The 288,358-nt window shown below is 45.5% G+C and overlaps 4 protein-coding genes and 1 non-coding gene across 15 annotated transcripts; 3 read left to right on the top strand and 2 right to left on the bottom strand.

Annotated features, from left to right (window-relative positions):
• Positions 1-12,918: 12,918 nt before the first annotated feature.
• LOC137537356 (U2 spliceosomal RNA) lies at positions 12,919-13,102 on the top strand. The gene has a single exon (XR_011024610.1). It is a non-coding gene; the product is annotated as a U2 spliceosomal RNA (small nuclear RNA).
• Positions 13,103-42,118: 29,016 nt separating this feature from the next.
• On the top strand, positions 42,119-68,299 carry CISD1 (CDGSH iron sulfur domain 1). Of its 2 annotated transcripts, none has more exons than XM_068255066.1 (3): positions 42,119-42,233; positions 56,877-57,079; positions 67,892-68,299. In XM_068255066.1, exons 1-3 carry the CDS (start codon positions 42,200-42,202, stop codon positions 67,979-67,981), a joined length of 327 nt encoding a protein of 108 aa, XP_068111167.1. In that variant the 5' UTR covers positions 42,119-42,199; the 3' UTR covers positions 67,982-68,299. The 2 variants fall into 2 exon arrangements, with proteins under 2 accessions (XP_068111167.1, XP_068111168.1); XM_068255067.1 differs by lacking the exon at positions 42,119-42,233 and adding an exon at positions 45,759-45,897.
• A 10,134-nt stretch (positions 68,300-78,433) lies between these two features.
• On the bottom strand, positions 78,434-128,191 carry LOC137536565 (ubiquitin-conjugating enzyme E2 D4-like). 2 transcript variants are annotated; one of them, XM_068258810.1, is made up of 7 exons: positions 128,010-128,191; positions 91,756-91,819; positions 91,648-91,679; positions 90,363-90,440; positions 87,241-87,346; positions 84,332-84,425; positions 78,435-80,523 (listed from the first exon to the last, which is right to left on the bottom strand). In XM_068258810.1, the coding sequence occupies exons 1-7, from the start codon at positions 128,031-128,033 to the stop codon at positions 80,478-80,480; spliced, it is 444 nt and encodes a 147-aa protein (XP_068114911.1). In that variant the 5' UTR covers positions 128,034-128,191; the 3' UTR covers positions 78,435-80,477. The 2 variants fall into 2 exon arrangements, with proteins under 2 accessions (XP_068114912.1, XP_068114911.1); XM_068258811.1 differs by lacking the exon at positions 91,756-91,819 and having other exon boundaries at positions 78,434-80,523.
• A 16,255-nt stretch (positions 128,192-144,446) lies between these two features.
• On the bottom strand, positions 144,447-160,097 carry DNTTIP2 (deoxynucleotidyltransferase terminal interacting protein 2). 6 transcript variants are annotated; one of them, XM_068255186.1, is made up of 7 exons: positions 160,065-160,097; positions 153,554-155,292; positions 152,426-152,561; positions 150,813-150,908; positions 150,512-150,676; positions 148,510-148,619; positions 144,447-144,793 (listed from the first exon to the last, which is right to left on the bottom strand). In XM_068255186.1, exons 2-7 carry the CDS (start codon positions 155,284-155,286, stop codon positions 144,700-144,702), a joined length of 2,334 nt encoding a protein of 777 aa, XP_068111287.1. In that variant the 5' UTR covers positions 155,287-155,292; positions 160,065-160,097; the 3' UTR covers positions 144,447-144,699. The 6 variants fall into 6 exon arrangements, with proteins under 6 accessions (XP_068111287.1, XP_068111282.1, XP_068111283.1 ...); XM_068255181.1 differs by lacking the exon at positions 160,065-160,097 and adding an exon at positions 159,833-159,893; XM_068255182.1 differs by lacking the exon at positions 160,065-160,097 and adding an exon at positions 159,839-159,889.
• On the top strand, positions 160,012-278,276 carry LOC137533890 (transcription factor A, mitochondrial-like). Of its 4 annotated transcripts, none has more exons than XM_068255188.1 (8): positions 160,012-160,047; positions 176,083-176,139; positions 203,950-204,134; positions 224,700-224,770; positions 242,235-242,381; positions 259,383-259,478; positions 259,848-259,904; positions 277,661-278,276. In XM_068255188.1, the coding sequence occupies exons 1-8, from the start codon at positions 160,040-160,042 to the stop codon at positions 277,880-277,882; spliced, it is 843 nt and encodes a 280-aa protein (XP_068111289.1). In that variant the 5' UTR covers positions 160,012-160,039; the 3' UTR covers positions 277,883-278,276. The 4 variants fall into 4 exon arrangements, with proteins under 4 accessions (XP_068111289.1, XP_068111290.1, XP_068111291.1 ...); XM_068255189.1 differs by lacking the exon at positions 160,012-160,047 and adding an exon at positions 160,174-160,202; XM_068255187.1 differs by lacking the exon at positions 160,012-160,047 and adding an exon at positions 167,560-167,836.
• The last annotated feature ends 10,082 nt before the right edge of the window (positions 278,277-288,358 follow it).

Genomic DNA, 288,358 nt, shown 5'->3' with positions numbered 1-288,358 from the left:
CATTAGCCGTCGCGGTTAACCTCCCCTGGAAGCTACATGTAGCTTCCAGGGGCTCCTTGAACGCCAGGGAAAATCGGGACCCAAACGCCGCGTTTGTGTAAACGCGCTTGAAAGCTTGGTACAAACGCTCCCATTCACTTGAATGGGAGCGTTTAACACCAAGCCCCGAACGCTGGCTGTAAACGCTCTGCAAGCGTCCGTCTGAACCAGCCCTAACATGTACATGTACAGCCGAGGCTTCCCTCTCCTTAGGTATTATGTGTTTCTGAAGCCAAGGCTTGGCTCGGATTCTCTTTAAATACCCGTTCTCTGTAAAGGTAGCTATTTATCCAGGTTGTAGGCTATCCATGAGAAAAAATGGCAGTTTAGTTTTTTTTGTATCATTGAAAACATTTCACCAAGTGGTTTCATTATTTAACAGGAGATGAAGGAATACTCAGGAATTCATATCTGTGGACAGTGCTTGCTTCAAGCTCAAACTGCATTATCAGGGCCGGCCAGCTCATGAGGCGGGGTGAAACATTTGCCTCAGGCGGCAGATCTGGGGGGCAGCACCCGCCTGTCCTTGGATGCTGGGGGCCGCCCGCATGGAGGGCTGGAGGGGTAGCTGGCAGAAAGGGGGTATTGGGCCTAGCGGTGGGGAGGGGGGTCAGACTCCCCTCCCTCGCTTGGGTCCCCCGATCTGCGCTGCTCCTCCAGCGTTAAACCAGCGTGCATATCATTAAGAGACAACGGGCGGGGGAATCACTCACCTCTTCCACTTTTCATCCTGTGCTCCACTGACGTCACTTCCGGCAACGCCGCCCACTGCATTGTAAGTGGACGGCCTTGCAGGAAGTGACATCAGTGGAACGCACGATGGAACGCGGAAGAGGTGAGTGATTCCCCCGCCCGTTGCCTCTTAATGATATGCACGGCCCTGATAATGCAGTTTGAGCTTGAAGCAAGCACTGTCCGACCCCCCTCCCCCTTTCTGCCCGCTACCCCTCCAGCTCGGAAAAACCTTAAAAAATAAGGGAAACTTCTGCAAAATGGCTTGGGAATAGTGTGTGTGTGTGGGGGGGGGGGGGGGGGCAAATGAGATCCTGGAAAGCTGTCGTAGTACTACAAATGGGACCGGCAACGCTAACCCTGCAGCACACAGGATGGAAGAGGAGGTGCAGGAGGAGAAGTCCCCGCTTTGAGACACAACCCAGGCCTTGCCTGAGGCCAAATTGGATACTGAAAGCAATGCACTTTGTCGCCAATTATAATAAAATTGAAATATTCCTGAAAATGGCGCCAGCAACGCTAAACCAGCCTGTGGCACAACGCGAACTCTTGATGCAGTAGGTTCTTCAGCTGACTCATCTGTACTGCTATCCCGACGGCAACGTGCTGCTGGTGGCCAATCCGGGTCTGTGCGATCATCGTCCAAAACCTCCTCTTCCATCTCCGAGTCGTCCTTATGTGTGTGCGGTGGAGTAGAGCTCATCAGAACAACCTCTGCGCACCTCAATCCCATCTGTTGTTCATGTTCTGTGCAGCCCCCCTGCCATTCCAATTGCTGCGCACATTGCTCTGGGATTTGGGTGTCTTCGTCCTCGCTTTGCCTTTCAGTGTTTGTTGCATTTTCATCATCCCCTGCCTGTGAATCCGGGCACAAGATTTGTGGCTGTTCCATTGACCTTTCACAGATGGCAAATTGTGCGGGTGCGAATAGCTCCTCCAAATAGCCCAGTGTGTCGTACAAGAATTGTTCAGACTCTGTTATTGGTTGTTGTGTGCCTGTTGTAGCTGCTGGTTGTGTCACCTTTGTGCCCACTGGCTCCATATAACTGGCAGAGGACCTCGTGCATGACAAGGATGGGCTGGTGCTTAACCCGCTGCTGGACGCTTGAGAGGTCAACCAATTCATTACATCTTCCCGTTCTTGTGGATTAGTGAGGTATGTTTTTTGACTGGGGCAGATGGGCGGCATTGAGGGGGTTTTCTTAGGTGCGCCACCACGGCCTGTACGTGAACCGTCAGGGGAAACACCTCTTCCCCTCCGCCTCCCTCTTTCACAGGATTTCTTCATAGTAGTCGTTACTTAGTCGTTAGTAGTACTTGTCACAAAGATGAAATTTTTTTTAATAAACAATACTCAGCAAAAGTCACTGAATATACGTGTGGATCGGTGGTACGCAAGTGATCCCACTTGGCGGCACTGAAAGTGTTTTTTTAATAAATAATATGCTACAAAAGTCACTGAAAATACGTGTGGATTTTTAACAGCCCTGTGGGTGCTGCAGCTGCTGTCAGCGGTGAGGCTGGGGCCCTCTGGCTGGCCTGGCTGGCAGTGAAGCCCTGTGGGTGCTGCTGTCAGCCAGGGCCGGGCCGAGGCATAGGCTGGAGAGGCTCCAGCCTCAGGGCGCAGTGTAGGAGGGGGCGCACAATTCATTCAGCTGTCATTCCAAATTGTGTTTGAAGCAGAAAGAAGTAAGAAAAGGGGATACATGGCAGTGACTGCAAGCCAGATAACTAGATATTACGGTGTTGGGGAGGTTGTGGGCCCTGTGGCGCCTCTTAGTCTAATAGCAATCAGTGTGTGATGGCTGGAGTGGCAGGGATGGAGGGGCGCACTTTGGTGTCTCAGCCTTGGGTGCTGGAGGACCTTGTCCCAGCTCTGCTGTCAGCAGTGAGGCTGGGGCCCTGTGGCTGGCCTGGCTGGCAGTGAGGCTCTGTGGGTGCTGCTGTCAGCGGTGAGGCTGGAGGCTGGGGCCCTGTGGCTGGCACTGGCAGACAGTACGCTACGCTAAACTCCCTACCTACCCAAAGCTAAACCCCAAAGCAAATGGCGCAGATCACGCGCGTTCGGGTATTTATGCACCCGAACACGTGACCAGCTCGGCCAATCACAGCGCGAGACGTGCGTTCGACCGAATTCGGCCAAGGACAAGTTCGAGCCACGTGGCCAAGCATCCATCACGGACACTGAGGTGTTCGGACGGTGTTCGCCGCGAACTCGAACACCACAAAATTTGCCGAATCCTGAACAGTGGCGAACACTGTTCGATCAACACTAGTTCTAAGGCCTTTTTCCCACATCTTTTGAAACTTTTTTTTTCTGTTCAACATATATATATAATAGCATCCTTGAAGAATTGTCCCTTCTATTTAGTTTGTAGAGAGGTCTGCAGAGTGGACACTCCTGTGCCATGCCATGCACAGCTTTTTGCATCCTTCAGTATTCTTGAAAACATTTCCCTGTAAGGGCTGGTTCACCCGGACGGCAGGCGGCGTTGGGGAGGCCGGAAGCCATGTATTTATACATGTTAATTTAGGTCACTCCATAAAGCAAATCTGAAGCGAAAATAAACTTATGAGATAATGAATTGTATGTGTAGTATGGCTGAGAAATAGAAAATTAGTAACAAAGAAAAGAGTCTCATATTGTTTTACAGTACAGGAAGAGTTAAAAAGAAAAACTTCAGTTGTTTTCAATGCAAAAGAGCTTCTCTGAGCTCGACTCACTGGGTTGAATACAGCCTTGTTTTCTGAAGCACTTGAACAGCAAAGAAACAGTGAGAGACGGCTTCAGATAAGGTTTTACAGCAGGAAAGTTCAAAGGGTCATCATCACTGCTTCTTTTTTTTATAGTTTAAAAGACAGAGTGTGGTTTTAAAACTGCAACTGTGACAGTACGATGCAATGTTATAAAAAAGGGGGAAAAAAGCCATATAACTGAAATAAAAATATGAGGCTCTTTTCTTTGCTCTAATATTCTATTCATCATTCGTACTACACATACAATTCATTATATCATAAGTTATTTTTCGCTTCAGGTTTTCTTTAAAGGGACACTTAAGTCAAACAAAAAAAATGAGTTTTACTCACCTAGGGCTTCCAATTGCCCCCTGCAGCTGTCCGGTGCCCTCGCCGTCTCCCTCCGATCCTCCTGGCCCCGCCGGCAGCCACTTCCTGTTTCGGTGACAGGAGCTGACAGGCTGGGGACGCGAGTGGTTATTCGCGTTCCCAGACACATTAGCACCCTCTATGCTGCTATATGGTATATGATATATGCTATAGCAGCATAGATGGCGCTATTGTGGCCAGGAACGCGAAGAATTACTCGCGTCCCCAGCCTGTCAGCTCCTGTCACCGAAACAGGAAGTGGTTGCCGGCGGGGCCAGGAGGATTGGAGGGAGACGGTGAGGGCAACGGGCAGCTGCAGGGGGCTATTGGAAGCCCCAGGTGAGTAAAACTCATTTTTTTTGCTCACCTTTGATGGATGTCACCTTTGACCCGTCCGATCCCCTTTGGTGACATCACTGGGCCAGGCTGAACAGACACGAGTCAGCTATGTAGCTGATGATGCATACTGTTGCTATGTGGAGGGGCAGAGATATAACGGAGTGACGCGCACGTGACGTCACGTGGTGGGCGGAGGAGGGGCGCGCGCAAAGGAATCGGCCATCGCTGGAAGTGAGTTGATCTGCCAGGCGGATTACTTGGTCGTTGGGGGTTGAGGATCAGGTGCCTCTGTGCACACAACTAATTATCGACTGAGGTGGTCATTATCGGCCGCCTCGGGTGACTTTATTCAGGCATGTGTACAAGGCTTTAGGTGGCTTTTCTTCCAAGCTAAATAACCCCAGTTTGTCTAACCGGTCTTGGTAAGTGAGACCTTCCATCCCCCCAATTAATTTAGTTGCCCATCTTTATACTTCTTCTAGTATGTCACTGTCCTCTATATGGACGTACAGTTTCTATTTTATTTCCTACTTTTCACATTAGATGCACTTTAACCTTGCCACATGGTAACCAAAGCAAATCTGTCATAATTGTGTGACTGCAGACACGCTTCTATAGCTGATAGCTTGTATGGCCATTTTTGCACCCATTGGCTAATATGATAATTTTGCACTCTTGAGAATGAAAACCTCTGGGATTATTTGGCAACTGTGATGGCTGGTTGCAGCTCCAGCTGTACCGCCTGTGACTTCTTCAGGAACTGTGTACCTCAGATGACTTATACTGTGTGACTGGAACCCTCTATTGCTTTGCTGTACCTCTGAGAATTCCTGTGTCTCTGTTGTCCCATTGGTAACGTATTTGTTATTCATGTCTGAAGGCATAACAGGGTCTCCACAATCTTCATTAGATAGTCTAAGGCAGGGGTCACACTTACCGGCTTTCGTACGCGTTTTCTGCACAGAAAAACTGAATTCAACTGAGAACTAATATTAATCAATGAGCTAGGTCACACTTTAATGCAGATTTCGCATGCAGAAAAAAAACTGACATCTTGCGCAATTTGTCAGTTTTCTCTATAAATTACATTAGCTGTTGTAAGGTAGAGGTCACATTTGTCTTTCAGTTTTCTGAAAAGTGTAGAAACTGAAAGACAAGTGTGACCCCTGCCTGAGTGTTTTAATTCTATGCTCTCATCAGCATCGGCTGCTATTTTTTTCCTTGTTCCTATTTTGGAATTCGCAGGAGTTTGACTCCCACACACTGCCACAAGCACAGGAGCTTAGTGAAAGCTTCCATTCCCATCTGTCATGCACTATTCAGCAGTTCTTTCTATGCTTTATATTGTCCGCTCACCTATGCTGGAAAAGTCACATTTCCAGGCAGGGTTATTCATGTGAACCTGTCCTTGTCAAATAGCGTCCCATTATACCGATGCAAAACATCAAAGCCTGTTATCGATGGCTGGCTTTCTGTGTTACATGGCTGTGATGTCATGAAATAAATAGCTTTAATATTTCAGAAAGTGACCTGCTTAACACTACCTGCATTATTTCTGCCTCAAAGAATAGAGACGCCTATTGAAGCATTGTATATATGGCAATGTAATGCTGTTTCCTTTCACTGCCTGTTACTGTCTGATGTATGCAGGGCTCACAGAGATGAGGAATTCACTGAGCAGTTTTGGCAGGCTGAGGCAGATGGTTTAACCACTTGAGGACCCACCCTTTACCCCCCCTTAAGGACCAGCGCTGTCTTAGCTGATCTGTGCTGGGTGGGCTCTGCAGCCCCCAGCACAGATCAGCGTGCAGGCAGAGCGACCAGATCGCCCCCCTTTTTTCCCCACTAGGGGGATGATGTGCTGGGGGGGTCTGATCGCTCCTGTCTGCCGGGTGTTGCGGGGGGGGGCACCTCAAAGCCCCCCTCCGCGGCGAAATCCTCCCCCTCCCTCTCCTACCTGGCCCCCCCTTGGAGATCCGGGCTGCACAGGACGCTATCCGTCCTGTGCAGCCAGTGACGGGACGTCCCCTGTCACATGGCGGCGATCCCCGGCCGCTGATTGGCCGGGGATCGCCGATCTGCCTTACGGCGCTGCTGCGCAGCAGCGCCGTACAATGTAAACAAAGCGGATTATTTCCGCTTGTGTTTACATTTAGCTTGCGAGCGGCCATCGGCGGCCCGCAGGCTATTCACGGAGCCCCCCGCCGTGAATTGACAGGAAGCAGCCGCTCGCGCGAGCGGTTGCTTCCTGATTAATCAGCCTGCAGCTGGCGACGCAGTACTGCGTCGCTGGTCCTGCAGCTGCCACTTTGCCGACGCACGGTATAAGCGTGCGGTCGGCAAGTGGTTAATGTTGCTACTTCCATCCAAGGTGCAGGTGCAGATTTGCACAATCTGCAGAACATTGCACGGTCCACAATATTAATAGAAATGTGTACCCGAGGCCACACAGGGGGTGCAGATGGGACACAGAGGGATGTTCCCTGGTCCATGACATACCTCTGTGTCTGAAAATAAAAAGTCAAAATAAGCATACACGGGTCATACTTACCTCCTATGTAGTCTACTACTCAATCTCTTTCTCATTCCCCTTAGTCCACTGTGATCAATGGATTTCTCTGTCCTCCAATTTAAAAATGGCCATTACCCCATAACAACTTCCTAGTCAGCACACTGTTACACTGTAATATCGCCCACATGGGCCATAGGGGAGCATGGACATTACCTTGCACATTCAGTTGTATCTGACAGCTGCTGATATATAACTGACAGCAACTGGTATATTTCAGTTCTGACAAAATATTGTCAGAACTGGAAGGGATGACTGTAAGAAGAAAGTGAGCTTCTGAGAGGAACTGATGGTGAGGTTAGTACAGGCATAGGCAACTGTTACGGAACTACAAGTCCCACAATGTATTTGCTTTTATGAGTCATGACTGTGGCTGTCAGACTCCTGCAATGCATTGTGGGACTTTGCCCATGCCTGGGTTAGTATGTAATATTCATTTGCAGGTACATCATGTGTTTATTTTAAATAATTTTCCTAGCTTCAAGTTCCCTTTAAGCACCGCTCTCTGCCCCCCTCCCCCCCAGCACCGCGCTGTCACCCTCCAAAATTGCCAACATGCAGCTTGTCGGCAGTCTCAAGGGGGAAGGGGTGTCCCTTGCAGGAGAGGCACTCCTGTAAAACGCTGACTCTGGGCATCAGGAACGCCCTTTCCCTCCTCTAACTGGCCCTTTGCTGCCTATCCCCCACCCTTTCCCTGTCCGTTCCCCACCTTTCTGAGCTCTGTGCTTCTTGGATGAGATGTGCAGCACGGTGGCGTAGTGGTTGGCGATCTCTCGCCTTGCAGCGCTGGGTCCCTGGTTTGAATCCCAGCCAGGTTAACATCTGCAAGGAGTTTGTATGGTCTCCCCGTATCTGTGTGGGTTTCCTCCGGGCACTCCGGTTTCCTCCCACATCCCAAAAACATACAGATAAGTTAATTGGCTTCCCCCTAAAAATTGGCCCTAGACTACAATACATGCACTACACGATACATACACTACACTATACATACATAAACATATGACTATAGTAGGGAGTAGATTGTGAGCTCCTCTGAGGGACAGTTAGTGACAAGGCCATATATACTCTCTACAGTGCTGCGGAAGATGCTGGCGCTATATAAATACTAAAATAATAATAATAAATAATAGCTCTGTCTGCAGCATCATAGCCCCTGAACCCTGAAAACAAAAGTAAGCCATTACAGGCTTTGGGGGGATCAGAGAGCGGTGAAGATGGACACTACCTTATAAGGCTTAAAGAGGAACTCCAGTGAAAATAATAGTAATAAAAAAAAAGTGCTTCATTTTTACAATAATCATGTACAAATGATTTAGTCAGTGTTTGCTCATTGTAAAATCTTTAGTCTCCCCGATTTACATTCTGACATTTATTACATAGTGACATTTTTACTGTGGGCAGGTTATGTAGCTGCTGCTAGCTGTTTTGGCTGTTGGAGACAGCTGTAAACAGCTATTTCCTGTCTGTGAACCTTGTTACATTGTGGCAAACTGTCAAAAGTACCGCGGTCCTCAGAACTTCTTGTGGGAGGGGTTTCACCACAATATCAGTCATACAGCGCCCCCTGATGGTCTGTTTGTGAAAAGGAATAGATTTCTAATGTAAAAGGGGGTATCAGCTACTGATTAGGATCAAGTTAAATTCTTGGTTGGAGTTTCTCTTTAACCCCCCAGATAAGGTAGTATGTTTTTTAGTACTCTTAAGGTACCCACTAATGATACAATGTTAATTATACAATCTTGCCAAATCAGTGTAGTAGAAGCATTAAGATTAGAATGAAAGGTGGCTTACCTTAGTGACGACACTGAGGTGCTCAATGCTAGGTAATTTTTTACTAGATGGCATGGAAATTTGGCCTGATGAAGTGAAACCTATTTACTCACAACCATTCCTGCAGATAAACTTCTTTTTCCCAAAATCTGTGTCGGCACTGAGATAAGCACATCTCATTTGAATTTTAAAGATTTTAACCTGTTGCTGGTTTGAGTACAGTATATCTGCACCCCTTGAGACGTCATCTAATGCTGCATACACACTTGAAAGATAAATGAAAGACCACAGACCAATTTTACAGCCTTCCATGTAGTATGAGAGCCACACCTACACAGTCTATTCTATGGAGCTGAACTCCCCATCAGATAAAAATCTTTGCAAGATGCTGCACACACAGATGCTGTACACATTCAAAAGATCAGTATCTGCAAAAGATCTGTTCCTGCAAAAGATCCATTCCTGCAAAATGCATTCATAGTCTATGAGATCTGCAGATCCTCATACACACCTTGTTTAACAGACATTCATCTGCAGATCATCTGCAGATCAGATCCACCAGGATGGATTTTCAGATCTGCAGATGATTGTCAGATATGCAGATGAAGTCTGTTAAACAATGTGTGTATGAGGATCTGCAGATATCATAGACTATGAATGCATTTTGCAGGAATGGATCTTTTGCAGGAACAGATCTTTTGCTGACAATGATCTTTTGAATGTGTACAGCATCTTTGTGTAGAGCATCCTGCAAAGATTTTTATCTGATGGGGAATTCAGCTCAATAGAATAGACTGTGTAGGTGTGGCTCTCATACTACATGGAAGGGGGTAAAATTGGTCTGACATCTTTCATTTATCTTTCAAGTGTGTACACACCATTAGTCTCAGTGGCATAGATATATGTACTCCACTGTGATCACCCGCTGCGCGCTCTCCCATGCGTTCTCATCACCACCCGTTACTGCACTGATCGGTGAATGGGAACAGGTGTTCCCAAAGCCAATCAAAGTGCCTGTAATCAATGATCACAGGCATCAGGGAGATGCTGGTAGTCATTAAAATAGTGAAAGTAAACACATACATATTACTTCCTGTGTGCTGTTCACAGTACACAGGAATAAAGTGGGGGGACATCTAGTGGCTAAATAGTAAAACTACACCTACCTACATTCAGTTAAATAAAAATAAATAAATCCCCATTAATTAAACCTTTACTCTTCCCCCCATAGTTCAAAAAAAGTAACAGTTAAAAAAAATACATAAATAGTTACGTTATGGACTCACATTTTTATTATGCATGTCATGAGGGTATATTACTGTTATTTTTTTGCAAATAATTGCTTGTAATTATTGATATAGTATAAGCAGACACAAAACTGAAAAAATACACCTTAATTTCTTAAAGAGACTCTGTAACAAAATGTTCAGCCTTATTTCTACTATCCTATAGGTTCCTATAGATGTTCTAATGTGGTCTGTCTTACCGTAGCCTTTCCTGGTTGCACAGTGGCTGTATTATCTCTGTTATGTAATCAAATCTTCTTTCCTTTGTCTGCTTTATCGGGCTCAGGCACTCAGGCAGGAATGTGCTGCTCTGCTTGTGATAGGCAGAAGTTATACACACACTCTCCAGCCTCCCCCCCTCCCCCCAGGCTTTGTATGGCAATTACAAGCCAGGATTGCAGCAGGGAGTGGCAGAAACAGCACAGAGGGGCCCAGCCAGGAGAACATAATGAATAGAATGGTACGCTTTTTATTGTAAGAATTTTAGAGTACAGATTCTCTTTAATAAAAAAAATGTTAATATAGATTGTACTGGGACATAATTTCAACATTGTCATAACCGGGACAAAATGTGTGGGTTTTATCCATAATAGCATGTTTTATTTTAAAACTATAATGGCTGAAAACTAAAAAAAATTAAGTTTTTTTTTCCATTTTCTTATTATTATTCCATTAAAATACATGTAGAATGCAATCATTTTTAGCAAAAAGTGCCACCCAAAGAAAGCCTGATTGGTGGCAAAAAAACAAGTTGTAAGTCATTTCGGTGTGATGAGTAGTGATAAAGTTATTGGCGAATGAATGGGAGGAGCGCGGAAAGGTGAAACTTGTTCAGGTCCATAAGGGGAACACAACCTATAGTGGGCAAGTGGTTAATATATATCTGTATTTAATGTATCTTTATTCTTTGGAAAATACTATGAGACTCTTTTCTTTGCTACTAATAATCTATTTCTTAAACCTGGTACATTCAATTTTGATTGGCCAATCACTGACCAATTTTACAACCTCCATGAAGAATGAGGAGTTTACCTACATAATCTGCTCATAGTGTACAATATCTGTTGACTCTAATACTACATGGAGATGGTAAAGTTGCTCAGTCATTGGCCAATCAAAATTGTATGTGTGTATAAGGCTTTAGCTATACTACACATACAATTTATTATCTCATTATGCTGGGAACACACAATTAAATTTTTCAGCAGATTTACTGTCCGATCGACTTTCCGATGGTTTTTGATTCACTTCTATGAGAAATCAATCAGAAAAACTATCCAAAATCAGATCGGACATGTCGGAAATTATCTATTGGACCATCTATCTGCCAAAAAATCTCATGCATTGGTTTATTCTTTCTTTAGGTTTGCTTTAAGTGTTCTTTGTATAATTAGCCAAGTAGCTTACACATTTAAGTATTACATTTATCTTGGGTTAAAAACCTCAGGTAAATCATTTAGTACAAATCAATGAAAACAATTGTTGCCTGTTTGCTACGTGACACACACGAGGACTTTTCCATTAATTACACTCTGGGACTTTGTACAAAGGTCATAATGACACTTAACATCATTATGGTGTCTGTATAATTATCGGCATCAATGAATAACCTGTTCCTAGCTCTGTGACTTCAGCTGTAACAGATAGAAAAGTGGAAAGAGGGTACGTCCACTCAACCCCACCTGTCACTGGTTAGAGAGTGCTGGATCCAAGCGTCACTGCTGTTTCAAAGACAATGTGGAAAAACGATGGTTCCACACTTGTCTCAGTGACAATCTCTTTACTGGAAAAATAGTCTTCTGCTGCTATAGGATCTATATAAATAAAAGGCAGTTGTAATATGGGGTGTACGCAGGGCCGGTTCGCCCATGAGACGGGTTCCTCAGGCGGCAAAGTCCGGGGGGTGGCACCCGCCTGGCCATGGGTGTGGGGGGCGCTGCCGAGCTGGAGGGGGTAGCGGACAGGAAGGGGGTATTAGGCACAGCGGTGAGAAGGGGGGTCGGACCCCCCCCCCCCTTACCTGGGTCCCCCGATCTGTGCTCCCCCTCTAGCTTTTAAGTGCATCAGCAGCGTATTAATACCAGGGAGCGGGCAGGGATGACTCACCTCTTCCGCGTTCCAGCGTGCGTTCCACTCTCGTCACTTCCTGCAATGTCGCCCACTGTATTGTAAGTGGACGGCATTGCAGGAAGTGACGAGAGTGGAACGCACGCTGGAACACGGAAGAGATGAGTCATCTCCGCCCACTGCCTGGTATTAAAACGCTGCTGCTGCTGCTGCACTTAAAAGCTAGAGGGGGAGCGCAGATCAGGGGACCCAGGTGAGGGACATGGGGTCCGACCCCCCTCCCCGCCGATGTGACCAATACCCCCTCCTTGCTCGCTACCCCCTCCAACTCGGCGCCCCCCACACCCATTGCTGTGTGGGGGGGGGGGGGGGTGGCGGCTTCTCACAAGTTTGCCTCAGGCGGCAAAAAGTCTAGAACCGGCTCTGTGTGTACGCAATGCTGCGCAAGCATATTACAACTGCCGCCTGCTGCCCTCACTGCAGGAATGAAGGAGAGGGGATGGGGCGTACATGCAGCGGTTACTCGCACAACGCGGTCTCTGTGGGGGGGAAGGAGGGCAGATTCTTAAAAAGAATCAGGGTATTACTGGTATGTACTGAATTATTTTTACATTATGAGTCTAGTTTTGTTTTCCATGCTTGATGTGGTCCTACCCGACCCTACTTGTGGGCGTATCCCTTGCTGGGTAATTGTTCATGGTATTTTAGCAGGATATATATGTGTACTTCAGCTTTGATTAAAGCATATCTAACCAGAGGCAAAGCTACCTAGGGTAAACATTGAGATATGTTCATACTGGATCCACATTCATCCATGCGTTGTCTGTTCCTCTCCTTGTTCTCCCTTGTTCTCTCAGTAATCACACCTTGAAATATTTGACTTTCAGCTAAAGTTCAGACAGGAAGAGGCGGGCTTGCCGCAATGTTCCTTCCTATCACCTTATCATGTCCTCATATTCCCCACCTCTTTCACTCACTCTGTGAAGTAAACCTAGAAAATCAGCACTCCACATCGCTTCTCAGCCTTTTGACTAAAATCAAGTGTAGTATCTGTTCTTCTCAGTTTCAGGGATGTATGCCACTGAGACCCCGGCGTGGTGATCCAGGGGGTTTCCTTAAACGAGTGATGGCAAAGGATGAAGTTCCCCTGGGGGACAATCAGGGCCGGATTTGTACTTTTTACCGCCCAAGGCCAACTATACCATCTGTATGGTTGTTATCTCTGTGTGCCCCAATGAGAATTCGCCTTACTTTCCATCATTGGTGTCACAGAAAATAGCTATTTTAGTAATACGTGTAAAGATTAGACGTTATATTTTGAAATTTTATGTTATGCTTGCCATCTCATTAATGATGGACCCATTGCATCACCATGAGAGTTAGGCTGATGTATACCTGCAGGATAGAGCTTACAGGTCTTGCAGGGACAGCACAAGTACAGGACAGAGAGTTCAAAGGTTAAAGCTGTTCTTGTAGATAGGGATGACTGCATAGAACAGCTTTCCTGCCCCTCACTGAGCCGCCCTTAAACTTCTGGTGCCCTAGGCCATGGCCTATGTGGCCTTGCCAGAAATCCGGCCCTGGGGACAATGGAAAGGGCTCCGATTTTGTGGGGCCCGAGGTCACCCATGCATGTTTTTGTGGCGGTATTTATGCACTGCTACTTTTTTCCATGCATGGGCATTCATTTATGCTATTCCGGAGCCAAGACAGCAAAAAAAAAAAAAAATCGGCACTCCACAGCACCAGGCGTGGCTACTGTATATACACACTGTGGCAGATGCAGGGAAAGCAATATATGGTGTGTACATATGTCCAAGATTTCTCTCCTCTGCACTGCCATTTTAGCACTTCCACTTCAGGAATTGTTGTTCTCTCTGAAACTCAGAGTGCTCAGATGAGATTAAAAAGAGACCAATTTGGTCAGTCTACTGCTTGTTACACATGATGCAATTTCCTGTCTGATCCCATCGATCACATGGGAAACTGCATCGTGTGCATTTAGCATAAAGAGTCCTACTCTGGCGCCGACATGCCTGTGGTGGACACAGTTCAAAAGGAATTTCGATTTTGTGCTGTTTAATGCTGGGCATACACGGCTCGATTTTGCTGCTCGACTCTCCCGCTCGATCGATTCCTCGCTCGATTCCGCAGGCGATTCTCTTATCTTCCGCTCGTTTTTACCTTTTTGCATTGTCTTCAATGCGGAATCGTGTGCCAGAATGATCGGGCGGGAGATCGGACATGTTAGAAATTATTGAGCCATCTAAATGACTCAGAATCAAGCCGTGTATTCCCAGCATAAGACTGCTGTTCATTTCTGCTGTTTAGTGTAGATCAAACCCTAGGTTTGCACCCAGTAGAAAGGATTCTCACTTAAATTTAATAGTAGTAGTTGTCCACCTTGTGGCAAGTTTTTTTGTTTATGTTTTGTTTCCTGTTTTTCCTGTATATCATGTAAATAGCCAGTACAGCATGAATAAAGTTTGCCTCCTGACTTGCTTTATAATCTGCCTGTGCCAGAAGGCAAAAACACCAGCTACTAATCTCCCTGTGTTACAACATATTCATTAACATTCTGCGTGCAGACCGCACCATTAATATGCCTGATTCACGCAATTATATACAACTGAAGGGAGAAAATGTTTGGATTCCATATACACATCTGGGACTGGCTGCATTTTTTTATAGCCCTAGTTTACACAGCAGAGGAAATATTTATTCCTGCGGACCTTTTTCCATTAACTTTCCCGTTGCAGCACAATGTCCTTATTTTTCATTTCGAAACCAAATTGAAAAACTTACGATGTTACATTGCATCAAACGCTGCTCTGATGCACCAATTTAAAATGAATATAATATATTCCTCATACCAGCATCATTCCAGCACAAGTCAAATATCAGAGGCACTGCAGGTGCTTATCACAGGCGCAAGAACTGCATAAGCTGTATAGCTGGCATATATACGTACTTGGAGATAATATACTTGTAGCTGTATAAGGCAATCAGCCAGTCAGTGTTGGGGTACCACATCACAGCAATATGTATATTAAGGTACATTTTTATATACCTATTAATTTAATATTATTTTACATTAATCATGCATGAAATCAATATTTGCAGAATTAAAAAGGAGAATACCTGCTTCACCTTTTCATAGATCTTAAAGTGACACAGAAGTGAAAAAAAAAAACGTATGATGTAATGATTTGTATGTGTAGTACTGATAACCAATAGAACATTAGTAGCAAAGAAAATAGTATCATATTTTAATTTTTAGATGTATCTTTTTTTGTTTGTTTTTTATAACATTGCATAATTCTCTAATATTTACAATTACAATCCACACTCTGTATTTTAAACTATAACACAAGCAGAGCTAATGACCTTTTCAACTTCCCAGGAGTAAAAATGTTTCCTAAGGCTACTTGCACACCAAGACGTTGCGTTAGGTGCTACGTTAAGGTCGCATAACGTGCACCTAATGCAACGCATGGTGGTGCGGGAGAGGACGGTAGAGTGAGCCGCGTTGGGCGGCTCTATCCGTATAAGGTCTCCCAGAGTGGAGCTGATTGGCCGGCGGGACCACGTGATGCGGAGCGAGACACTCCGCATCACGTGGTCCCGCCGGCCAATCAGCGGCCGCCAGTGCAGTGAATATTAAGTAGCCATGTGCGCGGCTACTGTAGCAGCATCTCCCCGCCTCCTCTCTCCCCCCACTGCGCATGTGCAAACAGTCTAACGCGGCTATAGCCGCTCTAACGCCGTAGCATGCTGCACTTTCGGCAGAACGTGCAGCGTTACATGTAACGCAACGTGGGCTGTGTGAACAGCCCACTTGTGTTACATTGCTGTGCGTTGGGGGAGCGTTACAGGCTGCACTAACGTGCGCCTGTAACGTCTTAGTGTGTAAGCAGCCTAAATCTGTCTCTGACTGTTTCTTTGATGTATAAATGCTCCAGAAAGCAACAGCCAAATTGGTTGTGGAGCTCAGATAAGCTCTTTTGTATAGATAAACAAAGAGTCTACCACATGCTAAAATTCAAATATATAAAGCTCTTTATTAAATGAAATTCCTCAATAAAATTCTCAAAATAGAGTAATACACCCTTATATATTCACTCATCCGATCCACCCTACACTGTTCTTTCATTCACATACTAGAAGGGCCCTTCTAAAAAAGAAAATCCAAAAATTAAAAAATATTAAAAAAATAATTAGAACATATCAATAGAAAATCATTGCAATCAAAAAGAAAAATATATAAAGGTCATGAATGTCCTGTGGAGAAAAAATAATATTCTTTCTCATGTGGAAAATATTCCTCAATAGCGTCTTTGGGTGGTTTCCCTATAGAGTGTCCTATACACATAGAGTCTCTATAACAATATTGACCTATTACTTCATTCAATATGAGTTACTCTTCTCAATTAAGTCTGTTGAGCAAGAGTGCCACACTCACAGTTTGATCCGCTCACGTCCTCGGATATTGCAAAGCACCCTCAGTGGTTCTTTTCACCGCCGTGGGACCGGGACCGTCTGTTATCAGACTACTCTCATACTGTTGCTCTCGCTGGTTTCCAAGTGCCGCCTATGTCACTTCCGTGTGGTAGACACAGTGGTCCGCTCGCTACACTTCCAGCCACCTCTCGCTTGTGTTGGATGTATTCGGGTGACGTCACCACCTTGGAGTCCGCTGGAACTCAATACAAAGGATACCGCTGAGCGCTTATGCGGATAATCCTTCTTTCAGCAATCTCCCCATTTAGCGGTGGCCTTCCTCAGGAGGATTTTGTAAGACTTACAAAATCCTCCTGAGGAAGGCCACCGCTAAGTGGCTGAAATGCATTGAGGTTTTCACTCTAACTCAAACTCTATAAGATTGGGGAGATCGCTGGCAGCAGGATTATCCGCATAAGCGCGCAGGGCCCTTCTAGTATGTGAATGAACAATGTGTAGGATGGATGAGTGAATATATAAGGGTGTATTACTCTATTTTGAGAATTTTATTGAGTAATTTTATTTAATAAAAGAGATTTATATATTTGAATTTTAGCGCGTGGTAGACTCTTTGTTTATATTTTGGTTGTTTCATGAGGAATTAAGGGACTCCTCAGTCCTACACGCTGCTCGTTGGAATATACGATCCCCCTCAGCGCCAGGTAAATTTTGTATTGTTCTTTTGTATAGATAACAACTGAGGTTTCTTAACTCTTCCTTGTAACGATTGTGGAACTTTCTCCGTGATCAGCGCACAACGCGTGCGCTGACACGGCAGAAATCCTCCACAAGCGTGTAATTGCAGGCACCCAGCAAAAGGTGGTACGCACCTGTAGAGGGAAATTCCTGTCGGCAGATGGCGCTGGGGAGTGCAGAGGAACCAATCCTCTGTACCTCCACAAATGCCAGACAGGAATTGTACGAAGCGCAGAACGCAATCGCAAGAGAGGCAAGTGCGAATGAGAACGAGCAAAGGGACAGGTTGTATGTGTGTGCGCCAATCCAGTCGCCACCCCGCGACCGCGCTCACACACACAACAGCAGATATGAAATAGGAACGCGATCGCGAGAGGTGCGATCGCCAGACGTGACACAAGGCAGATCAGAATAGAATACGACGGTAGCAAAGGCACAGCAAATAAAAATAGAAGATGCGGAAAATAACAAACGCTAGCTAACCGCGAACACCGCACTCATTCGCAACAGTGCACGCGGTTATGCGCGGTCTCCACGTGATAAGCACAATAGAGACAAGCACGCCTAACTAACCATCGACAGACAAACATGAAACAGAGGACGCGAACGCTTGCTTAACGGTTACCTCACCGAGCCTCCAGCAAGCGGTCGTAGCAGACAAGACAGACACACGAAAACAGGGACAAGCGAGAGATAGGATCCACAGCACTAGCGAAAAGTGGCTAGCGCGATCCAGGTACAGAGTAGCAGAACAGAAGGATCCACAGCACTAGCGAAAAGTGGCTAGCGCGATCCCAGGAGACAGAACAGAAGGATCCACAGCGCTAGCGAAAAGTGGCTAGCGCGATCCCAGGAGACAGAACAGAAGAGATAGCTGGTAGCAACCGCTGCACCAGCTATGCTCCAAGAACAGAGATCAGAACGACTTCCTATCGACCACCGCTGGGACAGGACAATCGCAACAGACAAACAAAACAGATAAACAATCCTAACTGCACTAGGGAAATCTGCCTAGCACAGTTTCCAGGAATTACTCTAAGCTGATCTTCAAACAGAGAGTAAGGCTGACACCCCACCAGGAGTGGTACATAGGACGAAATCCTTATGACCAGCGAAGCATTGTGGGAAAGACACAGTACTTATAGTACACGCCTCCAGGGCCGGGACAAGGTCCACCATCAACAGAGGCTGAGCTGCCCAAGTGCGCCCCCCCCCCCCCGTCCATCTCCGCAGTAAGCAATGGGGGGGTTGTCAAGGGCATCGCATGATGCCCATGGTACGGGGCTGGATTTCTACTTTCCAGTACCCAGGGCCCACTTTTATTAACTGCCCCCTCTGAGTCTAAAAGTATACACACAAACTATAACTGTCTCTTGTAGGGACCAGAATCCAATTCCCAGGGTGACAACAAGCTTATACAGACACATCTCTTGGCTACAGCTAAAGTGATGAGTGCTGTTGCTGTGGGGAAGGGGAAGAAGGAACACAATGTAATGACTTCTAGCTGGTGGGGTAAGGAGGAGAATAATGCATTCAGCTGTTGATTAAAGATCTAGTGTGTGCTATATAAATACATAATAATAATATGGTAGGACATTAGCATTAGACTATGACTATGGTAGCATTAGATTGTGAGCTCCTCTGAGGACAGTCAGTGACATGACTGTGTACTCTGTACAGTGCTGCAGAAGATGTCAGTGCTATATAAATACATAATAATAATATGGTAGGACATTAGACTATGACTATGGTAGGATTAGATTGTGAGCTCCTCTGAGGACAGTCAGTGACATGACTATGTACTCTGTAATGTGCTACAGAGGATGTCAGTGCTATATAAATACATATAAAATAATATGGTAGGACATTACATTATGACTATGGTAGGATTAGAGTGTGAGCTCCTCTGAGGAGTCAGTGACATGGCTATGTACTCTGTAAAGTGCTACAGAAGGTGTCAGTGCTATATAAATACATAATAATAATATGGTAGGATATTAGACTATGGTATAATTAGATTGTGAGCCCCTCTGAGGACAGTCAGTGGCATGACTATGTACTAAGTGTATCTAAGTGTATCAGTAATGACCGCTTTAAAGCGGACCTGAACTTCCTCTCTGCACTAAAAGATAGGCAACAGCATAAGAACCTTTAAAGAAAAACCTCTTTGCTGCAGCTAATACAAATCTGATACAAATCCTGCAATAAATCTGCACTGTTTCTACTTCCTGCTTTCATGGAAGCAGACATATTGATAATATCCTGTGCTTTCAAATGAGCTTATATGCCTTATCTGCCATGGCAATCAGGTGGCACAGGGAATAGATCAAATTACAACTTTGTATTAGTCACAGATAATGGGGAATTACAAGCTTTGCTCTCTAAATACATACAGGGTTCATTTCTCTATATTTTCCTTTTGTCGTGTGCAAGAGTTCAGGTCCACTTTAAAAGGCAAGCACTGATGGGATGCATCTGGAGAGGGAGATATTTGAGGAAAGGAAAGATAGGCTAGAGGCAGAGAGGGGTAGAACATTTAGAGACAGGAGGGGGGGGGGGGGTTAAGGGGAGATATAGAATGAGAAGAGAGGAATGGAGAGTGATAGGGAATGGGAGAGAGAGGAAAGAGGCATAGATGTTGACATAGAAGCCAGAAACATCACAGACCTGACACACAGCCCAGCTCTGGCCTATAATGCTGCAGTTATTCCTGTTATCTATCTAGCAACCCCCACATAGTCATGCAGCAGCTTCAGGGACAGGGAAGAAGGAGAGAGAGAGAGGGAGAGAGAGGGAGAGGGAGAGGGAGAGGGAGAGAGAGAGAGAGAGCTCCCAGCTGTGAGTGTCTCATGTACACTCGTGGCAGCAGCAGCATAAGGGAAATGGATCCATCAGTAACAGGCAGCGTGTGCTGCATGTGAGCAGAATCTCTGCTGCATGCTCTGCTGTGAACACTTCTCCCCCTTCCTCACAGAGTAGTGTTGTCCGGATCATGAACGATTCGGATCTTTGATCCGAATCTATTTTATGAGTCGATCATCCGAATCATCAAAATGAACGATTCGGATCGCAAAAGGGGCGGGGCCAGGAGAGACACGCCCCCTCTCAGCGGGCAGCGGGGTCCTGGAAGCAGGGATCGCTCTGTTGGATGGGAGCCAGCCTTGCAGGGAGACAGGTAGATAAGAGAGAGGGGACATGGGTGCCACTGCCAGATATGTGTAGAGCACACATACTGGCTATAACGTGCTGCCCATTATAGGCTGGCTGTTCCGTAGTGCTGCACAGTGATCACATTGGAAGCTTTTGGCTCAGCACAGCTCAGTAACTTTGAAGACAGTGTGATTGAAAGGCAATATAATCCTCCTGCACTCGGCACTAAACAGCTGCACTTAACTTCTGGGAATGCTTTCTTTCACTGTGCGACCTTTTCTTTCAAAGTGTACAGATGAACATATAGGTGAAATATATGTAAAGCATATGACTTCAGCATGTGGGTATTACGTGCAAACATTTCTGCTCTCTGCTCGTCCCTCCTCCCTTCTCTGTCCACTCCCTGCCCTCTGTCCATCTTCTCCCCTTCTCTGTGTGTCCACTCCCTCCCCTTCTCCTGTCCACAGACCTGTCCTGCTGTTCATTTCACCCCCAAATGCTTCCGGTAGTAAAATGATCCGAGATTCGGATCAAAGATCCGGATCTCTTCAATGATCCGATTCGAATCATCCGGATCATTGAAAAGATCCGAACTTCCCATCTCTATCACAGAGCCTCTCCCCCCCCGCCCCGCATAGCTACCTGTCTTCAGTCTCCTTCATTCTTGAATTGCCCGGGTTTCTCTGTGCTCAGCCCCGCCCCCAGTGTCACAGAGGAGAAGACAGGAGGGGAGGGGCGCTCTCCTCTCTACGCACACAGGAGAGGCTGGGGACAGCGAGCAGCACTGCAGCAGACAGCTGATTGATCTGCTCCTCTCGTCTTCCCCATCAGCCAGCCAGCATTGCAGCCAGTAAAGTGGTGACTGAACGCAGCATAAACACAGCGGGGGAGTGCTGGGCGGCAAGCCAGGCACAACACAGACCTGCTCCTTGCGCCCCACCCACACTGCAGTAAGCTCCGCCCCGAGGCTCCAGCCTCTCCAGCCTATGTGTCGGCCCGGCCCTGCACGCCTCCAATGAATGTGGCCAGGCAATTTGCATGACAACGTATGCAAATTCCTCAGCAAGCACAAGCTGCAAAACTGACAGAAGCTCTTCTTTCCAAAGTCCTGCAGCATGCAAACCTACACAATGGTCAAAAGGCTGCCTGCCTGCACAGGCAGCTGAGCAAATCATCACATTCCTGTACTGGAAACAATCTGTTCTGCTAATGTTCTATTTCTTAGCTGCACTACACATACAAATCATTATATCATAAGTTTATTATCACTTCAGATGCCCTTTAAAGTGGACCTGAACTCAGAACATCCTCTCTGCTCTAAAAGATACACAACAGCGTAATAACCTTTAAAGAAAAACATTTCTTTGTTACAGCTGATACAAATTCTAAAATACATCTGCACTGTTTCTACTTCCTGATTCATGGAAGCAGACATATTTTTAATAGCCTGTGCTTTCAAATGAGCTTATCTGCCATCTCTGCCATGGCAGTCATGTGACACGGAGAGATTAAATTACAACTTGTGATTAGACACAAATCAGGTGGAATTACACAGGCTCACTCTCTAAATATATACAGGTGCATTTGTCTCCTTTTTCCTTCTGTTTTGTGCAAGAGTTCAGGTCCACTTTAATTCCCCTGATCAGTGACCTATAGCTCTCTGCTTACCTCCAATGCCAATGCAAAGTGCCTGGCAGTCCTTCTGATCATTAATATTATTATTTATCATTTATATAGAACCAACATCTTCTGCAGTGCTGTGCAGAGCATATTGTCTTGTCACTTAACTCTCTCATAGGGGCTCACAATCTAATCCCTACCATAATCATATGTCTATATATGTATCGTGTAGTGTGTGTATGGTAGTCCAAGGCCAATTTAATGGGAGAAGCATATTAACAAATATGTATGTTTTTGGGATGTGTGAGGAAACCAGAGTACTGATGCAGACACAGGGAGAACATACAAACTCTGTGCAGATAGTTCCTTGGCTGAGATTCGAACCAGGGACCCAGTGTTACAAGATGAGAGCGCTAACCACTACGCCACCGTGCTGCATCTAAAACTTCTAGCCACAGACTCTGAACAAGCATGCCAATGATATGTTTCTGACTAAATCTAAACATTAGTGCAGCACTTTTCTCCTGTCAGACTCAAAGCGCTCAAGTGCTGCAGCCACTAAGGGTGTGCTCAAGTGGCCACCCTGTAGTGTTAGAAGGTCTTTCCCAAGAACTTCTTACTGAATAGGTACTGACCCTAGCCAGGATTTGAACCCTGATCTCCCATGTCAAAGGGAGAAACCGTAACCAAGAATTGAACTTCATCCCAATCAGTAGCTGATACCTCCTTTCCCATGAGAAATATTTTCCTTTTCACAAACGGATCATCGGAGGCTCTGTAACGCTGATATTGATGTGAAACCCCTCCTACAGTGTGATGTCAGGACCATGGTTCTGACATCACACTGTGGGAGTCTTGTTGCATTGTGGGGAATAACAGCTGTTTCCAACTGCCAAACAAGCAAGCATCATCTCCTTCCACTGACATCCCCTGCCAGCAGTAAAAATGGCACCATGTGGTAAATGTCAGAATGTAAATCAGGGAGAGGAAAGATTTTACAATGGGCAAACACTAACTAAATCATTTATACATAATTATTGTAAAAATGAAGCACTTTTTTATTACATTTTTTATTACTTTTTTATCACACTCAGAAACGCAAATCGCAATCGCCTATTTCATATTGGAACACAATATGGAATAGGATACAGTCTGTTACAGGCCTTTCTGTACCACTAAGTCCCTACACAGCCCTTTTGGGTGATAAATTACCCCAATCACAGACTGATCCAACATATTGAGGGGCTGGCTAAAGTTCATCTGACCTCTTAATGGTAGCAGCTCTCCCTTAAAGTGTACATAAACCGAAGGTAGTACAAATAGTTTTACTTACCTGGAGCTTCTACCAGCCCCCTGCAGCCGTCCTATGCCTGTGCCGGTCCTCAACGATCCTCCGGTCCTCTGCCGCAGCTTAGTTTCTTTTCTGCCTTACCAATGGGCCTTACCAAAGAGTGATTAGCAGTTTTGGTATTGGGGAGGATTAAGTAAACAAAGTGGTCCTTAGACCCAGAGTATTCAGTGAGCTGATCCAAGGCCTCCAGGTCCTCTGGAAATTGATCAGTTGGAGGGCCACTGTGCCTGTGCGGCCCTGGCCACTCGCGTCCTTGTTCACACTCCCGTCCTCTGAGGGAACGTTTCTTCATCCCTGAAGGGCAACAGTGATTGATTGTGTGTATGGCTGAAAAACTGCTGCTGACTGTCCAAAGTTAAATAACGCACACGCAAATGAAAAATCGCATGCAATGTAAATCACAGTGAACCAGCCATTAACATACATTGGGTGTGCATTGGTTCATGTTTTCTGATGTGGTACACACATATAACTTACCCTGTATGAACTAAATGTTCTCCCAGACCAGGCACAGAGGAGAAAACCTTCATGACTTAGTAAAAATGACTGTACGTTTACCAGTAATGGATGCGAACCATTTGCTTTCTTTGCGCATATATAACAAACCCATGAGAGCTTCAGACTTCAGATATCCCAGCATCCTATCCACAAGCCTACAGACCCCGTGCCACGGGTGTAACTACAGGGGAGCAGCTCATACACCCGCAGGGGGGCCCAGAGCTGGGATGGGGGGGGGGGACTACTAACCTTCCTTTACTCCAATAAAGAGGTCTGTCTTTCAGATCAGGTGTTTTTGTTGCTACACTTGTTATGGGTGTGAAGGTTATGGCCCTTGCAAGATGGGACCTCAGGCTGTGAGGGTCACCAGGGGTAGGCAAGGGAAAGGGTGTGAACCTTTTTTTTTGGGGGGGGGGGTTGCATCATTATGAGGAGGGCATGATTTGTAGTTAAACCCTTGCCCAGTGCCTTACATTATTATTATTTTGCATGATACAGTAACCTAGTAGTATGCACAAAGAACAGACTTAAATCAAAATACTTTCCCACTGAATTTGTGCAGAAGAGGATTCCTGTGATAAACACCTGTTTGCTTTGTGCACCTCTTCATCACAGGTACAAGCTGCTGAATGTCAGGCTATACATGTCCAGATTTTTATATTCATTACCTGTACTAACTACAGGTGTGTACAGGGTCTTCTCAAAAAATTAGCATATTGTGATAAAGTTCATTATTTTCTGTAATGTACTCATAAACATTAGACTTTCATATATTTTAGATTCAAATACACACAACTGAAGTAGTTCAAGCCTTTTATTGTTTTAATATTGATGATTTTGGCATACAGCTCATGAAAACCCAAATTTCCTATCTCAAAAAATTAGCATATTTGATCCAACCAATAAAAGAAAAGTGTTTTTAAAACAAAAAAAGTCAACCTTCAAATAATTATGTTCAGTTATGCACTCAATACTTGGTCGGGAATCCTTTTGCAGAAATGACTCCTTCAATGCGGCGTGGCATGGAGGCAATCAGCCTGTCGCACTGCTCAGGTGTTATGGAGGCCCAGGATGCTTTGATAGCGGCCTTAAGCTCATCCAGAGTGTTGGGTCTTGCGTCTCTTAACTTTCTCTTAACAATATCCCACAGATTCTCTATGGGGTTCAGGTCAGGAGAGTTGGCAGGCCAATTGAGCACAGTAATACCATGGTCAGTAAACCATTTACCAGTGGTTTTGGCACTGTGAGCAGGTGCCAGGTCGTGCTGAAAAATGAAATCTTCATCTCCATAAAGCTTTTCAGCAGATGGAAGCATGAAGTGCTCCAAAATCTCCTGATAGCTAGCTGCATTGACCCTGCCCTTGATAAAACACAGTGGATAAACACCAGCAGCTGACATGGCACCCCAGACCATCACTGACTGTGGGTACTTGACACTGGACTTCAGGCATTTTGGCATTTCCCTCTCCCCAGTCTTCCTCCAGACTCTGGCACCTTGATTTCTGAATTACATGTAAAAGTTGCTTTCATCTGAAAAAAGTACTTTGGACCACTGAGCAAAAGTCCAGTGCTGCTTCTCTGTAGCCCAGGACACTCGCTTCTGCCGCTGTTTCTGGTTCAAAAGGGGGTTCATGCTTCCATCTGCTGAAAAGCTTTATGGAGATGAAGATTTCATTTTTCAGCACGACCTGGCACCTGCTCACAGTGCCAAAACCACTGGTAAATGGTTTACTGACCATGGTATTACTGTGCTCAATTGGCCTGCCAACTCTCCTGACCTGAACCCCATAGAGAATCTGTGGGATATTGTTAAGAGAAAGTTAAGAGACGCAAGACCCAACACTCTGGATGAGCTTAAGGCCGCTATCAAAGCATCCTGGGCCTCCATAACACCTGAGCAGTGCGACAGGCTGATTGCCTCCATGCCACGCCGCATTGAAGGAGTCATTTCTGCAAAAGGATTCCCGACCAAGTATTGAGTGCATAACTGAACATAATTATTTGAAGGTTGACTTTTTTTGTTTTAAAAACACTTTTCTTTTATTGGTTGGATCAAATATGCTAATTTTTTGAGATAGGAAATTTGGGTTTTCATGAGCTGTATGCCAAAATCATCAATATTAAAACAATAAAAGGCTTGAACTACTTCAGTTGTGTGTATTTGAATCTAAAATATATGAAAGTCTAATGTTTATGAGTACATTACAGAAAATAATGAACTTTATCACAATATGCTAATTTTTTGAGAAGACCCTGTATATACTGTATGCTTCACAAGTAAAATCCTCATAGTAACCCACAAACATTCCAAGTGTGTTTCATATATACTGATAGGCCCCGTTCACATTACATCCGTCCGTATTTCGGCAACGCGTGCAGGAGGCAGACACGCACGAATATCAGAAGTCCATAGACTGCACTATCTGATGTTCACACTGCATGCATTGCGGACCAGTGCGGTGCACAAACACATGCGCACGCATTTTTGGCCAAAACGCGCAGAGGACCCATTCACTACAGTGAATGGGATCAGCCACACAATGCATGCTAACGCAGATGGCGTGCGATCTTACGCATTGCGGTCCGATCGCATGGCCATCTGCGTCTGATGATGTGAACGAGGCTTAACTTACTTGCCTAGAACAGTGTTTCTCAACATTTTATTGGTATATACCCCTTTTAAAACCGTGTACTCACCAAGTACCCCCTAGCATAGGAAACATTATCACAGGTACCCCTTGACAAATATATATTTAATCCTAGTACATGATACTTGGTTCCTTAACCATTTCCAAGCATTTACTATTGCTTTTAATTAGCTAAAATACAAATCTGGTGTTGTTTAAATGAGATTTATAATTTTATTAAAACTCTAAATTTGTTGTTCTTAGTTAAGTATAGCACGCCTAAGTACCCCCTGGAACCATCAGAAGTACCCCCTAGGGTACGCGTACCACACGTTGAGAACCTAGGGCCTAGAGCAGTGGTCCTCAAACTAAGGCCCGCGGGCCGAATGTGGCCCCCTAAGGCTTTCTTACCGGCCCCCCACACAGAAAATGTATTGCTTATAAATGCAGTCAGCTACATCTTTAAATATTGGTGGTCCACATATGGAATAGCAGTGCAGCACCCCCCATCCACATGGAAGCCAGAAAGCAGAAATTTTGCTGGTTTCCAATCAAATTCCACATCAGGTGACACTGCTGTCCAATTGGCTTGCAGATTGTCACCTGGGTATGCTTCACTGTCTGGTCCGCAAAGACTTCTACATCATTTTATGTTTACTCCGGCCCACCAGCGGTCTGAAGTATGTTGACCCGGCCCTCAACCCAAAACGTTTGGGGACCCCTGGCCTAGAACATCAAACTGCCATTCAGTATGAAGAGGCCACAGTGGTGAATAGCACTTTGCTGACACCTGCTGGCCATTTTCAATTGTACAACAGACAGCTTTGAATATAGATGAATATCATTTATTGACACAAACGATAAGCATAAAATACATTTTTTTGTATTTCTTTTCATTTCGAGGATTACAATAATTTTTTTCTGATTGTAATACTTGAAAAATCTGACCAATGTATCACACACTTTTTTTTCAATAATTGTAAATTGTAATTTGTAATTGTAAATGTAATTTGTAATTGTAAATTGTACCTGGGTCTATAAATCAAGTACTTGATCATCTAGACTAAACCATTCAATTCCATTTACCAAAAGACTTGGCCAATCGACTTAAAAAAAAAAATACATAGAAAATTTGATTCAGATTTCTAAAAGTTATATTAAAAAAAAGCTTTACATTTTTCTGTACAACCAAACATTTTTTTTATCAAATTGTCATACAATTGGACCATTTTATTGCACAGTTTGTGGCCACCTTAAGCTTTCAGAATACGCTACCTCCATCCTGTTTCATCTAACATTTCTCTTGAGTTTTGTTGTAGGCTATTTTTTCTCTTAATCAAGTTGCATGTGAAATGATTTCATTTCTTATTGTAGCATGCAGTGTTTGCTGGTATACTTTCAAACAATTTTTGGTTTTGTGGAGGTGTCAAAACACATGAAAATGCAAAAAGGCCATTAACCGATTCATTAACCGCTTCCAAACTGCAGTCATTAAAATCTACACCCTGTTCGTAGCTGCTTATTCCTACCAAGGCGTAGATTTCAATTACCGCATTCGCAGGGACTCGCCGTTACTGACGAGTGCGCCGCTCTCCCACAGGTCCCTCGCTCTGCCGACGTATGACGTAATTGTATTGGCTCCTGACCCCATGATCACTGTGAGCCAATCTCATTGGCTCACATTGATCACAGAGTCAGGAGGCAATGAAACCAGCTCCTGACCGGTTCACAGAGCTCTGCCATCATAGAGACACAGAACGAGGGGCCAGTGGCAACAGATGAATGGTGTGAACAGCGATAGCGGAGGGTTTGTGCGGTGATACATTGCTTGGAGCCATTTTTTGGTCCTTAAAGAACATTCGAGGTGAAATGTGACATGATGAGATAGACATGTGTATGTACAGTGCCAAGCACAAAAATTACTAGACTGTGTTCTTTTTTTTCTTTCTCTGCCTGAAAGAGTTAAAAATCAGGTATGCAAGTGACAGTTACTGTCTGGGTCGGGACTGGATCAGACTATAGCATAACCCTCACTGATTAGTAATTACAGCCATAAAACACTTTCCTGTCAGTAAACGGCTTCTGAGAGCAGGAAAGAGATAAGAAGGGTCAATAATTTATAGATTTGAGCTCTAGCATAATTCAATGAACCTGTAATTGAGCAGAGACAACGAAGCAGTAAAAACTTAAATACTAGATTTAAGTATAAAATAAAACTGTGGGATATCTTAAAAGGTAATTTTAAGGAGAAGGAGGATGAATACAATTGTTTTTCTCATCAGTTTATTTTCACCTCAGATGTCCTTTAAGGGGTCAGAGACTGCTGGTACGCAAGTGGCTAAAGGAGAATTTAGGCGCTGGAAATAGCCGCTACTAGAATATCAGTAAAACTACAGTTATTATACTATTTTGCATTGCTAATTCCAATAGTAAAATAATGGTAAATGTTACCAATATTTTACTATAACTAATCATAACCCTATTCTCACACAGAGTCCTCCCTCAAACGAAGCTTTAAAGGCCTTGTTTCCATCTGTCTGCTTCTATCCGCTTCTGTCCGCTTTCCAGCAACATGTATCAATCTGTAACATTGATGTGCTGATAAAAAGCTGATAGAAGCGCACAGATAGAAACAAAGCCTAACTGTCCCCACCCCCCTACTGATACATAGCTGTAACTAACGCCCTACCAATGCCTAACCCCAACCACCAATCCTATTGATGCCTAACACTAATCACCCCTGCTGATGCCTAGCCCTAACCACCGACCCCTTCCATTGACCCCCCCCCAAGCAATGCATAACCTTAAAATACCCTCCCCACTGATGTCTATCCTTAACCACCTAACACTGCAGTGTAATTGTAGACAAAAACATGAATTCATCTATTACGTTCAATATTTTTACCCTCTACTTTTTTGTTGGGGGACAGGAACCATTTGGAATATTGACCATGAAGTGCCAAAAGGGAAAGTGGGGGACATAGGCAAGGTCATGTGCAATAAGTATAGCATACCAATGCTTCTTTGCCCTCAGTATGCACACATACTGGGGATGGAATGATCAAGCCCCAAGTACTAGCAACTGTCACATCCAAAGCTTAGGTCATTAAAAAAAAAGTTAATTATAGATGTCCCACTATTGAATATTAATCATGCTGATACTAGGGGATGTAAAAAATTGCTGCCCCCACCATGCGTCACCACTTCACCTCATGGAACTGTGTATAGGCTTCCCAGTGCCTCCAAAATGAGCCCCAGCTTTCTTGTCCACAGTGTTTCCACAGACTTGTATGCTTCCCGCAAAACTTTCCCACAGCTTTGAAGTGCAATCTTTCTACGGACAGAGAATAGGATACCTGTGACTGCTACAGAAATGGAGGGACTGCCTTCTATAGCTGAAACCATGGGCGTAACAATAGGGCCTGCAGCTATGGGCGTAACAATAGGGCCTGCAGCCCCTGCTTCCGCGCGGGGGGGGGGCACTCAGGGCTGTTTTGGGGGGCTGGAGGGGACGCAGCATGAGGGGAAAGCCATGGCCTCACCTCGGGCTCTCCCCTCCAGCTTAAATTAGTGTCTGGGCAGCAGCGGACAGATACTTACCTTCCTTGCGTTCCACCGGGAATGTTCCTTTTTTTAGCGTCTTTGACGTCGCTTACTGTATAAACAGTGCACAGTTCGTGAGTTACACAAAAATAAATCATATTTACATGTAAATATGTATTTTACGCTTACAAAAATCAAATCCTTTCCTTCTTTCCATGGCCTGTGAAAGAAATCTGCTACATAGTTTGACAGTAGGTCTACAATAAACAACAAGTAAAACTTGTGAACAACCAGTGCCACCTTGTGGTTATTAGGAACAGTTACATATTGTATGCTAACACAGTTGTAACTGAATAATTATTTTATTACAATAATAAAGCTGGATTCAAAACTACTACTTGCAGAGGTATGCAGACCACCTGTAACTTCCGGCAAATATTAACCACTTCGCATCCAGACCTTGTTTTCCCCTTATTGACCAGAGCAGTTTTGACGCTTTAGCGGTGTCCCTATTCAATCAGCAATAACTTTATCCCTACTCACTACACCTAAATGATCTATATATCGTTTTTTTCAAGACAAACCAGGCTTTCAATGGGGGGTATTTTGTCCCAAGAACAATTTTGTTTTCTAGGCATTTTAATTGAAAAAAGGGAACAAAAATTAAAAAAATGCATTATTTCTCAGTTTTTAACAATTCCAGTTTAAAAATAAAAAGTACCACAGTTTATAAAACCATTCCACCAGTTAATGTCCCCCCTAATATAGTCAGATGTGCCCCGAGTATCAGCCCAACCTTCCCAGTTTAGCCAGATGTGACCCCAATATCGGCACCCCGGTATAGTCAGATGTGTCCCATGTATCTACCACCCCCCAGTACAGAGAGACAGTAACGCCGCCAGGATTGGCACCCCTCATTATAGGCAGTTGTGTCCCCCGGATAAAATTTCCCCCTTTATAGCCATATGTACCCCCAGAATTGCCCCCCCCCCCACCAATTATAGCCAGATGTGCCCCCAGTATTAGGTTACCCCCTCCCCCAGATAATCAAATGATCCCCCATTGTCAGATGTCATCCCCCCCAGTTACCCAGATGCCTGGCAGTTTTTTTGCACCCCCAAACCCCCCCCCCCCCCCCCCAGTGTGGGTAGCCAGATGTATGACACCCCCCCCCCCCCCATTAGGCAGCCCCTCCGTGCACAGATGCTAAAAAAATGTAAATAAAGCCGCCGCTCTCTCACCTTACCTCGTTCCAGCGATGAGCCTGCAGCCTGAGCATCCGATCCCAGCTCTGAACTCAGCCGCGTATTGCCGGTGACCCGGGTCCCGGCTTGATGACGTCATCAAGCCGGGACCCGGGTCACCGGCAATACGCGGCTGAGATCAGAGCTGGGATCGGATGCTCGGGCTGCAGGCTCATCGCTGGAACGAGGTAAGGTGAGAGAGGCGGCTTTATTTACATTTTTTTTAGCCATCTGTGCACGGAGGAGGGGGAGATGAAGGATCACGCTGTTTGTTACAGCGGTGATCGTTCATCCGCGGGGGGGTCACTAATTGGCTACAAGGGAACATGTTCCCTTTTGCCAATTAGTAAGGCAACCGACAGTGCCGGGGGGTGCGCTCTGAAGCGCACCTGTCCCTGCACAAAAGGGCTTAAGGCAGGTCAGTATATCTACGTGGCTGTGGCTTGGAGAGTGCCACAGCTGACGTAGATATACTGTAGTGGTGGGGAAAGTGGTTAAGAACCACCTATGACCACTGCTGACAAAGGATAGGGGCAACCTGTGACTGTTGACAGAGACTGGGCACTACCTGTGACTGCTGTCTTGCAGACACTGGGGGACACTTGTAACGATTGGCATATATATCAGGCCTCTTGTGACTATTGACAGATACAGTATTGGAGGCTGCTTGTAATTGCTGGCAGACATTGATTCATGTTGTGACTGTGGCCGAGATTTAGAAGCCATTTGTGACTGTTAACAAGCATTTGCGGCCACTTTATATTATTAGGAGAGATTAAGAGGCACCTGTAACTGATCATACAGACTGGGTTTCCTGACAATGGTTCAAGTCCGCACCATATCACAGCTGGCAACTTTATGTCCAATAGTAAGCAGGACAGCAAGAGAAAAACCTTTTGACAGTTAACATGATGTCCCAATTTACCCACTAGACTCTGTCCCACATGTACTGTGTACTACTGCTTTGGACAGACTCACCATCATCATCCACATAAGGGAATCCAGAAGAGGTGGGTTGGGGTTATCAGCCATTTTTTACCTGTTAACACCAAAGTGACTCCGCCCACCTTGGCTGTGCTACTGCTGAAATATGTTAATACTGTTACAGCTGGATCTGCGGTATTACACACACACACACAAACGCACGCACGCACGCACGCACGCACGCACACACACACACACACACACACACACACACACACACACACACACACACGTGGGAAACTTAGTATTCCCCAGCGACTGTACTGCACATGTTCAAAGTCTGTGTTACAGGCGGCTGTATTGAGCAGGCAAAAGCAAATATCGCTGTAGCTGTGCCTTGCTTTCTGCAAAAGCAAAGTGTATTCCATGTGCAAAAATTGAGTGTTTGCTCAGAAATAAGGTAAAAATAAAGATAGTTATTAGATATTATAATGCACATTTAAAAGGTAAGTGTGTGTGTGCATGTGTGTGTGTGTGTGTGTGTGCATGTGTGTGTGTGTGTGTGTGTGTGCGTGCGTGCGTGCGTGCGTGTGTGTGCGTGTGTGTGTGCGCGTGTGTGTGTGTACAAACCGTTTGAATTTAATGCAAACTTATGCAATGTACGCACGCAGCCATGGAGTCCTACCTCTACATAGAAAATACAGTGATGTGAAATTTTTTTTGCCCCCTTCCTGATTTCTTATTCTTTTGCATGTTTGTCACACTTAAATGTTTCTGCTCATCAAAAACCGTTAACTATTAGTCAGAGATAACATAATTAAACACAAAATGCAGATTTAAATTATGGTTTTTATTATTTAGTGAGAAACAAAACTCCAAACAGGGCCGTTTCTGGGGCCGTGCGGCCCGTGCCGCTGCCCTGGGCGCAGAGGAAGGGGGGGGGGCGCTGTGATGGCGGGGGCCGGGGGGAGCCGCGGGCCGGGGAGGGCAGCCCGACCTCTCCCTCCCTCTCTCCGGGTTGCTCCATGCTCCCCCCCTCGGACTGCAGCAGAGTTAACGGGCAGGGAAGCGCTGCAGCTGCTATACACAGTTACTCACCTCCCTGGATCCGATCGCCGCTCACTAGCCGCTGGTCTCCTCCTCTGCAATGTAGACGCTGATACACACACTCCTTACAGGAAGCAGCGTGTGTATCAGCAGCTACATTGCAGAGGAGGAGACCGGCGGCTAAAGAGCGGCGATCGGATCCAGGGAGGTGAGTAACTGTGTATAGCAGCTGCAGCGCTTCCCTGCCTGTTCTGCTGCAGTCCGAAGGGGGGAGCATGGAGAGCGGCCCGGAGAGAGGGAGGGAGAGGTCGGGCTGCCCTCCCCGCGGCTCCGGCTCCCCCCCCCCCGCCATTGTGAGGGGGCACCTACCTACCTACTTAACCTCTGGGGAAGCTACCTATCTAAACTATTCTGGGGGCACCTACCTAATCTAACCTGTACTCGGGGGCAGCTACCTATCTAACCTATACTGGGGGGCAGCTACCTATCTATCCTATACTGGGGGGCACCTACCTAATCTAACCTGTACTGGGGGCAGCTACCTATCTAACCTATACTGGGGGCAGCTACCTATCTAACCTATACTGGGGGGCAGCTACCTATCTAACCTATACTGGGGGGCAGCTACCTGTCTAACCTATGCTGGGGGGCAGCTACCTATCAAATCTATGCTGGGGGGCAGCTACCTATCTAATCTATGCTGGGGGCACCTACCTATCTAACCTATACTGGGGTGCAGCTACCTATCTAACCTATACTGGGGGCACCTACCTAATCTAACCTATACTGGGGGCACCTACCTACCTATCTAACCTATACTGGGGGGCACCTACCTAATCTAACCTATACTGGGGGCAGCTACCTATTTAACCTTTACTGGGGGCACTTACTTATCTAACCTGTATTGGGGGGCAGCTACCTATGTAACCTATACTGGGGGGGCAGCTACCTATCTAACCTATACTGGGGGCACCTACCTAATCTAACCAATACTGAGGGGCAGCTACCTAATCTAATCTATACTGGGGGGCAGCTACTCATCTAACCTATACTGGGGGGCAGCTACCTATCTAACCTATCCTGGGGGCACTTATCTAACCTGTATTGGGGGCACCTACCTAGCTAGCCTATACAGGTGGCAACTATATTGGCTACCTATGCTGGGGGCACCTATCTAACTAACCTATACTGGGGGCACCTACCTATCTAACCTATGCTGGGGGCAACTATACTGGCTACCTATATTGGAGGCACCTACCTAGCTAACTTGTACTGGGGGCACCTACTTATCTAACTTATACCGGGGGGTGGGGGTGCCTGCCTATCTAACATATACTGGGGGCAACTATACTGGCTACCTATACTGGAGGCAACTACTTGGCTAACCTATACTGGGAGCAACTTTACTGGCTCACCAATGCCTGGCCACCTATACTAGGGGGGGACATAGAGCTGGCTACCTATACGGGGGGGGCGCAATTTTTACACCCTCGCCCTGGGTGCATTTTAGCCTAGAAACTGCACTGACTCCAAATCTACATGGCCCTGTGTGAAAAAGTGATTGCCCCCCTTGTTAAAAATAACTGGTTTATCACACCTGAATTCAATTTCTGTAGTTACCCTCAGGCCTGATTACTGCCACACCTGTTTCAATCAAGAAATCACTTAAATAGGAGCTATCTGACACAGAGAAGTAGACCAAAAGCACCTCAAAAGCTAGACATCATGCCAAGATCCAAAGAAATTCAGGAACAAATGAACACACCAGCAAATCCACCTCTGAATGGCTGAAGAAAAACAAAATAAGGACTTTGGAGTGGCCTAGTCAAAGTCCTGACCTGAATCCTATTGAGATGCTGTGGCATGACCTTAAAAAGGGGGTTCATGCTAGAAAACCCTCAAATAAAGCTGAATTACAACAATTCTGCAAAGATGAGTGGGCCAAAATTCCTCCAGAGCTCTGTAAAAGACTCAAGATGCAGGGAGGATGAAATCCGCACACCCACGGGTAAAGTCCAAGGGTTTTTATTGATTCAAATCCAACTCACAAAAACAGTAAAACGGCTGTTTTACTGTTTTTGTGAGTTGGATTTGAATCAATAAAAACCCTTGGACTTTACCCGTGGGTGTGCGGATTTCATCCTCCCTGCATCCTGACCTGCCGTTTGCTTTCCAGCACCCTACACAGGGTAACCAGAGGTAGAGCGGTTTTCTCCTTTCAATCTTCTGTAAAAGACTCGTTGCAAGTTATCACAAACACTTGATTGCAGTTATTGCTGCTAAGGGTGGCCCAACCATTTATTAGGTTCAGGGGGCAATTTCTTTTTCACACAGGGCCATGTAGGTTTTGAGTTTTTTTTCTCACTAAATAATAAAAACCATCATTTAAAACTGTATTTTGTGTTCAATTATGTTATCTTTGACTAATAGTTAACGGTTTTTGATGAGCAGAAACATTTAAGTGTGACAAACATGCAAAAGAATAAGAAATCAGGAAGGGGGCAAATAGTTTTTCACATCACTGTACATAGAAACAAGGGGCGGCAGCGCACAGAAAAGGAAAAGAGACAGAGGTCCATATGCAATTATTTTTTTTCACCTGAGTTATCTCCTAGGAGATCATTTTCATATTCTCTTTAAACTAAATCTTCAGCATTTTTTACAATTAAAAAAGTACCCAAAAGTTGGTGAAAAGGTACTATCAATTTTATTTTTAGTGGAGGATTTAGTGGATTTTCTAGCTTGCTGGTGGCTTAAAAGGTATTTTAGTTGTGAAAATGTCACCTAGGAGAAACTCGGGAGAAAAAGTGAATTGCATATAAGCCAGGGGCTCTTATGCTGGGAATACACGGGCCGATCCGGCGGCCGATTAGCCGCCGGATCGACCCCAGCCGCATCCCCGCTCGTCCGTGCGCGCGGATCGATAACCGCTCGTCCCCGCCGGCGCTCCTTATCAGCCTCTCGATTCCCTGCCATTGTCCGCCAGCGGGGATCGAGCGGGCGGGGGTCGAGCAGCATGATCGGACCAGCTGAATATTATCAGCTGGCCGGATCAGCTGCTCGATACACGGTACAGAAACGTACCATGTATCCCCAGCATTAGTCCCACAATGTAAATGCGCCCAAGAGTCAAACACATAGGAATACATTGCAATTAAAAACACCTTTCTATCAGCTAAAAAAAATGCAAAATGCAAACTTGCCTAATTATATGCTTTGACTGTGCTGGAGGGGGGTGTGGTCATCATGCATGCTCACCAGAAATATTAATTACTAAAAACAGGGGGGGGGGGGGGGGACAGCACAAACCATTTGAATTTGATGCAAACTTATGCAATGTATGCATGCAGCCTTGGAGTCCCACCTCCACATAGAAAATACACAGAAACAAGGGGCTGCAGCACACAGAAAAGGAAAAGCAGAGACAGGGGATCTTGGTCCCACAATGTAAATGCGCTCAAGCTCACCGACTACATACATATATTATATACTTGTAACGATTGGTGTCAGCACACAGAGAGAATCTGATTATTGGTGATCTGATTGGTGACCAAGAATGCAGATATATACCTGATTATTGATGATCTGCAGAATCACCGATAATACAGATATATTGCTAACCTCTGGACACCTATAAATGTGTGAGTGCTTGGTGTAACAGTAGTCAGGGCTGTATTTAGGGTTTGGGCTCCCCTAGGCACCCCAAACCTACGGCGCCCCCCCCAGGAGAACGTTGGCCGCGGCGAAAAATGGGCGTGGTCACAGATTGCAGTGGGCGTGTCCATAACACAGTGGGTGTGGCCAATTAAAATATCCTAGTAAGAGTGCAGCCCAAAGTCAGTGGGACCATGGTTTCTCCCTGGGTATAAGTAAAGTGACCTTAAAAAAGCAAGTAGGAAATGTCCCCCCCCCCCCCCCACACACACACACACACATTAGCCAGTGTTCTCTTGCACAAAATAGTGGTAGGTATTAGAGTGTGAGCTCCCCTGAGAAAAGTCAGTAACATGACTATGTTCTCTGCAAAGTGCTGCAGAAGATGCCAGTGCTATATAAATACATAATAATATGGTAGGACATTAGACTATGGGAGAATTAGATTGTAAGCTCCTCAGAGGATAGTCAGTGACATGACTACGTACTCCGTGAAGTACTTCTGAAGATGTAAGTGCAATATAGTACAGTGGTATGGCAGCATGATGGCGTAGTGGTTAGCACTCTCGCCTTGCAGTGCTGGGTTCCTGGTTCGAATCCTAGCCAGGTCAACATCTGCAAGGAGTTTGTATGTTCTCCCTTTGTCTGTGTGGGTTTCCTTAAGACACTCTGGTTTCCTCCCACATCCCAACAACATACGATACAGATAAGTATAATGTTAATTGGCTTCCCCTAAAAATTGGCCCTAGACTACGATACATACATAGACATATGACTATGGTAGGGATTAGATTGTGAGCCCCTCTGTGGGACAGTTATGTGACAAACCAATACATACTCTGTACAGCGCTACGTAATATGTTGGCGCTATATAAATAATTAGTATAAGTACAGTAGCCAGGTCTATAGGTGTCCAAATGTAGACATACTATAGGTGTCCCCAGTATAGATATCCAGGTCTATAGGTATCCCCAGTTTAGGTAGTAGTCAGGGGCGTAACTAGAAATCACTGGGCCCCCTTGCGAGAATTTGGATGACCCCCCCCCCCATAGGTGCCAAATAATCATAATGGGGCAGCGTTTCACCATAAAATAATCACAATGTGTGCAGCATTTTAGCAGAGAATAATCACGAGTGCAACATTTCAGCAAAGAATAATCGCAATGTGGGCAACATTTCACTAGAAAATAATCGCAATGTGGGCAACATTTCACCAGAAAATAATCGCAATGTGGGCAACATTTCAGCAAAGAATAATCGCAATGAGTGCAACATTTCAGCAAAGAATAATCGCAATGTGGGCAACATTTCACCAGAAAATAATCGCAATGAGTGCAACATTTCAGCAAAGAATAATCGCAATGTGGGCAACATTTCACCAGAAAATAATCGCAATGAGTGCAACATTTCAGCAGAGAATAATCGCAATGTGGGCAACATTTCACCAGAAAATAATCGCAATGTGGGCAACATTTCACCAGAAAATAATCGCAATGAGTGCAACATTTCAGCAGAGAATAATTGCAATGTGGGCAACATTTCACCAGAAAATAATCACAATGTGGGCAGCATTTCAGCAGTAAATCACACAGTGGGCAGCATAACACCAGTGGGCTGGCTGAGTACCTGGCTGGGTGAGCGGGTAGTGGGCTGGCTAGGTAGCTCGGTGAGCAAGCAGTGGGCTGGCTGAGTAATTAATTGCAGTATTTGTATAGCGCCTTTCTCCTGTTGGACTCAAAGCACTTGCGAGGCAGCCACTAGAGCGCACTCAGTAGGCAGTAGCAGTGTTAAGGAGACTTGCCCAAGAAACTTCTTACTGAATAGGTGCTGGCTTACTGAACAGGCAGAGCCGAGATTTTAACCCAGGTCTCCTGTGTCAGAGGCAGAGCCCTTAACCATTAAACTTTCCAGCCACTGGCTGGCTGGGTAAGCGAGCGGGCAGTGGGCTGGGCAGAGCCGGGACAAGGTCCTCCAGCACCCAAGGCTGAGACACCAAAGTGCGCCCCTCCATCCCTCCCACCCCAGCCATCACACACTGATTGCTATTAGACTAAGAGGCGCCACAGGGCCCACAACCTCCCCAACACCTTAATATCTAGTTATATGGCTTGCAGTCACTGCCATGTATCCCCTTTTCTTATTTCTTTCTGCTTCTAACACAATTAGGAATAACAGCTGAATGAATTCTGCGCCCCCTCCTACACTGCGCCCTGAGGCTGGAGCCTCTCCAGCCTATGCCTCGGCCCAGCCCTGGGGCTGGGTACCTGGCTGGGCAGCGGGTTGGCTGGGTACCTGGCTGGGCATGCGGGCTGGCTGGGTACCTGGCTGGCCATGCGGGCTGGCTGGGTACCTGGCTGGGCATGCTGGCTGGCTGGGTACCTGGCTGGGCATGCGGGCTGGCTGGGTACCTGGCTGGGCATGCAGGCCGGCTGGGCATGCAGGCCGGCTGGGTACCTGGCTGGGCATGCGGTCTGGCTGGGTCCCTGGCTGGGCATGCTGGCTGGCTGGGTACCTGGCTGGGCATGCTGGCTGGCTGGGCATGCGGGCTGGCTGGGTACCTGGCTGGACATGCGGGCTGGCTGGGTACCTGGCTGGGCAGCGGGCTGGCTGGGTACCTGGCTGGGCATGCGGGCTGGCAGGGCAGCGTGCTGGCTGGGTACCTGGCTGGGCAGCGGGCTGGCTGGGTACCTGGCTGGGCATGCGGGCTGGCTGGGTACCTGGCTGGGCATGTGGGCTGGCTGGGTACCTGGCTGGGCATGCGGGCTGGCTGGGTACCTGGCTGGGCATGCAGGCTGGCTGGGCCCCTGGCTGGGCATGCTGGCTGGCTGGGTACCTGGCTGGGCATGCTGGCTGGCTGGGTACCTGGCTGGGCATGCGGGCTGGCTGGGTACCTGGCTGGGCAGCGGGCTGGCTGGGTACCTGGCTGGGCATGCGGGCTGGCTGGGTACCTGGCTGGGCATGCTGGCTGGCTGGGTACCTGGCTGGGCATGCTGGCTGGCTGGGTACCTGGCTGGGCATGCAGGCTGGCTGGGTCCCTGGCTGGGCATGCTGGCTGGCTGGGTACCTGACTGGGCATGCGGGCTGGCTGGGTACCTGGCTGGGCAGTGGGCTGGCTGGGTACCTACCTGGCTGGGCGAGCTGGCTCCTGGCTGGGTAGCTGGACTGCAGTTGCCAGCGGCTCCTAGTCCTTCGCGTGTCTCCCGGCTTTTCCCGACTCGCTCCCGCCCTCCAGCAGAGCGGCAGCTGTTGGCCAGGCCCAGGACGTGATCCTTAACTCTGCATGCCGCCGCCTGGTCTAGTGACGTCACCAGACCAGGCGGCGGCATGCAGAGTTAAGGATCATGACCTGGCCGGCCGCTGCCACTCTGCTGGAGGGCGGGGGGTGAGCGAGCTCACCTTATCTGTAAGTGCGCTCTCCGCACATGAATAAAAAGAAAATAAAAAAAAATAAATGATCTATAGGTGGCCGCCCCCCCGAGGACTCGCCCATGGCACCGGCCCACGGGTGCCTCGTAATAGATACGGCCCTGACAGTAGTACTTTGAGTAATGCACCTCTGGAGCAGGTGATTGAAGGCAGTAAAGGAACACTGCTCTAAGAGCACAGGAACCTTCCAGCAGCCTGAGACTCTCCAAGGGGTGGAGTCAGGCTGGAGACAGGAAGGGCCAGCGAGTGAGTGACACCTGAAGGTGGATGTCACTATCTGGTCTGGAGACTATCTCTTAAGAGGAGAGATAGCTCTCGAGGTCGGACACGCCTGGTCGGTAACACACGGACAGATAAAGTACAAAGACAGAAGGCTGATTCGGTATCCAAGGCAAGCAGGGTCTGGCAACGGTATATCAGATATGCGAGGTACAGAATCAGAGGACAGAAGAGTAGTCAAGAAAGCAATAAGTCATAACAGATATCAAACAATGCCTAGTCTGGGTGTGAGGTCCGTGGTCTCTCCACCCTGGAACTAGTCTGATGTATATAACAAAATGATCGCACAAGTTCCCTAGTCTTGGGTGCGAGGTCCGTGGTCTCAGCACCCTGGAACTAGTCTGATGTATAACACAAATGATAATACAGTTCCCTAGTCTGGGTGCGAGGTCCGTGGTCTCAGCACCCTGGCACTAGTCTGGAGTATAACACAAATGATAATAAAGTTCCCTAGTCTGAGTGCGAGGTCCGTGGTCTCAGCACCCTGGAACTAGTCTGGAGTATAACACAAATGAAAATACAGTTCCCTAGTCTGAGTGTGAGGTCCTTGGTCTCTACACCCTGGAACTAGCTAAAGCATAAACAGAATAACAGTTCAAGTAATCTGGCTCAGTGTGAATTCCCAGGTCCACCTGGTTCAAACACACTGTTAGATCTGACTAAGGTCTGAGTGCTTCCACTTAGTGTTCGCAACGGCAGACAACTTGCAACTGGCCAGCAGTAACTATATATGGAGTAGTGCTCTCCAGCACCACCCCTAATTGATCAACCAATAGTATCCTGCTCTGGAGTCAGCTGATCGGCGTGATCAGCTGACTCTCTCTGCCCAGTATAAGAATTCTGCCTCTGAGCGCGCGCGCGTATTCCTAAGCCTGTGTGCACTAACAGACTCAGCCACACCAGACACACGCTGCCGCGTGCAAACCGCCGCGCTGGACACGGAACCAGCCGCCTTACTGTTGTTGCATGCGGCGGCTTTTCCGTGTTCTGCCCTGCTACCAGACACACGCTTCCGCATGCAAACCACCGCATTGGACGTGGAATCAGCCGCCTCCTCAGTAGCACACACGGCGGCTTTTCCGCGTTCTCTCACAATACTGCATGGAGTTTGTGTATACACACATATATGCATTGCAATGCAATTTTTAATCACGGTCACTGACTTCAATTGCAATGTGTTTCTGAGTGCAGAGCACAGAAATGTATGCAACAGTCTGTTACAAAATCGTGTACTGCTGCAATCCGCAAACGTGAATGAGATAGATTAGAAATCTTTACTTTAATGTCCTTGCGGATCGCAGACCACACTGTTAATGTCCTTGCGGATCGCAGACCACACTGTTACTGTCGTTGCGGATCGTAGACCAAACTCGTTGCTGAACAGCGGACAGTATAGTGTGTTTGTACAGTATACTGTGAATGAGGCCTAACTGTGCAAGCTATGCTATAGTGGTATCATGGGAGTCTGTGGTAGGAGAGCTGAGCTCTGCACACTGCTGCAGAACTTCACTCCCTGCAGCCCTCCAGCATGGTGCCACCTGCCAAGCACAAATCAGAGTGGAATGGGCAGGGCTTAGTTCAAAGCTGTGATTGAGGGATAGAACTCCAAGTGTGGCTGGGTAGAGCAGTGCCCCTCCCTCTTCACCAAGGTGACGGGCTAGCTGGAACAGTGACAGCAGGAACGGGCAAGTGGCTTCTAGACTCAGATGTGACATCCCCTTCACCACAGCAGGATGTCAAGTTTTTGTTTACAGGTGGTTCTGAACTGTAAGCAACCCAATTAAGTTTACTAAAGAAGATAATACGTGTAAACACAGCAGCCAATAACAATGTCTGTTGATAAGCTTTGAGTTTTTCCAGAAATACACACAGGATGAATGTGGCCCAGCGGAAATCAGTTTCTGATCCTTCGGGCGACATTGCAGGGCTGCCACTGTACAGATGTGTTACTTGCCTATGGCAATGTGTTATTTTGCTATATGGGCACCCTAACGTCATCGATTTGTACGCACTGCAGCTAGTTTACTAGCAGTATAGGCCCAGAGTAACAGCCTGTGTGATACTCACTGGAAGTAACATGCCTGCATTATAAAATACGGATAAAATCAGTAATGCATTATTCACATGAGCCAGTTTACCCCGCATCCAATGCATTGTGCTGTAATCCAGTGGACACTGACAGGAACGGGACAGGATAAATGAATCAGTGCTTTAACATGGACCACACATTTACACAGTGGCTCTTCCTGCTATATTACAAGTAGTATGGCACATATTTCTGGACAGCAGATGTGCTGCTATTCATTTGATAAACAGCACATATCCACTCATGAGCTGCAACAGAGTGATGTGCTCGACTATTAACATTGTGCTTATTTTTGTTAGCGCGGTGTAGATGATGAGAACCAGGCGTGAGGTCGCATTCACAGTGCCATGTTGCGGAGCTGCGTTATGAAGTCTTATAATGCAGTTACTGCACTGCAATGATAATCCTATGGGCCATTCACAGTGCGACGTTAACGTCGCGTTGAAAATGTTGCGTTGTGGTAACTCACTGCTTACAGTGTGTTACCTCTAACACAAACACGTTGCGACTTTAACGTCACATTAAACCGCAATGTCCCACTGTCAATATGCCCTCAGGGTCCCATTTTAAGACATTTTATGCACACTTGGGCTCTGAAGACTCCTTAAAGCGGAACTGTAGATACGTTTCAAACACACTGTTTCACTTTCCTGGAGCTTCTGCAAGCCCCCAGCAGCTGTCCTGTCCCACGCCGGTCCTCCTAGAGCCTCTGTTCTCCCGCCGCCGCCGCACCGTTCCGTACCTCAACTTGTAAGTCGAGGCCAGCGCAGCCCTGCCAAGTGTATCTTTTCTTTGTGTTCCCCTCTGCAATAGCGCTATTGCAGAGGAGAATGGGAAGAAAGGATATGCGTGGCCAGAGCCGCACAGGCACAGTGGCCTGACGGCGAAACCGAAAGTAGCTGGCGGCGGGAGAACGGAGACTCGTGGAGGACCGGCGCGGGACAGGACGGCTGCTGGGGGCTTACAGAAGCCCCAGGTAAGTGAAACAGTGTGTTTGAAACATATCTACAGTTCCGCTTTAAGGACTTGAAAGTTATATATTGAAAAGTAATATATACTTAGGCATCATTGATTGTCAAACTTTGTAAATGCCGTCGATGTTTGTTGCCAAAAACAATCATTTCTGATTGTCAGTGAAGTGTGAGTACAGACATTGTAGACAATATTTTTTAGTTTTCTATAGGAATGGTCAATGAGATACTAATAATTTAGAGCTAATGCAATTGTAATGTTCATTTTATGCAAATATATGTAGGCTGGATGTGGAGCAATGAACTACAGCAAGCTGACCCGCGTATAAGCCAAGGTACCCACTTTTCACTCAGAAACCAGGAAAAAGTGATTGACTTGTGTATAAGCTCTCTCCCCAGTATAGCCCCCTCCACAGTAGCCAGATGTGCCTCCAGTACAAGCCATTCTATCTCCTCATAACCAGATGAGCCCCAAGGAGGATACAGCGGTGTGTCAAGATGCCACTAGATTGCGTCGTAGATATGAGTCACAGCGATTGCCACACAAGAAGAGTCCCCAATCATTTCACCACTGACATGTTGCTAAACCGCTCCCCTCCATAAGCCGGGAGGCCAAGGTAGTCTTGAGCAATGCACTCTGCACACCATGTTGCAGGGGATGTGGGGCACAGACACAGCAGGGAGCCAGCTGGCAAATGCAGGATCACTAGTTAAAGATCCTAACACTCCTCTGCCAGTAACAATACCTGCTCCACCATCTGTTCTGCTCCATTGACTCGCACATAAGCTGAGTGGGTATCTTTTATCAGCACATTTTTTGGCCTAAAAAATAAGGCTTATACGCGAGTATATAAGATAGTCCAATTTCAGATGCAAACAATGGAGGCTAGGACCGGCACCAGTCTACTTTAGGGGACCCAGCAGGAAACATCAAAGGGAAATTCTTCTGATGTGATTGGGTGGGCAGCACCATCTCAAACTCCTAGGTTTCCAATAGGTTGTAGTAAACTATGCCCACACTATTCAGCTAATCACAAGTAACGCTTTGTGCTGTAAGAAAGTGCTTTGATTGGAGAACTGAGATTACCTGATGGGTCCCCTAAACTAGACTAGTGCCCTGAGACCAACAACAAATCACAATCCCAAATGTTAGCATTTGCGATCTGTTACACTTAAAGTGAACCTGTGATGAAGGGGAACAAAAGTTTTACACACACCTGAGCTTCCTCCAGCCCCCTCTGCTCAGATCGCTCCCATGTAGCACCACCTGTATCAGCTCCGTTCTCCGCGGCCAGTCAGGCATACTGTGCAGGCGTAGAACGCTCCCAGCCGTGGGAGCGAGATGGGAGAGTGTGCTTGGCTGCACTGTTCCTGCGCCGGCTAGCCCCGGAGAACGGGGCTGCTGTGGGAGGATCTAGGAGGCTTTTCACCCGCCCAGATGGGGCGATCTGCGCTGAGGGAGCTAGAGGAAGCCCCAGGTATGTATAAAACTTTTGTTCCCCTGGCTTCGCCTCAGGTACACTTTAAAAGACCGTGATTTTCAGAGCAATCATGGGCGATTGGCAAGCACAGGTAAAAGTGCACCTAGCAGGTTCTAGCCCTTAGGATAATATTTGGATCATTTTGGAATTGTTAGTGTTTCACTGACCATCCCCACTAATGACCAATGCCATTGTTCTTCTATAGCTGTCCTTGCATTCAGGTGTCCCTGAGTAGTCTTCCTACCTCCCCTCTTCATAGCACAATACAGGCAGCTTACAGCTTAATAAACTTGCCTATACATCAATTGTTTCTAGACGTTGATTATAACTAAGTAGCTTTTGCTGTTTAACAATTTTGCAGACAGTCAAAAATACCTTACTATATTAAAAAAATATATATTTTTTAAAAATGTTGTGTATGTTGAGACATGAGAAGAATGAAAGATAGATGAGAATAACAGCCGTGATGTCAATAATGCCATGGAATTCTGTAGACGACGTGCAAAACTAAATGTTCGAAAAGGAAAGTAAGACGCCCACTCTTTGCCAGAAACCAAGATGGCGCCCGAAGCGCAGCCTCACGTGACGCAATAGTTGGGAACTATTCTGTAGAGCACCAGGAGAGTAACAAGTGAGGGCACTGCGCTTGCGGCCATGTTTGTGTCGTCTGACGCGGCGTGTTATCAACAGGCAAGTGCCTGGGAAGGCGCTGTAACAAGGGACAGTTTGTAGAGAAGGCTTTCCTTCTTGTGGAGATTTCCGTAGTGATTAATGACAGCTCCTCTCTCCGTCAGTACAGCGAGCCGGAGACGTGAGAGCAGCGCTGCGTCCTTGACATTTCCTGCTGTGTATAGAGTGACCGGGAGACATGAGCTCCAGCTTCGGCGTGCGAGGTGAGCGCAGCCTCCCTGCTATGCTGCTGCTTGCTTGTGCTGAGCGCTGCTCTTCCCTATGTTAGGCTTGCATAACCTCAGGGTTCCGCCTCCCTCATGGTAACATGTGTGGAGTGCACAGTTTCTGCAGACACTGCTATGGCCATGCATGCTGCACACATTCAATATTGTATAACCTTTCTGCAGGTGGCCTGTGGTTGCATTATCAAATAATCATTTGGCATTTTATTTAACTTCTTTAATTGTCACGTTTTTAGTATTTCATAGAGCATATTATATAATTTCCATGAATAATTAGTTAAAGGGTGTTCTGTGTATCTTTCTAAAAACAAAAACTGACACTTACCTGGGGCTTCTATTGCGCCCCCCTTCACCCCCCCCCCCCCCCCCCCCCCCTCTGCAGCTGTCCTGTCCTGCGCTGTTTTCTCTGATCATCTGTTCCCTGCTGTCGGTCACGGTCCTAGTCTAACTAGATGAATGCAACTGAGCTTGCATGGGACCTAGCTCCTGCTTGCGTCTCTGGGAGCTTACTGTGCAGGCGCAGTAATCTCCTGGAGAGGTGAGTGGGAGCTAAGATGCGCATGGTCGCGCAGGCTCAGTTGCATTCGTCTAGTTAGACGAATAATTGGACTGTGACCTATGGCGGGGAACGGAGGATCATAGAGGATGGCGGGGGACAGGACAGCTGCAGGGGGCTGGTAGAAGCCCCAGGTAAGTGTCAGTTTTTGATTTTAAAAAGATACACAGAACCCCTTTAAGTCACTAAATGAAAGGCAGTTTAACTTACCTGGGGCTTCTACCGGCCCCCTGCAGTCGCTCTGTGCCCGCGCTGGTACTCTAGGATTTTCTGGTTTTCCGCTGCAGTTCAGTTTCATTTTTGCAGACTGAGCCTGTTATCAGCCACTGCGCCTGCGCAGCCCCCTTGTTTGTGCTCCTGTTGCCGGGAGTGTCCTGTGCAGACGAAGTAGAGATTTTCTTGTACTGTGCCTGCGCAGGACGCTCCTGTCCATGGGAGCGCAAATGAGGATGCTCACGGTCGGGGCTGCGCAGGTGCAGTGGCCTGTAACAGGCTCAGCCCATGAAAATGAAACTGAGCCGCAACGGGGAACCAAAGGATCGTAGAGTATTGGCGCAGGCACGGGGCGACTGCAGGAAGCTGGTAGAAGCCCCAGGTAAGTAAAACTGCCTTTCTGCAGGTGACTTAAGAATCCCTTTAATTTGTCAGTTAATCAGTCCTTGTCCCTGGAATTTGAGTGGCCCCATGTAAAGTACCAGTTCAGCCAACCAGTTCAGTCTAATGCCGGGCATACACTGTTCGTTTTATGCGCCGGATCGAGCCAGCACATCCCCGCTCGTCCATGCGTGTGCGCGGATCGATTGCTGCTCGTCCCTGCCGGCGCTTCCTTATCACCGCTCGATTCCCTGCCATTGTCCGCTGGCGGGAATCGAGCGGGTGGGGGTCGAGCGGCATGATCGGGCCAGCTGAATATTATCAGCTGGCCGGATCAGCTGGTCGATACACGGTACAGAAACGTACCGTGTATCCCCAGCATAAAGCAGGCATGGGCAAACTTGGCCCTCCATCTGTTGAGGAGCTACAAGTCCCACAATGCATTGCAGGAGTCTGACAGCCACAGTCATGACTCATAAAGGCAAATGCATTGTGGGATTTGTAGTTCCTTAACAGCTGGAGGGCCAAGTTTGCCCATGCCTGGTCTAAAGCATCGTACACATGTACAAGATATGTTGCCTGGTAGGGATCAGCAATGGATTCCTTGGGGTGACATTGCAGGGCTACATCTGTAAAGACACGTTGTAAGTGTGCAGGCTAGCGACTAGTTCTGTTCCTATGTTTTTGGAGAGGCTGACACAACGGCGCAGGAGTGACATCATATGGCAGACAGGGTAAGTGGGGAGAACAATGCTGGTGGATCACTAGCCAAGGGCTGCTGTACACATGCTGGATTCGTTATCGGCAGAGTTTTATTACGAGTGTATGGCGTTTAAACCCACCAGCATGTACTTGGCAAGCGGAAAGAAACACGAAGATATTGCAAACTGCATGCAAATTGTGCCCTGGGTGGGATTTGAAATGTAACCCTACAACTACAAGGCGAGTGTACTAAGGGCTGTCTTACATGATCTGACATATGCATAAAAATGTCATTGTTTTTATTTGCTGTGAAATCTGACTGCCGCATTTCTAATGCCAAGTAGTAGATCATCAGAAGCTAGTCTACTTTAGGGGACCCAGCAGGAAACCTCAGGTAAATTCGGCTAATGTGATTGGGTGGACGACATCATCTCGAACTTCTAGGTTTCCAATAGGTTGTATAAACTACGCCCATACTATTTAGCCAGTCACAACGCTCTGTGCTGTAAGAGGGTACTGTGACTGGAGAACTGTTCCTTATGAGGTTTACTGCTGAGTCCTCTGAAGTAGTCTAGCTCCGATCATCAATTGTGACTTCTCACCAGAAGTATGCGGACTTCTTTTGCTGTCAGTTCTAATGCAAATTCACATAGCTGGAAACTGCTTTTGAATTTGTCAAGTGCGACCCCTGCCTAAGGGTGAGGAATTCAGGTATGTAAATGACACTGTGGGCTGGTTCACACGTGAATAAAATAAAACATACTGTTTTTCTGGACTTTAGAGATCTGTTAAATGGACATAACAATAGATACCATGTTGCCTGTATCATTATGTATCCCTTGTTTGTTTTCTTACATTGTACAGCGCCACGGAATATGTTGGCGCTTTCTAAATAATAATAGACAGAAACTATCCACACATTTCCTTTTTAAATGGATCCATTTTATTCATTCCGGTAAATGGACTGTAAAGTACCAGCCTGCAATATTTTTCCAGACCTGTAACAAACCTGATTGGATCTCAACGGATCCTGGGGATTTCAGTAGAAACGGACAGTACCCACTGTTCATACTATCCATTTTGCGAGCGGAACTGGAATGACAGCACAGGGGGGTGGGAAGGTTTTTTGTTTTTTTGTTTGCAGCAATGACGATTTCTGTCCGTTTCGAAAACTGATGCAAACATATGTATAGTGCTTTGGCTATATCCAGCACTCAAATTGTTCACTGGGCACTTCAATTAAAGGGCAACTGAAGTGAGAAGACTATGGAGGCTGCCATGTTTATTTCCTTTTAAGCAATACCAGTTGCCTGGCATCCCTGCTGGTCTGTTTGGCTGCAGAAGTGTCTAAATAACACCAGAAACGAGCATGCAGCAGATCTGGCAATAGTGTCAAACACCTGATCTGCTGCATGCTTGTTGAGGGTCTATGGCTGAAAGTATTAGAGGCAGAGGATCAGCAGGGCTGCCAGACAACTGGTATTGCTTAAAGAGAGACTGAAGCGAGAATAAATCTCGCTTCAGACCTCAGAATTAGCAGGGGCATGTGTGCCCCTGCTAAAACGCCGCTATAGCGCGGCTTAACGGGGGTCCCTTCATCCCCAAATCCCCCTCCGTAATGCGGGGGGAGCGCTTCCTGGTTGGGGAAAGGCTAACCGCCGCAGCCCTGCCCCACGCGCGTCTGTCAGCGTGTATCTCCGCCTCTCCCCCGCCCCTCTCAGTCTTCCTTCACTGAGAGGGGCGGGGGAGAGGCGGCGATGCGCCGCTGACAGACGCGACTGGAGGCAGGGCTGCAGCCGTTAGCCCTGCCTCCAGGAGCGACCAAATGCACGACCAAGTCGTGCTGGGGTGGGTTTGGGGGTGAAGGGACCCCCTTTGTGCGGCGCGATAGCGGCGGTTTAGCAGGGGCACACGTGCCCCTGCTAACTTTGAGCTCTGAAGCGAGATTTATTCTCGCTTCAGAGTCTCTTTAAAAGGAAATAACCATGGCAGGCTCCATATACAGTGGAGGAAATAATTATTTGACCCCTCACTGATTTTGTAAGTTTGTCCAATGACAAAGAAATGAAAAGTCTCAGAACAGTATCATTTCAATGGTAGGTTTATTTTAACATTGGCAGATAGCACATCAAAAGGAAAATCGAAAAAATAACCTTGAATAAAAGTTAGCAACTGATTTGCATTTCATTGAGTGAAATACGTTTTTGAACCCTCTAACAATAAAAGACTTAATACTTAGTGGAAAAACCCTTGTTTGCAAGCACAGAGGTCAAACGTTTCTTGTAATTGATGACCAAGTTTGCACACATTTTAGGAGGAATGTTGGTCCACTCCTCTTTGCAGATCATCTCTAAATCCCTAAGGTTTCGAGGCTGTCTCTGTGCAACTCTGAGCTTGAGCTCCCTCCATAGGTTTTCTATTGGATTAAGGTCCGGAGACTGACTAGGCCACTCCATGACCTTAATGTGCTTCTTCTTGAGCCACTTCTTTGTTGCCTTTGCTGTATGTTTTGGGTCATTGTCGTGCTGGAACACCCATCCACGACCCATTTTCAGTTTCCTGGCAGAGGGAAGGAGGTTGTCGTTCAGGATTTCACGATACATGGCTCCGTCCATTTTCCCGTTAATGCGATTAAGTTGTCCTGTGCCCTTAGCAGAAAAACACCCCCAAAGCAAAATGTTTCCACCCCCATGCTTGACGGTGGGGACGGTGTTTTGGGGGTCATAGGCAGCATTTTTCTTCCTCCAAACACAGCGAGTTGAGTTAATGCCAAAGAGCTCTATTTTGGTCTCATCAGACCACAGCACCTTCTCCCAGTCACTCACAGAATCATTCAGGTGTTCATTGGCAGACTTCAGACGGGCCTGCACATGTGCCTTCTTGAGCAGGGAGACCTTGCGAGCCCTACAAGATTTTAATCCATTGCGGTGTAATGGGTTTCCAATGGTTTTCTTGGTGACTGTGGTCCCTGCTAATTTGAGGTCATTCACTAACTCCTCCCGTGTAGTTCTAGGATGCTTTTTCACCTTTCTCAGAACCATTGACACCCCACGAGGTGAGATCTTGCGTGGAGCTCCAGAGCGAGGTCGATTGATGGTCATTTTGTGCTCCTTCCATTTTCGAACAATCGCACCAACAGTTGTCACCTTCTCTCTCAGCTTCTTGCTAGTGGTTTTGTAGCCCATTCCAGCCTTGTGCAGGTCTACAATTTTGTCTCTGACATCCTTGGACAGCTCTTTGGTCTTTCCCATGTTGGAGAGTTTGGAGTCTGCTTGATTGATTCTGTGGACAGGTGTCTTTTTATACAGGTGACTAGTTAAGACAGGTGTCCTTAATGAGGGTGACTAATTGAGTAGAAGTGTCTAACCACTCTGTGGGAGCCAGAACTCTTAATGGTTGGTAGAGGTTCAAAAACTTATTTCACTCAATGAAATGCAAATCAGTTGCTATCTTTTATTTAAGGTTATTTTTTTCGATTTTCCTTTTGATGTGCTATCTGCCACTGTTAAAATAAACCTACCATTGAAATGATACTGTTCTGAGACTTTTCATTTCTTTGTCATTGGACAAACTTACAAAATCAGTGAGGGGTCAAATAATTTCCTCCACTGTACCTCTCTCTTCAGTTGTCCTTTAACACTGTGGTCTGTGGTGTAGTTCAAATTTCCTACTTCCCTAATTAAAAGTCCTAAAACTCTTGCATGGCAGAGAAACACTTCCGAGAGTAATAGATTAAAAAAGTCAAATAGTTTTAGCTTTTGGGATTATGGGTAGGTCCAGTTGAGGTTGGGGATTTCACTGGGGCTGACAGTGCTGGGGCAGACTGGTCCGGGCCGCACTGAGGGAGCCCACAGAGTACAGAAGGCTGGAGGAAGCCCCAGGTAAGTATAAGGCCTTGTTCACATCTAAAATCGCAATCACTGATGCCAGCATTTTGCAATTTTGTGCGCGATTATTTTTAGTGCCTTACCTGCACGATTATTATTTATTTTTCTAAAAAGCACTTTTCTAAGTGCTTTTGCAGAACGATTTGTTTTTTCACTTCCTGAAGTGAACTCTTTGACCCGGAAAATAATAAATACAATGTATGTATTCTTAAAAGTGCTGGGGAAATCACTATACAAAACTCTTTTTCAAGCATTTTGCGATTTTCCCCTATACCGTCCATTGAGGCAAATTTCCCCAAACATGGTACAGGCAGTGCTTTGGTGAGCGGCTCGTAATCGAACCACTCATATGTGAACACTTTCTTAGGAAATCATTGCACAAATGCTTTTAGTGCGATTTTGAAAATGTTCCACTATGTTGTATGGAAAACGCATATGCGATTCTGCCTAGTGTGTTCCTACCCTCAGCGTTTGCGTTTACTTGGCAATTTTTGGTGTGAACTAGCCCTAAATCCTTGTGGTATTTACATCTTGGGTACGCTTTATAAACATCCTCTGTTGTAAATAGTGTTTAGTTTTACGGTACTGCATTTTCTTGGAATAGGCTTAGCCTTGTATTAAAAATGAAAACCCTTAGGGTTGAATATTAGACTTGGGAATGAGTGTGGCTTGTTTGTGCATGTCATTCCTCATGTAGGTGTAGAAAGTCATTGTTCGTGGAACTGGGTGTAAAGTCACATTCCTCCTACCTGCTGTGCATTTCTGTTGCAGGCCTTGTTTGTAGGATGGGTGTGATTATTTCCATGTCTCATGACTGTCTGTCAGCTGAATAATGTTTTGCTCATTTTGATCTTCAGCTCGCAGTTAAATATTAGCTGACGTTATTCAGTAAGAATTGACCGGAGCTGTACGGTTAACAAACACTTAATTGTCAGCACACATTCGGAGTGTTTCGAGGGTTTTCCGGTTCTGCCTCTGACACAGGAGACCTGGGTTCAAACCTAAACTCTTCCTGTTCAGTAAGCGAGCACCTATTTAGCAAGGAGTTCTTGGGTGAGACTCCCTAACACTGCTACTGTGTGTGCTCTAGTGGCTAGCCATATACTGGAATTATTATCCGATTTCATCTTTTGTTCACAACACAAGGAGGATGATTTATCATCACCGGTACAAGAAAAAGTGAAGCAGTTAAGCTACGCACAACCTGTCAGGGTTATGATGGTAATATGCGTTACTGGCCAATTTGCGCAGTAACCCCACAAGTGAGGTATACCTGATATATTAACTTTGGGGGGGGGGAGGGAAGGGATTCGCACTGCGGCTATAGTGTACAGTGTGGCTTTTCGGCTGCAATGCAATCATTCAAAATCGCACCGCACCAAGTGTCAAAGCAGCCTTATTGTTTCAGGGCTGTGGAGTCGGAGCAGTTTTGGGTACCTGAAGTTGGTGGTTTTATAAACGGAGTCGGGGAATTTTTGTACCAAATACATCGCCCTAGTAAGTATTAGACTAAGGAGTCGGAGCCATTTTGGGTACCTGGAGTTGAAGTCGGTTGTTTCATAAACGCTGGAGTTGGATGATTTTTGTACCGACTCCACAGTCTTGTATGGTTTACCATTTTCCTTCATGTGTGGGGGTTTCTCTGCCTTCTTCAGGTTGAAGGGTAGATTATATTATTATGCACTTTTGTAGCACTTAAAAAAAAAAAGTTTTTGCAGAGCATTATAGAGTCCATTGAATGATTCCCATTACTACCTGGCCTTCAAAACAACATACAGTCTGATGTACCGATCACAGCTTTGCGCCTATTTTAGGGAGATGCTACTTAACCACTTGAGGACCGTGGTGTTAAACCCACTAGTGACCCGGCCATTTTTCCTAACTGGGCCACTGCAGCTTTAAGGGCTCACTGCAGGGCCATACAACTCAGCACACAACTGATTTGCCCCCCCCCCTTTTCTCCCCACCAACAGAGCTTTCTGTTGGTGGGGTCAGATCGCCCCAGGATTGTTTGTTTGTTTATTTATAATATTTATTTCATTATTTTTTTTTTTAATTTTAATAAAGCTCCCTCCCTCCCCCGTCAGCCTAACACAGCGATCGGCTGTGATAAGCTTCAGCCACACGGCTGTCCCCAGAACAGCACTGCTGTAGATCACGGCGCTGTACAATGTTAATAGATGGCGACTAACAGTCTCCAAGCGGCGATCGCGGAGCTCCGTCACACATGCGGAGATGCGCGATATCCTGCAATCTCCACCCGTAACCATTCACGCCAATCGGCTTGAAGTGGTCCTGGGGCTGCCGTGCTGCTCACGCCAATCGGCATGGAGCAGTCGCTAAGTAGTTAAAGGGAACCTGAAGTGAGAGAGTTTGGAGACTGCAATATTTTAAAGCTAATGGGAACCCATATTTAAATAAAAAAAAAAAGTCTGACACCTAAGGAGAGGGAAGGCTTGGTCCTAATGAGCCTTCCCTTTCCTCTCCCAGTGTCCCCGGTGCTGCGCTGGCTCCTCCGTTCACATCCCCAGCCGAGGGGACTTCGGGCGCAGAGTCCTCCCGAAGACAGGCGGCTCCATACTGCGCGAGTGCGTCATAGTGGGCGCGTGCGCAGTATAGAGCAGCCCGTCTTCGGGAGCACTCGGGCTCCCGAAGCATTTCCGAAGCCTCCCTTCAGCCGGGAAACAGCAGTATTTGACCGAAACGGTTGAATACCGATACGGGGGAGCAAGTGCAACAGCGGGGACCGGGAGAGGAGAGGGGATGCTCTATGGCAGGAGTCCCCAACCTTTTCGAGCCCGGGGCCTAATATCCCGACCAAACTTTTCTCTGGGGCCCGGGGGGGGTTGGGAGGGCGTGGTTAGTGGCGGCGGCAGCCCCCCCCCTTTTCTCCCCGATTTTGAGTGTAGTATATAGGTAATTAGTTATCTAGGTATAGTTGCCCTCAGCATAGGTAGCTAACACAGTTGCCCCTGTATAAGGACTATAGTTGCCCCAGTATAGTTCGGTAGTATAGTTACCCCAATATAGATAGTATAGTTACTCCAGTATAGCTACTACAGTTAGCCCAGTATAACTACTACAGTTAGCCCAGTGTAGCCAGCACAGTTAGCCCAGTGTAGCCAGCACAGTTAGCCCAGTGTAGCCAGCACAGTTAGCCCAGTGTAGCCAGCACAGTTAGCCCAGTGTAGCCAGCACAGTTAGCCCAGTGTAATTATGATCACTGTAGTATTAAAATGCATGTACATCAATCCCAGGCCTAGGGCCTGCCTTAGTATGCAGCACAGAAGTATATGATGTAGTAAGGCTACATTCAAAGGAAAGGAGGAACAAGTATGAAATATACAACGAATACACATTAGAAACTAACTTGTCAGCCTTACCCAGAAGAAAATGCATTTAGATTGATGAATATGGTCCGCCACGCTATCTCTGTCTCACTGCCTCCCTGTCTCACACTGCCGAAGGAAAGCGCGGATGCACACACTGAAGCCAAACACTCGAGAAAGATGGGATGGGCTAGGGCGGCATGACTTCCGGCTTGCGCGGCTGCGCTCTGCAACGCCTACATGCGGGGATCTAGCCGCGTGCACTCGCGGAGTCGCGGCTAATGAAGGAGGGGGCAGAGGCAAAATAAAATCAGTGTGAGGCAGTGGATTAGCCGCGGCCCGGCGCAAAACGTCCCGCGGACCGGTATTGGGCTGCGGACCGGGAGTTGGGGACCCCTGCTCTATGGGACCCAGAGCCTCCCTCTCCTTAGGTGAGTATCTGACTTTTTTATTTAAATATGGGTTCCCATTCACTGTTGTTGTTTATTATTGTTGTTATTATTATTTATATAGTGCCGACATCTTCCGCAGTGCTGTACAGTGTATAGTCTTGTTACTAACTGTCCCTCAGAATAGATTAAAATCTAATTCCTACTATAGTCCTATGCCCATCATATAAATAAATACAATAAATAATAATAATAATCATAGTCTAGGGCCAGTTTTTAAGGAAAAGCCAATCAATTTATCTATATGTATGTACGAGGAAACTGGAGTCCCCAGAGGAAACGCACACAGACACTGGGAGAACATAACTCCATGCAAATAGTGCTGTTGCTGAAATGTGAACCAGGGACCCAGCGCTGCAAGGCGAGAGTGCTAACCACTACTACTAAAGTGCTATCATGAAACAAGCAGGCAGCTAATCTAGTCTAATCTATTCTATTATAGTCGGACTTTAAATCAGAAACATCTGATCTGCATGCTTGTTTAGGGTCTGTGGCTGAAAGTATTAGAGGCAGATGATAAGCAGGACAGCCAGGCAATGTGCATTGTTTAAAAGGAAATCCATATGTTAGCCTCCATATCCCTCGCACGTCAGGTTCCTTTTAACGTGCGTACAAACCTGTGGAGCGTTATTCTCCTGCCACTTCTGGGGTGGCTGTGGGAAGGGGGGAAATGCTTTTTTTGTTGCTCACACACAGCAGAAACCGGCTGTGCTACGCTGCAGTGCTTGCTACAGAGAGTTAAACTGGCCATACATGCATATATTTTTTTTTTTTTCCTGAAGCGCCAAACTGATCAATCGCTCTTCTGATCAGAATCTATGAGCAATTCCCACCACAAAGAGCACATTCAATATTCAATTGATTTTAGCAGGAAGTCTGTTGAAATTCATTCCAATTACAGTACTTTTACTGTTTTGAAGCATTGATTAACCGCCACTCATTCCTCAATATTCAGAAATTTGCAGTCCTGTCCAATCGATAATTCAGAGTGATCAGATCTGCCGGGAATGCAGTGCTGCAATGTAATCAACAAACCATTTTTTTTCTGCAAGGCTGTCTGCAGAAAATGGCCCCTCATACCGCTAATCAGGCGCTTCGGGACGATGAAGGTTACCTTTTTGCGGCAGAGAGCCCTGAGGTGGCAGCGGCATGCGCCCAAATTTCCCTATCATGCCACAAAATGAGACTTTTATTATGGGTGCCTAAAGTGGCGCCGTTTTTTCCGTAAGGGCTCCTGCGCCCTTTTTTTCTGCTTCGCTATGATATTAACAGCATTAATCAATGACTTCACTGCAGATCCTAAAATTAAGGCACTGTCACCCACAACAACTAGTCAGATTACATGCTTATTATGGGTAAATCTGAGTTATTTGCTGAGCATGTAGCTGTATGGCATTTCATACACGCAGATTTTTAATTGTAATCATTTCCTCTTTGACAGACTGGGCTGCCACGGCAGCATTAGCTGTTGGTGCTGCTGCTGTAGGCTATTTGGCTTATAGATCGTTCTGCTGTAAAGACAAGTGCTGCAAAGCCATGGTGAATCAGGACATCCAGAAGGACAATCCTAAGGTAGTGCACGCCTTCGACATGGAAGACCTGGGAGACAAAGCCGTGTATTGCCGCTGCTGGAGATCAAAGAAGGTGAGAACCATTCCAGGAACAAAATCAATTTTAATTCTAAATATTCTAGAATTAAAATGAGTCTGGAAATGTTTAACCTCCCTGGATGGTATAATTATTTCCAGATTTTAGGGTTTAATTGCGGTGCAATTTTTTTCGCACGCTTTTAGACCCTAAAACCAGGGGGAAAAAATGATACTGCAGTGAGATTTGTATCAGCCTCAGCACTTACTCATCTTCCTGGGATCCAGCAATGCAACTCTCCCTTCGTCCTCTGGGTGGCGCTGTAACACTATAGTGAGATTGCCGTCTGTCTTCATGATGACAAATGGCAATCTCATCCTAGGAATCCACAGCCTCCGAGGACAGGAAGGAGAATGCCTGCTAGTGTCTGGATCCTGGGAAGGTGAGTTGAAACACCCGCTGTGCTTAAGGTCCTGCATAGACCTCTTGGTGGCTACCCCGGGTCAGGCGTGACATTACCGTGCCTGGCTTCTTTTTTTCCCCCCTGGGCCTTTGGTGTTATCGCCAGGGAGGTTTAGGCTTCTTTCCCACCAGGACGTTGCGTTTTAGGGGACGTTATGGTAACATAACGTGCCCCTAACGCAACGCCTGGTGGTGCTGGATGTGGACGTCAGACTGAGCCGCATTGTGCAGCTCACTCTGGCATCCGTGATGCCGTGATGCGTACTCTTGGACGCATGCGGCATCACGTGGTGCCGCCAGCCAATCGCCGCACAGAGTGGCTGCTCCAGGAAGTAAACACTGCACGTCACACCGTGCAAAGAATATTAATAAGCCATGTGCCTGGCCGCTCTCCCCTCCTCCCCAACATTACTGAGCATGTGCAAGCAGTCTAATGCCGCGTATAAAGTACTGCGTGCGGTACGTTATCTTGAGGTGCAGCGTTACAATGTAACGCAACATGGGCACTGTGAACAGCCCATTGATTTTTCATTGCTGTGAGTTGAGGCTGCTCTAACGTGTGCCTGTAACATCCCAGTGTGAAAGCAGCCTAAACACTCTAATACAGCTATAAATAGCACTGAGATGCCCCCAATTATCTGCAGGATTTTATATTTGGGTGACGATAAGGCTGTTAAAGGGAAACTCCACTTTTTGTTGAGAAAACCTCAGTGGTTTCAGTTTAATTCCATATACTACATGGGTTACTCAATGCCAAACATTATTTCAGCTTGCTTTTATTTCTGCCACCTGGGCCTTAGCTGTTGTGTCCCTTAACCTTGTGAATAGGAATAGCATAGCTTAAGAGAGGGTACTGAAAAAATTTTTTTTTTTTATTTTATCACCTTTAAAAAAATTAAAGCACAAAATTTGATCTATAGTTAAAGGGACTCCGAGCAGTGCAGAAACTATGGAAAGATGCATATCATTTTAAAGCTCTCTTTCTCCTCTTTCCAATGATATATAAAGAAAATTAAAAGGCGTAGGGCGACGGTTTAGGTGTCGCCAGAAAGAGGAGAAAGAGAGCTTTAAAATTATATCCATCTTTCCATAGTTACTTGTATTACACAGGACGACACTTTCCCCAGTGTCAGCAGCTCCATTCAGCAGAAAAAGTCGGCCTGTGTAATACAATGTAACTATGGAAAGATGGATATCATTTTAAAGCTCTCTTTCTCCTCTTTCTAGCAACACCTAAACCGTCACTCTACGCCTTTTTAGTTTTCTTTATTTTTGCGATTGAAATTGCGGCCGCGGCAATTTCAATCGCGAAAATAGCGAAAACTAAAAGGCGTATGGCAGCGGTTTTTATATCATTGGAAAGAGGAGAAAGAGAGCTTTAAAATGATATGCATCTTTCCATAGTTTCTGCACTGCTCGGAGTCCCTTTAACTCTTCTCTACCTAGTCAGTATGTATATGTGTGTACACCACTTTATATTGGTCTTTCATATGGAATTCCAATACATTGACTCATGTTTGTGGCAGTAATATGACAAAATGTGGAAAACTTCAAGGGGGCCGAATACTTGAAGTTTTCCACATTTTGTCACATTACTGCCACAAACATGAATCAATTTTTTGGAATGTCACATGAAAGACCAACACAAAGTGGTGTACACATGAGAAGTGGAACAAAAATCACACGATTCCAAACATTTTTTTACAAACAAACTGCAATGTGGGGTGTGTGTAATTATTTAGCCCCATTTGGTCTGAGTGCAGTCAGTTGCCCATAGACATTGCCTGATGAGTGCTAAGGACTAAATAAAGTGCACCTGTGTGTAATCTAATGTCAGTACAAATACAGTTGCTCTGACTGCCTCAGAGGTTGTCTAAGAGAATATTGGGAGCAACAACACCATGAAGTCTAAAGAACACACCAGACAGGTCAGGGATAAAGTTATTGTGAAATTTAAAGCAGGCTTGGGCTACAAAAAGATTTCCAAAGCCTTGAACATCCCATGGAGCATTGTTCAAGCGATCATTCAGAAATGAAAGGAGTATGGCACAACTGTAAACCTACCAAGACAAGGCCGTCCACCTAAACTCTCACAGGCCGAACAAGGAGAGCGCTGATCAGAAATGCAGTCAAGAGGCCCATGGTGACTCTGGAGGAGCTGCAGAGATCTACAGCTCAGGTGGGGGAATCTATCCATAGGACAACTATTAGTCGTGCACTGCACAAAGTTGGCCTTTATGGAAGAGTGGCAAGAAGAAAGCCATTGTTAACAGAAAAGCATAAGAAGTCCCGTTTGCAGTTTGCCACAAGCCATGTGGGGGACACAGCAAACATGTAAAAGAAGGTGCTCTGGTCAGATGAGACCAAAATGGAACTTTTTGGCCAAAATGCAAAACTCTGTGTGGCGGAAAACTAACACTGCACATCACTCTGAACACACCATCCCCACTGTCAAATATGGTGGTGGCAGCATCATGCTCTGGGGGTGCTTCTCTTCAGCAGGGACAGGGAAGCTGGTCAGAGTTGATGGGAGGATGGATGAAGCCAAATACAGGGCAATCTTGGAAGAAAACCTCTTGGAGTAAGCAAAAGACTTGAGACTGGGGCGGAGGTTCAACTTCCAGCAGGACAACGACCCTAAACATAAAGCCAGGGCAACAATGGAATGGTTTAAAACCAAACATATCCATGTGTTAGAATGGCCCAGTCAAAGTCCAGATCTAAATCCAATCGAGAATCTGTGGCAAGATCTGAAAACTGCTGTTCACAAACTCTGACTGAGCTGGAGCTGTTTTGCAAAGAAGAATAGGCAAGGATTTCAGTCTCTAAATGTGCAAAGCTGGTAGAGACATACCCTAAAAGACTAGAAGCTGTAATTGCAGCAAAAGGTGGTTCTACAAAGTATTGACTCAGGGGGCTGAATAATTACGCACACCCCACTTTGCAGTTATTTATTTGTAAAAATGTTTGGAATCATGTATGATTTTCGTTCCACTTCTCACGTGTAAACCACTTTGTATTGGTCTTTCACGTGGAATTCCAATAAAATTGATTCATGTTTGGGGCAGTAATGTGACAAAATGTGGAAAACTTCAAGGGGGCTGAATTCTTTTGCAAGCCACTGTGTGTATATATAGTGACTAGGTAGAGAAGAGAACCGTATTTTCCCAGAGCGTCCCTGGGACAGCACCCCTCCTCTGAGACTTGTCTCCCCTCCCAATTCTGGACAGGAAGCTATTAAACAAACAAATTTGCATAATGGACAGCAGTACATGTATAAATACAAGCCACTTACAATGATCCTCAGTTGTTTTTCCTGTCCCGGACAGGAGCGGATGGAGGGGTCTCTGTGCTCCCATGTCAGGTGGCAGGTGCAGCGTGTGGGGCAGGCAATGACGGGCTGAGCAGGGGACTCAGTGTGCTATGCGCCCAGCGTGGTGGAGGCTTCTCCTTGGAGTGCGGAAGTTTTATCGACGGCAGAGCGCTAACCGGAAGTTCCGGCGGAAGCGCGATGACGTCATGTGCAGGCGTCCCACATGACTGGTCACATGATCAGGCCTGATTGCAGGCCCGCAGCGGTGATCATTACGGCGATTGGCTGCTGGACACAGAGGCAGCTGCTGGCAATTAAGGAGGAGGAGGGTAAGATTTAAAAAAGATCTGTTGTTTGTCCATGACTCAATGCTGTTTGGTGGATCATGGAGGACGCCGCAGGCCTTTCCTCACTGCAATCTGCAGGGACTGGCTCTGAACCCTCTCTGGTGAGACATTGTTTGTGTTTTTTCTGCGGAATATGCTGTTTAAGTTACACTGCGGGGACTGATAGTTTTTTTCTTATCTATATATTTCAGCCTAAACTTCCAAAAGCTGACAAAGATAAGGAAAAGGATAAATCATCTCAGTCCACTCTGAGTAAACACTCATCATCCTCCAAAGAAAGACGATGTGCTATCTGCAATAATCGCATATCCTCATCTGCTCCTTCATCTAAGAAATTATGTCAGTATTGTACAGATAAAATTGTCAAGGATGAATCCCCAGTAGTTTTCAAAGACTTAATGGGATGGATGCGCTCGGAGATGTCTTCAGCCATAAAAGAAATTAAGGATTCTGCTATAGCATCATCCTCATCAGCTGTAGCAGATCCTATGGAAGACATTCCCCCTTTGGAGGGCACTTCCCCTATGGAGGGCACTTCGGCTATTCCTGATGTCACTGTCCCTATACCTTCCCTTTCTGTTCCTAAGAGAAAGAGGGGAGAGGATTCAGAGGAGTCAGAAAATTCTGGGGAGGAGGGTGAAATATCTTCCTTTGAAGAGATTTCCGCTGAGGATACATCTGATAGACCAGACAAAGGGAATTTGCTTTTTCTCCGGACCTAATGAAGAATCTGTTATCTGATATGCATACGGCTATGGGTATTACAGTTGAACAGAGGACTTTGACACCCTTGGATCAGATGTACGAAGGTTTGTCAGATCCCCAGTCCAGTTTTATCCCAGTTCATTCTTCTCTAAAAAATATGATTAAGAAGGAGTGGGATGAACCTGAAAAGAGAGCCTTTTGGCCTCGGTCATTAAATCGTAGATACCCGTTTTGTGCGGAGGACCAGAAATTCTGGGGTACATCTCCCAAGCTTGATCCATCTTTTTCCAGGGTGTCAAAGAAAACAGATTTGCAGTTCGAAAATTTTGGAAACTTAAAGGATCCAATTGACAAAAAAGCGGATAATCTCCTCAGAAGAGCATGGGAGTCCTCATCACTAACTTTTAAACCTGCAGTAGCTTCAACAGCAGTGGGTAGGTCCCTGAAATACTGGTTGATGGAAACACAGGACAAGATTGCTTCTGGTGTTCCTAGGGAGGAGATATTAAAGGACTTTCCAAAACTATTCAATTCCACCAATTATCTCACTGATGCAGCAGATGATACGGTGAAGTTGACAGCCAGGACCACTGCTTTAGTAAATTCTGCTAGACGTGGTATATGGGTAAAGACGTGGCAGGGAGATAACTCTTCCCGCTCTAAATTATGTAGTCTACCTTGTGAGGGGGAATTTCTTTTTGGCTCTAAGTTAGAGCAGACTTTGGAAAGAACTGCTGATGCTAAAAAGAATTTTCCTGTTAAAAGGAGGACCTTTCCACCAAAACGCTCCTTTCGTTCCTCTAAACCTGAACAAGACCCCAAGACTTCATCGAGAAAGAGATGGGGTCCAAGTAGGCCTCAGAAAGCCAAATCAAATTTTGCCCATACCTCCCAGCAAAATAAACAATGACGTCAGGATCCCGGTGGGGGGAAGACTGGCCCATTTTTACGAGCAGTGGCTCCTTCTTCCTCAAAATCTCTGGTTACAGAAAATTGTGTTAGAAGGGTATGCCATAGAATTTCAGTATCCCCCCCCTCGAAGGTTCTGGGTAAATCAAAGGCCAAAGACAGAGATTCAAACAATGGCATTACAAAACGAAGTGACTATGTTACTACAAAAAAGAGTTATCAGAGAGGTCCCATCATGCCAGAGGGGTCAGGGATATTATTCACCAGTCTTTCTTGTAAAAAAGCCTCAGGGGGAGTTCCGCTTCATCCTCAATCTGAAAGGGTTGAACAAGGCCGTAAAATATCGAAGATTCAGGATGGACAATATCACCTCTGTTATAAGTCTGTTACAGAAGGATTGCTTCCTGGCATCATTGGATCTCAAGGACGCCTATCTACACATCCCGATAGAGCTACAGTCTCAGCAGTTCCTAAGGTTTGCCATCAGCATTCAGGAAGAGACCACAGGTGCCATTACGCTAAGAAGGGCTATGTCGGTTCTAGGCCTTCTAACCTCCTCCTTCCCTGCAGTCCAGTGGGGACAACTCCATTCAAGAATACTGCAAAATTGGATCCTAAAGAATTGGAACAGAAAGGTGACGTCCTTAGAAAGAAGATTGCTAATTCCTTTCAGAGTAAAGGCAGCTCTCAGCTGGTGGCAGAATCCAGTTCGTCTGTCCGAAGGTCGACCGTGGTTTTCTCCAGTCGAAAAAATCATGACAACAGACGCCAGCTCCTGGGGATGGGGGGCTCATATAGACTCACTACCAGCACAGGGTCAGTGGTCCACTTTGATGAAAGGAAGATCGTCAAACAGCAGAGAGTTACAGGCAGTATGGATGGGCCTACTTCACTTTTGCAATTACATCAGCCACTGTCATGTTCTAGTACGTTCAGACAACGCCAGTGTAGTGGCGTACATCAACAGGCAAGGAGGAACGAAAAGTCATCTTTTATGGTCTCAGACCTCAAAAATCCTATTGTGGGCGGAGAAAAATCTAAAATCCATCAGAGCAGTGCATCTGAGGGGTGTAAACAATTATCTTGCGGATTACCTAAGCAGATCGGCTCTAAAGCAGGACGAGTGGACCCTGAACTCGGAGGTTTTCCAGGAGATCTGCATGACATGGGCACATCCAGAAGTGGATCTATTTGCAAGGAGGAGCAACGCAAGGTGTCAACTCTTTTGTTCCCTATGGCCCCAGGACAGGCCATGGGCGATAGATGCCTTTTCGATAGATTGGAGCATCAGACTAATGTATGCTTTTCCCCCTCTATCCCAGATCCCGAAGGTTCTCAGCAAGATTTGTCGAGACAGGGCTCGATTAATTCTGATAGTTCCATTTTGGCCGAAAAGACCGTGGTTCAGTCTATTACAGAGGTTATCGATCAGTCCTCCGTTGCTTTTACCTCAACGTCCGGATCTATTGCAGCAGGGGCCAGTTTTTCATCCAAATCTTCAGCAGATGCGTCTCTCTGCATGGAACCTGAGTGGAACATTTTGAAGTCTAAGGGGTTTTCAGATGGTCTTTCGGAAACCTTGATTCAAAGTCGAAAGAAAGTGACAAGAGTAATTTATCAGAAGGCCTGGCGAGTCTATAATAGCTGGTGTTTGGAGAGATCTATGAATGTTCATTCATCGACATCAGTTTTAGAATTCCTGCAGGCAGGGTTTGAAAAAGGACTGAGTATTAGTACATTAAAAGTTCAGACAGCGGCAATCAGTGTTTTCCTACAAAGAAGACTAGCCCAGGAGGAGTTCATTCTTCGTTTTTTTCAGGCAATTAAGAGGTTACGTCCAGTGTTGGTTCCGAGAACCCCGTCTTGGGATTTAAACATAGTCTTACAGGCTATGTGTGGTCCTCCCTTTGAACCAATTGACCAAGTTTCGGAAAAATTGTTATCCTTGAAGATGGCATTTCTTCTTGCGATTACTTCGGCAAGAAGGGTAGGAGAGTTACAGGCTTTGTCAATTAAGCCTCCCTACTGTATTATTTCAGAAGACAAGGTTACTTTGAGGCCAGATATTGCCTTCCTTCCAAAAGTAGTTTCAACTTTTCACAGAACTCAGGAGATATTTCTTCCTTCATTTTGTGAGAAACAGTCTAATGAAAAAGAGAAACAGCTTCATTGTCTGGATGTCAGAAGGTGTCTACTTCAATACTTGGAGAGGTCTAAATCATGGAGGAAGACAGATGCTTTGTTCATCCTGTTTGCTGGAAAGAATAGGGGGCTCCGTGCATCAAAGCCAACTATTGCTAGATGGATAAGACAGGCTATTCTAATGGCATATCAATCGCAGGGTAAGGTCCTTCCAACATCTGTCAAAGCTCATTCTACAAGAAGTGTCGCAACCTCATGGGCAGAGAGGGCTGGAGCTTCCATCGAGCAGATTTGTAGAGCGGCTACCTGGTCCAGCCAGAACACATTTGTAAAACATTACAGACTAAATTTATTATCAAGTGGTGATCTAGCCTTTGGTAGAAAAGTTCTACAGGCAGTAGTCCCACCCTAATGAGAATCTTGTTTATCGTCTCAGAGGAGGGGTGCTGTCCCAGGGACGCTCTGGGAAAGACCACACTTACCTTCGGTAAGGTCTTTTCCAGTAGTCCAGGGGACAGCACCCCTACTTCCCACCCTATGTGGGAAACTATTAAGAAGAAATTTTGCAAGCATCGTATGGTGAGTCCGGGTCATCTTTGTTATTACTGAGGATCATTGTAAGTGGCTTGTATTTATACATGTACTGCTGTCCATTATGCAAATTTGTTTGTTTAATAGCTTCCTGTCCAGAATTGGGAGGGGAGACAAGTCTCAGAGGAGGGGTGCTGTCCCCTGGACTACTGGAAAAGACCTTACCGAAGGTAAGTGTGGTCTTTTCGGACTATTAGACGCACCTAGGTTTAGAGCACAACAACCAGGGGAAAAAAATATGTACTAAACCCGGTGCATCCATGGTGAAGGGGCATCTTGTGGATTATGGCCCCTTTGTAACTCATGCCCCCTTGTACCTCTTGTCTCACTGTGTCCACCTCTGTCCTCCTTGTGTTCTCCTCCATTCCCCTTTGTGTCCTCCTCTATGCCCCTTTGTCCTTTGTTTGTCCCGTGTCCTCCTCTGCATGGGCACAGTAGAGGGAGTCTTCGACATTGCGGTGGGTTGGAGCTTTGTATTGGCAGGCTTTCACAAGTCAGGAACTCCCTGCATTTGGACTATAAGACGCAGTGACTTTTTCCACCCACTTTTGGGAGGAGAAAAAGTGAGTCTTATAGTCCAAAAAATACAGTATATAAATTTTTTTTTTTTTTTTTTTACTCAGCTGAATATCATTCTTGTAATTGTCGTCTGCAGATTGCTCTTTCACTTCAAAAATGACATTTTTCATTTCTGGGAACAAGAAAGTCACAGTGCGAGATAAGAATATGGCTAGTGCCTCAGTCTTTTCCATCTCACACTTCTGGCACAATATGTAAAATAAAGGATATGACCTGATTTTCTCAACATCATGCACTTGGGGACCAATGACACTGTCAAAAATGTCATCAATATACCACAATAACTTCTGGGTGATAATTAAGGCCCCTTGCACAACGGCAAGCAAGTTTACCGCATGAGGCCGCCAAGTCAATGAAGCCTTTCATACTGATGCCGCGTGATGGAATTGTAGATTTCGCTGCAGTGTTCCTGCATGAGCCACGCCTACCTCACGTATCATGCAGTAATGTAGGTCAATGGGCGACCCAGTCTGTGTATGCAGCGGAGCGGGCAAGCGGGAATCCCAGTCATATGAAGATGGATTTGTGCAGTGACAGGCTCCCCTGCTGCGCGGACACCGCACCACTATAGTGTAAAACCAGCCTAAAACGTTACGATACCCCTCTCGTAAATGAATTCAGTTTTCAAACGCCAATAACAAATTGTTAGTCTATACGTATATAAAAAAAAATAGTTTCTTAAATTAGGTTTATATAGGATACACAAATTGTTACCAAGCCTTATATACCTCACTGGCCCCACATAACAAATCCTCCCTAGAAGTGTTATGAGGGGTGTGTATCAACTTAATAGAAATTATACTGTTTATGCCGTGTTTACAAACTGTACTGTTGTCCTACAAATTCAGAAACCCTGCAATAATCAACAGTCCAAATCTAAAACTGTTACAGCTCAATTATATTATCACCTTTATATCATTGTTGTGCTATTTATACAGCAGTGACATCTTCCACAACGCTTTACAGGGTATATAATCTTGTCGATATCTGTTCCTCAGAGTGGCTCACAATCTAATCCATACCATAGTCCTATGTCCATCATAGTTGAAGGCCAAATTTGCAGCAAGCAATAAACTTAGCTGTAGGTTTTCGGGGTGTGGTTGGAAACCAGTGTCTAGCGTAAACCCATGAAAATGGGTAGAACAATCAAATCCATGCAGATAGTGTCCTGGACCCAATTGAAAATGTATTCCAGCATTGCAAGGCGAGGGTGCTATAGTGTGCCATCATATTTATACCTCCTTCATTATGTTATCTGCAGCATCGGTCAGATACTCGCCTACAAATACCATAGATCCTTTCGGGTCCTCGCTTTGTCCTGTTGTTCCAGCGCCGTTCCCCATTGAAGTTAGTTGGCTTTCTTGGTTTCGGAAGTACTTCACAATACAAGCGGATCTGTACTGAGCATGCCTGAGTCGAGATTTGTGCATGCGCAGTATGGATGCACCGGTCTTTGGAAGCACTGGGGGGGGGGGTGCAAGTACTTTCCAAACCTGCCGAGGAGTACCAAAGACACAGCCAGGCATGTAAATTCAGCGGTGGAATGACAGGACAGAGTGTGGCCCAGAATCCAGAGCCTTCCTTCTCCATAGGTAAGTATATAACCGGAGTTTGCTTTAGGTTCAGGTTGTTGTAAGAATAGTTCTGTGGTGCTCCTTCCTGCAGAAGTCACCCTAGACATTGCCTGGTTTGCCTATGCCTGAAAACTGTCATTCCAGTCGGTACTATAGTGGCCCTTTAATGCTACTTGTTTTCTGCTTAGATCAGTGTTAAGACTCTATAAAGGAGATGCTTATGTTATACTGTTTTTGTCATTCCTAGTTCCCGTACTGTGATGGGGCTCACACTAAACACAATGAGGAGACTGGTGACAATGTCGGTCCTTTAATCATCAAGAAGAAAGAGTCCTAAAGTGACGAGCCCAGATCTGCAGTCGGTGATGTTCTGACATGAAACCTCAGCAGGAAGGCGGAGGGATCTTCTGTACCACAAGGACTGCCTCCGTCACCTGCCTTACATGTATAACTATGCGATGGTGGTGGAAGGATTTGTATGTCTGTTTCTGGATCGGGGACCTCCTATTCACTGTACAAATTGCATAGTACTGTGTATGGTGTCTGTTATTTCCTGCAGCGATGCTTGAATGTTTTCTGTCCCCTCGCTCTGTGAAATGCTGACATTGGAATGTAAAACTAATGCGTAAACATTAAACACAACACATAATCTTAACGGAATGGTTTCTGACCATGTGACTTGCGCATGTGTGTATATAAGAATATGGAGCCTGACTGCAGTCTAAACTTAGCCATACATGGCTGTGCCTAGAATCCGCTGCTGCACTGATGATCCGTTTGTAAAATCTGATCTGAAAATTTCAATCAAATATGCGCCAGATTGATTGATTTGTGCTGCAGTATAATTCAGATTTGTGTCTGGCAGCAAATTCAGTCTAATCGATTGGATCTGAATACAAATGCGATCTAACGTGCACTGCTGTTTGTGGTAGGAGTCTGCTTCAAAATGATGATTGAAACCGTCATTTCTGCATTTGTTTTGGATTGGCCTAATTTAGTAACATTTAGCAGGAAATGCATGTGATTTGCCTGTTTCCAAGCTGCATGGATTTTACTTTAAAGGACAACTGTAGCAAGTGGGATATGGAGGCTGCCATATTTATTTTCTTTTAAGCAATACCAGGTACCTGGCTATCCTGCTGATCCTCTGCCTCTAATTTTAGCCATAAACCCTGAACAAGCACATGCAGATAATGTTTTTCTGACATTGTCCGATCTGACAAAATTAGATGCATGTTTATTTCTGATGTTATTCAGACACTACTACAGCCAAATAGATAAGCAAGGAAAGCCGGGCAACTAGTATTGCTTAACCTCCCTGGCGGTACGCAGATGCAGTGGCTGCGTCCGTGGGAGGGTGTTTTTTTTTTTTTTAACCACTTAACATCTCAGTCGTTTTCAGCTTATGCATCCGAGCAATGTTCACCTCCCATTCATTAGCCTATAACTTTATCACTTTATAAAAAAAAAATAGAGAGAAATATTTCATCTTTACATAGATATTTAAAAAGTTTAGACCCTTAGGTAAATATTTATGATTTTTTTTTTTTTTTTTTTTTTTTTTATAGTAATGTTTTTTTTTGGTTTTTTTAATTAAACATTTTATGTGGGCATTTTTGGGAGGGTGGGATATAAAAGTGTTTAATTTGGGGAAATATTGGTGTATTGTAATGTTTTTGTGAATTTACTTGTAGTTTTACTTTTTGGCCACAAGATGGCAATCTCGATTTTTTTTACATGACGTCACTCTAAGGCCCCATACACACATCAGACCATAGTCTTTTGAAAATGAAAGATCACAGACCAATCTTACCCCCCTTCCTGTAGTATGAGAGCCATTCCTACACAGTCTATTCTATGGAGCTGAACTCCACATCAGACAGAAATCTTTGCAAGATGCTGCACACACAGATGCTGTACAGACACAAAAGATCAGTAGCTGCAAAAGATCTGTTCCTGCCAAGAATCCATTCCTGCAAATTGCAATGATAGTCTATGAGATCTGCAGCTCATCGTACACACATGATTTAACTGACATTCATCTGCAGATCAGATCCACCAGGATGGATTTTCAGATCTGCAGATGATTGCTTGATCTGCAGATGAATGTCAGTTAAATCATGTGTGTATGATGATCTGCAGATCTCATAGACTATCATTGCAATTTGCAGGAATGGATTCTGGCAGGAACAGATCTTTTGCAGATACTGATCGTTTGTGTCTGTACAGCATCTGTGTGTGCAGCATCTTGCAAAGATTTTTTTCTGATGTGCAGTTCAGCTCCATAGAAAAGACTGTGTAGAGTATGGCTCTCATACTACATGAAGGGTGGTAAGATTGGTCTGTGATCTTTCATTTTCCAAAGACTATAGTCTGATGTGTGTATGAGCCTTAGGCGTACAATGTACGCTTAGAGACACAGCTTCAGAAAGAGCGAAGCTTCCGAGAGAAGCTGTCGCTTTTTCAGCGGGGGAGAGGAATCAATGATCGGGCTCCATAGCCCGATAAATTGATTCCGTGGCTACCGACTCCGCGGCCGGGAGTGCGCGTGCGCGCGATCGGCCGCGGGAGCGCGCCTGTCCTCGACGTTTTTATACGTCAAGGAGGACAAAGTGGTTAATGTTTTTTTGTATTAGTTAGGAAGCACTAGGCTAGCTAACTATTTGCGGAAAGCCCCCCAGCACCTCTTTCCCCCCCCCACCTTTAAATATGAACTGCTCTCTGCTAGCCCCACCTCCCATGTGCCCTACTGCCCTCTGGTTTCTATGCTGTGCAGGTAAGCTGCAGTTTCCTCTCACTTCAGTTGTCCTTTAAAGTGGTATTGTCACCATAAAAATCAAATTTCAACAGCAACTGGTCTAAGTGTATTAAGTGATAAAGATGCTAATCCTGCATTCAAAACGTGCAAAACTTTTTCTGCTGTTATGGTTTGGAGTTATCACATACTTTAGGAGCATTGGCCCTAGTGCCAAACAGTTGAATGCTGGGAGTTTTTTTTATCCATAATATATTCCTCCTCTTCCATTTATGTCCCTGCTTATCAGAAACACCCTCTGCAAGACTGAGGTGACTCAGCGATTGGAGGATAAGACAGTGCAGTTCCTACTATACACCTCAGTGGGAGTGTCAGAAGACTCTGGGAGGAGGGCACCTAATAAATACACAATGAGCAAGAGAAGGGAGGGGGGAAAACAAGAGTCAGGGAGGATATGATGTCAGCATTAGCTTGGCAAGATGGCCACTGCCTAGAATAGGATTTTCTGCTTTTTCTTTAAAAAAAAATGCCCAGGAATCATTACGTGGATAGCACAATACATCTGTTATGTAAGTAGAAGTAGTTATCTATTTATATATGTGTTTTTTATTTCTAGGTTAGCATGGGTGTCGCTTGTTCTTTAAGGGAGGGATGAAACTTGCATCTGCGGGTATCGTAGACAATTCCCTGCAAGTGTTTTGCCACACAATAGTGTGATTTGCAGAACATTTTGACTATGGTAGTTTTTTTTTTGTTTAACAAGCCACTGATTTCTACTAAAAACCACATGCATTGTGTGGAAATGTAGTGCAGGCGTTATTTATTTTTAACACTATGCAGAGTCACATATGCCTCTGGAAAACGCAGCAGCACCATAGATTATCATGATATGCTATTGCACATACTTTTTTTTTTTTGTCTGCGGCAAAACGCTGCAGTTCTGCTCAAGTGTGACCCCTGCCTAAAGGACTACAATCGTGGAAATGACGAATAAAAGCAAATGGGTTGTCAAAGGAGGCAAATATGTTTTGTACTGTACTTATGATTTTTAGTTTTTTTTTTTTAATGTCTGCATGGGAGTAAAGACTTTTTCTCCATTAGCTGCCCCTCCCCCATGGTTACCATGTAGACATTTTCAACTGTCTATTGAAGGGGCACACAGGAATAATGTTAGACCCCAGGCCACAACATGTCTCATTGGCTGTTCATGGAACTCTAAAAATTGCCTGCATGTAAAAAAATAAGCTGAAAACACCTACAGTGTGAAAGAGCCCTTAGAGAGGGAAAATGCCAGACTGGCTGGAGCTGACAGAAAGGCTATGGTAACTCAGGTAAGCACTCTTCACAAATCCAGCAAGCCGAAAAGCTTCCCTGTGTGTACGGCACACTGAACACATTGGTTTCCATTCATGCCAAGAACAGAAAGCTGAGGCTCATCAAAACTGGACTATTGAAGACTGGAAAATGCATAAACCTGGTCTGATGAATCCTAGTTTCCGCTGGGGCACACAGAGGAGATGCTCACAATTTGGTGCCAGCAGAATTCAAGTGAAGCGAGAGGAATATGGAGGCTGCCATATTTATTTCCTTTTAAGCAATACACATTCCCTGGCTATCCTGCTGATCCTCTGCCTCTAATGCTGTTAGAGCTGGTTCACACTTAGCGCTTCAGCAGCGCTTTGCTGGATACATTCTCTCTGAAGCATTTTGGATCAAACGCAAACACTCCTGCATGCAACACTTTGGTGACGTTTGCACTGTGATTCTCATGCAACTGAATGGGAATCACCAGCGCAAATGGTTGTAAAACAAGATTTTAACCACCAATTTGTGAACGTGATTGCGATTCACTCTTCAATGTGAACCTGCCGTAAGCCACAGGCCCGGAACAAGCATGCTGCAGATCAGGTGTTTCTGACATAGTGATAAGATTAGGTGCCAGTGATGATCACCGGAGGCTGTTACGAGTAATTACTCATGATTCAAATTAACTTTAATTGTTGCAGGTGTGCAGTGGGGATACAAGGGGTTATTTCCCCATAGTGCCACTGTCCGCCCTGCGTTCCAAAGAGCTTGCTTGTGTCCTATTGGTCAGGGCTGTGGAGTCAGGCAATTTTGGGTGCCTGGAGTCGGGAAAAAATGCACCGACTCCTAATGAATTTGTAACACTAATTAAAATAGAAAATATGATAAAATGTTCTATTTCTCAGATAATAGTCATTAAAATAATGTATATATACAGTAATAGCTGTGCTTAGTCCACAAAAATGAAATAAACCAATCAAAATTAGTTACTTGTGCTGCTTCAATAAAGCAGTCCCTGTATTTTTAAGGTCAGATATACATATGATTGTGACTGTATATATGATGTATACACAGGAATCTCTTATATATATATATATATATATATATATAATAAATAACATCTATTCTGTAAGAATAAAGCCTGATGTGTAGCTGTGTCACTAATAGAGATGGTCAAGGAGATGGAAATAATTCTGCATTGATGCTGATTTATGCAAATGTATACACTCCCTTTGCTGATGAAATAAAATAATTTGATATGTTATTAAAATTTGGTTTGGTGACTACAAATTAAAGGGTAACTGAGACGGATGAAAAGTAAAGTTTTATACATACCTGGGGCTTCCTCCAGCCTACTTCAGGCTAATCAGTCCCTCGCTGTCCTCCACCACCCGGATCTTCTGATATGAGTCCTGGTAATTCAGCGAGTCAGCGCTGTCCGGCCGCATGCCGCTCCCACAGCCAGGAACATTCTGCACCTGCGCAATAGTGCTGCACAGGTGTAGTATGCTCCTGGCGGTGGAGTGTGTGCATGCGCACTACGCTTGACTGACTCAAGTACCTGGACTCATAGCAGAAGATCCAGGTGGTGGAGGAGGACAACGAGGGACTGATTATCCTGAAGGCGGCTGGAGGAAGCCCCAGGTATGTATAAAACTTTAATTTCATCTGTCTCAGGTTTACTTTGTTACACAGTAGTACTATACTCTACATATGCACTCCCCACAGAGCTGCAGGGAATCCACTGAGAATGCTGTGCACATTGAACACAGAGGTGTTGTCTGTTTACAATCTCCTCATTCCCCTGCAGAGTACCTGCACATCATTCTTACATGTACCCACACTTACATTGCCTAGGGTCTGATAGATGTTCTTTGTTCCGGTTTGTACCTTTTACAAGTACTCTTACCAAGGACTAGTTTTAGTCTAAAGGGAATAAATATAGTAGTCTACATATTCTTCTCACTTCAGTTGTCTTGTAAAATTCCTAAGCGTTGGCAGTTAAGAGACGAATTTCATGTTACATACTTTTAATCAACAAAATTGTAATATGCAAATTAGGAGTCAGAGTCGTGGAATCCTAAACTGAGGAGTCTGAGTCGGTGGATTTTTGGACCGACTCCACAGCCCTGCTATTGGTCATGTTGCAAGCCTCACATCGGAGAACTTCCTCCTTTAACACAGAAGGCAGTATAGGGCATTCATCTCTGCTGGAACACTCCACTCATGTTCTGCTGCTCAGAGGGTCTCACAGACTGCAGTAAGACTCAAAGTTCTCATCTACAGGCAACAAGAATGTGCTGTGGGTCATGCTAGGTACACACAATGCGTTTTTTTTTTTTTTTGGTAGATTTTTCGTTCAATCAACTTGATTTGTTCTGCTCGATTCTCTTATCTGCTTCCATTCACTTCTATGAGCAATCGACCAGAAAAATGATCAAAAATATCGGACATGATGGAAATTATCTATCAAGCCATCTATCTAACACAAAATTGTATGGTGTATTCCTAGCATAAGGTCCCTGTCAAGATGACAGGGGGAAGTGCTCTGGTGTGAGGCTTGCAACGCGACCAATAGGACGCAAGCAGCTCTTTGGAATGCAGGGCGGACGACGGAATTATGGGGAAATAACCCCTTGTATCCCCGCTGCACACCTGCAACAATTAAACTTAATTTGAATCACGAGTAATCACTCGAGATTACTCATAACATCCTCCAGTGATCATCACACAGGAAAATAGTAATTTATTATGCAATTTACTGTGGAAGAAATGTGCATTGATGTATGTATTTTACATTTTTTGCAATAGTGGTCCTTTAATCGATGGGGATTGCATTACGTAGTCATGTCAGCATTGAGCAAAATCTCATGCAAATATTTCTAACTTGCACAGTCCAAAGAACGGAGGATGAATTGAGAGCAAAGGGTGATCTTACAGAGTATCAGTATAGTAATATACTATTAGTAGTAAAAAGTACTCAGTAAGGGCTCAGCCACATTATGAGCGCTTTGTGATTGATTAGCACTTTCTAAGCACTTTTTAAAAATCACTCCCATTAACCTCCCTGGCGGTAAGCCCGTGCTGCGCACCCTTTTTTGTATCTCTTTCCTGCTTTCAGAAGCCATTTTCTGCTTGGAAGGTTTTTTTTTTTGTTGGAATTTCTTATAAGTGAGGGTCACACTGTAATCGCTTCCTGTCAGGACTGAGTCAGCCACTTACACACCTGATAATTCACTCTTTCAGGTAGAGAAAGGGGGAAAAAAAAAGGAACACAGCATAATGGTGTGTGCTAGACACTGTACATACCCATGTCTGTCATGTCACATGCCACCTTGGGTATCAATCAATTTCACATGCTCTTGTGCCAATGGAATAGACAACAGGTGAAAATTATAGGAAATTAGCAAGACATCCCCATAAAGGAATGGTTCTGCAGGTGGTGGCCACAGACCAAAACATCAGCCACAAAGCATAGGAACTGAGAAGTGGTCACTTTTGAAGCATACGAAGGAAATCGCCGCTGGGAGACTTGGGAGCCTGATACAGCCGATATACGGCTTACCCGGCTCCTGCACAGGTCCAGGCAGCGTTAATTACTATTCCCCCTCCAGGTGCATGTGGTTGGTTGGGAGTTATGCAATTCGGCTGCCAGCTGGCGGCCAAATTAGTGTTTTAAAAGCAACTTCAGCTCAGTCTTCTGACGGCACCGAAGTTACTCACTGGCGGTACACATAGCTGTAATTCCTATTATGGTCTATGGTGGTGCCAGCTGCACAAAAATCTCCAGCGCTGGATTCCTTGTGTTCGACTTTTGAATGCTGGCAGTGCTTTTACTCTAGTGGTAGCACGAGAGGCTCAGGTAGTGCATCTCATCCAGTATGGCACATCAATGCAAGCTGTGGCAAAAAGGTTTGCGGTGTCTGTCAGCAGTCCAGAGCAATGAGGCGCTTCCAGGAGACAGGCCAGTGCATCAGGAGACTTGGAGGAGGCCGTAGGAGGGCAACAACCCAACTGCAGGACTGCTATCTCCGCAAACAGCCACGCGAGTTGGGCAACAGGAGAGCCGAATGACGGCTTTCCCTGCTGTCGCAAAACTCCCCGGTGACGTTAAATACTATTCCACCTGAGTCATCGCAACTCAGACGGACATATTTAGGGTCCAGCAACCGATGGAGCCCCGAATTACTGTTACGCACCCAGCGCAGGATTACATTGCTGCTATGGGGCGCTCGGCGGTGAGCTCAGTGCGCCGAAACCACCTGCTTCACTACCTCTGCCTTTGTGCAAAGAGAAACAGGAGGAGCACTGCCAGAGCATTGCAAAATGATCTCCAGCAGGCCACAAATGTGCATGTGCCTGCTCAAACAGTCAGAAACAGACTCCATGAGGGTGGTAGGAGGGCCCGATGTCACAGGTGGGGGTTGTGATTACAGCCCAACACCATCCAGGGCGTTTGGCATTTGCTAGAGAACACCAAGATTGGCAAATTCACCACTAGAGCCCTGTGCTCTTCACAGATGAAAGCAGGTTCACACTGAGCATGTGACAGAGTCTGGAGATACCGTGGAGAACATTGTTGCCTGCAACATCCTCCAGCATGACCGGTTTAGCAGTGGGTCAATAATGGTGTAGGGTGGCATTTCTTTGGGGGCTGCACAGCCCTCCATGTACTCGCCAGAGGTAGCCTGACTGCCATTAGGTACCGAGATGAGATCCTCTGACCCTTTGTGAGACCATATGCTAGTGTGGTTGGCCCTGGGTTCCTCCCAATGCAAGACAATGCTAGACCTCATGTAGCTCGTGTGTCAGCATTTCCTGCAAGATGAAGGCACGGATGCTATAGACTGGCCGGTCTGTTCCCCACACCTAAATGCAATTGAGCATATCTGGGACATAATGTCTTGCTCCATCCAACGCAACGTTGCACCACAGACTGTCCAGGAGTTGGTGGATGCTTTAATCCAGGTCTGGGAGGAGATCCCTTAGGAGACCATCCGCAACCTCATCAGGAGGTTGTTTTGAGCACATTACATCAAAGCTGGATCAGCCTGTATTTTTTTTTTCCCCCACGATTGATAAATTTGATTTCCACTGATCATTTGTGTGATTTTGTTGTCAGCACATTCAACTATGTAAAAAATGAAGTATTTAATAAGAATATTTCATTCGTTTAGAGCTATGATGTCTTATTTTTGTGTGTGTTTTGTATTCGCTTTATTATTATTTTTTTGAGCAGTGTATAAGCCACTTTTTTTTAGCACCCAAAATGTGCTGAAAAAAATTGGGCTTATACTAGAGTACATACAGTAAGTGCTTTCAAGGCAAGCTGTGGTGCATTTCCAAAAATATCATCTGAATATGAAGAAATAAATGAGTAAACTGAGCACTTTTATTTTTAATGAACCTCCCCATAAGGAAGGTTCATAACAGTGCGCTATTCAGGCGGGGTTGGGGTGAGAGGCATTACTTGCCTACAGGGGGCTGCTCCTGTGGCCTCGTGCCCGCACATGTTCCTGGCATTGCATCAGGAGATGTAGTCCATGGAGGAGAGTACCGCTCTGTACTCACATTTATAGACCCACAACCCTAGGCATGCATTGCAAATTAAAATGCAAAGATGGCATCCACCATACTGACGAGAGACCACAGGAGTAGCCACCCCCCCACGTAGGTAATGCTCCCTCTCTCACCCCAACAATACACATTTACAACCCTCCCTTATGGGAAGGTTCTTTTAAACAAAAAAAAAAAACAAAAAAAAAAGGATTACGGTAGCAGTGCTCAAGTCACTTTAAGTCAAATAACTGCAAAATCATTTCATATCATAGGGAGATTCCAGCCTTTCCACATTGAAAGCTGTAAGCATTTTTATTTTTCCGGGACTGGAGTTGGGCTACAGGCACACAGATTTCCCTCACCTAAAATAATATTTTGCTTTTGTATATGGCTGAAAATTATAAGTATCCCCCAGTGTCGGTGGCCTGGATTCCAGAGATTGGCCCAGGCAGAAAAGCTTGTACACCGCCTCCCAACTCCAGAGAAAGCACTACTAGACTGGGGAGCCAAGCATCATCTCTGTACAATTGGCAATAAACAGTCACCCTGAACTGATTGGGAAAAAGAATTTCAAGCCGCAGAATTTTAAAATGTACATGTAGACTTTCACAAGTACGAAAATGTGAGGAGTTTTTATACTGGCTCAGATTAGAAGCCGGTCCTTGCAGGATGCGTTAAAGGACAACTGAAGTGAGACGGATACGGAGGCTGCCAAATTTATTTCCTTTTAGGCAATACCTGTTGCCTTGCAGTCCTGCTGAACCGCTGCCTGTAATTCTTTTGACCATAGACCTTGAACAAGCACGCAGCTAATCAGGGGTTTTTGACTACTGCAACCAAATAGATCAGCAGCACTGCCAGGCAACTGGTATTTTTTAACAGGAATTAAATAGGGCAGCCTCCATATCACGCTCACGTCAGTTGTCCTTTAAATCTTTTCAATTCCTAAAGCCTCCAGTGCCAGTCATACAGTTCTCCAACCACCCTAAAGTCGGAGGAAACGTGGGATGGGGCCTGGGATAAGTCTGCGATAGAATCCTCCCACCATCAACACACTCACATCATCTTCATTCATACATACATCTTTCGATTCACTCCACTGATACCCAATACTGAAAACAAAATATATACCACAAACTTAAGAAAATAGTAGAAAATGCATTTTCTTTATTTTATTTTTTTTTATGGAAAAAAAAAAGCGACAGTAAGATTTGTAAAAGATTTGTGATTTATACATATTGTCCATATGAAAATCAAACTAAAAAAAAAAAAATTAAAAAAAAAAAATTAAAAAAAAAAAATTAAGGTTGCTGAGAGCAAGAAACAAAAACGGGTCTTTTTTTCTTTTAGCAGTGCAATTATTTCACATTGCCATAAACTGGTCAAGTATGCAACAGAATACAAAAGAAAAATACACAACTTTTTCTACATATTTAATATATCAAGAATTACAGTGCAAAGATTACTGTTTTAGTTTTTAAGAAATCTCTATTTACTTAAAGGGGCTTTCCGGGGGTGGGGGGGGAATGGATATCCATAACCTGCTTGGGGATGTCTCTGAGTAGAAACAGGGAGGGGGACCCCCACCTCCTACATTACTGTGAATAGAACAACCCTCATCCCACACTGTGTACGATGCTCAGAATGTCATATGATCGAGATGCTCATTTTTCCAGGTGCGAATTTTATTGCCCAGTTCTCTGCTGCAACAAAATCTTTATCGACTTAGGAAAAATAATGTGCAATTCACAGATCAGTCCTTACATATGGAGATCACATATAGTCGTTGCTCAGCCCAGCTTTGAACATCCATGTACTGTGATATCAGAATCTCAGGTTTCCCCAGCAGGAGGCGCTGCAGATAAAATTTAGAATTACAGATGATGATTATTATACATCGCCAATGAGATGCAAATAATTGTGGCATGTATGAAAATGTGTTATAAAATGTAGGCAGCTTAGGCCTGAACCAATCAAAATTGACAGAAAGTCAATTTGATTGGTCTGATTTCGAGCTGCATACAATTTGGAATTATTTAGATCTCATTGACTTATCTCTGCTCCTGATAACTATTGTGGATCCCTCCCCCCTATTACTACATTAAAGGGCCACTATCGCGAAAGTCATAACATTTAAAATACATGTAAACACAAAAACATTCAAATAAGACGTACATTTCTTCTTCAAAATGAACCTTTTTTTCCCCTCCTATGCTGCTGTCACTTACAGTAGGTGGTAGAAATCTGACAGAACCGACAGGTTTTGGAGTAGCCCATCTCCTCATGGGGGTTCTCAGGGTTTTCTTTATTTTCAAAAGCATTTAGTGAATGGCAGCTACTCTGTCCAACTGCCAAAAAGTGTGCAGCGAGCACAGAGGGTGGCCGGTATTGTATAAATCCTTTTCAGGGAGTGCCTTTATGAATAATAAAGGCCATGCTAAGAATCCCCCATGAAGAGTTGAACTAGCCCGAAACCTGTTGGTTCTGTCAGATTTCTACTGCCTACTGTAAGTGACAGCAACATAGGAGAAACGTAATTTAAGGCTCATTTTACTCCGGAAGAAGCGTACTTCTTATTTGTATGCGTTTGCAGGCATTTTCAATTTTACTATTTTTGTGATAGTGGTCCTTTAAGGAGTCAGAAACACATGGCATTGCAAGCTGAAATGGAAATCCTTTATCAAGTTCTACAGGGGCTAAATTAAAAGTTTGGGATTTTGCAGTTTTACCTTGACAATACTAAGCATAACAGGAAAAAAAAAATCTAAAAAATGGGTTTACTTACACAGTTAAATAAAATATTTAGTCTATACAGTAAAAAATACAAATTAAATAGTGAGCTAACAGAACAAATCTGAACAGATTTACAAAAAAAAGGTAAACTTTTATGTATATGCAGTATTGGTCAAGTTAAAAAAAAAATTTAAACATTCTAGATGCCTTGAAATTTGCATTGCTGAAAGATGCAGGGATTCAAACTCTTACAGTGTCCAATGTCTTCTGACTTACACAAACAAATGATTTTTTTTCTAAAGTTCATCTTGGATCTTTTGGGGTATCTTTTGCTTTGGAGAAGTGCTTAGAGATCTAAAAATCAAAATCAAAGGTGTCTGATGGCCTCTGAACAGAAAGCTGTGCCCGGATTCTCCTAATCTTGAAAAAAAACTAGAATTTACAGTACACTGGATTATACCAAAATTATAGTTTCACAAGTTTACATTGCATATTTCTGAGTCCATTCTCTTGCTATTCTGTTGTATCTGTGGAAAGAAAAAAAAAATAGCAAAAACTTGTTATGATGTTATATTTAAAATGGAATAAATTACCCAGTTCAAGTAGTACTGGTGTCGCAAGATCCTTATGCCTTAAAGAGGAACTGTAACCAAAGATTGGACTTCATCCCAATCAGTAGCCAAAATAATCTTTCCCATGAGAAATATTTATCTTTCTCAAACGGATCATCAGGGTGCTCTATATGGCTGATATTGTGGTGAAACCCCTCCCACAGTGTGATGTCAGCACCTAGGTACTGACATCACACTGTGGGAGCCTTGTTGCACTGTGGAAAATAGCAGTTTCCAACTGCCAAAAAGCAGCATCTCCTTCCACAGACATCACCTGCCAGGAGTTTACAATGGGCAAACACTGACTACGTAAATCATTTATACAATTTAAAAATTAAGCACTTTTTTCATAATGTTATTTTCACTGTAGGTCCGCTTTAAAACACTAGCCACACCTGAAAGGGAAAACCATTAAATTGACAAAGTTACTGGGGTCAATAGACTGTTCTTCAGTTTGCTGGGAAGAATATTAATTACATGCCCTGGAAGTTATCACTGCCATTGAGGCTGGCTAGATTGTTCTTTTTGAAGACGAACTGCAGTTGGAAAAAAAACTGTGCAAATACTGTAAAGTTTGTTTTCTGCAGATTCAGTGTTAGGAGCAGCACAGCAGTAAGCATTGCAGACAGGACTTTTCTTCTGGACTGATGGGTCTTGTGAATTTAACAAAGATGGCATTACCAAGAAACACATGAAACCAAGAGAACTCTATGGCCAATAATGAGTAGGAAAACAAGTTTTTTTTAATAGTATGCTATGCAAGGCATGTCTTCGCAAATTTCAGTTAAACTTAGCATTATAGCAACAAATCTACAAGGATGGTTTACATATTTGGCCACAATGATTAGGTCTATTTGCTGGTCACACACTGGCAAACTGACCCAGAAGATTTTTATTAGATCAACCAAATGTCCCTACTTTGCTGGTGATTTACTGAAGCATGCATGCATGCAATGATGCCACGTGTTCATTTCGATTATCTAACAGTTAAATTAAAATACACAGAGGGATGTTTACGTTGTCAAAGTGATGTTGGCAAGTGGATCTGACAAAGAGCGGCCAGAATTACCTGACCTAGGTCCATAAGAGTGACCTGCTCAACTGTATTACTCTGTACTAAAAAGGTCCAGTATTTGAGGAGGGGACTATGGTCAACAAGGTTGATTTCATTAGATACAGTCATCTCTAAAGAAGTATTCAATCTATTTCGTCTGAGCACTGGTATCCGCGTTCAAAGGACCCCTTTTTAAACAATGTTTCATCAAAAACCCATCATTACTGGATCATTTTTTATAATGTGTAGTAGTCTTTTGCGGTTCAATTTAATGATGCAGCTTTCATTATTTGCAGTTATCTTATTTTCCTCTAGGTGGCAGCAGTTTATTTCTAAATGACCCGACTATAGACTCCAATGTGAGCAGCCACTCTTATGTGGCAAGTGGCCTCAGCAATGACAACTTACCTGGGTTTTTACCTTCACTCACAAATAGTCAGGGACTTGGCAACAGTAAGCTACAACTTATGAAGATGCATTGGTGGGATAAGGTTCTGCACACTTTCCACCCATACACTAGCAACTGGTCATCTATCCCTACACCTATTCAGCACAACCCACCTTGAATAAAAAGAAACTGTAATCCCACCCACTTCAACAACCAACCAATGGATGCTCTCAACTTCAGGTTTCACACAAATCCACCATCCTAGGTGGACATCCATAATGGTTCAAAAACATCCAGCCTGTGGGTATAACCGATATAACGGCCAGCCGGTGCACAGTGTCATGCAGGTACACCACGAATACTAGTAAAGGAAGACACGGCACTCAGGAGCTGTAGTAGCAAACAAGCTGTATTGGAGCAGACGATACACTACATGGTTCGGGCGGAGGAGGAAGGGCTCCGCCCGAAACGTAGTGTATCGTCTGCTCCAATACAGCTTGTTTGCTACTACAGCTCCTGAGTGCCGTGTCTTCCTTTACTAGTGTAGGTGGACATCCATAATCCTTGAAGCCATTCAGATGCCGCTTCCATCCACAACTTCCAGAAATCCTTCACCCATATGAAAGTAGCATTCCCCCACTGCATCATATGCCATTAATTAAACCCCCCCCCCCCCTTCCCCACTACGCAACATACTGCAGGAAAGTTAGTGATTGTAACAGCTCTGTGCTCTCAACTGGTAGTGTAGGGAAGGGGCAAATGGCACAAGCGCTACTCCAACTACCTCTTAAAGGACTGACGAGTTCAAATAAAAAAAAGTTAAGTACCTGAATTGCATTTGAATGCACGGAGGACGCCATCCGCGCCGTTCCGTCGGGTCTCCGCAGTTCAATAGTGCCCCCGGGCCGGGCTCTCCTGCCTCCACTAAAATAGCCGCCAGAGCTGGCTGCGGCTGTGCAGCTCTAGGGCCTCCCCCCCCCCCCCCCCACCCACGCTACAGGAGACATTTTAGTGGAGGCAGGAGAGCCCGACCCAGGTTGTGGGGTCAGGAGCGGCCCAAGGGCACTATTGAACTGCGGGGACCCGGCAGAACGGCACGGAGGGTACGGATTTAGTGCCAGAATAACCAGGCTCAGCTGCAATATATTCATGTCCTTTTACATTCTGCCCATAATTCCACTAAAGCATGCATATTCTGCTGATCACCTTTTGTGGAGTAAGGGACCAATCAAAAATGTTGTATCGTTTTACCAGCTTGGTGGTCAAACTGATGAAATGAGGCCATCATATGTGAAAGAGGAAGATTAACACTGAAAATATATGAGTGGAAATGCTAAAAGCTAGGTTTGCAAAAGCAAGTTCACAGTCTCACTGGCCGAGCCTATAGGCCCCTATGGGTCCAACAATATGCTGCTTTCCCTCAGTTGGCCGACTCTGGTCACATGATACCTGCTGCTTTCCCTCAGTTGGCTGACTTTCGTCACATGATGTTTGCGGCTGTTCCCCAATTGGCCAACTCTCATCACGATGTTTGCTGCTGTCCCTAAATTAGATGTTCCCGGTGACAATGTTCACTGCTGTCCCTCGATTGGCGTATCCTGATCGCATGATCTAGTTAATTTGCAATTCAAAGCCATTGGCAGCCCTTTAAACTTGAATAGCATTTGCCACCTTGGAAATGGTAAAGTTCTTTGTGGTAAAAGATATGGTGATGTGCCTCACCACACTTAAAAATTCTGAATGCCCTCAAATGTCTGCATCCTATTTATAACACTGCTTTATAAATACCTTCTTAGGAGTATGCTATGACATCAGGTCATGGAATATTTTCAACATTCCACAAAGTGCAATTCTACAAAACTAGATTCTATACCAGGCCTGGGCAAACTTTGCAGGGCCAGGCCGTCTTCTGCGGACTGCATTCCTATCATTCCTGGCCTCCTCCCTCCCTGCAGTCGCGAGTGAGCGATTAGGAGGGGCTAAAACTCACCTACTCACTCCTGTGTCATGTCTCCATGGTAACAGGGCGCCGCGTGGCATGCATCACATGACGCCCTGTTACCATGGAGACGCAATGCAGGAAGCTGTGAATTTTAACCCCCGCTAATTGCCCGCTCGCGACTCTGCAGGGAGGGAGGGGGAAAGAGAGGAATCTGTCTGCCTATAGATGGGTTTGATGTACAGTGCAGTAGTAATTTGCCCAGCACTGTTCTATGCATATAAGCGAACGGAGGATGTCATCTAGGATGTGTCCAGAGATGAAATGGATAAAATATACTTACTTATCCCTGTCTGTCTTGTAAGTCTGTGCAATATCTGGTACTAAAGGGTCATCTGGGTTTGGATCACAAAGTAAGGAGCATATGGACAACAAAACTGGAAAATAAAATATACGCACACAATCAATTACTGATATTTCCAACAGCTGTAACTGCAGCAAACCATAATCAAGGATTCATCAAAGCAGTATATTGTACAGCTTAAAGGGAACCTGAAGTGAGTAAAAATATTTAAAACACACACATGACGTAGCTGCAAATGAATAGTACATACTTAACTCACCGTCGGTTCCTCTCAGAAGTTCACCATTTTCTTCTTACAGCGATGACTTCCAGTTCTGACAATATTGTCAAAACTGAAATATACCAGTTGCTGTCAGTTATATATCAGCAGCTGTCAGTTACAACTGAATGTGCAAGGTCCATGTCCATGTTTCCTTATGGCTCAAGAAGGTGATATTACAGTTTAACAGTGTGCTGAGTAGGAAGCTGTTATGGGGTAATGGCCATTTTTAAAATGGAGGACGGAGAATTCCATTGATCACAGTGGACAAATGGGATGCAGGAGAGGAGAAAGAGATTGAGGAGTAGACTACACAGGAGGCAAGTATGACCTGTGTATGGTTATTTTGACTTTTTATTTTCAGTTCAGGTTCTCTTTAAAGAGAATCTGAAGTGAAAATAAAAAATTTATAAGATAATGTATTGTATGTGTAGTGCAGCTATGAAATAGAACATTAGTAGCACAGATATGAGTCTCATATTGTTTCCAGTACATGAAGAGTTAGGGTCCTTTTACACTTAATCAGCTGCTCTCAGTTATAACTAAAAGGACAACTGATTTTCAAAGTAATGGCCCATGTTCCCCTATGGCTCACTACTGAAAGATTTTTCACAATACACTGCCATGAAGGAAAAAAACAAAAACCACGTACCCACTGATTAAGTGTAAAAGGACCCCTAGCCACATTATCCACCACTACAGTATATATACGTCCTCTGACTTCATCTAAGCCACAAGGACGTAGATATAGGTCTTGTAGCAGAAGCCCAGCTATGCACACCTCTGGCACTATCTGATGCAGCACTAATTGGTGAAAGGGAATATATGTTCCCTGAGCCGATTGATTTTTACTATTAAAAATAATTATTTTCTCAAATCATACTGAAAACTGCACCCTGTAACATGCTTTCAAAATCAAATATCTTCAACATAAATTGTGACAGAAACAATCTAAGTTTTGTGATAAACAGTAGAAAAAGCCAAACAAAATGTGTGTTTTTTTATCTACAGTAGCACTTATTAATTTTTAAACTGGAATTAGTGAAATTGAGAAATAATGTGTTTTTTTTTACTATTTTTTTTCCTCTTTTTCCCTTTAAAATGCAAAACAAAATTGTTCAAGGGAAAAAATGCCATACAATGAAAGTCTAGTTTGTCTTGAAAAAAAATATATATTTAATTTAGGGGTCATAAGTAGGGATAAAGTTATTGCTAATTAAATAAGGACATAGCTAAAATGTAAAAACTTCTCTGGTCCATAAGTGGGAAACAAGGTCTGGATGCAAAGTGGTTAAGAAACTTCAGTTAACGCAAAAGGGCTTCTCTGAGCTCTGCAACCAAACTTAGTGGGCTACAGTGCTATTTTCTGAAGCACTTATACAATCAAAGAAACCGTGAAAGACAACTTCAGATAAGATTTTACTGCAGGGAAGTTCAAAGGGCCCTTGGCTCTGATTCATAGTTTAAAATACACTAGGATTCATAGTTTAAAATACAGAATGTAGTTTGTAAAGGCCTCGTAAAGAGTAGGTTTTTAGGCTGCAGAGAAAAAAAAAAAAAAAAAAAAGCACACGAACAATAGAACATAAAAAACTCCATCCAAATAGTGTTCTAGATCAGATTCAAACTTAAAGGGAACCAAAGGTGAGTGGGATATGGAGGCTGCCATATTTATGTCTATTTAAACAATACCAGTTGCCTGGCAGTCCTCCTCATCGTGTGACTAATATCTTAGCCAAAGAACCGGAACAAGCATGCAGCAGATCAGGTTTGACTCAGCTGACTAAAGTTTTACTTGATTAGCCATATGCTTTGTTTCAGTGTTTTGACTCAGACACGACTTATGCCAGAATATCAACAGGGCAGCCAGGCAACTGGCATTGTTTACAAGGAAATATATAGGTCAGCCTCCATATCTCTCTCACCTCAGGTTCCCTTTAAAGGAAACCCAAGCTGTTTGGGCTCCGTTCATCTATAATCTGTGCCGGTAATGGGCTCCAGTCCTGTCACTTGGGCTCCACTAGTATTACTCTGCAGGCGCAAAAAGGCTTTTGCCGACAGGAGTGCAATAGGGGGCATTTGCTGCTGGCTCGTTGCAGGTGTGATTCAGGCATTACTGATGCATGCAAGATTAACATGGCAGCCAGGCAACTGGTATTGCGTAAAAGGAAATAAATATGGCAGCCTCCACATCCCTCTCACTTCAGATGACCTTTAATGAAAGTCTGAAGCCAAAATGAAGATACTTAAAGAAGGCTCTGGGTCCTATAGAGCCTTTCTGTTCCCCTCCTCCTCCTCCCCCCATCATTCCCCACAGGCTCCTCCGTTTCAATATTCCGCCGCGGAAGGCTTCGGATGATCCCAAAGATGGGCGACCCTGTACTGCGCACGTGAAAGATGTCGCTCGCGCATGTGCAGTATGGAGCGGCCAAGTCTTTGGGAGCCCAAGCGGGAAGAGAGCAGTATCCAATCCAGTCATAAAATTACCTCTGAACATTTTTTTCTGCTACAGGAAGTTCCTGGTATTTATTTTAAATTTTAAGGAAATTAAATTGCCCAGGACTCAACCTTGTGAAAAAATGAAAAATTCCTACAAGGCACCACAACGAGGCCATCGCCTATAATTTACCTTTTGAGACAGTCAATGCTGGAGACCACTGTGATCGCAGAATATCTAGACAAATACTTCCATTACTGTTAATGTTGGGATGGTATATTTTCGTTGTGAATGCAACCTGCAAGAGAAAATAACGTTAAAGTGCTAAATAATAGGATTTATAAGCAGTTGCCATTTGTCTTCGGTATTTCTGGGGAAGAAGCTTAAGAATGCAAGTTCCCGAATCAAAATTAAAACCGCTGAAAAATAACCAGGGTAAATGCATAGCTAATATTGGCACCTAATGCCCTTAGGAAGTGACTAAAGACACTTACATCAGACTTCAAATAAGGCAGACCGGCATACAGAGAGAAACCCGCCTGCAACTCCTTTGCTGCTGAATTATAAAATGTAACAGATAATCTACATCACAGCTTGCTCTCTGCCTAAGGATTTCACTGTTTTGCCTGGAAATGTAAAGCCCTCCAAGCGTATATCCCAGACACTGGCCACTTCCTGGGCTATAAAACTATCTGTGCTGTAGGTTCCACTTCCTGGGCTATAAAACTATCTGTGCTGTAGGTTGCAATCTCCTCAGAGAGATTCAGCTTGTGCCTTTGCCCTTGCAGTTTTGTCAGTGGCAAGAATGCATTTAAGGCATACATGTCAAAGTCTGACCCTCGGAGCCATTACATTTGGCCCTCAAGTGGTTCCCCCACTTTGCATTATGTTTGGCCCACTCTAGAACACCAGAACAGCTATACTGAAGGGCAAGTCATAGATCACCTGGAAAGCCATATGGGGAAGGGGACGCACTAGATACCAGGGAACTGTCTAGAAAAAACAAGGCCACTGGACACCAGGGAACTGTATAGGGGAGGGAGGAGCACTAAACATCAGGGAACTTTATAAGTGATGGAGGGGGGCTATTAGACTTGAGGGAGAGAGGTGACTACTATACATTGAGATCAGCCCGTGACCTGGTCTTAGAGCTCAAATTTTGGCCCACTTTGTAATTGAGTTTGACACCCCTGATTTAGGGCAACATCAACAATTACATACCCAAGGAGACTATAAAAGGAACCTTCTCAACTTATCTGGTGCTAGTCATGTGATCAACATTTCTAGACAATCTTTGGCTGCACAAACCTATTTTCTAACAAAAATGTTACAGCCGTGCACTCATTAAGTTAGATTTTTAGTGCTTGGAGATGGGCTTTAAGTGCGCCCATACAGTACTCAATTTTATGCATTGAATCTGGCGGTGATCGATGCTCAACATGGCCATCTGATCAAACATTTTGATTGATTTCCAGCCTAATTAAGTCAATCTGGCATGCTGGAAAAATCTCAGTCGCAAGGGCTCGATCGGGTGTGGGTCTGCAACAGCGTATCGATTTCCCAACTACCAACAGACCCCGATTGGTCTCTCCACCCCCCTGCCAAAGTGTATGTGTACACCCGCCCAGGCGTGTGTTGAGTGGAGTGATGCAGGCTTACCTGTCTGCTGGACTAGGCCACACCGCAGCACGTACTGATGTCACTACATCCAGCAGCATCACGTGGTACAGGCGCCCCCAGTAGCAAATCTGCAGTGTGTGGGCAGGTGGAGAGGGATCGATCGAGTGGTCATGTGTAAAAGAAAAATGTGCTCCCCCCACAACTGATTATAGAGGGATTTCTTTCCCCTGTTGAGACCAGACATCTGTACTACCATGGCCAATCTCAGAACTATGTCGCTCCCATAATATTGAAGTACGCTACTGAGAAGATATGGTGTTCCTACAGGAAAGGGAATGAAGGGGATGAAGAGGGGAAACATAAGGGACCTCTAAAGATCAGCATGATCCCGTCTCTCCAGACACTGGGCATCTCCAGACCGCGTTGTAGACAAAAATGTGGAGCATAAAGAAAGAAGATGCAGGGAAGCCTTCTACAGGGCAATGAGCTGAGGGTGGGAAGGTATAGAGTTGAGCTTCTTTGTAAAATCCAATATAGCCCATAATGGGAAATGAGCTTGCCTCTGCTTTAAAGGGACTCCGAGCAGTGCAGAAACTATGAAAATATGCATATCATTTTAAAGCTCTCTTTCTCCTCTTTCCAATGATATATAAACCGCCGCCCTACACCTTTTAGTTTTCGCTATTGAAATTGCCGCAGCCGCGATTTCAATCGCGAAAATAGAGAAAACTAAAAGGCATAGGGCGACGATTTAGGTGTCGCCAGAAAGAGAGCTTTAAAATGATATCCATCTTTCCATAGTTACATTGTATTACACAGGCCGACTTTTTCTGCTGAATGGAGCTGCTGACACTGGGGAAAGTGTCGTCCTGTGTAATACAAGTAACTATGGAAAGATGGATATCATTTTAAAGCTCTCTTTCTCCTTTTTCTGACGACACCTAAATCGTTGCCCTACACCTTTTGGTTTTCTCTATTTTCGCGATTGAAATCGCGGACGCGGCAATTTCAATCGCGAAAATAGCGAAAACTAAAAGGCGTAGGGCGGCGGTTTATATATCACTGGAAAGAGGAGAAAGAGAGCTTTAAAAGGATATGCATCTTCCCATAGTTTCTGCACTGCTCGGAGTCTCTATAAATGCAATCCTACCCACCCTAATCCGTATTTACTGCTTTTCTCATTTCTTCTGAATATTTGGATTAAAAAAAACATAAAAAAGTTGACCTGTTTAGAAGTATAGGAACGTATAATGCTAGGGTACACAATGAGATTTTCTGGCAGATTTACTGTCATATCAATTAATTCCAACATGTCTGATTTGATTTCTGATCGATTTCTGATAGAAGTGAACAGAAAACAGTCTGAAATAATCGATCTAATGGAAAATCTGCCAGAAAAATCTCGTTGGCCTCAATTCACTAAGCTTTATCACAAAATGTATTGGTCGTTTGATAATTTACCTCATGGGTAAAATCCAATTAATCGATAAAAAAACGTTCAATAAATCTATATCACCTTAGTGAATTCAAAATTAGATTTTACCCATGAGGTAAATTATCAAACGGTCGATAAAGGGTTTGATAAAGCTTAGTGAATTGAGGCCTATAGTGTACCTAGCATTACAGCTTATGAACCAATCACATACGGTAATTAATGAGCCTTGTTGGGTGACAGAAAAGAAAATAGATTTTACCTTTGGTGGCTTGAATGGATAATCTGTCGGAAACTGGATTGTGAGAAAGAAGACTCCTCCCTGATATGGACTGTCAGGCTGTAGAATAAAGAAGAAATAAAAAAAAAAAAAAAAAAGCACAGTCACTAGAAGTCTTTCCATACTTCAATTTCTAGAATTATGTCCCAATTTCCAGGGTTTTTTTTTTTTTTTTTTTTTTTTTTTTTTATTACTCCACCTCAGTACAGAAGGCCCATTAAAGAGACACTGAAGTCTCAAGAAAAACATTTTTATCTAAAAAAAAAAAAAAAATGCGTTTAATATGCTAGCCCTACCTAAACCACAGCATTCCCGCCACTGTAGTCTATCTAAATTTCCCAAACCCCCACCTCCCTCTCCCCTGCAAAATCCACAACTTTGTTGGTCGTGGATTTTGCTGCTATAGGAGGCAGAGCTATGAGCCGCAGCTCTGCCTCCATTCACGTCTATCAGCCGCGTATCTCCGCCTCTCCCCACCCCACTCTCTGAGAGGGAAGGGAGAGGCGGCGACCCGGGCTGATAGACGCGCTGAGAGGCAGAGCTGCGGCTCATAGCTCTGCCTCTCACGGAAGCGCTGCCCGGATTGCCCCCCAGGGAGTTTGGGGGGGGATTTAGATAAAGTAAAGTAAACCTGATGGCATGTGTCAGCCAATTTAGAGTTTTAAGAGGGTCTGAAGTTAATCTGGAGAAAAACAAAAACAGATACTTACCTAAGGAGAGGGAAGGCTCTGGGTCCTATTTAAAAAAAAAAAAATAGTATAAAACTTGAGTAGCTGCATCCCAGCTGGGATGCAGCCACTCTACTTTTTATACTATTCTTTATTTTTTCTTAATAAAGAGCTATGTTTCAAAAAGAGCTAGGTTTTAAAAAGAGCTATTGATACTGGAGGTGCCGACCCTTTTTGGAGAAATATTGGCTGCCGCCTGAGAGATCCGAAAGGACGACTGGTCTGGGCATTCCTCTTTTAATGTTTTTTTTAACTCATGGGTGCGGATCACACTTGGACACCTTGTGCATGCACAGTACGGAGATGCTTTGGGAGCACTCAGGCTTCTGAAGACTACCAAAGACTCCTGCGGTGGGAGATTTGAACAGGGGAGCCAGCACTGGAATGAGGGGACCGTGAGAGAAATGGGAAGGCTCAATAGGACCCAGAGCCTTCCCTCTCCTTAGGTATCGGTCGTTTTCTCCAGATTCACTTCAGACTCTTTAAAATTAAACAACATCAAAAACAACCTATACGAAAACACAAAAATGCATACTTACGGGTCCCATAATTGTTGCTTGCCAGTGAAACACTGAGGAAAGAAAACCAAATATAAGAAAGGGATCATTAACAGTTTAGTCTACAAATATTCCAGCATAAAAACTTACTATCATCTCCTACTGGTCCTGCTGAGCACTGGGCAGGAGGGTCACGCTGCAAGTCTGTTAATTCCTTCAAAGCAGAAATAAGAAAAAAAACTCTAATCTTAAGATACAAATATTGGAACATTATAGTGTCAACTTATTAATTAAAAAATGCCCAATAAGATTTGTGTTTTGTTTTTTTTTAAATAGTTTATATTCTTTCAGTAGCCACAAACTAGTATGTTTTGGTTGCCAAACAGGATAACATTGCCCTATATAGCCAACAACCTTTATCATTTAGAATGATGACCCACCTGCTCCACATAAACGATATCCTGGAGCTCTTAGCATGTGCGATAGGCAATTATCTTTTGAAATACAACTACCAACTTCCAAAGGGTCCAGTTCTAAGCCCGGACCCTTTCATACAAAGCTCAGCGTAAGCTGCCTATTCCATACATTTCCTTACTAGTTTCCAGATACCATCCCACCTGTAAGCTTTGCTCCTCCCAGACACCTGTCCTCTAAATGGTCACCACTTATCAGTTTCAACTTTCTTGTAACCCTCTTCCACGCCATGTTTGCTATGCTCCGAGTCCAGAAACCTTGAAAACGCAGTTTAGTTGGCCATATACCGGTCAATCTGCCACCAGACCGACCATCAGATAGATTGGGGGGCAGGGGCTCATATATAGTGTTGGGCGAACAGTGTTCGCCACTGTTCGGGTTCTGCAGAACATCACTCTGTTCGGGTGATGTTCAAGTTCGGCCGAACACCTGATGGTGTTCGGCCTTATAAGTTCGGGTTCGCCCCGAACTACTGAATGGCCGCCGAACAGGGCCCTGTTCGCCCGAACATGCCGCAATACGGCCCCCCTATGGGGTCGCAGGCATAAGGGGGGGGGCATGCCCCGATCGCGGGGGGGGGGGGGCGGAAATTCCCCCCACCCCCTCCGCTAGCGCCCCCCCCCCCCCCTCTGCCCGCTTCCCCATAAAAAAAGTTTAAGGCAAGTTAAATGGTACTTGGTGGCTGGCCTGGCACTGGCAGTGGAGTGAGGAGGAGGAGGAGTAGCAGAGTGACGCGTTGAGGCCGGGCAGCGGGCGGTTCAGCGGTAGTACCCTTGTGGTACTTCCGCCCTTTCTCTGACCTCACGTCCTCTGCATACGAGGGTACGCGTCACGCGTACCCTCGTATGCGTCATCACGTAGAGGACGTGAGGTCAGAGAAAGGGCGGAAGTACCACAAGGGTACTACCGCTGAACCGCCCGCTGCCCGGCCTCAACGCGTCACTCTGCTACTCGGACTCCTCCTCACTCCACTGCCAGTGCCAGGCCAGCCACCAAGTACCATTTAACTTGCCTTAAACTTTTTTTATGGGGAAGCGGGCAGAGGGGGGAGCTCTAGCGGAGGGGGTGGGGGGAATTTCCAACCCCCCCCCCCCCCCCCCCCCCCGCGATCGGGGCATGCTCCCCCCTTATGCCTGCGACCCCATAGGGCCCCCAAAATGGGCATGTTCGGGGGTCCCATTGACTTCCATTGAGTTCGGCGTTCGGGCCGAACATGCCGAACATCTGGCCCATGTTTGGCCCGAACCCGAACATCCAGGTGTTCGCCCAACACTACTCATATACTTTGTACTTGTGTTGCTGGATGTAAAATTGTATTAACAATTTGTGGTCTCCACTACTGTCTGTTTTGCACTCTGTACAGTGCCATGGATGATGATGATGCTATATAAATCCCAATACAAGCTAACGGTGAAAGCATTTCCTTTGTCCCTGCGTAGGTCAGTTAGCAACACATCCCTTAGACTAAAACTTGAGCCATTCGAGAAATGTTTTTAATAAATGTAAGACCCTCGGCTCCAGCTCGAAGCGGTCAGTATAAAGCAACACATTTAGCCCGGCAACGGAAGAGTGCAAGGTGCTGAAGCAGAGAGAAAGGCTATTAGCAGCTTCACACTTTACATCCGCCAGGAACATGCTGCAAATGTATGCAGCGCGGAAACTCTCACAGACTGCAACCATTCACCTGACAGTCGCTTCAGAGAGGGTATTCCAACACTAAAGACTAGACGTTACATGCTCAAGGGAAAGGGACACTTTCAGGGTAAAAATGCTAAATCCATTCCTGAGCAAACTGGAGCAATCATCCTGATCCCAACCCAGAGCAAGCATGCAGGATAGTGTAGCTGGGATCAAGGGAGCAGTCCTAAGTGCCTGTACAAGGCTGGTTCTGTGTGAGGTAGGAAATACCTATAACAAAAATAAAAGGGGGGAAAAAAACGAACAAGCTTCCGTCTGAATAAGGGCAGGTTCAGACAGACGCTTGGGGGTGATAACCGCGTTGTTTCCCGTGGACGACGCTTAAATGGGAGTGGGATGAAAAATGTTTTTTTTTTTGAACAGCAGCGGCGTTATTGTAAATGCCGCAGCAGATCCTATCATCTTGTCCTGACTACATTCGGAGGTCAAAATGAGAAGAATGAACAACGGGAAGCTCCAACAAAGGTTAACAAATGCTTTTCACACGGGTCGTATAGGCATTGGTTCTTCCCATTCGATCACTGATCAAATCTCCCGGTAATCTATTGCACGGCATGTCAGACTGATCATCTTTTTGTCCATATGTACTGAAAACCGATTGACATGATTGATTGCACAGAAAAATCTCAGATTGGAGGTGGGGCAGGAGCAGCGGCAGTTCGACGGCCTACAGCATTGCAGTGCAATTCCACGGCTAATTGATTTTGATCAATTGATCATGCTGAAATATATGGAAAATGTATGTGTTAGTGATGTTAGCTACAAGTATGTAGCTACTCTTAATCAGAATCTAAATTACATAGCGCTGCCCGCTGCGGAGGGGGGAAAACTTACCTATGCCGCCTATAGCCGATGCGTTCCACTTGCAGTCCACGTAACACCACTACTTCTTCCTTCAAACTTGAAAGGAGGAAGTAGTGGTGCTGTGTGGCCCACGAGTGGAACACATCGGCTACAGGCGGCATAGGTAAGTTAACCCCCCTCCGCAGCGAGCAGGCTAATTTAAAATTTTGATTACGAGTCGTTGCATACTCATGGCCAAAATCACTAGTGTGTGGGAGGAATCCCTCCCTCACTTTGGGTGGCAATCCATGTGTGCAAGGTCATCTTTTACTACTTGTGAGCAGCTGTATCCATTAAGCCCAGTTTACATGGGTGTCGGGGCAAACGCAGTCTTCGCTTGCTTAGCTGATGCTAAAGGATTTTCTACTACTGAGCAGAAAACACAATATAAAAGTGTGTGCTACTCAAGTAGGTGAGGTGTGGCCATACACATCGGTTTGATTTAGTAGTAAACACGCAGTTTTATCAGCTCAGATGTCATAACCAGATTAACATTCTAAAAACATTCCAGTTTGCACAACTTCTGACAAAATCTTTCCACTGCAAAAATTTCACCTAGTTCCAGCAGTTTATAAACAAAGCCTAAACAAAACAAAAAAAAACGACCAATACTTTTTTTGTTGTCTGCTTTTCAAAACCAACCGTGTTTATAACCGTGTTATAAACCGTGTTTATAAGTAATGCCGCATTTAAAGTAGGAACTGGCAATCTGATATTGAGAAGCACAGTATTACAGTGCCATAATTACCATGAAGTCTCAATCAGACATCTCATTCACCGGAACGTTGGAATAAAGACACGTACACACAAAAAACGCTCGTTCAGAGATCATGGCCCAGATCCCTAGGATGACCACTCCAAGCACAAGCTTATACAGACAATGTTTGGCTAAAGCTGACTGTTGTGTCCTGTGTCTCTGGAAGAAGGGAGGACGGCATGGAGCACAATGGCTTCAGGAACATAGCATAAGAAGGGGAACAATGGGCTAGTTTCTTGCTGCTCTGATAGGCCTTACTTGGTATCACATTTAAAGGTGCTCATTAAAGCGGATCCGAGATGCAAAACTATAACAAGTAACTTCTCTATATATCTTATCTAAAGTTTAGATAGTTTACACAACAAATCTAGCTGCCAACAGCTTCAATAGAACAGGATTCTTTTTTCTTGTGCTACAATGACAGCAGCCATGTTGTTTGTAAACATTACACAGAAGCAGGTTTATCTGCACCTTGAGCGAAAAAACCTAATCCCCCCCCTCCTCCCTTCTGCCTCTAAAATCTCTGGCTAGTAATACCTCCCCCCTCCTCCTCCCATGAGCCCTTGCTACTGTCTGAAAGTGCCTTGGTTCTCTGAAAACCTGTGGGCGTGCCTTGTTTAGTTTATAGGGAATTACAGTATTAAAACAAAAACTAAAAAGGATTTGCTTGAGGAATGCCCTATAAACAATAGGAAAGGAACCCAATTATGCAATGTGTAAAAGTTCATCTCAGATCCGCTTTAAAGGATACCACAACTGACATGTGACATGATGAGATAGACATGGGTATGTACAGTGCCTAGCACACAATTAACTATGCTGTGTTCCTTTTTTTCTTTCTCTGCCTGAAAGAGGTAAATATCAGGTATGTAAGTGGCTGACTCAGTCCTGACTCAGACAGGAAGTGACTACAGTGTGACCTTCACTGATAAGAAATTCCAACTATAAAACACTTTCCTAGAAGACAATGGCTTCTGAGAGCAAGAAAGAGATAAAAAAGGGGGAAATTCTTATCAGTGAGGGTCACACTGTAGTCACTTCCTGTCTGAGTCAGGACTGAGTCAGCCACTCACATACCTGATATTTACCTCTTTCAGGCAGAGAAAGAAAAAAAGGAACACAGCATAGTTATTTGTGTGCTAGGCACTGTACATACACATGTCTATCTCATTATGCCACATGTCAGTTGTGGTATCCTTTAAAGGGAACCAGAGAGGAACGGGCTGAAAAAAAAAAAGAACAAGCTTTTATACATACCGGGGGCTTCTTCCAGCCCCATAAGCCTGGATCGCTCCCACGCCGCCATCCTCCGCTTCCTGGAACCGCCGTTACCGGGCCCGTCACTTCCGGCGGACGCGGCCAATTGTCCGCATCACAGGGGCTCCCTCCATACATGTACGCATGCGGCTGCACAGCAGGCAGCCACATGCGTACTTGTATAGAAGGAGCTCCGTGTGATGCGGCGAATCGGCCGCGTCCGCCGGCCGACTGGCGGCAATGACGGGACCCGGTACCGGCGGATCCAGGCAGCAGATGACGGCGGCGTGGGAGCGATCCGTGCCTATGGGGCTGGAGGAAGCCCCAGGTATGTATTAAAGCTTCCCCCCAACCTCTCTGGTTCCCTTTAAGGATCCAATTTACTGAATGATCGGCCATCCAGATTGTTTCAACCAATCAGAAGCAATCGTTCAGGCCCACCAAAAGAAGGACAAATTACAAGCAATCCATTCAGATTAAAAGAGTCATTCCAAAATTTGGATCGTCAATAGAACGATTGTTTGATCGGTATGCGATCTGATCGATCATATGGTCGATAGGTCGGGAGATTTCACTGTTAAAGGACATCCGAGGCGGAAAAAAAAAAACCAGATAAACAATTTTATCAGTCCTCCTCCTTCTAAAAAGGACTTAAATTTATCCCACAGTTTTATTTTGTATTTGAATCAACTTTTTAAGCTTTTACTGTTTCATGGCCTTTTCTCAATGACACATTAATTGAAGTATACCAGGGCTAAAATAAATGAACTATTGACCTTTTTTTCTCTCTTTCCTGCTCTCCATTTACTGCCACAAAAGTGTTTTAAGGCTGCAAATCCTCATCACTGAGTGTTATGCTAGAGTCTGACCCAGACAGGAACTGCCACTTACAGTACATACCTGATTTTTAACTCTTTCAGGCAGAGAAAGGAAAAAGGGAACACAGCCTAGTTATTTGTGTGCTAGGCACTGTACATACACATGTCTATCACATGTCACCTCGTGAGTCCTTTAACCTTCCTGGCGGTAAGCTATGCCGCCGGAAGGCACCGCTCAGGCCCCGCTGGGCTGATTTGCATAATTTGTTTTGCCACACGCAGCTAGCACTTTGCTAGCTGCGTGTGCAATCCGATCGCCGCTGCTCCCCCGCACCGCAGCCGCCCCCCCCCCCCCCCCCCAGACCCTGTGCGCTGCCTGGCCAATCAGTGCCAGGCAGCGCTGAGGGGTGGATCGGAGTCCCCTTTGACGTCACGTCGAGGATGCCATGGCGACGGGGGAAGCCCTCCAGGAGATCCCGTTCTTTGATCTCCTGATCTCCGAAGCCGATCGGAGGGGCTGGGGGGATGCCGCTGAGCAGCGGCTATCATGTAGCGAGACCTTGTCTCGCTACATGATATAATATAATATAAAAAAAAAAAAAAAAAAAAAAAAAAAAAAAAAAAAGAGGAGGGTTAAAGAGCAGCTTTAAATTAATACTATCGGTACAATTGTTTTTCTCAATTTATCTCCACTTCAGGGTTGCTTTACCAATGCCATCAGTAGCTAGTCACATTGTAAACATAATTTCTGCCTGTACTTTGGCTTTAAACCGCTTCCCTGGTTAGCTGGTTTTCTGGTGGCTATCATGGCATTCAGTAAGAAACAGACTTCAGCCAGCGGGGCAGAGTTTATTCCTGTACGACAGACTGGCTGCTTCGCATTCCTGTATAAATTGTCAATTTAAAGAGGAACTGTAGTGAAAATAATAAAATGGCTTTTTTTTTACAATAAAGTATAAATTAATAGATTTATTCAGTGTTTGCCCATAAAAATAAATAAAAATCTACCCTCTCCCTGAGAAAAGAGATTTTACAACAAATTCTAAAATTTTAAGTGGTGACATTTTTACGGTAGTTCTGCCAGATCTCTGTGGAATGTTTGTTACTGAGAGTTCTATGCACAGAGGGAGATACTGGTTGCTTGGCAGCTAGAAAGACGTTATTTCCCACAATGCAAAAAGGTTCACAGACAGCAAACTGTCAGGACCATGGCCATGACTCCACATAGTGGTGAGCGATGTGGCCTGCAGATACGGTTCCCGACCGGGGGGGGGGGGGGGGGGGGGCTGGGGGGGAAGCAGCCTTATTCAAGCTAACAAGGCTGTCACCCCTCAAAAACACTTCTCAATGCCACCACTAGGTGCTGCTAGACACTTCAACAATTACCACTCTGCTGCCGAGTAGTCTGCACTCAGTCCAGCGTTTCGTATTTGGGTCAGCTTTGCGCTTTAGACACACTCTCTCTCTCTCTCTCTCTCTCTCTCTCTCTCTCTCTCGGCTAGTACAGCAGAAGTCAAACTTATTAAATAAATATTAATATTTCAGAAAGAGGTGGAACAGTGCAGAAAATATATACAGAAGATTTACAAAAACAAAGTAAAAACTACAAACACACAAGACAGTTTGCTCAAAAATAAAAACTGGAATAAAACATTACCAGCATGAACAGAGCATCGTTTGCGAGGAGCACGCAGTCACTGGTCAGAAACCAGGATAGTCCTAGCATCTTTGCTATCTCCAGGGAACTACCATAGTGTGAGTGGCGAGAGAGAGAGTGCATGTGTTACCTGGCTGGTTTAACCAAAACCAATTACCTGGCTATCCTGCTGATCCTCTGCCTCTAGTACCTGGTACACACCATGCAATTTCCCATCATATAGATGGGTCAATAGAAAATTTTGGACAGATCCGATCGGATTTCCAATCGTTTGATCGATTTTCTGATCACTTCTATGCAAATTGATCAGAAAAATGATCAGAAATCAGATCGGACCTGTTGGAAATTATGTATTCGACCCATCTGACAGGAAATTTCATGGTATGTACCAGGCTTAATACTTTTAGCTATAGACCCTGAACAAGCATGCAGCAGATCAGGCATATGACATTGTCAGATCTGACAAGATTAGCTGCATGCTTGTTTCTGGTGTGATTCAGACACTACTGCAGCCAAATAGATCAGAAGGGCTGCTAGGCAACTGGATTGCTTAAAATAAATATGTGCAGCCTTTATATTCTACTCACTTCAGTTGTCCTTTAAGAATCATTTAGCCACCTCCAGGCAGCAAGCCTGCATGTACTGACTTTCATCAAGAAGATAGACCAACTATTTTTACAATTGTATTTGGAGTATAAACAACTAGCATAAATTAGATTGTAAGCCTATTCGGCAGGGCCCTCCTCCCAATGTGCTCTTCTCCACTATTACAAGGACTCAGTGACTTGTCTGCTATACTTATCCCTACATTGCAATCCATGTACAATTGTTTATTGTTACATAACTAGTTTGTGTAACATTGTTTAATGCTGTAATGTGCTCCATCTATTGTACAGCGCTGCATAATGTGTTAGCGCTTTACAAATAAAGTTTAAAGTGGATCCGAGATGAACGTTTACTCATTGCATAACTGTGTTCCTTTCCTATTGTTTATAGGGCATTCCTCAAGCCAAATACTTTTTGTTTTTGTTTTAAAACTAATTCCCTATAAACTAAAGAAGCCACGCCCACAGGTTTTCAGAGAGCCAAGGCACTTACAGACAGTAGCAAGTGCTCATGGGAGCTCAGTCTGGGCAGGAGGAGGGGGAGGTATTACAAGCCAGAGATTTCAGAGGCAGAGGGGAGGAGGGGGGGGGGATTAGGTTTTTTTTGCTCAAGATGCACATAAGCCTGCCTCTGTGTAATGTTTACAAACAACATGGCTGCTGTCATTGTATCACAGGAATAATCAATCATATTCTATTACAGCTTTTTGCAGCTAGATTTGCTCTAAACTTTAGATAAGATATATAGACAAGTTACTTGTTATAGTTAGTTCTTAAAGCGGATCCGAGATGAAAAACTAACAGCAAGACGCTGGAGTAATGAACAAAATGAAATGTGCTGTGAAGAACAGCAAAACTATGTCCACTTTAAGGCCAAGTTTCCATCTGTGCGATTTAACCACCCCTCCCCAATTCTGAATTACAGCCCACTAAAATCAAGAGGCTGCATCCAAATTCAAGTACAGGGTGAAAGGCCTGGTCCACACCAAAACCCGCTAGCAGATCTGCAAAATGGTAGCAGATTTTGAAACGCTTTTTTTTTATTTTTCTATGGCGTTTTGCTAGCGTTTTGCGGATTGCTGCAGCAGATTTCAGTATAGTACATTTCATATATTGTTACAGTAAAGCGGTTACTGAACAGCTTCTGTAACAAAAACACCTGCAAAACCGCTCTGAAGTGCCGTTTTTCAGAGCGGTTTGCGTTTTTCCTATACTTAACATTGAGGCAGAAACGCATCCGCAATCCAAAAAATGCCTCACCCCGGGAGTATGCGTTTCTGCAAAACGCCTCCCGCTCTGGTGTGCACCACCCCATTGAGATACATTGACCAAGCGGATCGGCAGCCGCAAGCGGCTGCAGAAACGCTGAAAAAGCCGCTCGGTGTGCACCAGCCCAAAGAGAGGATTTAGAGTGCTTGCTGCGTTTCTTTGGTCATTATGATTTTGTATCAGGATGGGTGCCACATCCGATCTGTAAACAGATGCAGCACCCTTTTGCCAGCGTAGACTAAACTAAGGAATCAGATCTTCTCTGAACTGAAAGTGGATGTGTGAAATCATTTTTTCTTCACATAACCTAATGTTCTTTAGCACCAGCATGATTGGCATAACTGCCGAGTCGTTCCCTCTCCCTGTATATAAATTATGCATGGTTGTGATGCAATGAATGAATCCTCGCCAACATCAATCACAGTTGCTCCTAATCTAAATGTAAACAACTTAGCTACCCGAGTGCGACAGTACCCTCACCCTCCAGACGCAGAGGTATTACCAGCTTTAGGGGGAGAGGTTCTTTTAGGAGTGCAATTCACTGTATTTATTATAAGATCTGACATTATCATATTTACATATTTAGTGTTTATGTTTTGACTTTATTCCATATGTAAGGCTAGGTTCACAGTGAGTCATTGCAGTGCTGCATAATGGCCATATTGTAACAGGACTTTCCACACTGGGGTGAAAAAAAAACAATGCAACATACAGTGTGGCCGGTGCAGTCTATTGGAGTACGGAATCCCAACGCACTGCAATACCACGAGCGGTGCGACTTTTCCATTTCAGAGAACGTGGCCCCCACTGTGAACCTAGCCTGAGGCCCATATAACTATTAATATGGGGCTGATCTTGTGACTTCAGCGTACAGTATTATACTGTAATTGTCTCCTGCTGGTTGTAATATTCTACTGTCTCTGACTCACTCATTAATAAAGTTTATTCAAACTATTTATATATTTGAAGCAGATGTATTCAGTACTTCCTCTTGTGTTGCTATTATTAGTCTGCTGAGCTGCACATATAATTAGTTATATTTATCTACTGTATTTTGAACACCACCTTAATTTATTGGGTTTGGTGCTTGTTCCATAAAGTGTTTTGTCATGTATAAACAGCTTCCGATAGCTGCTAGGGCATGCTGGCAGTGTTTGTCCCTGTACTGCGTATGCAACAACATTATGTTAAAGCAAACCTGTGACTTAAAAAAAAAAAAAAAGAAAAAAAAAAAAAAAAAAAAGGAGGAATTGAAAAGTTAAGGGGTCTATACATTCATCGATTTTCCCATTTGATTTGTTGCAGATTCTATTCATCTGCTGTGAATAGATTCACCAAAATGTCAGATCAATTGATTTTTGACAGATTTTGTCTAAAAGCCGATATAAAAATATATTAGGACAGGATAGAAAATTGTAATCAATTGGGGGTTGGGCAAAAGCATTGGCAGGTCGATGGCCTATAGCTCTGCATTGCATGCAACTCTGCAGTTTGATAGCTTTGTTTCAGAATGGAATCAATCATTTTGGAACATCGGGTGGAAGTCTACAAAGGTGGCCATACATCAGGCAACTTGGCGGACGATCGACCATCCGATTCTGAAAATCTGTTCCCCCGAGTGCATACCCGATCAACAACGCAACCAATTTTGGGCCAAATTTGGTTGCATTAATCGGTCGGGCATGCTGCAAGAAGTCGGGCCGACTTGCTTGAACTGGTGGTAACGGCGAGCGTTTTCAGGACGAATGATAAAAACCCCGGTGCTGTTCCCACGATGTAGAATGTGCTGCAAGAGTGCGATTATACATTACATGTCCTGTATCATGGTGGCTGTCCACCACTCTTATATTAGCCGCATACACGCTCCACAGGTACACTTTAAAAGGACAACTGTCGTGAGAGGTATATGGAGGCTGCCATATTTATTTCCTTTTAAGTAATACCAGTTGCCTGGCAGTTCTGCTGATCCTCTCCCTTTAATACTTTTAGCCCTAGCCCCTGAACAAGCATGCAGCAGATCAGGTGTTTCTGACATTATTGTCAGATCTGACAAGATTAGCTGCATGCTTGTTTCTGGTGTTAATCAGACACTACTACAGGCAAATATCTCAGCAGGGCTGCCAGGCAACTGGTATTGCTTAAAAGGAAATCAATATGGCAGCCTCCTTATACCTTTCACTACAGTTCTCCTTTAAGGACCATGGGCTCAAACCCCCTAAAGACCAGGCCATTTTCACAAAATTAGGCCACTGCAGCTTTAAGGCCTCACTGTAGGGCCGCACACAAGTGATTCCACCCCCTTTTCTCCCCACCAACAGATCTCTCTGTTGGTGGGCAAGGATCGCTCACAGGATGTTTTTGTTTTTAATAAATATTTATGTTATTTTAATAAAAATGAATGTTATTTTTGAGGAACTCCCTCCCTCCGCCAGCCAATCAGTGCGATCAGCTGTCATAGGCTTCAGCCTATGACAGCGGATCGCTGTGGTGCCTCCCAGGGGGGACAGCAGTTTCACGCGGCTGTCCCCAGTACAGTGCTGCCATAGATCGCAGCGCTGTACAGCAATAATAGACAGCGGTTTTGCTGTCTAATAGGCTCCGAGCAGCGATCACCACTGGGAGACTGAAGGCGGAGCTTCTCCATCCAAGCAGAGATACTCACGCATTAGTGCGCGCGATCTCCTGCAAAACACCCCCCCAGGACTTTACGCTGATCGGCATTGGCGTGATGCGGCCCTCTAGAGGTTAAACAATACCAGTTGCCTGGCAGCCCTGCTGATCTGTTTGGCTACAGTAGTGTCTGAATCACACCAGAAACAAGCATGCAGCTAATCTTGCCAGTTTTGAAAATAAAATTGTCTGATCTGCATAAACTTGTTCAGGGTCTATGGCTTAAAGTATTAGAGACAATAGATCAGCAGGGCAGCCAGGCAAGTGGTATTGCTTAAAAGCAAATAAATATGGCAGCCACCACATCCCACTAACTTCGGTTGTCCTTTAAAGATATTGTCAGTTCCATTAATGAAGCCCAACTGTATTTGCTAGCATTGGCTGCAAGTGGGTTAAATAAAAAAGCCTCTAACTTCTGTGTATTTACAGACACTGCATTCAATTAGTAGAATTCCTTTGGATTGGAAGGAAGAAAATAAAATAAAAAAAAAAATAAAAAAAAGGTGAGCAATCGTTCTCTGGATGATGTACATGTCGCAAGTATCACAGCCAGTTTAAAATGCTGGAAGCAACGCAACGTAATTGTCTCCTGAGTAATAGAACCAGAATAGCAGTCTCTGCACATCCTAGAATGTGTCACAATATTAATTAGTTTCAGGCTTACTGTCTTAGCTTTGAGAAAAACAAAATTGACCTAAATTACTGAGTGGAAGGATGCTGATCAGTGACTGCCAGCTATGACTTGAAAGGAGTAGAATGCTGTTCAAGGCACAGACCAGAGCCAGACATCCTGCTCCTCATACACCACACAGCTTACATTGCTACTATCATGAAGTGCAATACACAAGGTTTGTGCATTGCATATACAGAATACCATTTTTGCATTTATTTATTTTTTTACACCTGGCTGAATTTGCAATGTTTCCTGTACTACTGTTGGACACGGCTTGACTGGATTGTACAACATCCAATCAGCCAGACCATTCCTGCGGACACCGGAGGCAGAGGGAGGAAGTAGGTGGCGTCAGGTGATCTCTGCAGAGTGTAAAGGTGTCCATACACTTATAGATGGGCATCCAATGTGGCCAAAAGCTATACAAGTCTCAGATAAGAGAAGGGTGTATGTCTACCACACACTGCAAATAGATTTTTTTTTAAAGTTTCAGATTTTAGCGGTAAAGGCAAAGCCGAATTCCTACTCCACATTAGAGTGAGTAAAAAACAGAATTTCATGTAGATCTAAATCAGGGCTGTAGAAATGGCGGCCCGCATTCGGCCCTCGAGAGCCCCTGCTGTGGCCAGTGTTTGCTACCCCGCTCATCTCACTACCTCTGGCATGCCCACTTCTTTCTCTGTGCTCAGCTCCGCCCCCCCCCCCCAAGCCAGGACATTGCTGCACTACCACTGCCAGACCAAGACCCCCAGGAGCTTGGCCCTCCATGGAGTTGGACAGCAGTGATCAGAGGATTGGCTATACCTCCAATAGCCTATTCACACAAATACATAGCACATGTATCATCTCTAAAGGCGTGTAGATAGATGTCGCCCAACGGTGATCAGACCCAATCCCTCGCAAAATATGGCAGGGCCAAGGCTGTACAGACACGTAGTTAGCCTGCAGGCTAGCGACGCGTTCTGTTGCAATGTGGGGGCGAGCAGGGAGAGCACCGCAGATGTGACATCACAGTGGGCAGGGAGAGCAGGGAGAACAAAACTATCAGCCGTTGCTTTGCCAAACTGACCTGCCTGGCGGACCACTGGCCAGATGGCAGTCGGGGTCTGCTTTACACACACCAGATTATCGGGTGTACACCCTTCGTGTAAAAGTGTAATTGGCTGGTTGCTATGGGTTACCACCTTTGTTCGGCACCATATCACAGAAACTGCGATAACTTGACATTCATCACAGCAGCAACAGGCACAGAGGGAAATCAGACTTCTTCAAACTTTAAGGATTTTATTTGGCAATATAGGTATACAGCAGAAAGGCAGTCATAAGTCTTTAAAGGGAACCTTAACTGAACGTAGGGTAAAGAGTTTCACTTACCTGGGGCTATTACCAGCCCCCTGCAGCAGTCTTAAGTGACAGCGGGGGACTGGAGGATTCCAGAGCGGCTCCGAGGGCACAGGACTGTTGCAGGGGGCTGGTAATAGCCCCAGATAAGTGAAACTCTTTACCCTCCGTTCAGTTAAGGTTCTCTTTAAGGGTGCCTTGGCAATGCAGGAATCTTGCGTTTCATAGCCTCTTAAAACAGGTATAGTACCTGTCTTAGGTTGGTCTTAATGTTACCTCTCTCTAAGACCGTAGCGATAGAGAATTGGATTGGAAGCCAGCGAATAGCTTCACGCTTGCTTCTACAGTATGTGGATGGGCGGCGCCAACACGGCTATTCTATACGCGGGCCACCAATATTTTAAGGTAAAGTGGGTATCATCTATTAGTTATACAGTTTGTGTTTGGGGAGCCAGTGAGAAAAAGTCTTGTCGGGCCGCATTTAGTTTGAGGACCACTGGATTAGCGGGTAATTCCCGCTAATTGCTAAAGTGCTAGCGCTTTTTAAAAGCACTAGTACTATTTTACGCTATGGCAGTGTTCTCACTGCCGCAATTGGCGCTGATCATGGGCGTTTTGCAATTAGCGCCAATCCCCAAAACGCGTTACGTGAAGCATTTTTGTTGCGACTGTGGTACAGTGCTTAATAAAGCAGTGACCGCAATCACTCTGAATCGCGGGAGTGTCCAGTGACTTTACCGCGCTAATCACGGAAAAAAAAAATCACTCGCACAAAACGTTTTGCGCTTTTAGATGTGAACTCTCCTGTGCACACACAGCAGTTTCCTCAATCTAACTCCATCATTGAGGCAGCATGGTAATTATGGCAGCAACACTAAGTCATCATAGCAGTGCAATACTGTCCAGTGATGCAACCTGCACCTACAGCTTGAGTCATGACAGATAGTTCTGGGTTTACTGGCATCTTGTATGCGCAGTGAGTGTACTATGCTGTACTGGGGAAGAGCATATATAAGCAGCAATTATAGCAGTATCCGCCCACATAATTCATTACAAATGTGTCACAGGAAGAATATTCATGTAAAATATTAACAAGTACTGGCACATGGGGTTAGTTGCATTAAGCTGCATTTCCATGTGCATATCAAGGGACATGAAAAATAATCTAGTCAGTCCAGGTAAGGTTAATGTGGCTGTTCCTTCGCCTTGATTGCACTGTATGCAGCAAGCCTGCAAGACTTTGATCACGCTCTCAGCAAATGTTTAACTTTTTGAGACGGAAACAGGAAGAAAAAAAAAAAAAAAAAAAAAAAAAAAAAAAAAAAAATCAGTCAAGCGGCCACATTTCTCTTCCGGATTTACCTATTAAAGCGGACCTGAATTGAGAACTTCCTCTCTGCTCTAAAAAATACTAAACAGCATAATAACCTTTATAGAAAACCATTTCTTTCTTACAAATCCTGAAATGAATCTGCAGGGTTTCAACTTCCTGCTTTCACGGAAGCAGACATGTGGCAGTCAGGTGATACAGGGGACAGATCAAATTACAACTTGTGCTTACTCACAGATGAGGGGATATTAGACAGGCTAAACTCGCTAAATACATACAAGATGCATTTCTCTGTTTTACTTCTACCCTGTCCACTTTAAAGGACATCTGATAAGAAAAACAATTGTATCTATCCTCATTCTCCTAAAAATTTGACTTTTTTTTTTTAGATATCCTAGTTTTATTTTATATTAAAATCTAGTTTTTAAGCTTTCACTGTTTCATTGTCTCTGCTCAATGACACCTTCATTGAACTATACCAGAGCTCAAATCTATGAATTATTCACCTTTTTTTATTATCCCCATTTACAGACAGGAAAGTGTTTTATGGCTGTATTTACTTATCAGTGAGGGTTATGCTATAGTCTGACCCAGTCCGACCCGGGCAGAAACTGTCACTTGCACACCTGATTAACTTTTTCAGGCAGCGAAAGAAAAAAAGGTACACCGTCTAGTTATTTGTGTGCTTGGCAATGTACATACACGTCTAATGTCACCTCGGTTGTCCTTTAAGACAATGCAAACAGCAACTGCAAGGTGACAGTAACACTAACACTACCAGGCTTCAGTTTACTGCAGATTGACTCATTTATTGCGCATGTCACTCACAAGAAGTCTGTACCATATGGAGGTTTACATGGTGTGAAGGTTTAATAAAACTACAAATATTGTTTGTGTTGATGGTTAAAAACTAAAATACACACAATAGTAATGTAATTATGCTGATGAATTTCAATTTATGTAAATGATAAGCATAAGCACTCCCAGATCATCCTCTGATCATTAATGCATTATGTATTTCCTATCTCTGAAAAAATCTTAGAAACGCCTGGCTCTTATTAACATGTACTTGCCTTTACCAGCAGTCTGTTCTGTACTTTGTATACACAGTACACCAGAGCTGCTGTATCTGCAGGCTGCTGGTCTCAACTTTACTTCAGCTTGCATTGTTAAAGGGAAGGTCCAAGCAAAATTAAAAAATGAGTTTCACTTACCTGGGGCTTCTACCAGCCCCATGCAGCCATCCTGTGCCCTCGTAGTCACTCATTGCTGCTCCAGTCCCCCGCTGGCAGCTTGCCGACCTCGGAGGTCAGGGGACGCATTGCGTACATTTTTACGCATTCCTGCTAGTGCAGGAACATTAACACATACATTTTTACGCGTTAGTGGTTCAATGCGTAAAAATGTACGCATTGAACCAGTAACGCGTAAAAATTTATGTGTTAATGTTCCTGCACTAGTAGGAATTCGTAAAAATGTACGCAATGCGGCCCCTGACCTCCAAGGTCGGCAAGCTGCCAGCGGGGGACTGGAGCAGCAGTGAGTGACTACGAGGGCACAGGATGGCTGCATGGGGCTGGTAGAAGCCCCAGGTAAGTGAAACTCATTTTTTAATTTTGCTTGGACCTTCCCTTTAAAGAGAACCAGAGACGAAGCACCCTCATATTTTATTACATTTATCAGTGGGAACATGACAGTAAACACCTATCATGCTTTTAGTTTTATTCTTAGTCTAATCCATCTGTTGACTGATTCAGTCTAGGTTTGACCTAGAATCATTATAGCTGAGTCATGCTTCTGTGGAGTCTTTTCAAGCCCAAGCCTGCCCCCTCCTAGCTCAGATTTCCTACTCAGAGCTGTTGATATGGGAGGGCTGCTGCTGCCGAGAAAGAAGCTCTGAAACAGACAAGTGTATCTGTGTGCACTGTGTAGCCAGTCATGATCTACTCTATGCAGTTTCATTTCTATGAGAGACACTTCCTACAGGCAGCCACACAGCATGCCAGAATAATAAAGTTGTAAGCAGACAGATGAAAGGCTGCAGCAGCCCTGCTTGTCTATAGTCTCAGAGGCTAGACAGCACATCCAGAACAACTCATAACCTGGAAGCAGAAGGTATATGAGCCGGCGGCCATATTGGATATTTCCTGGATGGATATTTCCATGGATAAAAAAACACTCAAAAAGGCACACCAGAGTGGCAAAATTATCAGGTAGAGCATTTATTCTTTACAAGCTATCGAACGATAAGTTTAATTTTGTGTGAATCGTTCATCTCTGGTTCCCTTTAAAGAAGCAAAGAGGCCAGAGATGACACCACAGTAGGAGTGACCAAGGATCCACTGTGAAGCACTGGCTGCGGTCACTAACAGGGCTTTACAGGGCACTCTGGTTACCGCCCACATCCCAAAAACATACAGATAAGTTAAAGTAAAACTTAAGTGGAAAAAACTGCAGGGCTGTGGAGTCGGAGTCAAGGAGTCAGAGTCGGGGCAATTTTGGGCACCCGGAGTTGGAGTCGTTGATTTCATTAACTGAGGAGGAGTCGGAGTCGGGAGTCGGATTCGGATGATTTTTGTACAAAATCCACAGCCCTGTTAAGTATTAGGCTAAGGAGTCGGAGTCATTTTGGGTACCCGGAGTTGGAGTCGTGGTTTCATAAACTGAGGAGTTGGGAGTCGGAAGAATTTTGTCCTGACTCCACAGCCCTGGAAAGTGACACTTATGAAAGAGGTTTTCTGGGGACGATTCTTTGAAGTCTCCGCACGCAGGGCCAACAGCAAGCTGACAGTGGGCAACAGAACGCATGTGTCATGGCAGCGCATCCCCAAAGGGAATCATATGCGTTTTAAATTGTGGAAAAATGCATGAAAATCCTGTGTGCTGCAGTGACGTCCAGACTGGACTGTATACAGCCCTACTGCCAGAATGGAAGGTTACCTTAAAATGTAAGATCACTACTTACAATGTTTTGTGGAGGTGGTACAGAATTTAAAAGTTGCTGCTGCACAGATGGACGGCTATTCACAGCTCCTTGTGATTCCTCACTCTGACCATAAATGTGAGCAGTCCCAGTGTGCTAGTGTGGACTGGAGAGCTATGGGGAAGAGATGCAGGGAAGCACCAAGCATTTCCAAAATAGTGAAACTAAAGATTAGGGGGTGGTGCAAAGGACAAAAAAAAAATAAAAAATAAATAATAATAGATCTCAGCAGGCAAATACACTTTTTTTTTTTTAACAAGCATTCCAAGTTGACCAGTCAGAAGCAGTGTTTTCTCTCGGTTTCTACTCAGTGTGCAGAAAGCATTTAACCCTTCCCGGAACCTCCAGTGTCTTTATATAAAAAATAAATAAATAAAAAAAATGAAATAAAATGCCAGTGAAATATGAGAATGTATTACTACAGGCATGGCAGAGTGATGAACAGTACACATGGCTTTTATAAACACCATAGGATGCAAGGCAGGGAAAATGCTTTAATGTAACCCAAGCAGGGAAAAACTACAGTTGCAGTGCTGGCCACAAAGTTAATTTCATTCAGCAGTGGAAGGAATTGGGTGGGGCTAAGTGATCAGCTCTGTGCTGAAGCAGGAGCTCACGCTCTTCTGGCAAAAAGGAACTACAGGAGTCACCCAACAGGTACTTTAAGGTCTCCTATGCGTGGGGCAGCTGAAGGCGCTCGCTAGCACTCAGCAAGGGCAGTGGACAGGTGGTGCAACCACCCCCTACCCCCCTCCCCCCCGCGCATGGAACGATTTTCTGCTACTAGCAATGCCTACTCTAGAAATAGACATTACATGAGTAAGACTTCTCTTCAGATAAGTACTGAATGATTCATCTACTGAACTATGTGCAAGTGTGAAACACTGACTAACAATGCAGTGCTTACTAATGAAAGAAACCATGCTGTGTTATCTGTTCAAGAAAAATAAAGGATAAAAGTCCACACATGCCTCTCCCCCTCCCTCATATGAGGGAGCGGTGCCCCTGAAAAATAAAAACAATTCTGCCGGCATTTACTGCCAGCAGGGGGTGCAGGGCGTATGGGCAAGCATGAGAAGCACTCTGTTATTGCTAACAGGACTTCTCTGGAGACTGGAAGATCCAACTTGTTTGTGTTGACAAACAGTAATGCTGGGCATACATGGACAGGAGGGAGGCTTATCCATCGAGCCTGATGGCTTGATTGATAAGATCCAACCTGTCCGACACCCAGCCGGATAGATACTGTGCTCGATACCAGCGGGGTTAACATCGGGAGAAACGAGAGGCTGATTAGCAGCCGCCCACAGGGAGAAGCGGGGGATCGATCCGCGTGGACGAGCGGGGATGCGCCGGCATCGAGCCAGTGTATGGGGCACTATACTAGCTATACTGGGGCACTATACTAGCTATACTGGGGCACTATACTAGCTATACTGGGGCACTATACTAGCTATACTGGGGCACTACTTGCCCATACTGGGCACTATACTAGCTATACTGGGACACACGGGGGGGGGGGGGGGGGGGGCGAATCATGCGGCCTGCACCAATCCAGCATTTCCTACCCCCGGCTTATATGTGGGGTCAATCATTTTGGAGCTATTCTACTTTAGGGGACCCACCGCAAATCCCCATAGATGGATAGGTAAGCATATCCTCTAACGAATTGTGAGGTTTTCAGTCAAAAAAAAAAAAAAGTTGAAATGGGCTGTGTAGGAGCCGCCGAACGGCCTTAATCTCGGTTCCGTCGGCCATCTTCATTCTGCTGTGCAGGTCCTTTCTTCCTCCTCATTGGAGAGTTTGTTAGCTGCTGACAGAAGCTGGCACGCCCCCACCGAACAATTCCCTCCAATGAGGAGGAAGAAACGACCTGCAGAGCAGAACCAAGATGGCTGACGGACCCGAAACTGCGGCCGCTCGGCGGCTCCTGTACAGTCAGTGACCACTTTTTTTGGACCGAAACCCGCCAAATTCGTTAGAGGACATGCTTAGCTACCAGAGGATATAAGGCTTGTGGAGGTTTAAACAAGCAAACAGAAGACATTTGTTCCGTTTTGCAGCCCAGCTGAAATTGTCTATGGGGATTTGCGGTGGGTCCCCTAAAGTAGACTAGCTCCATCATTTTTTCCTGGTTTTTCAGGTAAAAGTTGGTGGGGGTCGGCTTATATGCGAGTATATACGGTACATGTACAGAAGAATACCTTGTATAAATCAGATCAGCAGAAATGTAAACAATGACATTTAATGCTATTTAGTAGCTGATAGTATCAAATGCCAGACTCAACCCTGAAGCAGTGCTTAGTCAAATTTTCCTCGCTAGCATGATAAAACCAGTTTTTCAGGTTCTACAGAGCCAATCACACTCGGCAAAACAAAGTCTAGTAGAATACAAGCTTAAAGAGAACCTGTACTGAGTAAAAATATTTAAAATAAACACATGAGGTAACTTCAAATGAACATTACAGAGTTACCTTACCATCAGTTCCTCTCAGAAGCTCACCATTTTCTTCTGACAATAATCCCATCCAGTTCTGACAATATTTTGTCAGATCTGAAATATATCAGTTGCTGTCAGTATAATATCAGTTGCTGTCAGTTATAGCTGAGAGGAAAACGGATGTACCAGGTAATGTCCATGTTTCCCTATGGCTCAAGTGGGCGATGTTACAGTTTAACTGTGTGCTGACCAGAAAGCCGTTATGTGTAATGGCTATTTTCAAAATGGAGGACGGAAAATTCCCTTGATCATAGTGAACAAATAGGACGCGGGACAGGAGAAAGACACTGAGGATAAGACTACATGGAAGGTAAGTATGACTTGTGTATGCTTATTTTGACTTTTCTTTTCAGTACAGGTTTTCTTTAACTAGGACTAAACTAGAATAAAGAAAGTTATTTATATAAATGGAGAAGTGCGGTGAAGAAAGTGACGTTTCTTCCTAATGACTTCAAACATTGTCATTTTTTTTTAATTCTTAAGAGTTAAGTTCATAATTAATGTGTAACCTGACTATGAAGTAAACAGTGAGCGGTCAGTAGACTTCCATCTCGCACCCATTCCCAGGGGATTCCCACCTTCTGATGACTTCATAACCAGTGAAAACAGCAAATTAATTTTACAGTATGTAGTTCAAGGTTATACTTTCATTTCTGTCTGAAGACTATCAAGAATTGCTACCGCTATTTAGAGAAAGCAGCACACTGGGCAATCAGGTTTAGAATGTGCTTGGGACAAGTGCAATCTCTAGCTGCTTCCTCAAAACCAGGGCTGTGGAGTCGGTACAAAAATCTTCCGACTCCAACTCCTTCCGACTCCACCGACTCAGAGTACCCAAAATGGCTCCGTCTAATTTACCAGGGCTGTGGATTTTGTACAAAATCGTCCGACTACGACTCCTCAGTTTATGAAATCACTGACTGACTCCAGGTACCCAAAATTGCTACGACTCCACAGCCCTACTCAAAACAGTACAAGCTACCGGTATATAGTCTACTCAACCTAAGATTTAGTGTGTCCCCAGCTTTAGTATGTTTTCTGCAGCCAAAGAGATCAGTAGGACTGCAAGGCCGGTTTTACATCTGTCCTTTGCGTTTGCGGAGCGATGCTCCCCCCCCCCCCCCCCATAAAAAAGGTCATTCATATGACCCTGCGGAAAAGTGCAGGTCCATATGCATAGTACGCCACATTTAACATTTCATGCTGCATCATCACGGAAGTTTGACAGTAACGTGCCGTCGGCTTCGCGGTGGCCAATCGGGCACTTCTGTGTTAGGCCCCACTTCCTTGCATTGTCGTTGCATAAAGGGCCTGTTTCCACTACACACAGATTGGATGCAGAAAAACTGACTTCATGAATGCCTATGGGAAAATCTACATCAGAAAAATCGCATCATTGGAGTCCGTTTTTCTGCATCCATTCTGCATCCAATGTGCGTGTAGTGAAAACAGGCGCTTACCCTGCCATAAATCAGGGTAAAGCAATACACATTTGCAAGGCAAGTGTAGAAGGGACCTAAAACAAAATTAGTATGGCAGCCTCCATATGCCTCTTAGGCACTGGACCTTAAAGTACACCTGATCATTTGGGGGACTCACAGAACTCAGCGTGGGAGTGCGCTGAGTGAACAGGTGAAATCTATGTGCCGTCAGAGACTGCCATGCACAAACAGAACGTAGATTTCACTATACTCAGTACTGAAGGGGTTAAGTGACGTGGCTAGACAGATTACAGCCCATCAGCTGCTTTTGTTCATGTGGGAACTTCCTTTGAAATTCAAGCAAAGAGGTGCCATAAGTGCTCACAGCCTCAAGACATGCTGTCATTGACACTTGTGCAAGCAGCTCCTGTGTTTGTTTGATCCATTCCAGAGCTGCATATTTGCTAGCGTTGCATTCTGTTGCCATTGAGAACATTGAAGGAAAACTTTAAGTACATACAGGATGCATTTCTCTCTGAGAGTTTAGCCTGTCTAATTCCCCCTCATCTGTGGCTAATCACAAGTTGTATTTTGATCCCTTAGCTGTGTCAGCTGACTGCCATGGCAGAAAGCTCATTTAAAAACACAGGGATGTTAACAATATGTCTGCTTCTGTGAAAGGAAGTAGACAAACTGCAGGATTTGTATCAGCTGTAACAAAAAAAGGGGGGTTTTCTTTAAAGGTTGTTATGCTGCTGCTTATCTTTTAGAGCCGAGATGAAGTTCTGAGTTCAGGTCCGCTTTAAAAGAGTGGCTCTTCCAGGCCAAATCGATCGACGACGCGCCAAGGGCCACCATACACACTGTAGTTTCTTGGCATAGGCAGTCATTAGCAGCCTAGACCAAGACTATGTTTTAGTCCCCCCCCCTCCCCCACCCCCGTAGTAAGCACAACCCCCAGCTGCCCACTCTGGACTTCCCAGCTCCCTCTGGGTAGTATTGCCCCAAGACCAGACACGTAATTGCCTCAATTGCTCTAAATGGTTGGTTAAATAGTATGCCTCACATGCCTGCCTCAATCCTCCTGTAATTGCAACATGTACCACTGCATATCTTTGTATTGTAAAACTATTGCACTATTGGATGTATGTTAACGTCTATGTATCTTTGCCTATGCCATATGAACCACAAGCAATTCCAAGTATGACATTGTCGTACTTGGCAAATGCGATAGAGATAGATATATTGTCATGACTATGAACATTGTAGACTCACACTGAAGGCATCAAAAACTATGAACACATGTGGAAGTATAGTACATAACCAAAAAGTGTAAAACAGAAAATATGTCATATTTTAGGTTCTTCAAAGTAGCCACCTTTTGCTTTGATTACTGCTTTGCACACTTTGCATTCTCTTGATGAGCAAAGAGACGACGGACAAGTCTGGGAACCTGGAGGATTACAGAGCAGCGAGGAACAACCTCAATAGAGAACTCAGAGCAGCAAAAAGAGAGTACTCCGAGAAGATAAGACACAATCTTAGCTCAAATGACCCACGAGCTGTCTGGAAGGGACTAAAGACGGCTACCAACTATAAGCCCCCCCCTCAACATGCCACACCAACCATCAAGTTAGCAGAAGAGCTCAGTGGCTTCTACTGTAGGTTTGAGAAGCAGTCGACTCCGGCAGGGCCCCCTACTCCTCCCGCGCATTCACCTATCAATGAGGCTGAGCCAAGTCCAAGCCCACACCCACCAGAGGTGTGCGAGGCTGAGGTCCTACGCCATCTAGCCACGTTAAATCCCAGGAAAGCCCCGGGCCCAGATGGCGTCTCACCGGCGTGCCTAAGAACAGGTTCGCAGCAGCTAGCACCTATCCTCACCTCTATCTATGCCAAGTCCCTACAGGAGGGCAGAGTCCTGGAGTGCTTCAAGAGGTCCACAATCATCCCTGTCCCCAAGAAGCAAGGCATCTCCATCATCAATAACTTCAGGCCTGTGGCTCTTACTTCCGTCATTATGAAGACCCTGAAAAGGGTGGTTCTGGCTGACCTCAAGCACTCCACGATGCCCCGGCTGGATCCGTTTCAGTTCGCATACAGGCCAAACAGGTCCACTGATGACGCTATCAACATCTGCCTTGAGCTCATCAATGATCACCTAGACAAACCAGACTCGTATGCCAGAATCCTCCTACTGGACTTCAGCTCGGCGTTTAATACAATCTGCCCCAGCATTCTCCAGAACGACCTGGCGGCACTCGAGGTCCACCCGACACTGCAACGTTGGATCACGGACTTCCTGACCAACAGATCCCAAATTGTCAAGTTGGACAAGATCTCCTCTCAACCAAGGGTAACCAACACAGGTGCCCCACAGGGCTGTGTCCTATCCACGATGCTGTTCTCCCTATACACCAATAATTGCAGATCATCAGCTGACTCGGTTAAGGTCATCAAGTTTGCTGATGATACCACCATCGTAGGCCTCGTAACCAAGGACGATGAGCAGACCTATCTGCAGCAAGTTGACAATATCTGCCTACGGTGCAAGGAAAACAATCTGATCCTCAACACGGCCAAAACCGTGGAGATGATCATAGACTTCAGGAAGCATCCACCAACACCGCCTCCTATCTTCGACGGCACTGAGGTCGTAAGGGTACCCTGTGTCCGCATCCTCGGAACCCACATCTCCAGCGACCTGTGCTGGAACGCCCACTGTCACCCTACAGAGGAAGGCACAACAAAGACTTTTCTTACTACGTCAACTGAGAAAGTTTGGAATGGCCCAGGAACTTATGTCTAACTTCTATACTGCCACCATAGAATCTGTTATCTGCTCATCCATACTGGTATGGTACGCTGGCTCCTCGTGCAGCGACAGATACAAGCTACAGAGTCATCAGGTCAGCAGAGAGAATCATAGGGAACCCCCTCCCCCCGCTTGACTGCCTCTTCTACTCCAGACTGCGCTCCAGAGCTCAAAGAATTGCAAGTGATCCCTCACATCCAGGCCACCGCTACTTTATCCGGCTCCCACTGGGGAAGATACTTCGGGTCATATCCACCAAGACAGCTAGGCACAAGAACACTTTCTTCCCCTTGGCTGTCAACCTTCTGAACTCTATTAAATGGCTCCCGCCCTAGGCCTGCAGTCAGAACGACTGCTCTGCTAGAACGGAGGCCCCAGCCTCCAGCGTTTAGCCGCCCAGCTCTGCACGGACAATAATGATTTGTTTATGTTTATTATGTCTGTTCTGTCTGGTGCCCATACACTCGTCAGATTGGCAGCAGATAGATAAGAAATGCATCTGATGATCTATCTGATGCGTTTTTAGAACATTTTTTACCAGGATAGAATTCCAATAGATTTCAGTTTGAAATCTATTGAAATTCGATCTGATGGCATTTTGTTGCCATCAGATTTCCATTAAGGCCAATGCAAACTGATAAGCAATCTCATCAGATCGACCTAAATTTTCCATCCTGCCAGTTCGATGGAAATCCATCGAAATCGGCCATCGATCGGTCGATTGGCCAACCGATTTGCAAACGATCAATCGATCGGTCGGCCAGAAAATCGGCTGAGTGTATGGGCCCCTTTAGTCTACAGTTCTTAATCTGTCATAGCAATTTGTCTTCGCTCCTGAGCTGTTTTTACATCTTCTGTGCCAACCCCAATTCCGGGCACAAAAAACCTATTCTGATTCTGAAGAGGTAGTTACCTGAAATAGTCTTCCAAAACTCTTTGAATGAGAAGGTGTGTCCAAACTTCTGGTTATGTGTATATAAGTATGTATATATGTACGTATACACAAACGTATACACGTACGTATACACACACACACACACACACACACACACACACACACACACATCTCATTGTGTCACATCACTTAAAGGAATCAGCCAAATTATAAAAAAGCTGAGTTACTTACCTGTGGCTTTCTCCAGCCCCTTGCAGCCGACTGTCCCACACCCATGCTCCACTCTCCGCCGCCATCCCGGGGTCCCTGCACGGTGTCTTGCCAGGCATCCTCTTCTGCACCTGCGGGAGCGCCGCTGTCAATCAAGGCCATGTTGTCCGCGGCTTACTGCGCAGGTGCAGAACTACTGCGCCTGCGCAGTACACTGCACACAACGTGGGCTTGATGGACAGCGGCGCTTCACGCAGGCACAGTGAGGATGACTTCGAGGTCGTCCTCTGCATCATGCAGGGATCCCAGGCCAGCGGCGGAGAGCGAAGCTGTCAGCATGGGACAGTCGGCTGCAAGGGGCTGGAGAAAGCCCCAGGTAAGTAAGTCAGTTTTTTTAATAAATTGGGATGAGGATTCCTTTAAATGAGTTATCAGGCAAATATTTTAAACACCCTCCACTCCCCTTCACCTTGAACAAAATTTCTCATGGCTTCTTACCTCATACTGGGCCTTATACAAAAGAACAGAGGGAAGAAAACATGGGGGCGTTATGCAGCTAATCATTCACCTACTTTCATTTTCTCAGCTGCAGCACAAATGTAAAGGCTTCACTCCTATTCTGCAACAAATCTTTCTATAGTACCAAGAACCCGCACAGATATAAGTGACACTTTGTGCAGCCAGTTTGCAGAAAAGGGATTACTGGCTGAACATTTCACAAGCTCAGGGAATGTCATGAGCCACTGGAGAATCCTGTTCCGGGAAGGATGAGTTTCGAGTGAGATCACAAGTCAGCAATAAAGGCAGGAGGAAATTGTGACAGAGATGAGCCCAGAGCAGCGTCAGAGAGGGCGGGTCACTGACATCATTAACAGGAAGGGAAGAAGAAAAAAAGTACATATATAACAGCAGCATACCCTATAGTCTCCACATACACGTCAGTAATCACATACTGTGAAGCAACCAGTAATGTACAAAGTAGAAACTTAAAAGGACCACTATCGCAAAAATGTAAAATACATGTAAACACATACAAATAAGTAGGTTTCTCCTATGCTGCTGTCAATAGTTAGTGGAAATCTGACAGAACCGACAGGTTTTGGACTAATGCATCTCCTCATAGGGGGTTCTAAAGGTGGCCACACACACCATACAATTAAAATATCAAATTATTCACCAATTTGATAATTTCGATCAGCTGTCCCGAAAAATCAAGAGCTTTTCGTTATTTTCTATCGATAAATCCGATCAAATTTCCTGTTTGTTTTTTTTTTGGGGGGGGGGGGGGGGGGGTTGGACATGTTGGAAATTTCAGACCAACTTTATAAATAATTGTATGGTGTGTGATGGATTGTCAATTACTTGATGTACAGTTCCATTCAATTTATTTTTATGAGCTTTCAATGATTTTATTCAAGACTGGGGAAAAATTTAACATAGGTGTGTGGTACATTGGTCAGATTTTTGAATTGTTAGTCAGCAAAATTGATCGCCATTCTTGAATTGAACAGATATTTAAAGCAAATTGTATGGCGTGGCCACCTTTTGGGTTTTCTTTATGTTCATAAGCACTTAGTGAGCGGCAGTTGCTATGTCCCGACTGCTGCAAAACAAAAACAAACATTTGCAGCGAGCAGGGAGTCTGGTTGGCATCTTTGTATAAATCCTTTTCTAGTCCAAAACCTGTCAGTTCTGTCAGATTTCTACTACCTACTGCATTTGACAGCAACATAGGAGAAAATTAATTTATGGCTCATTTTACTCTGGGAGAAACATTCTTTTTATTTCTATGCGTTTGCATGCATTATACATTTTACAATTTTTTATAATGGCGATCCTTTAAAGTGAGCCTCCACACTAAAAATCTACTCGGCAGCACTGAAAAGACTTGGTGTTTCTTTAACAGTTTCACAGCATCAGAACTTTGTTTTTGTTACCCAAGTCTCATTTTTAGCTGCACAGAAGAAAACTGCCCGGGCATTTTTCCCCTGATGCTGTGCAAAGCATGATGGGATTTCTGATGTACGGTAGTTATTTTTCTGGTGTTTTAGTGCAATTTTTTTTAATTTATTTAAGACTTGAAGCCTAGCATGCGCAGCTGGAAGGGGTGATCAGGACACAGGACAGTTAGAACTGTGTCTCATGCTCCCATGTCACCTCTTTTCAACCAAAAAGATGGCTGCCCCCATGAAATCACAAACATTTGCCTGTTTTTTTTAAACAGTGAGTAAGATTATATTACCTATCTATTTTAATTAACATAACGAATGTAACTTAATTACAGTATGTTTGTTTAGGCTGAACTTCCCCTTTAAATCCGCATTTTTTTTTTTGTTGGAATACAGAAAATATAGCAGAATAGTAAAAGCGATGCAGACAACCGAAGGCCCATACAAAACAGAGGCACTACAAATGCCAGCACACTCCAGCAGCGGTTGTGCTGTGACCAGGGGCAGTTGAGAGCAGTATGGGCACAGCCTGTCTGCTGTTATATGGCCCCTGCAGGCGGCTGCATGCGTGTGGCAAAGGTGGTGGGGCCAGGGCTGTGGAGTCCGGAGTTGGAGTCGAGGAGTCAGAGCAATTTTGGGTACCTGCAGTTGGAGTCGGTGGTTTCATAAACTGAGGAGTCGGAGTTGGATGATTTGTGTACCGACTCCACAGCCCTGGGTGGGGCAGCAACAATCTCCTACACGTACATTACGTTACATGTACAGATCGTCAATGACATGCTGAAAATTCCAAGTTGATGAAAATTTTATGTACCATGGAAAGGGGAACAACCAATCAAATGCAATAGCTGCTGCATTTGACTGGTCTGTTTCCAAACTACATAAGTTTAGAATAGTTAGCGACTCGCTCTCCATCCTTAGTTACATGTGGCAGTTTCCTAGACCAGTTCCAACTGACGGATGCATGTCCTTCCTCGTCATTTCTGGCCTCCACCACATGCCGCATGGAGATGAATGGAAGCGTTCATCTCAATGCGGTTACCATTCATTGCGCATGCGCCACAGGCGATCAAACTTTCCTATACGCTATATGCCAATTGCCAACCACTGAGATGTGTGGTTACAAACACTGATACAAGTTCCATCACACGGCGACTGAATGGCAATCATTCCTGGCAAATCAGGGTCTGAACAGTGTGCAGCTCAGCTGTCTGAATCAGCCCTAAGGGTCAGTTCACACTTGGTGATGCCAATTTAATTGGCTTCCCCCTAAAAATTGGCCCTAGACTACGATACATACAGACATATATGACAATGGTAGGGATTAGATTGTGAGCTACTGACAAAACAATATTTATATTGTACAGCACAAGATGTCGGTGCATACATACAGTATATATTCTAAATAATAATAGTAATGCTTTGCTGATCGCTGGCAATCAGCAAAGCGCTGACAAAACACTCCAGTGTGAATGGGTTAGAGTTCTTATAACCTGAGCTCATACTTCATGCAGCAGTTTTCAAATCTAATGATTTTCTACAAACTTTCCAAAGGTCTATGCACACTATGTTTATCTAGCATGACAATACAGAAAACACTGATTATGGGCAAAGTGCTGGAACCTAAAGAAACTCAGAATTCAATGTGTATACTCAGATCAATGGAAGATGAATTAGGTTTGGGGTTGAAGTGATATTCCACCTTTAATGGAAAAAAAAAAAAAAATCAACAGCCCCAGCATAATGCAGTCATGTAAGATGGTAAGTTACCTTCCCCATTGCCTTCCAGATGTATTTGTTGCCCAGTCTGCCACAAAGCCAGGTAACTCAGTGGAAGGATGGCTGGTCCCTTCCCAGGGGCTGAAGCATGGAGTTGCCTGGTTTTGGATCAGGCCATATATCTCTGTGGGGGGTATAGGGGGCGGTAAACACCTTATTTGGCTATGCTGGTTAGGTGGTAGGCTGGTGCACATCTAGGTGGTGCTTGGTTGCCTTTAAAGCAAGTCTGTAGTAAAATTTAAGTACAACTGTAGTGAGAGGTATATGGAGGCGGCCAGATTTATTTCCTTTTAAACATTACCAGTTGCCTGGCTTTCTTGCTGAACTATTTGTCCGCATTAGTGTCTGAACACCAACAGAAACAAGCAGGCAGCTAATCTTGTCAGATCTGACAAAAAGGACAGTAAGGCCTGGAACCCACTGAAAACCGCAAACGCAAAACGCAACCGCTAGCGTTTTGTCTGAGCGGTTTGCAAGCGGATTCATGCGCGTTTTTGGTCGTGTTTTGCAACATTGTATTTTTTTTCCCCAGCGGGTGCCTAGCGTTTTGCGTTTTTATCCTGATTGGTCCTGTGAATTATTTTTCATTTTGTTACAGTGTGCTGAACCGCAAAACGCTAGCAAAACCGCTCAGTTTAGGTTTTGCTGAGCGTTTCCGCTAGCGGTTCAATACTTTACATTGAAGCGCTAACGCTCCCAAAATGCTGCATGTCCTGCGTTTGCGTTTCTGAGAAACGCAAACGCTCCTGTGGAAGTTGCCCCATCCATTAACATTAGCCCAGCGTTTTGGCAAACTGCTAGCGTATCGCAGTGCTGCCAAAACGATGCCAAAAGCGCTCCTGTGGGTTCCAGCCCTAACACCTGATCTGCTGCATGCTTGTTCAGCGTCTATGGCTAATCTTAGATAGTATAAAGGTGGCCATACACTGGTCGATTTGCCATCAGATTCGAGCAACAGATACATCCCTCTCTGATCGAATCTGATCAGAGAGGGATCGTATGGCTGCCTTTACTGCAAACAGATTGTGAATCGATTTCAGCCTGAAACCGATTCACCATCTGCTGAGCTGCCGCCTGTAAACCCTCCGCATACATTACCTGAAGCCTGGTCCCGGACATCTTCTCCGCATCGGCTCCCGGCTGGCATCTTCTCCCATCACCTTCCGCATCACGACATCCGGCATCCGCGTATAACTTTCTGTCACTCCAGTGACAGCAGAAGTTCAAATAGAGCGCCCTCTATTTGTACTTCCGCTGTCACTGCAGTGACACAGGAAGTTGTACACTGATGCTGTGATGCGGAAGGTGATGCGGAGAAGATGCCGGGAGCCAGCTTCATGTAATGTATACCTGCGTCGATCGTATGCCGCTAGCGACGCGCTCCCTACCCGCGGGCGATCGACGGTAATTTTCCGCACGAAGCGATTGACGGGATCGATCTATTTCGGGACGAAAAAGATCAAAATTTAGCGTTTAGCATGAACAATGTGACAGCAGATTCAATCCCAGTGATCGAATTGAATCTGCTGTCGATCGGCGGGTAATCGGCTAGTGTATGGCCGGCTTAAGAGAGAATCAGTAGGACAGCCAGGAAACTGGTATTGCTTAAAAAGATACATCATTGATTTTTTCTCAACAGAAGTGAAATTTCCCTTCACAGTTTGTCAGTCACAGAAATGTGGCTGAACAGCTTTCCATGTGACCAGGCTTAAAATCTATAGCCTATTATTACACAGAATACTTTCTGATATTCTCCCACAGACATCCTGTGCCCACGCAGCCACTCACCGATGCTCCAGCCCCGCCTCCGAGTCACTTCTGGAATTTCAGACTTTAAAGTCTGAAAACCACTGCGCCTGCGTTGCCGTGTCCTCACTCCCGCTGATGGCACCAGGAGCGTACTGCGCAGGCCCAGTATGGTCTGTGTCTGCACCGTGCACTCCTAGTGACATCAGGAGAAGTGAGGACACGGCAACGCAGGCGCTGTGGTTTTCAGACTTTAAAGTCTGAAATTCCAGAAGTGACTCGGAGGCGGGGCCGGAGCATCGGTGAGTGGCTGCGTGGGCACAGGATGCCTGCAGGGGACCATTAGAAGCCCCGAGTAACTTCAACTCATTTTCCGCCGACCCCCCTACAGTATCCCTTCAAGTTAGATCCTGCAATTGTTGAATGAAAAGCACTGTAGAGATCTCCTACAGCACACAGCTTGCTTTGCTGCTAAGAGAGCAAGCCACATGACCGGTCTTCCTTCTCCCCTGTACTGAGCAGGGACAGGAGCCTAAGCTGCTGTTACCTCTCTAAGAACCCAGTTTTTAAAAGGGGCTCTTCTGCGCATGCCCACTGCGTTCACGTTGCCGGGAGTGTTCTGCACCTGCACAGGCAGTACTGCGCGACGTGAATGCGGTGGGCGCAACGCAGAAGAGCCCGACTAACGCGACTGAAGGAGGATTACTGGGGCTAATAGCAGGTGACAGGAGGCACCGGGAGGACAGTGAGAGAGGCAACGGTGATCATGGGGCTGGAGGAAGTCCCAGGTAAGTATGAATTATTTTTAATTGGTGTGTTAGTGCCCATGGGAGTGCATATGAGGGAATTCCATAGGCTACTTGTTTATACCAGGTATGAATTATAAACTAAAGAACTAGAGTTTACATGTTTAGAATCATTGTAGGAATGGCATCTCTCACATTCCAGAACTCTCAAGTTCACTGAAATTGCTAAGAAACTCTGCTTCTGAAACTTCTGTACGGGTAGCTTGAAATAACTGGACTTACACAAGACGTATACACAATCCTGCAGGTGTAGTCTTCTAGAAGCATCTGTATAATCAGCATGCAAAATATGCTAAGTAAGCTCCAACTATTATCTAAAGTATGACTAATAACTCACAAACACACCGCTAAGCTACATATACTATTGTAGGGCAAGCAAGGCGGCCTTCAAAAACAATGTATGTATGATAAATGATTGTTTTCTAGCAAGAAAAATTAAATGGCTGTATAAGGCTTAAAGGAATACTTAAGTCAGGGAAAAAAAATGACATTTACTCACCTGGGGCATCCCTCAGCTCCCCGAAGCTGGATGGTGCCCTCGCAGCCCCGCTCCGATCGTCCTGTCCCCGCCGGCGGCTACTTCCGTTTCGGCGACAGCCGCCGACAGGCTGGGAACGCGGCTGATTTTCCGCGTTCCCAGCCGCTGCTATCACTCTCTATGCTGCTATAGCGTATATATAGACGCTATAGCAGCATAGAGGGTGATAGCAGCGGCTGGGAACGCGGAAAATCAGCCGCGTTCCCAGCCTGTCGGCGGCTGTCGCCGAAACGGAAGTAGCCGCCGGCGGGGACAGGACGATCGGAGCGGGGCTGCGAGGGCACCATCCAGCTTCGGGGAGCTGAGGGATGCCCCAGGTGAGTAAATGTCATTTTTTTTTCCTGACTTAAGTATTCCTTTAAAGTGACTCTGTAACAAAAATTACAACGTTTTTTCTGCCATCCTACAAGTTCCTAAACCTATTCTAATCTGTTCTGGCTCACTGCAGCACTTTGTACTATCATGGTCTCTGTAATAAATCAATGTATCTTTCCCCTGTCAGACTTGTCGGCCTGTGTCTGGAAGGCTGCCAACTCTTCCATGCTGGTCTGTTCCTCTATGCACACTCCAGTGTGTGTTTTATTTACATAAGCCAGCAGCGTCTCTGCTATCTTATCAGTGATAGAAGAGAGCTGGATAAAAATCCTCCTCTGTTAGGCTGTGAAAGTAGCTGGCTGACACATACTGAGGAATTACAAACACAGGCACAGGCAGAGCTGTCTGCAGGAAGCCTGTAATGTTCAGTGCATGAGAGAAGAAGGGGAAAGAAGGTAAACACACAAATGATCTTTTGAGATTCAAAAGGAAAGCTGTATACAGCCTGCTTGTATATGGATGTATTTTCTATGTGTGGACATACTGTACATCAATCTACTTCCTGTTTTGGTGGCCATTTTGTTTGTTTATAAACAAACTTTTAAAAACTGTTTTTGACTACTTTTAATGCGGCGGGGAGCGGCGAAATTGTGACAGAAGGTAATAGGAGATGTCCCCTAACACACTGGTATGTTTACTTTTGTGCGATTTTAACAATACAGATTCTCTTTAATGCAAATTGCTCAACACAGAAAATGCCCATCGGTACCACGTTTCAATGTTTTTTGTCAACAGAAGTTGTCATACTGGTTCCTGAATTCCATGTCCATTCATAAACCTATATAAACATCACTTTTGTAATAGTTTTGGGTAACGATCTAGCACAGGTTCAGGCGTCCCCAGAGGTTAGTGGCCTCCCTTTAGTGATCAGGTGAGTTGGCCAACACTCTGTCGACAATTTAGATAGGTGGATACCTACTGCTCATTCTTCCACCTTCATAGGACAGAATACGCTGTTTGTGCAGATATGCCGTTTGGCTTTCTGTCAGTGACTGACTAAAGGGAACCTGAGAAAAAAAAAATTCATACATACCTGGGGCTTCCTTCAGCCTAATCGCTCCCTCTCTGCCATCCTCCTCAAATGCTCCTGGTATGTTTGCCTAGTTGGGGATTACTGCGCATGTGTAGCCTGGCCGTGCGCGCTTGCCCTGCTCATCGTCGTGAGCTTTCTGCATCTGTGCAGTACTATTGCGCAGGCCTCTCCTGGCCGCAGAATCGAGACAGGGAGCACGCTTGACCACACTGCGCATGCACCGTCTGGCCCAAGATACCGAGAGCATTTACAGACGATCCATAAGGTGGAGGACGGCGCAGAGGGAGCGATCAGGCCAGAGGGAGCTGGAGGAAGCCCCAGGTATGTATGAATTGTTTTTTACTTTTCATCTCAGGTACAAGCCCCATACACACGCAAGGTTAAAGTCGGCTAAGGCAGCCAACAATGACCGCCTCAGCCAATAATCTGGTGTGTGTACAGCGGGACCCGGCCAGCGATCCACCAGGTGGATCAACTCACCCGAGCAATGGTTGATTACTTTTAACTCTCCGCTTCCCTACCTGTGCTAACGTCCCTCAGCCTTCCCGCACTGAAACAGAGCGTGTAGTCAGCCTGCAGGCTGACTACGCATCTGTACAGCCAGCCCAACCCAGTGGTGTCGCCCAAGTGATCAGTTTCCGATCCTTGTTGTGGGACATCAGTCACAAGCCAGTCATGAAAGATATTTTTTTGATGACATTTAAACCAAATATATAACTAACGTGACAGTGTAATTTTCTCTAACAAATATTTATTGCGATCTGTGGCCCGCAGGTTTGGGAATCGATCCCAGTTTGGGGCCTGATGCTGCACATGCACACCACTAGCCTGCAGGCAAGCGATGCGTTCTGTTACCATGAAGAGAGGTGGAGGGATGATCAAGCAGTGCAGAAGGGGAAAGGAAGGAGAACAATAGAATTGGGCAACATTTGGCCCAGATGTTACAGCAGGCCAGATTTCTCACAGCAGAGACCCGGAGAATGGGGAACAAGGGATGTACCAATACTGTCCATTATGGTAGCGTAGGGGATAGCACATTTGCCTTGCAGCTCTGGGTGCCCAGTTCAAATCCCAATCAGGGCAACATAAAGGAGTTTGTATGTTTACCCCATATCTGCGTGGGTTCGCTCTGGGCACTCCTGTTTCCTCCCACATCCCAAAACCATAAAGAAAAATTATTTGGCTTCCCCATAATATGGTCCTAGACTACAATAGACATACGACTATGGCAGGCATTAGAGTGTGAGCTCCGCTGTTGGACAGTAGCGACAAGTTAATATACTCTGTAAAGCGCTGCAGAATATAAAAATAATACAAAACAATGTTGCAATACAAAATGGAGGATGAAAGAGACAGGTGCTGGGAAGATGCAATACAGTTCCAGTTATTCAAACTACAAACTCAAGGACAGTAGAGGGGCACAGAGAGTCCGCCAATACTACACACCAGAGAATTGGGAAGGGGGGGGGGTTACAGGAGATCCATGTAACTCATTATAGATTGGAGTGTGTGTAACAGGGGCCTGTACTACTGCCCATCTCACATTGCAGAATGGAGGATAAGGAACAAAGCTATGGGAGGACCTATATTGCAATACTACAGATGAGGAAGAGGGTTACAGGGGGGTGTAGTTATACTGCTCAATATCACATTGCAGAATGGAGGATGGGGAACAAGGCTATGGGAGGACCAATGCTGAGGGTTACAGGGGATGTAGCTATACTGCCCATACCACACTGCAGAATGGAGGCTGGGGAACAAGACTACCGGAGGACCAATATAGAAGAGGGGATGTAGCTATAATCACACTGCAGAATAAAGGCTGGGGAAGTGACAGAGAGTGTACGGTGTGTGATGGGGCCAGCTCGCACCGTAGTGGGTGCAGGGCGGCTGCCATGTACGGGGAGGGATGACAGGGCAGCAGGCAGGCGGCCTCCATTGTTTCCCCCGCATCATACTCACTTTCTGTATCCTCTTCAGCGCCATGGAGCGGGCGGGCTGGAAGCAGCGTACGAGGATCGGGCACAAGGAGGAGAGGACGACTCGGGCTGCGGCTCAGGCCTGACACTGCGGCGCTTCTCTATGGAACAGAAACCACTCGCTGCACTTTACTGCCGGCCTCTGGCCTGACTCACTGGGGGCGGGGCTAAGCGCTACTGGGCGGGGCCATAATAGCTTTTCCGCTGCTTTCATGACAGCGTTTTTTTTCTGTCCGCAGCAAACTTTATTGAAATAACTACATTCCTCACATGTCGACATAGAGACTAGATTTACACTTCGGAAAAGGTAGAACACAGAAAATTACAGCCTGGTGCAAGTAGCACAGGCCTGCTCTGTGCTGGAAAGCATGGCGACGTACATTTGTGTTTTGTTTGAGAATGCAGATTTACTGACAATTATTTCAGAATACAAGTAATCATTATTGTTGTTATCGTTATTCTTTATTAGTACCTGGTTTACACGACCCTTTGCCTTCAGTACAAAGAAGCTTCTCAGGTTCCATACTTACTTGAGGCTGCCTAGGGAACCTGTGCTGAGTAAAATTATTTAAAATAAACACATGAGGTAATTTCAAGTGAACATTACATTGCCATCTGTTCATCTCAGAAGCTCACCATTTTCTTCTGACTATAATCCCTTCCAGTTCTGACAACATTTTGTCAGAACTGAAATATATCAGTTGCTGTCAGTTATAGCTGAGAGGACAACTGATGTGCTAGGTAATGTCCATGTTTCCCTATGGCTCAAGTGGTGGGCGATGTTACAGTTTAACAGTGTGCTGACCAGGAAGCTGTTATGGGGTAATGGCCATTTTCAAAATGGAGGACAGAGAATTCCCTTGATCACAGTGGACAAACAGGTCGCGGGAGAGGAGAAAGAGATTGAGGAGTAGACTACAAGGGAAATAAGTATGACCTGTGCATGTTTATTTTGACTTTTAATTTTCAGTTCAGGTTTTCTTTAAAGGAAACATCAATCAAAATGTGCTGCCCCATGATAAACTTACCTGGGCTTCCTCCAGCCCCTTGCAGCCGACTCGCTGCAACTCCCCTCGCTGTCAAGTCCACGTTGTCCACAGTGTACTACACATGCGCCCCGCCGCTGTCCCGGTCTGCGTGGCCAGTATCTTACTGCGGCTGCGCGCAGCAACGCTGTCAATCATGGCCACGTGGGCCGCGGCAAACTCTCAATAGAGACCGGGACAGCGGCGGGGAGCTGAGCGGTCGGAGTGGGACAGTCGGCAGCAAGGGGCTGGAAAGCCCCAGGTGAGTAAAGCTAATTTTACACAATTTCCCTGATAACTCCTTGAAGCCCTCTTACGGCCACTCATCCCTCACGGTCTCCCCGGGTGGCTCCTGTCACATGTAATTCAGCCCGAAAGCCTAGCCGAGTCATGCTTTATCGTCCATGCATGGCCAGCCAGGCATGCTCTCCCGTCACGCTACAGACCCTTGGAGCATTTTGTGTCTGCGCAGTAGTACTACGCAAGCACAGAATGCTACGAGCCGCGGGACTCAGCCAGTCTTTCGGGCTGAATTGCAAGTGATAACTGTGCAGGTGCAGAGCTCTCCCGGAGATGGGAAGGACTAGCACTCGGCCGGGCTGCGCGGTCACACCACTGGACGCGACTGAGAAATTTACTGGGCGAGACGGCAGAGGAACGGAGCGGCTGGGAGGACGGTGACAGAGCTTACAGCCTTGCCTGGCGCTGGTGGAAGCCCCAGGTAAGTATAAAAGCTGCTGCTGATAAAGTCTCAGGTTTCCTTTTTTTTAAAGTAAACCCCCCAGTGGTGCCTAACCCTAACCTCCCCTGTGGCGCCTAACTCTAACCCTCCCGCCACAGACTTGCGATTTGCAGCAAAGAATGTAGATTTTAGTATAAAATGCCGCAATTTGCATATCCTCTTCCCTTGGTGCCTGCGAATCTATCGGGCACCAAAACTGACTTTCTTTGCCGCAAATCACTGCCATTATAAAAGCCCGCAATTTGTGACAAGGAAGGTAAATTTCATCGGCTAGAGGTGAGCTTCTCTGTTTCATGATGTAGTTTGTAAACTGCAAATATTAGAGAATGATGCAATGTTATTAAAAAAAAAAGCTATATAACTGAAAATAAAAATAAAAAACTCTTTTCTTTGCTACTAATGTTCTACGAATTATCCGTACTACATATACAATTCATTATATCATAAGGATTTTTCGCTTCAGCGTCACTTTAAAGAGGAACTAACCTAAGCTTGAACTTCATTCCAATCAATAGCTGATACCTCTTTTCCCATGAGAAATCTTTACCTTTTCTCGAATAGATCATCAGGGGGGTCTGCATGGCTGCTATTGTGGTGAAACCCCACCCACAGTGTGATGTCATGATCATGGTCCTGGCAACTTGCTGTCTGTAAACCTCTGCGTTGAGGGAAATAACAGATTTTTCCAATTGCCAAGCAAGCAATATCTCCCTCTGTGCATAGAACTCTCAGTAACGAACATTCCGTACAGATCACCTGTCAGAACTAAAGATGTCGCCACCAGTGATACATTTCAGAATGTAAATCAGGGAGTTGAAATATTTTACAATGGTAACACTGACTAAATAATCTATAAATGAATATTATAAAAAAAAATAAGCAATTTTATTTATTATGTTATTTTCGCTGCAGTTCCTCTTTAATACAAATCCATAGGCCTCTTTTACACAAGCAGCTGAAGGAGGTGAATTCACCACCAATCAGCTGCTCCCTTTCACCAGCTGGGTGCTTGATAGCACTCGACTCAGGCTTCCCCCTCAGAGTAAGTAGCACCAGAGCACACCAGTTAATATGCTCAAATGTGATGAAGAGTAACAGCGCCACGTGTCAAATGTGACATACACGATGTTACCAAACGCTTTCAAGTACAACTGAATGCTGCTTGCAGCTGGCAGTCAGGAGGCTGAACTCCTCCACAAACTAACAGTTCAACCGTCCATGGAATAGAGACCTAACTCAATGTGAGAGGATCTGAAGGCACTGGGGCTGATTCCTACTCCAGCAGTGCATCCAGCTAGGACTGTTCCTGGCCCACTACACACAATGGCCTCGATTCATAAAACTGCCTGCGAGCGGGGAAAGTCGAGCGGGGAAACATCGCTGTCGGTATTTCCGCCTTCAGGGTGGTAATTCATAAAAATTTAGCTACTTGTGATATACGTGCGGAGATACTCCGCTGTAGGCAGGCGTTAGGCTGTCGGGAGACGTGCGGAAACAGGGGAAGCAGGCGGAATCCCTCCGTGCGGTGTTCTCTCTGCAGCTGCTTGGGAGGTCTGTCCCATTCACTGCAACGGATTCCGCACGCTTCTCGCCACATCAGAGGTAGCGGTAATACCCGTCCGCATACCGCTACCTCTAATCTTTATGAATTGACATTTGTTACTGTTGCTGTGATAATCACCGCGCAAGGCGGTGATTGATCACTCTGCTCGCAAATGTCGGCTTTTCATGCGGAAAAAGCCATTATGAATGCATATTTTGGTGTGTGGTCGGTAAATTGAGCGTTTTTTTGCATTTCCGAATGCGGGAATGCTTTATGAATCGAGGCCATTGTTTCAAGGTTTCTCAACTCAGTCCTTATGAACCCCCCAACAGTGCATGGTTTGTAGAAAACCCACAAACATTCACAGGTGAGGTAATTAGTGTCTCAACAGAAATCATTAAAGCCAATGGGTACCGTTTCTAAAAACAAAAAGTCGGATACTCACCTAAGGAGAGGGAAGGCTCGGTCCTAATGAGCCTTCCCTCTCCTCTCCCGGTGCCCTCGGTGCTGCGCTGGCTCCCCCGTTCGCGTCCGCCGCCGCAGGGACTTCGGAAGGCTTCGGGAGCACTCGGGCTTCCGAAGACGGGCCGCTTCATACTACGTACGCGCGAGCGCGTCATAGAGGGCGCTCACGCATGCGTAGTATGGAGCGGCCGCGTCATCGGGAGCCCGAGTGCTCCCAAAGGCTTCCAAAAGCTCCCGAAGGCATGCGGAAGTGGCAGTATTTGACCGAACTGGTCGAATACTGCCACGGGGGATCCTGCGCGGGACCGGGAGAGGAGAGGGAAGGCTCATTAGGACCGAGCCTTCCCTCTCCTTAGGTGAGTATCCGACTTTTTGTTTTTAGAATCGGTAAACATTCACTTTAAGTGTACCTGAGATGGTACACTGGCTCTTATTTATACTTACCTGGGGCTTCCTCGAGCCCCATGAGCACCGATGCTTCCCTCCCGTCCTCTTCGGCTCCTCTGTTCTGGCACTACGACTCCCGGTAATCCGGTCATTCGCCGGCAGTCGTGGGCTTTGCTCCCAACCCCAGGAGCGTTCTGCGCTCGCGCAGTACTGCTGTGCAGGCACAGAACACTCCAGGCCGTGAAAGCACAATGAAGGGTGCGCGCGCAGCTGAGCCACGCATGCGCAGAAGCCCACAACTGCCCGGCAGAATGGAGAGGCATAGCAGCAGAGCAGAGGGGATAAAGAGACTGGAGAGGCAGGTCACGGTGCTCAGGTAAGTATAAATAGGGGCTACTGAAGGTTCACTTTAACTACCTCAATAGGTTTCCATTGAGTTGAGAATGAGCCAGATCAGAACAACTGCAATGGAGATACATTTTAAACTGCGCAACATTTCTTTTGTCGATTGTCATATTAAATTGTTGGGCTCTAGAGATGAGGGGAATTTTTTGACTTACAGTCATATCTCATGTAAATTGCATGCTGCATACGACTAACATAAAATATAAATACAAAAATTGAAATTATTTGCCTCTCAGTGTCTTGATTTGATTCTTTGTTCTCGGCTTGACACTTCTCATTTTGCCATCTTCACTACATTTTAGCAGCCTGTTACAAGTGAGATGGACTAGTCCAACACATCAACTTTTTTACTACCTACTGTAAGTGACAGCAACATAGGAAAAATAATTTTTAAAGCATTTTACTCTGGGAGAAATGTATTTTTCTTCCATTTTTTCATGATAGTGGAGCTTTAAAGATTGGTTGAGGCCAAAATGATTAAAATGATGGGGAGGGGGTTGCAGAGTTAAATCTTTACCCGTCTTAAGGTGCCCATACACTCGTCAGATTGGCAGCAGATAGATAAGAAATGCATCTGATGATCTATCTGATGCGTTTTTAGAACATTTTTTACCAGGATAGAATTCCAATAGATTTCAGTTTGAAATCTATTGAAATTCGATCTGATGGCATTTTTTTGCCATCAGATTTCCATTAAGGCCAATGCAAACTGATAAGCAATCTCATCAGATCGACCTAAATTTTCCACCCTGCAAGTTCGATGGAAATCCATCGAAATCGATCGAAATCGGCCGTCGATCGGTCGACTGGCCAACCGATTTGCAATCGATTGATCGATCGGGATCGATCGGTCGGCCATAAAATCGTCTGAGTGTATGGGCTGCTTTAACCTCTTACCTCCAGGTAGGTGATCACTCTGCCTCCCCTCAGATTTGGGCCCTTGCAATTTTTTTTTTTTAACTAGACACCTAGACTCTGGGAACGTCCATCTGCATGGTCACAGCCCACCCGCACTGGCGACGGCTGTTTACATGTGAAATGTCAGTCTGCCGCTCCCCCGCCTCCTCCATAGCGCCAGTCCCCGCCCACATCCCTTCCCTCCCCGCTGATTGGAGGGAAGGGACGCGGGCGGGGCCCATCACTATGGAGGCGGGGGATCGGCAGACTGACACTTCACATGTAAACAGCCGGCTGGCGACACACACACAATTGATTTATGGAGGACAGCAGAGCGCAGAGGGGGGCTGGGGGGAAACAGTATAGCAACAGAGGCTGGGTTCTCTTTAAGACTCCGACCAATACTGCAAAGTACTTAAAGATGCATACCTTTCTGTAGCTTGTGCTCTCCTCTTTCATTTGATGCCTGAATCGCCGTTATACCAAATAGTTTTCGTTCGATTTAAAAATCGCAGCTGCCATCTCGGCTGTTATAACTTTCGGGTCACCCTGGTCTTCTCTGTGGAAGTGCATCACTGAATGAAGCAGGAAGAGGAAGTGACACGCATGGCCATTGCAAGAGGCTCCTCCAGAGGGGTCATAGCACGACTGTTGGAAGTCGTCTGGCTTAAAGGCATGCCCATGAGAGGTGCTCGGAGTCCCTAAGTATGATATAATTGTTCCTGTTTATCCATTTACTCTGGTAATACTCATTTTGATGAAACTGTTTGTTGCCAAACATAGCTGGTATAGAGAAGAGGTATTTTAAACCAAGGTGAAATTTCATCAATTCACCAGGCACATGATTACAGTGAAAAAGTATTCCCCAAACTCAAGAAGCAGCCTCCTAAACGATTACAGCATTCTGGCACCTGTTGGGCATTCAAGGTGTCTTACTTGTCAGGCTGATCATTCTTGCAAGTACTTCACATTAAGGCTGGTTTCACAGTGGGACATTACAGGCCCACGTTAGTGCAGCCTGTAACGCACCCCACCGCACAGCAATGAAAAATCAATGGGCCGTTCACAGTGCCCACGTTGCGTTACACAGTAAAGCTGTGCCATTACACAACGTACTGCATGCAGTACTTTGTAAGCGGCAGAGCCGCGTTAGACTGCTTGGACATGCGCAGTAATGTTGGGGAGGAGCGGAGAGCGGCCAAGCACATGGCTAATTAATATTCACTGCACTCAGTGACATGCAGTGTTTACTTCCTGGAGCGGCCGCTCTGTGCGGCGATTGGCCAGGCGGGACCACGTGATGCCGCATGCGTCCAAGAGTGTGCATCACGGACGCCAGAGTGAGCTGCACAACGCGGCTCACTTTGACGTCCACCTTAGAGAGCACCAGGCGTTGCGTTAGGGGCACGTTATGCGACCATAACGTCCCCTAAAACGCAACGTCCTGGTGTGAAACTAGCCTAAACAAAGCACATTGGTAGGACCTAATTTACCATGTCCCCTCCCATCTAAGCATCTGCAGTGGAGATATACAGCAAGTGATCCAGCAAATCTGGACAGGTCATTAACAATTGTCTACAAAGGAATTTCCACCTTTTCCTGGGTTATATTGCTAACACTTTCATGTAGGCACCCACAGTGGCAAGAGATAAAAATTGTAAGTATTTTACCATGTAATAGAAAAAAATATTCCAGTCTACTTTTGCTGGTCCACTTATGGTCTGATCTATGTGAGCTAATCACAGATGGAAAAATGAAGAGGAAAAAAAAAGGCTCTGGCCCCTTACAGGAAACCTAAATTGAGTTTCACTTCAGGTTTGATACACACATAAGTAGAGGGAAGGCTCTATATGCCATAGGAACTTTCTATTCCTTTCCTGCATTGTCCCCAGTTGAAGTTATTTGACCAGCTAGGTCAAATAGCTGTTCAGTATTTCTTGGGTCGTCTTCACAACTAGTACCAATGCACTCATCTTCAGAACCTGGGGACACGAGTAGTTCCAAATGTTGCCCGAGGAACACCAAAGTCCTAGCAGGTTAAATAACTTCAAGGGGGACTGGGGAGGCTCTATGGTGTTAACAGCCTTCCCTCTATTTAGGTAAGGACCAAACCTGTTTCCTCACTTAATTTTTGCTTCAATGGGTTAGAGCCACACAGCCCCAAAGAATTTATACAACTACAAGGTCCTGGCATTGCCGTGTGTGGGTAGGGCAGAGGCAAACAAAGACACAGAGATGGATATCAACTGCTTGAGTACCAGGGGTCTCTGGCCCCTTAAAGAGACTCTGTAACAAAATTGTAAGCCTTATTTCTTCTATCCTATAAGTTCCTATACCTGTTCTAATGTGGCATGTCCTACTGCAGCCTTTCCTACTTGCACTGTCTCTGTAATAAATCTTATCTCCTTTCCTCTGTTGGCTGAGGCTGGAATGTGTGGAATGTGCAGCACTGCTTGTCATTGGCAGAAGCTTTACACACCCCCCTCCAAGCTCTGCATGAGTCACACAGTAAGCTAGTTCTCAGCCTATGATACTGTGGTTAGAAGCTAGTCTTTTGTTTGTAAACACTGCCTAAAACTGTTCATTACAAACCGGGATTGCAGCAGGGAGTGGCAGAAACAGCACAGAGGGGCACAGGAGAAAATAAGGAATAGAATGGTATGCTTTTTATTGTAAGAATATTGGAGTACAAATTCTCTTTAAGTCCTAGAGGCCGTTGGTACAAAAACCAGTTCTCTGGATGCTGAAGCCCACTCGTTCTGCTGTTGCTATGCAAGCAGAGCTGTGAGCCAGACAGGAGCAGATTTCATTGGCTCCTGACCCTGTGAGCCAATGACATTAGCTCACCGTGATCACAGCGTCAGGAACCAATGAAATCGGCTCCTTACCGGCTCAAGGAGCTCTGCTGTCATACCAACAGCAGGGCAAGTGGGCTGCAGCAACAAGTTCAGCTGTAGCAAGCAACAGGGTGATTGGAACCTGTTATTCCTGCTAGGGTGTAAATTTCAAACAGGGCATAGATTTCAATTAGACTGGTCCAGTAACACTTAAATGGCTAGTTTTCTCCCTTTCTTAAAGCGGACCTGAACTCAGAACATGCTCCTTAACCTTCCTGGTGGTAAGCCCGAGCTGAGCTCGGGCTATGCTGCCGGAAGGCACCGCTCAGGCCCCGCTGGGCCGATTTGCATTTTTTTTTTTTGCTGCACGCAGCTAGCACTTTGCTAGCTGCGTGCAGTGCCCGATCGCCGCCGCTACCCGCCAATCCGCCGCTATCCGTCGCGCCGCAGCCGCCCCCCCCCCCCCCCCCCGTGCGCTGCCTGGCCAATCAGTGCCAGGCAGCTCTATGGGGTGGATCGGAATCCCCTTTGACGTCACGACGTCGATGACCTCATCCCGCCATGGCGACGGGGGGAAGCCCTCCAGGAGATCCCGTTCTTTGGGGGGATGCCGCTGGGCAGCGGCTATCATGTAGCGAGACTTTGTCTCGCTACATGGAAAAAAAAAAAAAAAAATTTGCTGCCCCCTGGCGATTTTTTAGCAAACCGCCAGGAGGGTTAAACAAACAACATTTCTGTTACAGCTGATACAAATCCTACAATAATTCTGTGCAGTTTCTACTTTCTGATTCATGGAAGCAGACATATTGTTAACATCCTGTGCTTCAAATGGCCTTATCTGCCATAGGATGTCATGTGGCACAGGGGAGAGATCAGATTACAACTTGTGATAAGACACAGATGAGGGGGAATTAAACAGGTTAAACTCTCTAAATACATACAAGGTGCATTTCTCTATGCATTTCTTCAGTCCTGTGCAACAGTCCACTTTAACCCTTGGTGCTTGATACCTTTATTTCAAAGATGGGTTAACCAAAGGAAACCTCACTATTCTTTAAAGTGAACCGAGCATTATTTTTAACACCCAGGGCAGCTCTATAGCAAATAAAAAATGCATACTAAAAATGTGGTTTATTATGAAAAAAAAAAAAAAACTCATTTTACCTCATTTTTTACCATCTAAGGGTTAAAATAGCCACTTTGTCCATCCAGAAAGGACCTGCTGACACTGAGCAGGAGATGGTGGAAAACAGATAAGAAATCACCTCAGACTTAATTGACCACAAACAAACCCCCATTGTACTTCAAACAGAAAACTTCAGTTATAGTTGAATTTCACACCTAGCCTGGATAATGCCAGTGGTAAAACAGCAGGGGATTGAGCTTCTGAACAATGGCAGCCCTTGCAGCTATTTGAAGCCAGGAGCTGCTTAGATCCCTTTAAAAGCACACCTGAAATGAGAGAGATATGGAGGCTGATAGATTGATTTCCTATTAAGCAATGCAAATTGCCTGGCTATCCTGCTGATCCTCTGCCTCCCCATCTTTAGCCACAGACCATGAACAAGCATGCAGATCAGATGCTCTGACTAGTCTGACTGGGTTAGCTGCATGCTTGTTTCAGGTGTGGGATTCAGACACTAATGCAGCCAGAGATCAGCCAGGCAACTGGTATTGTTTAATTGGAAATATGGCAGCTTCCATATTCCTCTCAGTTCAGTTGTATTTTAAAGCCTTAGTAGACAGGAAGCTAGCCTTTTTTTAAGGCCTAAATAGACCCTGATGTTATTTGCACTACAGTTCCTCATTAAACAGGACTGGGTATTAATTTAGTAAATCTATTGCTCCCCTAGCATAAAATAATAAATCACCTGACTGACACTGGGGTAATCCTGCTCCTATACCAGAGGTGTAACCTGTGCAGCAAGACGATGGCACAGCATACCTTAACCTGCTGCAATGACTTACCTCAATAGGAGGTATGGTCCTAGGCCACTGATTGCTAATCTTAGCATTCCAGCAGTGACAAAACTACATATCCCATGATGCCTCTGCCTGCACGAGTTATGCTTAGAGCTGTCAGAGTATTGCAATGCCTCATAGGACTTGTAGTTCCGCCACAGCTGGAGTGCCAAGGTTAGCGATCACTGTCCTAGGCTGACACCATCCTTTCCACCCACCCAGAAGAGGACTACAGAAGGGAAAGGGTGGTAATTTTAACAGGAGGCTCCAAGAGGAGAGCATAAAGTGGACCTGAACTACTGCACAGGACAGAAGGAAAACATAAGAGAAATGCACCCTGTATGTATTTAGAGAGTTCAGACGGTAATTCCCCCTAATCTGTGTTTAATCACAAATTGTAATTTGATCTCTCCCTGTGTCACCTGATTGCCATGGCAGATAAGCTCATTTGAAAGCACAAGATGTTAACATGCTATTATGCTGTTGCTTATCTTTTAGATCAGAGAGAAAGTTCTGAGTTCAGGTCCACTTTAATAGCAATTACATGACCATGGGCTCCACTATTTCAAAACCTTATTTGGTGCCATTTTTATTTTTTTCAAACTGGCTTTTCTAATGAGTTTGGTGAATACACCAACAGCCCATCTCCAATAGATGCAATTTTGGACGTGTGCATGCAAATTTGCAATAGAATGCATGGTACGTGAAAGTATAGCAAGATAGGGAGCACCAATGTAAAGTAGCAGTGTGCCCAGACCCCAACCCTAGTGCCTCTTTGGGTCAACCAGGTCCAAAAAGTGAAAATGGGTCAGAACCCTTAAAAGATAGCTCTTTATTCATAAAACAGGCAGCAGCAACAGACGCTGTTTGGGGCTATCCTAGCCCTTTCTCAAACTGCTAACAGACACCTGTGGCAGGCTGTAAACAGTTTGAGAAAGGGCTAGGATAGCCCGAAACAGCGTCTGTCACTGCTGTCTATTTTATGAATATAAAACTATAATACGCTTTTAGTGGTGCAACCCATTTTCACTTTTTGGTACTTAAAAGTATATGGGATAGTGTCCATCCTTTGTGAATATCGCAAGTGTGAAAAAACAAACCAGACAACAGCAATTTTCTGGTTGCCACTGCGTTTCAGATCTTCATATATGCAGTTATGTTAAATAAAGTACCCTGGCTAGACCTGCAACACGAATTACTATGAACGAAATGCCATCAGAACAAGTTTTTATTTGAAAATGTGTTTCCATAATATAAGTTATTCCATACTTGATGCTGATAACATAAATCTACTGCCAAAGCTTTGTAAAGAGGTCAGACAAATATGAAAAAAATGTAGGTGCAGCTTTTTAAATTACAATAGTTATAAAGATTATCTATTATGATATTTTCCCATTATTTAGTTATACACCCTTTGATTCTGGATTTGAGACCTTGTCAGTTTCCTGACCACATGTCAATAATGATCAAAATCTCCCAGCTCAAGTGTGCATGAAAGAATCAAAAAATTAGCTGTATTTTAAAAAAGGAGGTAATACTACACCATACAATTATTATTGTACAATGTTACTACATCTATGTAGTATAAGGGCTAAGTGATTGTGAATAATGTGTACAGATTAAATAGGTAAACTCATACTACATGGAAGTGGTAAGATTGTACAACCATGATTTTACTGTGTATGCCCTATTTAAGGCTAAGTTTCCACTGTAGCGTTACATTTTCGCCTGCAAAAAATCTTATAAGATTTTTCTGATTGGTGAATATTCGCATGTAAATTTGTACGAGTTTTATGCGAATTTGCATTAGTTACATATGCATAATCTGCCTAGTAACAGCTTAGTCATGACTGCTGACAACTTCCTGTAACCATGGATCCAATGCGAATTTTCGGGCAAGTAACGCGAAAATTCGCATTGCCTATACAAAGCATTGTACGCGAATCGTACGCGATGTCCGAAAAAATGATACAGGACCTCAGATTTTTTCACGCGGACGAAAATTCGCATAGAGTGGAAACTGCTGCATTGACTAACAGTTTTAAAATCTATGTGAATTTTCTGAGCAGAAAAACTGACACAAAACGCACAAGTGGAAACCTAGCCTAAAGCAAGCATTATTTTTTTTAAAAACTTGTCAACAAACCACCCAAGGGAGGTTTGTTAACTGTGTCTGGGGGGTGCAGCAGGCATTTACTTACCTAGGAGGGCTGGTTTGTACCCTTTGTCTATATGGACGTCTCCATTCTCTTTTTCTGTGCCGCAGAGCCACAGGTTTCTGCAGTGATCTATGTCCCTTGCAGCCGCATTACATACCAGGAAATGCAGTGCATGCAGGGAGAGGTAGTTCAAATTGATGTGCTTACATCTCCTGCCTGGGAGATTGAACCACATCAATGAACTACATCTTCTGACATGCAACAGAGACAGGATATTACAACAGGAATTTTAACCTGTGGCACAGAGACATACAAAATGGAGGCTTCGATACAGACAGGGCTATGAAGCAGCCCTTCTAGGTAACTAAATTACTGCGGCACCCCCCAAAGCAAACAGTTGACGAACTTCCCTTAATGCAGACCTAAACTCTTACACAGCAGATAAGGAATACAAATATAGTTGCTGAAAAATTTACTGTATGTGCCTTTAGAGCAGGGGTGCCTAATAGGTTGATCGCGATCTACCAGTAGATCACGACCACCTACGGAGTAGATCTATGCAGCCGCAGCTTTTTTCAGTTTTCACTGCCGCACGGCTGACAGGATTTGCTGCATCAGGGAGGAGAGGAGGGAGGCTGAAGGGAAGAGTTGCGGCTGAAGGTCTCCTCCCCTCCAGGCAGCAATGTGGTCCTTCCCCAGTGTAGTGCGTGAGTACAGATTACCTAGGCCAGATTATATTTCGCCAACAGAGCTTAATGCTGCAGGTAGGATCAAAACGGTTTGTGCATGGCTGTCACATGCTGCTGGCTGGGCAGACTTTTGGACTAGAAGATCATGAATTATTTTATGTTAGCTTTATTAGATTAATGTCTGTACTGGCCTACAGATTTCACACAATGTTCAGCGGTCCGTGTGCTGAGATTTAACTTGTAAATCACTAAACAGCCTCCTGCAATAGCTTCACCTCCATCTTCTACCAAGTTTTTTTTGTTTTTCTAAAAGGGGGATGGGGGTGTTTAAAAATTACAGGGTCAGAGTAATCAAAGTAGATCGCGAGCTGAAAAACCGTGCCACCCCTGCTTAAAGGTAGCCATACACTGGTCGATGTGCCATCAGATCAACCAACAGATAGATCCCTCTCTTATCGAATCTGATCAGAGAGGAATCGTATGGCTGCCTTTAATGCAAACAGATTGTGAATCGATTTCAGCGTGAAACCGATCACAATCTGTGAAGCTGCCGAAGCCACCCCCCCCCCCCCCCCCCGCATACAATACCTGCTCCGGCCGGCGCGACTCCCCTGGTCTCCGCTGTCGTCTTCTCCGCGCTGGGCTCTGGCTGGTTTGGCTTCACTGAACTTCCTGCTGGGGGAGGGCGCTCTACTTTTTAAACTTCCTGCCGGGACAGGAAGTTCAGTGAAGCCAAGCCAGCCGGACCCAGAGCCCAGCGCGGAGAAGAAGACAGTGGAGACCGGGGGAGTCGCGCGGAGAAGAAGACAGTGGAGACCGGGGGAGTCGCGCCGGCCGGAGCAGGTAATGTATTGCCGCTAGCGTCGGTAGTCGGGCATTCGAACGCCGCTATCGACGCACTCCCAGCCCACCGGTCCACGCACGGATCGACAGTAACGATTGATTTCGGACGGAAATTGATCATTCTGTCAGCGTTTGCGCAACGATTTCACAGCAGATTCGGTCACAGTGATCGAATCTGCTGTATATCGGCAGGAAAATCGTTGTGTATGGGCCCCTTTAGATAGATTAGCCTGCCTAATTAGGCCTTATCTCCAAGTGTAAATCAGGGTTGTAGGCTGTGCCAATATGTAAACAATGGAGGTTAACCAGTGTTTCACTCCTGAAGGCCTTGTTGCAACAATGTCACACCCCCCACTATCTTAGATCAAAAGAATGTAATGCATTGTTCACCCACCAGAGTCCACTTCAAATCCTGTGGAGACAGAACCTTCTGTCATGCTGCCCCTACATTTTGGAATTCCCTGCCACAACAGAATAGATCCATCCGTGGAAGCATTTAAAGTGGATCCGAGATGAACTTTTTCTCATTGCATAATTGTGTTCCTTTCCTATTGTTTATAGGGCATTCCTCAAGCCAAAGACTTGTTTTTATAGTTTTAATACAGGTTTTCAGAGAGCCAAGGCACTTTCAAAAAGTAGCAAGGGCTCATGGCAGCTCAGTGTGGGCAGGAGGAGGGGGAGTGATTACTAGCCAGAGATTTATTACTAGCCAGAGATTGTTTGCAGCTAGATTTGCTGTATAAACTATCTAAACTTTAGATAGGATATATAGACAAGTTACTTGTTATAGTTAGTTTTTCATCTCGGATCTGCTTTAAATCCAAACTGAAAACCCACCTGTTTAGTCTAGGATTTATGAACACCTGACTGTTTCCTCTGTAACACAGTCCAGCCTGCAATCTTGTCTTGATCTGAGACATAACTATGCATTGAGTCCTATACAGGGAAGAAATGGGAGAAAGGCACTTTACAAATGGTATTGTACTGTATCAGTTTCTGTGCTCCCAGGATACCACAATGTAAACACTAAAGGATTTTTGTAAGATTTCTGTAAGTTGTAAGGAAGAAATGTTTTTCTTTAAATTTGATTATGCTGTTGCTTATCTTTAAGAGCAAAGAGGACGTTCTGAATTTAGGTCCACTTTAAAAGGAAGTTGATTTGATATATTTTCAAAAGTTAGGAGAACCCGGGTGCTCAGAATGCTTTAAGGGTTAAACTATGGAGTCAAGTAGTTAAAGAAAACCTGTAATGAGAAAAACCTCCCCGGGGGGGTCCCATGGCGGTGGAGATAAAGCTCCCCGCACAGTGGGTATGTAAATATTTACCTTCCCGGCTCCAGCGCAGGATCGGCTCTCCGCTCAGAGATAGGTGGAAATAGCCGATCGCAGTCGGGCTGCTCTACTGCGCAGGAGCAAATCTCCTGCGTCTGCGCAGTAGAGTGGACCCAACAGAGATGGGCTATTTTCGCCTATCTCCGTGCAGAGAGCCGCAACAGCGCCCCCGCTGGGGCCAGGAAAGGTAAATAAATCAGCGCTTGTCGAGGGAGGATTGCCGGACACTTCAGGGGAGCAAGCGCTGGACTGCCTGCAGCTACAGGGGAGGGGGAAGCCTCATTGGGACCCTGAGGCTTCCCCCTCCCTAGGTGAGTACCCCCCAGGGGAACTTTTTCTTGTTACAGGTGCTCTTTAACATAGTAGTAGTTGGACCCTAAGACCCACCCCCATGCACAAACAGAAGGATAGGGGGTTGGTTTAAATAAATTCCTCTATTTTAGTACCAACTATCCACTGACTTTTACACTCTTAACTAAAAAGTGGTCTGCAGAGCACTCCTCCCCTGCAGCATGTGTGCAAATTGTGTAACCAGTCACTGGGCTGAAACATGCACATGGACTGAGGAAAGGCTGTGTCAATGTGTTTCAAGTATTGTATACAAGATTCTCATGTTCTTATACTTCTGACAGAGCTGACTGCTTAACAGGGACCAGTTTAAGCCGTGTATATCTACATCAAATAGTTTTCAGATATGCAAAATGTGATGAAACATCATCCAGTCATCCTAGCCTGTCATATGAATGTACATGGGTGTTCATCCCTAAATGGGGAAGGCAGGAGACCACAAAAGCAGCAGAGAACAATATTACCAATGGAAATCCAATAACAACCATAAACCGTCACACTGATCCTGCCAGTACAGATGTAGGAACCTTGCCTGATCTGACTCAATGAATACATACGTTATCCTTCCAAATGTCTGCTCATACTAAAGCCCAGTGTTCTCCCCAGGCTCATTTAGCTGGGTGTTCCACCTGGTTAATTTTGGTGAGCACCCGGCTGTCATCGGATCGCCTCCTATGCTGTAAGCAGAGTTGCACTGGCCCTGCATAACCCCCCCCCTTACCCCCCCCCCCCCCACCCCAACTGGATACTTTTCATACTACCCAGCAGGAAAAAAAAATTCTGGGGAAACACTCATTTGGTTTACCATTTTGTTTTTGATTTAACTATAGATCAGATTATATCTATACTGTTTGGGTATCTTTACATAAAAAGTAGTATGTAATATAGAGGTATGTACAAAACCTAATGAAACTTAGGCTTGGCTTTGACAATGATTCAGTGAATCAAAACATTTCTTCAGTTTAACACACCACTGTTCCTTCAGTTGTCTCCTGTGGTGTTCACTCAAAGTCAATACAGAGAACAGTGTTGCTTGATATTAAGTCCGGAACTTCTTTTTCTTACGGTTCTTCTTGCCTTCAGCCCGTGCAGCCTTTTCTGCAAGGATCTCCTTGTACTTCTTTTTATTGTATCTGTCAAAATATGTATGTATTTAGAAACACTGGAAGTAGTATAAAAAAAAAATAATAAAAAAAAAAACACAAGCAAGCAAATTTCCAAAAAGTGCACAAACCCCACCCCCAGCTTTACTGCCAAGGTTACAGGACTGAGGAAGTCCAGTAGAAGGATATCCCCAGCGGGACTTTATTTGGACATGGCGATTAAAAAGCTTGTGATGTCACCCTTTGATATGCTTAAAGGGAACCTAAACTGAGAAGGATTTGGATTTTTCCTTTTTAAAATACCACCAGTTGCCTGACTCTCCTGCTGATCCTGTGTCTTTAATACGGTTAGCCACAGCCCCTCAACAAGCATGCAGATCAGGTGCTCTGACTTAAGTCAGACTGGATTAGCTGCATGCTTGTTTCAGGTGTGTGATTCAGCCACAACTGCAGCCAAAGATCAGCAGGACAGCCAGGCAACTGATATTGTTTAAAAAGAAACATCCACATCCCTCTCAGTTAAGGTTCCCTTTAAGAGACACTGAAGCGAAAAAAAAAAAATGTTATTATGATTTGTATGTGTAGTACAGCTAAAAAATAAAAACATTAAGATCAGATACATCAGTCTAATTGTTTCCAGTACAGGAAGAGTTAAGAAACTCTAGTTATCTCTATGCAAAAAAGCCATTAACTCTACGACTTTCAAAGTCCTGGAGAGGGCTGTTTTCTGACTTTTATTATCTCAACTGTAAGTGAACTATTTACTTTTTCTCTGCCAGAGGAGAGGTCATTAGTTCACAGATTGCTCTGAAAGAATCATTTTGAATGCTGAGTGTTGTGCAATCTGCACATATTATAGAAAGATGCAATGTTAGAAAAAAAACACTATATACCTGAAAATAAAAATATGAGAATATTTTCTTTGCTGCTAATCTTCTAGTAATTATTCATAGTACACAACCAATTCATCTTTTTTTTTTTTCGCTTCAGTGTCTCTTTAACCCCCCTGGCAGAAATCCCGACCTGTGCTCAGGCTCCACTTTGTGAGCTGGGAGCTGTAAACCCTGGCTCAGGTCGGGGTGGCGCCACGTGCTCAGTTTCTGCGATTCGCACTGCACAGCGGGTCCCAGGCTTTTCCCCCCGGCTGTCTACTTGTCTGTATTCCGCCGCCAGGATCATGTGTTGTGTGTGTGTAAAATGGCTACCAGGATTTTATTCTGGCATATTTTGGCGAGTTATGACTTAATAATTGGAAGCCTAAAATTCTTAAAAAAAACAAAACACGCTTTTGACTCAATTCCAGACAGAAATGCACTGCCAGGGAGGTTAAAGATCGATAACCTGCACTTTCGCCTCACTACTTTAGATATTTGCAACTAAAACACACGTTCCATATGCAATTTAAAAATAAACCAATCCATATGGAACGGCAGAGTATACTTAAGTGCTAGAGATGGGCCCAGTAAAACATATCATCGGAGATCTTTATAAAGAACTGATAGAAAGCAAGGCCTGTGAACGTACTCTGGGCTCTAAAGAGCCAAAGACAACTGGGATGATGCTTTGCAAGCAGTAAAAAGGGTCTCACTCTGTATCAAAGATTGTGCAACACAGCTATACATAGTGCACCAAGTCTATTCAATGCCTTCTCACGTGGCCAAGATCAACAAGCATGCTAGCAAGTTGTGACTTAAATATGGTTTTGACTCGCCTTCATTTTTTCCACTTGATCTGGGACTGCCCTCAAATATCAGCTTTCTGGCCCCATATAGTTAATTCCTTGCACGATAAAATGGGCTCTCCGATCACTCCAAACCCTGTGTTATGTATATTGGGAGTTATTCTGGATGAAGGCCTACACAGTCATGCACTAAAATGTTTATGGGAGAAGCCTTATTTGCGGCGAAATATGATATTGCCTTGAAATGGCTGTCCCCTGCTGCGCCCCTCTTTTCAAGCTGTATTAAGCGCTATGGACGACTATATACGTCCATTACCACCGGAGGTCGCCGCTCAGGCCCTGCTGGGCCGATTTTTATCAAATAAAAAGGCAGCACACGCAGCCGGCACTTTGCCAGCCGCGTGTGCTGCCTGATCGCCGCCGCTCTGCGGCGATCCGCCGCGAGCAGCGGCGAAAGAGGGTCCCTCCAGCCGCCCGAGCCCTGCGCAGCCGGAACAAATAGTACCGGCCAGCGCTAAGGGCTGGATCTGAGGCGGCTGACGTCAGGACGTCACTCCGCTCGTCACTATGGCGACGAGGTAAGCAAAACAAGGGAGGCTGCTCATTGCGGTCTTCCTGGTTAATTCTGATCGCCGGAGGCGATCGGAATTACGCTTCAGGAGCGCCCTCTAGTCGGCTTTCATGCAGCCAACTTTCAGTTGGCTGCATGAAATTTTTTTTTTTTTTTTTTTTATAAAAAAAAAAAAACTAACCCCGCAGCCGCCCTGGCGATCTTAATAGAACGCCAGGGAGGTTAAAAGACTAGCTAGTGGCCTGGCCTATAAGAAACTAGTTTATATCCATAGGGGTCGTCGGCAACAATTTCATCTAGTATGGGATCAGTGGGCTAATAGGAAATTGTTTTCTCATTAATCTACAAAATGTGTCGTTCATGGTTTTTACTTTTGTGTTTCTCCACTACTGTTACGCCACTATTGCAGTACCTTACCATTCTTAATTATGTAAACCCAATAGTACTGGCCGCACATACGCTGCATGATGGCATAATTAGACTTAGATATCCTGTCCCCTCTAGATTAAAGCGGACTATAACCCTGCATTTCAACTTTGCTCTAAAACATTATTTACAGTATATTATATGCAACCAGCATTTTTTTTTTTTTTTTTTTTTTTTACTAGACCAGCATTGGAAGGGTTACACAGATCTTTAAAGTTCCTGGAGATTTCTGCAGACGCATCCGAAGCTGACATAGATACATTTTGTATACATAAATGTATCTAAGTGTTGAATGTGACTCACTCTCTCTGACTAAGAAGGAGCTGGAGGACAGCCAAAGAGTGTGTAACATTTATCAATAGATACATTTAACTAAATAGAATGTAACAATCTGAACTTCTGCATATCTCTCCACGGAACTTTAAACCTCTGTGTTTAACCCTTCCAATGCTGGTCTAGTAAAAAAAAAATGCTTTTTGCATATAATATGCTGTAAATAATGATTTAGAGCAAAGTTGAAATGCAGGGTTATATTCCGCTTTAAGCTTAAATATAGAACAGTTAACTTTTGTACTTACTACTTACACTTCTCTGCTTCTGGCTGCTCTAAACTTTTGTTGATAAAATATCTCCCTCTTTGAGTTGTATTTGCTAAATCATACTTAGTGCACTGTATGGTTACTATGTAACCCCATTTTTCGTACCTCACATTGTTCTATGGAAGGCTTGTGCATTTATTGCACCGTTTGTTCAATGAATTTTTTTTTTTTTTTTTTAAACCAACAAAACACTAGTGATGGTATCACGTTACAGCACTATAACCACTATAAGGCCCTTTTTTTCCAATGAGCTGAACGGGTCACTTGTCGATGGCAAGGCTTTCTAATATACGGCAAGGCTTTCTAATAGCCATCTTAACAGTGTGGATGCTGCCGCTACCAAGGTTCCTTTGAGCTCCAGCAGGTCCCGGTGCTTATCCTTTTTGGAGCCTCCGATTTTACCATTTCACTTGGATGCCAGAGTAACTCGCATATCATCATTCAAGTATTAAACAGATGGATTACTTACCTTCTAAACTCAGCATCTTCTAGAAGTTCTTCTACAATTGTTCTCTTCCGTTGTTTCTTGGGAATTCTGGAGTGATAATAGTCTACGGGGCTGTCCACCACTGTTCCAACCTACGGAAGTTCAAACCAAAGCTGTAATACTTCACCAGAACCCAAGTTTGAAGATACATCTCTCAACTTACCAGAAAAAAACCCACCAAATGACCCATCCCATTTTCTACTACAAAATAACATGGAGACTTAAAGAAAGCATCCAAGCTCGATAAAAAACAAAATCCACTTACCTGGGGCTCCCTACAGCCCCGGGTAACACCGTCCTGTGCCCTTGCCGCAGCTCCGGTGCCTCCCGTTGTCCCGCGCTGCAGAAGCCGACCTGGCAAGGTCCGCTTTTTCTGCGCTTCACGGCGTGGGTCACGTGGTCCGGCCTACGTAATCAGGTCTGAACTACTGCGTCTGCGCAGTACAATGCTGATAATGTTGGCCGGACCACCTGACCCACGCCGTGGAGCGTAGATGAAGCCGACCTCACCCGGCTTTTGCAGCGCAGGACAATGGGAGACACCAGAGCTGCGGCGAGGGCACAGGACTGCTGCCAAGGGGTGGAGGAAGCCCCGGGTAAGTGGATTGTTTAAATCGAGCTTGGACCCCCACTTTAAATACAAAAAAAGTCACTCACAAAGCTTGTAATTAAATGCAGCAAGCATTCTTATCACCCAACATCGGAAATCTCAAAAACCTCATGATATTTGAATGAACAAGCAAAATAGGGACCACACAAAAGACGGAGGAGCGGATACAGGCCATTCATTCATGGGAAGACAAGCCAGCCGGGAACACCTGGTTTGCAGGGTATGAGTTCACTAGCTCAGAGACATATCAAGAATTGATGTCTTCTCACCCATAACTTAAAAGTTGAACTTTTTAACCGAAATAAAAAAAAAATAAAAATAAAGTTTCACGTTTCTGAGGCTTCCACCAGCCCCCTGCAGACGTCCTGTGCCCGCACCAGGACAAACCGATCCTCCGGTCCCCCGCAGCCAACCAGTTTTGGGACAGTGTGCCTGTGCGGCCCTGGTGGCGCTCCCGTTGCTGTGGCCGTATACATGCGCAGGATGGCCACAGTGACAGGAGTGCAATCAAGGGACGCGCACAGCCAGAGACTCGCAGGCGCACTGGCGCTGGCTGCAGTTAACTGGAGGATCTGTTTGTCCCGGTGCAGGTACAGGACATCTACAGGGGGCTAGTTGAAGCCCTAGGTAAGTGAAACGTTTTTTTTTTTATTCAGGTAAGGTTCATTTTAAAGTGTACCCGAGGCGATAAGTGACATGATGAGAAACGTGTGTGTACAGTAGAAAACATTGGTAACCAGGCTGTTTTACTTGATTTTTTTTTTTTTTGCTGCAGAGTTAATTTCTAGGCATGCAAGTGACAGCATCTGTCTTGTCAGTACCTTGTCGGAATATAGTAAACATCACTGATCAGCAAAATTACAACCATAAAACGTTTCCCTGGCAGAATACAACTTCCGAGGGCAGAGAAAGATAAAATACATAAACTATTGACCTTTTTCTCGCAATCACGCTCATGTACCCAGTAGCGTTCTGCACAGGTAAGTACTGCGCCTGCATAGAATGCCCCAACTGCGGGCGTGGGACCAGCGAGGACGTGCAGAGGCTGCCGACCTCACCAGGTCGGCTGCTGCAACAGAGGGGACCCCAATCCACTGGCTGGGAGCAGTTCTGCAGGGAGGGACACAAGCTGCCAGGGGTGGAGGAAGCTCCAGGTAAGTAAACCTGCTTTTAAAAAAAAAAAAAAAAAAAAAATACCTGGAGGTTTCCTTTTAAGGGGTAAAAACTGTTACAAAAAAAAAAAAAAAAGAAAGATAGTTGAGTACCAATATATGGGAGTACCCCTACCTTACATGGTTCCAATTAATAATAATGTCATTTGTGTTTCTATGACAAAATAGGACTTGCCACCGGAGGAAAGTCTGCTTACATTACCTGGAAGTATTTGGGGAAGCCCTCTCGGTCATTCTTTTTGTAGAAATGTTTAGGGTCCATAGCAGATCTCATTTTCAAAGCTTTCAGGTCATTTTTTAACTCTTCTGTCATTTCTGGAGCTTTCATGTCAAACCAGCCCTGTCCTGTAGTTTTCTCACGCTCCTTCTGCAAAAATCAGACAAACATTATGTAAAAACACAGGATCACCTAGAACCAAGCCACATTAGCCACAGAATTGCTGGATTAAATGGCAAACAAAGATACTAAGACTAGACAACATAAAAATGACGTGCCCACATACCTTTCGCTGTTTCTTCAGCATATTTAGAGTCTCTGTGTATGGTGGGACAGCTTCCTTTTTCTCAAAGTCAGGAGTTATGACACTTTTCTTTAGAAGCTAAAATAAAGAAGACATGCGTGAGTTTTACAGTATATAAAAATCCAGCTTGCAGTATTACAGTAGTCAGCAACCTTAGACAGCTAGTCCCCGGTTATCGAAAGAGATAGGGACTGTAGGTTTGCTCTTAACCTGAATTTGTCCATAAGTGGAAACACTGTACCATCTCTGTCCCCCGCACCTCTTCTGTGTCCCCACACCTTCAAGTGTGTCCCCTATGTCACCTCTATTCCCCCATGCCTTTAGGGTCACTCCTCTGTGCCATATCTGCTGCCCCCCCCCCCCCCCCATTTCTTTGAATTGTTAAAATCGATTCTCAAAACCTACAAGTTTTTTTTTGTTTGTTTTTTTGTTACCCAAAAAAGAGTTTCTAACAGGATTTCACATTTTCGGGCCCTTTGTATCAGCGTGTCGTTCATAATTTGGGGACTAACTGTAGCTACTGCCATTGTCTGACTGAAAACTGAGGCTCAAGCAAACTTTAGTGGGCTCTCAAAGATCTTACTGATGCGACCAAGAGGGAACAGCTGAGCTGCCACTGGTCACATGATAATGTTTTGAGCTTGTGTATTTTCAGAAGCCACAAGGACAAAATATCATCCTAGGACACCCTAAAATGTGTACTAAAGTCTCCATATGATGAATTATGGGTATTGGAAACAACTCTTGTGCCAACAGGAATTCTGTCCTTTTTGGACAATATACATCATATTACCAGTTGATTAATACACAGTCCAACTTCATTCCAAACCATTCTGAATTGCATGGTTCTCTTTGCTGTTTTGGGACCAGTGCATGCGGTCTACCCTTTGTGCGGGCAACCTGCAGCGTCCATTAGACTCTGAACCAATGACTGCTTCTACAGATGCCCTACATGCCTCAAAGAGGAACTGTAAGAACCTCCCAGGGATACTTACCTCAGGAGGGGGAGGCCTCTGGGTCCTAATGAGGCTTCCCCATCCTCCTCTGCTGGCTCCCCTGAAACCACAGCCAACAAGGATATCATCTGTGGCTTATCAGTGCCTGCAATATTAACCTTCCCCGGCTCCAGTGCAATAGCAATTTTCCGATCGGGCTCATGTGGAAATAACCAAGCCCGATCAAGTCCACTCTATTACACAGGCTACTTGCAGACCCGACTGGGCTTAGCTATTTCCACCTGATCACAATTGGAAGGCTTGTACTGCGCTGGATTGCGGTAGGTAAATATTTACCTCTCCGGTGTCCAGGGGCTGCTAGCACTGGAACCGAGGGACTCCCAAGGTAAGTACCCCCCAAGGGATGTTTTTATGTTTACAGATTCTCTTTAATTGCATGATCTATTGGTTTAGGAGACTAGCCAGTCATATTCCATTGTATTCTCACTCTCATTTTAAAACTGATTCTTAGCTGCAAAACTCCTGATATGAAACTAAAAAGGTAACATTGAGCACTTTGCTAGGTATGTCATCATAAGGTTTACTTAGAGTCCAGAATTGGCCTTAAACGTAATTAACTTAAAAATATATTCCACTTACCTCATCCTTTTTACTTTCCTTTACGACTTTTTGATGCAAGCCTGGACCCGGGTTAGGCTTCTCAGCATCAAAGCTGATATACAAGCCGCCCATCTCCTTAATGCTCATTCCTGTGTCTATGCTGGTTGACAACACACTGGATGAAAGGGAATATAGAATAGTTTAGGTCTAAGTAAACCTACATTTCATATTCTATATTTACAGTACAATATAAAGCCCAGTAAAAAGTGATACACAGTGGCTGATGTAAGCTCAGAGAACTACATGGTCAATGAGATGCAATTAATTCCAAACTAATGTAAACTGGTCCAATTCCAAGCTACATGTAATCACAAATCAGCAGCAAGTGAATTTGATTGGCCCATCTCCCAGTTGCTTACAATTTGCATAAAGCCTGTTGTACCAGGGCTGTGGAGTTGGTACAAAAATCATCCGACTAACTCCTCAGTTTATTGAAACCACCGACCCAAAATTGCTCCAACTCCTCAACCCTGGGTTTTACACTGGATATTTGCGATGCGGTGCACAGAATTAAGACTTCATATGACCTTGTGCTATAGGGTCATATGCATAGGACCTCCCCGCAGCTAGTGACATACTTCCTGCTGGACAGGAAGTAAATAACTAGGATTCCCATCAGTCCCCACATGCGCGTCGCACTCCTGTTGTGCACACTGCCTGCTTCTCCCATAGGCTTGCATAACTGCATAATACGTGCAGTTGGCATGGATCATAAGGTAACGCACTGCAGCCTTTGCATCAGCAATACAGCGATTTGGATACTTCTGGCATACCGCGTCATCGCGTGAACTGTGCAAGTCTCCATAGACTTGCATGGCCCGTGTGGTGGGGAAAAGTACTGCGGTGTGACGGAGCGAGCAAGGGCCCTTATTTGCATCTCATCGACTATCTCTGCTTAGCTAGGATTTGATCCCACTGATTCGTTTTTTTCTAAAGAAGTAGAGGCATTAGTCAACATCAGGTGAGGAGGAGAGATGGACACCCATACATGGAAAGCAATGCGGTTTCACACATACATGGAAAGCAATGCTGTTCTACTTCCACCAGAGATATAGTTACAGAAAAACAAAAACAAAACAAAACAAAAAAAACCACACAAAAACTTACAAGCCTTTCTTTGGTCTATTTAATAATTCTTCTTCATCATCCACATCTTCATCAATAAACTCTTCCTCCTCATCAGGTTCAGATAGTGGTTCCTTTTCGCTTAGCTCATTTTCAGATTCGCTCTCATCTCCTTCATGGTCTACATAATACTTTTTACTAGAGTCCATGCCAGGAGCTGTGTCAATCACAAATAGTCCCTCACCCACCATATCTTGTGATTTCTGTGCTGAAGATTTGAGTGTTTTTGTCTGCATGGAGTTTTCCTCTACTATTTCTACATCATCTTCACTGGATTCAGATTCCTCAGTACCATCAGCCTCACTGGATTCGGATTCCTCATGATCATCATTATCAGCCTCACTGTGTTCAGATTCCTCACGGTCATCATTATCAGCCTCACTGTGTTTTAGTTCCTTATGGTCAACATTAACAGCCTCAATGTGTTCTGATTCCTCACGGGTGTTATCACCCTCGTTGTGTTCTGACTCTTCACTGTCAATAATTAAACATGCTGCTCCACTTTCAGGCACACTGGAAACATTTTGGTTACCATAGTTTACATGCTTAATGTTACTGACTGCAATGACAGGTGTCTCAACATCATCATGATGATCAGCTGAGCCTTGATCTTGGTCTTTACATTCTCCCTCATCCGTCAGATCATCTATTACAATGACCATTTGGTCTGAAGCAGCTCTGTGTATTGACTGGGGGGATTTCGGTAAGGTAGGGGAAATCTCTGCACTTTCGTTTAACAAGTTTACAATCTCTTCTTTTGAAGTTTCCTTGTTTTTATGTTCTGTTACATGTGAATCCTTGCTAGAGACTTCCTTACCCTGAACCTCTCCATCAGAACTGATTAAGTCAACTTCATGATACACTGGGCGACTTCTCAAACTCCAACAAGGGGCAGATAACAGTTTCTGCTCTTTCACAGGGGACAAAGGATCGGTCCCTTTTTCTTCCCGTAAACTTTGCCTCTGTTTTTTGGGCGACTCTTGCTCTTGACTGCTACTTTCACTGACGCTCCTTGTTTCTCTTGATTGCAATTTACTCTGCAGTCTACTGCTTGAGCGTTTGATAAGTGGCGGAGAAGAAACACCTGAAATAAAAGACTCTGCATCAGATACTTCCTTCTGACATTCCCCACCAAGGGAACGCAAAGCTGTTGCTTTAGATGCTCTTGTAGATCTGGTGGCAGTGATATGCAATCCTGAAACGGAAGAGCAGTTTGATTCTGCGTCAGAATGATCAGAAAATTGTACTGAGACCAAAACTGACTTCTGGCCTTTTCTTTTTGTGGACTGTGAAATGCCTGAGCGTGTTCTCCTAGCTCTGCTGGAAACAGAGGAACAGACTGACTCGGCTTCAGATAGTTCCTCTTCTTTGGACTCCAAAATAGGCTCAGTGACGACTGCAGAATGGTGGCTTCTGAGTTTCCGGGCAGAATCTGTCAAGGCTCCAAGTTTTTGCCTACTCCGCGTGACTCTTGTGGAAGAATTAGAAGCAGTAGATTCTGCTTCAGACACATCAGCATCTGACTGACCACTTCTGTGCCTACTACGAGTGACCAACTGTGACTGGACCTTAAGTGAACCATTCTTGGAAGGGCTTCCAACAGTTATTGCAGACTCACTTTGATTCTGACTGTATCGATCACTGTTTTCCGGTTTAGATTCTTTTGTGGCTGTTCTTCGTGTCAGTCTAGGAGAGGTTGGAGGGTCAACTTCCATTGCTGTCTGAAAAAACAACAAAGAAGATGTTACACAAACCGCTGTAATGATGGACATTTATAAACAAATAGCATTAGCCTGCATTTCCAAAGCAACAATCTTTTACTAAGTCTTACGTCAATTTTTCCTCAAACTATGTATAACTCAAGGATATGCATCGCAATTTTCTCAAGTTTTATTCTGAATGCCACACAAAACAGAAGCATCTGCAACTCTTAAAAACATTTGTGTATGGTTCTGTCCAAAGCGTTTTTAAACTGATGGCTTTCCCCTCCTTCCGTTAGGAAGTAGTATGAAATTTGTTGTGAGCTTTAAAATAACTTAAATGGGGAAATGCAATACACTTGCATTATTGATTATATTCCCATTTTAATCAATATCTAACCTCGGCAAAGCAAACAGTCTGTAGAATCGCATGCATTCCTTGCATACTTGATCTATCCCTACTAGCTAGATCAGGCCTCTCTTAGTTCGTCGGGCATTCGAACAAAACTATCGACGCACTCCAGACCCACTGGCGATCGAGGGAAATCTTCTGCACGGACGGGAATCGTCGGGAACGATCGATTTCGGACGGAAGTCGATTGTTCGATCATTCAGAATATGCGCTTAGGAAGCAAACTATTGCACTAGGTGGATCACGTTCTCACTGTTTGTGTATAAACAGAAAGTCAATTGTATGAAAAAAGACCGCGCTCCCTGTCATATAAAAGATAAGAGTTAACAGTCTCACAGTTAGTTGCCAATCTGTTCTCACATTAGGCTCTATTACAGTTCAACTGTCTTCCAAAGTCCTTGGCTCTTTACTTCAGGACAAAAGCCTCAACATGCTTAAGAGAGATAAACAGAGAAACGCCTTATAGCGTATCACTACGCCACAAAGATATCCCTTCACCTCGATCAACTGTCTGTGCAGTTATTAGCTTAGTCACCCTTCCAGTCACCAGTGCGTGGACACTACCCCCTAAGTGCCCGCACTCACCTTATAAGCCTCCTGTCTCTCCGGAGGTAGGATTGATAGTGTATGGAGGTTGAAAAGTATCACCATCAATCTCCTATGTCACAAACCAGCTTCAAACCACTCTGTAACTGAGAGGCTGACATAGCGTAATACTGTAAATTTATTGAAGTTGAATAAATAATGATTGCACTCACAAGCCGGCTGGGCTACAAAGCATTGAGCAATTACAATCCTAGCCCACGGGAGACCGCTCTGCAAGTGCCGCTTCAGCTCCCCGTCTGGCTGCCAGCTCCGAGAGGCAAAACTTCGAGCCTCTGATGAGTCAGTAAGCCTGACGAAATGCATAGGGCGGAGCCGCAGCACACGTGACTAGACCAGGAAGTTTTGCCTCTCGGAGCTAGCAGCCAGACGGGGAGCTGAAGCGGCACTTGCAGAGCGGTCTCCCGTGGGCCAGGATTGTAATTGCTCAATGCTTTGTAACCCAGCCGGCTTGTGAGTGCAATCATTATTTATTCAACTTCAATAATTTTCAGTATTACGCTATGTCAGCCTCTCTGTTACAGAGTGGTTTGAAGCTGGTTTGTGACATAGGAGATTGACGGTGATCCTTTCCAACCCCCATACACTACCAATCCTACCTCCGGAGAGACAGGAGGCTTATAAGGTGAGTGCGGGCACTTAGGGGGGAGTGTCCATGCACTGGTGACTGGAAGGGTGACTAAGCTAATAACTGCACAGACGGTTGATCGAGGTGAAGGGATATCTTTGTGGCATAGTGATACGCTATAAGGCGTTTCTCTGTTTATCTCTCTTAAGTATGTTGAGGCTTTTGTCCTGAAGTAAAGAGCCAAGGACTTTGGAAGACAGTTGAACTGTAATAGAGCCTAATGTGAGAACAGATTGGCAACGAACTGTGACACTGTAAACTCTTATTTTTTATATGACAGGTAGCGCGGTCTATTTTCATACAATTGACTTTCTGTTTATACACAAACAGTGAGAATGTGATCCGCCTAGTGCAATAGTTTGCTTCCTAAGCGCATATTCTGTATTTTTACCTCTAAAGAGTTAAATGTGACATCATCTGAGAAGGGACGGATCAATAACTCATCGCCTGCTATTGGCTGATAAGAACCCGTGATATCATGACAAGCACAATCTTTACTGCACATGCCCTGGAAAATTCCATGTTCCAGTGACCTGTCCCGTAATCTTAGAACAGTGGTTTACCTTTAGGAAATATGAAACCACTCAATGTTTACCGAAAAGACTGCCTCTATGTCTGCACACCAGAGGACAGATAAAACCTCTGGCCTTGTATAAGCAGAAACGCACTGTCCTGCAGTGATTCTAGAAGTCCTCCTTAACCTTCCTGGCGGAAACCCCGAACGTAGTTCGGGGTAAGCCGCGCAGGTTTTCTCCGGCCCTGCTGGGCCCATTTTCTTAATTTTTTTTTTGCTGGACGCAGCTAGCACTTTGCTGCGCCAGCACACTCATCGCCGCCGCCCCGCGCCCGATCGCCGCTATACGTTGCGGCGCGCGCCCCCCCAGACCCCGTGCGCTGCCTGGCCAATCAGTGCCAGGCAGCGCCGAGGGGTGGATCGGGACTCCCAATGACGTCATCCCGCCCCGTCGCCATGGCGACGGGGGAAGCCCTCCAGGAAATCCCGTTCTTTGAACGGGATTTCCTGATCGGAGATCGCCGAAGGCAATCGAAGCGGGCGGGGGATGCCGCTGAGCAGCGGCTATCATGTAGCGAGCCCTGGGCTCGCTACATGATTAAAAAAAAAAAAAACTGCTGCGCTGCATCCTGGCGGAATTTTTCATACCGCCAGGAGGGTTAAAGGGAGATTAGGCACATCAAGTATTTTAACTAAACTCAGTTAAAGTAACTGAAGCCTACGAATTCAAGCATATAATACTTAAATTCTAACATCATACAGCTGATATTCTGCATTACAAAGACTGTGAGGTGCTGTTTTTTCCGATATTGATTTCAAAAAAATACTTCCTCCCTCACTCTAGACACTATCTTTCCGCTCTATATCATCTATGGGTAACATTATCAGCACTTTAGTGCATACCAAGTACTGAGTGCAATGGAGTGAGGAGTCATTTATTAAAGTATAGCTGAAGGCAGCGCAGTAACAACAGGACCAGGAGAGGAATGGGAAGGCTCTATAGAACCCTCAGCCTTCCCTCACCTTAGGTGATTATTATTATTATTTTTTTAATTGGCTTCAGGCACCCTTTAAAGTAAACCTGAAGTGAGAGAAATGAGGAGTCATCTTCATTTACTAATGAACTATGCCAGTTGCCTGACTTCTGTGCTGATGCTCTTCTTAATATCATTTTAAACAATTGGCCCAGAGTAAGAATGCAGATCATAGATACTTTAACTCCACTGGCTGCATGCTTGTTGCACCGAAAGCCTCGTACACACGCTAGATTAAACTCGTTCAGCAGAGAATTTAGCGTGTGTACAATGGCCCAGACACCTCAGCTAGCCTTGCAGATCATTTTGGCTGAGTGCAACCTGAGAGCATTGTCATCATCCGCACCATACCCTCTGCCCACTCTACCAACCCCATTATCACATTACTAGCCTTCAGGCCTCAGTACAGCCTCAGCATTGCAATGTCACCAGAGGAATCAGATCCCAATCCTCGCCAAACAGCATGCCTTGTATGTGTGAAGCTAAGTCACCAACGTATGTCCTCCCAGCAAATGCAGATACCTCATGAGTAGTTACAAAAACCTAATACATGCAAGAAGATTGCATCAACCTTTTGGGCATTCGACTATTCAGGAATACCAAGTCAATCTACATGCTTGTATTGTTTTGCATGATGGATCATGTCCTCCTCCAAATTGTTTGGCACTACTCTACTTGAGGTGAACCAGCTAGAAACATCATAGGGAAAATTTCTCCCAAACACACCACCCTCTACGACTTGAAGCGTTGTAATTGCCTGAATAGCATGGGTGTAATTATTGAAACAAACATTCTAGAGGACACGGTCATTGGAGAACTGTCGAAACAGCAATCATGTTTGCAGAATTTCCCTATGAGTTTTCCACCTTCAAGCACCGCACTCACTTCAGCTAACACCTCCGCAACTTTACTAAACCCATTCAGTTGGTGGCATGGATAGGGTTTCCAATGATTTCTTATAAATTAGTGGACACAAGCAAGAAGTGGCCATGGGTCCCCTCAACAAGACTAGTTCTCTAGACCCATCCCCATGAAGGATAACCTGACCTGGTAACTACACCCTGACTGGCACGCTTCAATGACCACTAGAAACAGTTGGAGTCCAGTTCTGCTCTGTATACATATAAAACTGATTTAAGTACAAAAAACAAACAAGTACTGTTTAGGTCAGATTGGTAAAGCTGGCACAGAAAATGTTCTGTCTCACAAACATCTATGCAGCAACCAATCTCTTCCCCTTGCAATCGATGCTGGTGCCAGTAGGACTGATAGGAACCATAGCATTTCTAAGCAGCAGACTGCTAGATCTCCGTGAGCCTTGCCCTGACCCGCACGATGCTCCGTAGTGAGAGCAGCGCTCCTCCAATCACCTCTACCTCCTCGTGCCGCTCTCCACGCGTGCCTTTCCTGGTCGCCACCATCTTGCCTGTCATTACCTATACGCATGCGCATTCATTTCCCACACACTTCCGTGTGTGTGCTAGGAAACGCTTCCTTGTGGAAACGTGATCCCCTGCAGGGGTTCCGCTGACATCTCACAGTTCCCGCATCCAAACCATACCTGTTACCCCTGGCGCATGCGAGGGTAGTGCTTTCTGTTACCTGCGTAGAAAACTCAGCCTAACTACGAAGGCGCTGGAGGCTTTGTTTTGTGGTCGAAACACATAGCGGAAGTGACGTGTGTCTTGCGTTCCCGGCCTGCCTTGCGCCTGAGCGGGTCCACTGACTCCAGTTAGTAATGTGTGTTGTGCGGTAATGGTGTACTTGCTGTCTAGAGGTGTCGGAATTCTTGTCAAGTCCTTGGCCGGTGTAGTGAAAATTTTTGCTACCCATCATATTTTGCAACTAGCCATAGAGGACAGTGTAGGACTGTGTAGGCGTGGCTCCTCTCTGTTAACACGCCTGTAATTTTTTGCAACCACAGATCCCATTGAGCTAGAAGGGGGATTGTTCCCTCCAGGGGGGGTTATTAGTTGAGCAAGAGGGGGGATTGTTTCCTCGGGGGGTGGGGGTTATTAGTTGAGGAAGAGGGGGGATTGTTCCCTCCAGGGGGGGGGGGTTATTAGTTGAGCAACGGGGGATTGTTCCCTCCAGGGGGGGTTATTAGTTGAGCAAGAGGGGGGATTGATCCCTGGGGGGGGGGGTTATTAGTTGAGCAAAAGGGGGGATTGTTCCCTCCAGGGGGGGTTATTAGTTGAGCAAGAGGGGGGATTGTTCCCTCCACTAGGGGTTATTAGTTGAGCAAGAGGGGAGGGTTCTGTGTGAGAATAGGGTTTGGTTGGGTTGCATTTTCTGATACAGATAGGTTAAAGTCAATGGCTAGGTTGCACTTTCTGATAGCTATACGTATAAATAAGTGCAACCGGTTGCAAAATCTGATAAAGTTGCAAAACATTTCACCACAGGTCCTCAGGCTACAAGGTGCCACTAGTCTCTACCTCCTCTCCCCTGTTTATTAGCAGCAAAAAGGCACTACAAGTTCCAACATGGGTGTTATGTTATGTTGGGTAGTGTGGCATTATTATTGCTGTTTTTGACCCTGAAATGGAACCTGATGTGAGGAATGTGGAGTCATACAGTGCTGCCCAAAATTATTCATACCCCTGGCAAATGTTGACTCAAACATACTTTTATTTAACCAGCAAGTAATTTTGTGCCGGAAATGACATAGGGGTCTCCTGAAAACATTTCTCAGCTTTTATTTACATTTGAGCAAAAAGTGCCCAGTCAGAATCAGAAACTTTTTATTTCGCAAAGTACAACACAAGTTGCACCCGGAATTATTTTTGGCACATACAGGGTCGGTGGTGGTACAATAGTATACATGCAGAAAAATGTACATACAGTAGAGATAACCATACAGTGTCATGTGCACAGAATAGGGTTATGCACACCGCATAGAACATGGAACAGTGTTTACATACAGTGAATAGCATAGTGAGAGAAGGACCAGAGGGGGAACTCTGAGTGCTATATTGAGCGGAGCAGCCACCATTTTGCGGCGCTCAATCTGCTCTGCAGCGGTACAGATTACCTGCAGTGTGTCCTTGGGAAGTACAGAGAGAGAGAGAAGAAGAAAAGAGACAGAGAGAAGGAAGAGACCCCAAAAGTCCTCTAAGTATGGTGGCAGTGGCCTGGCCGGAGTACCCTATGAATTGTCTGCTGTAACGTTTGCTTCAGCAATCATCCTTGCAGGCGTGTAGGGCGAGGTTGGTCAATCTCCCAGAATCCAGCCTGGTGCAGGAGAGCAGGCCTACCCTGAGCTATGCTGGGCTGCAGGTAACTTTGGCTGGAGACTAGGCTGTGCTGCAGATACCTGTGGCTACAGTGTGGGCTAGCATGTCCAATGTAGGCTAGCATGTTCAGTCCCTCCGTAGTGTGTCGCTGACACCCTGAGCCTCTCAGCTGTGGGTGCAGGCCCTGATGACTGGAGCCAAGAGACTGTGTGCTGGCCAGTCCAAAATTATTCATACTCTTCACAAACTGTCACAGTCTGTGGGAAAATCCAAAGTTCTATACCATTCCAAATAGTCCAAGCTGTTCTAAAGCATCCTAATTACCCTGATTAATTGGGAACAGCTGTTTTAATCAACGCAACAGGTGAAAAACAGCAGCTCTTTGGAGTTGGTTTGTGGACAGTCATGGCTTAGACAAAGGAGCTCAATGTGGACCTGCAGATGCGCATTATGGCTGCTCACAAGTAAGAGGGCTACAAGGCCATTTCTAAATGTTTTTAAGTTCCAGTGGCTACAGTGCAAAGTATTATTAAAAAATACAAGATGTTCCGCACTGTAGAAAATCTCAGAGAACATGGTCGGAAGCCAAAAGTGACACCTGTGCTGGCCAAGAGCATAGTGAGAGAGGTGAAAAAGAATCCAAGGATCACTACCTAGGCCATCCTTGTGAATCGGGGCTCTGCTGGTGGCAATGTCTCTAGGCAGACAATCCAATGGACACTGCTGGGTTCTACGGATGCAGACCAAGGAGGATGACACTTCTCCAGATAAGGCACACGAAAGCTCACTTTGCCTTTGTAAATGCTCATCTGGACACAGAAGAAAACTTCTGGTCTTCTGTGTTATGGTCAGATGAAACAAAAATTGAATTATTTGGTCACAATGGTGTTTCCTTCATTTGGCATAAAAAAGGAGAAGCCTTCAACCAAAAGAACACCATCCTCGCTGTCAAACATGGTGGTGGAAACCTAATGCTTTGGGGGTGTTTTTCAGTCAATCGACCAGGGACGAACACTAAGAAATCAGCGCAGGAGATTTGGGCGCAGACTGTCCCACCATAGGCCGTAATGGGAATTACGGCTATAGCAGCGCACAGGGAGTAACTTCGGCGCCGTCAGAAGACGGAGCTGAAGTTACATTTAAAACACTAATTCAACTTCCAGCAGTAGCATCATTCCCTACTATCCATGGCGGCCTGGAGGGGGCTAGCAATTAACACAGCCAGGACTTGTGCAGGAGCTGGATCAGCCATATACCGGCTGTATCCTGCGCCTAAGTCTCCCGGCGCCGATTCATCTCGTACACGCCAGGGAACCTAATCACAGTAAACAGCACCATTAAAAAAGAGCAACACATGAGGATTCTCAACAACATTAGGCAGTCTGCAGAGAAACTTAGGGGGAGGAAAGGAGGCGCCCAAGATATCAGTATACACACAAAAAATAAGTAAGTATTCTTACCTTATTGGTGTCTAGCTTCAAGAATACGATTTTTCTCTTACAAATACCAGATTTTATTATGCACATAAGACAACGCGTTTCGCGGATACAATCCGCTTCATCAGGTCAATTTCAAGTGCCTTAACGAAGGTTGTATGTCCGCAGGGTCCTGAGCACCTGTCAACGCGTTGTCTTATGTGCATAATAAAATCTGGTATTTGTAAGAGAAAAATCGTATTCTTGAAGCTAGACAGCAATAAGGTAAGAATTCTTACCTATTTTTTGTTTGTATACTGATATCTTGGGCGCCTCCTTTCCCCCCCCCCCCCCTAGTGTTCACAGTGACCTCCCAAAGAGGAGGTCGCGTAGTCTTCAAATCTTGATTTAAGTTAAAGACGGTATTTTTTTGTTTTGGAGCTGCGACCACCTGATCGGACAAAGGCCAAGTGAGGACGGTACTTCCTCATATGCGCAAAACAGTGGTTGCTTGGATTGCAACCCACACTTGTGTGTATTTAGACACTTGCTTACACATTCCTCCAACGCAGATGGTACTACACGAGATTGGGGTCCTGTTGTCCCTGTGTCTTTTTTCTCACTTCCAAGGATTCACATGCAGAGAAACTTGGCCTTGGGCACCAGTGGACATTTCAGCATGACAATGACCCAAAACACACAGCAGAAGTGGTGAAGATATGGTTAGCAGACAACATTAACATTTTGGAGTGGCCCAGCCAGAGTCCTGGCTTAAATCCAATTGAGAATGTGTGGACTGGAGGGTGCTAAAGATCGGGGTGATGGCAAGAAGACCCTCCAACCTGAAAGATTTAGAGCTTGCTGCTAAAGATGAATGGACAGAAATACCTGTGGAAATATGCATAAAGCTGGTCTGCAATTATAGGAAACGTTTGATTGCTGTAATAGCCAATAAAGGCTTTTCTATTGATTATTGAGAAGGACATGAATAATTTTGGACTGGACACTTTTTGCTCAAATGTAAATAAAAGCTGAGAAATGTGTTTTTTCACAATAATGCCTCTTGTACATCGTCTTATTATCTTTTGGAAGATACCTACTTATTTCCCATCAAAAAATTACTTGCTGGTTGAATAAAAGTAACTTTAAGTCAAAATTTGCCAGGGGTATGAATAATTACAGGCAGCACTGTATATATTTAGACTAGTTTCACAGTTACTGCATTTCTTTGTGTCCCAGTATTCTCCCCGCAGTTCGTCACGAGGGTAATGTAAATCTATGGGGACTTATACACTATGGCAATGCGGTGCGGCAGATGTAGCAGAATTGACACAAGGCTGCCGCATATTCTGCAGTGCGTTGTCCCATGATCTGTGCCTGCTACATGAATTATGCAGCAATGCAAGTATATGGCGACATGGTGTGAACGTGCGTCATTCTGCGCTCCTCTGTTCTGCTACAGTGCCCCTCGTTTTGGGCTACTACTCATGTGCGGCCCTGCATCCTCGATCCTGCTCATGTAGAGTTCAACGTGTGCGAAAGATCAATTTTTATGTACTGTGCAAGCGCAGAACATTCCTGTCCACAGGAGCATGATCAGAAGGTGCGCATTCAGCTGTCAGAACGGAGCTGCTGCTGAACAGAGTAGTGCAGAATGACGACGAGGGCACAAAAGGACTGCAGGGGGCCGGATAAGCCCCAGGAAACCTAATGAGTACCTGAGATGGGATGAAATAAATAAAATATACATACCTGGGGCTTCCTCCAGCCCCATCGTTCCCACATCGTCTTCGTTCAACCGCAATTGGTCCCCAGAAAGTCCTCCAGTCTGGGGCCAACTGTACATACCCTGCTGCGCGCCTTCCTGTTGCTGGGAGCGTTCTACCCCTGCGCAGTACTATTGCGCAGGTGTAGAACGCTCCCGGGAGTGCGTTTGACCGGACTGCGCCAACTGTAGTATTTTCTGGGCCAATTGCGGGTGAACAAGGAGACGACTAAAGGAGCGATCAGGCCAGAGGAAGCCCCAAGTATATATATTTTTATATTTCATCCTATCTCAGGTACACTTTAAACTTCCAATTTTTTTCCGACTTTGGTCTTGATCCATGAAAAGACAGTGCAATTAAAAAAAACCTGGAAGTTAAAGTAATGCATTCGGTATTTTAGACTTTTGTGTGCTAATTCATAAAAATGTTCACAGGTGTGATAGAAGTTCGGTAATTTAACAACTTCAGTAGATGGAAACTTGTTCGGTAACAGCAGAGCAGTGTGGAGTTGTCTGTTTTGTTACAAGCTGGCCTGTGCAGTGAGGGCATTACAATAGTAAGAGACATCCCTTTAGAATGTACTTGTTTGTTTTACTGCCAGTGCTCGCTCTGAATCTGTCCAGTCTTTCTTAAAGAGAATCTGAAGCCAGATTAAAAATGGCTTTTTACCTAATATCCATGTGAGGCATGTTTGCCCCTGCTAAAACGCCGCTATCCCGCGGCATAACGAGGGGTCTTTACCCCCCAAATCCCCTCCATGGTGCCCCGGGAGCGCTTCCGTGTGAAGCAGGGCTAATGGCCGCAGCTCTGCCTCACATGCGTATGTCAGCGCGTATCGCCGCCTTTGCCCCGCCCCTCTCAGTCTTCCTTCACTGAGAGCGGCGGGGGAGAGGCGGAGATACGCGCTGACAGACGCGTGTGAGGCAGGGCTGCGGCCATTAGCCCTGCCTCACACGGAAGCGCTCCCCGGGCACCATGGAGGGGATTTGGGGGGTAAAGACCCCTCGTTATGCCGCGGGATAGCGGCGTTTTAGCTGGGGCAAACATGCCTCACATGGATATTAGGTAAAAAGCCATTTTTAATCTGGCTTCAGATTCTCTTTAAAGAGAATCTGTACTGTCCGATTTTGTACAATAAAAAACATACCAATCGAGTCACTGTGATCTCCTGGATCCCTCTTTGCCGTTTACGCCGCTCCCTGCCGCGATCCTGGCTTTTAATCGCCAGTTTTAGGCAGTGTTTACAAACAAAAAACATGGCCGCTAACCATGAAGTGATGCTTTTGTTACAGTATACTACAAGTTTTTATTACATAGTGAATTATCTGCACCCCAGTCAGGGATTCTCACAGTTTGTCAGCATGGACAGCTCCAAGCTGAAATTGAGAGCAGAGACCCTGTCTGTGACTAATAAACAAAGCACACACACAGAGCCTGCAGGGGGCGTGCATAACTTCTCCCTATCACAGCAGAGGCAGTGCATTCCTCTCTGGGTCGACAAAGCTTGACAAAGAACAGAAGATTAGATATATTACAGAGACATTGCAACTAGAAAAGGCTGCAGTAATTCAGAGCACATTAGATCAGATATAGGAGCTTGTAGGATATAAGAAATAAGGCTGAAAATTTTGTTACAGAGTCTCTTTAACATTTTATTTAATTACCACAGCTTAGATGAACTCCAAGAAACTTTAAAGGATACCCGATGTGACATGATGAGATAGACATGTGTATGTACAGTGCCTAGCACAAAAATAACTGTGCTGTGTTACTTTTTTTTTCTTACTCTGCCTGAAAGAGTTAAATATCAAGTATGTAAGTGGCTGACTCAGTCCTGACTCAGACAGTAAGTGACTACAGTGTGACCCTCACTGATAAGAAATTCCCCTATTTATCTCTTTCTTCCTCTCAGAAGCTATTTTCTGCTAGGAAAGTGTTTTATAGTTGGATTTTCTTATCAGCGAGGGTCACACTGTAGCTACTTCGTGTCTGAGTCAGTACTGAGTCAGCCACTTACATACCTGGTATTTAACTCTTTCAGGCAGAAAAAGAGTAAAAAGGAAAACAGCATAGTTATTTGTGTGCTAGGCACTGTACATACATATGTCTATCTCATCATGTCACGTCACTTTGGGTATCCTTTAAACATGCCCTGCTTAGGTGATTTCCCCACTAGTTCCTCCGCATCTTCAAACAGGGAACTTAAAGAGAACCCGAGGTGGGTTTGAAGCAGGGCTGTGGAGTCGGAGTCGTGGAGTCGGAGTCGTGGAGTCGGGCAATTTTGGGTGCCTGGAGTCGGAGTCGGGAAAAAATGCACCGACTCCGACTCCTAATGAATTTGTAACTGTAATTAAAATAGAAAATATGATAAAATGTTCTATTTCTCAGATAATAGTCATTAAAAATAATGTATATATACAGTAATAGCTGTGCTTAGTCCACAAAAATGAAATAAACCAATCAAAATTAGTTACTTGTGCTGCTTCAATAAAGCAGTCCCCGTATTTTTAAGGTCAGATATACATATCTGATTGTGACTGTATATATGATGTGTACACAGGAATCTCTTATATATACTAAATAACATCTATGCTGTAAGAATAAAGCCTGATGTGTAGCCGTGTCACTAATAGAGATGGTCAACGAGATGGAAATAATTCTGCATTGATGCTGATTTATGCAAATGTATGCACTCCCTTTGCTGATGAAATCAAATAATTTGATATGTTTTATAAAATTTGGTTTGGTGACTGCAAGCCAGATAACTAGATATTAAGGTGTTGGGGAGGTTGTGGGCCCTGTGGCGCCTCTTAGTCTAATAGCAATCAGTGTGTGACAGCTGGGGTGGCAGGGATGGAGGGGCGCACTTTGGTGTCTCAGCCTTGGGTGCTGGAGGACCTTGTCCCGGCTCTGAACGAGGGACTGATTATCCTGAAGGCAGCTGGAGGAAGCCCCAGGTATGTATAAAACTTTAATTTCATCTGTCTCAGGTTTACTTTGTTACACAGTAGTAGTATACTCTACATATGCACTCCCCACAGAGCTGCAGGGAATCCACTGAGAATGCTGTGCACATTGAACACAGAGGTGTTGTCTGTTTACAATCTCCTCATTCCCCTGCAGAGTACCTGCACATCATTCTTACATGTACCCACACTTACATTGCCTAAGGCCTGATAGATGTTCTTTGTTCCGGTTTGTACCTTTTACAAGTACTCTTACCAAGGACTAGTTTTAGTCTAAAGGGAATAAATATAGTAGTCTACATATCCTTCTCACTTCAGTTGTCTTGTAAAATTCCTAAGCGTTGGCAGTTAAGAGACGAATTTCATGTTACATACTTTTAATCAACAAAATTGTAATATGCAAATTAGAGGAGTCGGAGTCGTGGAGTCGGAGTCGGTGGAATCCTAAACTGAGGAGTCGGAGTCGGTGGATTTTTGGACCGACTCCACAGCCCTGGTTTGAAGAATATTATCTGCATACAGAGGCTGGATCTGCCTATACAGCCCAGCCTCTGTTGCTATCCCAAACCCCCCTAAGGTCCCCCTGCACTCTGCAATCCCTCATAAATCACAGCCAGGCTGCTGACAAACAGCTTGTCAGAGCTGGCTGTGTTTATCTCTATAGTGTCAGTCTGCTGCTCTCCCCGCCTCCTGCAGAACTCCAGTCCCCGCCTGCATCCCTTCCCTCCCTGCTGATTGGAGGGAAGGGACGGGGGCAGGGACTGGAGCTATGCAGCTATCCACCCGAGAAGCCTTCACAACCTATTAACATCCGTTCAGCGGGACTTGCAGGAGACAGGGGCTGTTTCTATTTTCTCTGCTCCTGTCAGTCATAGCTCTTTCTGCTTCTTTGAGTTACAGCTGACTTCCCACAGTCTCTGCACTATTTACACCACACCAGAGGTGCCGGTAATATTTCTGGACTTTACCGCATGTTGTAGTCTTTATGAATTGACATTTACTGACATGAGTTGAGGTATTTACCGCACAAGTCGGTAATTTACCTCACTGCTCGGTAATTTCAGCTTTTCATGCAGTAACAGGCTTTATGAATTTTCTTTATCCTAAGTGCTTGGTAAAGTCATCTGTTTTCTGCGTTAACGTATGCGGTAATACTTTATGAATCAAGGCCTTTAGGTTCACATTAAAGAGACACTGAAGCCAGTTTAAAAACGGCTTTTACCTTTTATTTATGTAAGGCATGTTTGCCCCTGTTAAAATGCCGACATCCCGCGGCAGAACGAGGGGTCTTTATTATTATTATTATTATTATTTAGTATTTATATAGCGCCGACATATTACGCAGCGCTGTACAGTGTATATATATATATATATATATATATATATATATCATGTCACTAACTGTCCCTCAAGGAGCTCACAATCTAATCCCTACCATTGCCATATGTCTATATTATGTAGTAGCCCTGAAAGATAAATCGAATTTAAATCGAAATCGCAATCACCAAGATAACAATTTCGGAATCGTCAAAGCGGCAATTATCGCGATCACGTCATTTCCACATGGGGAAGTTTGAAGAAGTGTGCTTGGCAAAACTCCGGGTTCCTGCATGTCACATGACATACCGGAAGTATTCCGTGCATTAGAAGCTATGTCCAGAACTGATGCAGCTTGGGGGACAGAGGAGGCACAGAGAGAAACAGAGTGGGCACAGACACAAAGGGGGCAAGAGAAAGACCCAGAGGAGGCATAAAGAGGCAAAGGGGGCACAAATAGAGACAGAGGAGGGAACAACTAGGCAAAGAGGGGGAACAAAGCTTGATTGGAAGGAAACCGTGAATCGAATTGAAATCGCAATTTCAGACAGAAATCGCTCAATTCAATTTTTTCCTAAAATCGTTCAGGCCTATTATGTAGTGTAAGTACTGTAGTCTAGGGCCAATTTTTTTTTATTTATTTTTTTTAGGGGGAGCCAATTAACTTATCCGTATGTTTTTGGAATGTGAGAGGAAACCGGAGTGCCCGGAGGAAACCCACGCAGACACAGAGAGAACATACAAACTCTTTGCAGATAGTGCCCTGGCTGGGATTCGAACCAGGGACCCAGTGCTGCAAGGCGAGAGAGCTAACCACTACGCCACCGTGCTGCCCCCCAAATCCCCTGGGGCACACTGCGGGGAGCGCTTCCGTGAGAGGCAGAGCTTTTGGCTGTAGCTCTGCCTCTACACACGTCTATCAGTGCTGATCGTCGCCTCTCCCTGCCCCTCTCAGTCTTCCTTCACTGAGAGGGGCGGGGAGAGGCGGAGATCCGTGGCTGATTGACACGAATGAAGGCAGAGCTGCAGCCTAAAGCTCTGCCTCCATGAGCAGCAAAATCCACGACCAAGAAAGTTGTGGATTTTGCAGGGGGGATTTGGGGGGTAATGACCCCTCGTTCTGCCGTGGGATAGCAGTGTTTTAACAGAGGCAAACATGCCTCACATAAATAAAAGGTAAAAAGCTGTTTTTAAACTGGCTTCAGTGTTTCTTTAAACAATACAGTAGAATCCCTTTATAGTAAACTCCAAGGGAACAGGAAAAGTAGTTTACTATATCAGACTTGGTCATACATTGTATTTTTATGCAGATGTATTTGCTGTGACCTGAAGACTGAGTTTACTATTTCCAGAGGTTTACAATCTCAAATTTTACTATAACAAGATTCTACTGTACCAGTTGCCTGACTGTCCTGCTTATCCTCAACCTCGAATGCTAAGTTCACCGTGAGGTGGTTTGTTGGCTTGCCATACTGCAATGATACCCCTATGTGACAATGTGGTGGGTTAGTTAGGCTATAACAGCGTGCAATATCCCAATGCATTGCATGCAGTCGTTGCTGCACAATGCAAGCTTTAACAGTGACAGTGAGGTATACTTTTCATTGACTGTATGCTTCACCATATGCGACATAACATGCTGTGCCGCTTTCCTGTTTTACTTCCGCTGTTACAGAGAATGCAATGCAAATTCCTCTGTTAACCTAGCTTAACCACTTCAGGACCACAGTCTTTTCGCCCCTTAAGGACCAGAGCCTTTTTCTCCATTCAGACCACTGCAGCTTTCACGGTTTAATGCTCGCTCATACAACCTACCACCTAAATGAATTTTACCTCCTTTTCTTGTCACTAATACAGCTTTCTTTTGATGCTATTTGATTGCTGCTGCGAGTTTTACTTTTTATTATATTCATCAAAAAAGACATGAATTTTGTCAAAAAAATGACTTTTTTAACTTTCTGTGCTGACATTTTTCAAATAAAGTAAAATTTCCTATACATTTGAGCGCGAAAGTTATTCTGCTACATGTCTTTGATAAAAAAAAAACCATTCAGTGTATATTTATTGGATTGGGTAAAAGTTATAGCGTTTACAAACTATGGTGCCAAAAGTGAATTTTCCCATTTTCAAGAATCTCTGACTTTTCTGCGCACCTGTCAGGTTTCATGAGGGGCTAAAATTCCAGGATAGTACAAATACCCCCCAAATGACCCCATTTTGGAAAGAAGACATCCCAAAGTATTCAGTGAGAGGCATGGTGAGTTCATAGAAGATTTTATTTTTTGTCACAAGTTAGCGGAAAATGACACTTTGTGACAACAAAAAAAAAAAAAAAAGTTTCCATTTCTTCTAACTTGCGACAAAAAAAAAATGAAATCTGCCACGGACTCACTATGCTCCTCTCTGAATACCTTGAAGTGTCTACTTTCCAAAATGGGGTCATTTGTGGGGTGTGTTCACTGTCCTGGCATTTTGGGGGGTGCCTAATTGTAAGCACCCCTGTAAAGCCTAAAGATGCTCATTGGACTTTGGGCCCCTTAGCGCAGTTAGGCTGCAAAAAAGTGCCATACATGTGGTATTGCCGTACTCAGGAAAAGTAGTATAATGTGTTTTGGGGTGTATTTTTACACATACCCATGCTGGGTGAGAGAAATATCTCCGTAAATGACAATTTTTTTATTTTTTTTACACACAATTGTCTATTTATAGAGATATTTCTCCCACTCAGCATGGGTATGTGGAAAAATACACCCCAAAACACATTATACTACTTCTCCTGAGTACGGCGATACCACATGTGTGGCACTTTTTTGCACCCTAACTGCGCTAAGGGGCCCAAAGTCCAATGAGTACCTTTAGGATTTCACAGGTCATTTTGAGAAATTTCGTTTCAAGACTACTCCTCACGGTTTAGGGCCCCTAAAATGCCAGGACAGTATAGGAACCCCACAAATTACCCCATTTTAGAAAGAAGACACCCCAAGGTATTCCATTAGGAGTATGGTGAGTTCATAGAAGATTTTTTTTTTGTCACAAGTTAGCGGAAATTGATGTTAATTGTTTTTTTTCACAAAGTGTCATTTTCCGCTAACTTGTGACAAAAAATAAAATCTTCTATGAACTCACCATACTCCTAACGGAATACCTTGGGGTGTCTTCTTTCTAAAATGGGGTCATTTGTGGGGTTCCTATACTGCCCTGGCATTTTAGGGGCCCTAAACCGTGAGGAGTAGTCTTGAAACCAAATGTCGCAAAATGACCTGTGAAATCCTAAAGGTACTCATTGGACTTTGGGCCCCTTAGCGCACTTAGGGTGCAAAAAAGTGCCACACATGTGGTACCGCCGTACTCAGGAGAAGTAGTATAATGTGTTTTGGGGTGTATTTTTACACATACAGATGCTGGGTGGGAGAAATATCTCTGTAAATGACAATTATTTGATTTTTTTTACACACAATTGTCCATTTACAGAGAGATTTCTCCCACCCAGCATGGGTATGTATAAAAATACACCGCAAAACACATTATACTACTTCTTCTGAGTACGGCGATACCACATGTGTGACACTTTTTTGCAACCTAGGTGCGCTAAGGGGCCTAACGTCCTATTCACAGGTCATTTTGAGGCATTTGGATTCTAGACTACTCCTCACGGTTTAGGGCCCCTAAAATGCCAGGGCAGTATAGGAACCCCACAAGTGACCCCATTTTAGAAAGAAGACACCCCAAGGTATTCCGTTAGGGGTATGGTGAGTTCATAGAAGATTTTATTTTTTGTCACAAGTTAGTGAAAAATGACACTTTGTGAAAAAAACAATAAAAATCCAATTTCCTCTAACTTTTGACAAAAAATAAAATATTCTATGAACTCATCATACACCTAACAGAATACCTTGGGGTGTCTTCTTTCTAAAATGGGGTCACTTGTGGGGTTCCTATACTGCCCTGGCATTTTACGGGCCCAAAACTGTGAGTAGTCTGGAAACCAAATTTCTCAAAATGACTGTTCAGGGGTATAAGCATCTGCAAATTTTGATGACAGGTGGTCTATGAGGGGGCAAATTTTGTGGAAGCGGTCATAAGCAGGGTGGCCTCTTAGATGACAGGATGTATTGGGCCTGATCTGATGGATAGGAGTGCTAGGGGGTGACAGGAGGTGATTGATGGGTGTCTCAGGGGGCGGTTAGAGGGGAAAATAGATGCAATAAATGCACTGGGGACGTGATCGGAAGGGGGTCTGAGGGGGATCTGAGGGTTTGGCCGAGTGATCAGGAGCCCACACGGGGCAAATTAGGGCCTGATCTGATGGGTAGGTGTGCTAGGGGGTGACAGGAGGTGATTGATGGGTGTCTCAAGGTGTGATTAGAGGGGGGAAATAGATGCAAGCAATGCACTGGCGAGGTGATCAGGGCTGGGGTCTGAGGGCGTTCTGAGGTGTGGGCGGGTGATTGGGTGCCCGCAAGGGGCAGATTAGGGTCTAATCTGATGGGTAACAGTGACAGGTGGTGATAGGGGGTGATTGATGGGTAATTAGTGGGTGTTTAGAGGAGAGAAGATCTGCGGGCGATCTATTGGTGTGGGTGGGTGATCAGATTGCCCGCAAGGGGCAGGTTAGGGGCTGTTTGATGGGTGGCAGTGACAGGGGGTGATTGATGGGTGGCAGTGACAGGGGGTGATTGATGGGTGATTGACAGGTGATCAGTGGGTTATTACAGGGAATAACAGATGTAAATATTGCACGGGCGAATTGATAAGGGGGGGTCTGAGGGCAATCTGAGCGTGTGGGCGGGTGATTGGGTGCCCGCAAGGGGCAGATTAGGGTCTAATCTGATGGGTAACAGTGACAGGTGGTGATAGGGGGTGATTGATGGGTAATTAGTGGGTGTTTAGAGGAGATAAGAGATGTAAACAATGGATTTGGGAGGTGATCTGATGTCGGATCTGCGGGCGATCTATTGGTGTGGGTGGGTGATCAGATTGCCCGCAAGGGGCAGGTTAGGGGCTGTTTGATGGGTGGCAGTGACAGGGGGTGATTGATGGGTGGCAGTGACAGGGGGTGATTGATGGGTGATTGACAGGTGATCAGTGGGTTATTACAGGGAATAACAGATGTAAATATTGCACGGGCGAATTGATAAGGGGGGGTCTGAGGGCAATCTGAGCGTGTGGGCGGGTGATTGGGTGCCCGCAAGGGGCAGATTAGGGTCTAATCTGATGGGTAACAGTGACAGGTGGTGATAGGGGGTGATTGATGGGTAATTAGTGGGTGTTTAGAGGAGATAAGAGATGTAAACAATGGATTTGGGAGGTGATCTGATGTCGGATCTGCGGGCGATCTATTGGTGTGGGTGGGTGATCAGATTGCCCGCAAGGGGCAGGTTAGGGGCTGTTTGATGGGTGGCAGTGACAGGGGGTGATTGATGGGTGGCAGTGACAGGGGGTGATTGATGGGTGATTGACAGGTGATCAGTGGGTTATTACAGGGAATAACAGATGTAAATATTGCACGGGCGAATTGATAAGGGGGGGTCTGAGGGCAATCTGAGCGTGTGGGCGGGTGATTGGGTGCCCGCAAGGGGCAGATTAGGGTCTAATCTGATGGGTAACAGTGACAGGTGGTGATAGGGGGTGATTGATGGGTAATTAGTGGGTGTTTAGAGGAGATAAGAGATGTAAACAATGGATTTGGGAGGTGATCTAATGTCGGATCTGCGGGCGATCTATTGGTGTGGGTGGGTGATCAGATTGCCCGCAAGGGGCAGGTTAGGGGCTGTTTGATGGGTGGCAGTGACAGGGGGTGATTGATGGGTGGCAGTGACAGGGGGTGATTGATGGGTGATTGACAGGTGATCAGTGGGTTATTACAGGGAATAACAGATGTAAATATTGCACGGGCGAATTGATAAGGGGGGGTCTGAGGGCAATCTGAGCGTGTGGGCGGGTGATTGGGTGCCCGCAAGGGGCAGATTAGGGTCTAATCTGATGGGTAACAGTGACAGGTGGTGATAGGGGGTGATTGATGGGTAATTAGTGGGTGTTTAGAGGAGATAAGAGATGTAAACAATGGATTTGGGAGGTGATCTGATGTCGGATCTGCGGGCGATCTATTGGTGTGGGTGGGTGATCAGATTGCCCGCAAGGGGCAGGTTAGGGGCTGATTGATGGGTGGCAGTGACAGGGGGTGATTGACGGGTGATTGACGGGTGATTGACAGGTGATTGACAGGTGATCAGGGGGGATAGATGCATACAGTACACGGGGGGGGGGGGGGGTCTGGGGAGAATCTGAGGGGTGGGGGGGTGATCAGGAGGGAGTAGGGGGCAGATTAGGGACTTAAAAATAAAATAGCGTTGACAGATAGTGACAGGGAGTGATTGATGGGTGATTAGGGGGGTGACTGGGTGCAAACAGTGGTCTGGGGGGTGGGCAGGGGGGGGTCTGAGGGGTGCTGTGGGCGATCAGGGGGCAGGGGAGGGGGAAATCAGTGTGCTTGGGTGCAGACTAGGGTGGCTGCAGCCTGCCCTGGTGGTCCCTCGGACACTGGGACCACCAGGGCAGGAGGCAGCCAGTATAATAGGCTTTGTATACATTACAAAGCCTATTATACTTGTTACATGCGGCGATCCGGGTGCTAGTAACCCGCCGGCGCTTCCGAACGGCCGGCGGGTTACAACGAACGGTGGGCGGAGCCAGTCCCCGGCGGCTGATCGCGTCACGAATGACGCGATCGCCGCACAGCCACTCCCGCAGCCGCCCCCGCCGATGGGCGTATTGCGGTCGTTTGGGCCCGGTCTTTGCCGCCGCCCATCGGCTGGGGGCGGTCGTTAAGTGGTTAATACTTCTAGGAATAGATTGTGAACAATCATGCAGATTAGATGTGTCTGACGAAAGTCTAATGATTAGCTGCAATCTTGTTTCAGGTGTGCATTTCAGACACTACTACAGTCAAGTGGATCAGCAGGACTTCCAGGAAACAGGTATTGTTTAAATATACCTCCATATACCTCTCACTTCAGGTTCTTTTTAAGACCCCCTTCACACGTAAAACAAAATTTGTGTGTACGTTCCATTTTTACAAATTCACGTTTGCCGCACATTAGGCTTGATTCACGAAACCGTGATGACTCAAATATCGCACCTTATCAAAGATATCACACCTTATCAAAGTTGACACGCCTTATCAGAGTAGCATAGCGAGCGCTACGAACCCGCAGAGGCTCAGGGCAGGACGAGTGCCATTGCCAATTAGCAGGCATAAGTTTGTAGCGCTCACTATGCTACGCTGATAAGGTGTGATATCTTTGATAAGGTGTGATATATTTGAGTTATCACGGTTTAGTGAATCAAGCCCATTGAATGCAAGGCAATGTCATTGAGTTTGACTTGTGGTGTAGTGTGATTTTTCTGCACACGAAAAATGGCCTACGTGTATACTTTTTTTCAAAATGGTAATTTGATTCATTTATTTATTTATTGTATTTATAAAGAATCAACATATTACGCAGCGCTGGACCTTATATTTAGGGGTGACATAAAGCAATAAGACAATACAGGAATACATGCAAACCAGATCAGGTCAGCACTGTCTGAGTACAGGGTAATGCTTAGTTAGTCACTGGATGGGAGCATGGAGATTAAGCAAGTCGAGTTCACTGAAGAGTTTACTCAGATCCATAGGATGGGTGCACAGTAATGGAGGTGCGTGAACAGGTAGGAGACTCAAGGAGACCCTCCCGAAGACTTACAATCTAGAGGGAGAGGTAGGGACATGAAAGGTAGGGGACCAGAGTTCTGCTGCAGGTTTAGAGCACTAGTGAGGGGTGAAGGCCAGAGTGAAAAGGTGAGTTTTGAGGGCCTTTTTGAAGATGTTGAAGGAGAGGGCAACCCTAATGGGGGGAGGTAGGGAGTTCCATAGTGTTGGAGCAGCTCTTGAGAAGTCCTGGAGGTGTGCATGGGACTGGGTGATGCTGGGGGCAGTCAGTCGAAGTTGATTGGAGGAGCGAAATGAGCAGCTAGGTGTGTACCTCTGGGTAAATGTAGGTTGGGCAGGTTTTGTGGACATATTTGTAGGCCAGACACAGTATCTTGAATCTGATTCTGGACTGGATAGGAAGCCAGTGGAGGGATTCACAGAGGGGAGCCGCCATGGTGGAGCAATGAGAGAAGTGGATAATTCTGGCTGCCGCATTTATGATTTACTGCATTTGGGCAATTCGGGTCATAGGGTGACCAGACAGAAGGGCATTGCAGTAGTCACGGCGGAAATTATGAGGGCATGCATGAGGAGTTTGGTGGTGAAAGGGCCGGGCGGATCGCTCAGAAACAGCCGTATCAGTCCGCCGACAGTGCGTACACACACCGGACTGTCGTTAGAACGCCCACCCAGCGGGAGGCAACGACGGACCCGTCGTTGCCTCCAGTCCGGCGTGTGTACGGACCTTTAGTCGGAGAGTTAATGGCTTGTTTTACATAGAGATAACAACTGGAGTTTCTTAACTCTTCCTGTACTGGAAACAATTAGACTGATGTATCTGATCTTAATGTTTTATTTCTTAGCTGTACTACACATACAAATCATAATATCATACATTTTTTTCCGCTTCAGTGTCTCTTTAAGGACACATGTACAACAGACAAAACCAGAACGGGTCAACAGGTGCTAGTCTGCTGAAAATCATTGTAGGCTTTGAGCTGTCCATATTGACCCTGCTGTCCAGTCCATTGAGATGCAGGGCGGCAGTCATCGTGGGAACTGAAGATAAGGCGTGCAACACATGTATCAACTTATTTTACAAATTAGATTACATTTGCCAACCAGTGCTCTCAGCATATGCTTGATCATTCAACTAAATTGAAGCTTTCTATTACTGCTTTTTATATAGACTGATGTAGAGCGCTGCCATTTTCTGTTGCATAGCCGATAAATACTGCTTTGGCGGAGAATCTAGAATCCATCTAGCATGTAGACAGTGGCCGGCTGACACTGTGTAAAGATCCGGCCTCATGAGCTGATTGGCAGAATTTTTAGCGACACCAGAGCAGCCCTGGATCACACTGTTCTTGCCCTCCATTGTGCACCATGAGTCATCTCTCCACCCCCCTCCATAGCACCAAACGTATTGCTAGCCTGTAGGTACATCTGTACAGCATTGGGCCCTGAACTGTCATGGAGGGATCAATTCCTGCCACATGACAGTCCTTGTTTGTGTGTACTTCCTGTGGAGCTGTAACAAGTCCTGACATACTGTATTTATAAATGGATCCATATTATTATTATTGCCATTCTTACACAGTGTTATGGAAATTATGCATAGATTTCCTTCTCTTTGTCTGCACAGGAAATTGGTAACGTTTTCCATCAATAACAAAGACAGCAGTAACAGCAGCAGCAAGCTCATGGTGATCCTGAACTTCTAGGTGTGTGTAAGGGGCTAAGAAGGACTAAAAGAAAGCCCTCTTACTAAAATGCTATGGAAAACAGAAATTTCCCTTCTTAAAACAGAAGGTATTTGCAATTATTCAGGTTGGCGTGTGCTTCTGCGTTGCTTCACAGTGCATCACTGCTGAATATGCAAATCATCCTTTAATGTCCCTGAAAGCTAAACACACCTCCAGAACTGCTGGAATGCAATGATGTCAAAGAAAGGATTACTGGGTCTCCACCTGGATTTGTGCAAATAGCTTATGTGTTTTTATTCACACCATAGTAGCAGAACACAACATTTCAGCTTCACGGCCTTTATCAAGTGTTAACAAACAACTGCCAAACCTCCATTATATGGAAAAATTAAAACGCACCCCAAACGGGGCGGGTACAAGCTTAATTGTTTAAAGTAAACCTCAAGTCAGAAAAAAAAAAGTTTTACTCACCTGGGGCTTCTACCAGCCCCCTGCAGCAGTCCTATGCCCTCGCAGCCATCTCACTCATCCTTTGGTTTCCTGCTGCCAGCTAGTTTCGTTTTTGCCAACAGGCCCATCAGGACTGGCCACGCGTAGCTTTTTCCGCATTCCCGACTGTAATTAGCTCTATTGCGGGCCGCAACGCATACAAAAATACACGTTGCCGCATGACAAACGCATAGATATGCGGCAACGCGTAATTTTGTACGCGTTGCGGCCCCCAATAGCGCTAATTACAGTCGGGAATGCGGAAAAAGCTACGCGTGGCCAGTCCTGACGGGCCTGTCGGCAAAAACGAAACTAGCTGGCAGCGGGGGACCAGAGGATTAGTGAGTGGCTGCGAGGGCACAGGACTGCTGCAGGGGGCTGGTAGAAGCCCCAGGTGAGTAAAACTAATTTTTTTTCTGGCTTAAGTGTCCCTTTAAGGAGAGATGTGCATGAATTTGCATTAAAGGTACTGTATACTATAAATTCACAAAAAGCATCTTAGACTGTATTCATCATTAAGGGACAGAGTACTCAGCTTGTCATTCCATCTGCTTTCTCTTCTGAGTAAAGTTGTCGCTGCCCTCGTTGATGAAAACTTTCTCAAGGACACACCAGCGAAGGTCCCCTGCTGTGTGTCCGCATTCATAGTAGTGTTTGCCTGTGGGAGAGGTTTTTTTTCTCAGGGTCATTGACATATTTTTTTTTATATAACCGTACATTACTTCGATGTTCGTTGATTCTGACCCTAACTGCTCTGGAGGTTTGTCCCACATAGCCCATACCGCATGGGTATATTAGAAAATACACAACATTTGTGGTTGTACAAGAAAAGTTAAATAAGTATCGGTATGCACACCTATAGATAGGTAAATGAAAGAAACCATTAAGGGTGCTCAGTTAGTTAACCAGACCCATCACAAGGTCTTAAGCCCCATCTACACGATACGATTCTTTGTACGATTCGATTACGATTCTATTTACGATCCGATTAAATCCGACTTTTTGCGAAAGTGTTTCGCAACCGGTGAATCCAAATCTACACATCTTATATTGCTCCGGTGCTCGCTAATGCGAGTGCGGATGTCCCGTGTGGTTTGACCCACATAGACTTTGCCACAAGGGCAGTTTAAACAATATACAACGTTTTTTGAGGAGCAATTGGCAAAATCATTCAAAAAAATGGCTTTACCAGTTTGTGGATGGGGGAATGATGCACCCCGTCTCACGAATCCACATTGAACACAGTGTCCACAAGGGAACATGCCTTTCGGCCGTGATAAATTAGAAAGCCAATTACCTTGATTTGTATTTGGATTATTGGTACTTCTGGCATGTACCAGAGAATCACGAATGCTCCTAGGGCGCTTAAAGGCGCAAATAGGTTTCTCCCGAAACACTTCGGCAATGGTAGGGTCAGTATTCAGTATATGCCAGTGTTGGCGAATAATCTTTTGTGCCTGTAAAGATAAGGGAGAATATGTTAGGATAACAGGAATACGGTTTTGCGGTCTGTGTGGTCTGTGTAAGAGCAGCTCAGCCTGACTTTTGGCAGTTGCACGTGATAGGGCCCTATTGAGGAGACTGGTCTTATACCCCCTTTCCCTAAAATGGTTGAACATCACCCCTGCCTCTCTGAAAAAGGCTTCATCGGTGGAAGAGATGCGTCTGAGACGCAAAAATTGGCTGTAAGGGAGTCCCTGCTTGAGACGTTCAGGGTGATAACTTTTAGCAGTATTTTAGATGTACTGCGCCTCCATGACCAGACACCAACATCATCAGGCAAACCGGACACCGCAATACTCTGCAGCCACTCAGCTCCAGCTTCTTGTTTACAAAGTTCCTCTAGCGTGTTATTTTACTGCAGTACCTGGTCCCACCACTGGGAGAGAGGGCGCCTGCCTCCCATGCTGTGACTGGCACAAGCTAGTCCTGTATGGTTGGCGGCGACTATTCCCAGTGAATGGGAACCGGAAGTGACGTACTGACGCCGCGGCAGGAAGCCGCGTGACGTCATGACGTCAATGGGCCGGCCCTCGGTGTCTGGCATGGCTGATAGAACGGCGCACACCGCTATTTAACCGGCGTTTTTTTGTCTGTATGGTGCAGCACTATCTGGGGACCTTATCCTTACCCTCTGAAGAACAATCGAAACTGCGCTGTCAGGGTAATTAATCTTGACCACTGGACAATCATTTCTTTTCCCCCTCAACGCTGCTAGCTGTCTCTCACTCTGATCTGCCATGGAGCAGATACATCACAGTGCTATATGAACTTTGCTGGCAGTATAGTTTTGTGATGCAATGATTGTCTTGTTTGATCCACCTGCTGTGTTTGCCATTGCTGTGTTATTTTGCTAGTATATTGAACCATTGTTCAGGAGCTTTGCTGTATAGAGCCCATTGTATGTACTTTGCTGTACAAGAAAAGTTCCCATTTATACCTATCTTCGTGCCCTTCTGAGGGTGTCTGACATGATCCCCCTTAATGATACTCGAGCAGTTCTGACAGCTCATACAGGGGAAAGCTCCGCGCGAAGTGCCCATTAAAGCCTATGGGACTTAGCGCGAGCAAAACTTTGCGCACAAAACTTTGTGCTCAAAACTTTGTGCGCGATCTGATTGAGAAATCCGGTGCTAACCTACTTAGCACCCTGGTTAGCATGTCTAAAGACTTTAGACGTGCTAAGTAGGTTAGCACCGCTTTGTGAATCAAGCCCCTAGTTTTCAAAAATAACTCCTGTTCTAACCAGAAGTAATTTGACCGTATACACAATTTTAATAGTTCCATGATGAAAGGTACATTCAAATTGGAGCGAGTGTCCAGTTCAAGTGACTTACCAATGGACTCCAAGGCTTCAATATGTGGTATGTTGGTGTACAAACTAACCACGTCAAGGCTTACCAAAAATTGAATGTTTCTCTTGTCCATCCCATCAATATAATTAAGGAAATTGGTGGTATCTTTCAAGCAATATGTATTGTTTTTAACAATGGGCTGCGTAAGGCTATCAATGTACACTCCCAGGGGTTTCAGTAACGAATTAGACGCTGGAACTATGGGGCGACCGGGGGGGTGCTTTTCATCTTTATGCACTTCGGGCAGGGTGTACATCACTGGCACCCTATATTGAACCTTAGTTAATGCAGATTTCAATGCACTGGAGATGTGGCCCACCTCAAAGGCCTCCATAAGGAACATGTCAATACGGAGAGCCCAGCGCCGGGTAAATAGAGCGTTCAGGAAACCTGCTGCGAGACCACAAAGGCTGGTAACAGACACAGACTCTTACCAGGAGCTGCTAGAGGGTGCTAACCGTTTTTTCCAGCAAGCACCTCCGCAGACACAGGAGGAGGAGAGACAAGGGGCGCGTGCGCATCCACGCTGCACTCCAGAGTGATCCCGGGACAGAAGAAGGGCCAACAGAGGAGACGGAGAGGCACACCCGCTGCTCGCCCGCCCGCACAACCGATATCCCAGCGAGTAACGAGCCAGCGCCGGTAGAATCCAGGACTGTGCAGACACCTCTTTGACTATGGGTTATATGCAGGAGGGGTACACAGTTAATCTGGCGTCAGACCCAGCTGTTGTTCCGGCTAGCAAGGAGGCTACAGTCATGCCTTTTACAACGGGGGGATATGCACAGGATATTATCACCCATGATGTTTCTGGTAATTCCACTACTGTAGCTCGGACCGATGACAATAGTCTGGTTATTAATATCACTGACAAGGTTTTTGACAAGTATGAGATATTTTAAACCGGGGATTGAGTTTTGTGCCATGCTTTTACCAGGATATTTTTGATGTTAAAATGGACATGTACAAGTTTGTTCACAAACTTACCGTAAATGGAAGTTGTGGCATAATTTAAAGAGACAAAAATTACAACGTTTTTTTCTACCATCCTACAAGTTCCTAAACTTAACCACTTCCCGACCGCCTAACGCACAGAGGCGGCCGGGAAGTGGAGCCCTGAAGGACCGGCTCACCCACAGAGGCGGCGGTCCTTCTAAGGGCATGGGCGGAGCGATCGCGTCATCCGTGACGCGATCCTCCGCCGGTGCCTGTCACCGCTCGCCCGCCGCAACATCCCGCCGGCTATACTGAAGCGCCGGCGGGATGTTAACCCCGCGATCGCCGCATACAAAGTGTATAATACACTTTGTAATGTTTACAAAGTGTATTATACAGGCTGCCTCCTGCCCTGGTGGTCCCAGTGTCCGAGGGACCACCAGGGCAGGCTGCAGCCACCCTAGTCTGCACCCAAGCACACTGATTTCTCCCCCCCCCCCTGCCCCAGATCGCCCACAGCACCCATCAGACCCCCCCCTGCCCACCCCCCAGACCCCTGTTTGCACCCAATCACCCCCCTAATCACCCATCAATCACTCCCTGTCACTATCTGTCAACGCTATTTTTTTTGTCATTCCCCCCCCCCTGCTCCCTGCCCCCTCCTGATCACCCCCCACCCCTCAGATTCTCCCCAGACCCCCCCTCCCCCCAGACCACCCCCCCCTCCCCCCCCCCCCCCCGTTTACTGTATGCATCTATCCCCCTGATCACCTGTCAATCACCCGTCAATTACTCGTCAATCACCCCCTGTCACTGCCACCCATCAATCAGCCCCTAACCTGCCCCTTGCGGGCAATCTGATCACCCCCCCCCACACCAATAGATCGCCCACAGATCCGACATCAGATCACCTCCCAAATCCATTGTTTACATCTATTCTCTCCTCTAAACACCCACTAATTACCCATCAATCACCCCCTATCACCACCTGTCACTTTTACCTATCAGATCAGACCCTAATCTGCCCCTTGCGGGCACCCAATCACCCGCCCACACGCTCAGATTGCCCTCTGACCCCCCCTTATCAATTCACCAGTGCATTAATTACATCTGTTCTTCCCTGTAATAACCCACTGATCACCTGTCAATCACCTGCCAATCACCTATCACCCATCAGTCACCCCCTGTCACTGCCACCCATCAATCAGCCCCTAACCTGCCCCTTGCGGGCAATCTGATCACCCACCCACACCATTAGATCGCCCGCAAACCCGCCGTCAGATTACCTCCCAAATGTATCGTTTACATCTGTTATCTTCTCTAAACACCCACTAATTACCCATCAATCACCCATCAATCACCCCCTATCACCACCTGTCACTGTTACCTATCAGATCAGACCCTAATCTGTCCCTTGCGGGCACCCAATCACCCGCCCACACGCTCAGATTGCCCTCAGACCCCCCCCCCCCCTTATCAATTCGCCAGTGCATTAATTACATCTGTCCTTCCCTGTAATAACCCACTGATCACCTGTCAATCACCTGCCAATCACCTATCACCCATCAATCACCCCCTGTCACTGCCACCCAACAATCAGCCCCTAACCTGCCCCTTGCGGGCAATCTGATCACCCACCCACACCAATAGATCGCCCGCAGATCCGACATCAGATCACCACCCAAGCGCAGCGTTTACATCTATTCTCTCCTCTAAACACCCACTAATTACCCATCAATCACCCCCTATCACCACCTGTCACTGTTACCCATCAGATCAGACCCTAATCTGCCCCTTGCGAGCACCCAATCACCCGCCTACACGCTCAAATTGCCCTCAGACCCCCCCTTATCAATTCGCCAGTGCAATATTTACATCTGTCCTTCCCTGTAATAACCCACTGATCACCTGTCAATCACCTGCCAATCACCTATCACCCATCAATCACCCCCTGTCACTGCCACCCATCAATCACCCCCTGTCACTGCCACCCATCAATCACCCGCTGTCACTGCCACCCATCAATCAGCCCCTAACCTGCCCCTTGCGGGCAAACTGATCACCCACCCACACCAATAGATCGCCCGCAGATCCGACATCAGATCACCACCCAAGCGCAGTGTTTCCATCTATTCTCTACCCTAAACACCCACTAATTACCCATCAATCACCCCCTGTCACTGCTACCTATCAGATTAGACCCCTATCTGCCCCTAGGGCACTCAATCACCCGCCCACACCCTCAGAATGCCCTCAGACCCCAGCCCTGATCACCTCGCCAGTGCATTGCTTGCATCTATTCCCCCCTCTAATCACACCTTGAGACACCCATCAATCACCTCCTGTCACCCCCTAGCACACCTACCCATCAGATCAGGCCCCAATTTGCCCCGTGTGGGCTCCTGATCACTCGGCCAAACCCTCAGATCCCCCTCAGACCCCCTTCCGATCACCTCCCCAGTGCATTGATTGCATCTATTTTCCCCTCTAACCACCCCCTGAGACACCCATCAATCACCTCCTGTCACCCCCCTAGCACTCCTATCCATCAGATCAGGCCCAATACAACCTGTCATCTAAAAGGCCACCCTGCTTATGACCGGTTCCACAAAATTCACCCCCTCATAGACCACCTGTCATCAAAATTTGCAGATGCTTATACCCCTGAACAGTCATTTTGAGACATTTGGTTTCCAGACTACTCACGGTTTTGGGCCTTTAAAATGCCAGGGCGGTATAGGAACCCCACAAGTGACCCCATTTTAGAAAAAAAGACACCCCAAGGTATTCTGTTAGGTGTATGACGAGTTCATAGAAGATTTTATTTTTTGTCAAAAGTTAGCGGAAATTAATTTTTATTGGTTTTTTTTCACAAAGTGTCATTTTTCACTAACTTGTGACAAAAAATAAAATCTTCTATGAACTCGCCATACACCTAACGGAATACCTTGGGGTGTCTTCTTTCTAAAATGGGGTCACTTGTGGGGTTCCTATACTGCCCTGGCATTTTAGGGGCCCTAAACCGTGAGGAGTAGTCTTGAAACGAAATTTCTCAAAATGACCTGTGAAATCCTAAAGGTACTCATTGGACTTTGGGCCCTTTAGCGCAGTTAGGGTGCAAAAAAGTGCCACACATGTGGTATCGCCGTACTCAGGAGAAGTAGTATAATGTGTTTTGTGGTGTATTTTTACACATACCCATGCTGAGTGGGAGAAAAATCTCTGTAAATGGACAATTGTGTGTAAAAAAAATTAACAAATTGTCATTTACAGAGATATTTCTCCCACCCAGCATGGGTATGTGTAAAAATACACCCCAAAACACATTATACTACTTCTCCTGAGTACGGCAATACCACATGTGTGGCACTATTTTGCAGCCTAACTGCGCTAAGGGGTCCAATGTCCAATGAGCACCTTTAGGATTTACAATTTAGCACCCCCCAAAATGTCAGGACAGTAAACACACCCCACAAATGACCCCATTTTGGAAAGTAGACCCTTCAAGGTATTCAGAGAGGGGCATGGTGAGTCCGTGGCAGATTTCATTTTTTTTTGTCGCAAGTTAGAAGAAATGGAAACTTTTTTTTTTCTTTTTTTTCTCACAAAGTGTCATTTTCCGCTTACTTGTGACAAAAAATAATATCTTCTATGAACTCACTGTGCCTCTCAGTGAATACTTTGGGATGTCTTCTTTCCAAAATGGGGTAATTTGGGGGGGTATTTATACTATCCTGGAATTCTAGCCCCTCATGAAACATGACAGGGGGTCAGAAAAGTCAGAGATGCTTGAAAATGGGAAAATTCACTTTTTGCACCATAGTTTGTAAACGCTATAACTTTTACCCAAACCAATAAATATACACTGAATGGGGTTTTTTTTATCAAAAACATGTTTGTCCACATTTTTCGCGCTGCATGTATACAGAAATTTTACTTTATTTGAAAAATGTCAGCACAGAAAGTTAAAAAAATCATTTTTTGCCAAAATTCATGTCTTTTTTGATGACTATAATAAAAAGTAAAAATCGCAGGAGCAATCAAATAGCACCAAAAGAAAGCTTTATTAGTGACAAGAAAAGGAGCCAACATTCATTTAGGTGGTAGGTTGTATGAGCGAGCAATAAACCGTGAAAGCTGCAGTGGTCTGAATGGAAAAAAAGTGGCCGGTCCTTAAGGGGTAGAAAGCCCTAGGTCCTCAAGTGGTTAATCTAATGTGCTCTGGCTTACTGCAGCACTTTATACTATCACTGTCTCTGTAATAAATCAATGTATCTTTCCCCTGTCAGACTTGTCGCCCTGTGTCTGGAAGGCTGCCAACTTTTCCGTGCTGGTCTGTTTATGCACACCCCTTTCCAGGCCCCTCTATGCACACTCCAGTGTGTGTGTTATTTACGTAAGCCAGCAGCGTCTCTGCTATGTTATCAGTGATAGAAGAGAGCTGGATAAAAATCCTCCTCTGTTAGGCTTTGAAAGGAGCTGGGCTGACACATACTGAGGAATTAGACAGGAAGAAAGGATCAGCCTCACAGCCTGTCACTAGTATTCAGTGCAGGAGAGCTGAAGGGGACAAAAGGTAAAAACACACAAGTGATCTCTTGAGATACAAAAGGAAGGCTGTATACAGCCTGCTTGTGTATGGATGTATTTTCTATGTGTGGACATCCTGTACATCAACCTACTTCCTGTTTTGGTGGCCATTTTGTTTGTTTACAAACAAACTTTTTAACCACTTCACCACTGAGGGGTTTTACCCCCTGAGCACCAGAGCAATTTTCACCTTTCAGCGCTCCTTCCATTCATTCGTCTATAACTTTATTATTACTTATCGCAATGAAATGAACTATATCTTGTTTTTTTCGCCACCAATTAGGCTTTCTTTAGGTGGGACATTATGCCAAGAATAATTTTTTTCTAAATGTGTTTTAATGGGAAAATAGGAAAAATGTGGGGAAAAAAATAATTATTTTTCAGTTTTCGGCCATTTTTTGTTTTTTTTTTAAATCATGTGGCGCGCCCAGGGCTCGCTACATGATAGCCGCTGTGCAGCGGCATCCCCCCGCCCTCTTCGATCGCCTCTGGCGATCTCCGATCAGGAAATCCCGTTCAAAGAACGGAATTTCCTGGAGGGCTTCCCCCTTCGCCATTACGACGGGCGGCATGTCGTCACCGACGTCATCGACGCCGTGACGTCATTGGGAGACCCGATCTACCCCTCAGCGCTGCCTGGCACTGATTGGCCAAGCAGCGCTCGAGTTCGGGGGGGGGGGGGGGCGGCACAGCGGGCAATCAGCGCAGAGCGGCGGCGATCAGAGGGCACACACAGCTAGCAAAGTGCTAGCTGCGTGCTGTAAAAAAAATTATCAAAATCGGCCCAGCAGGGCCTGAGAAATCCCCCTGCGCGGCATAGCCCGTGCTCAGCATATTTGGCATATTTTATTAAAAAAACACAAATATTTATATATATAAAAAACAAAAAAAAAAACACGGGGGGGATGATCAGACCCCACCAACAGAGAGCTCTGTTGGTGGGGAGAAAAGGGGGGGGGGGGGTTAGGATCACTTGTGTGCTGTGTTGGATCCGAGATGAACTTTTACTCATTGCATAATTGTGTTCCTTTCCTATTGTTTATAGGGCATTCCTGAAGCCAAATACTTTTTTGTTTTAACCACTTCGCCACTGAGGGGTTTTACCCCCTGACCACCAGAGCAATTTTCACCTTTCAGCGCTCCTTCCATTCATTCGTCTATAACTTTATTATTACTTATCGCAATGAAATGAACTATATCTTGTTTTTTTCGCCACCAATTAGGCTTTCTTTAGGTGGGACATTATGCCAAGAATTATTTTTTTCTAAATGTGTTTTAATGGGAAAATAGGAAAAATGTGGGGAAAAAAATAATTATTTTTCAGTTTTCGGCCATTATAGTTTTTAAATAATGCATGCTACTGTAATTAAAACCCATGAAACGTATTTGCCCTTTTGTCCCGGTTATAAAACCATTTAAATTATGTCCCTATCACAATGTTATTTTATTTGGAAATAAAGGTGCATTTTTTTCAGTTTTGCGTCCATCCCTAATTACAAGCCCATAGTTTATAAAATAACAGTGTTATACCCTCTTGACATAAATATTTAAAAAGTTCAGTCCCTAAGGTAACTATTTATGTATTTTTTTTAATTGTAAATTTTTTAATTTTTTTTTAATTACAAAAAAAAAAAAAAATGGGGAGTGTGGGAGGTAATGAGTTAATTTTATGTGTAAAAGTCATTTTTTGTATGTGAAAAATGTGTAGGGTGTAGTTTACTATTTGGCCACAAGATGGCCACAGTAACTTTTTGTTTTAATGCGACCTCCAAGCTTCCTTCCGGAAGCTTGGAGGAAGAATAAGGAGGCTGGACACGTGAGTTTTTTCTCACAATGATCGCGCTGCCCATAGGAGAGCAGCTGATCATTGCGGGGCTTAGATCAACGAACGGGAATGGATTTTCCCGTTCATTGATCTCTGGGCGAGCGGGCGGCGGCGTGTTTACTAGCGGCGGGCGGCGTGTTTACTAGCGGGAGCGCGGGCAGCGTCGGGAACGCGGAAAGTACGTGTTTCTCCGTCCCTGGTTTTTAAAGGATGGAAAAAGGGGCGGAGAAATACGTACGCGCGGGGGTAAAGTGGTTAAAACTGTTTTTGACTACTTTTAATGCGGCGGGAAGCGGCGAAATTGTGACAGAGGGGAATAGGAGATGTCCTCTAACACACTGGTATGTTTACTTTTGTGCGATTTTAACAATACAGATTCTCGTTAAAAGAATTGGTTAATAGCCTGAACTTGAACAATCCCAGCAGTGACCCAGAGGTCCCTATGCGGCACAAAGGGAGATGTATGACAGATCCACCTATTGCAAATGACGCACTGGATGTTTTTGAGTCTACTGTTATGCATGAACTGCACACCAAGTGGGACTGTAACAGGTATAAATCTAAGCAAAACATATCCTTAGGCCCCGTTCACACTTGCGTTTTTTTAAAAACCGGAACGGATGTCCGGACCGCACCGGATCCGGACTGGACCTGATCCGTAAGGTTCCTATCCGGATCCGTTCCGGGTGCGGTCCGTTTGCATCCGTTTTCCGTGCGGTATGAACACGGTTGCGGTCCAGATCCGTTTGAGATAACAAGCTGTATAATAATACCTGGGGTCTGGGAGGTCGGCAGAAGCTCTGGGGTCGTTGTAGGGCCTCACCTCCTCGTTATCAGACGTATCGGACATGTTGCTGCCGGGGAGCTCCAGCGTGAGGTCGCTGCTGCTCCACTCTGTGGGCGCTGGGCCCATGTGTCCCCGTCCAGGATGGCCGCTGTAGCATGGAGGAAGCATGGGAGGTGGGGTGGAGCGTCCGTTTTTTACGGCCAGTGTGTTGTGCGCTCTCCGGTTCTCATTGGTTTGTATTGGCCGGATTCAACAGTCCGGCTCCACTCCGGATACGTCTGCCGGAGGAGCCGGACCAAAAAATAGCGCATGTTGGATCTTACGCCGGAGTCCGGCTCCGGTCCGGACGGAACGGACGCATGTGAACGGACGCATAGACTTTCATTGCTGTGCCGTGCGTCCGTTCCGTCCGTTCCGCATGCGGTCCGGCTCCGGCACGGCGATTCCGGACGGCGACCGCCAATGTGAACCGGGCCTTAAAAGAGAGGGAAGCACTTGAGAGGTTACAGAATGACAGCACCACCATAGTTAAAAAAGCTGACAAGGGGGGTCCTCTGGTTGCACAAAAAAGTGATGTATACATCGATAAGTTACGTGAACAAGTTAACAATGTGGAGACCTATAAACAATTACCGGGGGATCCCTCCACCAATATTAAGGGGGACATTGACATGTTCCTTATGGAGGCCTTTGAGATGGGCCACATCTCCAGTGCATTGAAATCTGCGTTAACTAAGGTTCAATATAGGGTGCCAGTGATGTACACCCTGCCGGAAGTGCATAAAGATAGACACGCAACCCCGATCCTAACTATTTATAAGAGCAAGGAGACTCACGTCAACAGATGAGGCTTACCAGAGACAGGCTGAGAGATTGATAGAGAACTTCACAGCTAGAGGGTACAAAAGGGAGAAGCTGCCTGAGACAGCTCAGAATGTAGCTGCAATGAGATGCGAGGACCTTAGAGGTAAGGCCACACCAAAAAAAAACATGCCAGAAATCAGAGGTGGCCTTAGAGTACGCGGGGCCTGGGGCAAGTGTCATATGCGGGGCCTAGAGACATATGCTGTGGATACACGTTGTGGAAGCACACACTCTGTATAGGTTAGATAGGTAGGTGCCTCCAGTATAGGTTATATAGGTAGGTGCCCCGCAGTATAGATTAGATAGGTGCCAGCCTGCAGTATAGATTAGATAGGTGCCTGCAGTATAGATTAGATAGGTGCCTGCAGTATAGATTAGACAGGTAGTTGCCCCGCAGTACAGATTAGATAGGTAAGTAGGTACCCTGCAGTATAGATTAGATAGGTGACTGCAGTATAGATTAGTTAGGTGCCAGCCTGCAGTATAGATTAGATAGATAGGTGCCAGCTTGCAGTATAGATTAGATGGGTGCCTGCAGTATAGATTAGTTAGGTGCCAGCCTGCAGTATAGATTAGTTAGGTGCCAGCCTGCAGTATAGGTTAGATAGGTGCCAGCCTGCAGTATAGATTAGATAGGCGCCAGCCTGCAGTATAGGTTAGATAGATAGGTGCCAGCCTGCAGTATAGATTAGATAGGTGCCTGCAGTATAGGTTAGATAGGTGCCAGCCTGCAGTATAGATTAGATAGGTGCCTGCAGTATAGGTTAGATAGGTGCCAGCCTGCAGTATAGGTTAGATAGGTGCCTGCAGTATAGGTTAGATAGGTGCCAGCCTGCAGTATAGGTTAGATAGGTGCCAGCCTGCAGTATAGATTAGATAGGTGCCAGCCTGCAGTATAGGTTAGATAGGTGCCTGCAGTATAGGTTAGATAGGTGCCAGCCTGCGGTATAGATTAGATAGGTGCCTGCAGTATAGGTTAGATAGGTGCCAGCCTGCAGTATAGGTTAGATAGGTGCCTGCAGTATAGGTTAGATAGGTGCCAGCCTGCAGTATAGGTTAGATAGGTGCCAGCCTGCAGTATAGATTAGATAGGTGCCAGCCTGCAGTATAGGTTAGATAGGTGCCAGCCTTCAGTATAGGTTAGATAGGTGCCAGCCTGCAGTATAGATTAGATAGGTGCCAGCCTGCAGTATAGATTAGATAGGTGCCAGCCTGCAGTATAGGTTAGATAGGTGCCTGCAGTATAGATTAGATAGGTGCCAGCCTGCGGTATAGATTAGATAGGTGCCAGCCTGCGGTATAGGTTAGATAGGTGCCAGCCTGCAGTATAGATTAGATAGATAGGTGCCAGCCTGCAGTATAGGTTAGATAGGTGGCTGCAGTATAGATTAGATAGGTGCCAGCCTGCAGTATAGGTTAGATAGGTGCCAGCCTGCAGTATAGATTAGATAGGTGCCAGCCTGCAGTATAGGTTAGATAGATAGGTGCCAGCTTGCAGTATAGATTAGATAGATAGGTGCCAGCCTGCAGTATAGGTTAGATAGGTGCCAGCCTGCAGTATAGGTTAGATAGATAGGTGCCAGCCTGCAGTATAGGTTAGATAGATAGGTGCCAGCCTGCAGTATAGATTAGATAGGTGCCTGCAGTATAGGTTAGATAGGTGCCAGCCTGCAGTATAGGTTAGATAAGTGCCCCGCAGTATAGATTATATAGGTAGATAGGTAGATGTCCCGCAGTATAGATTATATAGGTAGATGCCCCGCAGTACAGGTTAGATAGCAAGGTGGCTGCAGTGCTGGGGAGAGCGGGCATAGTTGTTAAAACTCACGTGTCTTCACCGATGCTCACAGTCACAGCTACCATCTATTTCCTCTCCCAGCATCTGTGTATTGGTAACAGTGCCCCCCTGTGGTGACATGCGGTCACGTCATCATAGGGGGCGCTGTTACCAATACACAGATGCTGGGAGAGGAAATAGATGGTAGCTCTGAGCATCGGATGAAGACACGTGAGTTTTAACAACTATGCCCGCTCTCCCCAGCATTGCAGAGGGTTCGGGGCCTCCTCAGGCGCGGGGCCTGGGCCGATTGCCCCACTTGCCACCCCCAAAGGCAGGCTCTGCCAGAGATGTCCAGTTCATTTCAACTTTCGACAATCACGCACAGCTGGTTAAACGCAGTATTTTGGACAGTTGGTCAATAATAAAAGCTGACCCATTGTTGTCAAAAGTATTTCCAGTTCCCTTGTCTTTTGTCTATAGGAAAGGCAAGAGTATTCAAAACACGTTGGTAAAAGCGGATATAAAAAAGAACAGACTGCAAAGGGACACTTTTTTTACCCAAAAGAAAGGGAACTTTCCCCTGTATGAGCTGTCAGAACTGCGCGAGTATCATTAAGGGGGATCATGTCAGGCACCCTCAGAAGGGCACGAAGATAGGTATAAATGGGAACTTTTCTTGTACAACCACAAATGTTGTGTATTTTCTAATATGCCCATGCGGTATGGGCTATGTGGGACAAACCTCCAGAGCAGTTAGGGTCAGAATCAACGAACATCGAAGTAATGTACGGTTATATAAAAAAATATGTCAATGACCCTGAGAAAAAAAAGACTCTCCCATAGGCAAACACTACTATGAATGCGGACACACAGCAGGGGACCTTCGCTGGTGTGTCCTTGAGAAAGTTTTCATCAACGAGGGCAGCGATGGACAGACAACTTTACTCAGAAGAGAAAGCAGATGGATTAACAGGCTGAGTACACTGTCCCCTGATGAATACAGTCTAAGATGCGTTTTGTGAATTTATAGTATACTGTACCTTTAAATGCAAATTCATGCAAATCTCTCCTTAAACAATTAAACTTGTACTGGCCCCGTTTGCGGTGTTTTAATTTTTCCATATAATGGTGGTTTGGCAGTTGTTTGTTAACACTTGATAAAGGCCGTGAGGCTGAAACGTTGTGTTCTGCTACTATGGTGTGAATAAAAACACATAAGCTATTTGCACAAATCCAGGTGGAGACTGTCACGGAACAGCCGCGAGAAACGCGGGCGAATTGGAAGGAGCCGCGCAGTCCAATTTCTGATCGCTGTCTGGCTAAATTTGTGCAGCCATTACAGGAATCAGAACGGATTCCTGTTTTTTTTAAAATACAAGTTTTTCTCCTCTGCCACTAATTTAGGTGCAGGATGTCTTTTGAGTTGTTAATTAGCTTAGACATATTCCCTGTGGAAGGCAGAATAACATGGAGGCATTCATTCCCTTTTCTGTTCTGGGAACCAGGTGACACCTAGCTGATCTCATGTAGATGTTATTTAACCAAAGGGTGATAAGGAGGCCTAGGTTCAGCCAGGCAGGCTACGAATCCCCGGGAGGTCTTGACACCTTGCTCCCTGTTAAGGATCAAAGGGAAGCCAGCTGCTAGCCCACATCCTGAATAACCTGAGGCTCATAGCAGAATCCATAACTTCCCAGATCTGTCATATTTCTGGGTTTCCTGAGATGGCAGCTTCGCCAAACGTGGGGAAAGTGTAGCATGAGTCCCGGTGCTGGTTCTGAGGACGTTTCAGAACATTCGGAGGTAAAGACTGCCAGTTAGGCAGTTTGAAAGTGCCCTGATGATACCACAGGGGTCCCACCCCTCATGTCTGGTATCAGGGCGCTGGGTAAATTGAGACAGACCTGAAAATGTTAATAAATCTGCCCTGATCTGTACGGTTCTGTGAGATAGAGCCCATATATGGTTAGATATGATTTCTGGTCCCCAGGACAAGGGGAGGGCTCATCTCATCTTCTAAGGGGGTGTGTGGCTCCCGCCCTCACTCCCTCCTACTGGATCAGGGGCATAAGAATGGCAGAGGACCCAAACTCACTGTCCTCCACCCTGAAACTTCATCTTGATCTCATCTGTGCCAGCTTGAGGATATGCTGGCATCCACCTGGTCTGAACTCTGAACTTTGAGCTGAAACAAATGATTTTACCAAGGACTTTATGATTCTTCCCACAAAAGGACATCTTTCCAGAAACTAAGCATTTTTTTCCTCCCTTTCTTTATTTTTCATACTGGCTATTACTGTTTTAATAATTGTTGATTTTAATAATTGTCTGTATATATTAATTATTTATATTGCCGTGAATAAATGACTTTATCCAAGTCATTCACTGTTCCGCTACCCTGCTTCGCAGCCGCACAAACTGAACCAGACTTCTGAAGAGACGCTGCTATTGTATTGTTGCTAGCTAGACAGAATACAGCGTGTTTTAACCGTTTCTATTTGTAGATCTAGGTTCAGACAGTCAGCAGGCTCCTCTGTCCTATGGTAACAGAGGTGGTGGCAGTTATACCCTGAACTAGTGTGTAAAGTTGTAATTACCATACCTCACAGGCTCCCTTGTGGTCGGGCTGCTGCCCAAATTTCTGTTGGTTTCTGCGCAAAGATCGCGACCAACGCTTGCATGGTCTGTGTGCTGAAACCGATTGGAAGGCAATTTGCGGTCTGACCACTAGGGCTCCTGTGACAGTGTTTGGCAGCGGTTGGGTCCTGTGTTGTGCTGAAAGTAGCTAAGATAGCGCTAGCGCTATCCAGAAACGAACTAATTAGTTGGTGTAGCTGGAAGGCAATATATTTTTTATATATACAGGAGACTGGGTAGCCAGTACTAGAGATGGGAAGTTCGGATCTTTTCAATGATCCGGATGATTCGAATCGGATCATTGAAAAGATCCGGATCTTTGATCCGAATCTCGGATCATTTTACTAGGGAAGCATTCGGGGGTGAAATGACTAGCAGGACAGGTCTGTGGACAGGAGAAGGTGAGGGGGGTGGACACACAGAGAAGGGGAGATGATGGACAGAGGGCAGGGAATGGACAGAGAAGGGAGGAGGGACGAGCAGAGAGCAGAAATGTTTGCTTGCACACAATACCCACATGCTGCAATCATATGCTTTACATGTATTTCACCTATATGCTCATCTGTGTACTTTCTCATGCAAATGTCGCACAGTGAAAGAAAGCATTCCCCGAAGATAAGTGCAGCTGTATAAAGCAGAGTCTGGGAGGATAATATTGCAAAGCAATCACAGTGCCTGCAAAGTTACTGAGCTGTGCTGAGCCAAAAGCTTCCCATGTGATCACTGTGCACAACTAGGAACAGACAGCCTGTAATGGGCAGCACATTTCAGCCAGTATGTGTGCTCTACACATATCTGGCAGTGGCACCCATGTCCCCTCTCTCTCATCTACCTGTCCCTGTGCAAGGCTGCCTCCCATCCAACTCAGCGATCAGTCCCTGCTCTGCTTCCAGGACCCCGCTGCCCGCTGAGAGGGGGCGTGTCGCTCCTGGCCCCGCCCCTTTTGCGATCCGAATCACTCATTTTGATGATTCGGATGATCGACTCATAAAATAGATTCGGATCAAAGATCCGAATCGTTCATGATCCGGACAACACTAGCCAGTACCCCTCCCCAAAAGTTTTATTTTATTTGGCGTGGAAATGTCCGGGAACTACAAGCTCATGGCCGTATCAGACCTGGAAAATCTTTGCAAAGCGAGGGGCATGGACATCCTCCGCAAGAAAAAATGGGACCTGATAGCAGACTTGTCCAGATGGGATACCCAGCAACTGCGGAAGCCGGGAGTGTCCGCTGAAGTGGATACCAGCCCATCTGACTCAAGTCGAGGGGAACCAGAGACTGAAGATCCTGAGCGTACAGAGGTTGAGCAACCTGCGGGCAATGTGGCAACAGTGACACAGGAGGCTGTCAGTATGGTCCCCAATCCCAGAGTTTCTGAAAGTACTTGCCCGGAACTGGCCAGTACTGGACTGTCCATGGGTGCTGATCCAGTAATGCAGCAGGCATTACGAAAGCTGATGGAGACTGACCTGGACAAGTACCTGCAGTACATGCAAGCGCAGTTGGAGCGCCAATCTGCAGAGGCAAGAGAGGAGCGTGAACGACAATCTGCAGAATGCAAGGCTGCTGCTGCTGAAGAACGCCGCGCGGAGAGGGATGCCGCTGAGCGAGAACGGGAGCGCCAACGACAGCATGAGCTAAACATGGCAAAAGTGCAACAGGCCAGCCGGAGTTCTTCGCCCAGCCTCCCTGCTGAAGGAGCTGCACCACCCGTAAGTGCAAAATTTAAATGTGCTAATATTGAAAAAGACACTGACATTGACTTGTTTCTGCGGTCTTTTGAAAAAGCATGCCGTCAATATCGTCTGTCCCAAGACCAGTGGGCCAGACATCTGACACCTTTGCTGCGCTACAAAGCGCTTGATGCTTTCGCAGAATTGCCTGCGGAGAAAAATAATGATTATGCCGCTATACAAGACGCTATCATTACCAAATACCAGCTGACGCCAGAAGCCTATCGCAAAAAGTTCAGGACCTGGCAGAAAAAGTCTTCTGACTCTTATCGAGATGTGGTCAACAGCTTGCTCACCACACTCCGCCAGTGGACTCTAGGCCTCACCAAAGGGTCTTATGATGTCCTGGAGCACTTGATAGTCCTGGAACAATTTCTGAACATTTTCCCTGCTGATGTACGACAGTTTGTGCTTGAGCGCAAGCCTGCGTCAGCAACTGTCGCTGCAGACCTCGCTGAGACCTTTGCCACTACCCGGGTGTCTGATACACGCAGAACTCTCCCATCCAGCTGGAGAGGAGGTCAGCCCAATACGCCGGCAGACTCTCCTGCCCCTGTGAGCCGTCAGCCACAGAGGCCACCCAGCGCAGCTACTGCACTCAGGCCCGCAGCCCCTGGAGAGGTCATCTGTCACTACTGCCGCCAGCCCGGACACATGAAATTCGACTGTCCGGAGCAGAGATAGACACCACCAGCACCTGGAGCACCTGTATCCCCTGTACCTCACCCACAGCAGAGGCAATACGCCAGCGAACCACAGCCTGGATCATCAGATTTTGTTCTGTTTTCCCGCGGAAAGGAAATCCGCTACCGAACCGACCAGCAGCAACTTGTTAGAGTGAACGGCAAAGTTGTCACCGGATTGCGAGACACCGGAGCTGACATGACGTTAGTTCACTCACACCTTGTGCCAAAGGAGAGAATCAGCTCCAGCCGATCCCTTGCCCTTACTGGAGTGGAGGGCAACCTTTTTCACATAGCCCACGCGAGAGTGAAGATCAACTGGGGGGTGGGAGTCCAAGAAAGGGTTGTTGGGGTTATGAAGGATCTCCCAGTCCCTGTGTTGCTGGGGACTGATTTGGGCAAGCTTGTGTCCTACTACGAACCTGCCACGACCGCCTTGTCGCTCACGGAAGGAGAGGGACTCTCCACCCACCACCAGGTACTTTATACACTTGGGGGAGCACCAGGGGGAGGTGGGTTGAATGTGCCCAGTTCAAGGGTACCAGGTTTAATAGTGCCTGCTTCAAAGGCACCTGAGTTTGATGTACAAACTGCCTGTTGTGATGAAGATGTAACCGTACCTGTGTTTAAGGTACCAACTGTCTGTAATGAAAATGTGTCTATGCCTGTCACTGTCATTAATGCATGCAACGATGATTCAAGTAATGCCAGTCTGTGCCATTCTGAAGGTATACCTGGGCTAGCATTACCGCGCAGCTGTACTGCTCAGAACCTGAGCTCAGAACAGGTGGAGGGGGTTCCGTCCTCCTCCCCCTCCTCTGACCATAGGGATGAGACCTTTCAGCCGCTGGCCTCGTGTGACATGAGCCAGGTGGCTTAAACTGACAGCGTATTCACAGCAGCTCTACAAAGGGAGCCAAGCCTGGAGGTGCTCAAGCAGCAAGCCTCTGAGCCCCTCACAGACGGGGCCGCTTTCAAGGTGTACTGGGAAGGTGGGAGACTGTACAGCAAGTCTGTACAACCCCCTACCGGTAGATCACATGCGAATACCAAATGGCTTGTGGTCCCGAGTGCGTTCAGTGGACATGTGCTGAAATCCGCACATGATAATTCCCTGACAGGACACTCTGGTGTCTGCAAGACACTTGCCTGTATTCGGAGACAGTTTTATTGGCCCAGGATGAACAGGGATGTAGCAAACTACTGCAAAGCATGTGCCGTCTGTCAGGAGCTGGGAAGGTCCAGGGATTCCCGCGGGGTTCCCTTAGGTCCACAGCCACTTCGCATTGAACCCCTGCGTGGGCTGGCTGTTGACCTACCCAAACCACTGCCCGTTGTCCGCAGTCCCGGCAGACACCACATCCGACCGCAGTGGCGCAAACGCCCTGTCCAGAACGGTCCATGTCGTGTCAAACCTGAGGGTATCAGACCGCGACCTGTCCAGTGGAACCGAGCCACAGGCGCCAATGGGTTTCCCCGCCGTGCCAGCAGCTCGAGACCCGTCAGCCAGGTTGGCCGACACGAAGCGGGCAGCCGACACCAGAACGCTGACGGGCTATCCCGTTGCAACGGGGAACTAGACCAGATATCGCAGGTTAGCGGCAACGACACACATCTTGCTGATGCATGTCTATCTGCCTTCTCCCCAGGGGGGGCTGTCACGGAACAGCCGTGAGAAACGCGGGCGAATTGGAAGGAGCCGCGCAGTCCAATTTCTGATCGCTGTCTGGCTAAATTTGTGCAGCCATTACAGGAATCAGAACGGACATTCCTGTTTTTTTTAAAATACAAGTTTTTCTCCTCTGCCTGTAATTTAGGTGCAGGATGTCTTTTGAGTGGTTAATTAGCTTAGACATATTCCCTGTGGAAGGCAGAATGACATGGAGGCATTAATTCCCTTTTCTGTTCTGGGAACCAGGTGACACCTAGCTGATCTCATGTAGATGTTAATTAACCAAAGGGTGATAAGGAGGCTTAGGTTCAGCCAGGCAGGCTACGAATCCCCGGGAGGTCTTGACACCTTGCTCCCTGTTAAGGATCAAAGGGAAGCCAGCTGCTAGCCCACATCCTGAATAACCTGAGGCTCATAGCAGAATCCATACCTTCCCAGATCTGTCATATTTCTGGGTTTCCTGAGATGGCAGCTTCGCCAAACGTGGGGAAAGTGTAGCATGAGTCCCGGTGCTGGTTCTGAGGACGTTTCAGAACATTCGGAGGTAAAGATTGCCAGTTAGGCAGTTTGAAAGTGCCCTGATGATACCACGGGGGTCCCACCCCTCATGTCTGGTATCAGGGCGCTGGGTAAATCGAGACAGACCTGAAAATGTTAATACATCTGCCCTGACCTGTACGGTTCTGTGAGATAGAGCCCATATATGGTTAGATGATTTCTGGTCCCCAGGACAAGGGGAGGGCTCATCTCATCTTCTAAGGGGGTGTGTGGCTCCCACCCTCACTCCCTCCTACTGGATCAGGGGCATAAGAATGGCAGAGGACCCAAACTCAGTGTCCTCCACCCTGAAACTCCATCTTGATCTCATCTGTGCCAGCTTGAGGATATGCTGGCATCCACCTGGTCTGAACTTTGAGCTGAAACAAATGATTTTACCAAGGACTTTATGATTCTTCCCACAAAAGGACATCTTTCCAGAAACTAAGTATTTTTTTCTCCCTTTCTTTATTTTTCATACTGGCTATTACTGTTTTAATAATTGTTGATTTTAATAATTGTCTGTATATATTAATTATTTATATTGCCGTGAATAAACGACTTCATCCAAGTCATTCACTGTTCCGCTACCCTGCTTCGCAGCCACACAAACTGAACAAGACTTCTGAAGAGACGCTAGTATTGTATTGTTGCTAGCTAGACAGAATACAGCGTGTTTTAACCGTTTATATTTGTAGATCTAGGTTCAGACAGTCAGCGGCTCCTCTGTCCCATGGTAACAGAGGTGGTGGCAGTTATACCCTGAACTAGTGTGTAAAGTTGTAATTACCGTACCTCACAGGCTCCCTTCTGGTCGGGCTGCTGCCCAAATTTCTGTCGGTTTCTGCGCAAAGATCGCGACCAAAGCTTGCATGGTCTGTGTGCTGAAACCGATTGGAAGGCAATTTGCGGTCTGACCACTAGGGCTCATGTGACAGAGACCCATTTATCTTTTCTTTGATATATGACTGACCTACACTCTTGGTGGATCTGAGTGTATACTGGTTGACTCCCTGGTAATACATTTTTGCAGTTGAGCCTGCTGTCTATTGCTACTGCTCCTGGAATGCAATGATGTGTCAGCTTGTTAATTGTACACAAAAATCCAACATTCATACAGACTGTTTCGGACTGGTTGATCCTAATCAGTGCATGGCATTCATCAATGTGGCTCTATGAGGTAGGACTTAAAACACACAGAGTACAGATTGCCCGGCAAGATCATGGTGAACCAGAATTTCTAGGAGTGTGTAAAGGGCTAAAAAGACCAAAAACATCCGTCTCACTAGAATACTATGCAAAAGAGAAATGTTGCTTTCTTAAAATAGAAAGTATTTGCAATCAGGTTGGACACCTCTAGAACCGCTGGAATGCAATGATGTGTCAGCTTGGTAATTGTACAGAGCTACAATAATCCAGCTTGCTCCTAGAATTCTGGTTCACCATGAGCTTGGTGAGCAATCAGTTACTCTGGATGTTTCAAGTCTTACCTAATAGAAGAACCACATTGATCCATGCCACGCACTGATGAGAATCAACCAGTTCGAAACAGTTTGCATGCATGTTATTGTGGATTAGGATTATTGTGTCTCTGTACAATAAGCGAGCTGACACATCTTTGTATTCCAGAGGTTCTGGAGGTCTCCATCCTGAATAATTGCAAATGCCTTCTGTTTTCAAGAGACTCCGTAACAAAAATTGCATCCTGTTTTTTATCATCCTACAAGTTCCAAAAGCTATTCTAATGTGTTCTGGCTTACTGCAGCATGTTCTACTATCACCATATCTGTAATAAATCAACTTATCTCTCTCTTGTCAGACTTGTCAGCCTGTGTCTGGAAGGCTGCCAAGTTCTTCAGTGTTGTGGTTCTGCTATGAACTCCCCCTTCCAGGCCCCTCTCTGCACACTGCCTGTGTGTTATTTAGGATTAGAGCAGCTCCTCTCTTCTCTCTTATCTTTTACAAGCTGGATAAATCCTCCTCTGAGCTGGCTGGGCTTTCGCATACTGAGGAATTACATACAGGCAGAGCTGTCTGCACTCTGCAGGAAGAAACAGCCTGACACTTCAGTGGAAGTTAGCTGCAGGGGGAAAGAAACACACAAATGATCTCTTGAGATTCAAAAGGAAGGGTGTATACAGCCTGCTTGTGTATGGATGTATTTTCTATGTGTGGACATACTGTACATCAACCTACTTCCTGTTTTGGTGGCCATTTTGTTTGTTTATAAACAAACTTTTTAAAGCTGTTTTTAACCACTTTTAATGCGGCGAGGAGCGGCGAAATTGTGACAGAGGGTAATAGGAGATGTCCCCTAACACACTGGTATGTTTACTTTTGTGCGATTTTAACAATACAGATTCTCTTTAAAGCAGGAGGATTAGCCATACTAAGCCAGGGAAAAACACATTTATCAGTAGGTAAATACTTGATCTACTTACATAACACATGTATTGTACTGTCCATGTTTTGATTTCAGTAAATTTTATATAGTAAATTAAGAGAATTCTGTTCCTGGTGGGAACCATGTACTTTTTCCACAGTCTGAGGCTAAATACTGATGTAATTTCTTCCCTTAACTTTTTTTTTTCTTTTCTCCTCCAATCACTAAGTCACTTCAGCCTTACTTGTAAACACAAGTGAGCAGAGGATCATGTTTCAACTAGGCAGCTAGGCAGGGAAATAAAGGGAAGAGGAGGAATATATTATTAATAAAAAGAAAGTGAATATACCCCCTTATCAGGAGCCCAGTCACTAGCCACCTCTTGCTGTAAACATAATAATTGCTATAGAATGAAATCTTCTTATGCAATACAGTATTTTGGCCCACATACTATACTTACCGGATCCTGCCGCTGTGATCCTCTCTGAGGGTCTCAGCCGTCATCTGAGGGTCACAGCCGTCACCTGAAGGTGGCAGCCGTCATCCGAAGGTGGCAGCCGTCATCCGAAGGTGGCAGCCGTCATCCGAAGGTGGCAGCTGTTATCCGAGGCTTCCAGCAGTCATCCGAGGGTCCCAGCCATCCCATCCAGGATCACGTGTCCAGCCTTCGATGTCCCAGCCGCCGGCTCCTCTTCACTGAACTCTCTTATGCAGACTGCAGGCTTGCAGTGAACACACGCTGCCGCCCTGCCGACATCCTCCATAGTTACAGCGTCCTCTTCTTACTTACAGTGCCCCCTTCTGTGTGATGAGCGGCGCACGTGCGCCTGACGTGCGCCGCTCGTCACAAAGAAGAGGGCACTGTAACTAAGAAGAGGAAGCTGTAACTATGGAGGATGTCGGCAGGGCGGCAGCGTGTGTTCACCGCAAGGCTGCAGTCTGCATAAGAGACTTCAGTGAAGAGGAGCCGGCGGCTGGGACATCGAAGGCTGGACACGTGATCCTGGATGGGATGGCTGGGACCCTCAGATGACGGCTGCTGGGAGCCTCTAATAACAGCTGCTGAGACCCTGGGAGCCTCTAATGACGGCTGCTGAGACCCTCTGATAATGGCTGCTGAGACCCTCTGATGATGGCTGCTGAGACCCTCTGATGACTGTTGGGACCCTCTGATGATGGCTGCGACCCTCGGATTACTGCCCTGAGACGGAGGAGGAGAGGATCGTGCTGACAGGATCAGGTGAGATGCAGCAGGGGTTATAGTTAGTGAAGTTTAGTGTAGTTTGGGTTGGCTGCAGGGGTTAGTTAGTGAAGTGTAGTGTAGTGTAGTTGGTGGTGGCAGCAGGGGTAAGTGTAGTGTAGCAGAAGTTAGTGCAGATGGGCAGTGTAGCCAATTTGGGGAGGTTAAAAGTCCATAAGATGCCTCTGCACCATAGACGCACCTAGGTATAGTTAATTTTTTTTCCTGATTTTTGCCCTTATATGCCAGGGCGTCTTATATTCCCAAAAATACGGTACGTGTTTATATACATATATTTACATTCCTGTAGATGGACTTTTTGCAACACTGTTTGGCAGCAGACTTACAACCATTGCTGTGTCTTCATTTCCAGATGCAGCAGTCTTCCAAGCACAGTGTCCCTTGTACAATGTGTGACAACAAGATGTTTCTCAAAAAGCCTGACTCCAGAAGAGTTATCGCGAACGCCTCCTATAGAAGATCCTCCAAAACGCCCTACGTCAGTTTTCATGCGATTTTATATTCAGCAGAGAGCACAGCTTGATAAGAAGCACCCAGGTGAGTATTGGCTGCATAATGTGGCGGCAAAAATAAAAGACCTGGCGCTCCTCACTGTACTCCTTACTCTCCTCTCTCCTATACCAGTCTGGTTCGCTTACTGCATAAAAAGTGTGTGTAACACTCACAAGGTAGAATTATTAAAACATAAAAGCAGAGCGATCACCAGTTAACATAAACCACAGCACTATTGCTGCCTAATGCTCAAATGTCCTTTTTGGGGTATGCCTAATGCCGTCCAAAAAAAAAGTTCATCCACATTTCATAAGTATATGTTCTTCACTGTAAAAACTCCCTCCAGAGAAATTGGCCAAATCCTGTCACAGCGCTTATCAATATACGCTCACCAGATCGGTTGGCCAATCCTTTCAGATAAGCAATCAGCGTTTTTGGCCTTGCCAGCAAAGGTTCCTCCGGTCACTCCACCAGCCTCTCCGGGCATCCAATCGTATACTCAGAATAAGACAAGGAAAATGCAATAGTGTGATACCGTTTAAATGGGTCTTAGTATTATCACCAGTGCACCCCTTTCCACAACAGTGCCACCCAACGTGCTTCCACCAACATAGATACACAGGGCGCTCACCAGATGCACTGGCCGACCCGCAACAGACCAGCAGTATAGCGTGTTGATATAGCTTTAACTTCAATACTTGGGGTAAAGAGCATCCTAGGACTCAAACAAAGCCGACCATAGCATAATTCCGTTTGATTTTAATAAGTAGTAAAAAGTAGTGCACTTACAAATTTTGCAGTAAAACATGCGCATATAAAAACACAGCACAGGATCCTCCAGCGTCTCCTCAGCTCCTTAGGCTCCGCCCTACTAGTTTCGTCCAATGACTCATCAGGGGCTCGACCATTCAGAGCTGAGGGATGCTCTATATACTCTCCACCTCTATCACATGACCAGCTGCCTCGGCTGGATTCATTCGCTGCTGCCGCTGCTGTCATAGCCAGGCAGCTGATACAATAGGCTGTCCGTTTTGGACTACAATACCCATACTGCTTTGCGGCTACTTCCGCATTACAGGTGTATACAAAACAATACCCAAATTACTCCAGCATTTAAATCTACTATTTTATAGAGTCTGACCCCCCTTCAGGTTAACATAGGTGACCCCGTTATCAAGCCACAGTGCGCAGATAGACTCACCGCACTGCTCCGCTCTGCGTCCCCCACCTGCTGACTAAGGACTACATAACCCAGAATCCCCCTGTTAACAGCGGCGGCCATCTTCTCTCTTACTGACTACATAACCCATAATCCCGTGAGTCAAAGCGGCGGCCATCTTTGAAAAAACGGACTACAGGGACAAAAATGCCCTCCACTCAGTGTTAAACAGCACATAGACAGAATATTCTGCCAAAATATTCTGACGTGATAACATAAAAGTGTTATATAACCTCAAAAGATTAAACCTATGCAAAATATATTCATCCGAATAATAAAATAAATTGAATTAAAATAATAAGAATAAGTAGAGAGTAAAGGTCATATCATCAAATAGAGACATCAGGAAGTTCAAAAGCATAGAGGTTATCATAATTGGACAGTGTATACATAAGGTAACAATCCCTATCATCTGTCCCTCTATGAAAGGAGGGTCTTATGTATAAAGGGGTGTGGTTACCGCGTGACTCAAAATCCCCCCATGGTGTACTCCCAGACGACCACCTATCGGGGCCCATCCACTATGGTATACATAATGTTCCCCACTTGTCTAAAAATATGAACTCCCCTGTTTGAAAGACCATAACATTACAATAAGCCCTATAGTGTGAACCATGTCTTTTTTCACAGTGAAGAATAGTGCGGCTCATGAATCCAGCCTAAACAGTGGGAGAAATCCCCTATAAAATACAATTTATATATATATATTACAACTACCCAACCCTCCCACATCACCCAATGAAAACCTAATCATCTGCAATGAAGCAGTTTATGTCAAGTTCCACATTCAAACCCCCAGGTGTAAGTGTCTTGAGTTCATAAATCCATCTCGTTTCCATTTTAGATATTTCCCTAACCTTATGGCAGCCCCTCCACCTAGCCGTTAATTTCTGTAACCCACAAAAACTAAGTGACGCCGAATTTTTATTGTGTTTCTCCAAAAAATGTTTAGAAACACTATGCCCCCCAAACCCTCTCGCGATGTTGTTGATGTGTTCCCCAATCCTTCTTTTCAGGGTCCTTTTCGTGCGGCCCACATATTGCAGGCCGCACGGGCACCAAAGGAGGTAAACCACATATTTGAATAAACTCCTTAAAGAGTAACTGTTAGCCCCCAAAGTGAAATTTAAATCTCTACAGCAATGTTTTATTTAGTATTAAAGTGATCCAAAAAGCCAATGCAGAACTTAAAAATCAATATAATTATGTTACTATGTAGCCTTTTGCCTAAGCTAATGACGCAAAGCCGCATATCTGATACTGATGAGCATGCAGAGCATGCCTATGTCTGCCCGACCCCCCTCTCCCCCCTCTCCCCCCCAGGACCAGGTGCCGATCTATTCGCACCACAAACAGCTGACCGCTCTGACAGGGAGAGAGAGCGGCAGCACTTCCAGCGCAGCCACGGCAGAGCAGCCGCCGCCGAGTCACATGTGAGAGAGATGCACGGTGGCGGCTGCTCTGCGTGGCTGCGCTGGAAGTGCTGCCGCTCTCTCTCCCTGTCAGAGCGGTCAGCTGTTTGTGGTGCGAATAGATCGGCACCTGGTCCTGGGGGGGAGAGGGGGGTCGGGCAGACATAGGCATGCTCTGCATGCTCATCAGTATCAGATATGCGGCTTTGCGTCATTAGCTTAGGCAAAAGGCTACATAGTAACATAATTATATTGATTTTTAAGTTCTGCATTGGCTTTTTGGATCACTTTAATACTAAATAAAACATTGCTGTAGAGATTTAAATTTCACTTTGGGGGCTAACAGTTACTCTTTAATTTTGTGACTCCTCCCAGTTTGCAAAGAATTGATTTCCTGTTTCCTAACACCATGTGCTCTTTCACAGGCAACACATTGGTGACACGGGTAGAAACCCACGTTTCCCCAAGCGTCAGTCCTATCTCTAACTTTAGGGCCATCCACGTATGTTTTAACCAATTTCTGCTGTAGATTACTTGCTCGCCTGTAAATGAACTTCGGCTGCTCTGGTAGAGACCTACCCAGAACAGGGTCATTCCTCAGGAGACTCCAATGTCTCCTATAGATCCTTTCCACCTGCTTATATTGTGAGTTGTAATCCATCAGAACCGCATATTCAAAGGCATTGGACCCATTATTTCCCTCTCTTTTATCCTCTAAATAATGTTCTCTCTGCGTGTTCAAAACTTCAGTGGAGATTTCATCAAGATAATCCCTGCTGTACCCCTTTTCCACAAATCGCTCAATGAGCATTTTTGCTTGCATAATATAATCTGTTTCAGTACTGCAGTTTCTCCGTATTCTACTCAGTTGGCCTTTAGGGATGTTACGCATCCAGTTGGGGTGATGACAACTCTGTATCGGGATATAGGAATTCCGGTCGGTTTTTTTAAAAAAAGGTTTCGTTCCCATAGTACCCTCCCTTTTCATAACCACCACATCCAGAAAATCTATCTGTTCTTGATTACATTTCATTGTTAGTTCAATCCCCCATTCATTATTATTGGCCCACTGTATATATTTTTCTAGCTCCTCCTTGTCACCACTCCAGACCCAAAAAAGGTCGTCAATAAACCGTTTCCAGTTAGATACTCTACTACTTTCCTGTGCCCTTAATATCCTTCTCTCCCACTGGTCCATAAAAATATTTGCTACACTCGGAGCAAACTTTGCCCCCATGGCACATCCGACGGCCTGCACATAAAATGCGCCGTTGTACCAAAAATAGTTGTGTGATAAACAGAATTCCAATAATTGCAAAATGAACCCAATTTGGTCCTCACCTACCTGCCCAGAATCTATTAAAGCTTCCCTTACAGTTTCCAATGCCCTTGTATGCGGAATGATGGTGTACAACGCGGTTACGTCTGCCGTCACCAACATATCACTGTCCCCAATTTCCATACCATTGATGGTCCGTAAAAAAATCTTTAGTATCCCTTAATAAATACGGTAAGGTGCCCACTATTGGCTGCAAAAAAATGTCAATATACTCACCAATTCTCTGGTTAAGTGACCCTATCCCACTTACAATGGGTCGTCCAGGTGGGTGGGTTTGACTTTTGTGGATTTTAGGGTTAATGTACATAACCGGGATACGTGGGGCATCCACCATAAGGTATCTAAACTCTGCGTCCTTTAGGATCCCTTTCTCCAACCCACTCCTGAGGATTTTCCTCAATTTTTCCATATATTCACTTGTTGGATCTAACTTAAGTTTTCTATAGGTAATACTGTCACTGAGAATATTTGTCATCTCTTGTGTGTATTGTTCATGATGCAAAACGACCACCCCTCCCCCCTTATCAGCTGGCCTCACCAAAATTTCCTTCTTTTCGCTCAACTCTCGTATGAGCTGTGCTTCAACCTTGTTGTTTTTCATATTCAATGATTCAACATCTTTGAGTACCATATTTTTAAAAGCCACTATTGTGCTATCTTTTGACACGATTTACAAAAACAAAGATGAATCCTGAAGGACCGCACCACACAACCATCTAAGTAAATAATTAATGAGCTTTATTGTACTATAATTACACAATCCATTAAAAACAATTAAAACAATGGGCCCCAGGTGGACACAATGTAACACAGCCAATGGCTACAGTTCATGATGATCAAAAATAATAGTTGAATAATCAAATTATCAAATAAATACAGCCCATCCCCCTTACTCACAACCACAATAGTTCATAGGTAAAAAACCATGATGAGATAAGAAAGGATAAGAAAGTGACATGTGCAAAGTGCATATGAAAAATCCAAGCTCAGACTGGAATTGCCAGAATGCTAAAGTGTTGGAGTGATGCAAGCCACGCTTGTGGTAAGAGTACCCCGAAGATAAGTGTTGCAGTGACAGGAAAACGGAGAAACATGCATGAAAAACCGGTGGAGGTGGTCCGCCGGACCAATGAGCAAAGTGTACCAAAGAGGACTCACCGAGATCGAGAACTGGAGGAGAAGGGGCTGTGTCCGCCTGGGAGAAAGGCGAATTAAAATAATAAGAATAAGTAGAGAGTAAAGGTCATATCATCAAATAGAGACATCAGGAAGTTCAAAAGCATAGAGGTTATCATAATTGGACAGTGTATACATAAGGTAACAATCCCTACCATCTGTCCCTCTATGAAAGGAGGGTCTTATGTATAAAGGGGTGTGGTTACCGCGTGACTCAAAATCCCCCCATGGTGTACCCCCAGACGACCACCTATCGGGGCCCATCCACTAAGGTATACATAATGTTCCCCACTTGTCTAAAAATATGAACTCCCCTGTTTGAAAGACCATAACATTACAATAGTCACGCGGTAACCACACCCCTTTATACATAAGACCCTCCTTTCATAGAGGGACAGATGATAGGGATTGTTACCTTATGTATACACTGTCCAATTATGATAACCTCTATGCTTTTGAACTTCCTGATGTCTCTATTTGATGATATGACCTTTACTCTCTACTTATTCTTATTATTTTAATTCAATTTATTTTATTATTCGGATCAGGGGTGCCTCTAGTCATTGTGTCACTCCAGGCGAGAAAACCTGTGGCGCCACCCCCCCAAGCCCCTCCCACCCCAGGAAAATAATCATAATGCAGCATCGTTTCACCAGAAAATAATCATAATGCGGCAGTGTTTCATCAGAAAATAATAGTAATTATCGTAATTCACCAGAAAATAATCGTAATGTGGCAGTGTTTCACCAGAAAATACACTTATTGCATCAGCATTTCACCAGAAATTAATCATAGGGCAGCAGCGTTTCACCAGAAAATAATCGTAATGGGGCAGCGTTGTCAGAAAATAATCGTAATGTGGAAGCGTTTCACCAGAAAATACACGTAATCCAAGCAGAGGGAAAGAGTAGAGAGGGAGAGGCAGCATAAGATGTGAGAGGGGGGTAGAGGAACAGAGAGGGGGAGGGATAGACAGCATAAGATGGAAGAGGGTGCAGAGGAACAGAGAGGGGTAGAGACAGCATAAGATGGAAGAGGGGGCAGAGGAACAGAGAGGGGAGAGGGAGAGACAGCACAGCACTAAAGCACAGGTTTACAGCTTTACCAGCCTACAGCCTAACCAGCTTTCAAAGAAAACTCTAGTATCAAAAGAGCAGGGCACATTCTAGCAGTTATAACAGTACTGGGAGTCTGCACACAGGACAGGAAGTGTTCTTAGCAGCCTGCCTGCATACCTTCTCTTCTGCCTGTGCATGCAGCTTATCATCTCTGGAGTAGTGATGGGTCGTTCGCGAACGAGCCGGCTCTTTGCTGCGAACGACAAGAGCTGGTTCTCAGTTTTGAAAGAGCCGATGCCTCAGCCGCCCCACAGAGCTCTGCTTTGCTCTGCAATAAAGGGCGCTGAGGCATGTTGGGAGATGTAGTCCTCCTCTTGCAGCTTGTAGGAGTGTATGGGGCGGAGCAGAGCAGTAGCAGGAGGGATTGCCCCAGTCAGAGAAGCAGTCTGGAATTGTCATGGAGACGGGGGCGGGGCTTTTACTCCGATTCTGAGTGGTGTTTAGTGATATTTAATGAAGAGCCGATTCAGAGCCATAAGAGCCGGCTCTTTAATGGGAGCCGATTCAGAAGAGTCGATTCTCTGAAAAGAGCCGGAATTCCCATCACTACCCTGGAGCAGAAACTTCCCTTCTCCCGGGCTGTGTTGCTGTCTTGTGCGGGGGCGGGGCTCCAACACGGACACATCACATTTTTTCTCTCTGTGACTGCATCTGTCCCCTGGCTGTCTCGCTCCAGTGTCTGTGTGCAGCCAGTGACACAGGTGGGGGGTCAGACTGTCGGGGGCATAAGCTGGCTGGCCGCTGGCTCCTGGTTTGACTGGCGTGGGGCGGAGTTAAAGGCTGGGCCACACGAGGTAAACACTTTACCTGTGTGGCTACTGAGAAGAAGGGGCACGGCTTTAAAGAAGGAGCCTGGCAGAGAAGAGCAGTATTGATTGCTCTATTGGCTGGGGAGAAGTGGAGGTGGAGGCACTGCTGAGCACATGGTAGCGTGCCGAGCACCGGGGACTGAGTCGGGAGGTAATATAATATAAAAAAAAAACATGGTCACAGTAGCAGCGGCGGGGGAATGCGCCTCACCACCTCATGGCGCCCCAGGCAACCGCCTATACTTGCCTGGTGGGTGAGACGCCCCTGATTCGGATGAATATATTTTGCATAGGTTTAATCTTTTGAGGTTATATATCACTTTTATGTTATCACGTCAGCATATTTTGGCAGAATATTCTGTCTATGTGCTGTTTAACACTGAGTGGAGGGCATTTTTGTCCCTGTAGTCCGTTTTTTCAAAGATGGCCGCCGCTTTGACTCAGGGGATTATGGGTTATGTAGTCAGTAAGAGAGAAGATGGCCGCCGCTGTTAACAGGGGGATTCTGGGTTATGTAGTCCTTAGTCAGCAGGTGGGGGACGCAGTGCGGTGAGTCTATCTGCGCACTGTGGCTTGATAACGGGGTCACCTATGTTAACCTGAAGGGGGGGTCAGACTCTATAAAATAGTAGATTTAAATGCTGGAGTAATTTGGGTATTGTTTTGTATACACCCGTAATGCGGAAGTAGCCGCAAAGCAGTATGGGTATTGTAGTCCAAAACGGACAGCCTATTGTATCAGCTGCCTGGCTATGACAGCAGCGGCAGCAGCGAATGAATCCAGCCGAGGCAGCTGGTCATGTGATAGAGGTGGAGAGTATATAGAGCGTCCCTCAGCTCTGAATGGTCGAGCCCCTGATGAGTCATTGGACGAAACTAGTAGGGCGGAGCCTAAGGAGCTGAGGAGACGCTGGAGGATCCTGTGCTGTGTTTTTATATGCGCATGTTTTACTGCAAAATTTGCAAGTGCACTACTTTTTACTACTTATTAAAATCAAACGGAATTATGCTATGGTCGGCTTTGTTTGAGTCCTAGGATGCTCTTTACCCCAAGTATTGAAGTTAAAGCTATATCAACACGCTATACTGCTGGTCTGTTGCGGGTCGGCCAGTGCATCTGGTGAGCGCCCTGTGTATCTATGTTGGTGGAAGCACGTTGGGTGGCACTGTTGTGGAAAGGGGTGCACTGGTGATAATACTAAGACCCATTTAAACGGTATCACACTATTGCATTTTCCTTGTCTTATTCTGAGTATACGATTGGATGCCCGGAGAGGCTGGTGGAGTGACCGGAGGAACCTTTGCTGGCAAGGCCAAAAACGCTGATTGCTTATCTGAAAGGATTGGCCAACCGATCTGGTGAGCGTATATTGATAAGCGCTGTGACAGGATTTGGCCAATTTCTCTGGAGGGAGTTTTTACAGTGAAGAACATATACTTATGAAATGTGGATGAACTTTTTTTTTGGACGGCATTAGGCATACCCCAAAAAGGACATTTGAGCATTAGGCAGCAATAGTGCTGTGGTTTATGTTAACTGTTGATCGCTCTGCTTTTATGTTTTAATAATGTGGCGGCAGCCCCAGGACCACCTAACACCGTTTGGCGTCAGGTCCTGGGGCGGTGTTTTGCAAGCGATCGCGCACGCATCACCCACCATTCAGTGCGGCCCCCCTTCGTCATCAGCCCACCGGCCAATTAGCACCGCCGGCAGGCTGTAGCATTACGATCTGCCCAGTAGAAATAGTACAATACAAGTTGTTTAGTAAACAACCTGTATTTTACTGGCTGCCTCCTCCTCTGGTGGTCCCTTTGCTCGATCAACCACCAGAGAGCACGGCAGCCCTGTGAGTAATTACACGCACACGCATTTTTATTTTTTCTGATCGCCCCCCCCCCCCCCCCCGTGCATTGTTTACACCCGACCTTCCCCCCTTATCACCCACTGTCACCACCTGTCACTCACCTATTAGATCAGGCCCTAATCAGCTCCCTGTAAGCTCCTGATCTCATACCACCCCCGCCCTCAGATCACCCTTCCCCCCGCTATTGTTAACCTGTGATCTCCCCTCTGTAAGGCCTGTAAACAGCCTTCTTTTCATCCCCTGATCGCCACCTGTCACTCTCACCCATCAGATCAGGCCCTAATCAGCCCTGCAGCTCCTGATCACCCCCCGCATCCTCAGATCCCCTCAAATCCCCCCCACTATTATTAATCTGTGATCTCCCCTCTATAAGGCTTATAAACAGCCTTTTATCACCCCCTGAAAGCTTCCTGCCAGCTTCCTGTGACTGTCACCCGTCTGATCAGGCCCTAATCAGCCCCCTGCGGGCTCCTGATCCCCCCTCCCTGTATTAACAGGCCAGTTAGTTAGGTTAGGCCCCTTTGTTATGTAGTTATCATCAGTTAGCATTCAGTCCACCATACCGCAGTCACTAATTAGTCGCTGATTAGCGTCACACTGTCGCTAATCAGCATTGGTACTATATAGTATCTGTAAGTGATCAGTACTGATCGCAGTCAGATCTATATCAGTATGTTAGGGTCACCTTAGAGTAGGCTACACTAAAAACACAGTGTTTGCCCGATCAGGCCTGATTGTTCGGCCACACTTGCGTTCAGCCCACCCCATCGCAGTGACATAATTTTTTTTCTGATTACTTCACAATACAATACCCCCTAAATTTACCAGTCCAAAATGGCAAAGAAAGGGGTATTCCCTGGAAGAGGCCTACAGGATTCTGGCCCAGTCGGATGTGAGTGATTGGAACTTCTCATCCGAGGAATCATCCAGGTCAGAATACGAACCAGTAGATAGCAGTGGCTCTCTGACCGATAGCGACGATGACGAGGTTGGGGTCCCTGCTACGCCACACAATATATCACCGTCTATCCAAGAAGCTACTTTGCCCAGCCTTTTTGGTGGAAACCAGTCACAGTTTCCGAACTTAAAATCTTTTCGGGCCTTCTTCTCAACATAGGTCTAACTAAAAAGAACGTATTGCGGTCCTGTTGGTCTACACACCAATACATCACATGCCCATGTATTCTACAGCCATTTCCAGGGCATGTTTTGAGAACATCCTGCGCTTCCTGCACTTCAGTGACAACACAACCTGTCATCCAAGAGGCCACCCTGCTTATTATTAGCTCCACAAAATTCGGCCCCTCATACACCACCGGTTATCGAAATTTGCAGATGCTTACACCCCCGAACAGAAAATCTGCATAGACGAGTCCTTAGTACATTTTACCTGGCGCCTTGACATTAAGCAGTACATCCCACGCAAGCGTGCCCGGTATGGGGTCAAGCTGGGTAAGGTCTGTGAAAGGGCCACAGGCTATACATATCGTTTTAGGGTCTATGAGGGAAACGTTGGAGCCGGTCAGATGCCCTGACTACCTGGGATGTAGTGGCAAGATTGTGGGGGACTTGCTGTGACCCTTGTTCCAGAAGGGGTACCATTTATATGTGGACAACTACTACACAAGTGTGGCCCTCTATCAGCATTTACAAATAGTCAGAATTCGCTGCTGTGGCACCGTGCGACCTAGTCACTGGGGCTTTCCCTAATGGCTCACTAGTACCCGACTTGCACGGGGGGAGAGGGCTGCCTTGTGTTCAGAAGACTTTCTCGCTGTGAAATGGAAGGACAAGAGGGAAGTTTATCTTCTGTCCACCATGGAATTAGAAAGTGTCTGTTTATTTGATTCAATTGGCAATTTACAACAGTTTTGTTCTCTACAGTAAGGCTGGGAGAACAGGATCCTTCCTTCAATTTCAGGAAGAGATCGTGTTGGAACTCATGTATCCAGGAGGGGCCGTGCCCCAACCCCCAGATGTCGTTAGCCTGCTACATGAAAGACACTATCTGTATGTCTTTACAGGTACCCCATCTCACCGTTCCCCAAAAAAATGGTGTCGTGTCTGCAGGAGGACTGGAAAAAGGCGTGACACCACTGTTTTATGTCCCACCTGTCCTGACCAGCCTGCCCATGCATAGGGGAGTGTTTCAAGAAGTACCACACGCGAGAGTAGGGAACGCGAGACACAGTAGTAGGCAAACAAAGGTCTCTCAGGGCTCTTTTACACTGGCACGATGTGTTGCGGCAAATTGCCTAGCAGTTCCCACTACGCCGGAAGTGGTTGACTTAACGCTAGTGCACACCTACGTTACTGCATGGCTCCTGCGGCGATTTGCGTTGGCCCGGATGGTGATGCAAATTCTACTTCCTACTTGGCCAAATGCCAGACAGGGAATAGCATGTACTAACGCGGTATTCCCTGAAGGTCTGTTTTTGGTGGTGCGGCGGGCGCGACCCACTGGATACGCCAATATGTAGTGTGAAACAATGCATCAGGTTTTGAGAGACCCTAATCCACAGGGCTGCCAGGAACCTCTCCTTTCACTTGGAATAAAGTGCATAGTATACTTCACCACATGAATGGAAAAAAGTGCATGACCCGTATGCCCAATATAAGGAGTATAGCAGAAACTCCTAATACTGGCCATACATGTAATGATTGCGGAGACCCTAAAATGCCAGGACAGACCCCACAAATGACCCCATTTTTAAAAAAAAAGAAGACACCCCAGGGTATTCGCTGAGAGTCATGGCGGATCGTTCATATAATATATATATATATATATATTTTGTCACAAGTTAGCAGAAATTGATTTTTTTTTTGTGACAAAAAATAAAATGTTTTATGAACTCACTATGCCTCTCATGGAATACCTTGGGGTGTCTTCTTTCCAAAATGGGGTCAGTTGTGGGGTGTGTTTACTGTCCTGGATTTTTTTTTTTTTGGGGGGGGGGGCTAAATTGTGAGCACCCCTGTAAAGCCTAAAGGTGCTCATTGGACTTTGGGCCCCTTTGCGCAGCTTGGCAGCAAAAAAAAAGTGTCACATGTGGTATCACCGGAATCAGTAGTAGTAGTAGTATAATGTGTTTTGGGGTGTCTTTCCACCCATGCTGGGTGCGCCAGGAGGAACAATAAATTTGGACAAAAACTTGTATAGAAATTTTACTTTATTTGAAAAATTTTACCACAGAAAGTTAAAAATATATTTTTTGACAAAATTCCTGTATTGTTTGGTGAATATAATACAAACTAAACATTGCAGCAGCAATCAAATGGCACCAAAAGAGAGCTGTACAGGTAATCCCCGGTTAACGAACGGCCATCCATGAACCTCTAACCACACTACCATTCGCTTTACCTCTCAAGCCCGCTATCTGGGTGTCACCCTGGACTTCGCACTCTCCTTCACTCCCCACATTCAAAACCTCACAAAGTCCTGCAACTTCCACCTTCGTAACATCTGTAAGATTCGCGCTTTCCTGACCTCTGCCACCACCAAACTCCTCATCCATGCCCTCATAATTTCCCACCTTGACTACTGCAATGCCCTTCTGTCTGGTCTCCCCATGACCCGAATAGCCCCACTGCAGTCCATCATGAATGCGGCAGCCAGAATTATCCACTGCTCCGATCGTTCCACCACGGCGGATCCCCTCCTTGAATCCCTCCATTGGCTTCCTATCCAGTCCAGAATCAGATTCAAGATACTGTGTCTGACCTACAATTCTGTCCACAAAAATTTTGTTGTATGTCACCCCTAAATATTGTCTGTAACCTAAACTAATGTCCAGCGCTGCGTAATATGTTGGCGCTTTATAAATACAATAAATAAAATAAGTCGGAACAATGTGCTATCTCTGTCCCCTGTACCTCCTCTGTGACCCCCTGTGCCTTCAGTGTCTCCCTCTGTGTCACCTCTGCCCTCTGTGCCTGCTTATACAAGTTAAAAGCTACTTTTTCTTTGAATTTTTTAAAATCAATTTTCTCAAAAACTACAAGTCCAATTTGAAAATTGGGGGGGGCTTGTTCCCATGGAAACACTGAATCCATGCCATTTGTATCGGCGGGTCGTTTGTAAGTCAGGCGTTTGTAAGTCTGTATTAGTGACAAGAAAAAGAGGTAAAATTCGTTTGGGTAGCACTGTATATACTCGCATACAAGCCAAGTTTTTGACCCCAAAAAAGTGGCCCAAAAGTGGGGGTCTCGGCTTGTATGCGAGTCATCTTCACCCAGGTTCTGAGTCCATGCCCTCCATTGTTTCCGTGCCTCCTCCTTTGCAACATCGTGAATATGACACAGTGATAGTATGATTGCTGACCTGCTGGTGCCTTCGGTGGAGTGGAGAGAGAAGCAGCATCATGGGCAATGCTGACCTGCTGTGGCCTCGGTAGAGCGGAGAGAACAGCGGCGTCATGTGCTATGCCGGGGATCCCCTTGCCTCTCTGTCTACCGTCACGAACACTGCTGGGGATGACTTCTGTCCCACACTCTGTGTCTGCCTCAGTGCTGGGCATACCCTTGCCTATCTGTCCTGCTCGCCGTGTCTCAAATCTATGACGCCATCTAGTGGCGCCTTAAAACACAACAGGCAGGACAGAGCGGCAAGGAAATGCCTGGCACTGAAGCGGACACAACGAGCGAGACAGAAATGCAAAGGGGTCCCTGGCAATGCACCTGACAGGGAACAGAGGAGCAAGGGGATCCCTGGCATAGTACATGACAGTGCTGCTCTCTCTGCTATACAAAGCCACCAGCAGTTCAGCATTGTCCCTGATGCCCAGGAGTGCATGTGACGCGGAACAGAGAGGCAAATGGATCCCCGGAAAAGCACATGGCGCCGCTGCTCTCTCCGCTCTACTAAAGCCACCAGCAGATCAGCATTGTCCCTGATGTCGCTGCTGCACTCCACCGAAGCCACCAGAAGATCAGCATTGCATGTGATGCCACTGCTCTCTCCACTCCACCAAAGCCACCAACAGGTCAGCAGTCATATTACCACTGTGCCTTTCTTATAATGTTCCACAGGAGGGGGGGTCCACGGATACAGCTGGGGGCTATAGGGCCACATGTGTCCGTGTACTGCTGACATGAAGGGAGGGGAGCTGCCCCATACTGGGGGGAACATCTGGCTATGGGAAGGAAAGCTGCCGAATACTGGGGGAACATTTGGCTATTTATATTGGGGAGAGGCATGCCTCACACTGGGGGCACATCTGGCATTTTTATTGTGAAGGGGCTACACTGGGGAGAGGGGGGCTTATATGCCGGTCAATCGCTTTTTCCAGTTTTTTGAAGTGAAAAGTGGGTACCTCGGCTTATATGCAGGTCGGCTTATATGCGAGTATATACGGTAATTTGTATGACCGAGCAATAAACCATTAAAGCTGTGCAGTGCTGAATTGTAAACAATGACCTGGTCACTAGGGGTTTTAAGCCCGTGGTTCTCAAGTGGTTAAGGCCTCTTTTGTACGGGCAGTTGATAGGCAGTGAAATGCCTCTCAAACTCTCACAAGTGCTTGCTGCAGCCTGGTATCTACTCACTGCTGCCTGGCAACTGCTTGCTGCGCACACTGTTCAGCTGCCCGTGGAAAAGAGGCCTAACCCTTTGACAGGAACATCTACGGCCTTTTAGTGCTGTGCCTGTTTTAAAGTGAACCTAAAGTCAGGAATAAAAAATGAGTTTAACTCACCTGGGGCTTCCCTCAGCCCCCTGAAGCTGATCGGTGCCCACGCTGACTCCATCAGATGTCCCTGGACCGGCCGGCAGCAACTTCCGGTTTCGCCGTCACCGGCCGACAGGCTGGGAACGCGAGTGATTCTTCGCGTTCCCAGCCAGAATAGCGCCCCCTATGCTGCTATTGCGGCCTCCCTATGCTGCTATAGCAGGATAGGGGGCGATATTCTGGCTGGGAACGCAAAGAATCACTCGCGTTCCCAGCCTGTCGGCCAGTGACGGCGAAACCGGAAGTTGCCGCCGGCTGGTCCAGGGGCATCTGATGGAGTCAGCGTGGGCACCGATCAGCTTCAGGGGGCTGAGGGAAGCCCCAGGTGAGTTAAACTCATTTTTTATTCCTGACTTTAGGGTCACTTTAAATGAAAAGGGAGTCCCTGAGTTACAAACACCCGACTTACGAATGAACCACCAGTACGAACAACCTGAGAAAGTGAGAATTTTTTTTTCTTTTTTACAAAAAGACCTAGTAGTTTTTGAGAAAATCAATTTTAAAATGTTCAAAGAAAAAATGTTTTTTAAGCTGGAAAACATTTTACTGCGGTACACTGAGGGTACGGGGAACAGAGATGACACTGGAGGCACGAGAGAGCAGAGGTGACACAGAGGGGGGACACTGGAGGCACGGGGCACAGAGGAGGTACAGGGTACAGAGATGGCACAGTGTTTCGACTTATGGAGGGATTTAGTTTTATAACAAACCTACAGTCCCTATCTTGTTTGATAACTGTGGACTACCTGTACAGTAATATTTTTTTTTCCTTTTATGTTAGATTTAGTTCGAAACAAAAAAAAAATACTTAAAACAAGAAATAGAAAATAATTAAAGGGGTTCTTTCGCGAAAAAAGTAGGCAGTTAAAAATGTGACAGATGACAGGTTTTGGCCCAGTCCATCTTTTTAAGGGGGATTCTCAGGGCTTTCTTTGTTTTCAACAGCATTTCCTGAACAACAGTTTAACTGCCAAAATAGCAAGATACCAGCCGGCCTCCCTAATCACTTGCACACTATTATGTCAGTTTGATCTTGCAACTGTTGTTCAGGAAATGCTGTTAAAAACAAAGAAAGCCCTGAGCATCCCCCTTAAAAAGATGGACTGGCCCAAAACCTGTCATCTGTCACATTTTTTAACTGCCTACTTTTTTCGCGAAAGAACTCCTTTAAATAACACCTGAAGTGAGAGGAATCTAGAGGCTGCCATATTTTTTTCTTTTGAAAGGAAACCAGAGACATCAATATAGAAAGATTTGATACTTACCTGGGGCTTTTTACAGCCTCCTCGCCATCCTCCCACGGTCTGCCGTTCAGCGGCAATCAACCCCGGTAACTGGCTTAGTCGTGTCAGTCAGGGTGTTCTGCACATGCGCAGGAGGTCCACACATTTGGCCAGACTTTATATCTTTAATTCCATACTTTGCTTGCTGGTGGTGATGTGCATCTGGACAGTGGTGCTTCTGCTGTTTGCTAGTAAGTGAGCTTTGTACACACAGCCTGGATGGTAATTATACAGTCACTTGTAGCAGTTTGATTTTAAAGGACACCTGAAGTGAGAGGGGTATGGAGGCTGCCATATATATTACCTTTTAGGCTGCTTTCACAGTTAGACGGTACAGGCGCACGTTAGTGCAGCCTGTAACGCAGCCCACCACACAGTAATGTAAAGTCAATGGGCTGTTCACAGTGCCCATGTTGCGTTACATTGTAACGCAGCACGTCAAGTTAAAGTACTGCGTGCTGTACGTTATAAGCGGCTAAGCCGCGTTAGACTGTATGCACATGCTCAGTAGTGTTGTCTCCCCTCCTCGGCCAGCCACATGGCCAATTAATATTCACTGCGCAGTGTGACGTGCAGTGTTTACATCCTGGAGCGGCCGCTCTGTGCGGTGATTGGCTGGCGGGACCACGTGATGACGCATGCGTCCAAGAGTACGCATCACGGCATCACGGACGCCAGAGTGAGCTGCACAACGCGGCTCAGTCTGACGTCCACATCCAACACCACCAGGCGTTGCGTTAAGGGCACGTTATGCGACCATAACGTCCCCTAAAACGCAACGTCCTGGTGGGAAAGTAGCCTTAAACAATGCACAATACCTGTTTGACTTGCTGATTCTATAGGCTCATACACACATCCAACAAACCTGCCCAATTGTCGTCTTATTTTGGTCTGTTTGACGATTAGATGAGCGACTGATAACATGTGGTTTGCCTGATCCATCTAATTGGTCAGTTCACACAGCTATTGTCTTGATATTGTGCAGCCGGCTACGTGTGTCAATTGATCAGAGTGCGCTTGTTTTGAATGAGGCCATGTCTTGCAGTCCAATGTTTTGCTTGCGCACTCACTAGGTAAATGAAGATCAGATGTTTCTGACTGAAGTCTGTCTGGACCGTTAGCAGCCGCTGGCCTATGGTCCCTGCATGGTGCAGTGGACTACCTCAAGGTCGTCTTTACTGCGCCTGCGTGAAGCGCCGCTGTCAATCAAGCTCACGTTGTCCGCAGCGTACTTTGCAGACACAGAACTACTGTCTGCTGCTGTGCTCTGCTATCCTATTGTGACTTCAAAGTCCTCATCCCGCTCTTGGTGTTTGTTCTAGCTTATCTGCCTGTGTTCATCCTGTACAGTGTAGAGCGATAGTATGTTGCTTTGTTGTTTACTGTATTTTTTATTATATTTTTTTTGGCTTGTTCTTGTTTATTGCTGCACTATTTTCAGTTAATATTTGTACACTATTTGCTTTCCTGGATCTCTGTTTGTACTGCAAGTAGTGATTCATTGTTGTGCAGTCTTAACATCTTTATGGAACAGCACAACACTGACCCTATATGGTAGTAGAATAAGCAGAGTGTCAACCAAATATAACACAATAATCACTATATAATAGGTCAGCCTGATCCTCCCAGAATGAAAGGTGAATATATTCTTCTGACTCACACAAAAAATGAGCAAAAGTGCATTGGTGCTAGCACTAATAATAATACACACAAGTAGTGAAATAAATAAATAAAGAGAATGGAGTGGGGGGATAAACCCACTCACAGAGCACCTATGCAGCCAGAGAAAAAGTGCCTGTAGTGCCAGCAGCAATGTAGGAAAGGGTGTCGCTCTGAGTAGCAAAGTGCTTACGTGTTAAAGTGCTTGAGGATCAAGGATGGCTGAGGGACAGCACCGCAGGAAAAGCCTTAGTGCACCAAGTGGGCCACGTTCCCGCTTCAGGAGAGGCCTCAGGCAACCACTAATTGCGCATGGGGGGGGAAATAAACCTGTCCCCACTCAGGCTAAAAAGTCACTCTCCGTAGGCAGGAAAAAAGGGTGATCACACCCATCCCCGGGTGGATATATAGGTACTTTTGAAAGATATAGAGGTGCCAGTAAGGATAAAATATATTAAAAAGTACAGTCTAAAATGCGGACATCGGCGGCCATTTTCTTGTAGCCATCTAACTACAGACGGGAAGAAGCAGGAAGAGAAGACGCCTGTGAAGGAGGAGCCGCCAGGTACAAGGATAGAGGAAGCGGCCGCCAGCTCAGAAGGATACATGAGCGGCGGCCGCAGGAAGGTAGGGGAAACAGGCTGGCCACCACATGGAGGCAACTATACTAGCTACCTACACCGGAGGGGGGCAGCTATATTACCTATTCTGCGGCAGCTATACTACCTATGCTGGGGCATCTATACTACCCATACTGGGGCAGCTATACTATCTATACAACACGTTACAGATAAAACACAGCAGTACAGTTCCACCCCTAATACACATCCAATTGTAAACACGACAAATTGGGGCTTTAAATGAACAAATATTCGTCCAGAGAAGACCACCGTCCACACTTCCGCATCACCACGGACGGTGGTCTTCTCTGGACGTTGGTCCACCTGGTGTTGGTCTTCATATCTCTACAGATTGTGGTCTGTGGTCTTCTTTTGGATCCACATGTGATGTACATGTATACTGAATGCCTCTGAGGAAGCGATCTTTGATCGTGAAACACGTGTCAGGCAATCGGTTTGGTTGTTATTGAGAGTTCTGGAAATGATGTCTACCTGTGTGTCCATTACTGTGAAGACCTTTTTGATATGAAGAAATAAAAGACGAATATTTGTTCATTTAAAGCCCCAATTTGTCGTGTTTACAATTGGAGCTATACTATCTATGCTAGGGCAGCTATACTACCTATGCTGGGGCAACTATACTACCTATGCTGGGGCAGCTATACTAGCTACCTATACTGGGGCATCTATACTACTCCTACTGGGGCAGCTATACTACCTATACTGGGGCAACTATACTAGATACCTATACTGGGGCATCTATACTGGGAGCAACTAAACTATCTACCTTTAATGAAGCAAGTGTACTACCTATACTGGGGGCAACTATGCTAGCTACCTATACTGGGGCAACTATACTACCTATACTGCAGGTAACTATGCTAGCTACCTATACTGGGGCAACTATACTAGCTAGCTACCTATACTAAGGCAACTATACAGGTCCTTCTAAAATTTGCATATTGTGATAAAGTTCATTATTTTCTGTAATGTAATGATAAACATTAGACTTTCATATATTTTAGATTAAATACACACAACTGAAGTAGTTCAAGCATTTTATTGTTTTAATATTGATGATTTTGGCATACAGCTCATGAAAACTAAAATTCCTATCTCAAAAAATTAGCATATCATGAAAAGGTTCTCTAAACGAGCTATTAACCTAATCATTGGAATCAACTAATTAACTCTAAACACCTGCAAAAGATTCCTGAGGCTTTTAAAAACTCCCAGCCTGGTTCATTACTCAAAACCGCAATCATGGGTAAGACTGCCGACCTGACTGCTGTCCAGAAGGCCATCATTGACACCCTCAAGCAAGAGGGTAAGACACAGAAAGAAATTTCTGAACTAATAGGCTGTTCCCATAGTGCTGTATCAAGGCACCTCAGTGGGAAGGAAAAGTGTGGCAGAAAACGCTGCACAACAAGAAGAGGTGACCGGACCCTGAGGAAGATTGTGGGGAAGGACCATTTCCAGACCTAGGGGGACCTGTGGAAAGAGTGGACTGAGTCTGGAGTAGAAACATCCAGAGCCACCGTGTACAGGCGTGTGCAGGAAATGGGCTACAGGTGCCGCATTCCCCAGGTCAAGCCACTATTGAACCAGAAACAGCGGTAGAAGCGCCTGACCTGGGCTACAGAGAAGCAGCACTGGACTGTTGCTCAGTGGTCCAAAGTACTTTTTTCAGATGAAAGCAACTTTTGCATGTCATTCGGAAATCAAGGTGTCAGAGTCTGGAGGAAGACTGGGGAGAGGGAAATGCCAAAATGCCTGAAGTCCAGTGTCAAGTACCCACAGTCAGTGATGGTCTGGGGTGCCATGTCAGCTGCTGCTGTTGGTCCACTGTGTTTTATCAAGGGAAGGGTCAATGCAGCTAGCTATCAGGAGATTTTGGAGCACTTCATGCTTCCATCTGCTGAAAAGCTTTATGGAGATGAAGATTTCATTTTTCAGCACGACCTGGCACCTGCTCACAGTGCCAAAACCACTGGTAAATGGTTTACTGACCATGGTATTACTGTGCTCAATTGGCCTGCCAACTCTCCTGACCTGAACCCCATAGAGAATCTGTGGGATATTGTGAAGAGAAAGTTGAGAGACGCAAGACCCGACACTCTGGATGAGCTTAAGGCCGCTATCGAAGCATCCTGGGCCTCCATAACACCTGAGCAGTGCCACAGGCTGATTGCCTCCATGCCACGCCGCATTGAAGCAGTCATTTCTGCAAAAGGATTCCCGACCAAGTATTGAGTGCATAACTGAACATAATTATTTCAAGGTTGACTTTTTTTTACTGTATTGCATTTGGTTTTCTAAGGTTTTGTACAGAGTGGTGCACTTGTGATCTTTCACTGTGTTTGTACTGTTTTCATTTGTAGGAACATCAACTCCAGATATGGCTAAACTAATTGGAAAGAAATGGAGGGCACTTTCAGACGTTGAAAAACAAGTAAGCAAAATCTGGAAAATAAGATAAAGATAATGAACATTGTCTTTAAGCCTCATCTACAAGGTACAATTTTCCATCAGACCAGCTGGTGATCTGATAAGAAATTGCATCGTGTGTAGGCATCCAAATTGTTTCTGGTCAATTTTGCGATAGATTTTGCATTGATAGTACCCAAAACCTATTGCAAAATCTATTGCAATCCGATCTGACTGGTTGGAAATTATCTAATAGATCCGTCTATCTGACAAAAAATTGTACCGTGTAGACGAGGCTTAAAGTGGATCCGAGATAAACTTTTACTCATTGCATAATTGTGTTCTTTTCATATAGTTTATAGGGCATTCCTCAAATCCCTTTTTGTTTTGTTTTAATGCTCGAATTCCGTATAAACTAAACAAGCCTTGCCCACAGCTCCTTTTGTGCCATGGCAAGGGCTTATGGGAGCTCAGTCTGGGCAGGAGGAGAAGGAGGTTACTAGCCACTGGTTTTAGAGGCAGAGGGGAGGAGGAGAGGGGACTGAATTTACACGTAGGCAAGCTGATAGGCACATAGGCAAGCTGATAGCATCTCCAGCCCTCAGCCTGTGACAATGTGACAAACAGAACAAGGCTGCCCTCATTGTATCACAGGAATAAACTTTTGAAGCCGTTTGCAGCTGGATATGCTGTGTAAACTATCTAAACTTTAGATAAGATATATAGACAAGTTACTTGAATCTGCTTTAAAGAGTAACTGTCAGGCTGCAGAAGCTAATTTAAACCTCTATTCTCCTGTGTTAAACAGTTTAGAAGGAAGCCATAAAGCCATTAGTGAAGATAAAAATCTCAGTTACCTTTGATGTGTGCTTATCAGAAAGGCTGTTATAGACCCATAAGGACGCAAGCCGCATACTAAACTGCAAAGCATTCTGGGGCCCTCCCCTCGGCTGCTAATGAGACGTTACAGCAGCTTGTAATCAGTCCAGCGCGTAGCACTGATAAATCTCCGGGCAGAGTACACTGCAGGAGTCACCTATTGTTCCTAGCCACATGGCTCTTTAATATTCACTGCACACTGTGTTGTTCAAGTACGAGCTTATCTGTGATCAGGAAGCAGGCAGGACATGACGACACATTTGACAAAAAAACATGGAGCCTGCCATGAGCTGTCAGGAGCATCTATCTCTGCATATACTATATACAAATTCTGTGAAATCCAAACGTGGACAGTGAAATGCATATGTAATGTAAGTACAGCCAATCTTTAGCTACTGATATATGTGTTTATTTTCTCTGAGACCTTATACCTAACAGCTCCTCTTTAAGACTATACCAACTCTCACCTTCACTCCACTACACCACTTCACCAACACTCAGCTACAAGTACACTCACCAACCCTCCACTAAACCTACCCTCACCTACATTCTACTTAACCTACACTCACCCACATTCCACTACACTTACATTTGTCGGGCAAATTAAGGCATGGTTATGATGATGTCACACAAACTGTGACTTATGATATCAAAATAATTTAAGATTCCTTATCGGCAGGAGGATTCACAAATCATTTGTTTTCTGATATACAGATATGCCCGCTTTATGAGTTCTTTATCGAACTATTCCCATTATATTGGTACAAATATGAAAGAATGCAAACAAAAAATAAAATAATTTATTAATACAAATATATGAATTCAATAAAAGAATGCAAATCCAGTATACAATATTTCCGGTTGTAAGCTTATTTCTAAAGAATCAAATCACAATTTAATCATCAAATAATACCCTGCAACAATAGGCTTGATAGAAAACCCTTTTAAAATTTGTCTAGCCACGCAATACCGAATGTTGAATATTAACCACTTCCGGATTCCGGGTGGTTTGGCTGATCTGTGCTGCGGGGGCTCTTCAGCCCGCAGCACAGATCAGAAATCGGGCAGGGCGATCAGACTTCCCCCTTTTTTTCCCCACTAGGGGGATGTCCTGCTGGGGGGGTCTGATCGCCGCCGCGCTGCTGTGCCTAGCGGGGGGGGGGGGCTCCTCAAAGCCCCCCTCCGCAGCGCTAGTCCTCCCTCTGCCTCCTTCCCTCTCTCTCCCGTCCCCTGTGTGGATAGGATAGGCTTTAGCCTATCAGATGCCAGCGATCCCCGGCCAATCAGAGGCCGGGGATCGCCGATCTCCGTCACGTATGTATGTAAACAGCGGGGAAGATCTTCCCCGCCTGTTTACATTTACCCTGCGAGCCGCGATCGGAGGCTCGCAGGGTGTTCACGGAGACACCCTCCGTGAACTGACATGGAACGGCCGCTTATTCGAGCGGCCGTTTCCATGGAAACCGCTTCAGGATTCAGGGGCGTACATATGCGTACGCAGAATCCTGAAGTGGTTAATAAGCAATAGACTAAAGATAAAACCTTAGAGCATATATATGAATGAACGATGTCAGATAATCATAAAAGGGCGTGTTTACTACCCCATTCACTATGAGACATATAAAGGCAATATGTCTGACCTAGCTTGCATTTGCAATACTACAGAACAGTACATTCTATAGCCAGTATTCAGCTTCACACAAACTAGCTAATCTAACCTGCAAAGCAAGATTTAGCTAGAAAGATAGGAAAACCTGCAATGGGAAAACAAAGTACTAAATGACCTGGCCTGCTTTTTGAGGAATTCCTCACCCTGATCTCAAACTTCTCAATTAAGTCACGGTCTGGGACTCTTGGTTTTATTTATTAATATCTAAAAATGATTATATTCTCAAATCCTGGGATATTGCTAATTTGCAACGTCCAGAAACACCCATCGGAGAATGAAGATGTGTAACAGTAAATAATTAACCAAGATTCAACCCATAACTTATTTGGGATTAATGCAATTAAAACGTATATTTACCAAGCATATGGTTATGTGGAATTCCTCCAGGCCTTGGTCAGTCTCCCAGATAGGTGTCTCTTTGGGTGTGCTACTTTTGGTGTGTGTTTCTGATGACTAGGCCCTGTTATTTTATGTCCCACCATTATCTATAAACCTGCCTTAAGGATTAGATCTTCAACCAATCAGCGATCAAATATGTGTTCCTTCAAATTACATTTTAACTTAGGAAAGGGGAAAAAATGGATTCCCATTTTTTTTAATGCAATATTGACTTCTGTTCCATGAAGTAACAATGAATAAACCCCTTGTAAATAGAATGTATTGGGGAATACACAAAGCTGATTAGAATTAGTTACAGACACCGTTGTCCCTCTTCCTTGGGACTCTTGCAATATCTACTTAGAGCTTAATAATTAAGTCTTGGCAAGACTTCCAAGCTTTTAGAAATAAGAATTTAACATTAAACAGCATTTCTCTAGCATAATGCTGACAATACATTCTGAAATAATATGATCTCAATATGACTGTGGGGAAAGTAATATCATCCACTCTCATTATTATGTGAAGAACATATGCTTGTTCTTACCGTAGGACATATACATGCACACACACATACCCCCAACAGGCATGTCTCATACAGGCTATCACAATACATCACAGAATTAAATTCACATAAGAGACAGGATATCATTTATATTTAATGTCTATTCCATATGAGCGCATTATTGATGATCTGCATTGGATTAAGGCCAGTAGCAACTTATGCGTTGATGTGACACATTTCTCATGAGTGTCCACTTGTACTTATGTCTGGCTGGTAATAATTAATAATGTAATGTGGGCTTTATCGTTGTGTATATATATATATATATATATATATATATATATATATATATATAGCAATTATAATTGGGCACATGCTGACACATGATCTTATGGAGCATTTCTAATTCCTGTTCTCTGTTTACATATGAGGGATTTCAATGTAGCATAATCTCATATATTATATCTAATATGATATATCTATATATCATTTCTAATGTGAAAAGGTTGACAGTATAGACTTATATCATTTTTATTCAGCCTAATGCATTCCTTTTTTAGGTATGACTTGTACTTTGCAATCAGCAAATACTGGCTAGCATCTATTCAGGGCTTACTTTAGGTAAACTGACTCTTTTTAAGCTTCTGCAATCTTGAAACAAAATTGTACACACGTCTCTCCAGACAAACTGACTCAATGGAAAGATATACAGTACTTTGAAAAACATGTTGCTTCATGGAACCTGGGATTTATCTACTTTAAAATAAAATTGGAATTAGATAGAATATTCAAATAATTCATCTAACTATAATCACACTACTAAAGACAATGGTGAATCATAGAATCTTATGTTACAACAGAAGTTAATTATGTTTCTATTAACCCATAATCTCAATTAATTGTTCATTTATTTAAATGCAACACACTCACACCCACACTCCACAACACTTACACTCACCCACACTCCACTCTATATACACTCCACTCTATCTACACTCCACTCTATCTACACTCCACTACACCTACTCTCATTTACACTCCACGACAACTATTCTTATCTACACTCCACTACAACTGCTCTCATCTGTACTCCACTACAACTGCTCTCATCTGTACTCCACTACACCTACACCCACATCCACTACACCTGCACTCACTCATACTCCACTCTATCTACACTCCAGTACACTTAGGCCCGGGTCACATTAGCGGTCGCCGTCCGGAATCGCCGTGCCGGAGCCGGACCGCATGCAGAACGGACGGAACGGACGCATGGCATAGCAATGAAAGCCTATGCGTCCGTTCACATGCGTCCGTTTCGTCCGGACCGGATCCGGACCGGATCCGGACTCCGGCATAAGACCCAACATGCGCTATTTTTTGGTCCGGCTCCTCCGGCAGCCGTATCCGGAGCGGAGCCGGACTGCACCATCCGGCCAATACAAACCAACGAGAACCGGAGAGCGCACAACACACTGGCTAAAAATCCGGATGTTCTACCCCACTTCCTATGCGTATTGTAGCGGCGATTTTGGATGGGGACACATGGGCAAGCATTTTGGAGTGGAGTAGCAGTGACTTTAAACGTGCTGGAGATGTTGGCAGTATGTCGGAGGTGGAGGTGAGTGCTAAACAGCGGAGGGCCTGATTCCACAGGTCCACCTTCTGCTGACCTCCCAGACCCCAACATTTTTATTCGGTTTCTACTATCTTTTGCCAAACGGATCCGGATCGCATCCTGATGAACACCTGATGCAACCTGACCGGATCCGCATCGGATCCGGATCAGAACCATACGGTTCCGATCCGGATCCGGTCAGGTCATCCGGACCGTTTGGCAGAGAACCGCAAGTGTGAACCGGCCCTTACTCTTATCTACACTTCACTACAACTACTCTCATCTACATTCCACTAAACCTACACTCACCCACACTCCACTACACCTACACCCACTTATACTCCACTTTATCTACACTACACCTACTCTCATCTACACTCCAATAAACCTACAATCCGTTACTTCACTCATACTCCATTTTATCTACATTCCACTACACCTTCTTCAGTACTACCCAATCTATTTCTGATTGGAGGTGCTTGGTTGCTTGCCAGAGTGGACCATACAAATAACCTGTGTATGGTGACCAGGATATTTCAAACGCTTGCCCCAATCCACCAAGATTCCTCTACTTGCGACCCTCTTCCTCGCCGCACAATCATACTGCACACATGCACAGACAGCCACACTTGCGCTGTAGCATGGAGCCACTTGTACATGATGGAAAAAGCTGAAGATTGTTTAGAGACTCAAAAACACAAAGGAAGGCGATGCTTACTCACCAAGCACCACCTGCTATTTAACTGCTCTGCAGGGTTAAGCCAGTCAGCAAATTTAAATACACAGTGATGTGTTCAGACCTGCTGTACTAAATCCAGCATGAGTTGAACCGAATTACACTATTTCCCCTATACTACAAGGAGACCTTCAATTTCACATTGTATTGTGGTAGAAGGGCCACACATGCAGCTAGTCTCCAGGCCCCGTGCGAGCTGCATTAACTGTAGGATGCTAAAGCTTCAAGCAGAGGCAAGCCGAACGGGAGGCAGGGTGGTAACATCAGGGAGGCAAAGGAAGATTGGGAGAGGCTCTGGACTATCCAGTGGCTTCCACCTAACTTTTGTATGACTTTAGGTTTTCTTTAAGAGCACTGTGTTCTCATACAGCCTTTTTGCTGTACTTACAAGGATGATCCCGTCTGCCTGGGCCAATGTAGAGGCTGGTCACATAGGAAGAGTGTGTGGTATACCATATTTTTCGGACCATAAATCGCGCCTTGGTTTAGAGGACAAATCTATTAAACCTGATGCATCCATGGAGCAGGGGCGTCTTGTGGACCTTTTCCCCCCAAGCTGTCTCTAACCTACTCTGTCTAAGCTACACTGCCCAGTAACACTACACTAACCCCTGCTGCCCCCACCAGCTACACTACACTACTCTAACCCCTCTGCGCCCAACAGCTAAACTACATTGCACTACACTATGTACCCTAATACTTTACTGTAAGCTTTCACCTGAGCCAGTCGCCATGCCCCTCTCCCCCTCACTCTGGTCCTGTCACTCTACACGCACTCTGCCTCCGTCTCCAGCTGCTGCTAATATACATTGCGGCTGCCTGTTGCTATACACACTCTAGTTTTCTGTACGTCCTGGTGGGCTCCATACGTCCTGTTAGTGGTTCCCTCTTACTGCCTGACCCCAGCAGCACAAGTAGACCATATGTCATGTGTGACCCCGTGTATGGGTGTCGTTGTGGTCACGCAGTAATGGGGAGCCACTAACGGGTAGTACGGAGCCTACCAGGAAGTACGGGGGACCGGAGCGTGTATAACAGCAGGCGGAGGCAGATTATAGCTGCAGACGAAGGAGGAGGGGAACGCAGCGGCAGGATGTGGTAAATGCTTCCCTGTGCATTCTACACCACTACAGCACTTTGTACCGTATATTCACGCTATAAAACGCCCTTACTTTTCCCCCCATTTTTAGGAAGGAAAATTGTGTCTTTTAGTCCGAAAAATACGTTAAATTCATTCATTATTTATAGAGACACTTGAAAAGCTGGGTGCCCTTTTCCTTTTTAGCCACTGTTTTGCCTGCTTTGTGCATAATACAGAACGCAGTTATCACCGCCGATGCCTTCCCCGATGCCACAAACCCACCCTAAAACCCCCCACAAAATTTTGGACACCGCAGAATTTTGCCTATGGTGGAGCCCATACTAATATTGGCTACTGCAACAAACACAATTGCTAACCTCCAGCTAGAGCAATATCCTGCCTCTATCTGGCCAGCAGACGCCAGTCAGCCAATCAGGTGTACTGTCATACACCCTTTGCCTGCTGTACCAAATCTAGCAGGAATTACATAAATTAGCATTCAGGTGGGAGGCTTTGGTTGGACGCAATCGTGAATTGCATCATTTACAGGGACACATAGGCACATCTCCCACACGGTCCCCTCCCTAACCACTCACCTGTCAACCGCATCCTAGAAGCTGCAAAAACGAAATTTAAAATCACAAACACTGGTCCACATGACAGCCCAGGGGCCCCAGGTCTCTCTCACTCGCTGGGGCCCCCAAACCACCATGCGACACCTAGAGGGAAGTGTGGGCAAGCCCTGGACCTCTCACCTCCAGGGAACTCACCTTACCACCTCTAAACTGAATGCCAACTGCAACAAACACAATTGCTAACCTCCAACTAGAGCAATATCCTGCCTCTATCTGGCCAGCAGACGCCAGTCAACCAATCAGGTGTACTGTCATACACCCTTTGCCTGCTGTACCAAATCTAGCAGGAATTACATAAATTAGCATTCAGGTGGGAGGCTCTATTGCTCTAGCTGGAGGTTAGCAATTGTGTTTGTTGCAGTTGGCATTCAGTTTAGAGGTGGTGGGGTGAGTTCCCTGTAGGTGAGAGGTCCAGGGCTTGCCCACACTTCCCTCTAAGTGTCACATGGTGGTTTGGGGGCCCCAGCGAGTGAGAGAGACCTGGGGCCCCTGGGCTGTCATGTGGACCAGTGTTTGTAATATTGGCTACTATAAGAAATGTGGGTGCCAGGGCAAACTTCAGCTGCAAAATTCAGACACAGGCAGGCCACCGTCCATTTTATCAGGACCCTCCAGGGCCCACATTTCCCTTAGTACTGTAGCTGATATTAGTATATTTCCACGGCGCCTCTGATATCCAAATTTCCTGTTTCCTATTGACCCCCCTCATTTGTGGGAGGCCAGGAGGGGGGGAGGGGGGGGTGTCCAGGGTAGGGATGGTCAAGGAGATGCAAATAATTTTGAGTTGATGCAGTATTATGTGAATTTATGCAGAATGAAAATGAACCTATGAAATCCTGCTGAGGTAAAATTTGATTTTTAAACTTATAAATTTGCATACACAATTTCCATAATCCTGCATCAACAAGATCATGCAAACAAGAAATCTATGTTTACAACTACAGCATGTCAAAAATAAAAGCTATTCATACTAGCAATACGCAAAGTTCTCCTGGCCCAAGATTTTGTACGCGCATACCCTAAGATATGCAGAAATTATGCACTTCTAATGATAGACGCCGAAAAGGCCTTCGATAATGTTAACTGGAAGTGGTTAGAAGGGGTACTGGATAAGATGAATATCCAAGGGGACATCGGAAATCTAATTAAGGCCATGCATACCAACCCATGCGCTCGTGTTTATACACCAGGTTTCTTATCAGAAACCTTCATGCTAGAAAAAGGGACAAGGCAGGGGTGTCCTCTGTCTCCGCTCCTCTTTAATCTTGCCTTAGAGCCTTTAACTAAGATCCTAGATCAATCTATACCTGGTATGGAAATTGTGGACACGGTGATATCTCATGCCATGTTCGCTGACGATATTTTATTATTTTTGAGAGATCCAGAATCCCAATTAGAGATGACTCTCAATCTAATTAGTGAAATAGGTACCTTTAGTGGTTTCAAGGTGAACGTTTCCAAATGTGAGTTAATGTTCCTGTCACCTCTAGCCCCTAAAACAGGACTAGAGCACCTTCCCGTTAAAATATGCTCTTCATTTACCTATTTGGGCATAAAATTCACAAAGACCCCAATCTCCTATATTCATTGAATTATACTCCATTAATTGCGGACTTAGAACGTCAATTACTAAATTGGGAGAATCTGCCAATTAACTTGATGGGCAGAGCAGTGCTGATTAAGTCAGTCACCTTTGGAAGGTTATTGTACCCTCTTCAAACAATACCCCTCCTCCTGAAGCACTCTGATATACAAGATCTAAACAGGGCGTTTAATAGATTCTTATGGAAAAACAAGAAACCGAGGATAGCCCTTTCTAAGTTGTCATTGCCCAGGGACTGGGGAGAGTTGGCGATCCCAGACATCCGGCGCTACAACTTAGCCTGTCTCACCCGGCATGTGAGGGACTGGTTACACAAAACCAGTATTTATTCCAATTATTCATTGGAGGCATCTTTCTTTGAGCCCTGGTCACTGACTGGATTACTGCATACACCTCAGAGACATATGCCACCAAAACTCAAGAACAGTAGAGTGATTAAGGATACAGTAATGGCATGGCAAGCTTTAAGGAAGTTATAATCGGTCCCTCAACAGATTTCTAAATATATGCCACTATGCGGTCATCCAGGATTTCCAGCTAGCTTGTCACATAAAGGTTTCCTGATTTAGCAGGAGAGGGGCGTGGAGTGCTTGGGACACCTCTGTGATCTACGGGAGGAGAGACTTCTGACTTTTCAGGGAGTTGGAACTAAATTCCATATACCGAACAATAATTTTCTGTATTATGGTCAATTAAGATCTTACGTAATGAGTAAAGTCAGAAATATATCGAATTTAGCCCCTCATATATCTCAATTATCCCTATCAGAAATACATGCCAGACTACAAGAGATTAATTTACAATCAAAGGCTCGGAGAAACCTGTCAAAGTGGGGTAAAGATATCTTGGCAGAGAACTTAGAAGACAAAATCCTAGAAGGGTACAGGGTAATCCACAAAATGATCCCAGGGGAAACATGGAGAGAGTCTCATCTTAAATTAATTCATAGAGCAAAATATGCTTTTAACATTAAGTATCAATCTCCTCCTTCATATTTCTCCCCGAGGTGTCCCAAATGCTCTTTACAATGTGCTAATCTCTTTCATTGTCTTTGGTTATGTCCTATAATTGGTAAATTCTGGAATGAAGTGATTGCCTACATCAAACTTGTATGTAAACTAAATTTAGAGCTGTCACTGCTCCTGCTTCTATTTAACTACTTTGATTCTAATTCTCAGAACACGGGGACAGACAATCAATCCCCACCTGGTCCATGCAAACTGGCTCATTTAATAATCATTGCTGCACGCAAGGTGATTTTTAATAAATGTATTTACCCCAGTACACCTATGGTGTGGGACGTCAAAAAGGAACTAAATCATATTTTCCACCAGAATAAACTAGAAGCTATTATACATAAAGATTAAAAAACTGCAGTTTTTTAAAAAAAAATGGAAACTTAATATTCCCACTCTGACAGCGAAATAAGGGAATTGATGGAACACTTCACTTATACTAAATGGTACCTTATGGAACAGCTACAAGGCACCTTGGGTCGACGTGATATATGTTAAGTGTTAACATATCTTGATATCCGCCCAGAGATGACATATGGGGGGGGGGGTGGATATGGGTATTCGCATAACTTTTTCACCTGTACATTAACCACTTCCCGACCGCCGCATAGACAATTAACGGCCGGGAAGTGGACCCCGCAAGGACCGCCGTATTGAAAAATGGCGGCGGTCCTTGTAGGGGCATGGGCGGCGCGATCGCGTCATTCGTGACCGGATCGCCACATACAAAGTGTATAATACACTTTGTAATGTTTACAAAGTGTATTATACAGGCTGCCTCCTGCCCTGGTGGTCCCAGTGTCTGAGGGACCACCAGGGCAGGCTGCAGCCACCCTATGTCGCAACCAAGCACACTGATTTTACCCCCCCCCTGCCCCAGATCGCCCACAGCACCCCTCAGACCCCCCCCCCCTGCCCACCCCCCAGACCCCTGTTTGCACCCAATCACCCCCCTAATCACCCATCAATCACTCCCTGTCACTATCTGTCAACACTATTTTTTTTATCCCCTCCCCCTGCCCCCTCCTGATCACCCCCCCCACCCCTCAGATTCTCCCCAGACCCCCCCCCCCCCCTGTGTACTGTATGCATCTATCCCCCTGATCACCTGTCAATCACCCATCAATCACCCCCTGTCACTGCCACCCATCAATCAGCCCCTAACCTGCCCCTTGCAGGAAATCTGATCACCCACCCACACCAATAGATCGCCCGCAGATCCGACGTCAGATCACCTCCCAAGTGCAGTGTTAACATCTGTTATCTACCCTAAACACCCACTAATTACCCATCATTCACCCCCTATCACCACCTGTCACTGTTACCCATCAGATCAGACCCTAATCTGCCCCTTGCGGGCACCCAATCACCCGCCTACACGCTCCGATTGCCCTCAGACCCCCCTTATCAATTCGCCAGTGCAATATTTACATCTGTGCTTCCCTGTAATAACCCACTGATCACCTGTCAATAACCTATCAATCACCCATCAATCACCCCCTGTCACTGCCACCCATCAATCAGCCGCTAACCTGCCCCTTGCGGGCAATCTGATCACCCACCCACACCAATAGATCGCCCGCAGATCCGACGTCAGATCACCTCCCAAGTGCAGTGTTTACATCTGTTATCTACCCTAAACACCCACTAATTACCCATCAATCACCCCCTATCACCACCTGTCACTGTTACCCATCAGATCAGACCCTAATCTGCCCCTTGCGGGCACCCAATCACCCGCCTACACGCTCAGATTGCCCTCAGACGCCCCTTATCAATTCGCCAGTGCAATATTTACATCTGTGCTTCCCTGTAATCACCCACTGATCACCTGTCAATCACCCGTCAATCACCCCGTCACTGCCACCCATCAATCAGCCCCTAACCTGCCCCTTGCGGGCAATCTGATCACCAACTCACACCAATAGATCACACGCAGATCCGACGTCAGATCACCTTCCAAGTGCAGTGTTTACATCTGTTCTCTACCCTAAACACCCACTAATTACCCATCAATCACCCCCTGTCACTGCTACCCATCAGATTAGACCCCTATCTGCCCCTAGCGCACTCAATCACCCGCCCACACCCTCAGACCCCAGCCCTGATCACCTTGCCAGTGCATTGCTTGCATCTATTCCCCCCTCTAATCACACCTTGAGACACCCATCAATCACCTCCTGTCACCCCCTAGCACACCTACCCATCAGATCAGGCCCTAATTTGCCCCGTGTGGGCTCCTGATCACTCGGCCAAACCCTCAGATCCCCCTCAGACCCCCTTCTGATCACCTCCCCAGTGCATTGATTGCATCTATTTTCCCCTCTAACCACCCCCTGAGACACCCATCAATCACCTCCTGTCACCCCCCCTAGCACTCCTATCCATCAGATCAGGCCCAATACAACCTGTCATCTAAAAGGCCACCCTGCTTATGACCGGTTCCACAAAATTCGCCCCCTCATAGACCACCTGTCATCAAAATTTGCAGATGCTTATACCCCTGAACAGTCATTTTGAGACATTTGCTTTCCAGACTACTCACGGTTTTGGGCCTGTAAAATGCCAGGGTGGTATAGGAACCCCACAAGTGACCCCATTTTAGAAAGAAGACACCCCAAGGTATTCTGTTAGGTGTATGACGAGTTCATAGAAGATTTTATTTTTTGTCAAAAGTTAGCGGTAATTGATTTTTATTGTTTTTTTTTTCACAAAGTGTCATTTTTCACTAACTTGTGACAAAAAAATAAAATCTTCTATGAACTCGCCATACTCCTAACGGAATACCTTGGGGTGTCTTCTTTCTAAAATGGGGTCACTTGTGGGGTTCCTATACTGCCCTGGCATTTTAGGGGCCCTAAACCATGAGGAGTAGTCTAGAAAACAAATGCCTCAAAATGACCTGTGAATAGGACGTTGGGCCCCTTAGCGCACCTAGGCTGCAAAAAAGTGTCACACATGTGGTACCGCCGTACTCAGGAAAAGTAGTATAATGCGTTTTGGGGTGTATTTTTACACATACCCATGCTGGGTGGGAGAAATCTCTCTGTAAATGGACAATTGTGTGTAAAAAAAAATCAAACAATTGTCATTTACAGAGATATTTCTCCCACACAGCATGGGTATGTGTAAAAATACACCCCAAAACACATTGTACTACTTCTCCTGAGTACGGCGGTACCACATGTGTGGCACTTTTTTACACCCTAAGTACGCTAAGGGGCCCAAAGTCCAATGAGTACCTTTAGGATTTCACAGGTCATTTTGCGACATTTGGTTTCAAGACTACTCCTCACGGTTTAGGGCCCCTAAAATGCCAGAGCAGTATAGGAACCCCACAAATGACCCCATTCTAGAAAGAAGACACCCAAAGGTATTCCGTTAGGAGTATGGTGAGTTCATAGAAGATTTTATTTTTTGTCACAAGTTAGCGGAAAATGACACTTTGTGAAAAAAAACAATTAAAATCAATTTCCGCTAACTTGTGACAAAAAAATAAAAACTTCTATGAACTCACCATACTCCTAACGGAATACCTTGGGGTGTCTTCTTTCTAAAATGGGGTCAATGGGGTTCCTATACTGCCCTGGCATTTTAGGGGCCCTAAACCGTGAGGAGTAGTCTTGAAACAAAAATGACCTGTGAAATCCTAAAGGTACTCATTGGACTTTGGGCCCCTTAGCGCAGTTAGGGTGCAAAAAAGTGCCACACATGTGGTATCACCGTACTCGGGAGAAGTAGTATAATGTGTTTTGGGGTGTATTTTTACACATACCCATGCTGGGTGGGAGAAATACCTCTGTAAATGACAATCTTTAGATTTTTTTTACACACAATTGTCCATTTACAGAGTTATTTCTCCCACCCAGCATGGGTATGTGTAAAAATACACCCCAAAACACATTGTACTACTTCTCCCGAGTACGGCGATACCACATGTGTGGCACTTTTTTGCACCCTAACTGCGCTAAGGGGCCCAAAGTCCAATGAGTACCTTTAGGAGTTCACAGGTCATTTTGAGAAATTTTGTTTCAAGACTACTCACGGTTTAGGGCCCCTAAAATGCCAGGACAGTATAGGAACCCCACAAATGACTCCAGTTTAGAAAGAAGACACCCCAAGGTATTCTGTTAGTAGTACGGTGAGTTCATAGAAGATTTTTTGTCACAAGTTAGCGGAAATTGATTTTTGTTTTTTTTCACAAAGTGACATTTTCCGCTAACTTGTGACAAAAAATAAAATCTTCTATGAACTCACCGTACTACTAACAGAATACCTTGGGGTGTCTTCTTTCTAAAATGGAGTCATTTGTGGGGTTCCTATACTGTCCTGGCATTTTAGGGGCCCTAAACCGTGAGGAGCAGTCTTGAAACGAAATTTCTCAAAATGACCTGTGAAATCCTAAAGGTACTCATTGGACTTTGGGCCCCTTAGGGTGCAAAAAAGTGCCACAAGGAGTAGTATAATGTGTTTTGGGGTGTATTTTTACACATACCCATGCTGAGTGGGAGAAAGATCTCTGTAAATGGACAATTGTGTGTAAAAAAAATTAAAAAATTGTCATTTACAGAGATATTTCTCCCACCCAGCATCGGTATGTGTAAAAATACACCCCAAAACACATTATACTACTTCTACTGAGTACGGCAATACCACGTGTGGCACTTTTTTGCAGCCTAACTGCGCTAAGGGGCCCAAAGTCCAATGAGCACCTTTAGGCTTTACAGGGGTGCTTACAAATTAGCACCCCCCAAAATGCGAGGACAGTAAACACACCCCACAAATGACCCCATTTTGGAAAGTAGACACTTCAAGGTATTCAGAGAGGGGCATGGTGAGTCCGTGGCAGATTTCATTTTTTTTTTTTGTCGCAAGTTAGAAGAAATGGAAACTTTTTTTTTTGTCACAAAGTGTCATTTTCCGCTTACTTGTGACAAAAAATAATATCTTCTATGAACTCACTATGCCTCTCAGTGAATACTTTGGGATGTCTTCTTTCCAAAATGGGGTCATTTGGGGGGTATTTATACTATCCTGGAATTCTAGCCCCTCATGAAACATGACAGGGGGTCAGAAAAGTCATAGATGCTTGAAAATGGGAAAATTCACTTTTTGCACCATAGTTTGTAAACGCTATAACTTTTACCCAAACCAATAAATATACACTGAATGGGTTTTTTTTTTATCAAAAACATGTTTGTCTACATTTTTCGCGCTGCATGTATACAGAAATTTTACTTTATTTAAAAAATGTCAGCACAGAAAGTTAAAAAAATCATTTTTTTGCCAAAATTCATGTCTTTTTTGATGAATATAATAAAAAGTAAAAATCGCAGCAGCAATCAAATAGCACCAAAAGAAAGCTTTATTAGTGACAAGAAAAGGAGCCAAAATTCATTTAGGTGGTAGGTTGTATGAGCGAGCAATAAACCGTGAAAGCTGCAGTGGTCTGAATGGAAAAAAGTGCCTGGTCCTTAAGGGGGGTAAAGCCCACGGTCCTCAAGTGGTTAAGGAGTTGGAAAATAAAAATCTAGTTTTAAAAAAAAAAAAAAACTTCATACTGAAACAGGTCTAACACTCAAGTACATCCGTTTTCTGTCGGTTGCACATAATAATACCCATAGGACATCCAACCAACAAAAGGGGACAGCAATGAACTTATTGAAGCAGTGGGCTAGAATGAACCCTCAATAAGCTGAGAACATCTTGAGAAATTGATTATATTTAAGACCAAAAAGCAGAAACAGGTTTATCAAAAAAAACATGTCAAACTAATCTAAAAAAGAAAGAAAATTAAACAAAACAAATATTCTGGTCCAATGATAACTAATTCTGGAAAGCCAAACGTTATGCTTGGCAGAGGTATTTGGTTGTAAGTCTCACTGTCGTTCTAACCCATGAGACTGGAAGGCTAAACGTATATACCTTCCCTTTTAATGTCTGCTTCAAACTTTATGTTCTAAAACCACATTTCTTGTAACTGTATGTTTCAGTTGGGATATAGAAATCTGATCAGCTGTTTTCCAGTTACAAGAAATTAAGTGAGGTAGCTGTGATCAGAACATGGCATATTTGTAACTGAAATTGTTTTGGAAGATTCTCCAGTCCTATTAATGATAATTGTGGTGTAATCGTAAAAGTAGAAAATAAAGACCTTCTGATCAAGGCTTCAACCTGAAGCCAAAAAGAAGAAATCAGTGGACACTCCCAAAACATATGAAGCAATGTACCTGGGGCAGAAGAGCAGTGCCAACACAGAGGAGACCTGTCAACCAAAAAAGAAGCCAGCCGTCTAGGGGCAAAATACCATTTATATAAAAGTTTGCAGGATTGTTCCCAATGTGAGTTACTTTTAGAGAGCTTCAAAATCGAAATAGTAGCTGAAATCAATTGATCAACTGATATCGCATTCTTAAGACCATTAGACCAGCTCAGGACATATCTTTGAAGAGGAGAAACTGAGGTTGTAATCATAGCCTCATACCAAATTGAAATAGCTCCTTTGTGGGGGCCCTTAACATTCAATAAGGTGATTATATGAGAAGGTAATTGAGGGAGAAGTATCGACTGAGTTTTAATCAAAGGGAGTATTCTGTGATAGGTAAACAACTGAGATTGTAGGACAGCAATCAATGGGCAGTGCTCACAGGCTGCAAGTGAAGTGAAACCTACAGAGATGTGCACAGCCCCCCGAGGCTAAATACACACCTTGAATACAAATCAAATGCAAATTATGTGCTGAACACAAACTGAAGCCCATGGAGGCAGCTAGCCTGAAGTATGCTTATGTTTTGTGTACAGCAGAAGGGACTGGCAGCATTTCCAAATAGACGCTGTTCCTGATTTGACTGACTGCACAAGTGGGCAGACCTCGATTAATTGGCAGATTACACACCTTGCATTCAAAAACAGGTAAAGGAAAGGAGGCCGTTAGCTTCAGCATAAATTGTGCACTAATTATCCCTATTAGACTCTCCCAGGACTCGCGCCTGCGCAGTAGAGCGGATACAATCGGGGTCGGCTTTTCCGCCTTACCAAAGAGCTGCTACTGCGCCTGCGCAGGATCGTGGAGAGGTAAATATTTACCTCGCCCTACTTTGGGGGACACAGTGCTGGATTGCATGGACGGAGGAGGATGAGGAAGCCTCTTTAGGATCCAGAGGCTTCCCCCTCCCGAGGTAAGTTTTACATTACAGATCCTCTTTAAATAGGAATTGTGGCACCATATGGCGCATGTGTGCATACACTTTCATGCATCCAGTGATGTATGAATCCAAGCAGTAAAGTTAGTGTCTGCATGTCACTACACAAACACCTGTGCACAGTCAATTGCAGTTCTTGCTAGTCTGAATCACTTGTTTATGTCTAGATTTACAGAGATACTGCAAGGGCAGATTTGATGAAGTACAGAGAATCTCTTCAGACCTACAAAGATAAGCATGGTCCTTTTGAACTGAAAGCATTGAAAGACAAAAGGAGACAGAAGAGGGGAAAAAGAAAAGCGTGTCTCAAATTGGTAAGGATTGAAAAGGAAAGATCTTTCTTTACGGCGATGTCTTCATTTTCCCAACAGGATTCAAAGATTGTCAAAAAGAAATCACGTTTTCCAGCTATTCATGTCACACAAATCCGATCTTTACAACGGTTATGACAAAGCAAATCTGTGTATAGTTTTAAATAATACAACCTTATTGCATAGAATGTTGCTTCACCATCTTCCCTACCATGCTTGTTTTCAAATATGGAACTGCAGAGAACCAAAAAGTTGAGTTCTCAAACTTTAAAGCACATTTGGTATGGATTGAAGAAGAACAAGAGACGTCCAGTAAAATAAAATATGAAAAATACGAAACATTTCATCAATAGCATGCTTTCTTCCTCCAGTTAAGCTGCCAAGCCTTTGATTTTGTAGCATTAAACAGCCCATACACTCGCCGATTTCCCCCATCGATATACAGCTAGAGTTGGGCCGAACCTCCAATTTTAGGTTCGCGAACCGGGTTCGCGAACTTTCGCGGAACGTTCGGTTCGCGTTAAAGTTCGCGAACCGCAATAGACTTCAATGGGAATGCGAACTTTGGAAAAAAAAAATAATTATGCTGGCCACAAAAGTGATGGAAAAGATGTTTCAAGGGGTCTAACACCTGGAGGGGGGCATGGCGGAGTGGGATACACGCCAAAAGTCCCCGGGAAAAATCTGGATTTGACGCAAAGCAGCGTTTTAAGGGCAGAAATCACATTGAATGCTAAATGACAGGCCTAAAGTGCTTTAAAACATCTTGCATGTGTATACATCAATCAGGTAGTGTAATTAAGGTACTGCTTCACACTGACACACCAAACTCACCGTGTAACGCACCGCAAACAGCTGTTTGTACTAGTGACGGCCGTGCTGGACTGGTGCGCACCATGGCGAGAGTGCAGGTTTTGGTGGCTTTACAGCCCATATGGTCGGCCTGGCTGATGTAGCTGAATGACAGAACAGTGACTGTCCAGCTGATCAAATTTGGTCTGACCACAATGAAGCAACGACCTTATTATCTTTTGTGTGCCCCCCGAGACACTCATCTAGGCGCCGGTCATTGCTTCATTGTGATACGCAAGCCCCTTCACCACGGCAAGGTAATGATCACGAAGGGGAATGGGCGCATGTACATGCCTTTTCTTTTGTTGTTGCAGCTGCCCTCAGTGCAGCCAGAAAAATTAGGCAGTCATGTACACGCACCATAAAAATTATTACAGCGGCCGCTGCTAGCAGCGGCCTAAAAAATTCAGCAATCCGCCTGGAGTCCCGGACCCTGTTGGTGGTGGCGGAGAAGGTAGTGAAGCGGCCTGCAGGCAGACATGCTGTGTGGAGGGACTGGGAGCGACTTAGTCTTTTTGGGGCAGGCCAGGCAGCCAGTCACACGGCGTGCAGGCAGAGATGCTGTGTGTGCGGGGACTGACTTAGTCTTGGGGCGGGCAGCAGCCCTCCGGGATCCATGCCTCATTCATTTTGATAAAGGTGAGGTACTTAACACTTTTGTGACTTAGGCGACTTCTCTTCTCTGTGACAATGCCTCCAGCTGCGCTGAAGGTCCTTTCTGAGAGGACGCTTGCGGCAGGGCAGGAGAGAAGTTGGATGGCAAATTGGGACAGCTCTGGCCACAGGTCAAGCCTGCGCACCCAGTAGTTCAAGGGTTCCTCATCGCTGTTCACAGCAGTGTCTACATCCACACTTAAGGCCAGGTAGTCGGCTACCTGCCGGTCGAGGCGTTGGTGGAGGGTGGATCCGGAAGGGCTACGGCGAGGCGTTGGACTAAAGAACGTCCGCATGTCCGACATCACCATGAGATCGCTGGAGCGTCCTGTCTTTGACTGCGTGGACACGGGAGGAGGATTAGTGGCAGTGGTACCTTGCTGGCGTTGTGCTGTCACATCACCCTTAAAGGCATTGTAAAGCATAGTTGACAGCTGGTTCTGCATGTGCTGCATCCTTTCCACCTTCCGGTGAGTTGGTAACAGGTCCGCCACTTTGTGCCTGTACCGAGGGTCTAGTAGTGTGGCCACCCAGTACAGCTCATTCCCCTTGAGGTTTTTTATACGGGGGTCCCTCAACAGGCAGGACAGCATAAAAGACGACATCTGCACAAAGTCGGATCCAGTACCCTCCATCTCCTCTTGCTCTTCCTCAGTGACGTCAGGTAAGTCAACCTCCTCCCCCCAGCCGCGAACAATACCACGGGAAGGTTGAGCAGCACAAGCCCCCTGCGACGCCTGCTGCGGTTCTCCTGCCGCTGTCCCCTCCTCCTCCTCCTCCCCCAAAGAAACACCTTGCTCATCATCCTCTGAGTCTGACTCGTCTTCTGCACACGACCTCTCTTCTTCCTCCTCCTCCCCCCTCTGTGCTGCCGTAGGTGTTGAGGAAACAGCTGGGTCTGATGAAAATTGGTCCCATGCCTGTTCCTGCCGTAACGGTTCCTGGTCACGCTCATTCGCAGCTTCATCCGCCACTCTACGCACAGCACGCTCCAAGAAGTACGCGTAGGGAATTAAGTCGCTGATGGTGCCCTCACTGCGGCTCACCAGGTTGGTCACCTCCTCAAACGGCCGCATGAGCCTGCATGCATTTTTCATCAGTGTCCAGTTGTCGGGCCAGAACATCCCCATCTTCCCAGACTGTTTTGTTCTACTCCAGTTGTAGAGGTACTGGGTGACGGCTTTCTTCTGTTCTAGCAGGCGGGAGAACATGAGCAGGGTCGAGTTCCAGCGAGTGGGGCTATCGCAAATGAGGCGTCTCACCGGCATGTTGTTTTTACGCTGAATTTCTGCAAATCGTGCCATGGCTGTGTAAGAGCGCCTCAAATGCCCACAGAACTTCCTGGCCTGCTTCAGGACATCCGCTAAGCCAGGGTACTTTGCCACAAATCTTTGAACCACTAGATTCATGACATGTGCCATGCAGGGTATGTGTGTCAGCTTCCCCATATGCAAAGCGGCAAGCAGATTGCTGCCGTTGTCGCACACCACGTTGCCTATCTCCAGGTGGTGCGGGGTCAGCCACTCATCCACCTGTTTCTTAAGAGCAGCCAGGAGAGCTGCTCCAGTGTGACTCTCCGCTTTGAGACAAGCCATGTCTAAGATGGCGTGACACCGTCGTACCTGGCATGCAGCATAGGCCCTGCGGAGCTGGGGCTGTGTAGCTGGAGAGGAGAACTGCCACTCAGCCAAGGAGGAGGAGGAGGACAGCGAAGAGCATGTAGCAGGAGGAGAGGAGGTGGCAGGAGGCCTGCCTGCAAGCCGTGGAGGTGTCACAATTTGGTCCGCCGCTTTCTGCTTGCCATCGTTCACCACCAGGTTCACCCAATGGGCTGTGTAGGTAATGTAGCGGCCCTGCCCGTGCTTGGCAGACCAGCCATCCGTGGTCAGGTGTACCCTTGACCCAACGCTCTTCGCAAGAGATGACACCACTTGCCTCTCAACTTCACGGTGCAGTTGGGGTATGGCCTTTCTCGAAAAATAAGTGCGGCCTGGCATCTTCCACTGCGGTGTTCCGATGGCCACAAATTTACGGAAGGCCTCAGAGTCCACCAGCCGGTATGGTAACAGCTGGCGAGCTAACAGTTCCGCCACGCCAGCTGTCAGACGCCGGGCAAGGGGGTGACTGGCCAAAAGTGGCTTCTTCCGCTCAAACATTTCCTTCACGGACACCTGACTGCTGCTGTGGGCAGAGGAGCAGGAACCGCTCAAGGGCAGAGGCGGAGTGGAGGAGGGTGCCTGTGAAGGTGCAAGGGAGAAAGCGGCAGAAGCAGATGATGCACCTGAAGGAGGAAGAGGAGAAGGAGGGTGACTTTTCTTTTGTGTGCTGCTGCTGCTTTTGCTCAGGTGGCCATCCCATTGCTGTTTGTGCCTTTTCTCCAGGTGCCTTCGTAAGGCACTTGTCCCTACGTGAGTGTTGGCCTTTCCACGGCTCAATTTTTGTTGGCAGAGCGAACAGATGGCTTTGGTCCGATCTGAGGCACACACATTAAAAAATTTCCACACCGCTGAGCCACCCTGGGATGTGGGCACTATGGGGACCTCAGCAGCTGATGCTGAAGGGCAAGTTGGCTGGCTGTACATAGGTGGCGATACATGGTGCCGGACTCTGCCACCAGCTGTTTCTGACGAAGAGCTGCCCCAGCTTCTTTCAGCAACTTCTCTCCTCCTACTACTCTCTGACTCCCCCTCTGAACTGTCCCCCTCTTCATCTCCTCTATTGGGAACATACAGAGGATCCCTATTACCGTCATCATCGTAGTCATCCTGCCCAGCTTCGCTTGCCTCAGACAAATCCAAACTTGCACCATCAGTAGGTCCTTCATCCTCCTGACACGTTACATCCATAGTGTTGCCGCGTAACTCAGACATATTAGCTGGTGAAAATTCATCTGGCTGTAACAACAATGGCTGTGCATCAGTGATTTCAACACTAAATAATTCTTGCGAAGTGTCAAATGCAGCGGAAGTGGTGCTAGTAGTAGCGCTGGTGGCTGAGCAAGATGAGGTGTTCTGTGTCGCTAAATACTCAACCACGTCCTGACAATCTTGGGAGGTGATGGGACGTGCCTTCTTCCGAGCACTGTACTGTGGGCCAGGTCCACACGAAATTACATTTACACGACCTCGCGCAGACCTGCCGGGTGGCCTTCCTCTGCCTCTGCCACTACCTCTTCCTCTACCTGTTTTGTCCATATTGGGTATGCACGGAGTGGTATATCACACTGCGTGCACTCACTTAGGTAGGTGGGTTCACTTAACTGCACAGGTATGCGCACTGATGCGGTGGGTTCACTGAACAGTACAGGTATACAGTGGCAGGTTCACTGAACACAACAGGTATGCAGTGGCGGGTTCACTGAACAGGTATACAGTGGCGGGTCCACTGAACAGAACAGGTATACAGTGGCGGGTTCACAGAACAGGTATGCAGTGGCAGGATCACTGAACACAATAGGTATGCAGTGGCGTGTTCACTAAACAGGTATACAGTGGCGGGTCCACTGAACAGAACAGGTATACAGTGGCGGGTCCACTGAACAGAACAGGTATACAGTGGCGGGTCCACTGAACAGAACAGGTATACAGTGGCGGGTCCACTGAACAGAACAGGTATACAGTGGCGGGTTCACAGAACAGGTATGCAGTGGCAGGATCACTGAACAGGTATGCAGTGGCAGGATCACTGAACAGGTATGGAGTGGCAGGATCACAGTACAGGTATGCAGTGGGCTGAGGGCTCACTGAACAGAACAGGTATGCAGTGGCAGGATCACTGAACAGGTATGGAGTGGCAGGATCACAGTACAGGTATGCAGTGGGCTGAGGGCTCACTGAACAGAACAGGTATGCAGTGGCAGGATCACTGAACAGGTATGCAGTGGCAGGATCACTGAACAGGTATGCAGTGGCAGGATCACTGAACAGGTATGCAGTGGGCTGAGGGCTCACTGAACAGAACAGGTATGCAGCCAGGAAGAAGTTAAGCCTAACTAATCTTTCCCTATATGAGAGACTGCAGCAGCTCGCCCTACTCTCACTAATGCAGGCACACGAGTGGCCGTAATGGCCGCCGCTGCCTGCCTTATATAAGGGGGGGTGGGGCTCCAGGGGCTAGTGTAGCCTAATTGGCTACACTGGGCCTGCTGACTGTGATGTAGAGGGTCAAAGTTGACCCTCAGTGCATTATGGGGCGAACCGAACTTCTTCCGCAAAAGGTTCGCGTGCGGTACCCGCACGCGAACCACCTACGTTCGCGCGAACCACGTTCGCCGGCGAACCGTTCGGCCCAACTCCATATACAGCCAATTCATTCATGCTGAACAAATCGGTGAGAAATGTGGGCAGTATTTGGCTTGATCAATTGACTGATTTCCCGCTGAAATCGCTCAGTTGGGTTGATCTGTCACTGGTTGGGAACGTGTCGCTAGAGATATAAAAAGAAGAAACCGAGAGCCCGATATAGTGTAGTACGTATTGGAACCAGAAGTGTAATAGACAAGTAAGTAATATACTCACAAACATCGGTTACCACACAGGCAACCACTGTATAGGCAGGTGGGGAGATTAGACCTGTCCCCACTCAGGATTAAGATGTCGCTCTCTGTAGAAGGAAAAGAGGGTAGAACACCCTTCCACCAGGGTGGAAAATTCTGATAGTAAGCTGTGCAGAGGCGCCAAAAGAATAAAAGTATACTAAAAAGTTTAAAACATTCGGGTGGCGGCGGTGGACCGGTCACTCCAAAAAAGGACACGATATTTGTCACTTGAGGAACAGACAATTTAATTTAATACTCCACAATTAATTCGCAACGCGTTTCACGGGCACAATCACGCTTCATCAGGCAATAGACATACGGAGTATCACGGCTAGACGTCCAAAACACGCTTGGCACCAGAGGTGCCAAGCGTGTTTTGGACGTCTAGCCGTGATACTCCGTATGTCTATTGCCTGATGAAGCGTGATTGTGCCCGTGAAACGCGTTGCGAATTAATTGTGGAGTATTAAATTAAATTGTCTGTTCCTCAAGTGACAAATATCGTGTCCTTTTTTGGAGTGACCGGTCCACCGCCGCCACCCGAATGTTTTAAACTTTTTAGTATACTTTTATTCTTTTGGCGCCTCTGCACAGCTTACTATCAGTGTCGCTAGAGATGGTCTCTGTCTCCCCCCTTGCGTCTTCTTCACTTCTGTGTCCCCAAGTGCCTGTGTGATGTAATACAGAGGCATAATACTAGAGGTCTCTAGTGGTCACAGCGCCCCTAGGGTCTGGCCCCCAGCATTACATCACACAGGTGCCCGGGGACACGGATATGTAGAAAACGGAGCAGCCGGCAGGGAGAAGCGGACAAGAGAGAAGCACATGGCAGGGGGGGGGACTAGGACCCGGCAGGAATGCACAGATTTTCAAAGATTTCATGCTGAAATCGATTGAAAATAAGTGTGGAGGGAATCAAGCCGATGGATCCCTCTCTGATTAGATAATCTGTCAGTGTCTAGTCACCTGTGTCTGCTTCTATATAAAGAAGTTGCAAGTTTTTGTTTTGTTTTTACTTCCTACTTTGCTCCAGTTTAACTTCATATCCTTGAATGTCTAGTTATTATAATTGTTTTTGTTTTATAAAGTGCCATCATATTCCATGGTGCTGTACAAAGTAAGAAACAAACATGGAGTACATGATACAGTCAATAGTATATACCAATATCCAAAACACAAAATTGGTGCAAAATACAGAATCGATACAAAATACAGAATTGGTAATTACAGTGACAAAAGTAACATGATGAATAAAATGTATAACTAATTAGAAGACAACAATCTACACGAGTGCAACTTGGCTTTAAGTTAAAGGGGGAATGGCCTAAGATAGAGCGTAAGCTTGTCAGCAAAAAAGTGTATGCTTGTCAGCTTTGTAGGTTAGAGCTAAGAGTTTGAACTGGATCCTCTGGTTAATTGGTAGCCAATAAGTAGCTTGTGGTATGTTACAGTAGTCTAGACTAGATATTGAAAGAGCATGCATAAACATTATAGTAGTGTCCTGAGTGAGAAAAGGTTGATTGCGAGATATGTTTTTAAGTTGGAGATGACAGGAGTTAGGGAGTGAATGTGAGGAATAAATAGAGAGAGGTGTCAAATATTACCCTTAAAGTGAATGGTAACCCGTATTAAAAAAAAAAAGTCAGATACTCACCTAAGGAGAGGGAGGCTCTGGGTCCCATAGAGCATTCTAGCCTCTCCTCTCCCGGTCCCCGCTGTTGTCCTGTCTCCCCCGTAGCGGTAATCGACCGTTTCGGTCAAATACCGCTGTCTCCCGGCTTAAGGAAGGCTTCAGAAATGCTTAGGGAACCCGAGTGCTCCCGAAGATGGGCCGCTCTACACTGCGCACGCGCCCTCTATGACGTACTCGCGTGTGTGCCGCCTGTCTTCAGGAGGACTCTGCTCCCGAAGACTTCCGAAGTCCCCTCGGCGGGGGATGTGAACGGAGGAGCCAGCGCAGCACCGGGGGCACCGGGAGAGGAGAGGGAAGGCTCATTAGGACTGAGCCTTCCCTCTCCTTAGGTGAGTATCTGACTTTTTTTTTTTAATTTAAATTAGGGTTCCCATTAGCTTTAAGCACTGTGCTTTAAGAACTGAAGTTATGGGAGTTTAATTAACATTTATTGTTACAGTATATCAGGAAGAGAAGTGGACAGAGATTATGGAAAATTGATTAGTTCTGTTTTACGCATATGGACTTGATTCACTAAACCGTGATAACTCAAATATCGCACCTTATCAAAGATATCACACCTTATCAAAGTTAATACGCCTTATCAGAGTAGCATAGCGAGCGCTACACACTTATGCCTGCTAATTGGCAGTGGAACTCGTCCTGCCCTGAGCCCCTGCTGGTTTCTTAGTGCTCGCTATGCTACTCTGATAAGGCATGTTAACTTTGATAAGGTGTGATATCTTTGAAAAGGTGTGATATTTGAGTTATCACGGTTCAGTGAACCAAGCCCATTAAGTGAGCTAACCATCATCAAAAGTTTTATACATTCCTGGGGCTTCCTCCATCCCCCATCCACACGTATTTCTCCCACGCCGCCGTCCTCAGCCTTCTCCTCCTCCGGTATCGGGTCCCATTACTTCAGAAATTAAGTAGAGCGTATGCTTGTCGGAACTAGTGAGTTTTGAGAGACCGTTTAAAGGTAACAAAGGTTGTAGAGTGACGGATGTGTTGTGGGAGGGCATTCCAGAGACTATGTATTATGCAGGAGAACAGAGGCGCCAAAAGGATAAAAGGAAGCTAAATGAGCTTAAAAAAACTAATTCTTGATAAATAGAGGAGGTAGTGGTGGACTTACCTCCTCCAAGTAGACACACAACGACTGTAGTAAAGACAGTCAATATATTTTATTTATGAACTCCAAATATGCAACGCGTTTCGCAGGTTTGATCCCGCTTCATCAGGGAATAACAACGGAGCAATAGCATATGTGATCAGTAGAAGAGCCAGGCACCTCTGTTTAATAATCATTTCACTATTCCTATCTCTTTCCAGCTCGCAGTAAGTACCCTTAATGTAACCACTATAATCGACTCTGGAGCCTGCAGTTGTTTCATGGACATTTCTTTTGCTACCCTTCACAAAATTCAAGTTCAACCGCGTCAGGAGCCTCTTCACATCCATCTAGCAGATGGTTCATCAATTAGTTCTGGACCCGTAACTATGGAAACCATTCCAATTAAGGGCCTGTTTCCATTACATGCAGATTGGATGCAGAAAAACTTACTCCAATGAATGCCTATGGGAAAATCTGCATCAGAAAAATCGTGTTTAATGAAAACAGGCCCATAGGCATTCATTGGAGTCAGTTTTTCTGCATCCAATCTGCGTGTAGTGTAAACATGCCCTAACACCTAGATCTTTAAAAAGCACAATGAACTATTCAAATTTTACATGGTTGCCTCTCCTCTCTACTCAGTTATCCTGGGCTTACTGTGATTGAAGGCACACAATACCGTAATTGATTGGTCCGCTGAAATTGCAAGACTTATGTGACATCATGCCTTGTTTGTAACCGTTGTAAGGGTTCCAGATTCAAACCATGGGGACTTTTGAATCCACTTCCAGTTCCCCCAAGACCTTGGCATTCCATTTCTATGGACTTTATTGTTGAGTTACCTGAATCAGACAATTCCAATACCATCTTTGCCGTGCTAGATCGTCTATCAAAAATGGCACATTTTGTGCCTATGCAGAATACTCCTTCAGCTCAAACTACTGCACTTCTATTCATTATTCGCCTTCATGGAATTCCCATTGACATTATTTCTGATACACAGGCACACAGTTCACTTCACGGTTTTGGAAAGCTCTCTGTAAGTCATTGGACATTCAATTACATTTCTCATCCACCTACCATCCACAATCTAATGGGCAAACTGAATGTACCAACCAGACACTTGAACAATATCTCAGATGCTTTTCCACTTGTTCTCAAGATAACTGGGTTCAACTTCTTCCGTTAGCTGAATTTGCATACAACAACTCCGTTCCTTCATCAACTCAACAAACACCGTTCTTTGCTAATTATGGATATCATCCATCTTTTCTGCCAAATCTCATTCCGGAAACACCTGTACCTGCTGCAGCTGAGTTAATTACATTCTTTTTGGACAATAATACATTGCTACAACAGGTTATGTCTTCAGCTCAGAAATCATTTAAGAGGAAGGCGGATTTTCACAGGAGAAGTAATGTGGATTTTAAGATTAGAGATTCAGTCTGGTTATCTACAATGAATCTGAAACTGTCCTGTCCATCTAATAAATTGGGGCCCAAATTCATTAGACCTTTTCCGGTCAAGAGGAAAGTCGGTCAGGTGGCCTATGAACTTGAATTGTCTTGAAACTTGAGGATTTTCATGTATCTTTGCTGAAACCCATGGAGAAAGATCTCTTTCCCAATCTGTGTACGTCAGCTCCACCTCCAGTATTAGTGGACGGTGAAGAAGATTGAGTGATTGAACAAATTCTGGACTGAAGGAAGAGGGGCAGTCGGGTACAGTTTTTAGTGAAATGGAAAGGCTATGGGCCAGAAGACAATACCTGGGAACCAGCTTCTAATGTGCATGCACCTAAACTGTTGGAAGAATTCCACACCAAGTTTCCTGATAAACCAGTTCTAGTGGGCAATCTGGAGGCTGCCCCTTGAGGGGGGGGCATTGTCACGGTCAGTTACTTGTCCAGATGAGGCCGCTGGTACACAAGGGTGCCGGCAGACGTCCTGGCGTAGTTTGCCGGGGCTCCAGGAATGGGGGTCTGGCATTCTGTGCCCACACGCGCCGCGTTGCATGGCGTAGTCGTTGGCGGCGAAAGCTGTCGGCGTAGAGCTGCGCGCACGCGTTACGAATCGAGTACGAGTGTCTTGTGCATGTGTTGATTGCGTGCGTGTTGCGCATGCATGTGTATGCACATAGCATGTGACGCGTTACACTGTTCAGATAGAAATGTCGATCTGAGAGCAAAGGGGGCACCCCAGAGGTTGTATGATTGACACCCACCCATCTGAGCAAACTGCGGACTCACACGTACGCTGTAAGGGAAAAAGCAGGAGCGGAGAAGCTGTGGAACGCAAGTGCAACCACAGGGGACGCCTGTGGGAAGGGACGTCACTGCCGGGTACCGCCGACACTCCAGGAAGCTGCCGCGTGGACTGCAGGCGACGGTGTAGGCTGACGGGGCACTCGCAGAGGAGAACACGGCTAGCCCCAAGGACGCTGATATACAGGCTACCGGCTGGGGCCTGAAGGAAGGCGTACTGAATACGCAGGGGAACTGTGAGTAATACTTCCAAGGAAGAGAACACTCTATACGATCGATCGATCAATCGATGGCTAAAATCGACCAGTGTATGGGCCCCTTTAACCTGCTGGGCATTGTGAAGGTTTTTTTCGCCCAATTTTTTTTTTATCATGTAGCTAGCCTATTGCTAGCTACATGATTCCCCCCTCCCAGCTCCCTCCCACCCTTCCGATCGCCGCCAGCGAGCATACCCATCAGGAAATCCTGTTCTGAACGGGATTTCCTTTAGGGCTTCCCCGTCTCCATGGCGGAGTGAACGGAGTGACGTCATCGACGTCGTGACGTCACAGGGAATCCCGATCCACCCCATAGCACAGCCTGGTGGTGATTCGCCAGGCTGCGCAAGGGGTCTGCGGGGGGGCCTTCTTCGGATCGGCAGAGAGCGGCGGCGATCGAAACAAGCACGCAGCTAGCAAAGTGCTAGCTGCGTGTTTGAAATAAAATTGTGCAAATCGGCCCACCAGGGCCGGAGGGTGCACAGTGGTGTTACTGGACGAGCTCAGCTCGTCCAGAACGCTAGGGAGGTTAAACAAGATGTGTATGACATCCGCAGATATAGACTATGAATGCAATTTGCAGAAACTGATCTTTTGCAGGAACTGATCTTTTGCAGATACTGATCTGTTGCGTGTGTACAGCATCTTTATGTACAGCATCTTGCAAAGATTTTTATATGATGGGGAGTCCAGCTCAATAGAATAGACTGTGTATAGTATGCTCTCATACTACATAATATGTTGGCGCTTTATAAATACAATAAATAAATACCACATGAAAGGGGGTAAATCTGGTCTGTGATCTTGCATTTTCAAAAGACTTTTATCTGATGTGTGTACCCACCTTTAAGGTGCTCATACACTCTTCAGATTGGCAGCAGATAGATAAGAAATGCATCTGATGATCTATCTGATGCGTTTTTAGAACATTTTTTACCAGGATAGAATTCCAATAGATTTCAGTTTGAAATCTATTGAAATTCGATCTGATGGCATTTTTTTGCCATCAGATTTCCATTAAGGCCAATGCAAACTGATAAGCAATCTCATCAGATCGACCTAAATTTTCCACCCTGCCAGTTCGAAGGAAATCCATCGAAATCGGCCATCGATTGGTCGATTGGCCAACCGATTTGCAAACGATCAATCGGGATCGATCGGTCGGCCAGAAAATCGGCTGAGTGTATGGGCCCCTTTACTCAGATATAGGCTGTTTTTTAGAATTGATGTAGAGGAGAGCAGTGTATATACACTGGAGACTCCATTCTCTCTCTTTTACAATACTTTTTATCCGTTTAAAATTCATTTTATATCTCCAGGAGAATTATATTAACTAGCAATAAATCTTTTCTATTGTACATAATATTGGTGGTGACATATACTCATTACAGATTGCGTAACTAATAGCTCCTCCTTCGAACATAGTGGTTTAATTTTAAATATGTGGGTTTTAACCACTTAAAGTGGACCTGAACTCAGAACTCCGTTCTGCTCTAAAAGATACACACCAGCATAATAACTTTTAAACAAAAAAACATTTCTTTGTTACAGCTGATATAAATCTTAAAATAAATCTGCACAGTTTCTACTTCCTGATTCATGGAAGCAGACATATTGTTTATAGCCTGTGCTTTCAAATGGGCTTATCCCCTGTGTCACGTGACTGCCATGGCAGATAAGCCCATTTAAATGCATGGGCTATAAACAATATGTCTGCTTCCATGAATCAGGAAGTAGAAACTGTGCAGATTTATTTTAGGATTTGATTCGACTGTGACAAAGAAATGTTTTTTGTTTCTTTTACCTCCCATTCATTTGCCAATAACTTTATCACTACACATCACAATGAATTGATCTCTATCTTGGTTTTTCCGCCACCAATTTGGCTTTCTTTGGGTGATACATTTTGCTAAGAATTAATTCATTCTAAATCCATTTTAACAGGAATATTAAGAAAGAAATGGAAAAAATTCATTATTTCTCAGTTTTTGGCCATTGTAGTTTGAAATTAATACATGGTACCGTAATTAAAACCCATGTATTTTATTTTCCCATTTGTCCCACTTATTACACCATTTAAATTATGTCCCTATTACAATATATGGCGCTGGAGTTTTATTTGGAAATAAAAGTGCATTTTTTCAATTTGTGGCCATCACTATTTACAAGCCCATAATTAAAAAAATTATATTAATATACTGCTTTGACATGCATATTTAAAAAGTTAAGACCCTTAGGTAACTTGATGTTTTTTGTTTTTTATTGTAATTTTTTTATTTGGGTAATTTTTGGTGTGGGAGGTAAACAGCTAATTTGAAATGTAAAAAACATGTATTTATTTGATAAAAAATGGATGTGGGTGAAGTTTTACTATTTGGCCACAGTCAAAAAGTCCTGGAAGCGCGATCGTATGCTTCCAGGAAGCATTAGGAGGACGGGAAACTTTTTGTAACTCAGAAAAACCGCAGCCTCTGATTAGAGGCTGTTGGTTTTTCTGCGGGGGGCTTTGATCAATGAATGGGAGCTATAATCCCATTAATTGATCGCTGGGCTAATGGCCGGCCGCGGGAGCGCACCTGGGAGTGCGCGCGGTCCGCGGAAGCGCAGCCTATCTGGACTAGAATGTTCGTCCAGATAGGCTTAAGTAGTTAATTTGAATCCTGGCTAGGGTCAGTACCTATTCATTAAGGAGTTCAAGGCAAAACTCCCTAAAACTGCAGGGTGGCCTCTTGAGCACGTCCCAGTGGTTGCAGCTCTTGAGCACTTTGAGTCCAACAGGAGAAAAGCGCTATACAAATGTTCGGATAATTATTATTATTAATCATTATGGTAGCATGTATTATTTTAAAGCTACAATGGCCAAAAACTGGGAAACAATGAGTGTTTTCCATTTTTTTCTTAAAGAGACACTGAAGCGAGAATAAATCTCGCTTTAGTGCTTCTATTCAGCAGGGGCATGTGTGCCCCTGCTAAAACGCCTCTATCCCTCGGCTAAACGGGGGTCCCTTATCTCCCAAATCCCCTCCGTGCAGCGGGGGATCACTTCCGCATTGAGGCAGGGCTAATAGCCGCAGCCCTGCCTCACGCGCGTCTGTCAGCGCGTATCTCCACCTCTCCCCCGCCCCTCTCAGTCTTACTTCGCTGAGAGGGGCGGGGGAGAGGCGGCGATGCGCCACTGATAGACGGCGCTGAGAGCCAGGGCTGCAGCCGTTAGCCCTGCCTCAACAGCAGCAAAATCTACGACCAAGTTGGTCGTAGATTTTGCAGGGGGGGGGGGGTAAGGGACCCACGTTTAGCCGCGGGATAGCGGCGTTTTAGCAGGGGCACACATGCCCCTGCTGAATATAAGTACTGAAGCGAGATTTATTCTCGCTTCAGTGTCTCTTTAATATTCCTGTTAAAATGCATTTAGAGAAAAATAATTCTTAGCAAAATGTATCATCCAAAGAAAGCCTAATTGGTGATGGAAAAAATAAGATATAGATCAATTAACCACTTAACATCTCAGTCGTTTTCAGCTTATGCATCCGAGCAATGTTCACCTCCCATTCATTAGCCTATAACTTTATCACTACTTATCACAATGAACTGATCTATATCTTGTTTTTTCCGCCACCAATTAGGCTTTCTTTGGGGGGTACATTTTGCTAAGAGCCACTTTACTGTAAATGCATTTTAACAGGAAGAATAAGAAAAAAAATGAAAAAATTCATTATTTGTCAGTTTTCGGCCATTATAGTTTTAAAATAATACATGCCTCCATAATTAAAACCCACGTATTGTTATTGCCCATTTGTCACGGTTATTTCACCATTTAAATTATGTCCCTATCACAATGTATCGCGACAATATTTTATTTGGAAATAAAAGAGCATTTTTTCCGTTTTGCATACATCACTATTTACAAGCTTATAAAAAAAAAAAGAGAGAGAAATATTTCATCTTTACATAGATATTTAAAAAGTTTAGGTAAATATTTGTGTTTTTTTTTTTTATAGTAATGGTTTTTTTGTTTTTTTTTATTAAACATTTTATGTGGGCATTTTTGGGAGGGTGGGATATAAAAGTGTTTTATTTGGGGAAATATTGGTGTATTGTAATGTTTTTGAGCATTTACTTGTAGTTTTACTTTTTGGCCACAAGATGGCAATCTCGATTTTTTTTTACATGACGTCACTCTAAGCGTACAATGTACGCTTAGAGGGACACAGCTTCAGAAAGAGCGAAGCTTCCGAGAGAAGCTGTCGCTTTTTCAGCGGGGGAGAGGAATCAATGATCGGGCTCCCTAGCCCGATACATTGATTCTGTGGCTACCGACTCCGCGGCCGGGAGTGCGCGTGCACGCGCGCGATCGGCTGCGGGAGCGCGCCTGTCCTCCTTGACGTTTTTATACGTCAAGGAGGACAAAGTGGTTAATTGTGATAATTAGTGATAAAGTTATTGGCGAATGAATGGGAGGTGAAAATTGCTCAGATGCATAAGGTGAAAAACAACGTAAGGCTGAAGTGGTTAAAGAGACTCTGAAGTCTCATAAAATGCCACTTTTTATGTAACAGTTACCTTCAGCAGTATCGCCCTAACTAATCACACCTCCCCGCGGCAGATCGCTGGTTTTAAACCCCCCAAATGCCCTTGGAAAAATGCAGGTAGCGCTTCCTCGTAGAGGAAGAGCTTTGGGCTGTAGCTCTGCCTCCATGTGTGTCATTCCCTGCTGTTTGCCGCCTCTCCCCACCCCTCTCATCTACTTTCACTGAGAGGGGCGGGGGAGTGGCGGGGTTTGACATGTATGGAGGCAGAGCTGCAGCTCAAAGCTCTGCCTCCCCTGGCAGCATAATCCGCGACTTTTAAAGTCGTGGATTTTTGCCCCAGTACTTGGGGGGGGGGGGGTTTAAAACCAGCGATCTGCCGCGGGGATGCAGCGTTTTAGTTAGGGCGATACTGCTGAAGGTAACTGTTACATAAAACGTGGCATTTTATGAGACTTCAGACTCTCTTTAAGGGCCGTAATCTCACAAACTGCAAAAAAGAGGGACAATAAACAAGCATTTTCAAAGAGAGTTCCCAGTGGCAGCTTTTTATTGCTGTCCTTGTTGCTGAAGTGCTCTATAAGTGTACCTGAAACAAAAACAAAAAAGGATTTATACTTACCTGGTGCTTCTTCCAGCCCACCTGTGGTCCATTAGCTCCCTCGCTGTCCTTCCAGTCTCCTCAGTTGCACCGCTGTAAGCGCTTTAAAGCCCACGACTCGCCTGAGTGTGACTACCGCAAGGTCCCGGCCGCTCGCACCACCAGATCGCTCTCCCATGGCTGGGAGTGTTCTATGCTTGCGCGGCTTATGTAGACTGTAACTATGCTTGCACAGAATGCTCCCGGCTATGGGAACGCGATCAGATGGTGCGCACATCCGGGACTGTGCATGTGCAGTGGCCCACAACCCAGCTGGATCGGGGGCCTCACAGCACCACAACAGAAGGGATCAGAAGAACATCAAGGCTGCAGAATGACTACAGGAGGCTGAAGGAAGCCCCGGGTAAGTAAAAGATCTTTTCACCCCTTTTTGTCAGGTTTCCTGTAAATTGCACCTTGATTATGCAACATTTTGTTTCTTTTTGTTTACTGCATTTAACATCATTTTGTTTGTCTGCCAATCAGGACAATGCAAAATATGGAAAACCCAAAGGATGCCGTAGACCATTAAACATCTTCATGACTGAACATTACCATAAAGCTAAAGGAGATTCCTCAAAAGTAAGTGTACATCCATTACAGTGGGCAGGAAACGTGGGTATTACTGTAGATTATTAAGATCCTAACAGCTGGAAAGGTTGTTAAAATACCCATATGTGATAAGTTTTAGCTGACAGTTATTTTTGTCTTTAGCCAGCCAGTGTTGTGATCCTTTCAGCCTTGCTGTACTGTACAGGCTGTCAAATGATGTGTGGCTTGCTCAGTAAACAGTCCCGTAGTACATTTTATTATTCCCAGAATAACGCACAACCCGACCTCACTCAGCCATGCCAATGTGTGATGAGAATGGAAAATCACACTGAACATTTGAGCTTTTTAAATCCTTTATTATCTCACTGAGGTTTTCTCTTCACCATTCATTTCTTGCAGGAAAAGTTTAAACACGTGTCGCATAAGTGGAGTGAGCTGCCTAGCTCAGATAAACAGGTAAGAGATATTGAATATGCCTTTTCCTGATTGCAAGCTTTCTATGAGGCCAAATCCATGTATACTCAACTATCAGGCTAGAAATTTGTCAGATTTTTTAGTCATAGAGGACGACTTCTATAAGGCTCAGGCCTAAATATCTGACTTATAGTCTTGTAAAATGCAGATGACAATTGTGACAATTTGCACTACTGTACTAAACACTGTCCCTTCCCCCAGTACCGTCTCCCATTAGTGTGTCTTCCTGTCAGCACTGCTGGTGTCATAAGTGTCTGACACCGTCAGTGCAGGCACAGCAGCCTAGCAGGTTCCTCCATGCGCTGCTGTATAGCGGTTTGCTCAAACAGTATTCTGAAAGTACAGCTATAGTGCTCATACAGTTTTACTACATATTCAAGTGCCTCTAGTAAAAGTGCCAACATTACAGGGTAAATGCAGGGGTTGCTTTAGTCTAGAGCAGTGTTTCTCAACATTTTATTGGTATGTACCCCTTTTAAAGCCCTGTAGTCACCAAGTACCCCTTAGCATAGTAAACATTATCACAAGTACCCCTTATATACCCCTTACATTATCACAAGTACCCCAAATATATATTTAAAGCTAGTACATGATAATTGGTTCTAAACTATTTCCAAGCCTTTACTATTGCTTTTAAATAGCTAAAACACTAATTTGGTGTTGTTTAAATAGGATTTATCATTTTCTACAACTCTAAATTTGTTATTCTTGGTTAAGTATATCAAGCCCGAGTACCCCCTGGAACCATCAGAAGTACCCCCTGGGGTACGCGTACCACACGTTGAGAACCTAGGGTCTAGAGGTTCACATCTATGTGCCAGAGCTGTGTTCAGGGTTCCACGCACCGGGTTATTGCCTGTGTGTGTCTCTGCTTTTACCCTGCACTTTTAACACTTTTAATAGCTTTTTTTAATACTACATATAATACGGTAAAACTTTTATAGTCATGCTGGTTAAACAGACCTATTATTTTGTTTGACTCCCATTTACGCAACCCCTTCCCCCTTCTTACACATGTTCTGCTGTCCCTGGCTGTGTTAATGGCTGGACTTGGGGGGGCACAGGATCTCTTGCATCTCCTGGGACTTGTTTGGCTCACACTTGTGCAACCTTTACCCCCTTCTTGCACATGCAGTATTATGAGGCACTGTTCTGCTGTCACTGGCTGTGTTAATGGCTGCACTTGGGGGCCACAGGGTCTCTCAGATGTGCTGGGACTTACTCGCCTGTGATTGGTGAATAGGAACGTGTTTCCTGAGCCAATCAAAGTGCCTGTAGTGGCAAAGTGCCAGAAGCCATGTTCATTCATTAAAATGAAAGTAAAAAGTAAAATTACATTATTCATTAATACTTCCTGTAAACACGGGATAAAGTGTGTAGTGTGTATCTAGTGGACAAAAAGTAAAATAAAAATACGTTAAAAATACATCCCCTGTAGTTATTAACCCCTTCTGACCCTTCCCTGTAGTTATCAAAATAAAACACTTGTAAAAAAAATAATCCAAAATCCTGACAGCATTTAAAAGTAGAAAAGCCAAAAGGAAAAGAACCCACTATAAGCAGCACCAAACCACTCCTAAGTAATTAAAAAAATTTATAAACTTTATTGACAATCAGTAAACAGAGTTATAAAAACAATTAAAAATCACGCATGTTGATTGCAGCAGTACACAAGGTAATACAATTGTCAAAAAATATCCCACAAAAACCTCAAATTGATGCCATAATCATGATAATAATAAATAATTCATAATATATTAGGTCACAAAGAGTCCATAAGATTCCAGGTTATATATAAATTAATAAATTAAATTAAGTACGGTAAGTGAAACCTCCTAATGGAAATATTGCACAAAATCCAAATTATAATACACCAAAAGGACCATCTGATCCCAGCTCATAGGGCAATATACTAATATACTACAACAAATACATAACAAGGCTGAGTGGAGGAATCCACCTATACAAGCTATTGCACAATATCCAATAGATTATAGTGAAGGAGAGGGAAAGCTGATCCCTGAAACATAGGTAGTATCCAATAAACCACCAAAGGAAAAGTGCAAAGTGTGCAAAGAAAAGGACTCAGGACTTACATGGCAGAGGCTGGAGGGAAAAATGAGCGCCGCGAATGTAAATCAGGGAGAGGAAAGCTTTTACAATGGGCAAAGACTGACTAAATCATTTATACACTATTATTGTAAAAATGAAACACTTTTTTATTCATTATTTTCACTGGAGTTCATCTTTCAATGTTGCCTGACATCATCTGTTCCGTCTCCAGCAACGCACAGTTCAAAAATTCTCATCCATCCACAATCGTAGACCATGGCGTCAATTCACCAGAGGTTACCGAACTATTTATCACATGGTCGGTAATTTACCTCCTTATGTTATAACTCAAAATAGCAATTTTCCAGAAGTATAGGCTGAAATACCGACAGGTCGAAATTCGTGGCATAAATGTGCGATAAATAGTCGGTAGTTATTCGTTATTTTCTCTCAAAATCACAATTCACCAGGGAAAAAAGGGGGTGTGACCATTCGTTGTTTTAGATCTATTTATCACCTAAATTTACCGGGCAATATGTGGTTTTTCGCACAGCTGCTGCAGCTGACTCTGCAGCTAGTTTACTAATACTGTACATATTTCAGGCACCAGAGAGCAGCCCATTTACAATATTAAAGGGGCACTATGGCTAATTTCTTTGATTTTTGTCACTATAATAATATTTGTATGTGTATAATACTTAGGAACATGTATTGTGGCAGATTATTATTTTTTTTTTACACAGCTAATATCCTTTTACAGCTGTAGAGTCACGTCGGCAGGTTTACCTTACTGACGCGACTCAGGCTAATCCATGTTGAAGTAGGAGGCATCTTTCTATGTTGTTGGAGAAGCCGTTATTGGCCACCCCTCTCGTAATCTCACTTTGGATCTTTCAGTTTCCAACTGCACTATTGTGCAGTTACAGATGTCATCCCAATCAGCCGTAAAGTGCTGGACACTGCCGCTGTGGAGAGTGAGACGCATCCGCCGCCCAGACTGAGTGGGACGCAACCTCCGTGCTGAGCAGGATGCAGCCGCACGGATTACGCTGCCCGGCAAGGACCCCTGTAGCGAAGCTGGCAATGAAACGGACACCTATTGTTGTCCGTTTCTATGGTTACCAGACTTCGCTTTTGCACAAGGCAGCAACAATAGGTGTCCGTTTCAGCGCTACAGGGGTCCTTGCCGGGCAGCGTAATCAGTGCGGCTGCATCCTGCTCAGCACGGAGGTTGCGTCCCACTCAGTCTGGGCGGCGGATGCTAGCTGTGTAAAAAAAATAATAATAATCTGCCACAATACATGTTCCTAAGTATTATACACATACAAATAATATTATAGTGACAAAAATCAAAGAAATTAGCCATAGTGCCCCTTTAAGCAATATTAAGCATTTACAATATTAAGTGGATGGTTGAAACAAAGGAGGAATTTGGATACATTTTTCATCGGGGGGGGGGGGGGGGGGGGGGCTTGTAGTGCGAAAATGTATCCAAATACCTCCTTCATTTCACCCATTGACTTAATATTGTAAATGCTTAACCTCCCTGGCGGTGCATTTCTGTCTGGAATTAGGAGTCAGAAGCGGTACATTTTTTTCAAGATTTTTAGGCCTCAAATTCTTAAAGTCATAACTCACCAAAATATATCAGAACAAAAGCCTGGTAGACATTCTGCAAATAAATAAAAGACTGAAACACAAAATTGTTGAAATAATTACATTTATGAATAAACTTAAAACATTGTGAAACTGTACTAATAAGGCAAGCTGAGAGTAGTCAAAATCCAGGCAGACGTCGGTGCAGGCGGCAGGCAGAGAGTAGTCAAAATCCAGGCAGACGTCGGTGCAAGCGGCAGGCAGAGAGTAGTCAAAATCCAGGCAGACGTCGGGTGCAGGTGGCAGGCAGAGTAGTCAAAATCCAGGCAGAGGTTGATGCAGGCGGCAGGCAGAGAGTAGTCAAAATCCAGGCAGAGGTTGATGCAGGCGGTAGGCAGAGAGTAGTCAAAATCCAGGCAGAAGTTGATGTAGGCGGTAGGCAGAGAGTAGTCAAAATCCAGGCAGAGGTCAGTTCAGGCCGCAGGCTGAGAGTAGTCAAAATCCAGGCAAAATTCGTTAACAGTATGGGCTGGTTTACACGGACGACAGGCGGCGTTGGGGCGGCCGGGAAGACGCGGCGGCTAGCTGACCCTAGACTTCGCATGCGGCTTCTAGGGTCGGCCGAAACGACGCATTAAATCGGGATTGGAACGCCAAGCATCTGTGAAAACCAGCCCTAAGGCAGAAGCAAATATATATATATATATATATATATATATATATATATATATATATATATACACACATACAGTGGTGTGAAAAACTATTTACCCCCTTCCTGATTTCTTATTCTTTTGCATGTTTGTCACACTTAAATAATGTTTCTGCTCATCAAAAAACGTTAACTATTAGTCAAAGATGACCTAATTGAACACAAAATGCAGTTTTAAATGATGGTTTTTATTATTTAGTGAGAAAAAAAACCTCCAAATCTACATGGCTCTGTGTGAAAAAGTGATGGCCCCCCCTTGTTAAAAAATAACTTAACTGTGGTTTATCACACCTGAGTTCAATTTCTGTAGTCATCCCCAGGCCTGATTACTGCCACACCTGTTTCAATCAAGAAATCACTTAAATAGGAGCTATCTGACACAGAGAAGTAGACCAAAAGCACCTCAAAAGCTAGACATCATGCCAAGATCCAAAGAAATTCAGGAACAAATGAGAACAAAAGTACTGTAATTGAACTCTATCAGTCTGGTAAAGGTTATAAAGCCATTTCTAAAGCTTTGAGACTCCAGCAAACCACAGTGAGAGCCATTATCCACAAATGGCAAACACATGGAACAGTGATGAACCTTCCCAGGAGTGGCCGGCCGACCAAAATTACCCCAAGAGCGCAGAGAAAACTCATCCGAGAGGCCACAAAAGACCCCAGGACAACATCTAAAGAACTGCAGGCCTCACTTGCCTCAATTAAGGTCAGTGTTCACGACTCCACCATAAGAAAGAGACTGTGCAAAAACGGCCTGCATGGAAGATATCCAAGGCGCAAACCACTTTTAAGCAAAAAGAACATTAAGGCTCGTCTCAATTTTGCTAAAAAAAAAACATCTAAATGATTGCCAAGACTTTTGGGAAAACACCTTGTGGACCGACGAGACAAAAATTGAACTTTTTGGAAGGTGCGTGTCCCGTTACATCTGGCGTAGAAGTAACACAGCATTTCAGCAGAAGAACATCATACCAACAGTAAAATATGGTGGTGGTAGTGTGATGGTCTGGGGTTGTTTTGCTGCTTCAGGACCTGGACGGCTTGCTGTGACAGATGGAACCATAAATTCTACTGTCTGCCAAAAAATCCTGAAGGAGAATGTCCGGCCATCTGTTTGTCAATTCAAGCTGAAGCGATCTTGGGTGCTGTAGCAGGACAATGACCCAAAACACACCAGCAAATTCACCTCTGAATGGCTGAAGAAAAACAAAATGAAGACTTTGGAGAGGCCTAGTCAAAGTCCTGACCTGAATCCTATTAAGATGTTGTGGCATGACCTTAAAAAGGCGGTTCATGCTAGAAAACCCTCAAATAAAGCTGAATTACAACAATTCTGCAAAGATGAGTGGGCCAAAATTCCTCCAGAGCGCTGTAAAAGACTCGTTGCAAGTTATCGCAAACGCTTGATTGCAGTTATTGCTGCTCAGGGTGGCCCAACCAGTTATTAGGTTCAGGGGGCAATTTCTTTTTCACACAGGGCCATGTAGGTTTTGAGGTTTTTTTCTCACTAAATAATAAAAAAACATTATTTAAAACTGCATTTCGTGTTCAATCATGTTATCTTTGACTAATAGTTAACGGTTTTTGATGAGCAGAAACATTTAAGTGTGACAAACATGCAAAAGAATAAGAAATCAGGAAGGGGGCAAATAGTTTTCCACACCACTGCATATATATATATATATATATATATATATATATATATATATATATATATATATATATATATTTTATACACGTTCTTTTTAAGAAAAAGTTGAGGGGCACGTGTCATTGGCAGCCGGGTCCCGGACGGAAGAAGAGAGGACGTGAGGATCCCGGCGGCCATAGAGGACACTGATAGCCGGGGGACGGTGGGAGAAACCTGGCAGCCGGGTCCCCGCAATCAGAGCGGGAAGACGGGGATCCCAGCGGCTGAAGAATACACGCAGATAAGTGGGGGGAGAAGCCTGGCCAACGGGTCCCCGGTATCAGAGCGGGGTGATGGGGATTCCGGTGGCAGAAGTGGAGGTTGATAGGCTGGGGGAGAAGCATGGGTCCCACTGCACAGCACCGATCGCGCGCGGTACCCAGGCAGCCAATAGGAGCTGCGGATTTGGCCAGCCCTACCTGAGCTCGGGCTTACCGCTTCCAACTTCTGAAACTGAGCCTGAGTTCAGGTCGTGCTTACCTCCAGGGAGGTTAATATTGCTTAATATGCAGAACAGAGGGAGGGACTTGTAATGGAAGGAGAGGGTCATAAAACAGGGAGGGAAACTGTCTGTGGTCACGTGATAAAAACAAGGAACACCAAGAGCCCCAATAGTGTAATATGTACTGGTAAATGGTTACTAGATAGAGTAAATATTAATACTCACAAACCAGGGTTACCATTGGCCAACCACTGTAGAGGCAGGTGGGGAGATTTTCCTGACCCCACTCAGGAATAAGAAGTCGCTCTCTGTAGATGAGAAAAAGGGGGTTCAACCCTCCACCCAGGGTGGACTCAATATTATGCAGAACAGAGGTGCCAAAAGGGTAAAAGGAAGCTAAATGAGCTTAAAAACCAAATTCTTGGTAAATAGAGGAGGTAGTGGTGGACTTACCTCCTCCAAGTAGACACACGACGACTGTAGTAAAGACAGTCAATATATTTTATTTATGAACTCCAAATATGCCACGCATTTCGCAGGTTTGATCCCGCTTCATCAGGGAATAACAACGGAGCAATAGCATATGTGGTCAGTAGTGTATATAGTGTATATGTGGCTCTTTTGCTGACCACATATGCTATTGCTTCGTTGTTATTGCCTAATGAAGCAGAATCAAACCTGTGAAACGCGTTGCATATTTGGAGTTCATAAATAAAATATATTGACTGTCTTTACTACAGTCGTTGTGTGTCTACTTGGAGGAGGTAACTCTCACGTGCTGGTAATAACCTCCTCCTTCTACCCACAATCCTTTACTTCCAGCATCCAGAGCAGAAAAGTATTGCATGCAAATCATTAACAGCACACAACTACCGACCTTTTTTCGCACAATTTTCACATCCATATCGCTCCATTATCGCCTGCTACCGAACTCTCCTCTAACTATCCTCGCACAGTGGTGAATTGCAAAAAAAAAAATGTTAAATACTGCATGAGGTAAAATACTGGCCTTTTATCACTTACTAACTCTCCTCTGGTGAATTGAAGCCCATGTTGTGATCTAACATATATACAAACACATTCGCTCACTCTGCATAGGGCAGAATAGGATGCTTGGCAAAGGTGGATCTAGCATGTTAAAGGGAACCCGAGGTGAGAGTGATAAGGAGGCTGCCATATGCATTTCATTTTTAACAATACCGGTTGCCTGGTGATCTTTCTGATCCTGTGTCACTAATACTTTTAGCTGAACAAGCATATGCAGATCAGGTACTCTGACTGGTTATACTGGATTAGCCACATATGCTTGATCCAGGGTTTTCACTCATTCTATATGCCAGATGTCAACAGGATTGCCAGGCCAACTGGCATTGTTTACAAGGAAATAAATATGGCAGCCTCCATATCACACTTACCTCAGGTGTCCTTTAATATTGCAGCCAGACGCTCTCTTCTAGAAGGAATAACTCAGACTCCTCTTTCACAAAGTTTTCCACACTTTAATTCAGCTCATATTAAAATTAAAAACATATTGCACCATAGCGAGATACTGTTAAGCAACAGGTATTGCACTTATGGGTCAACACTCATAAGCATGTAACATCTGAGCAGCTGTCCAATCAGGCACTCTCAGGACTCGGATCGCGGCAGCATCCCGCTTAGATTTCCACTCCCACCGATGGCTAGACTCCTTGCTGCCTATAGATCGTCCAGTTACTTTCTGGTGATGTCAGGGCCATCTGGCTCCGCCCAACACTTTTCATCCAATAGGACTCATCAGGGGCTATGGAGCCAGAGCAGCAGGGATTACTTATACAGGCAGCGATACTTGAATTTCCATATACCCTCTTCCCCACACAGAAGGAACTGCCCTATTGGTCAGCTGTTCTAAGTGTACTGCACTGCTCACAATGCACCTAAAAACACTATGGTTATACTTCTGTCATTCAACCTATACTCTTAAGTCCTTATTAATCACAATATATATTTACATAGAACAGTGCTGTCCAACTTCACGGGCACGGAGGGCCGTTTTTTTTCCAGACCACATGGTGGAGGGCCGGCAGACCTCCGGACTCTGCTCAGATTGGCCGCAGATTCACCCACAAAATGCAGTCAGATCGGCTGCAGATTCGCCCACAAAATGCAGTCAGATTGGCTGCTACAATGTAATATTTACAGCCCCTCTCTGCTCCACTCCCCTCCCCTCGTTCCCCGTTACCCCGCTGCTGCCGCCGCCTCACCTCTCAGATCAGACCGGGCAGAAGCTAGCAACCAAACATCATCGGTCACGTCCAGCATTTAAAGTCCCCCGTGCGGCTGACATTCGCCGGTGTGGCTGGTTCTTATCTCCTGCCTGCTGCCGATCTGAGGTGAGGTGGCGGCAGCAGCATCGGGGGAACGAGCGGAGTGGAGGGGGGGGGTGCTGTAAATTTACATTATAGCAGCCGAGGAATGGGGGAAAAGATTTTTTTTTTTAAAAAAGTTCCCTCAGCTCTGGGGACTCGGGGGCTAACACTGCCACAGCAGGGGGGCCGCAGCAGAAGGCCTGGCGGGCCAGATGCGGGTCGCCAGTTGGACAGCACTGATATAGAATATAAAATAACCAATCCTTGCTAATTCATAACTGTACATGACCAATCGTACTATGCTGTCCTAGATAAATTGTGACTGGACGTATAAGACTACCCCCAACATTTCCAGTTAAAATGTAGAAGTTTGGTTATACTCGCCGTATAAGACTACCCCACAGTATGAGTGACGGGTGTCACTTGTCAGGCCTGGTCCGGGTGTCAGTGTCGGGTGTCAGGCAGAGTTGTAAATACCTCATTCTGCCGTCATCTGGTGAAAAGATAGATAGATTGCACTCTTGTTTAAAATAACTTCTTGTAATCACTTCTGGCGAGCAGCCGATCGCACGAGTAGCAGTGCAGCTTCCGGCGTCACCTGACTGGTGACATGTGCACTCCACTGATTACACTCATGCAGGGCTGTGTTGTGGGGCGCACACGTCACCAGTCAGGTGACGCCGGAAGCTGCACTGCTACCCGTGCGATCGACTGCTCACCAGAAGCGTTTACAAGAAGTTATTTTAAACAAGAGCGCAATCTATCTCTTTTCACCAGATGACGGCAGGATGAGGTATTTACAACTCTGCCTGACACCCGACACTGACACCCGGACCAGGCCTGACAAGTGACACCCGGCGTATAAGACGACTCCCGACTTTTCAGAAGATTTTTAAGGGTTAAAAAGTCGTCTTATACACCAGTATATACGGCATAATGGCTTGTCATAAAGTTATATAGGGCAGTAATATCTGCTAATGGACATAAGTGATGCACATCTCTTTTAGTGATGGGCGAACAGTGTTCGCCACTGTTCGGGTTCTGCAGAACATCACCCTGTTCGGGTGATGTTCGAGTTCGGCCGAACACCTGACGGTGCTCGGCCAAACCGTTCGGCCACATGGCCGAACTAAGAGCGCATGGCCGAACGTTCCCCGAACGTTCGGCTAGCGCTGTGATTGGCCGAACGGGTCACGTGGTTCGGGCCCGAACGCGCTCTGATTGGCCGAACGGTCACGTGGTTCGGGTAAATAAATACCCGAACCACGTCATATCTCCGCCATTTCTCTGTGGGTTTAGCTTTGGGTAGGCAGGCAGGGTAGTTCGCTCTCCAGCCACGCTAGCCAGGGTCCCCCCCAGTCATTGTGTGTCGCTGCTGGGAACAGTAGTACACCGCTCGCTCAGCCACACTATATAGCATTCTGTTTACTGCCACTCTGTGTACCTCGCTCAGCCACACTATATAGCATTCTGTTTACTGTTCTGTGTCTGCTGGGAATAGTAGTACACCGCTCGCTCAGCCACACTATATAGCATTCTGTTCACTGTTCTGTGTCTGCTGGGAATAGTGGTACACCGCTCGCTCAGCCACACTATATAGCATTCTGTTTACTGTTCTGTGTCTGCTGGGAATAGTGGTACACCGCTCGTTCAGCCACACTATATAGCATTCTGTTTACTGTTCTGTGTCTGCTGGGAATAGTGGTACACCGCTCGCTCACCCACACTATATAGCATTGTGTTTACTGTTCTGTGTCTGCTGGGAATAGTAGTACACCGCTCGCTCAGCCACACTATATAGCATTGTGTGTACTGCCACTCTGTGTACACGGCTCAGCCTGACTATATAGCATTGTGTGTACTGCCACTGTGCACCTCGCTCAGCCACGCTATATATAGCATTGTGTTTACTGCCACTCTGTGTACACCGCTCAGCCAGACTCTATAGCATTGTGTGTACTGCCACTCTGTGTACACCGCTCAGCCAGACTATATAGCATTGTGTGTACTGCCACTCTGTGTACACCGCTCAGCCAGACTATATACCATTGTTTACTGACACTCTGTGTACACCGCTCAGCCAGACTATATACCATTGTTTACTGACACTCTGTGTACACCGCTCAGCCAGACTATATACCATTGTTTACTGACACTCTGTGTACACCGCTCAGCCAGACTATATACCATTGTTTACTGACACTCTGTGTACACCGCTCAGCCAGACTATATACCATTGTTTACTGACACTCTGTGTACACCGCTCAGCCAGACTATATACCATTGTTTACTGACACTCGGTGTACACCGCTCAGCCAGACTATATACCATTGTTTACTGACACTCTGTGTACACCGCTCAGCCAGACTATATACCATTGTTTACTGACACTCTGTGTACACCGCTCAGCCAGACTATATACCATTGTTTACTGACACTCTGTGTACACCGCTCAGCCAGACTATATACCATTGTTTACTGACACTCTGTGTACACCGCTCAGCCAGACTATATACCATTGTTTACTGACACTCTGTGTACACCGCTCAGCCAGACTATATACCATTGTTTACTGACACTCGGTGTACACCGCTCAGCCAGACTATATACCATTGTTTACTGACACTCTGTGTACACCGCTCAGCCAGACTATATACCATTGTTTACTGACACTCTGTGTACACCGCTCAGCCAGACTATATACCATTGTTTACTGACACTCTGTGTACACCGCTCAGCCAGACTATATACCATTGTTTACTGACACTCTGTGTACACCGCTCAGCCAGACTATATACCATTGTTTACTGACACTCTGTGTACACCGCTCAGCCAGACTATATACCATTGTTTACTGACACTCTGTGTACACCGCTCAGCCAGACTATATACCATTGTTTACTGACACTCGGTGTACACCGCTCAGCCAGACTATATACCATTGTTTACTGACACTCTGTGTACACCGCTCAGCCAGACTATATACCATTGTTTACTGACACTCTGTGTACACCGCTCAGCCAGACTATATACCATTGTTTACTGCCACTCTGTGTACATGGCTCAGCCAGACTATATAGCATTGTGTGTACTGCCACTCTGTGTACACCGCTCAGCCAGACTATATAGCATTGTTCACTGCCACTCTGTGTACACGGCTCAGCCAGACTATATAGCATTGCGTACTCTGCCAGTCAGTGTGTATATTGCTGGGATCAGTAATACTCCACTCACCGTCAACCACTATATGAGCTCACCATGAGTTCCTCAGAGACCTCCGCTGTGAGCAGCACTCCCAACAACAGCAACAGCCAACGCCCCACGCAAGCTATAACATCCACCCCAGCAGCCAGTGGTCAGCAGCAGCCCTCCCCGGAGGAGAACGTTGTGTCCATCGGTCCGGCGCCAGAGCGATTAATGAGGGCTGCCATTGAGGGGATGATGGGGCCTGATGTGGAGGAGGAGGTCGGGCTCAGGCCAGCATCCCAAGTTAATGTTGAGGACGATGAGGGGTCTGTGACTGTGTCTGGGGATGTTGGGGTGGCAGAGGTGGTGGGTGGGTCAGACTCAGGAGAAGAGTTGTATGATGAGGATGATGATCGGGACCATCTGTATGTGCCTCAGAGTCCGACCCCGGAAAACATGTTGTATCGTGTGTTTAGGTACTAAAATCTGCGTTCCCAGTAGTGTTGGGCGAACAGTGTTCGCCACTGTTCGGGTGCTGCAGAACATCACCCCGTTCGGGGTGACTATATAGCAGACTATATAGCATTGTGTTTACTGCCACTCTGTGTACACGGCTCAGCCACACTATATAGCATTGTGTTTACTGCCACTCTTTGTCTGCTGGGAACAGTAGTACACCGCTCACCCGCCACTGTATAGCATTGTGCTCTGTGTCGCTGCTGGCAATAGTGGTACACCGCTCACCCACCACTGTATAGCATTTCTGTACTGCCACTGTACTGCTGCCAGTCAGCGTGTACTGTAAGGATAAGTGAAATGAGGAAGAAATCCGGTGAAAGAGGGAGGGGCAAGGGAAGAGGTGTTTCCCCTGACGGTTGTGCTGGGGAGCTGTACTCCACGGCGGCGGCCCCCCACAATGACATATGACGAGTTTGAGGAGATGGAAGAGGAGGGTATGGACAATGTGGACATAGACCCAGATTTTGTTTGTGAACGAGAACATCGCCGTCGTAGCAGCAGCACAGATGAGTCTGTTGAAGAACCCACTGCTGCACGAGTTCGCCTTGTGCCACAAGGTAGGCGGCGCGCAATTTCAGGCACCACAAGCGTGGAAGTTCAAGTGAGAGGCAAAAGAGGCGCAAACAGAAATCGCCAGCAAGGCAGGTGCTCCAAATTCTGGGCTTTCTTTGAAGACTGCACTGAGGATGTTACCATGGCGATTTGCAAGGTGTGCAAGACCCGCCTGAGCAGGGGGAAAAGTATTAACAACCTCTCCACCACCAGCATGAGCCGCCACATGCTATCCAAACATCCCACTCTGTGGGCAAACGCGGCAGGACAGGGTACCACCAGCAACACTGCCTCCCTTGGGTTCACCAGACTCACCACCAGACCCGCCTCAGCAGCAGCAGTAGCCCAGCCATTGCGTGGTTCAAAACATTCCAAAAAATCAGATGACGCTGACACTGTCACTTTCCGGAGTAGTGCTCTTGAGGTCTCCCAGTGTTCATCAAACACAACAACCAACAGCCCTTCGTTGTGCAGCCCTACGGTTCAGTTGTCTGTCTCGGAGATGTTTGAGCGCAAGAGGAAATTGCCAGCAAATGACCCCCGGGCCGTGGCAGTAAGAGCCAGCATAGCCAAGCTTCTGGCCTGCGAAATGCTGCCATATCGAGTGGTGGAGACAAACAGCTTCAAGGGCATGATGTCAGTGGCCATCCCACGTTACGTGGTTCCCAGCCGCTACCACTTTGCGCGCTCTGCAGTGCCTGAGTTGCATGAGCACGTGGTCAGCAAAATAACCCGAAGCTTGAAGAATGCCGTTGCCTGCAAGGTTCACGTATCCGCCTCTCCACAGAAAATGCAGACCGTCTGACTCAAATTAAAATGAATCAATCCTGGATTGGAAATGACTACGCAACACTCCAGGACCCCAACCAAGTAACATGACCAATGAACATCTGGGATGGTTTAGCGTTTCCGGTCCCTGTTTATTGAACCTCTCATCTGTATTACATTTATGACTGCATGGCGGCAAAAAGCATTGCTGCTATATCCGCACGCTTTTTGTCCTCATGCAAGGCCTGGGTTGTTGTGTCTCAAAAAGCATGGCCTTCTCCTCCTGCGCCTGCTCCTGTTCCATCACGTGTGCTGCTGCTGCTGGGTTAGCGTTTCCGGTCCCTGTTTATGGAACCTCTCATCTGTATTACATTTATGACTGCATGGCGGCAAAAAGCATTGCTATATCCGCACGCTTTTTGTCCTCATGCAAGGCCTGGGTTGCGTCTCAAAAAGCGTGGCCTTCTCCTCCTGCGCCTCCTCCTGTTCCATCACGTGTGCTCTGTGCTGCTGCTGCTGCTGGGTTAGCGTTACCGGTCCCTGTTTATTGAACCTCTCATCTGTATTACATTTATGACTGCATGGCGGCAAAAAGCATTGCTATATCCGCACGCTTTTTGTCCTCATGCAAGGCCTGGGTTGCGTCTCAAAAAGCGTGGCCTTCTCCTCCTGCGCCTCCTCCTGTTCCATCACGTGTGCTCTGTGCTGCTGCTGCTGCTGGGTTAGCGTTACCGGTCCCTGTTTATTGAACCTCTCATCTGTATTACATTTATGACTGCATGGCGGCAAAAAGCATTGCTATATCCGCACGCTTCTTGTCCTCATGCAAGGCCTGGGTTGTTGTGTCTCAAAGCGTAGCCTTCTCCTCCTGCGCCTCCTCCTGTTCCATCATGTGTGCTCTGTGCTGCTGCTGCTGCTGCTGGGTTAGCGTTACCGGTCCCTGTTTATTGAACCTCTTATCTTTATTACATTTATGACTGCATGGCGGTAAAAAGCATGCTATCTGCACGCTTCTTGTCCTCATGCAAGGCCTGGGTTGTTGTGTCTCAAAGCGTGGCCTTCTCCTCCTGCGCCTCCTCCTGTTCCGTCACGTGTGCTCTGTGCTGCTGCTGCTGCTGGGTTAGCGTTACCGGTCCCTGTTTATTGAGCCTCTTCTCTTTATTACATTTATGACTGCATGGCGGCAAAAAGCATTGCTGCTATATCCGCACGCTTCTTGTCCTCATGCAAGGCCTGGGTTGTTGTGTCTCAAAAAGCGTGGCCTTCTCCTCCTGCGCCTCCTCCTGTTCCATCACGTGTGCTGCTGCTGCTGCTGGGTTAGCGTTACCGGTCCCTGTTTATTGAACCTCTTATCTTTATTACATTTATGACTGCATGGCGGTAAAAAGCATGCTATCCGCACGCTTCTTGTCCTCATGCAAGGCCTGGGTTGTTGTGTCTCAAAAAGCGTGGCCTTCTCCTCCTGCGCCTCCTCCTGTTCCATCACGTGTGCTGCTGCTGCTGCTGGGTTAGCGTTACCGGTCCCTGTTTATGGAACCTCTTCTCTTTATTACATTTATGACTGCCTGGCGGTAAAAACCATGTTACCTGTGCAAAGAAACATGACATTTTCAGCATTTAAAAGACAATTTTTCCTTTGAAACTTTACAATCAATTTTCTCAAAAACTATAAGCTCTTTTTGCTAAATTTTTTTCCCTCTTGTACCCACTCCCAAGGTGCACATACCCTGTAAATTTGGGGTATGTAGCATGTAAGGAGGCTTTACAAAGCACAAAAGTTCGGGTCCCCATTGACTTCCATTATGTTCGGAGTTCGGGTCGAACACCCGAACATCGCGGCCATGTTCGGCCTGTTCGGCCCGAACCCGAACATCTAGATGTTCGCCCAACACTAATCTCTTTACCACAGTGTTCCCCAACCCTGTCCTCAAGTACCACCAACAGTGCATGTTTTGTGGAAATCCACAGAGGTAGTTAACCATTTAAGGACGACGCTAATTGAAATCTACGCCCTGTTTTGATGCTGTTGTAGCTGGCAGGGCATAGATTTCAACTCACCACTGCAGCTCACTCGCTCTGCTGTCTCAATAATGGCAGAGCCCTGTGAGCAGGTCAGGAGCCGATTTCATTGGTTCCTAACCCTGTCTATTAATGTTAGCAACTCCCATTTGCTTACAGTGATCACACGGTTAGAAGCCGATAAAAGCAACTCCTAACCGGCTCACAAGGAACTCTGCCGTCATAGAGAGGGCAGAGTGGGTGGCTAAAGTTCCCGACATGCGGCATGGATGGCGGTTGCAGCAGGTATGTGCAGCGATTAGTCTGTATTCCGCGGGTTTTTTACCAGCGGTCTCTGGTCCTTAAGGGGGCAGAGACCGCTGGTATGTAAGTGGTTAATCGACTCTGCTGAGACACTAATTACCTCACCTGTGACACTGTGTGGTTTTCTGCAACACATGTACTGTTGGTGGGCCTTGAGGACATGGTTGGGAACTCTGCATTACCAGATATGAATTAAAAAAAAATGTTATTTATCTTTACTATTTCATTTTTTATTTATATATGGTTAAGAAATGTGTAGGATTCAGGACAGCCAGGCAACTGGTATTTTTTAAAAGGAAATAAATATGGCAGCCTCCATATCCCTCTCTTTTCAGGTTGCCTTTAAGATTGCTGTGTGCGGGCAGCGCAGAGAAATTTTACAGGCACTAAGGGCAGGGAAGCACCGCCCGTTAATCAATTAGTTCCACGCATTACTATAGCAATGCACATGGCACTATTAGGGTAATGGGGGGTGCTCCCTCGGTGTTAGAACTGGTAACATTTCAGTGCACTGCCTGCACAAACCAATCTTACTGCAGTTTAGGGAATCGGGCCTTAGTCACATTTCCTGCTTTCAGTGCTATATTTTGTGACAGCAACTACAGTTCCTGCCGCTCTAGTGTGACATAGTTGTTATCTACTCCATTGAATAACATTAGTGACAGCAGCAGCTTAACATCTTAGTAGATACAACTTGTAGCAGCACTTGAATACCCCTGAATATAAACTGAGATTTGGTGCCAAAATATCGCATCTCGAGTTATATTTAGGACATTGCAGCATATGCACAGCGGAGCTTTCTTCCTCCAGTCTGCAACCACTGATGTCCTCCATGGCACTGTGACATCCCTCTAGGCATTTGGTCTTTCCACCTGCTTATATGCTGTAGCTACCTCTCCTATGTTCCCAATCACTGAGCTCCTCTTTTCAGCTGCCACCACCTCCTTTGTGTCTTCTGTCTCCATGGTTCCCCACTCTGCAGCCTCCAGCATCGCTCTGGTCCAGATACCCATTGCTTAAGTGTTATATTGATAAATGGTGATAGGGCAAGACTAGAGGTTTCAGCTAGTTTCAGCTCTGCAGAGTAGAGACTTGAAAATAATCAGTGCTGAGACTCGGATAAATGGAAGATATGCAACACTTGTGAGGTGGAGACAGCTGAAGGAGGGAGCCCAGCAACTGGGAATACCGAATAGGAAGCTATAGCGGCCTCTCTCCTGAACTCTCTACTGCATATTAACTACATAGTAGGTCAGGAAGCTGCCTAGATGGACCAGTGCTGATGGATAGACAGATGGGGGAAAACATTCCTGTGGGGGAAGGGGAACGATACTTGGCAGTCCACGCTCTGCATTGTACATTACGGGGGGGATCGTACTGGTGATGCGGAACCACTTGTGTGACAGTTGATGGGAAATCACTGTGTTGGCGGGAATGACAGAAGTGGAATAAAGGTCACCTTTAGTTATATGTGTTTATCCTCATGTAAAAATGGCGGTTGGGTTTATATTGAAGTATATTTTCTTGATATTTTGGCTATTGTGACAGGTGTACATTAAGTTAGCTGAAGATGACAAACTCCGATATGAAAAGGAAATGAAGGTTTGGGAAGACCAGATGATCAAGATTGGGCGACCCGATCTTATTCGATCTTCACGTAGAGTCATTCTTCTAGGTATAATATCTTCCAAAATGGGAGAAGCCATTAAGAAGAAACGTCCAAGAAAGCATGAAGAGCTTCCATGGTGGGCATTGAACAGTTCTCCATGAACAGACTACATGACTGCCTGAGATTGTACATTATAGCTGTGAGCAGCCTGCTTCCTTAACTAAGACTGTAACAAGCGGCACAGGGCCTGTGAAGAACTGAAACAACAGCTAGCCCATGTGCAGTTTAGTGGGCATTCCTGCCATGACAGTGCAATAACATTTTCACTTTCAAGGGACAATCACAACCTGTTTTGTCCAGCCTTTTCAGGCCATTCTCAGTCCACACCAAATGATTCATCGCCTTTCATTTCCGATATTTTTTTCTTTCGGTTTGTTAAATTACTACAGTTACTATTTTTTTATTGTTTTGTTTTTGTGGTTGACTAGCATTGAAAATACCAGCAGTATGCTTTCCTGTTTCTATACAAGGAATATAATGAGTGTCTATTCATTACACAGTGTGAGAACTGTTTTTGCTTCCAACTACACTGCACATAGCGGGAAGACCTTTGACCAGAATGACTGAAGGAGCTTATCAAGAGAACACGATAAAAGGAAGCACATTAAAAAACATTGGTGCATGGCGGTATCACCTGCATTGTGATGAGGAGTGCTCACCATATGGTGTGGTTGGAGGTGTTTTAGGATATGTATAAATTAGCATAAGCTTACATCAACACAGAATTATTTGCATTAACCTTGTAGGTAGCTGCTAGCACAAGCGCATAAGGTTAGCTCTAATCTAAATCACTATGTTGTGTTGTCAGAGCCCAGAGTAAAAAGTAGCTCATCCGTCCTGAGACAGGGAAGTGGCATCTGCCAGGACAGTTATCCTTTCTGCACCAAACGGGCGTAACAATAGACTCTGCAAAGGATGCAGCCGCAGGGAGGGGAGGGCAGAAGCCACAGGAGGCCCCGTCCTGAGAGACTGACAACTAAAGGCAAGGATAGGAAAAAAAATCTGCTCTCTGCACAACTGTTCTAAGGACTGCATCTGATTAGCCACTGATAACGAATCATACAAAGTTTTGTAGACTAAGATTTGTACAGTCCCTATTCAGTGTGAAGGGGGAGGGGGCCACATCCAAAGTTTTGCAAGGGGGGGGGGGGGCAGTGATCTCTAGTTACGCCCCTGGCACCAAACCTGGCATTCCAACATGGTGATTTGTATTGGGCCTTATTCTGTGCACTGCTGCTAGTGGCAGGTTCCCGGACCACCCTATCTGATGAGCATTTCTCATTGCAGTGCAGGTGACGCCGTAGCCCATTGATAACCTTAGTGAAGCTGGGAAGCAGCTCTCGGGTGGGTTTGGGGCAGTTTAGTGCACACCTTCCCCTTTGTTACAAGACTCTTATTTGGTTTGGCTCATGCACATTTGCTGTGACACTGGACAACATATTACCACCACGTTGTTTTAGAAAATGACAATTAAATACGTTGCTTAAAAAAATTAAAGGGAACACTTAAACAACATAGTGTAACTCTAAAGCCCCATCTACACGATACGATTCTTTGTACGATTTGATTACGATTCTATTTACGGTCCGATTAAATCCAACATGTCCGATCGGGATTCGTTTCGATTGTTTGATTTGCCATTGTTTTGCAATGGCAAATCGAATTGAATCGAATCGAATCCCGATGGAGGTGCTTCCAGGAGACAGGCCAGTACATCAGGAGATGTGTAGGAGGGCAACAACCCAACTGCAGGACTGCTACCTCTGACTTTATGCAAGGGGGAACAGAAGAAGCATTGCCAAAGAACTGCAAAATGACCTCCAAGGGGCCACAAATGTGCATGTGTCAAATCAAACGGTCAGAAACGGACTCCATGAGGGTGATATGAGGTGGGGTTGTGCTTACAGCTCAACACTGTGCAGGATGTTTAGCATTTGCTAGAGAACACCAAGATTGGCAAATTTGCCACTGGGGCAATGAAAGCAGGTTCACACTGAGCACATGTGACAGAATCTGGAGATGGCGCTGTGAACGTTCTGCTGCCTGCAACATCCTCCAGCATGACCAGTTTGGTGATGGGTCAGTAATGGTGTGGGTGGCATTTCTTTGGGGGGCTGCACAGCCCTCCATTGTGCTTGCCTGAGGTAGCCCGACTGCCATTATGTACCGAGATGAGATCCTTAGAACCACTGTGAGACCATATGCTGGTGCGGTTGGCTCTGGGTTCCTCCTAATGGAAGACAATGCTAGACCTCATGTGACTGGAGTGTGTCAGCAGTTCCTGCAAGACGAAGGCAATGATGCTATGGACTGGCCTGCTCTTTCCCGAGATCTGAATCCAATTGAGCACATGTGGGACATCATGTCTCGCTCTATCCACCAACGCCATGTTGCACCACAGACTGTCCAGGAGTTGGTGGATGCTTTAGTCCAGGTCTAGGAGGGGATCCCTCGGGAGACCATCCCCAAACTCACCAGGAGCATGCCCAGGCATTGTAGGGAGGTTATACAGTCATGGAGGACACACACACTACTGAGCCTCATTTTGTCTTGTTTTTACGACATTACATCAAAAGTGGATTAGCCTGTAGTGCTTTTTTTCTACTTTAACTTTGAGTGGGACTCTAAATCTAGACCTCCATGGGATGATAAATTTGATTTCCATTGATAATTTTTGTGTGATTTTGTTGTCAGCACATTCAACTGTAAAGTGTTTAACCACTTGAGGACCGTGGGCTTTACCCCCCTTAAGGACCAGGCACTTTTTTTCCATTCCGACCACTGCAGCTTTCTCGGTTTATTGCTCGCTCATACAACCTACCACCTAAATAAATTTTGGCTCCTTTTCTTGTCACTAATACAGCTTTCCTTTGGTGCTATTTGATTGCTGCTGCGATTTTTACTTTTTATTATATTCATCAAAAAAGACACGAATTTTGGCCCAAAAAAATATTTTTTTAACTTTCTGTGCTGACATTTTTCAAATAAAGTAAAATTTCTGTATACATGCAGCGCGAAAAATGTGGACAAACATGTTTTTGATTAAAAAAAACCCCATTCAGTGTATATTTATTGGTTTGGGTAAAAGTTATAGCGTTTACAAACTATGGTGCAAAAAGTGACTTTTCAAGCATCTCTGACTTTTCTGACCCCCTGTTATGTTTCATGAGGGGCTAGAATTCCAGGATAGTATAAATACCCCCCAAATGACCCCATTTTGGAAAGAAGACATCCCAAAGTATTCACTGAGAGGCATAGTGAGTTCATAGAAATTATTTTTTTGTCACAAGTAAGCGGAAAATGACACTTTGTGACAAACAAAAAAAAAGTTTCCATTTCTTCTAACTTGCGACCAAAAAAAAAAATGAAATTTGCCACGGACTCACCATGCCCCTCTCTGAATACCTTGAGGTGTCTACTTTCCAAAATGGGGTCATTTGTGGGGTGTGTTTACTGTCCTCACATTTTGGGGGGTGCTAATTTGTAAGCACCCCTGTAAAGCCTAAAGGTGCTCATTGGACTTTGGGCCCCTTAGCGCAGTTAGGCTGCAAAAAAGTGCCACACATGTGGTATTGCCGTACTTAGTAGCAGTAGTATAATGTGTTTTGGGGTGTATTTTTACACATACCGATGCTGGGTGGGAGAAATATCTCTGTAAATGACAATTTTTTTTTTTTTTTTTTTTTACACACAATTGTCCATTTACAGAGATCTTTCTCCCACTCACCATGGGTATGTGTAAAAATACACCCCAAAACACATTGTACTACTTCTCCTGAGTACGGCGATACCACATGTGTGGCACTTTTTTGCACCCTAACTGCGCTAAGGGGCCAAAAGTCCAATGAGTACCTTTAGGATTTCACAGATCATTTTGAGAAATTTCGTTTCAAGACTACTCCTCACGGTTTAGGGCCCCTAAAATGCCAGGGCAGTGTAGGAACCCCACAAATGACCCCATTTTAGAAAGAAGACACCCAAAGGTATTCCGTTAGTAGTACGGTGAGTTCATAGAAGATTTGATTTTTTTGTCACAAGTTAGCGGAAATTGGTTTTTGTTTTTTTTCACAAACTTGTGACAAAAAATAAAATCTTCTATGAACTCACCGTACTACTAACAGAATACCTTGGGGTGTCTTCTTTCTAAAATGGAGTCATTTGTGGGGTTCCTATACTGTCCTGGCATTTTAGGGGCCCTAAACCGTGAGGAGTAGTCTTGAACCCAAATGTCGCAAAATGACCTGTGAAATCCTAAAGGTACTCATTGGACTTTGGGCCCCTTAGCGCAGTTAGGGTGCAAAAAAGTGCCACACATGTGGTATCGCCGTACTCGGGAGGAGTAGTACAATGTGTTTTGGGGTGTATTTTTACACATACCCATGCTGGGTGGGAGAAATAACTCTGTGCATGGACAATTGTGTGTAAAAAAAAATCAAAAGATTGTCATTTACAGAGGTATTTCTCCCACCCAGCATGGGTATGTGTAAAAATACACCCCAAAACACATTATACTACTTCTCCCGAGTACGGCGATACTACATGTGTGGCACTTTTTTGCACCCTAACTGCGCTAAGGGGCCCAAAGTCCAATGTGTACCTTTAGGATTTCACAGGTCATTTTTGTTTCAAGACTACTCCTCACGGTTTAGGGCCCCTAAAATGCCAGGGCAGTATAGGAACCCCACTAATGACCCCATTTTAGAAAGAAGACACCCCAAGGTATTCCGTTAGGAGTATGGTGAGTTCATAGAAGTTTTTATTTTTTTGTCACAAGTTAGCGGAAATTGATTTTAATTGTTTTTTTTCACAAAGTGTCATTTTCCGCTAACTTGTGACAAAAAATAAAATCTTCTATGAACTCACCATACTCCTAACGGAATACCTTTGGGTGTCTTCTTTCTAGAATGGGGTCATTTGTGGGGTTCCTATACTGCCCTGGCATTTTAGGGGCCCTAAACCGTGAGGAGTAGTCTTGAAACCAAATGTCGCAAAATGACCTGTGAAATCCTAAAGGTACTCATTGGACTTTGGGCCCCTTAGCGTACTTACGGTGTAAAAAAGTGTCACACATGTGGTACCGCCGTACTCAGGAGAAGTAGTATAATGTGTTTTGGGGTGTATTTTTACACATACCCATGCTGGGTGGGAGAAAAATCTCTGTAAATGACAATTGTTTGATTTTTTTTTTTTTACACACAATTGTCCATTTACAGAGAGATTTCTCCCACCCAGCATGGGTATGTGTAAAAATACACCCCAAAACACATTATACTACTTCTCCTGAGTACGGCGATACCACATGTGTGACACTTTTTTGCAGCCTAGGTGCGCTAAGGGGCCCAACGTCCTATTCACAGGTCATTTTGAGGCATTTGTTTTCTAGACTACTCCTCACGGTTTAGGGCCCCTAAAATGCCAGGGCAGTATAGGAACCCCACAAGTGACCCCATTTTAGAAAGAAGACACCCCGAGGTATTCCGTTAGGTGTATGGCGAGTTCATAGAAGATTTTATTTTTTGTCACAAGTTAGTGAAAAATGACACTTTGTGAAAAAAACCCAATAAAAATCAATTTCCGCTAACTTTTGACAAAAAATAAAATCTTCTATGAACTCGTCATACACCTAACAGAATACCTTGGGGTGTCTTTTTTTCTAAAATGGGGTCACTTGTGGGGTTCCTATACCGCCCTGGCATTTTACGGGCCCAAAACCGTGAGTAGTCTGGAAACCAAATGTCTCAAAATGACTGTTCAGGGGTATAAGCATCTGCAAATTTTGATGACAGGTGGTCTATGAGGGGGCGAATTTTGTGGAACCGGTCATAAGCAGGGTGGCCTTTTAGATGACAGGTTGTATTGGGCCTGATCTGATGGATAGGAGTGCTAGGGGGGTGACAGGAGGTGATTGATGGGTGTCTCAGGGGGTGGTTAGAGGGGAAAATAGATGCAATCAATGCACTGGGGAGGTGATCGGAAGGGGGTCTGAGGGGGATCTGAGGGTTTGGCCGACACGGGGCAAATTAGGGCCTGATCTGATGGGTAGGTGTGCTAGGGGGTGACAGGAGGTGATTGATGGGTGTCTCAAGGTGTGATTAGAGGGGGGAATAGATGCAAGCAATGCACTGGCGAGGTGATCAGGGCTGGGGTCTGAGGGCATTCTGAGGGTGTGGGCGGGTGATTGAGTGCCCTAGGGGCAGATAGGGGTCTAATCTGATAGGTAGCAGTGACAGGGGGTGATTGATGGGTAATTAGTGGGTGTTTAGGGTAGAGAACAGATGTGAACACTGCACTTGGGAGGTGATCGGACGTCGGATCTGCGGGCGATCTATTGGTGTGGGTGGGTGATCAGATTGCCCGCAAGGGACAGGTTAGGGGCTGATTGATGGGTGGCAGTGCCAGGGGGTGATTGATGGGTGGCAGTGCCAGGGGGTGATTGATGGGTGGCAGTGACAGGGGGTGATTGATGGGTGGCAGTGACAGGGGGTGATTGATGGGTGATTGACAGGTGATCATTGGGTTATTACAGGGAAGAACAGATGTAACTAATGCACTGGCGAATTGATAAGGGGGGGGGGGGGGGTCTGAGGGCAATCTGAGCGTGTAGGCGGGTGATTGGGTGCCCGCAAGGGGCAGATTAGGGTCTGATCTGATGGGTAACAGTGACAGGTGGTGATAGGGGGTGATTGATGGGTAATTAGTGGGTGTTTAGGGTAGAGAGCAGATGTAAACATTGCACTTGGGAGGTGATCTGACGTCGGATCTGCGGGCGATCTATTGGTGTGGGTGGGTGATCAGATTGTCCGCAAGGGGCAGGTTAGGGGCTGATTGATGGGTGGCAGTGACGGGGTGATTGATTGGTGATTGACAGGTGATCAGGGGGATAGAGGTATACAGTACACAGGGGGGGGGGGTCTGCGGAGAATCTGAGGGGTGGGGGGTGATCAGGAGTCCCCAGGGGGCAGTTTAGGGTTAAAAAAAAAATAGCGTTGACAGATAGTGACAGGGAGTGATTGATGGGTGATTAGGGGGGTGATTGGGTGTGAACAGGGGTCTGGGGGGTGGGCAGGGGGGGGGGTCTGAGGGGTGCTGTGGGCAATCAGGGGGCAGGGGGGGGAGATCAGTGTGCTTGGGTGCAGACTAGGGTGGCTGCAGCCTGCCCTGGTGGTCCCTCGGACACTGGGACCACCAGGGCAGGAGGCAGCCTGTATAATACACTTTGTAAACATTAGTTTGCGGCGATCGTGGGGTTAACATCCCGCCGGGATGACGCGATCGCTCCGCCCATGCCCCTAAAAGGACCGCCGCCTCTGTGGGTGAGCTGGTCCTTGCGGGCTCCACTTCCCAGCCGCCCCTGTGCGTTAGGCGGTCGGGAAGTGGTTAATAAGTATATTTCATTTATTAAGATCTAGGATGTCTTATTTTTGTGTTTCCTTTATTATTTTCGAGCAGTGTACATTACTTTTGAATGATAAGGCTTTGTTTGTAGAAGTTAAATCATAATCCCAGCCAGGGCACTATTTGCATGGAATTTGTATGTTCTCCTCACGTCTGTATGGCTTTCCACTGGGCACTCTGGTTTCCTCCCCCATCCCAAAAACAAACAGATAATTTAATTGGCTTGCCCCTTAATTGGCGCCTAAACTACGATGCGTACACTGCATGATATGTACTGTACATCGACATACGACTATGGTAGGGATATGATTGTGAGCCCCTCTAAAGGACAGTTAAGTGACAAGACAGTATACTCTTTACAACGCTGCGGAAGATGTTGCTGTTATATAAATACTAAATCAAACTGTTATGGATTCCATAATCACAGTATTTTAAAAGAGGGTATTGGACTAGTTATAGTGACGATTAGTGCTTTTGTGATTACCTAATGGCGCGATCCATGAATTGTTGAAACCCTTGAATGGAATCACATTTTCCAAATGGCAGGTCATTTGAACCTAGCTTTGGCTGCCAAGCTGGGGCTATATGCAATGTGCATCTGGTGTGGTTCTGCAGAACCATAAGGTAGGTGCATTGCTCACAAGCTGGAAATGTTTGTGAAGCTTCAGGTTGCCCGCCAGTTTCTGCAGACATCTGAGGCCCAGGGAAATAGAAAGCACTAGGTAGCCACAGAACCAAAGCTGTGGAGTCAGAGTCAAGAAGTCTTGAGTTTGAGCATTTTTTGGGTACCTGGATTTGGAGTCGATGGTTTCATAAACTGAGGAGTTGGATGATCTTTGTACAGACTTCAGAGACTGCCAATTGTTAAAGTAGGAGTCCGCTGTGAACACCCTGTTCACTTTTGGGTGATAGCTTTGCTATGACAACGTCAAGCACTGTTTGATCATCAGTGAATTTACTATGCATTATAGCCCCATTATAAATATGATGATATGCACTTTCATCTTACAGTAGCAACAGATAACTAATGATAATTAGAGATGGGCCGAAGTATTCGCCAGCCGAATACTGTGCCGTGAAGAACAAGTATTCACATTGAATGCATGGTGGATTTAATCCGCCCCCTGTACATCATCATTAAATTAAACTTTGACCCCTTACCTCAGTCAGCAGACGCATGCCAGCCAATCAGGTAGCAAACCCTCCTGGACCCGCCCCCTATAAAAACGCCAGGACGGCAGCCAGACTTATTCTGTGGCTGCCGAGTTAGTGAAAGCAGGGAGAGAGCTGCTGGAGATAGGGAAAACATTAGCTAGGTCTCTATTCTGTGTCACCACTGCCTTGCTTTTCAGGACTGGTACTAGTATAGGTTGTGTTTGTATAGCGTCCTGGCTCCTCCTGAGTTAGCATCGAAGGGCCCTTCTCAGGGCTGCTATATATACACATAGGTTGTATTTATACAGACTTCTGACTCCTGACTGAGCACCAAAGGGCCTAACTTGTGTTTGTACAGTGTCCTGACTGAGCATCCAGTGTCTACTGAGGTGCACGTCACACACGGGTGCACACTCCTTGTGAGTTTGTGTACAGAATACACCCCAAGATCATAAGTGCTATTCTAGTTCTATTTTGATTGTGTCATATCGCAGACCTCTGCGTCCAGTCACTGTCTAGTATTGAGGTGCACGTCGCAGTCAGACGTGCGCACTCTCCTAGTGACTCCATCTACAGAATACACTGCATGGTCAGAAGTGCGCTTCTAGTTCTGTTTTGATTGTGTCATACCGCAGCCCTCTGCATCTCACTGTCTGGTCTATATTGAGGTGCACGTCACAGTCGGATATGCGCACACTCCTAGTGACTTAGTGTACAGAATACACCGCAAGATCATAAGTGCTATTCTCCTTTTTGCATTTTAATTGTGTTATATATTGCAGACCTCTGTAAAGTGATCCAATTCCTCCTCACTGGCGGGGTCTTTTTGTTGTAACTTTTAATATTGTGTAAAAAAAAAAAAAAGACAGGCAGAGGTAGGCCACACTTTAGAGGTCCTGCCGGTGTGATTTCCTGTGGTCCTAGAATGATGCCCAGTGATCAGGGGCCACATACCATTTCCTGTGGTCCTAGAATGATGCCCAGTGTTCAGGGGCCAACGTACCCTGAACTCCTCAAATGCTGAGGAAGTAGTTGACTGGCTTACACAGCAAACCCCATCTTCTGTTGCATTCTCTCAGAACCTTGACCCACCATCCTCCTCTTGCTCTGATTCGAGCACCCCAGGAGTTACCACACTTGCCTGGCCACCACTAGTTCCACAGCCGCTGCACTTGATGTGTCAGAAGAGTTATTCACACATCAGTTTGAGGAAATTACTGATGCGCAAGCATTATTGCCAGAAAATGCAGGAGATAATGATGTTGCACCACCTGATATGTCTCAGTCAGGCGTTATTACACACATGGACGTAAGGTGTCATGATGATGATGATGATGTACCTGCTGCTGGTGCCTATTGTGAGTTGTCAGAAACAAGCAAAGCAGCTGATGATGATGACGATGACGATGTATACATGGGCGTGACGTGGGTACACACGAGAAGAGATTTAGAAGAGGGGAAGAGTTCAGATGGGGAGACAGAGAGGAGGTGGAGACTAGTTGGAAACAAGCAGAGAGTGTCACAAAGAGCTAGTGGCACTTCAACAAAGCATGTATCGGTGCCTGGGGTCAGCTAGCCAACCTGCCCACCAACTTGTGCTGTTACTATCACCACCATCACCAGAATGGCGTCATCCCAAAGCTTACCAGTGTGGCAATTTTTTTGTGTGTCTGCCTCTGACAACAGCAAAGCCATTTGTAACCTGTGCCACAAAACTCTGAGTCGTGGGAAGTCTAACACCCACCTAGGCACAACAGTTTTGCAAAAGCAACCAAGCTCCAAATACCCATGCCAATGGGAGCAACACACAAGGAGGAGCAGCGCCCAAAGTCAAAGCCACCCTCCCCTGGTCCAGCTTCTTAAGCCACATCAACCTCTGCTTTACTTGTCCCTTCGAAGCCACCCTCCACAGTTCCTGCTCATCTGTCCACAGTCAGGATTCTGTAATGGAAATTTTCGAGCAGAAGAAGCCGATGTCTCTGAGTCACCCTGTTGCCCAGCGTCTGACAGCTGGTTTGTCGGAACGG

This window comes from Hyperolius riggenbachi, chromosome 10, assembly GCF_040937935.1.
Source record: "Hyperolius riggenbachi isolate aHypRig1 chromosome 10, aHypRig1.pri, whole genome shotgun sequence".
Lineage (NCBI taxonomy): Eukaryota > Metazoa > Chordata > Amphibia > Anura > Hyperoliidae > Hyperolius > Hyperolius riggenbachi.
The sequence above is the reverse complement of the archived record's forward strand: the minus strand, read 5'-3'. Positions and strand labels throughout refer to the sequence as shown.

Coding starts and splice junctions, on each gene's coding strand:
- LOC137533890 (XM_068255187.1), top strand. CDS start 167,733: ATGGAGGGGCGCACTTTGGTGTCTCAGCCTTGGGTGCTGGAGGACCTT. Junction 242,382..259,382: donor GAAAAGCGTGTCTCAAATTG/GTAAGGATTGAA, acceptor TCTGCCAATCAG/GACAATGCAAAATATGGAAA. Junction 259,479..259,847: donor CTAAAGGAGATTCCTCAAAA/GTAAGTGTACAT, acceptor CATTTCTTGCAG/GAAAAGTTTAAACACGTGTC.
- LOC137536565 (XM_068258810.1), bottom strand. CDS start 128,033: ATGGCGCTGAAGAGGATACAGAAA. Junction 84,426..87,240: donor AGCATTGACTGTCTCAAAAG/GTAAATTATAGG, acceptor TTTATTTTCCAG/TTTTGTTGTCCATATGCTCC. Junction 80,524..84,331: donor TACAAGACAGACAGGGATAA/GTAAGTATATTT, acceptor TTCTTTCCACAG/ATACAACAGAATAGCAAGAG.
- CISD1 (XM_068255066.1), top strand. CDS start 42,200: ATGTCAAGTTTTTGTTTACAGGTGGTTCTGAACT. Junction 42,234..56,876: donor TTTACAGGTGGTTCTGAACT/GTAAGCAACCCA, acceptor CCTCTTTGACAG/ACTGGGCTGCCACGGCAGCA. Junction 57,080..67,891: donor GCTGCTGGAGATCAAAGAAG/GTGAGAACCATT, acceptor TGTCATTCCTAG/TTCCCGTACTGTGATGGGGC.
- DNTTIP2 (XM_068255181.1), bottom strand. CDS start 159,883: ATGGTGGCGACCAGGAAAGGCACGCGTGGAGAGCGGCACGAGGAGGTA. Junction 155,293..159,832: donor AGCGGCACGAGGAGGTAGAG/GTGATTGGAGGA, acceptor TTGTTTTTTCAG/ACAGCAATGGAAGTTGACCC. Junction 152,562..153,553: donor AATAGACCAAAGAAAGGCTT/GTAAGTTTTTGT, acceptor CCTTTCATCCAG/TGTGTTGTCAACCAGCATAG.